Below are 288,358 nucleotides of genomic sequence, written 5' to 3'. Positions count from 1 at the left end.
ACTGCCACATGGTGAAATTTTCCTCAATTTATCATCACAAGCAACCTGTAAACCGTAACAGGGAAGACATTGACAGGACCACCTCAGACAGTTCAAGCTCACACCAGAAGAATGAGATCTTCATTTGGAGTCTCAACTTTTTGCTTTTAGATTTCCATTTGTTTTTAAATACAGTTGAAGGCATCTAAAGCACCTGATATAATTTTGTGTTTATTATACATGTAAACAAACAATAGATGGTTGTGAAAGAGCATCTTTATAGCTGCAAAGGTAATCTTTGGAAAGTGAATCAATGCATCACTTCCAGAGATTGGAGATGCCCATTAGGGCCTACTTTGCACTTAAAATTTAGGCTGTCATAATTATATGCTCAGGGATGTGAAAAATCCATATCCCTGAGTACTGAAGTTATGATGACTGCCCTAGCCTCTGGTGTAGATACAGGGGATCCCTACTTTAGTCTCCCCGGTATACATCTATTCCACACTAAAGTCGTTGACGTTTGTAGGAACTAATGCATTATAAGTCCTCCTATTCCCCACTACAAATCGTGCACAACACTCCCTCCAATTTGCTTAAATGGAAGTTAGCGATGGGGAAAAAAATTCCCCGCTTTAAGTTTTTTCGCTGTAAATCCAAGTTTTTTGGAACATATCTTATAGAGAGGACCCCCTGTACAGCTAGGTCAATCTAAGAATATTTTTGTTGATTGAGCTATTGTTCAGGGAGGGAGTATTCCTACAGCAACACAAGAAACACATTCTATCATTGTATTCCGTGTTTACATTATGGGGTTATAGAATCATAGAACACTAGAACTGAAAGGGACCTCGAGAAGTCATCAAGTCCAGTCCCCTGCCCTCACGGCAGGACGAAGCACCATCTAGATCAACCCTGATAGATGTCTATCCAACCTGCTCTTAAATAACTCCAGTGATGGAGATTCTACATCTGGAATTGGCCATTTTGAATTATGCTGGAATAGGCCATTATGCTGGGATAGGTCATTTTGAATTATACTCCTGTTCTTTAAGTGTTTATAACCCTTCATATCTTGGTCTCGTCTGCAGTTTTTAAAAGTACACTATCTACTCCATTATCAAAGTAATTAGTGAAAGTTTAAAAATATCAGGGCAGACCCTTGAGGGGCCCCACTAGTTATACCCTCCCAGTTTAACAGCAAACCACTGAGAACTACTCTCTGAGCATAAACTATCAGATGGGTATGCCCCCACCTTAGAGTAATTTAATCTAAACATGTTTCCCTAGTTTGCTTATCAAAATGTTATACAGGACTGTGTCACTACCTTATTAAAAATCAAGATATATCACATCCACTACTTCCTCCCATCCACTAGTACAGTAACCCTGTCCAAGGAGGAAATTAGGTTGGGTAAGCATATTTTATCCGTGACAAATCCACATTGGCTATTAATCGTTACCCTATTTACAAACTGATTGTTTAATCATTTGTTCCAGTATCTTTCCATGTATCAAAGATAGGCTGACTTGTCTATAACTCTTTGAGTCTTCTTTATTCTTCTTTTTAAAGACAAGTACTGCATTTGCCTTCCTTCAGTCCTCCAGGACCTCACTTGTCCTCCATGACTTCTTGAAGATAATTGCTTATGGTTCCGAGATTGCTTCAGCTAATTGCTTAGGTACCATATAGTGAATTTCATCAGGATCTATGTTCTTGAATACAGCCAACTTATCTTAACTAACTAACTTTCTTTCAATGTGTTGTGTCACAACTAACCTTTTTAGTGAAGACAGAGGCGAAAAGAGATGTTAAACACTTCAGCCTCTCTGAAGTTATCCATTATTAGTTCACATTCCCTGCTAAGTAGTGGACCTCTACTTTCCCTTGCCTTTCTCTTGGTCCTAGGCTCTCTCATTCTATCTCTACATGTTTTCACTATTATTCTGTATTTATCTGTACAATGTGTCCATGCTTCCATTTCTGTAGGATTTCTTTCTGATTTGCAAGTAATTAAAAAGCTCATGATAGTAAAAATAGGAAGAGATAATTATGGCTCCATCTTTCCTTCCCATTAGGATAGTTTTAAAGGTCCAGCTGCAAAATGTCACTGAGAAATTGTCAGGTCTCCAGATCAGAGTACTTGGGTCCAGCATCCCCTCTACGCAGTAAACCCCGAGCCTCTGACTGGGCAGGGCTAATTAATCACCTATGAAGCTGTTCTGTTCTGCAGCTTAGAGAGAACACTGCTTGACTCCACACTCCATTAATAGCATTAAAGTCAGCGGCACTTCAACTTCAGTCCACATCCTCTGATAGGCCAGCTATCTGAGTACCACTTAACTCACTTGTATGCATGGAGGGGGAAAATATTTGGGGCAATAGGAAAGCTACAAGCTGAGCTAACAGCACAGTGAAAACAAGTTGTAAGAATTTTCCTACGGCATAACAAACTAACGAACAAAAAGCAATTAACTGTTTTGTAAGCTATCCTGATTCTTGCAGACTATTGCTTGTCTGAAGCAATCATGGAGTTGGCATCACGGAGTTCACTGATTTTCACAACGATATAAAAGTTTGCATACTAATTTACATGCTAGTTCCGGACTTCATCCCAGTTAAACCCACAAAGGACTGAGTTCATACCTGATGTAAGTGGGTGTAACTCCACTGAAAAAAAGAGGATTATACCTACATAAACTTGCCCAAATATGATGCCTTTCTTAAAAATACTAAAAAGTTAACTTTCTAAAGCTGAAAAAATGTATATAAAAAAATACCACCTTTCAAAAAACCTGACAATACCCAATTCAGGTAACATTAAGCATTACCAGAATGGTTAAAATTCCCAAGACCTTAAGTTAGCAACAATACAGTAATCAATTTCTAGAGTCCTCTTAAATTAATTTTCATTTCTGCTCTTCTCAGTTTTGTCTCGTAAGTACCTTCAAGACAGTCTAGTGTTCCTTATATAAAATACCGCTTTTTTTGGGATAAAGAGATACCATATACCTAGGGGCCTATCCAGGGTGAGCAGATATCTGGTCCAGAGAGAAAAGAGTTAAGTTGGAGTATTCAAAAAACTGCTCAGTTCCTTTTTTTTTCTTTTGTGCCATATACACAAGTGTATCCAGAGTTATAATGCTGATAGTGATGCCTTTCATATTTAACAGATTTAGGTAGATAAATCAATTAACACATGTTAACACCTGTGATTAACGCAGGGCAGAATTAACACATTAAAAAAATTAACACGTTCTAATCACAGGTGTTTTTGTGTGTGCGGTGCTGCTCCTCTGAAACGTCGCTGCAGCGTTTCAAAAGGGGCAGCACCGCACAGCTGACCCTGGGCTCGTCACAGCTTTGTAAAGGGGCAGCGCTGTGTGGAGCCTGGGATCAGCACTATACACTTTATATTGTGTTGTAATTGAAATCAATATATTTGAAACATCCAAAAATATTTAAATAGATAGTATTCTTATTATTAACAGCGTGATTAATAACAATTAACTTTTTTAATTGCTTGACAGCCCTAATTTTATGTATACCAATTTCTCTTTTGGATTCCAGTCAACTTAAACAGAAAATAGCTTGTAATATGCTTTCATCAGTTATTCCAAGTTAGATATTATACAAACTAAACCTGTGTGGTAAGTTTTGCTCTGGCTCCAATTACTATGATTTTAAATAAATGGTGTGCATTTTAGAACATAAACTTTTAACTGATGAGCTTTATCTCTAGTAAAAGTCACAATGCCAATGCTTTACTCTGTCAATTTTTAAATGGATTGATTCAAGTTGCTAACAGGCCCTCACAAATAAGACACTGGCTGCAGGGTTTTACCAGACACTTAAGCTGTAGGATGATATCTAGTAGGTATGGCAGTGGTAAATAGTACGAAAAAAATATTCAAGGAGAGACACAATACATAAAGGAAAATAAAGGTGATTAAACTCATCATAGTTTAATAAAATCTCCAAAGACAGTGGGAAAGGCAAGAACCATATACTAAAAGTAAAACCAAGTAAAGAATGAACAAACCTCTTAGTCAAGATTGTTTGAGACAATTTTTGCTTCTGTACATGTCTATCTTCTCTCATTTCCCTCAAGCTACTTTTACTATAAAAAAAGTGTTTGTTAACTTCCATGCCATTTCAAAGTTACACACAATTGAAATGGCTGGAATAAGTGACAACTTTCTCCCAAATACTGTGCATATAACAAAACACAATGGTGACAATATTCTTATATTGGTGACAATACAATAAATGTTTTGTTAGCCCTCATGTTGTCTGGTTTTACCAATCTGTTGTCTGCTTCATGGATAAACTGATTTAATAACTGTTGGACAAAGATTTACAAATGTATTTAATGCCAAAGGTTTGACGCTCTTAGATTTATCTATTTATAAACTAGGCAAACATCTTTGACTTGACAAAAGTAATAACAGCATCTGTAAAAAGAAAAGATATCTTTATAGTACTGCATCAGTGAGTAAAGAATATCAATTGTTATGCTGACAGCAACAGCAAGGTATGGGTTGGGATGAACACTCAAACAGAGTCTTGTTAAAAGAACAGTAAAAAAATATTTACTGAATGTTGATATCCCTGCCTGTTAACTTGGAGCTGCTTCCACAATGTTTTATGCCAAACTGGGTCAAGATAAAATATGATACCAAAGCAAGCCTACTTTGGTGTCAGTCTACATTTTTCACCTATGAAAAAAGTGTTTGTACAGAATAGTGGGATTCCCAAGATTTTACACCTGGGATTAATATAAAACTATTATTTTTAGAACAACAAAAGTTTATTTAGTGCTGAACGAAACAAGGAAAACAATGTGGCTTTTACACCAGAGCAGTTTTGTCTAAGTAACAATACTAGCTATACATTTTTGTTAATTTTTCTAAGAACATTCTTGCCACATGCAGTTGTGCATTGAATTTATATAATGTTAAATGTGGTAAAAAAACTTTGCTAATTTATCTTACCCTATGCAGCATTAAAGAAAAGATTGAATGGAGGGGAGGCAAAGAAATTATTTGAACTTTACTATAGTCATAACCTGCAACTTGTGACTAGTATTTTTTTGAAGACATGTGAATCAAGCTTGATGTTTTACCCTTCTCTTCTTGGTTTCTATACTCACCTAAACCTTTTTGTCCAGGGTTTTTAGCAAAGGTAAAGGTAAACTGGTAAAAATCTTTGAACTTTACTGGATCCTTTAGCTCTTGTTCCAATCTTGGCAATAGAGCTTTTAGCTTGTCTGTGGTGTCACACCTGCCACAGGAAAGATTACATTATTTGTATATAAAACATATATAAAGCCATTTTAGAAAAGAAGCTTAGAAATATTTATCATAAAGACACAAATGAGCGAAATTATGGTAAGATTCAACTACAGAGTGTCACTTTAATTTTCTTTTAAGGGTTCTGAGGAGAAATAAGGGGCAATGTTATATACAAGCACCAAAATAATACAGACTGAATTAAGTCTGAGACATTTAATCTATAGATCTTTTTTCCGATGCATTTCAGTACCAGAATGAACCATCATCATCTAGTCTGACCTCCTGCATAATAGTCAGTGAAACACCCAACAATCCCCTTATCCAGCCCAGAACTTCTGGCTGAGCTAAGAGCATAGCTTTTAGAAATATGTCCCATTTTGATTTTAAATACTAAGTGAATGACAAACTCCCACATCCCTAGGTAAATTGTTTCAATGGTTGATTACCCCGACTTAAAATTGTACATCTTATTTCTAGTCTGTCTAGCTTCAGCTTCCAGCCCTGGATCCCAAAATGCCTTTGTAGAGTGATGTTATAATGTATGGGAATAAATAAGTTTCCCCAACCGTGTGGCTGTGGATATCATAAATTACACCTTGTTTCTTGTATTTTTTTACTGTTAAGGGTGGCTTCTGTGAGCATGTTTGTTTGTGCATGTGAGTGTTTGCTAGGGATGTTAAATTGCAAGTAATTGACTAACTGAATAGTCAATGGATTTTGCATCGACTATTCAATTAGTTGATAGGGCACCTCCGCCTTTGAAGTGTAGCAGCAGCCTTTAGCACTGTTGCTACACTTCAAAGGCGAAAGTGCCGCATGGAGCCTGGGGTCAGCTGGGGACTCCCCCGTTGACCTTGAGCTCTATGTGGTGCTGCCGCTTTGAAATGCTGTGGCATTTCAGATTGCAGACTAGAGCTGATCAGAAATAAATTAAGGATGTTAAGGACTATTCGACTAGTTGATCCCCTCACCCCAGACAGAGGCAGCAAAGGGGGAAAAAAAGAGGGTACTTCAAAATGGCAGCGCCGCACAGCTGAACCTTGGATGAGCTATGCGGCGCTGCTGCTTTGAAAGGGGCAGTGCCGCACAGCTAATCCCTGAATCAGCTGTGTGGCACTGCTGTGCATGGAGCCCAGAGTCAGTGACCCCGGTCTCCAAAGAGGGCTCCAGCTCCCTGTGGCATTTCAAATGGGCAGCACAGCATGGAGCCTGGGGTCAGCGGGGAACTCTGAGTTCCCTGCTAACCCCAGACTCCATGCTGCGTTGCCACTTTGAAATGCACAAGAGCTCCTGCTGGGGACTCTTGTACATTTTGAAGCAGGCACCAGTGTGTAGTCCGAAGTCAGTGGGACTTCCCACTAGCCTGGGCTACATGCCGAGTTTTGCATTCCTCCTTTGAAATGTACAAGAGCTCCAGCAGAGGCTTTTGTACATTTCAAAGGAGGAATGTGGAAGTGCCTATCGATGGAAATTCCATCGACTAGTCAATTAACTGCAATTTAACATTCTTAAAATAAATCTCTCTTAATTGGTTGAGTTGATGGAGTAATGAACAGTCTTCTATCTTAAACCACCATAATCAAGTAAAATTTAAATATAATTAATTGCATTCCTGCAGAACTGTAATGTTCTATTTCTTTACTATTTTTATTGCTGTTGCACTAAATTTGAGGATTTTTTAATTTACTAAACTACTCACCATTGTCTACGTACACTGTATGGGAATTTGTATTACATGTGAAGCTTGTGAGCAATGTTAACTTTAAACACTTTTCATCCATACTATCACATTCCTCAATCAAAAACAAGGAAAAAGAAGAGTCTACCCCATGACCTGAAGGCTGACAGATTGGTACTAGCAAACCATGATTGAAATACATTTTAGAATTGAGACACTTCTGCTGAAAGACAATAATATTGAGGCACTGCCAGCTGAATTATTTCCTATATGAGGCTGAGTCAGTTGAGGTCAAACTGGGTATTTTTCAGGTAGCAAGGACACAAATCAAAAGATAGATTTTTGAATGTAGCCAATACTATCAATTGAACCTGGAAACAAAGAACAATAGGGGAGTTGGAAGCACATTTTGAATGGAGGAGGGGGAATGGAGAGAAAGCAATTACCATGGTTCCTATTTGCCCGCAGCCCAATCCTGGGTACTGTTCCAGACCATCTGGGTGATGCCTTCACCTCTGCCTGCCCATAGATACACACAATTACTGCCTCCCCACAAGTTGAGGCAGGCCCGGTCCCCAGCCATTCCTTGGAGGGTGATGGCGATGAGGGGGGCTAGCCAGAACCTGATTTCTTGTGGGCTAAGAGTCAATCAAAGAGGGGAGAGAGCAACTGGAGCTAAATGGCATAGAGCAAAATCAGAGGGGAAGCAGAGTGGAGAAGAGACAGAAACATAGATAATTCTCTGCCACCAATACTTTTATTGTGGGAACTGCTGTGATAATTGGGCCTACAAATTTGCCTTAATTCAGAACTCAATATAAAAAGTATAGGAGAGTTCAGAAGATGTCATAACTTATAAAATGGTGGCCAAAAACAATCAGTTCATTTCACTAGTTACATATACCACCTCATTTTAATAAATCAGTAAGTTTTAAATGCAAAATATGTCTTATAAGAAAAAATGTTTGTATGTAGCACATTTAAATAGTTTTATTTTTTAATCATGTTTTTGTCCATTTTAATTTAATCTGAATACTTATTCAAATAGAGGATGACAAATCACAAGTAAAAAATGTATTTCTTATTAATTAGTAAATAAGAAATACATCATTCACTATTTTCCAACAGAATAAAAAAGTGAACATTATGAATCTGAAAAAAGCAAGCTAAGCTATACAACTGCTTAACTAAATGTGCACAGATATATCTTCATCCTTAGCAAAAAACAGCAACAAATTTAGTGAAAAGGCTCTCTTTATAGTTCTAAATCAATTTGTTTTAATAGTTACCAACCAATAAGAACATTCTTTTCCACTTTCATATTGCTAAGGCTTTCATTTTCCAAATGACACCCAAAAGCAATACATATCCTATATTTAATCAAATATGTACTCTTAACACAAAACCTCAACAGTGACTTCATGTGCTTTCATATCAACAGATAAAAACATCTGACTGCCACACATTCTATGCTTATGGGAAATTATTTTGCCTTACTCTAATGAGGTTAATGTTTAGGTTTTGCATTAAAGTGCCAGTTTGAAGCCTAGGCACTTACTTTTATGCAAGTGTGCTGCCAAAACCAGGTACTGAACAGATGATCTCCAAAACTAAAAGCATGCTTGTATTAAAGAGCCAGGCTCTCAAAACTGCCTCAGACTTGCATCTACAAATCTACATATACACAGATGGAATGGGTGACATAGCAAAATGTGTAACAAATTACTGACATGTGAAATGTATGTATTGGCAATTCATGTCACAGCATATAAATCAGTTTTCAAAGCATAAAAAGTAGTCACAGGAATACCAGATTCTATCATTGGTTTGGGGAGAACTGTGGTGTATAGTGGTCAAAAATAGGATTATGAAAACTGGTTTAGTCACTCTGAAGAGCAGTGCATAAGACTGGGTTTTACCAGGTTGGAGACCTAAGTTCTATGCCTGCAATGACTTTGCATAAAGCCTGCTAACCTGAAAGGGAGAGGTAAGAACAAGAATGTTCAGAAATTCTTCCCTATCTCCCAGGCTGGGGTTCATACTTTCAATCAATAATAAGGGAATTTTAAACAGCAGTTAGCAAAGATGAGATCTGAACTCCTGAACTTTCATTTCCATGGATGTGACTGGCATGTTAGGGCACCCCTAAATCAGACAGTCATCGTGGGAAAGGAAAACAAGAAAAGCACATGAGGCTTCGGTGCAATTTTGATAAAACTCAGATGCACACATTACATAAGCGAGCTATAGTCACATTCAGAAATGTAGCTTCTTAAAACCCCTTTGTACTTTTTTTACTACAGTTAGCTTTGCACAGGCAACAGAGTCATGGAAGCATGAGCTGGAGTCTATTTTAGCTTATCTATCTTCAAAATTATCAGCTAACTTTGAGTTGTAGAAATTTCATCTCATTGGAACACTCAACTACTACAGGTTGAACCTCTAGTCTAGCACCCTCAGGATCTGACCAGTGCCAAACAGAGAAATTGCCTCACTATGGAGGTCAATATTGTCTAACAGCAATGCTAACACTTCCACTGCTTACTGGGCTCTTAAAACATTTTAGTGGTAAATTAGAACTAAACAACAGCGAAGAACACAGAGTCAGGACTGGTGGCTCTAAACAAACCTTCTGGGACCACAGGAAACTTGGCTACACTTGTAAGTAGACATCCGGCTAAGTAAAATCATGCTGGACCTGCTAAACAGTAAGAGCTAGGACTACCAAGACTGGTATGCAGCTTCCTCTTATCTTAACTTAAAGCAAAGTCATGGTTTGGTTGTACCAGGAATTCAATTGCTTCTCATAAAATGGAAGAGGAGGAAAGTCTGGCTGGAGGAACTATTATACTGTGGAATGACCACTGGCTGGCAGCACCCAACACCCTTGGCTATCCCGGGGAGCAGCTGCTGGCTGCTGCGTGTCCTCTGCAGGCCCCGGGGGGGGAAGGGAGAAATTGTGTGTGTGTGTGGCTCACACACACACACACTTTCCCCACCCAGGGAGCACCGCTGAGAGGACTGTGGAGACTCCACCCTGCCCCCAGGCTGGGGAAGCACCAGGCCTGCGTGCCCCCCCATCCCAGGGGAAAGTTGGCAGCATGGGTGCATGGCAATGCTGGGTAAGTCTTCTAGTACAAATAAAAGGGAAAAACATGAAGAAAGAAAAATATAAGCCAAAATATATAAGTATTTTCCTACTAGCTATAGAAAGTGAGAAAATGGCAAAAGAAGTAGACAAGTTAGACTTAAGATGAGACATGAAAAAAAGACATTATTAAGATAAATACACAGAACAAGTGAACTAAAAGAGGAAGGTGACAGGGAGAATGTAGACTGGAGAAGGGGAGACAGGAGAGTAAGTTAACAATCAAAATTAAGGTTAGCATAGAGTAAATCCATGGAATACTTTAAAAGTTTGACATCTAACCCAGCTTTCCATTGACTTCAGTGGGAGTTAGTTCAAGCCCTAAAAAGTTTTCAACTACAAAGAAAACGGATACACTCACCCCAACTCTGTCATTCCATCTATAAATTCCTTTTTACTGAATTCACATTGAGTGGCTGCCCTGAACTTCCATGCTATGACCAAGACGCTGATACTGGCAGGATCCAGGCTTAAATCATCACAAAACTGTTGAATTCCATCAATGCCAATTTTATTTTCATCCTGTGGGTCTACAGTAAAAAAATAAAAAAAATAGATTATACTATATACATTAAAAACCCTACTACAGACCAATGACCTGAACAGTTTTGATATGCTGCAGTGCAGAAGTTATTGCAGGAGTACTTCTCAAATCTATTTATTCTTAATTAGGACATCAAATTTAGTCTATTTTAAAAAGTAAGTTAACAGTATTGTCTTCCAAAGACCCCATGCCAATTTTTGTGGGCTTTTTATTCTTCTTAAAACAATGACTATCCCTTAGATATTTTTCCCTTCTCCCCGTTGCTATGTGAAAGACCCACAAAAACAACAGGTGGAACTGTCTTAACTAAGGAGGAAATAAAAACGCACAAGTAGATAAGGCATTTACTAGTTCGAACACTGCAACAGGTGAAAGAGAATCACCAAATGTGGCATACAGATTATTTTTCCTGGTAGTGAGATCTGAGAAGGGAGCCTGAAAGTCAGATTGTTTTGGGGCTTTTTTATACTTGCAGAGTAAGCAAATCAATGGGACACAATATTATTTCCTTATTGCCTAGCACAACAGGCCTCAACTTGGATGAGGCCATTCAGCACCACTGTGACATACATAACTGTTTAATAATAAGTGGTTACGAGCTAGGATAGAACCAAATGTTGTAACTGCCAGTGTCAGTTTATGTCACAAACATATGTATAAACATTTAAATATGGAAAACGAAGTCTAACAAAAATACTAACAAAACCTAAAATAAATCCTTCATGGAAACTGTACTGGATTTTCAATTCATCTGACCCCAAGAAGCAGTTACAATACAAGCATGACAGCTATTTTTCCTTGTTACAAAAAACTAATAGAGTATAATGCAGGATTGTCTTAAAAATGTATTATGGTTACATACACATAAGCAGTATCCTCAAAGTTACCCTTCTACTTTATACTGTAATGTATAGTCTGTACTAAATACATAGAACTGTTTGTCCAAAATTTAGATGTAACAAGTTATAAGTCTTTCTTTAATTACAATAGCTTACTATATCACAGCTACAGTACTATATTTTTATTAAAATTAGGGATGTCAACATGTAGTTGACTACATGATTAACCAATAAGCCTGGACTTATCGGTTAATCCTGTCACCTACATGCAATTCCCCCCTTGCTGCCTCTGGGGAGGCGAGAGCCGGTGCCGGTGAGGATCTCATGGAGCCACCTCCCTTCCCCCTGTGCTGCTGCCTCTGATAGAGAGGTAGCAGTGTGGAGCGTGAGGGGGGTCATGTGGGAGCCGGTACACACAGCAAGCTGGCTTTCATCCTGGCTCCCACCATGCATCAGCTCTCGCAGAACCACCTGCCCCCCCCCCCTTGCTGCCTCCCACAGAGGAAGCATAGGGTGGGGGAGAGTAGGCAGGAGCCAGTGCTCAGGGGAGCTGGCTCAAAAACCAGCTCTCCACGAGCACTGCCTCCTCCCTATTCCCCCCCTGCATTGCTGCCTCTATCAGAGGCAGCAGTACGGAGGGTGAGGTAATAGGGAAGGCTGCCTCTGTCTGCAGTGGGCCCAGGCTCGTTGCAGATGGAGGCTGCCCCGTAAATGCTAGCACAGTCTCTGTCCGCGGAGAGCTCAGGTTCCCTGCTGACAAAGGCTGGTGCTGCAGAGCTCCCCACACAGACCAGCTCTCGCCTGTTGCCCCACTCTGTATCAGAGGCAGCAGTGGAAGGTGGCAGAGGAATCCTGGGGAGTGGGGCTGGGAGCGCACTAGCTGCCAGCCCATCCCTAGGATCTACTGAATAGTTATTAACCACTAACTTTTGATGTAACTACACAATCATTCAATTACACGGTATCTAACATTCCTAATTATAATGCAACTGAAAAATTATTTAAAGTTTGATATTTTGGACAGCTAATTTGTATAGACTTCAACTTTCAATCCTTTCTTTGACCTTTCTCCTGCAATCTGATCATATTGCAGGATCTGGGCCTTAAAATGCAGCTATATTTTAAAATGAGTAGTCCGGTGGCACCTTAGAGACTAACAAATATATACAGTAAAACCTGTGTTATCTGGCACGCTCGGGGATTAGGGCGTTCTGGAATGATCTAAAAATTCCAGTTATCTGAGGGACCCATCAACCTAGGAAAAACCAATGGACAATAATAGTAAAACTCAAATTTTTAATATTGGTAGTTTTGTAGCAGGAGGGAGTTGGTCTCACATTTCTGTTTTGAGTTAAAGATTATTAGTACTTCTTAAATAAAAAATTGTTAAGCCAATCATGGTAAACAGAGCCAGGCCTGAGCACCTGAAGATGTGACAGTATTGTGGCTGGGGGCAATGCTGGATAACAAAGTTTTCTGGTTAACAGAGTGCCGGATAACAAAGGTTTCATTGTGTATAGTATCATGAGCTTTCATGGGCTCATGATACTATATATACACATTTTTGTTAGTCTCTAAGTTGCTACAAGATTACTCATTTTTAAAGTTACAAACTAATACTTCTACCCCTCTGAGAACTGTATTTTAGTATCACTTTAGTTTTTCAGAGGTTTCTGAATTCCTAAAGATTAAAAGCAGCCAATAATCAAATAAGGACTTGATGCAGCAAACAAGTACCACTTGCTTATTTTTCTCCCAGATGTAATTCCATTGAAACTGATGGAATTGAGCACTGGAGGAAAGACTAAAGCTATTTAGTGTATTGCACGGATCAAACTCCAAGAGAATATTTTGATTTGTTAAGTTTTTAAGTTCTTAAAATATTTGCAGTGAAACTGTCTCTCCAGTGAAGTCAGCGGCAACACTCTAATTGGCTTCAAAGTAGACAAGATTCCACTCTCAGTGTTATTATTCACAATATCTGGATAACTGATGGAATAATAAAAATGAACATACATAGATATGATTTTGATGTTAATAATTAAATAAGCAAAAAACATTTCAGAAAGGATAGCACAGTTGGATAACAAAGACGTGTCATCTCACATTTCAAACATGTTATAATCACAAACCCTTTTTAAGGGCTTATAAAGGTATCCACCCTGGATAGGCAGCTAAAGTACAAAGTTTAGTTTCCAGTTAGTAAAAAAAAAAAGTTTAAAAAAATCTAATATGAATAGAAGAGCTTTCTCATGATTAATTTTTCTTTGAAAATGTGTTTAGATTTACATTTTCCCTTACAGCATTTTCAGTCTTGATGCTACAATACTGTGCTGACACATAAAACCAGCAAAACTGATTAGCCTATTTACATTCACCAAAGTGAAATAAAGTAAACAGCACAGATAATGAAAGCTAAATAACACTCTTTAAATTCCTGCAGTATTAAAGTATTGGTAATTGTTCAGAATTTAAATATATTTATTTTAACCTCAGAGTATTTTAAAATTGACAAACAATTAATATTAAAAGTAAAACTAAACCAGACAAGTGGTTTAAGTAAACGTCTACAAATACACACACAAGAAATTTTCTATTTTGCCTGAATCTTTGTGTTTTTCCTACAACTCAACACAACCATATGTTTTTTAAATGAAATTTTGAAGCTCATCTGTGTGTAATATGGTACAAGTCTTGATGATGTTTCAGACTAGCGGAGTTGTTAATATGACAGACACTAATGTATATACAAAGCAATTCTGGCGAGAAGCATAACCATATAGTATGTTTAGAGAGGATTCAGACTAGACAAAAATCTGGTCTAATATCCATTTAAAAAGGTCTAGAGGACGATTTAGATTTAAGCAATAGATAGTAATGATTCGGAGCTGCTTCATTCTATTTAATAAACATTTACATGCATTAATATAAAATATTAACATTTCAAAAGGAGCTCTTACACTGGATCACGTCAATTCTTACACTTCCATGGCCATTTTTTTCCCTTTTATTTTTCCTCTTCGTTTAAACACTACCGTAAAATAAAAAAGAAATGGAAAATAAAACACAACTCCACCTTTAATTCACTTCCTTGTGAGTATGTTTTTCCTAGCATATCTAAACAACAGGTCATCTGACATTATTTATGATGTAATATGCAAGCACAAAGGGTAAATTAAGGATGGAGTTTCAACTTTAATTCTCAGTTTCCTTGCTTGATAGTCATCAGGCCCTCTCTTATAACTGAAAGTGTTCTTATGGCTTAAAATAAAAGATTACCCCCTTTCATCTGAACTATACTTAAGCATTTAACACTGAAGTTACAGACATAATTTTACCATGCAAAGTAACATCACATAACAAAATTCCTTAACAGTCTTTCACGAATAAGAGATCAAATACAATGCATAATATGTTTTTACAAAGCCATGATCATGTCCATAAATAACTGGTTTTAGTCCATTTTTTCTAATATCACATGCAATCCTTCCTATTTTTAAGGTGCTTTACCCTTTAGAAAACAAATTTCTGGACTTCTGTGGTTAACATTATAAGACATGCAAGAAGGAAAAAAGAGAGCCTTCCAGTGAACCTATTATTACAGCAACATATAGACAATTAAAAGTAGTACATTGCATTAGCAGTCTTAGAAGATGTTATCAGTGGCAAAAATGTAAAGCAGAAATGTATTTCAAATGACATAGATAAAAAATGATCCTTACCTTTGTACCTGTAATACAATTGCTCTAATTTCTTTCTGTCTACTGAATTTTTCATGGATTCTTTGTAGTACAAGTCTGGGTTCTGGAAGTAGTTGTCTGTTGCCACTTCTAGTTTCCACTCATTCTGCATTAAGCAATATATAGCAGTCCTTTCACCAGCCTGGGTAAATGCCATAAACTGGCGGACCTTGTCCTTCTGAGACGATTTAAGCTTATGCTTTGGGATGCAAAAGAAGCAGGAAAGCCAATGAAGCTAATCCAGAAGTTTGTTTCAGCATTCTATTACTAATGCCTATCTTTTAAAAGGGTTTAGTTTTCTTGGAGTGTGACAACTTTCACTTCAGAATTAAAGGAAGCCAAAGCCTTGCTCTTCTGCAGTTAAATAGACAGCACTTCTGGAAATTGAAATAACAGCATCTATATGTACATTTTAACAGCATATATTCTGGTAACAATAAATTCAAATGTGTGTTCCTACTCAGGTGCAAAAATTGTTTGATATTTCCCATTAAATTCAGAATTATTTGGTTAAAAACTCTTTAAAATACTACTGTTATGACAATTGGGTCTATTTGCTGAAAATAATTTTACTTTTAATGATAAAATAAGTTTCAAAGGCACAAATCATACAAAAATGAAAGTCAGTAAATAAAGGCCTTTAGAAATATCTGAATTGTTTAACAGTTGGCTTAATTTTTTTCACAATTTCTAGTGCTACTGAACAATAATGTTTTCTGGGTAATTATTTAAGTTAGTTAAAGTTACAAAACACTTCTCAATTTTAATACTGGGAACTGTGTTTAACACTGTCATTTTCAGAAAAAGTGATCTTGAAAACAAAACTAATAAAGCAGCCAAGCAAGAGATTCAGTCAATATTATGAGTTTACAAAAGGTTTGTGAATCTAATCAAAGCTTTAATATGTTCTGAGAAGAGGTGTTTATATTAACGTAACTGATTACTTTGTTATTCAGTAGAATAAAGTTTGATAGGAACCATGAAATGTTTTTCTCAATGGCAATGAGTTACTGCAAACCATAGCTCTATAACATCTCAGAGAATTTCTGGAGAATACAGGAGTGGGGAAAAGAGATTTTAAATAGAGAAAAAAAATCTGCTACCAATATATTTTACCATTATTGTCTGCATAAAATAGCTTATTAAAAATCAAACTGTGGGTTTCAAGACATCTCTTTTATTTATCATAGGTAGTACAAGTTATATTTCTGGGTAGATAAGTAAGTTATCTGGGTAAACACTTCAAAATTTACTCACCCTGTATTTAAGCCAACATCAGAAGCACTGATTTGCTGATACCTGATTATTAGAACAAGCTTTTATAATGTATTCTACTGCACAGCACTCTGTTCAATGTGACACTACAGTCTAAATATAGATACATCTTCTACTCCACCCTTATCTTTTTTACACACTCTAGATACAGTCATATTAAAAGATTATTACAGATGGTCACATAAGACAAGAAGTGCATCATGTGCACAAATTACAGCCTTCAGTCTTTTCTTTCTTCCTTTCATTAAGTTATTTTCTAAATACTGAAAAAATACAGAATATCCATAAAATGAGAACATCCTTAATTATAGCCAGAGATAACTGCAATTGATTTTGCTAATGTTAAATGATCTTAGGTGTTTCACTACAAGAGATAGTGCACATCTATTTATACTTTGAAAAATCCTAAATTTTCCTGGAAGTGGAAATATATTAAATCTTTCTACAATAAAATCTTGAACATTTAAACAAGAGTCTAAGTTACAATTAATTTAGTGTTGGGTCACTTCATAATAGGAATCTGTGATAAAAACCATGATAACTAAAACTTTTTAGAGACAATGTGGGTGAGGTAATATCTTTTCTTGGAGCAACTTCTGGTGGTGAAAGATACAAGCTTTCACCACCATAAGTTGGTCCAAGAAAAGATATTACTTCAGCTACCTTGTGTGTCTAATATCCTGGGACAACATGGGTGCAACACAGCAAATTAAAAGTTTAATCTTTTTATTTTATAGCTAGATATGAGTGTATATGTATAAATAAATGGTCTACAAACTTCAAGTAACCTATGTCTCTTTTCTGCTCCAAAAGAACAGAGGTGGAAAATATTCAATTAATCTTTCTGCCAATGCATAATTGTTCTCCAAAATACAATCAAGTCTTATTTCAATTATGTACATGAACAATTCTTTATTTAAAAATAAAAGATGTATAGAAATATTTTTCTAGCATGTCTTCTTTCTTAATGACTGCAAAATAGTGTGTATATTTTGCAATAAGACATAATGGGGTGACATTATGTACTCTAACATGAAAACTACAATCTGTCACATCACCAACGTTCTAAAAATTGTTAAAACAGATGTTGCAAAAAGAGGCAAGGCCTAATCTGGACTCTGTCCAAAATATCTTTGATCACCTTTGAATTCATTGTAAACTCATCTTACTTTACTGAGCTTTCCAATTATGCACTCCCACAGACATGATGGCCTTGGAATTAGGGATATTAAATAGCAGTTAGGAAGCTAATCAAGTATCCGATGGAATTTCCATTGACTATTTGATTAGTCGATATGGGGGTTCACTGTGGCTCTCCTTTTTAGATGTAATAAGAGCCATCAGGCTCCTACTACATTTAAAAAGCAGAGGTGCAGGGTCCGGGACTTGGAGCCAGAGCTGCTCAGTCAGGGCTTACACCATTTTCCCCATGCTGTGCCTCTGTCTTCCCTGCCCCGCACAGAGATGGTGCTGGGGGGAACTGGCTTTTAAGACAGCTCCCACTCCCCCTGCCTTGCTGCCTCTGATACAGAGGCAATTTGTGTGTGTGGGGGGGGGGGGGAGGAGGTATGACTAGTCAAGTGATGACTTGACTACTGAATAAGCCTAGGCTTATTGGGTAGTCAACTAGTTGCTTACATTGCTACTTGGAATATTGCTCAGTAGGACACAAACTTGCTTTCTTTTGCATGAATGTATATCCACCCTATACCAAGTCAATTGTTTATTCCAAAAAACAATCTAGATATGCATTTCTATTTTGGCAAATGACTGTATCATCTAGGAGCCCAAATACAATTTAAGTTTTAACGTTATCCTGATAGGACAATATTTTCCACACCACCACAGTGGATTTCTACTAGCTAGGCTGACTTTTTTTGGAGACTAGGGGGCAAGTTTTCTTCCAGCCCACCAAACTACTGCAGCCACTTTTTTGAGGAAAGTGACAATATGCTTCTTTGAGAGCAATTTAGAGAGTCACGGTTGTGATTTCACAGTTCGGGGTGAAAGAGAATTTCAACGCTATGGATGATTTTTCATGCTCGGCTAACTTTCTTTCCTTACAAAACAACAACACAGAGCACGTCAGTGAGGAACGCGGGTGGCGGAACCTCTTCAAGTGATGGGGGGAGGGTGGGGGAAGAGGGCTGTTGCTCTGGAGCTTCCTAAACTACCTTCCCCAAGCTCAGCACAGACACGTGCAGCACAAGCGCAAGACGCCCCGTCGCCCCCCAGCAGGGACCAGGGCGCTCCTCGCTTCTGCCCGGGCCCCGCACCCCTTCCCACCCTGTCCCGCACACCTGTGCAGCCCAACTCCGTTGGGGGCGGCAGCCCGGCCCAGGCCAGCCCCCATGCCCGAAGACCGACCCCGGCGCAAGGGGAGGGACTCGGCTCCAGCCACCTGCCCTGGGAGCCTAAAGCCCAAAAAAGGGCAGGTTGGTGCCGCCGCCGCCAGGCTCCGCTCTCAAAATACCTACAGCCTCGCTCCACCCACCCCCTCCCGGCCCGGCGCCTCTCGCCGCGGGCCCGGCCCCCGAGACCCTCTCTGCCCCCCCACGGGGCCCCCTTTCCCCTCGCCGCGCCCCGGTCGCTCCCGTCCCCCGCCCGGTGACCTTCCCTCCGACGACCCCGGCGGCGGCGGCGGCAGACACCGCTCTGCGGGCGCAGCCCCTCTGGGCAGGGCCGCTGCGCAGGGATGGGGGGGGGGGCTGCGGGGCATTTCCCCACCTACCATCTTGTCACCGGCGCTTTGACCAACTTCACTGCCCAGCGCCGCCGCCTCCTGCGCAGGCGCGCCCCGGCTCGCCTCAGCCACCTATCGCCGAGCGCGCTGGGCAGCGAGCGGGCCCTGGGCCCCGGCCGCCGATCTGGGAGCAGCAGTCCCCGCCTCGCCGCCGCGCCACAGGCACGGGAGGGTCAGAGCCCCACGGGAGGCGCCCAGGGGACTACATCTCCCATGATGCTTCGGGACGGACGAGCTTTCGGGCTGGTACCCGCCGTGCATTGCGCCGGCGAGCTGGGACTACATCTCCCAGAGCGCACTGCGCGAACAATAGGGACGGTGGTTTACGGGCAAGGGCTACCGAAAAACTACAAATCCCATGTGACATGACGCTTAAAGGAGCCGCGTCCTCACTCAGCTCCCGGCGCGAAGCGAGACAGCGGCTTGGCAGCCGGCGTGGGTTGTTTCTCACCAGGGGGCCGTTGAGGCGGTTGATCGGACGCCCAATAGGAGCAGGGGTAACGGCACGCGGCGCCACTGCTTTGGGCCGGCCCCGCCTGCGGCTCTATGAACCGGGCAGCTGGAGGCAGCGGCAGCCGGAACCTAGAGCGGCCACCTCGCCCCAGCCCGCGGCCACCGCACCGAGGTAGGAGCGGGCCGGTTCTCCCTGCGCCGGGGAGGCTTGGCCGCTGCGGGAGGTTCGTCGCTCGCCAGTGAGAGCGAAAACGGGGCTGTTGGGCCGGGCAGCCCCGCCCTGGAGAGACCCGGACACGCACGGCCCAGCTTGCCCCGGGCAGCGCCCCGCCCCAGAGTGACCGAGGTATGCACTGCACAGCCCCCCCCCCCCCCCCCCCAGCCTGGGAGAAGCGCCGCTCCCCACAGCACCCTCAATGATTTAACTGAAAAGCAACGGACAGTCCTGCACCAGACTAACAAGCCATGTAGCTGGTGTCATGAGCTTCCCTGAGCACAACCCGCTGCACACACACAGCGCCCAACATGCACTGCCCACAGGGTGCGAATCACAGCTACACACGCACCCTCCCCACCCCCACCCCCAGAGAGCGACAGTGGGGTGCCCAGGTGTCCACACTAGGGCTATGCCTAGACTACAGAGGTTAAAACAAATGGCCTTTTTTCAAAAAAAAACTTCACCTGCGTCTAGACTGTTGTTGCGTTCTTTTGAAATTAAATCGAAAGAATGCCCTGGCTTTTCTGACAACCTAATTTTACAAGGAAGAACGCTTTTTTTCCAAAGAGCTCTTTCAAAAAAAGGCATTTTTGAACGTAAACAGGGCTTTTTCAGATTGCCTGGGTGCTCTCTTTCGAAAAAGGGGATCGCTTTTTCGAAAATCTTGTGGCTGTCTAGACGATCTCTTTTGAAAGAGGCTTGTAGTCTAGTCGTACCCTAGGGATGTAATCAGATAATGATTTACATGGTTAATGTTACTGCATTCAATTGAATGCAGGCTAATTTGGCTATGACACATCAGGAAAGAGATCTTGGAGTTATCGTGGATAGTTCTCTGAAAACTTCCACACAGTGTGCAGCAGCGGTCGAAAAGGCAAATAGGATGCTAGGAATTATTAAGAAAGGGATAGAAAATAAGACACAGAATATCTTACTGCCCCTGAATAAAACTATGGTTTGCCCACATCTTGAATACAGTGTACAGATGTGGTCTCCTCACCTCAAAAAGATATTTTGGCCTTGGAAAGGGTTCAGAAAAGGGGCAACTAAAATGATTAGGGGTTTGGAATGGGTCCCATATGAAGAGAGGCTAAAGCGACTGGGACTTTTCAGTTTAGAAAAGAGGAGACTGAGGGGGGATATGATAGAGGTATATAAAATCATGAGTGGTGTGGAGAGGGAGGATAAAGAAAAGTTATTTATTAGTTCCCATAATAGAAGAACTAGAGGACACCAAATGAAATTAATGGGTAGCAGGTTTAAAACTAATAAAAGAAAGTTCTTCTTCACACAGCGTGTAGTCAACCTGTGGAACTCCTTGCCAGAGGAGGCTGTGAAGGCTAGGACTATAACAGAGTTTAAAGAGAAGCTAGATAATTTCACTGTTGGCAGACAGGCTACTGGGCTAGATGGACCTTTGGTCTGACCCAGTACAGCCGTTCTTATGTTCAGGCTCCTACCCCATTCTGCTGCCTTTGTATCAGAGCCTGCAGAGAGACAGCTGGCTCCTGGCATGCATTGGTTCCTGGGGAGTTTGGCTGCTGTCCCATATTGCTGTCTCTTATATAGCGGCAGCTCGGCTGGGCTGTAAGCCAGTGCGTGCCCAGAGCTGGTTTAATAGCTGGCTCCCAGCACCTATTGGCTCTTGGGGAGCGGTAGGAAATTTTCAGCAATCATACAGTTACTCAGTTACCCACTTTTTAACATCCCTAGTTCTCAGAAACACATGCAGTGAGAGACTGTGAGATGCCCAGCTCTAACCCCCATCCCACCAGAACGAAACTGAGAGGCATACCTCTTCTTGCTCCCCACAATAGACTGAGAAGCAGAGCCTTCCACACATACCACTCCCTGCCTTCCAGAGAGTCTGTGAGATGCTCAGCTCCTTCACTCTAGGCAGACCACGAGATGCACAGCTCAGTTCCTTCCTACCATGACACACTCATACCATAGCTCTCGCCCTCCTCCCTGAGACCATTTTTCTATACCTGTTCCGATAAGGAGAAACTGTAGTACTGCATACTTCCCCTCTTCCCCCATCCGGGGAGGTGAAGACAGACATTGTAATTGGAAAACCCTAAACTTTTGCTCATTTCCTTTTCTCCAGATAGAGTAAAATTATATAGAATATGGCAAAATTTCCTTCAGATCTATCCAGAAGGGAAAATTAGTTCTTTTCACATGTACATAAATTGGTGTGTAACAACACCAGACACCTCTGAAATTCGGGTTTAAAATCTATTCCCCAAATGAGATATTTGCTTTGCTACCTATCTTGTGTGCCCCTCCATCTTCTCCAAAATTAATGAGACTCAATACCTTTTTCTCTCTTCAAAAGTTCGCATTCCTCAATGGGATGATTTTTATTGTTCATTCCCATATGGACAACTTAGGCCATCACATTGCAGACACTTATGCACGTGTTTAATTTTATTTTGAGTAGTCTCGTTGGTTAAACATGCAGCCACTGTTGGAGATAGGATGCTGGACTAACTGGACCATATCCAGTATGGTTCTTATATTTTTGACCGAACGTCATCAGTTTCGTATAATTTGGCTGAGATGGTGTAGGATCTTCTTGGCACTACAGAGGGTCTTCTCTGTCCTCCCTAGTCTTTCACTATTTACTTTAAAATAAAACGAGTAATTAAATTCCGCACGATATGCTATAGTTAAGGCATTATAATTGGTTAGGTAAATATTCAAAATTAAGGCAATGCTTTCTTTTTCATATGGCTTAAAATATAGTGTCTCAGTATAGTAAGATTTATAAATTCTGTTGGTAACATTGCAAATAGCTTCTTTCACGCTGACGGCATGAGTACAAAGATTAAGGCAAAAGCACACAACACACAGGCCCCATTGAAGTCCGTTCTGCTGATATTAATAAAATGGAATATTTACCCAATTTCCACTCATATGACAGCACTTTTAATGAGCAACGACAGTCCGGAAATTTAACTACTAAAACATATCAACAGAAGGCTAATATTGACTACTTTTGTTTTGGCTCCCACCCATGGGACACATGTTGAGCCTTGCATAAACCCAAACTGCACTGTGGGCCACACACGGCCCATTGGCCACATGTTGAGTAGCCCTGTTCTAGCTGTTTGCAAATGGATTCTGTAATTATTTGATCCATTATCTTTCCTGGCACAGACATTAAGCTGACTTGTCTGCAGTTTCCAGGGGCTATGTCTAGACTGCAGGCTTCTTTCGAAAGAAGCTTTTCTGAAAGAGACCTTCCGAAAAAACTTCTTCCAGAAGAGTGTGTCCATACTTCACTGAAAAAGTGTTCTGCTTTTTTGACAGAATGGATGCTATCTCACATGTAAGCTGTGATTACTATGGGCGGAGTGGCCACCAGGGCACCTGTGCTTTTTCCTTTTCCTCTTTCGTTGAAAGAACTCCCTCTTCCCCATCCACACATGTCTTTTTCTGAAAGAATTCTTTCAGAAAAGGTGTTCTTCCTTGTCGAAAGAGGTTTACCAACGTTGGAAAACCCCTTTGTTCTTTTGATTTGTTTTCGAAAGAACGTGATTGTAGTGTGAACATAAATGAGGGTTTTTCAGAAAAATGGCTGTTTTTCTGAGAAAAACCCCTGGGCTACATCTAGACTACATCCCTTTTTCGGAAAAGGGATGTAAATTAGACGTATCGCAATTGCTAATGAAGCGGGAATTTAAAACTCCCGCGCTTCATTAGTATAAAAATGGCTGCCGCTTTTTTTCGGCACGGAGCTTTGCTGGAGAAAAGCACCAGTCTAGACGCTGATCTTTTGAAAAATAAGGCCTTTTCCGAAAAATCCTTATCCCTTATTTCAAGCTCGTGGCCTGTTTTTTTTGCGGCCCCTGAGTGGGAGCCAAAACAAAAAAGTAGTCAATATAATGGTCTTCTGTGGATATGCGTTTTAGTAGTTAAATTCCTGGACTGTCATTGCTCATTAAAAGTGCTGTCATATGGGTGGAAATTGGATAAATATTGCATTTTATTAACATAAGCAGAACTGACTTCAATGAGGCCTGTTTGTTGTATAGACTTGCCTTAATCAATGTATTAATGCCCATCAGTGTGAAAGAAGCTATTTGCATGTATATGCAACCACACTTGTGGCCCTCAGCATGTGCTGTGAGTATCATTGTGGGCCCTGGGGCTTCCAAAATTGAGTAGTCCTAATCTAGACCATCCCTGATAGACTAACCTTCTCTTAAATATCTCCAGAGATGGAGATTGCACAACCTCCATAGGCAACTTATTCCAGTGTTTAACCACCCTGACGGTTGAGAAGTTTTTCGTAATGTCCAACCTAAACCTCCCTTGCTGCAGTTTAAGCCCATTGCTCCTTGTCTGAGCCTCAGAGGCCAAGGAAAACAATTTTTCTCCCTCCTCCTTGTGACACCCTTTTACATACTGAAAACCACTACCATGTCCCCTCTCAGTCTTCTCCTTTCCAAACTAAGCAAGCATTCTTTCAGTCTTCTGTCATAGCTCATGTTCTCTAGATCTTTAATCATTCTTGTTGCTCTTCTCTGGACTTTCTCCAATTTCTCATGATTTTTCTTGAAATGTAGTGCCCAGAACTGGACACAATACTCCAATTGCGGCCTAATCAGTGCAGAGTAGAGTGGAAGAATGGCTTCTTGTGTCTTGCTCACTACACTCCTGTTAATGCATCCCAGAATCATGTTTGCTTTTTTTTTTTTTTGCAACAGCATCACACTGTTGACTCATATTTAGCTTCTGGTCCACTATGACTCCTAGATTCCTTTCTGCAGCACTTCTTCCTAGACAGTCACTTCCCATTCTGTATGTGTGAGACTGATTGCTCCTTCCTAAATGAAGCACTTTGCATTTGTCCTTATTAAATATCATCCTATTTACCTCAGCCCATTTCTTCAGTTTGTCCAGATCATTTTGAATTATGACCCTATCTTCCAAAGTAATTGTATCCCCTCCCAACTTCGTATCATCTGCAAACTTAATAAGCGTACTGTCTATGCCAATATCTAAATTGTTGATGAAGATATTGAACAGAACTAGTCCCAAAACAGACCCCTGCAGAACCCTACTTGTTATGCCCTTCCATCAGGACTGTGAACCATTAATAACTACTATCTGAGAATGGTTGTCCAGCCAATTATGCACCAATTTATAGATCAGAATATCATGCAAGACAGTATCAATGCTTTACTGAAGTCTAGGTATACCACGTCCACCACTTCTCCCTTATTCATATGACCTGTCATCCTATCAAAGAAAGCTATCAGATTGGTTTGACATGATTTGTTCTTTACAAATCCACACTTGCTGTCACCTTTTTATCTTCCAGGTGTTTGAAGATGAATTCCTTAATTACTTGCTCCATTATCTTTCCCGGCACAGAAGTTAAAGTGACTGGTCTGTAGTTTCCTGGGTTGTTCTTATTTCCCTTTTTATAGATGGGCACTATATTTGCCCTTTTCCAGTCTTCTGTAACCCTCATCCCCCCAAGATACCTATGCCCCTGGTGTGGGAGGTGACTTCCCTTGTTCCCCTGCCCCTAGGCCAATTAGGGCCTGAGAGCAGGGGAGCGTGCAAAGCCTCTTCCGCTCTTCCTTTCTCCCCTGCGAGCAGCACGTGGCACTTAAAAGGGCTACGTGCTTCCCTGACCCCCGGTCCTGAAGCCTCATCCCACCCTGCCAGGAGCACACGGCACTATGAAGTGCTGCATGCTTCTCGCAGGGTGGGGGCAGAGCAGAGAAGGCTTTGCGCGTCCCCCTGTCCTCAGGCCCTAATTGGCCTAGGGGTGGAGGAGCAGCAGGGCCTCTTGCAGGCTGGATCCATCCGCTTGGTAGGCTGGATCTGACCCGCGGAGGCCCTTTTGCTCACCCCTGCCTTAGAATCATTAACTCTATGATTTCATGATCACTTTCACACAAGCTGCCTTCCATTTTCAAATTCTCAACCAGTTCCTTTCTATTTGTTAAAATCAAATCTAGAACAGCTTCACCCCAGTAGCTTTTTTAACCTTCTGAAACAAAAAGTTGTCTTCAATGCAGTCCAAAAACGTATTGGATAGTCTGTGCCACACTGTGTTAGTCACATAAATCTTTAATGCCCATGGCACATAAATATCCTGTACCGTTCTCACTTTCAGGTTACAATGTAAATAAGAAATGGGCAGCATTATCTCATGCAAATTGTAACCAAGCTTGTATGAGCGATTGGCTAAACAAGAAGTAGGACTGAGTGGACTTGTAGGTTCTAAGTTTTACATTGTTTTATTTTTGAATGCAGTTAATTTTTGGACATAATTCTACATTTGTAAGTTCAATTATCATGATAGGGATTGTACTACAGAACTTGTATTAGATTAATTAAAAATACTCTTATTTGTTTTTTACTCTGCATATATTTGTCATAAAAGAAATATAAAGAGAGTTGTACATGTCATATTTTGTTTTGTAATTGAAATCAAAATATTTGAAAATATAGAAAGCATTCAAACATATTTTAATAAATGGTATTCTATTATTGTTTAATAGTGCAATTTATCGCACAATTAATGTTTAAATTACTTGATAGCCCTACTATCTGTTGATCAAAGGAGAACACATACTTTTATTAAGTACTTCATTTGAGACTTTTTAAAAATGGAATTTGGTCTTGTGATCCTGTATTGCATGTTTGACAGTTAATTTGTATTATCTTTCAGCATAAGTGTATTCAAAATGCAAAGAGCATATTGTAGAAGGCTTTGGATTGTTCCTGGTTGCATACAGTAATACAATGAAGGCAATTGAGTTTAATTGCCTATGGATACTGATTTCACTGCTTTGCTGCCAGTTATTGAACACTGCGGAACATGAAGATGTAGTAAAACATGCAATAAAGCTGCATCGTGGGAAAGGTGCTGCTGTCACTCACAGAAAACAGTGGGTCTTAGAAAACTGTAGAAAGCTATCTGGACTCCTTCGACAAAAGAACGTGGTTCTCAACAAACTAAAAAATGCAATAAGATCCGTGGAGAAAGACTTGGTGTTGTCAGATGAAGAGAAGCTTTTTCAGGTGCACACATTTGAGATTTTTCAAAAGGAGCTGAATGAAAGTGAAAATTCAGTCTTTCAAGCAATCCATGGACTCCAGAGAGCTCTTCAGGGTGATTACAAAGATGTTGTAAACATGAAAGAAAGTAGTAGACAGAGATTGGAGGCTTTGAGAGAAGCTGCAATAAAGGTTAGTTCTTTCCAATTTTAATAATGTATAATTCAGTGTAATATGGTAAAGGTTTCATAGGTAGGACCCTACCAATTTCACGGCTGTGAAAAACATGTCATAGACCAGGGGTCAGCAACTTATAGCTCATGAGCCAAATATGGCTCACTAGGGAGCCAAATATGGCTCTTTTGAAGCTCAAGCCCAGTTCCCTCTTGCTCCCCCCAAATCAGGGAGCCTGCACTGGCCCTACAGCAGACATGGGCAAAATAATCTGACCATGGACGCAGCAGGGAGCCCCCAAGCAGACTCCCCTGCATGCCCTGTTCCTGAATGCACTCAGAAAAGCGGCTGATCCAGGAGAGGTAGGTTGAGTGGTGTTTCATGGCTGCTCCTGCCCCCCAGCACAATTCCATTGGCTGGTTTCTGACCAATGGAAGCTGCCTATTTCAAGAACAGGAAGAGCGTGAGGCATCAATCCCTCCTCCCCTCAGGCTCTTAGTCATAGAGCACATGACCCTGCAGCCTGTGCGGGGTTGGGAGGCAGGGCAGGCTCCTGAGAAACATGCTGGGCTGGAATTTCACTGCCAGCCAGAGCCTGCCTCTGGTACACCAGCCCTTTCCTTTCCCCAGCCCTCAGCCTCCCAACCCCACATAACCCAAACTCTCTGTCCCCCCTCCGGAGCCCATACCCCCTGCCAAACCCCGCACCTCAGTCCTCTGCCTCGGATCACATTCCCCTCCTGCTCTAGGTCATAATCAAAACCCCTGCACCCTCTCCTGTACCCCAGTCTCTTGCCCTAGGTCACAATCCAAATTCCTAAACTGTAATCCCTGTCCTAGGTCACAATCAAAACCCCTGCACCCCAGTCATGTGCCTCAGGTCACAACCGCCTCCTTCACCCAATCTCAGTGGCCCCAACCCAAAAAAGGTTCCCCATCCCTGTAGGGATGTAATAGTGTAGTTGAGTGGTCCCCAACCTCATGGGGCTGCCAGGGGCGGGGCCACGCATGCACCGTGCGCCCGGGGGTGGCACCCGCATGCACTGCACGCCCTGGTTGGGGGCCGTGCATGCGCTGAGCGCCCAGGGCCTGTGGTGCAAGAATGGCTTGGGCTGGCACCCTGGTCACTAGGTGGGCACACATAAATGCCCCAGCAGGTGCCATGGCACTCGCGGGCACTGAGTTGGGGACAACTGGGTAGTCAATTAACCAATAAGCAACAGCTTATAGGTTAATGCTGTAGACTACATGCATCCCCCACTCACTTGCCAGTAAATTTTTTAGCAGCAGGCCAGCAGTCCCACTCGGTCCTGGCTTGAAACTGGTCTGGGACCTTCCCCTGCTGTGGCTTTGCATTTAAAGCAGGCGTGGGCAAAATGGCCTCCGAGGGCTCGATCCAATTAGGGCCTGCGAGCGGGAGAGCACTCGAAGCCTCCTCCTGCCAGGAGCATGCGGCACTTTGAAGCGCTGCTTGCAGGGCGGGGGCAGAGCAGAGAAGGCTTTGCATGCTCCACTGCCCCCAGGCCTTAATTGGCCTTGGGGCAGGGGAGTGAGAGAAATCTCTTCTCACACCAGGGGCATGGGCACCTTGGGGGAATGTGGGGTGAAATATCTTGGCCATGCCCCTTCCGCTTGATGCCCCACCCTTCCTATGTGGCCCAGGGCCACTTCAAAAATTTCCGAAGTGGCCCCCAGCAAAAAATTATTGTCCACCCCTTATTTAAAGTGTACTAAGAGCCGGGTGGGCAGGCAGCCCAGCTCAGTTCCGGCTTGCACTGGGTCTAGGAGCTCTGACCCCCCCCAGACAAGGGCCACTGCCACCCTGTGCTGCCTCCTCTTTATCAGAGGTAGCAGCACAGGGCGAAAGGCAGCTGGTCCACGAGGGGAGCTGGTTTTTAAACTGGCTCCCGTTGCAACCAGCTCCAGACTGGCACCCTGCACTGCTGCCTCTGATACAGAGCCAGCAGAGTGGAGTGGCAGGGGGCTCCTCAGGAGTGAGGTTGGAGCACACTGGCTGCCACCTCTGCCCCCAGGGACTATAGAATAGTTGAGTAATCAAGAAGAATTCATGAGGTTACTCAATTATTCAATTAACCAATATTTAACATTCCTATTCCCCGCCCATAAATAAAGACAATGTTGAAACCTTTTGTGTTGGACATAATATTTTACTTTATTTAAAAATGAAGCCTGGCCAACAAGCCCCCAATTTGGGGCCTTGCTCCCACCTGGCCGCAGTGTCATAACATTCCTGAACTCTCCCACACACACAAACCCTGAGCCCATCATACACCCAACCCCCCTGCTCTGAGTCCCTTAGACTCTCCAACCCAAATTTCTGCGCCCTCCACATCCCAGCCCCCTACCATAAGATTGATAGAAGACAGCCTGAATGTGTGCATGAAGCTGGATTTGAGCAGTTACAATGTAAACGTCAAAGAAATGCGTGAAAAGACTCAGCAGCAGAAGTCCCATTAAATAAAGTCTGTGAGTACAATGTTTCATTTATGCTATTATTAATCATTATGTCAATTATCATTAATACTAAGTTGTATATTTTCAGTTACACAAATGTGCATTCTTACATGTTTCTTTGTTGACCATTTGTTCTCAATTTTGATGTAGTTTGGCTCTTTGGTTTGAAAAGGTTGCCGATCCCTGTCATAGACCATGAAATCTGCCCTGCCCCGTAAAATCATAGCTCACCATGCTATTAGGAGCCTGGGGCTCCCAGCTGCTAGTCTGGCCAGGCTGGGGAGAGACAGGATTTGTCCTTCCCCTACATGGCCCCTCTTGTTGGGGACATCAGACTCGCCTTGAGAAGCACTTCAGAAATGAGGTAGGTACATCCTCACTTCTGCACTGGAGAAACCATAGAGCAGAGCCCCCAGCTTCTGTCTCCCATTTTCCCCAGGGTTCCTACTACCATTTGGGCCATGGAGCTTGGGGCTTCCTTCCCTTAGTAGTTCTAGCTGGGGCTAAGGCTTAGGCTTCTGCTTCCAGTGGCTTCAATTGGGGCAGTCTGGGCTCCGCTACACCTGTGCTTCTGTGCAACACAGGGTTTCATTCCCCAGCAGTTCCAGCTGGGGTTGGGCGCTTCTGCTCCCAGCATCTGGGACAGCCCAGGTTCTGGGCTTCTGCCCACCCCTGAAGTTCCGGAAGCGCTGGAATGTGATTATTCAAATGAAGCGTGGGATATTTAAATTTCCGCTTCATTTGCACTTCCAATGTGTCCAATTTACATCCCTCTGCCGACAGAGGGGTGTAGTTTAGACACGGCCTTTGCCTTGCGGAACTGTTAGCTGCTTATGCGATCTGTCCAGGCAAGACACTGCTTGATTCAAGTCTTGCTTAATCTTTTAAAATTAGACTGCAAGTTTATTTTGTTTCTTATGTAAACAACTTTGCTTTCTAAACAGCCTGTCAAATGTTTTTTGGCACAGCATGTGTTCGTAGATTACTCTTTATTGAGCACATATTGCCCATGCTTTGAAGTCAATGTTCCTCCTTGCTGAACTTTAGACAAATGGGTGTAGATAAATGGGAACAGTGTAATAGCTAAAAACATTTAATTTTTATGCAATTTTACACATCAAATGAGTTATAACTAAAAACTAACACATATTATTGCTCTGGGATTAATTAAGCGCATAGACAATAGTCACAGGTAAACTAGTTAACAGGGCACATGCCATGTAATTACAGTGTGACATTATCTTCCTTTGTTCTTTTCTAACAAGTGGATACAAAAACATTAGTAGCTAGTAGGTCCACAGATAAGTGACTACAATAATCTTAAAAGTCTCAGGCTATGTCTAGACTACAGAGTTTTTCTGGGATACCAAAGGTATTCTGGAAAAATTCTGCCGCGTCCAGTGAACGCGTCTGCTCTTCCGACATTTTGGGCAGAAGAGCAAATGCATTCTTTCAGAAGCCCTGTGTTCCTCATTTTAAGAGGATTAAGGGCTCTTCTGAAAGAGGTTTTTCTGAAATTTGGCCCAGTGTAGATGGGCCGAATTTTGGAAAAGCCTCTTCCCAAAAAAAAATTGGAAAAAGGGTACGCAAATTGTGCAAAATTTTTGAAAGTCTTTTTCCAAAAAAAGCAGCAGTCTTGACGTAGCCTCTGTTAGTCTGTACCTAAAAATACTTTAAGGTGCTACAGGACCATTGTTGTTTTTAGAGACTAACCAAAAATATATAGATAGCATCATGAGCTTCTGTGGGCACAACCCACTTCTTCTTCTTTGTCATCTGAAGAAGTGGGTTGTGCCCCTGAAAGCTCATGATACTACCTATATATAATTTTGGTTGGTCTCTAAGGCTAGGTCTATACTGCAAATTGCATATCATTTTCCGATTTACTTTCAAAAGAGGCTTTTCAGAAATTTTGTGTGTCTACACAGTGCCAAATTTCAGAAAAAAGTGTTCTTTCAATGCATCTCTTATTCTTCGTAGAATGAGGTTTACAGAGGTATCCCGGAAAAGCAATGCAGTCTAGATGTAGCCTAAAGTTCTATAGGACCAGTGTTCCCTTTAAGGTGCACGCCTGTGTGGCTGTGCACAAAAAATTCTAACCCTGCCCACCACCTTCACAGCACTTACCTTCCAGCTGTGGACCTGGTTGCTCTCCTGGCAGGGCCGTGTGGCAGGTGGGAACAGGTCCACTTGAGGATGGCTGCTCTAGCATCCGAGGCTGTGTTGGAGAATGGGCAGCTGCTGCCAGGTCCAAGGCCATCTTGGGAGGTGGCACAAAAGTTAATAGTAATCGAGCTGTTCAAATGCAAGTGGTAGTCCATACTGCGTATAACACTGCTTAGTGTTGTTTGGCTGTCTTACTGTCCCCTGCTGAAGGAAGGATAGCAGATGATGTGAGCTAATGGTATAACATGGCTTGCTGTACCAAGACATTCTACAACATATCAACCTGCTCATCATTTTACATTACAGGTGTTCTCAAGAATATGGTGGGTATGTGAGCCCCATACATTCCATTTTGCAGGAATCTTGACACGTCTATGCTCATTCCACAGAGTTGCCTTCCTGGATCTTGTCAAAAAGAGGAAGCGATCCAAGTGGCTGTTTTAGAACATATAAGGGCTTCACTTTTGCTTCAATCAGCTTTGTTGAACACAGTGATCAAAAAACTGTTTGAAGCAAAAATGGAACATTTTAAGCTGCTAAAGTGGCCTTGGGGAAGAAGGGATGCACACAGTTTGGTGTGTTGATTAGATTAACTTCGGTATGAGTTAAAACCTTCCTGAAAAGTTTTCTTCATCTTCAGGAATGGTTTTTGATAGCTGGATATTTTACATTTAATTTTCAGCTTCTTTTTAATAGTGAAGTTAGTTAATTCTAATGAAAACAAAATAAATAAATATTATGCATATATTTTGCAACTTTCATCCATTTTAAAAATCAATATCTCTACGTGGTATCTACGTGTTTTGTTAGTCTTGAAGGTGCTGCAAGACTATTTGTTGTTGTTTAAGTTTTTCAGGGTTATCAGTCCTATTACACCAGGGATGAATTTGCGTTTACATCTCTAGTTTAAAAAGCAGTGAAAGCCAATAAAGAGATAATCTACAATTTATGAGGCTGTCTTACAGATTTTTACCTTACCTGTCTTTAATTTGCTTACATGGCTATTAGGCAGGAGTATGGCAACTGAATGGGAGAAAGGGAATACTCCGCAGAGCTAATCTACAGAAACTAAGCCACTCCACACTGGATAGAGAAAGATGGAAGGAAGTAGTGAGGGCAGCATCGGACACCAACGGGCGTTGAACCCATGGTGGTTGTTGATGATGATGATGATCAGGGCTTGACAAATTATACAATCTACTCGCCCATCGGTGAGTAGATTGTATAACCCGGAAGAGCCGGGTTCGGGCGATCTGCGCATGTGCAGATCGCCGGACAGTGCGGCTGGCGAGTGGGGCTCGCCGCGGTTCGGCGAGTCCTGATGATGATGATTGAATCCTAAGGTCCCTGTTACAATGAGTAGGGAGAGACTAGACACATAAAGACAAAGGGGAAAATGAGACAAATTTACATTTAATGTCTATCTCATTGGCTAGAAATAGGCAAGTTAGAGGAGTTTGGGATGGTGTCTTTTTATGAGATCACGCTTTTAGATTTATCTTGCGTAATGCAAGATGGATAATAAAACTGTCATCAACTATTGGAGCTGGGCAGGAAATGTGCTTTGTGTCCCATGAAAATTTGAATTATCTGAAAATATTCCTGTTCCAAATCAGGATGAAAATAGAAATCTCAAATTTCTCAAGCCAAAAATCTAGAGAAAAAATCCCATCCTGAGTCAAATGAAACTTTTGTTTTCATGATTTCCAAATGTTTTGTTTTGATTTTTTATTTTTAAACTGTTTTACTATACTTCTCTTAAAAAATTGAAAAGTTTTTCTGTAGTAGAAGACAGGAATTTTTTATTTAGAAAAGGTCAGAACATTTTGATAATTTCAAAACTTTTAAATAATTTTTACAAGTTGAAAAATTACTTGAAACTGACCCTTTCCTGCAAACAATGAACAGTATTTCATCACAAAATTAGTCATCCATTCTGGCCATGATTTGATTCTGGATGAGGCCCCTGACTTTCCATATATATATGATATTTGTTAATAACCTGGGTGCCATGGTGGCACATATCCAAACAAGTGCACGTGACCTCAATATTGGTGCATAAGACAAAACTCACTCTGCTCATGGATAGAAAATCTTAGAGGGAACACTTTATAGCAGTGTTTCCCAAAAAGTGAAAATAAGGGTTGGTGTGGGTGAGCCGGGCGATTGCCCGGGCTGCCATTTTCAAGTGTTTCGTGGGGTTTTTTTTGCTTGACATTTTTTCCACCTTTTTTTCTCCTTTGGTCGACCAGTTTCCCCCCGCAATTTAAAAAAAAAAAAAAAAAGGTTCCGTGGTCAAATAAAACCTGCTTTACAGCACCATTATTGTTTAAGGTTTTTTACAATAACATTAGTATTTCTTCTGATGTTAGTTTTTTTACTATAGGGGTACTTAAGAGCAAATAAGCAAGAGGATATTGCCAAACTTAACAGATGTTACATTTTACAAATGAGGTGGTTTACATGTTACAATGCCTATTGACATTCTTCTGTGGTTCACAGACAGGTGAATTGCCTATTGCTTTTAATCTAAACTGGTTTGTCTACATTGCAGCCTCCACCCCCGACCTACCTCAGTGGATCACCCAGCCTGACTGGACTGTGGAGGGAGGGGAGAGCATAATCACAAAACCTAAGAGTGGTGGGCACATGACCCCATGTGCCCCCCCACATGGCCTTCCCTAGGGGAGACCTGGGCCAATCCCCCAGTGCCACTGGCATGGGACTCAGGGCAACCCATCCACTGCAGATCCTATCTCTGCCTTGCCTTGCTCCCCTGCCACTCTGACCCTGCTTCACACTTTTCCCCAAGTCCACCCCCTTCATGAAGCCCCCTTCCCGAGCAATGTGAGCTGGGGAATTACCAGTGTCTCAGCAACAGCAAGGGTTGGCTCTCCTCTTGCTCTCACTGGGGCAGCGGGAGTTGGGATGACCCAGCAATCTGCTCCTCTCTACCATCTCCCAACCCATTATGTCCCGCTTCTCCATGGTGGCAGGAAGCAGTGCGATCTGTGACTAGGGTGGTCCGCTTCCTGCTGCAGTGGTGAAGTGAAGTGCAACAGGCTGGGAAAGGGCCAGACTGCTGGGTCACTCCAGCTCCTGCCACCACGGTGGGTGTGTGTGTGTGTGGGGGGGCAATCCCTGCCGCTGCCGCCGCCCTGTGGCAGGCCCCCTGATAATCCCCCAGGCCACCCTGAGACCCATACATAGGACAATTGAGGTGGCCACCAATGACCCCCCAAAGTTCAGGGCCTGGGGCAGGATGGCTCTGCCCCCTCTGGTCATCTTTGTTTGCCCTGGGTGCTAATATGTCTAATTAAGGCATTTTAGCATTTGGCCTCTATCCCCAGACTATTTAATGGGTCTCAAACATTTGAACAGGCCACAAACATTTAAAAATGGGTCCTGAGCCCAAAAAAGTTGAGGATCGCTGTCATGGATGACAAGAGACTGAGGTATCTAAGGATGTGCAAGGGATATTGGGAACAGAAGGTTGGAAGCAGACTGAAACATAGAGCAGTTTGTACTCTGAACACAGGGTATGAGGGATATGGAAAGTATGACACAGAGTACCTTGAGCACAATGTTCTTCAGTCAAACCCTCAGCATGCCTCATGCTTGTGTTTCATGGAAGTTCAGGAGCTTTCTGAAGCTGTGGCAGTCATTATGCAATAAACATGATTTTTGACAATTTCACTGCTGTACAGAATTTTTAAGTGGGGGGGAACAATGCAGATTCCTATGAACCAAAATATTTTGTGAATTGTTCTAATTTAAAAAATGAATTTAGAAAATCAAAATGTTTCTGACATTTTTTATAAATGAAATGAAAAGTTTTTGATCGAAAACTACTTATTTAGAAATTGTCTCCAATTTTATTACAAAAAGCCTAAAAACATTTGTAAAAGCTCACTTGAAATGACACTTTTAATCTTATTCTAAAAGATTTGTTTATTTGTAACTACTAGCAAAATAAAACATCAGTTTTTCCTAAAGATCTAGTTCTAAATAGCATCTGTGAAGCTACTCTGAATAAGAGAGTTACTTCCTGTGGGCTGGATATAAATTGCCGAGTCCCTTCAGAAATCTTTTGGTGATAGGATGAGCGAACACAGAATGACCGTCCACCGGAAGACGGAAGGCTGAAATTGCTGCTAGATGCACTCTTAGGGAAGAAATCGCCATTCCCGTTGCATCACATAGTCAAGGATCTGTTGTATAGGCAGCAACAGAGGGTCAAGATCCTTTGCCAAGCACCATGACTGAAAACAATGCCACATATGGAGGTAGGATTTATGTGTCGTATGCCGCCCACTGTTAATCAACAAGTGCCTCATGTCCTGAGAGCAGGAGAGCACGGATGCTTGGAGCAAGCTAGGTTGCACGCTGTCAGGTGCATGCGGTCGATGGCTGGGTGGAGCATTGTGCCGTGTTGCTGGGACAGTAAATTGAACAGACTTGGTAGCCCTCGTGGTTCGGCAACCGACATTCTCGACAGCTGTGTCTGCCGGGGCCAGAAAGGCACTATCAGAATTACTGTTGCGCAGTCTGCTGCTATTTTCTCTAGAACTCTCGGGACGAGTGGAAGAGGAGGAAAGGCGTACAGCAATTGATGACGACTCCAGACCAGCAGGAAGGCATCCCCCAAGGAGTCTTTGCCGATGCCCGCTCGTGAGCAATACTGATGACATTTTCTGTTGTGTTGGGTGGCGAACAAGTCTACATTGGGGAAGCCCCAGTGTTGGAAAATGTGGCGGAGCACCTCGATGTGTAACTCCCACTCGTGTTGTGAGAGGAAATGTCTGCTCAGAGTATCAGCAATCACGTTGTCCTTGCTGGGAAGGTATGCTGCTGTTATGGTGATACCCTGCCAAATCGCCCAATTCCACAGGTGATTGCGCAAAGAGAGCGGGAGTGTGCCCCTCCTTGCCTGTTGACGTAATACACCATGCATATGTTGTCGGTGAGAATCTGTATTGAGCGACCTCGAATGATGTGCAAGCATTGAAGACTGCCCTTAGTTCGAGAGAGTTTATATGTTGTAGTGATTCCTGGGGCGTCCAGAGACCCTGCGCCCGGTGCTCCTGAAGGTGAGCGCCCCAGCCGAGCAGGGAGGCATCTGTTGTGATCTGTAGTGCTGGTTTGCGGGCATGAAAGGGGACCCCTACCAGTATATTGTTGGGGCTGTCCCACCATGCCAAGGAAGTCCGGAACTGCATTGGCACCAAAACCACCCTGTATGTGCTGTGCATCCGAGGAGTGTACACGGTGAACAACCAATGTTGAAGACTGCGAAGATGAAGCCTGGCATGCAGAACCACATACGTCATAGCTGCCATATGCCCCAACAACTGTAAACAGGTGAGTATTCAGGACTTGGGAGAAATTGATACTGACTGCACCAAGTCCTGCATGAGATGAAACCTCTTTAGAGGCAAGTATGCCCTCGCGGTCAGGGAGTTGAGTCTTGCTCCGATAAACTCCAGGTCGCGAGTTGGCATCAGGAAGGACTTCTCTAGATTGATTATGAGTCCAAGGGCTGCAAACAGAATGGTAGTGGTGGACACCGCCCTTGTGGCCTCGTCGACAGTGGAAGCCTTCAGGAGGCACTCGTCTAGGTACGAAAAAACTGTAATGTCGAAGTGCCGTAGGTAAGCCGCCACTACCGCCAGGGTTTTGGAGAAAACTCGTGGGGCGCCGAGAGACCGAAGGGTAGTACATGGTACTGATAGTGGTCGGATCCCACTATGAAATGAAGGAATCTTCTGTGAGCAGGATGTATTGTTATGTGAAAGTAAGCGTCCTGAAGTTTGAGGGACGCGAACCAATCCCCTTTGTCAAGAGCAGGAATGATCGAAGCTAACATGACCATCTTGAATTTTTGTCGTCTGAGATGATGGTTGAGTCGATGTAAGTCCAGGATAGGCCTCCAAGCCCCTGACTTCTTTTGGGTGAGGAAGTAACAAGAATAGAATCCTCTTCCCACAAAGCGAGTTGGTATCCTTTCCACTGCTCCTAACGCGAGCAAGCAAGAGACTTCCTGGTGAAGAAGAGTCTCGTGAGAGGAGTCCCTGAAAAGGGATGGGGAGGGAGGGGGAAGAGAAGTGAAGGGAATGGCATATCCTGAGGTGATTACATTGTGAACCAACCGGTCGGTGGATATGAGAGCCCAACTATGTTGATAGGGCCTGATATGATGATGGAACACTCCTTGTGTGATGTTTGGAGTCTCTGTTAAAGGGGTGGTCCGCAGACCCTCGATCAACATATCAAACCTGCTGCTGGCCCTGCTGCTGGGAGGACGCTTTGTGAGGCTGTTGACGACGCTTTTGGGGGCGCTGTCTCGGCCTCTGTTGTTCATATGGCTTGTTTCGAGGTATCGCATAAGAAAAAGGCCTTTGCCTATTGTAGGGAACATATCTTCTTCTATGGTTGTAGGGAAGTGTGTACATTCCAAGTGTTTTTAAAGTTGTACGTGTATCCTTACCCGAGTGGAAGACCTGATCAGTTGACTGGGAAAAGAGTAACTGGCGATTGAAAGGCAAATCTTCCACCTTGGCCTGCAACTCCTTCGGAACAGCGGCCTGGTGCAGCCAAGACGCTTGACGCATGACTATGGCTGAAGCTGTGGATCTAGCGGCTGCATCAGCTGTGTCGAGCGCAATCTGCAAGACTGTTCGGGCGATTGTATAGCCCTCCTAGATTACCACCTTAAGACTCTGGTGCTTGGAATCAGGCACGTGTTCAAATAGAGGGACCAGCTTTGAATAGCTGTTGAAATCCTCAGAGCTGACGTAGCAGAGGAATATATTTTCCTGCCTAAGACATCCAGGCGTTTAGCCTCCTTGTCATTAGAAGCATTCTTGGCCTGGGACATTTTTACTCTTGTTGTGCAGCGTCCACCACAAGGGAGTTGGGCTGAGGTTGTGTAAACAGGAACTCCATACCCTTCTGGCTTATGAAGTACTTCTTGTCCGACCTCTTATTAGTTGGTAGGGATGTAGCTGGAGTCTGCCAGATGTCATTGGCAACCTCTAAGATAGCATCATCAAAGGGAAAGGTGAGCTTTGACTTTTGGGAGGGTTGTAAATTCTTCAGCAACTGATGCTGTTTCTGCTGCACATCCGTGGTCTGGATGTCCTGGGATTGAGCATCCCTTTTGAAGAGCTCCTGGAATTGTTTGTGGTCCTCCATAGGAGACAAGTCACCGGGGTCCACTCCATCATCAGGCGACGAAGAGGAGTGGTGTGCTGGAGAATCAGGGCACTGCTGCTCCTGATGAAGAGTGTGGTTCTGGTTGTCTTCCTGATAGCTTGAATCCACATCTCCAGCAGAGGACGGTGGAGCGACATAACGTGCAGACTCGTCTGGAGAGTGTGGAGACTCAGGACGGGACAGTTGCGGTGAACGTGACTATGAATGCTTTCTGTGATGAGACGAAAAGGAAGAGCACTCGTGGTAATGTTGGTCGTACCGCCTGTCATAGCATGGAGATCGGCTGTGTCTTCTGAGCATGTCGTAACGACAAGAATATCCTGTACGTCTTGGAGACCGTGGCAATAAGGATCTCCTGGAGTAGCGAGAAGGAAACCGCGAACAGTGGTCCCGCTAGTATCGACATGGCGATGAGCGACGAGGTGACCTATAGTAGTGCTCTCTGGGAGGTGTATAATGATGACGACGGGTATCAGCACGGAAAGAGGCATGTGAGTCAGGTCCAGGCGAGAGGGTCATACGGTCCGGTGTCAGCGATGGTGTCTGGACCCGTGCAGAACTGTGCTGCCTTTTAGATGACACTGAGGAAGTGAAGGAAGGCTGGGGAGCTGCTAGTAGCAGCAAGATAGGCAGCAAGGGAGGCTCTGTTAATTGATCCTCTGCAGAGCTCAGGCTCGGTGCCGCTGGATCAGGTGATGACGTCACGGCCTCAGGCTGCACTGGCAGAGTCTCCTGCTGTGGTGCTGTATTCGGTGCCGGTGCCTCCGGCCCCAGGGAGCATGGAACAGCACTAAGGGAAAGTCCTGTGGGTGCTGGTACAGCTGGCTGCGCTTGCGCATGCGCAGAACGTCTTGGTGCTGGGGCTTCCCCTGCCGGCTCCACAGTGGCCGTTGGAGCCGTGGCCGGCACCGACTCCACTCGCAAGCCCTTTTTGGCTACAGAAGGGGCTGAGGAGCTGCGACCCTTGCCCGACTTGTCTGTGGGGAACCTCGGCGAAGAGCCAGAGGACCCCGACTTCTCCGCTCTGCTGCCAGGCGTCTTCTGGATCCCACGGGAGATCTCTCATGCAGTGATGTTCATCTGCAGAGCGCGGCTCGGAGATCTGTGGAGGCTGGAGAGCCTTGTTGAATAAAAGGACTTTCCGCCTCAGCTCGCGATCCTTTCTAGCGCGAGCTGTCAGATTTGTGCAATGGCTGCACTTTGCTGGGACATGAGTCCCCGAGGCACTTCACGCAGTGGGAATGTCCATTGGAGACCGGCATAGCCTCCAGGCACTGAATACACTTTTTGAATCCAGGTGATCCTGGCATCCTGTCGTTCTGCTCTCCCCTTTCTACTTCTTTTATTTTTATTTTTTTTTAGTCAATTTCAGTCAGGTCAATGCCAGTTAGGCACGGATTGACTGTCAGAAGAGAAAAACAGTTTTAAAATGTTTTTTTTTTTTTTAAAGAAAACGGGACTACAACTAATCTGCAACTATAACTGGAACAACTAATCTACAAATAACAAAAAAACAAAGCCTAACTAAGAGATCTCCCGTCCCCTCAGAGAGGCAAAGGGAGCCTAATGTAACTCCGTCTGCGGCTGTGGATGGTTGGAGAGAAACTGACAGGACCGGACTGCGCTCAGCTGAGAGGCGCGAAGAGGCAGTAGCGCATGCGCAGTCTGGTAGGGGGGCTACTGCTACAGAAAATTCCTCCGGTTTGTGGCACTGGGACGAGCCCAGCACCTCGAGTGGAGCACCCTCGGGGACACTACTCGATGAAGAACTTACACATTTTGCTGTCCTGCTGTTTGGCAACGGTGATAGTAGCTCATCTGAGCCTGATCCCTTCCCCCTGGGCTGCCCTGCATCCGCTCCACCATCTGAGTCCTAATTCTCCCCCTTCCCCAAGCTGCCTCCCATCCACTCCGCCATCTGAGCACAACCACCCCACACCAAGAAAAATACACTCACTAACTAAGCATACAGTGCAGGTGGACTTTCCCTGTTGGCCAGGCAAGGTCAGTCTTGTCTGAGTTACGGTTCTGCAGAGGATTCTTTGCAGGCTGTATCTTGGGGGTGAGTTCTTTCAAGTCTTTCCTCGTCCTCCTTTTTTCCTTCTTAGCTGGTCACGTTCTTGGACGACAGTTTATATGTGAAATTTAAGCCCTGCTTAGCTATACCTTAACCAATCATTTTACTAAGGGTACGTCTAGACTACATGCCTCTGTCGCCAGAGGCATGTAGATTAGGCTACCAGACATAGTAAAATGAAGCAGCGATTTAAATAATCGCCGCTTCATTTAAATTTACATGGCTGCCGCGCTGAGCCGACAAACAGCTGATCAGCTGTTTGTCGGCTCAGCGCGATAGTCTGGACGCGCGGGTGTCGACATCAAAGGTATTTGTCGACCACCCAGGTATGCCTCCTGGGATGAGGTTTACCTGGGTGGTCGACAAATACCTTTGATGTCGACACCCGCGCGTCCAGACCGTCGCGCTGAGCCGACAAACAGCTGATCAGCTGTTTGTCGGCTCAGCGCAGCAGCCATGTAAATTTAAATGAAGCGGCGATTTATTTAAATCGCCGCTTCATTTTACTATGTCTGGTAGCCTAATCTACATGCCTCTGGCGACAGAGGCATGTAGTCTAGACGTACCCCAGGATATTACAAAATAATTCTTTCATCAATCCTAACCTATTGCAAAATAATTCTTTACCCACTCATACACTACACCTTAGTTGATTTAAATCTTGTAAAATTAATTATGCAACAGACAGAAACAATCAAAGAACCATACAGATAAAGAATAGAGAAGTTGTGACCATAAAACAATAAAGAACTAGAGATTTCACACCCACCATTGTTGATAAATAATTCCTTGCCAAATTAGAATGCCAACAAAGATTTTTTTTTTTTTTTTTTTTTTAAACCTCTGAAGAGTTTCCTTGTTTATCTGGTGATGATGGGATCCTTTAGAAAGGGCACCTTCTTAACAGCTTGACATGGGTTTGATATAATCTAGAAGTAAAGTGAGGTTGTGATTTTCTGTTTCTTGGCTCATAGCTGGTGCTCCTAATAGGTCCTGCAGAATTTATATAATTATCTCTAAGGCTATATCTACACTGCGCTGGTTTTGCACAAGAAATATGCAAATGAGGCTAAGCGTGGAATATTGCGGAGCCTCATTTGCATAATTAATGAGTGGCCGCTTTTTGCGCAAGAGGCTTTTGTGCAAAAAGGAGCTGTCTACACTGTTCCTTTTTGCATAAAACCCCCCCTCTTGCGCAAGAGCCGTTCTTCCTGAAAAAAATGCGGAAGAACGGCTCATGCGCAAGAGGGGTTTTTTGTGCAAGGAGCAGTGTAGATGGCTGCTTTTTGCGCAAAAGCCTCTTGCGCAAAAAGCGGTCACTCATTAATTATGCAAATGAGGCTCCGTGATATTCCACGCTTACCCTCATTTGCATATTTCTTGCGCAAAACAAGCGTAGTGTAGACATAGCCTAAGTGTTTAGTCTTGTGGCTAGTATGTGTCTGGTAAACTTTTGAAGTGCAGATAATACTGGTGCAGATTCTCCCATGTTGTGATCAGGTGTCTCATTCCATCCAATATGAGGTACTGTGCAGTGTGTGCAATGTTGTATGCTTTTGACTAAGTCTGTTAAAAGCAACAGCTTTGAAGCAACATTTTCTTTTCATGGACTTGCCTGCCATTCCTTGCAGATGAATTCTTCTGCTCCATTGCAGCATTTGGAAATTTGCATAGTTGTGGTGTGGGTGGAATAGAAAAGGCTCCCCCTGTAAATATTGCAGAAGTTCTTCCTCAATCAGATCAAGAGCCAGTTGCAGCTAACTGTCTTTCAAGTGATCAGAGATCTTTTTGTATTACTATTCAGCTGTAGCTAATCTCTGTTTTCCATTTATAGCCCTGTATACTTCTTTACCACAGTTACTCTGAGTGTTTTTCCCCTCCAGTTTGTTCTGACATAGGGGAGGAGCTGGCATGAATTTCTCCTCTTGCTAGGAAAAACTACCTGGATGTTAAAGGCACCTTACTTTCCTGTCCATCATTGTCCAAGAAGAGTGTCTGTGCATTAGTTATAGAAGTATGGGAGAGGATGGTTTTTACCCTTCAAATAATGCTTTCAGGCAGAGAGGTATAAAGGGATGGGAAGCATACAGCGTCAAGGAAAAATATGAAAGTGCAAATATTCTTTACGGAGGGACTACAGAGAAGAGCTAAAGATATTGATATTTTGCCTGGCCATATTTGCTGTCAATTTTCATCACAACTCCACTTATTCTAGGAACATTGTCAAAGCTTTACCTGGCAAAGCGTAATTTTCATCATTCCATTGTGACTGTAGGATCTGGCAATTCTAAACATGTTAATAAATAAATCTGTACACCAAGGCCAGGGTTTTCATCATATCTAGAAGTCCCCGTTTGCCTAGAAAGAGTTTTAAAGGGATAATCTGCGGTGACAGCATTGCACTGAACAGATTGTTGTCAAACATTAACCATCCAGCAAGGTATTCATGATTTCTTCCTATTTGACTAAATTGGCTGAACTTGCTCTTTTCATCAAAGGGAGAACAATGTAACCTCAGAACTGCTCATGTCTTCTGCTAAATGCAGTGCAAAGTTTTACACTTGTTCTTAGTGTCATATCCATTAAGGTCCAGAAAGTGGCTATCACTAGTGTTCTGGATCCAGATAAAAGCAGAAATCTGGTAAATTCTTATTTTCACTAGGCTAATACATCTCAGTCTTTTAAAAATGTTTCTCTGTGCCACCTTCCTTTTCTTCCCTATCCCAAAGAAACTCAGTGTAGTGTTTGTGCTCTTACAAAGAGAATGGATTAAAATCAATAATTCTTTTGGGAAAAAGTCAGAATTTTTTAACATTTAAATTGGATTTTTTATTTCATTTAAATTATAAAAAGCTTTTCTTTTAAAAAAAAAAAAAAACCTATTTTAAACAAAATATTAATTTAATACAAAATATATTAAGGCCTAAACTTATTAAAATTTCTTAAAACATTTATTTTAAAATGAATATGCTAAATCCATGAGCCTTTATCAAAACAGTTAGTCTGCTTTTCTATATGAAGAATCAAGGGAGAAACATCTAACTTTTGAAGTCAAGCTTTATAAATCTGGCACAATAGATGGGCCTAAGGAATTTGAGAGACATTTTGAATTGACCTAGGTGAGTAGGAAGTTAAGCTTCTTTCATTTTCACTTAGGCATATTTGAAATTTTTCCCAAGGCTAAATTTAAAATATTAATTCACTGGCTATAGTTAATCTCGCAGTTTTAATAAATGATTTAGTTGTAAATGTGATGCTTGTTGTGATAAGAGATTTATCCAAAACATTTAAAGTTATTTTGTGTAATCAAATATATTGGATGTACTGTTTTGTGTTTAAATTCCAGTTACCACCCTAAAGCACCTAGCCACAAATCATGAAAAAAGTTAACTGTTTGGTTAATAAGCATTATAGGTTTGAAAAAGAGAAATATTTTCTTACCTGCAAATATCTGTTTGAAAGCATGCTTTAAATCTCACCTGACCTATTTATGAACTCATTTGATATGTTTGTTTTTTCTGTTCATGGTGGCACCATTATGGTCTTTTTAACTATTTCCTGATTTTTATAGAGGTTTATAGAACTTTCAGCATATTTTCCATTATATTTGTTTGCTTGTTAATAGTTAATGAAGCCATATTTCAGTTCACAGTGCTCTGACTGCCTTGCTAAAATATATTTTTTTCACTTGTACTTGGCTTTGGAATTAATATATCTTGTACAGGTTGTACCCCTTAAACCAGGGCTCTCTGGTCCAGACTGGACCATGGATGTTCCTGGACCAGAAAGTCCAGGCACAGGGAATCCGCCCTGGGACAAGGGGCTGAGGTGGCAGGAGGAGCATGGTGGCAGGGGACTCAGGCAGCACAGGGCGTCCCGCAGTGTGGCTGAAAGCCCTGGGATAGGGGACTTTGGCAGTGAGGGGAGCCCCATGGCAGGGAAGTCTGGCAGCGCACCTGGGAATCTTGGGACTGAGGGTGTCACTGCATAGCCAGGAGCTCTGGGTCACTGCCGGCTAAAGCCAAGGGGAGCCAGCTGGGGCCGGAAGCATAGTAGCATGGGACTGGGAGGCCGGCCCCCTAGTCCAGCAAATTCCCTTGTTCGGGGCCAGTCAGGTACTGAGGGGACAGGACCACGGAGGTCCAACCTGTAGAGAGTTTCTTAAGGTGTCCCCTCTGTGATATTCCCTGCTCCTCAGCTTTGCTGCTACTTCTAAATGTTATAAAAGAACAGAGGAACTGTAAGAATGGGTGGATGAGACTTTTCGAATAACAAATTAAAAGATAGAAAAACAACTTTAAAGGCTCAGAGTTTTCATAAAATTTGCTATGAAGTTCTAATTCTTGTAATATGGTTTGTTTTAAAACAGGTATTAATAAATGTGTTCACTTGAAAGATCAAATAAAAACTTCATTCTTATTTGCTATAAAATCCAACAGGAGGAAACAGAATATATTGAACTTTTAGCAGCAGAAAAACATCAGGTTGAAGCCCTTAAGAACATGCAGCATCAAAATAAAAGCCTGTCCATACTTGATGAAATTCTTGAAGATGTTAGAAAAGCAGCCGATAGGCTGGAAGAAGAAATAGAAGAACATGCCTTTGATGATAACAAATCAGTTAAGTGACATTCTAGAAATCATTCTGCTTTTTAATTCATATACTTTAATTTTTAATATGAACTAAGCATTGCTTTTATGTCAGATGTAATCGTGGTAGTAATTTAGTGACAAATATAAAATATTCAACCTTATTATGTATGTATCTTGTCCTCCGAATTCCACAGAAGAAATAGTTTATTTAGTGCTAGTATTGCTGCTTGCCGTGAAGTAGGTACTGTCAATCATCTTCCTTACCACTTCCTTATCATAGCAAATGTTTTCTTTTGGACTGGACATTTTAAACATGATTGTCGCTTTTATTTTGTGGAACATGGTTGTACGTCATGATGTTGACATAACATTCACTGTCCTCTAGCACAATGTTATTTGGGGTCCTCTAGGCTCTCAGAATTCAGGATAACCCTTTTAAAATTAGTCTCCATTTTTATTTCTGATTTGTTTTCTCCATTTTTGTTGAGAACATAATGGGAGAAGGAGAACCCTTGAAATTAGGTTTCACAGTCTGGAAAAAGGAATAGTGTACAAGGTAAGGGCATGACACACTTCTCTGAGTTTGCAGTGGCTTTTTTTCCACTTGAATTTAATCTGTTTTCAGTCTCTTGGGCTACTTGCAATGACTATGTGGCTGTGGGGGGTCTGGGAGAAAGAAATAATACTTAGGTGTGTGTGTTGAAGTAGGGAGCGCTTCCATTTCTCCATGCCTTAGAGTTTCTTCAGTCAGTGCTGTTATCTTAACATAAGGATACAGCTTTTTGGCCTTGGCTTCTACTTTTGGAAGGGTTTTATTCTGGTGGGAAAGGCTTTTGTTGGCTTGCAGTTCCTGGCAAGTACTCTGTGCAGTTCATGAGTTATGTTCTGGGGGACAGGAAGTTGCCTTTTAGGAGGCAGATGGGGCCTATATAAGCCCCCTTTGTGAAGGCCTCCTGTTGGGAAGCAACAAGATGTTATGTTTTTCCCTACTCTAGGCTGGGATATCCTTGTAGTTGGGGGTTCTGCAGGAGCATCAGTGACCATGGTGTGTTGGCAACAGCATTGTGTTCTGTTACCCTGCTAGTAGTAGTACCTCCTTATGGAATCAGGCTGTGTGGAAGGAGGCCAGGTTTGTCTGCACACCCCTTTCATGCTACACTTCCTGCTAAATGGCAAGAGCCAATGTATTGTTCCTTTTTCTCTAATGTATTTCTTTTCTTTATTCATATTCACACTATGTCCTTGGGGGAGAAGGAATAAAGTTCCAATCTGAAGTCTTCTCAGTATCCCACTTTAGGTTAGCAGGACGCATTCAATATTTTCTTGTAGTTTTTCTTAAACCAAAACATGTAATTTTACCAAAGTGAGCTACCACCACACTTTTATAAGGAAAATAACACTGTTAATTTATGTTTAGATTACCAGTTCTCTGTTTTCATCCAAATATAACCAGTGGATAAAAAGGAGAGGAAAATAATGCTGTTAAGCCTCTTATACAAGAGAACAGCAAACACACATAAAACAGGCAAATAGTACTTTGTCATGTGCAATCCATATGCAATAAATACTCCTTTAGGAGACAAAATCCAAATGTTTTAATATTGGCCCAGCAGATGCTCCTTAACACTCAATTAATACCAGTGCTTATGTATCAGAGGGGTAGCTGTGTTAGTCTGAATCTGCAAAAACAACAAGAAGTTCTGTGACCCCTTATAGACTAACAGATTTAGTGGAGCATAAGCTTTCTTGGGCAAAGATGAAGTGGGTCTTTGCCCACAAAAGCTACAGGACTTCTCGTTGTTAGTGCTTATGTAGTGTCTTTCACCTGTAAATCTCAGTGCTTTAGAATGATCAGTTTTATCTCCATTTTACATATGGGAAACTGAGGTACAGGTAGTTAAGTGACTTGCCTAAGGTCACTCAATAGATCAGTAGCAGAGCCAGGAATAGAATTCTCCTGAATTCCAATCTGGCGCGTTATACACTTGGCCTCCCTTCCAACACTGATATCCCCTGCCTGCTCATCAATGTCTTTATTCCCTAATTTCTTAATTGTATTACTTTTATTACAACAAACCCTCAATATTTAATCAATATTTGAACTTGTTTATACATTTGTTATATAAAAAGCAGATACTTTTACAAAAACATACTTTTACAAAAACAATCTCAATCTCTCATGAGAAATGCTTTCTTTCTGCCAGGTGAGAGGTGTTAATTTTGAAGCAGTGTTAAGGGTGGAAGAAGATGAAGCAGACTCCAAGAGAAATATTTCAAAAAGAGAAGTAGAAGATAACTTGGGTCTAAGCATGCTTATTGATTCCCAAAACAATCAGTATATACTTACCAAGCCCAGGGATTCTACCATCCCTCGTGCTGATCACCATTTCATAAAGGTAAATTGTTACACTTTTTTTAGAATATTGTCTATTGTGATTTGGTAAATGGAAAAGTTCTCAAATTCCATTTATCTTCCCTTATCAAAGACTTAGCATTGCTCAATGTTACATGTTCAGAAAACTCTTATCAATCTATAACTTTTAAAAGCAAATCATCTAAATATTTTAACATAAATTTTGTCAGACAAGACAAAGGCGCTAATCTCCTTTCAGCCCTTTGTATTGTACATACTAAGATTGTAGTTTAAAATTAAAAATGTCTACCATCTGATAATACCAGTCTGGAAAACTTGTATAATTTATTCTCATGTGAGTTTTCAGCAGAAGTAATAGTCAAATGCATAAATGTTTTAGTGTAAAGGATTCTTGGTCTTGCTCTGTCTCTCCCAAATACACATTTTTGTTAGTTCCCTTTCATCAGGACTGTGAACCATTGCCTAAAAGGGTCTTAGAGCATCCTCTTGTACCAGGACCCTCAATCTTTAGATCAATTAGCAGTTCCAATGAATCTATGGTGGTGATGCACAATCTTTGCACCCTCATCATTCTTTTCTGCAAGGGACTGATTCCAGACTGATGAATCCAGAGTTTAGAATGTAAATCTGTTTCTGTATTTCAGATACTCCAGTTTGGAAGGTCTCATTACTATTGCAAATATAAATGCTTTGATATACATGGTTCATTAGCATTCTCAACATTATTCATTTTGAATTATTTTGCCACAATTGGTTTTCATTTGGGAATATGAGCTACTTCTGGCTGATACTTTTTATTATTATGGATTTAGTTCTTCCTTCAATATTTCCTTGTATTTCTCTTTTACGGAAGCTTCATTGCATTAGGTCAAAGAGAGACATGGCAGAATTAAATCTCCTCTGAGCCAAAAACTTTTGACATATCGTTATTTCATTTTTGTGTCAGATCTTTATTTGACTTGTCTGCTGAAAGCAGCTTTCCAGAGTTGTCTAATATACAACATAGTTACAGGTTTTAAAGAAATTACTTTTTTGTTATCTCATTTTCAAAAACAGGCAAGGTCTATTAAATTTACAATATACAGCTCTTTTCCTTAGTTTCTTAATGTGCAAGTGGCAGTGATGCTGCTTACTCCATATGAGTTTTGAAGCTTCATTCAGTCATATCTGAAACATGCATTGAACATTGCCACTAAATGTAATGGTTAGGAATAGCTGTTAATTTCACCTAATTTCCACATTACTTTTATATAAATATATTTATCAATTTTATACGCTAGGATATTGTGATGATAGGAATGTTATCTTTGCCATGTGGTTGGCTGTGCACAATGATAGGATTGCCAACCATGTTTGGATACATCATTTGTGGAGTACTCTTGGGACCATCAGGATTAAACAGCATTAAGGTAAGAGAGTGGGACTCTTGGGGCACGTCTACACAGCAGGGGTAAAGCCAAAATAAGCTACTGAACTTGAGCTTTGTCAATTGTGTAGTTTAAATTGAAATAGTCTACATAGTAGGAAATTAGGAGAGCACGCTTCCTCCAACTTCCCTTACTCCTCGTACAATGAGGCTTACAGGAGTCAGAGTAAGAAGTCCTCCAGCTCGACATTATATCAAAATAACTGCTTGTAGTGTAGATGCAGACTGTTATTTCAGAATAACGTCAGTTATTCCAAAATAACAGTGCTGTGTAGACATAGCCTTGTATATTTTTATACCTGCCTTCATTTTTAGGGTTGCTTTAATAATTTTGTAACAATTTATAGTATTGTCAACTTTCATTCTTCAAAAATCATGAGGCAGGCCCCAGAAAATCATAGAATTGTAAAGACACTGCATCATATGTTCTTTTTATTTGCCTTCTGATTCCAGATCCATTAGCATTCATTCCTTTTTCGAGCTTTTTTTCCACCCTGGAAGGACAGAATTTTTCAATTTTTTTTTTTAAATCAGAGAGAGGTTTTTCCCCCCCCCCCAGGCTAATTACAGAGAGCTAGGCCCCAAGAATCTCTGCTGGAGGCTTTGTGGCCCTGCAACACCCTGCCCTAGAAAAAAGCAGTAGAGAAGTCCTCTAAATTCCCTGGAGCAATTATGTGAGAAGCAGCCAATCAGGGCCCAGCAAGCTAGTGTATATAGAGCTGTAGGACCAGAGCCAATTCAGTGCCCTGCTAGAGCTGGAGAAGAGCAGATAGTGCTGTGGGCTGTTTGCTGGGACTTCCCTGGGAAAAGGCCCACAAGGAAGGGTGAAGAATGTGCTGGAGCCATGGGGAAGTGGCTCAGGGAGTTATAGCAGCGACATAGTTATTTAAATGGACATGGCAGACAACTGCTATATACAGAGGCCCTGGGCTGGGACCCAGAGTTGAAGGGTCCAGGTGGTCCCTTCAAACCCCCTTATTAGACACTGCGGGAAGAGGCCTGGACTTCCAGGTATCCCAAAAGGATAACTAAAGTGTAGCAGCCCAGCTGGAGAGTTGTGACCAGAAAGGCCCTAAGAGGGTAAAGACGTTGCGTCCAAGGAAGGAGCTCTGGGTCACCACTCTAGTTTTTCCACTCTGGTGGGGATAAACAGACACTAGAGAGCACCGAAAAAGGCCTCTGTTGGAGATGTACCCCAGAAGGGGTTTGCTTTATTTTACATATAGACAGTGTGTCTCCTGGCCGGAGGGCCAAGTCACTGAAGAGCCACCACAAACTGAATGAGTGTAGTCATACTCAGTCAGGGGGCACTCATGAGAGGTGAGCGCACCCTATTACAGTGAGGGATTGAAAATTGGAAAGAAGACAGTAAATGAATATGTAATTTTTAAAAAGATAATGTCCATAAACTTATAGTAGAAACATGCTTAAAATTTTGACTGTTTAGTAATAAAGATGTTTTAGAACAGGGTCAGAGGTCTGCTATAATTTTCAACATGCACCACATATTAATAGAGAGGTTATCTTGCAGAACAACACCACTTTGCAGTTGCACAGGCCATCATCTGTGTTGTTCCCAGTCACTTTTCTAAGTAATTGCTCTAGTAGTTGCTGCAAGGAAGATTTTTTTTATTTTTAGTTATCTAATGAACAGTCACTTGTAGAAAAAACCCTAATGCCTACTTTTGCTCTTCATTTAATCTCTTCCTACCATCTGTTGTTCTCTCCTCTTGCTGCACCCTGTACATGCTTCTCTGCCACCTGTTCCCCTTGTCTTTGTTCTGCACCTGCTTCTTTGCTGGTTGGTTTCCTTCTCTGGAAATGTTCCCCAGCTGCTTTATTATTTTTTTTACCACTCCTCTGGACATTTGTCTCCTATTGATGACTAGTGGCTCCTATTCCTGAGGGTAGCATATGTTCCTTTTTCACCACTCCTTCTATAGCAACAACCCTAGAAAGAGGCAGGTATTCAGGTTCTTTATTTTTTGTAATTAATCTTTGTGCAAAAGAGCTGGCCACCTTTAGAAATAGTTGTGAACAGAAAGCCAGCACCATGCAACTACTAGAAAGTGCTCCACAGACTACAATTTGGATACTACTGGTCTAAAAATTTGTATATTTACCATCCTATATGTCCCATAATACAGCATAGCTAAAACTGGAATGTAAATGTGATTGTATCATAGTAAGCAAACTAGTACACCAAACCTTTATTATTCTTGTTTTGCAGTCTATTGTACAAGTCGAGACATTAGGAGAGTTTGGTGTGTTCTTCACTCTATTTCTAGTTGGTCTGGAGTTTTCCCCTGAAAGGCTAAGAAAGGTATTTTTTGTAAAACTTATGCATTTCAAATTTGATTGGTGAGGTTGAAGTTATCCGATATTTCAGCATTTAAAAGTCTGTCTGCAATACATCTTAATGTTGTTTGACCATGATTTTTAAAAGTAAGAGAAATATCTCTGGTTGTTTCCTCAGATATTGGGAGCGAAGGAGGAGACAGGTGGAGGAGAAAGAATGCAAAGAAATGTTATCCTAGAGCCTATTATAATATCCCTTTTGATTTTTTACAGAACCGTTCATGATGTCCAGGAAATTAAGACACACACATTTACTGCAGTACAATCCAGTAATATTGTGATGTTTGAATCCAGTTGCAGAGTTGTAAACTAGGGATGTAAAATCCTGTGTAATTGGTTAACAGGTTAAACGTAAAGTTGAATTTTTGTTTAACGGGTTAACTAAGGGGAGCTGCTTCGGCAGGGAACTACTCCAGCGCCTCCATGGACAGGGACTGTGCTGGGCATCTAGAATAGCCCCTGCCTGCAACACGCTGCAAGCAGGGGCTGCCTGTGACGCACCCGGGCCTGCTGCAGACAATCGCTGTTCCGGATGCAGGGAGCTACTCCAATTCCCACTGGTTAAGGGTGATGCTTACCAGTCAACCTTTCACATCGATATTGTAGACATCACAGTGTTATGATGTTGGCATGTGTCCTGGAAGGTATAGTTAATGTATTAACCCCACATCAGTGGTTCCCAACTTGTGACCAGGGGTTCACAGTGGTACTGTAAGGGGTCTGTGTGGATCCTCTCTCAGCCAGCACGTCCTGCAACCTGCATTGCTTCCCTGCAGCTGAACTGAGACGCTTCATGCCGGCAGCCGGCACATCAGTCAGTCCATGCTACTTCTCCAGTGGGCTGAAGGATGCTGCTGGGGAAGCAGCGTGTGCTGAGGGATGTGCAGACAGTAGGCACAGCTATACTGTTGGGGGAAGGGGGCATAAAATTTTAATAGATTGAAAAGGGGTCCATATTCTTGAAAAGGTTGGAGACCAGTGCCCCACATGATGGATTTTTAACATAAAAGTGTACTGAATGAAATGCGTTGTTAGAACCAGTTGGCCCTTGGTTAGGCATATACCATAGAATAAACTATTTTATATATTGGGACAGTCAGACTTCAACAAAAAGGGGATAAATATATTAAAGAAAAGTTGACTTAATATGGAGAATCGGGAACTGCGGCTAATTTTATGATGTAAGATTAATAGGGCTGTCAATTGTCCTGCGTTAACGCCTGCGATCAACGCAGGACAGGATGAACACGTTAATTTTTTTAACGCATTAATCGCAGGCGTTAATGCTGCACTGCCCCTTTGACATGCCACTCCAGCGCTTCAAAGGGGCAGCGCAAGCGGAGCCAGGGATCAGCTGGAGTCCTGAGCTGATCCGAGGCTCCTAATGCGCTGTCCTTTTAAAGCACCAAAATGGCACTGCAAAGGGGCAGTTCAAGCGGAGCCCCTTTGAAGTGCTGCTCCAGCGCTTCAAAGGAGTTTTGCAACAGCGGAGCTGGGGATCAGCTGGAGTCCCCAGCTGATCCCAGGCTCCTAATGTGCTGCCCCTTGGAAACACTGCAGTGGCGCTTCCAAGGGGCAGCGCTGCATGGAATCCAGAGTCAGCTGGGGACTCTAGCTTATTCTGGGCTCCATGCAGCACTGCTCCGTTGGAACGCTGCCACAGCATTTCAAAGGGGAGGCACACATGATTAATCGCAATTAAATTTTTTAATCGCTTGACAGCCCTAAAGATTAAGATACATTATTTTTAATAATGGAAAATATATTGTTTCAAAATAAATTATTAAAACTAGCACAGTAATACAAATAACAGTAATAGTTGAAAAGACACATTTTGCATGGCTTATGTTTGTTTTAGACTGAGGGTTGCAAGTCGGTGAGATCACATAAAAGGAGGTCTATTTTACTGATATGTGGACAGTTATATGGGTATCAGTTTAATGATAATATAAAATTATCTTCACTAGCTACTCATAAATTACAGGTGTTAAATATAAAGACCTATTAAACCATGTACTAGTCCATACCTTTCCATTGCTGGATTGAGCTACAGTATATTTTCTAGTGCTTTGTTCTGTCTAGTTTTAAATAATTTTGGGGAATGGGGTTTCTCATTTCTCATATTAGCTCTCACATTTGAGAGGATTTTCCTGATATTTAACTGTTTGTCTTAATTGTATTCCATTATTGCTACTTATAATCCTTTGCATTATGCTAAATAATTCCTCTGCCTACTTGGTATTTGTATAATTCAGTTGCTATGTCAGGCCATCTAGCCCTAAAATTATTTTCATTTCTCTTCGTTGAACTCCATCCAGGTTGTCTAATTCATCTAATGAGGCACCCAACACTGGATACTGTCTACCAATTAGTTAGAGTTGTGTAGCGATGGGCTATTCTATGAATAGCTCTGCAGCCCAAATTCACATGGATCTCTTTTAATACTTATTTGCATAAAAATCAATGTAACATTCATCAATCCTCAGATTATACAATACAAATTTCTGTGTGTGTTATCCTCAAGGTGTGGAAGATATCTTTGCAAGGACCCTGTTACATGACACTTCTGATGATTGCTTTTGGCTTACTATGGGGACATTTACTACAGATTAGACCAACACAGAGCGTCTTCATTTCTACCTGTTTGTCTTTATCCAGCACACCCTTAGTATCCAGATTCCTTGTAGGGTGTGCCCGAGGAGATAAAGAAGGTAGGTGCAATGGATTGTGCCAATGACAGCACTGTTAAAAAATGGCTTGTACAGGGCATCCCTGCTGTAAGTCGCCCTAGTATACATGTGCTCCACACTTAAGTTGTTGATGCTTGTAGAAACTGATGTGTTTCTACACGTACTCACATTCCCTGCCCTTAAAGTCACACACAAAAAACTCCCCAAAACAATTAGTCCAAATGGAAGTCAGCTGTGGGGGAAAAAAATTCCCCGCTTTAAGTTATGTTATAAGTACATATTTTATGGAACATATCTTGGACTGATCGTGAGGACAGCCTATAATAAATTCTCAAAATGATTGATCTTCATACTGATGACCTGAGACAAAAATAGAAAAAAGAGCACTGCCATTACTCTATAATGTACTAATTTGATGGGGAGCATGGAATATTATTGGTGCTTACTTGTTCTTGTATGTTTCCACAGGCCCGCTTGCTCTAAAATGCCTATAGAAGTATCTTAATAGATAACTAGGGGGCTATGCCCCCTGTTTGCTATGCTCACCAACCCTCCTCTCTCTGGGGGTAAGCAGCCCTGGCTCTCCCCCTGGCTGCCAGAGAAGGCCAGGCAGAGCCATGGCAGCCCTGGCTCTGCCTCTTCTTCCTAGTCCTGTCCCTCCCACCCCCCTGACCCCGGCCATTAGGCAGGTCTGAGGCCGTGCCAGCCCTGGCTTCCTTCCCCCAGCCACCTGGGGTGGGGTGGGGTGGGTTGAGGCTGCACCAGGTCCTGCACTCTTTCCCTCTGGTCCCTGAGGGGGGGGCCGAAGCTATGGCGTGGCTGCCCCAGCTCTTCCCTCCCCCCTCCCCCAGCATCAAAGAGGAGGGAGGCCGTGGCATGGCAGCACCAGCTCCCGAGCACGGGGGAAACAGGAGTAGGGAGGAGGCAGGTGGGTTGCAGAGTGATGTGATAACCTCACTTTGTCGTCTGCATGAATTTTTTTTTTGAGAGAGAGAGAGAGAGAGAGAGAGAGAGAGAGAGAGAGAGAGATGTTCCCTTTTATGAGGTCCTTCTTCACTCACACTGATTTTAACCCTTTGAACCACCAGATGGTTTTTTATGGTTATGTTAAAGTACCAAATTTAAGAATGCTACTGTGTATCTGCCATGAGGGACGTATGGCCTGACGCAATAGCTTGCACCGTCTTCCTGCAGTCTGAGGCAAGATAATGTAGTTTCCCCCAAAATATTTTTAGCTTCATGTAGATGGATATGCTACAGGATAGATAAGACAGCATTCTTGGTGAATATTTTTTTAACTAATTAAAGGAAGTTTAACTAATTAAAGAAAATTAGGAACGGACATTTCAGGACTCTGTTTCTGGAACTTTTCCTAAAATTATGCACTTCTTATGCATTTTCTAAGAAATGCATTTTCTAAGTTTTTTCCTTTTAAAAGAAATGCATTTCTATTCTTAAACAATTCTTGTAGTGTAATTCTACTCTGTGACTAAAAATGCCAGGTGTGAATTTCATGGTTAACTATTTCCATGAATTATTTGCTCATTTTACAAGCAAAAAGGTGTGGGGGGGGATGGGAGGCGGGTTGGTTTTGTTTTCAAACTGCCAGCTATACGAGTCAGCCTGGCTTCTCTGATTCTTAATTTATTGTTTACTTCTCATTTATCATTACCAGTATTAAAGGTTGATCAGGTCAAACAATTACTCCTCTGAGAATTCTGCACCACTCTGTGTCCACAGAATTCATATCCCCCACAGATTTGTTTTGGTTCTCTACAGAAAACAATGATCTTCCAGCAGCATGACCCTGTTGCTTTGCCACTAAAATAAATCACTCTGAGGGGTGGGGGGCGTAGCAGATGCGCTACCTTGTGCTTGGCTCCGCTGCTAGTTCTGTCTGGGCTAGAGACTGGGGAGGATAGGACTTCCTCTCCCGCTTCAAGGAGCAACTGGGGCTGGGCCACACCCACTCCCAGAATCCTCCCAAAACTGCAGGAGGTTCCACAGCACCCTGCCCTCATCACTGTTCAGCTATGGAGGGAGGGATCACTGTATGGGAAGCTGCTCCCCCATCCACCTAACTCCTGTGCATCTAACCTCTCCAATGAATCTCTCCTCTCTGCAACCACAACCCCCATACAGAACCCTCCACCTGAACCCCACCCTGCTAAGAACATAAAAACAGCCATACTGGGTCAGACCAAAGGTCCATCTAGCTTGTATCCTGTCTTCCGACAATGGGAGGTAACCAGGACAATCCCTGCATCCATCCCAAGCACCATCCCCACCCACCTCTTCCCATCCCTGCTTTGCCTCCTTTCTGCACCCATTCCACACCCTCCCCCAAGTGACACAACTAATCCCCCAGGGGATTAGTGGGGGGCCTATTCTAGTATCAGCAGCACTCAGACCAACACTCACTGGAAGCAGCAGTGGGAAGTGGAGTGACCCGGCTCTCAACCATGTCACTCCATTTCCTGCCACTAGTAAGTGTGAAGGGCAGTTCCTCTCCTTCCCTCAAGCTCCCTCCCCTGAGCAACATGTCTGAGAGCTGGGGGCGTGAAACAGGCTAGGGCTGGGTTGCTCTGTGTCCCACTGCCCCTGGTGAATGTGGGGCTGAGCATAACTCCTGCTGCCAATGCTAGGTCTGCTGCTAGTCCACTGGGCCACCCGGGGCCCCCAAAACGCAGGGCCCAGGGCAGTTGGGCGAACTGGAATTTAAGGGGCTTTAACCTCCCTACCACTTTTGTCCCCAGGCAAAAGGGACAGTGAAGCACTGACAGACCCTATTGACAGGGCTGCTGATGGGGGAACAAAAGTTGTCTCTGAGTAGGCTGGCCTGGCAGCCAGTTCTTACCAAAGCACCTCACTAGCTCTCTTTCACCTCTGCCCGGCACAAAGCCTCAGGAAGAAGTACCGCAAGTAGTGTTTGCTGACACTGAAGAACTGACAGATTCCTCAGTTTGTCATAGCCTTCTTCTTGTCCTCCCAAGACAAGCTGGTGTTGACAGCAGAGGGGTCTCTACCACAAAAATGATCACAAAGCATACTACGATTTGTTAAAGTGGGTAATCCCAAACTTGGGAATACAGACAGAGGTGTTCAGAGACAACAAATAGCCTTTTAGATATTTTGTGGGCCCCTGTAGAGTGACTCCAACTTATCGAGGTCATTATGGACCCAGTCAGGGTACTATGGCAAACCCTTCCTTCCATCCCTTTTATGGTAAAATGTACAGAATATAAATACTTTTTACTGGATAAAGGGTATGTGTATCTTTTCTTGCACTCTCTCCCCGTGTCTCTGGTTGTGGAGGCTGCCAACTAAAGGGATTAACAAGGTCAAATGGAGTCCATGCCCAAAGCGAAAAAACCAAAGATATTGGACATTTTTGGCTGGAAGGCCCACTCCACGGTCTCCTAGAGTTCTGCATAGTGAACCAGAAAGCTATAATTTTAATATGTGGGAATCCGTAAGGACTTGTTGTCCCCCCAGGAGTCTAGACAAGAGTTCTCATCCTTAATTGAAGAAGGGAAGACAGTGGCACTGGCCTTCTATCAAGCAGTTCCCGATGCTGCTGATTCCACAGCCAGATGAATGGCCACTTCTGTAGCTATGCACAGGGGCTTGTAGTGACAGTCCTCAGGGTTTTTTCGTGAGGTACAGTTTGGACCTACCTGGTCCAACATCCTCGGAACCTGAGTGGTCCCAAACCACAGGAGGTCAAGGCTCCTCTCTGGGCTATAGGCATCCCTGGCGTGTGGATTTCCCTTCCCCTGCTGGCCTCATGCTGGGGCTCCCTCCTCTGGCTGGAATTCCCCCCAGCCACCACCAGCCCCTCTCCACCATGGTTCCCAGCCAGAGTGGGGCTTCTCACTGGCCCTGCTGCCGCTCGGGTTCTGGATCGGGGCCAGGGCTTCCCTCTGGCCAGCACCATTCCTGTTCCTGCCAGGGATCCCCTTGCTGGCCCTTCTCTACCCAGGGATCTCCCTGCCTGCCGTCACTGGCCCCACTTCCACTGGGGTTCCAGCTGAGGATTCTCCCCACCTGCCGCTGGCTCAGCTGCCACCTGGGTTCCCAGTCAGAACTGGGGATTCCTCCCAGATGGTGCTGGCTCCACTGCTGCTGGGGTTCCCGGTCAGGACCGAGGATCCCTTTCAGTTGCCACAGGACTCCCCAGCCTAGGGCTCTCCAAGGCTGGACTCCCCACCTACCACAGGACCAGCTTCTGCCAGCTCACCTGGGGCTCCCCAGCACTCACGGGACTTCTAGTTGACTTCTGCACCTCACCTCTGGGTCTCTCTTGTCCAACAACATCTGTGGCTCTTCCTTCCACACCATGGGTGTTGCTGGCCCAGAGTCCCAGATTCAACCTATACAACAAATCTTCCAAGACATCCCTTTGAAGGGTCATTGCTCTTTTCAGAGGAAATGGACCGCATAGCCTTAAAGATTCTTAAGTTGACCTTTAAAAGCGACGAGGAGTCCTGTGGCACCTTATAGACTTAGCAGATTGACTGGAGCATAAGCTTTCGTGGGCAAAGACCCACTTCGTCAGATGCATGCAGATTCAAACTAACACAGCTACCCCTCTGATAAGTTGATCTTTAAATTTCTGGTCTGTATACATTGCCTTTTAATCTGAATAGAAGGAGAGAGAAGGAAAGAAAATTAAAGAACTTTCTCCCAGTAGGCAGCTGACTTAGCAGGAAATGTCTGTATTCACTGTGGGTGGATCTGTGGTTCCAGGATTGGGGTCCTGAGTCATCTCAGGACCCAAATGCAAATCTGGGATAGAGATCATCCTTGAATTAGGGGATTGCCAATGATGATATCCCAGCTGTATCCAGAAAAAACTACAGGCCCCAAGAAATTGGCTGCTACTTCGCCCAACTAGTCAAGCAAGATAAACAATGGAGGAAGAGCAGAGGGTTCAGACATAGGCCCTTTCCAGCAACCTCCATAACAGGATCAATAGAGATCAGCTCTAAACTCTCAGGGACTTTGAACCACTTGTTTTGATGAAAAGCTCAAAGTCAACAGTACAATCCCCTCAGCAATTTAATTAAACTAAGGTAAGAAGCAGCCTACCTTCTAGGAATGCAGGATCAGCTGGCAGATACCTCAGCACATCTTTTTCCTCTTACCCTCTAGCTAGACATCTTCCAACTGGACATCTTCCAACTGTGGGGGATTCCCCTTATAGATCTATTTGCTACCCGCAGCAAGACATGTCATCAGTTCTGCTCTTTGGGAGGCCACAACACAGGATCTCCCTGACACTTCCCAGTTATGGATAAATCACCTGTTTTATGCATTCCCTCCTACCTTGCTAATTCAGAAAGGTCTGATGAAGATCAAGTAGAAATGAAGCAAAATGCAGGACAATGTAGCACTTTAAAGACTAACAAGATGGTTTATTAGATGATGAGCTTCGTGGGCCAGACCCACTTCCTCAGATCAAATAGTGGAAGAAAGTAGTCACAACCATATATACCAAAGGATACAATTAAAAAAAATGAACAAATATGAAAAGGACAAATCACATTGCAGAACAGAAGAGGGATGCGGGGGGGTGGGAAGGGGGAGGAAGGAAGGTAAGTGTCTGTGAATTGCTGATATTAAAGGTAGGGAGAGTGGGATGTTTGTGAGTTAATGGTATTACAGGTGATAATTGGGGAAACTGTCTTGGTAATGGGTGAGAAAGTTCAAATTCTTGTTAAGTCCTTGTTGGCAAGTGTCGATTTTTAACATGAATGACAGTTCAGAGGATTCCCTTTCAAGTGCAGATGTAAAAGGTCTTTGTAGCAGAATGCAGGTGGCTAAGTCATTTAGAGAGTAATTTAATGACTCTCTAAATGACTTAGCCACCTGCATTCTGCTACAAAGACCTTTTACATCTGCACTTGAAAGGGAATCCTCTGAACTGTCATTCATGTTAAAATTCGACACTTGCCAACAAGGACTTAACAAGAATTTGAACTTTCTCACCCATTACCAAGACAGTTTCCCCAATTATCACCTGTAATACCATTAACTCACAAACATCCCACTCTCCCTACCTTTAATATCAGCAATTCACAGACACTTACCTTCCTTCCTCCCCCTTCCCACCCCCCCGCATCCCTCTTCTGTTCTGCAATGTGATTTGTCCTTTTCATATTTGTTCATTTTTTTTAATTGTATCCTTTGGTATATATGGTTGTGACTACTTTCTTCCACTATTTGATCTGAGGAAGTGGGTCTGGCCCACGAAAGCTCATCATCTAATAAACCATCTTGTTAGTCTTTAAAGTGCTACATTGTCCTGCATTTTGCTTCAACTACCCCAGACTAACACGGCTACATTTCTATCACTAAGTAGAAATGAGTGTGAGTCATCCTCATAGACCAAGTATGGCCAGATATCATCCCCCTTTAGACCTTTCAGTGGAAACCCTGTTACTACTTCCACCGTACCTAGACCTGATCTCCTGACCCCGTGGTTGCCAGCTCCATTTAAACCTAAGTTGTGTTCATCCGATAGTCTGGAAACTCAGTGGCTGAATACTGAGGAGCAAGCTTGCTCTGAGTAGGTCAATAGAGTCCTACTGAGCTGTTGAAAACCTTCTGTCAGGGCCACCTGTTACCTGCACAGGTTTCTCTGTCATTCACACACTAAGGGGAGACACCTTTCCCCAATTCCAATGGCTCAAAGTACAACCTCCTGTGGATCTGCAGGATCTTTTGCCACTGAAGGAGCCATACTCAGTAATATCCTTATTCTCTATTTATTGACAATTACCAAACAAGCAGAATACACATGCAGTGTCATGCTCTCCAACCCTGATAAAGGCAGGCAAACTTTCCCAGTAGGTCAGGCAAGGTCAGCCTCTTTGGATCCTGGTTGCTGCATGTCATGGTCATGCAGAGGAATTCTGGCAGCTCTGGTCATAGGCTGGGTCTTGGAGGTGAGTTCTTGCAGGGTCTTTCCTTCTTCTTCTGTTTCTTTCATCCTTTCCTCTTTCCCCCTCTTTTCCTTTCATGTTGGTCTCCTTGGATCCCAGTTTATATAGTGAAACTTGAATCCTGCTTAGCTATACCGTAACCAATTATTTTAGTATAATTTTACTAACCAATCATTACATATGGTAACAGAATTACCTGGCCAATCATACCCCACCACCTTAGTTGATTTACACCTAGCAAAATTAATTATACAGCAGACAGAAATAATAAAAACCAGACAGATCATACAGACTAAGGTCTCATCTAGAGTCTAGACTACTTCCCTCTTTCGAAAGAGGGATGTAAATTAGGCAGATCGAAAGTGCAAATGAAGCACGGATTTAAATATCTCTCACTTTATTTGCATATTCATATCTGATGGCGGTTTCAAAAAAAGGGTATTTTGAAAGTGAAACCGCAGTCTAGACGTGGTTCTTTTGGGGAATTCCCCCCCCCCCCTTTTTAAAAAGATCCTGTACTCCTGAAAAAATGAGTACGGGATCTTTCAAAAAAGGGTTTTTAGCCCATCCCCTTTCTTTCCTCTCAAAAAGTTCTACTGTAACTAAAAAGAAACACACTGCAGCACTTCTTAATGGACACTGATTTAGATCATTCACACTCCTCTGCATAAAACTTAAAAGAAATATTTTATGCATGCTATGTCTATTCATCAGGCTTCTGTGTCTATCATTTTACATCATCTTGACTAGTTTCCAAAATAGAAATGAACATAACGGCTGTACTGGGTCAGACCTAAGGTCCATATAGCCCAGTAGCCTGTCTGCCAACAGTGGCCAGTACCAGGTGCCCCAGAGGGGGTGGACCGAAGACAATGATCAAGTGATTTGTCTCGTGCCATCCATCTCCAGCCTCTGACAAACAGAGGCCAGGTACACCATTCCTACCCCCTGGCTAATAGCCTTTTTGGACCTAACCGCCATGAATTTATCTCGCTTCTCTTTAAACTCTGTTATAGTTCTAGCCTTCACAGCCTCCTCTGGCAAGGAATTCTACAAGTTGACTACATGCTGTGTGAAGAACTTTCTTTTATTAGTTTTAAACCTGCTACCCATTAATTTCATTTGGTGTCCTCTAGTCCTTATATTATGGGAACTAATGAATAACTTTTCTTTATTCACCCTCTCCACATCACTCATGATTTTATATACTTCTATCATATCCCCCCTCAGTCTCCTCTTTTCTAAACTGAAAAGTCCCAGTTGCTTTATCCTCTCCTCATATGGGACCCGTTCCAAACTCCTAATCATTTTAGTTGCCCCTTTCTGAACCCTTTCCAAGGCCAAAATACCTTTTTTGAGGTGAGGAGACCACATCTGTACACAGTATTCAAGATGTGGGCATACCATAGTTTTATACAGGGGCAGTAAGATATTCTGTGTCTTATTTTCTATCCCTTTCTTAATAGTTCCTAACATCCTATTTGCCTTTTTGACCGCCGCTGCACACTGTGGAAGTTTTCAGAGAACTATCCATGATAACTCCAAGATCTCTTTCCTGATTTGTCGTAGCCAAATTAGCCCCCATCATACTGTACATATAGTTGGGGTTATTTTTTCCAATGTGCATTACTTTACACTTATCCACATTAAATTTCATTTGTCATTTTGTTGCCCAGTCACTCAGTTTGGTGAGATCTTTTTGAAGTTCTTTACAGTCTGCTTCTCTCTTGACTATCTTAAACAGTTTAATATCATCTGCAAACTTTACCACCTCACTGCTTACCCCTTTCTCCAGATCATTTATGAATAAGTTGAACAGGATTGGTCCCAGGACTGACCCTTGGGGGACATGACTAGTGACCCCTCTCCATTCTGAAAATTTACCATTTATTCCTACCCTTTGTTTCCTGTCTTTTAACCAGTTCTTAATCCATGAAAGGACCTTCCCTCTTATCCCATGACAATGTAATTTACACAAGAGCCTTTGGTGAGGGACCTTGTCAAGGCTTTCTGAAAATCTAAGTATACTATATCTACTGGATCCCCCTTGTCTGCATGTTTGTTAACCCCTTCAAAGAACTCTAGATTAGTAAGACATGATTTCCCTTTACAGAAACCATGTTGACTTTTGTTCAACAAATTATGTTCTTCTACGTGCCTCACAATTTTATTCTTTACCATTGTTTTGACTAATTCGCCCATTACTGAAGTTAGACTTACCAGTCTGTAATTGCTAGGATCACCTCTAGAGCCCTTTTTAAATATTGGTGTCACTTTAGCTATCTTCCAGTCATTAGGTACGGAAGCCATTTTAAAGGATAGATTACAAACCACAGATAATAGTTTCTCCGCAATGACTTCATTGTCCTTGACTGCTCCTTTTGTGTATCGATTGTCTAGGGAGCCCACTGGTTTTTTAGCAGGCTTCCTGCTTCTAATGTACTTAAAAAACGTTTTGCTATTTCTTTTTGAGTTTTTGGCTAGCTGTTCTCAAAATCTTTTTTTGCTTTTCTTATTACATTTTTACACTTAATTTGACAGTGTTTATGTTCCTTTCTATTTATCTCACTAGGATTGGACTTCCACTTCTTGAAAGATGCTTTTTTGTCCCTCTCTGCTTCTTTTACATGGTGGTTAAGCCACAATGACTCTTTTTTAGGTCTCTTACTATGTTTTTTAATTTGGGAATCTCCCCAACATCCTCAGCCGTGAATACTGATGCAAAAAAATCATTTAGCTTCTCTGCAATGGCTTTATCGTCCTTGAAATATTAACAGCTGATCAGCTGGCTTTAGAAAATTTGTTTTTAATACATGATAAATGACTTATAATTATTTCCATATTTAGATTATTATAGTTGATAAAAATATAAAGTATAACACTGTGTTCTATATCTTCAGGCCAACGAAGACTCTCGATATATGGTTACTTCTGACATTGTTACAGATGCTGCTAAATATTCAGTCTGCATCAAGCTACATTTTTATCATTTTCTTTTTCTGACAAACAGGTGATATTGATTACAGTAGTGTACTGCTTGGCATGCTGGTAATGCAGGATGTACAGCTTGGTTTATTTATAGCTGTTATGCCAACCCTTATTCAAGCAGGAGCCAGCACTTATTCCAGGTAAAGAGATTTCAAAATGTATTTATTTATGAACTTTGTCTCTCAAAATGGCTTCATTGTTTTGTGCCTTATAGAATTTGCCCACCCATAAGCTTATAGATCTATGTATGATGATGACAAAACTGTATTTAGAGTTTTTAATGTGGGTTTCTCAAAACATGGCCATCCAGTGCTATGTGCACTTTTGCATTATGTAGATGTATAATATTACCCCAATACTTCACATACAAGCAAACGATGGAAAAAATTATTTGTTGTCATAAAATTAAAGGCTTTCCATCTCACTATATCCCATAATCATTCTGTTTAAATATAAGCCTCAGTAAATTATTGAGCCATATGCTGTGCCCTGAAAATCAGCCAATACAGGCTATTATGGACTATAAAATAGACATTAGCAGGGATTACTGGGTGCACTGTATTTTGAAAATTAGAAAATGTCTATCTTTGCTATTAGATTTTTCATTTGGAGGAAACTGGCTTAAAGGCAACAGAACAGGTAAAATAACATATTTTCTTTTTTTCTTTCCTAGCATTGTCATGGAAATACTGAGAATACTGATACTGATTGGCCAAATTCTCTTTTTTTTGGCTGCTGTTTTTCTTATCTGTCTTGTTATAAAGACTTATCTCATAGGACCATATTATCGTAAGTTGCATGCAGAGAGTAAAGGGAATAAAGAAATCCTCATTTTAGGAATATCTGCTTTCATCTTTCTTATGTTAACGGTAATCTTTAAAAAAACTTTTTTATGTCTTTGATGTGCAATTTAATATGAGATATGAAAAAAAAAGTTAGCACATTTAACCTTTGTTGCATATTTCCACAGTTCTGTAATTAGTATTTTAAAACCAAAACTCAAATGCATGGAAGATCAAAACATCTATCAATTTCAAGTTCTACTGAAAAGTGATAAGAAGTAATTGATTAGGAGTTGAGATTCAGTAATTTTAATTTTATTTAATCTAAATAAACTCAAATTCAGTTGCAACAAATAATTTTCAAACTACTTGTGCAAATTATCATATTAGCATGAGGTGCAAGTAAAGATCTGTTAGTCCTTGCTATGTGCCCCAATTTTCTGAAAGTTTAAAATCTTATTTTCTGGTGCAGAAAACTGGTTTGGTTTTCTTTGGGTTTTCTGAGGTATGTTTTGTTTTTTTTAAACAAATTTGAAAAATAATTTGAGAAGGAGTTTGAGATACTGAAATAAAATAAATTAGACTTTTGTTTGTCACGCTTGTTTTGCCATTAAATTTGTAAGCCAGTAGTCTTTACTACAAATTATTTGTTTCTTTTTGTGAGGGTACTTTTTTATGCAGACTTTTTTCTTTAAAAGCTACTTGAAGCCATTGTAGTTTTTTTAGACACATACACAAATTAAATTTTAATATGTTCTTGATAGACCTTAGAGGTATATTTCTCTTGTCCCAGTGTCCCCTCCATTAATTTAATGCTTGATATTCCACTCATCTAGTAGAGCAGTCTGAGAACAGAGTTGCTGTGACCCATAATCTTTTATGAACTGTGAGTTTGAAGTAGCACTGATATGGATTTGCAGAATCTGTTCATGCTTTTTGAATTTTTACTGGTGTTACCATGCTTTAGATCACTGTTTCAGCTCTCCAAGTTAATGATTTGGAACTAATAGTACAAGACAAGAAGCAGGGTATGAAATTTGGAGAAAACTGAATTTTTGTTTTAAGTTTTACAGCACTTTATTTTTGCACTTTTTACACCCAAAAATTTAATAGGCTGCCTGGCTATGATTAAGTTGTTTAAACAAATGTGTTGCACTGGTAGAAAAACAATTTGTCTGAAAACTGTAGGTACAGGGGGTACTTACATTTTTTTTTTTTTTTTTAAAGGGGGTACTTTATTTTATAAAAAAAAAAAAAAAGTTGAGAGACACTGCTATATATGACCCTGCAGATCTGACTGCCCCTCAGTTCCTTGTTACTATCTGTGACAGTGTTGGAATACTGTCCACTTGTTCATAAATACATGCTAGCCTAGTTCTTCTAGTTTTAGTAGTTGGTGTTTTTAGTTGTTAATTGTTTCATTATTAATTGTTTAGTGAAGTTTATTAGTTAGGGCGGTGGTTCGTTTACTACTGCCTGCCTCAGTAGTGCCACAAGCCCAGGGTTTTAAGGCTTGTGGTTTGTGCTGTAAGCCTGTGCCTAATAGTGATCCCCATGACTCCTATCGACGCTGCTTGGGCGAAGCTAATCAGGCAGATCATTGCAAGATTTGCAAATCATTTAAACTTCACACAGAAAAAGAAAGGGACATTCACTTGAAGCAGTTTCTCATGGAAGTTGAAGTTAAACCAGTGGAGCTTGAGCACCTGGGCCTAGGGATGTTAAATATTAGTAAATTGAATAGTTGATTAACTTCATGAATTCTTATCGGTTAGTCGACTATTCTAGGCTCCCTGGGGGCGGGACTGGCAGCCAATGTGCTCTGGCCTCACTCCCAAAGAGCCCTTTGCCATTCTGCACTACTGCCTCTGTATCAGAGGCAACAGTGCAGGAAGCCAGGCAGGAGCTGATCCTCAAGGGGGAGATACTTTAAAAACCAGCTCCCCTTGTTGACTGGCTGCCCGTTGCCTTGCATTGCTGCCTCTGATAAAGAGGAAGCAGCACAATGTGGTAGTAGCTCCTATTGAGGGGCAGTCTGAGCTCCTAGACCTAGCGTAAGTTGGAACTGAGCTGACCTGCCTGCCTGCCTGGCTCCTAATACACTTTGAATGCAAAGCTGCAGCAGTGGTAGATCCCGGACCCAGTGTGAGCCATGACTGAGCAAAGCTGCTGGCCAGTCTGCTAAAAAATGTACTGGCAAGTGGGACGGGGGGAGGGAAATGTGTGTAGTCTACAGCATTAACCTATAGCCTTTTGCTTATCAGTTTGTTAATTGACTACACTATTACATCCATACCCGGGCCCCAGTTCTTTGGTGTGGGGTGCTTTGGTTTCAGTGTGTGACATGGTGCAGATAAGAACTCTGTTAAGGAGTTGTAACACCATAAATCCCTGGCACTGTAGTGGGAGGCTTAGCCTTAGCTCTCTTAGACCTCCCTAACCCCCACCAGGCACAATAGAAGGGATAGGGGTCACTCCCCTCACAACTCCACTAGGTCCCCCACTGGCCAGAGACTCTCAAACAAAAGGAAGCAACACTGTTGACTCTGGCAGCCCAGGCACTGTTAAATCCTGCAGCTGTGATGGCTCCCCACCAATATTGAAGAGGTGGAGTTGGTCAAGCCTACAACACCCAATAACTTTGAGACTGCCAGAGACTTAATTAAACTAACAGCCTCTCTCCCTTGGGTGGAGGTCCCTATGCTTCCAGCACTGGCCATGCAGTTGCCCTCATGAGGGAAGCCTGCTATGATGAGGTGTTGCTCCACTCCAGACTGGCACAGGACAAGGCACCAGTCGGATTCGACAGATTCCCAGCATTCTCACTAGTGTGGGCAGTGCCCAAAGTGTGGCTAGCACCAAAGCACAAAGCTCAGTGTTCCTCAGCACCAAATTGTTGGCGTCATTCCTTGGTGTGTTCTGATTCATGGCCACCGTCTACATACCAAGGGACAGGCATCTCTCCCACTCTGTTAGCAGGTTCATGGGCAGTCCATGCAGCTGAGCCTGGGGGAGGCAGGCTCCAAGCTGCATCTACAGCCCCGCCACCTGTGCTGAGGCCCCACCCCTACCACAGGGAGGGGAGGAGGAAGAGCATCCCACTGAGTACATACGCCCCCCCCCCCCACCATCACAGGAGGGGAAGAGCGCGCGCCCCAGCCTCCCTGGAGCAGCAGGGAGGGAAGGAGCCATGTCTCCTCAGTTGGCCTGAGCCTCCCAGCCCTTCCGAACAGCTGGGCCAAGCCTCCCCAGATCCTGGAGCAGCAGGGAGAGAAGAGGCCGCGTGGCCCAAGTCTCCCTGGCCCCCGGAACAGCAGGCATGGTGGGTGCTGGGAGCAGCAACACTCCGACCCCAGAATGCCTATAGCAGGCATTCTCGGTGTGGAGTGTGGGCAGGGCCAGGCTGGCAAAGCCTTCCCCCACCTAAGCCACTGGACTCCCATGCCCAAGTTTCAATTCAGGACATATATAGGGCTACAACTTGGCCTTCAATCCATACTTTCATACCGCACTATGCCATTGACCAGTAGGCAAGAAAAGATGGTGCTGTAGGTAGAGCAGTTCGACAACCCATAATGTGCTAACTCAGACTGCACCTCCTTAGGAGTAGCTTGGGGGGTCACTTGATTGGAATTAACGTGAACAAGAACTTGAAGAAAAAATAGTTACCTCTCTTAACTAATCTGTGGTGTTCTCATCCACTCCATTATCTGTCCTTCCTCTCTTGGGGTACATCTAGACTACAGGCTTTTGTTGACAGAAGTTTTGTCGACAAAGCTTCTGTCAGTAAAGAGCATCTAGACTACATCCAGTTCTGTCGATAAAGCAAGCTGCTTTGTGAACGTGAGAGTGTAGACGCAAAGGACAGTGTAGATGCAATAACGCCTTCTGTCGACAGAACTCTGTTGACAAAAGGCATTATTCCTTGTAGAATGAGGTTTACCACCGTTGACAAAACTGCCAAGTTCTGTCGATGTTATGTTGACAGAACTCGGCGGTAGAGTAGACGCATGTATAGTTTTGTCAACAAAAGTCCACTTTTGTGTGTGTGTGTGTGTGTGTGTGTGGACATTAGGATTAACTGATAAACCAGGTTTATTGGATAATAGTGTAAACAACTACATGCTAACATCCTTATTTGATGTATGATAAAAGTGCTGCTTACTATGTGAACACTCAAAACGTTGTCTTCATTTTGCAAAGTGCAATTTCCTTGCTTTTAAGCTGGTTCCCTCCGAGCACTGGCTCCTTCTTGCCCTTCCTACCCATGCTGCTGCCTCTGTGGGAGGTAGGGGAGGGCAGGCAGCTCTGTGGAAGCCAGCTTGTGTGGAGAGCCATCTTAAAAGCTAGCTCCCTGTGCGTACTGGCTCCCATCTGTCCTCCCCACCACCCTCGTGTTACTGCCTCTCTGAGAGGCAGCAGTGCTGAGGGTAGGTGGTTCTGTGGGAGCCAGAACACACTGGGAGCCAATGTAAAAGCCAGTTTCCCATGGACACTGGCTCCTGCCTCCCTGTATCAGAGGCAGCAAGTGTAGAGGGGGCGGTGAATGTGGACATTAGGATTAACCAATAAGACCAGGCTTATTGGTTAATCATGTAAATGACTACACGCTAGTATCTCTATTTTTATATGATAAAAGTGCTGCTCACTGTGTGAATATTAAGAATGTTGTCTTTGTTTTGCATTGTGCAATTTCTTTGTTTCTGTAAGCTCAAGCTGGACTTTTGACATACATATTTGTTCCATTTTCTTTTTAATGCCATAGATAATAAACAAGCAAGTACATTACTCTTTTATTGCTAACATCTTTCAAGTTTAATATTAGGCTTCACTTTGGCCAAGCACTTATGTGTACATGCTTAAATTCATCCCTGTTCAACAAAGCACTTAAACATGTTCTTAAATGGAATTTAAGCACATTCTTAAATCTTTTGTTAAATCAAGGCCATGGTCTCATCATAGATTATACATTCAGAATATTTATCTTTGTTTAACAATTGGCAGGAAGTGTACTGGTTTTAATTAGTTTAGTTGGGTGAAATCCAATGTCTGTTGAAATCAGTGTATGTCAGTGGAGCTAGATATTAGCCTTGGAGCATGATACAAGAAGTGTGGTATGGAAAATTTACATTATGTTTCTAAAGAATGTCTCTAGTTTACTAATCTAGATAACCACAGTAAATACAATAATATATTGAAATAAATCTTATAAATTCCTTTAATTGTTGAAATTGTATTGAGAAGCAGTAATATATTAAACCTGAAAGCAATATTTCTGTAATCTCTAACAGTGAAATGTCATAATAATTTACAACAGCCAGAGAATAGCAATAAACTTTCCATTCTTCTTTACAGATCACAGAACTTTTGGATGTTTCAATGGAATTGGGATGCTTCTTAGCTGGAGCATTAATCTCTTCTCAGGGTCACATGATTACTGAAGAGGTTATGTCCTGTATTGAACCAATACGTGACTTTCTTGCCATCATTTTCTTTGCATCTATAGGTAACTTTTTAGGAAAGTTGGTTAAAAAGTATTAAACTCCAAGGTTTTGCTGAAGAGTATGTGTGGAGATTTACGGGGGTTTTATTTTGTAAAAATATTACATATCTCCTGAACTTACTAATGTTTTATTTTTAAATATAGTATTGAAATATATTATAGATGTTTAAATCTGTAATGTTAACTCTGGCCTCTTACTGGCATTTAAAAAAATCAAATTTTTGAATATTTGTTAAATCTCTTAAATCAGGGGTCTCCAAACTACGGCCCGCGGGCCGGATGCGGCCCGCGAGGCCCTCTCATCCGGCCCGTGGAGACCTTTTTGTCTGGCCCCGCCTTCTTCCGTGTGCCGGTGTGACGAGGCGACCCCCGCCCGTCCCTGGGGCGCCGCCGAACGGGCCCTTCTTGCCGCGGGGGGGGACCCTGTCAGGGGTGTGCGGCGTGTACTCACGCCGCGCCGGGGCAGGAGAAGAGGGCCGCTCCGCTGACAAGCGGCCGCGCGGCGGCAAACGGCGCAGGGGGCGGGGGTTAGCACGGGCGGCGTTCCCCCGCCCAGACTGACAGGGCAGCCGGCCAATCAGGGGGCAGGATGGGCGGTGGTGGTAACGCCCGCCCGGCGACGTGCGGGGGAACGTGAACCCCGGCGGGAACTTTAAAAAGGTGACTCCTTCCGCCCGGGGGGGGAAGGAGTGAGCGGTGGCAAGCAGGAGGGGAGGACAGCGTGCAGAGGAAGGGGAGAGCAGGGGGAAAAGCCCCCCCCCCCTTCCGGGAGAAACGGATTCGCAGGCGAATATTCTGAAGAGGAAACATTAAAAGCAACAATCTCTCTACCATAAGTGGATATATTTGCACACTATATTCAGGTAAGTTTAACTTAAGAAATCATAAGAATTTTTAAAAATTGTTTCAGGTCATTTGCAGCTATTATTGCGACAAAATTAGTTCGCATAATCAGGTTTTTTGAGCGATATTGTGTGCAAGATACTTTCAGTTTCATTATTTATTCATGTTGAATTCACTTTATTTTAGTGCCCAGCGATGGCCGAGGAGAGGAAAAGAAAAATAGACGATGAGTGTCGGCAATTTCAAGAAGAATGGAGTTTGAAATACTTCTTCATCAAATCCGGCGAGAAAGCATTGTGTGTGATTTGCAACGAAACCGTGGCTGTGATGAAAGAATACAACCTGCGCCGTCATCATCAAAGCAAACATCAGGAGAAATATGTACAGTTGAAGGGTAAAGTCCGTGCCGAAAAATTTTCTAAATTACAAAATCAACTCACATCTCAGAGGACATTGTTCAGTAAATCCTCAAATGAAAATGAATCCTTAACTAAGGCCAGTTATAAAGTTGCCTACGTCCTGGCTAAAAGTGGCAAACCCTTTACAGATGGTGAAGTAGTGAAGGAATGTTTGTTGGAAGTGGCTGAGGAACTTTGCCCAGAAAAGTCAAAACAATTTGAAAATGTAGCTTTGGGTGCGAATACCATTGCCCGCCGTGTTGCAGACATGGGTGAAAACATTGTGACTCAAATAGCGAAAAATGCAAGCAAGTTTCGCCATTTTTCAATTGCAATGGATGAATCGCTGGACAGCTGCTCCACCTCTCAACTGCTTGTGTTCATTAGAGGTGTGGATGAAGACATGAACATAACACAAGAGCTGGCTTCCCTACATAGCATGTATGGCACTGTTACCGGAGAGGATATATTCAATGAGTTGAAAAAAACATTTGCTGATTATAACTTGGACTGGACTAACCTCAGTTGCCTGACTGTTGATGGAGGAAAGAACATGAGTGGCATAAAGAAAGGCTTGGTTGGACAAGTGAAGCAGATGTGTAATGAGAAAAACATTATACAACCAATGTTCCTGCACTGTATTATTCACCAGCAAGCTTTGTGTGCTAAATATGTGGACATTAGCAGTGTACTGAATCCTGTGGTGAAGATGGTGAATTTAATAAGGTCACATGGGCTCAACCATAGACAGTTCAGAGACATGTTGAAAGATAGACACAGAATCGCAAGATTTACCATATTACACAGCAGTAAGATGGCTAAGTTGTGAGAAAGTTCTGAGCAGAGTATTTAAGTTAAGAAAGGAAATAGGTGACTTCCTGGAAAGTAAAGGCAAGCCACAGCCATTACTGTCTGATGAAGAGTGGGTATGGAAATTGGCTTTTGCTGCAGACATAACTAGTCATTTAAATTTTCTGAACCTAAAACTACAAGGAGAGCAAAATCTAGTTTCTGATCTATACACCCACCTAAAGGCCTTCAGATCCAAACTTGTCTTGTTTTTGGAACAAGTACAGGCCAACAACTTGACGCACTTTCACCAGTGCAAGGTCTTCATGGCTGAAGCAACAGCTGAGTTCCCCATGTCATTTGCATGCGAGATCATCAAAGACCTCCAGCTGCAGTTTCAGCAGCGGTTTTCTGACTTGGATTCAAAGGCAGAAGAAGTGAGATTGTTTCAAATTTGAAGCAGATGTGGCCAGTTGCCCAGATGAACTGCAGCTGGAAGTCATTGAGTTGCAAGCAAATGACCTCCTTAGGGACAAGTTCAAAATAGGACTGGTGGGTTTTTACCAGTTTTTGCCCAAGGAAGACTTTCCTAATGTCAAAACTTTTGCATCAAGGTACCTTTCAATCTTTGGAACAACATACCTGTGTGAACAAACATTTTCAAGAATGAAATATGTGAAGAACAATTTGAGAACAAACTTGTCCGATGATAATCTCAGGTCACTGTTGATGTTAGGGACAACAAATCTAAAGCCAGAAATGTCTGCTATTTTGGCATCCAGGAAACAATTTCACCATTCACACTAATACAGGTGTTCATGTGTAGTGTATCAATGTGTTATTAAATAATAACTGAATAAAATAATATTAAATAAATAATTAAAAACAACATCCATGTTTTGATTGTTTTTTATTTGGACCTCAAGTGTGTAGTCGGCCCCCGAACTGCTGTTTGATAGTTAATGCGGCCCTCGGGCTGAAAAGTTTGGAGACCCCTGTCTTAAATGAATAGGAGCTCTGTTGCACACAGAGTTAAAATGTTTTCAGTTAAAGCAGTTCAACCATGCCCGTGCACCCTCCCCCTTTCCCTCCCACCCTTGCTTGGGACTCTTCTGTTTTATTCCCTTCCTTGGATATTTGTTCTTATTATTAAAATTAATTTATACTGATCAGTCAGATTGTTTAATAGGCAATGCTTAAAGAGCATCCCTTTTTAAGGGGAGGAGGAATTTTTCAGGCTAGAATAAAACTTCTTGGTATGTGCATGTGACTGGGTTGGATATTCATAGCTAAAAGTTCTTGGCTAAACTTTTAAACAACCAAGGGACATTTCTAAAAACCCAGCCTCAAGACCTGCCACATCCTCAAGCTTGGGTGCACCTCCCCCTTCCCTTATTGCCCCTCTCAATGGCCTTATTGGGATCCTTCGTCTGCCTACTGTCAGCAGTTCTCCAAGGCACCTACCTCCTGAATTGAGCATCGGAGTCTGTGCTCTTCTGTTCCTTCCACTCCTCCATTTCAGTCCCCACCAGATGAAGAGCTGTTGTAAAAACACAAAAAAAGAGCTGACTTTTGTTCTCCTCTGATGAACATTTATTTTTTTCTCTTACACATCTATCCACCCACCTTAGCTGATTTTAGACAAACTCAGGACCTAATGAATAGTTGCTGACATTCCCTTGGAAGAAATCCAAGAGTTTCCAACAGAGACTATTGGATATGCTTGATAATCCCACTTCTACTCAAGTAGCCTTGCCCATAAATGAGTCTTTAGTGGAGCCCACAAAAACAATTTAGCAAATCCTTGTCACTGTGCCACCAACCTGTAAGAGGACATGATACAAAACATTCCTGCCAGAGGTTAGTATTTTTCTTCACACATCCAGTCCTCAACTCTTTGGCTGTGGATGCTCTGAATGAATGCAACAGACATCATTCAAAATGACCCCTCCCTTCCACCACTATAAAGATCTAAATCATTTGGACTACTTTGGTTGCTAGAGCTACTCATCTGTCACTGTGCAGTTCAGAATTGCTAATTATGATAGAATCATAGATAATTAGTGTTGGAAGAGACCTCAGGAGGTCATCTAGTCTAACCCACTGCTCAAAGCAGGGACAACCTCAATTAAATTATTCCAGACATGGCTTTGTCAAGTCTCACCTTATAAATCTAAGGATGGAGATTCTGCCATCTACCTAGGCGACTCATTCCACTACTTCACCACTCTCTTAGTGAAATAGTTTTCCTAATATTCAACCTAGACATCCCACGCTGCAACTTGAGACCATCGCTTCTTGTTTTGTCATCTTCCATCATTGAGAATAACTTGGGTCCATCCTCTTTGGAACCCCCCTTCTGGTAGTTGAAGGCTGTTATCTAATCCCCCCTCATTCTTCTGCAGACTAAATTAACCAAATTCCGTCACTCTCACCTCATAAATCATGTGCCGCAACCCCCTAATCATTTTTGTTGTCCTCTACTAGACTCTCCAGTTTATCCTCATCCTTTCTGTAGTGAAGGGCCCAAAACTGAACACAGTATTCCAAATGTGACCTTACCAGGATTGAATAGAGGGGAATAATCACTTTCCTCAGTCTGTTGGCAATGCCTTCTTGGCAACAAAGGCACACTGTTGGCTCATATTCAGCTTCTCAGGATCTTCCCTTTGACAAACTCAAGTTATTCATGGAAAAGACAGACGAAGTCCTTCTCACAGGCAAGGATTCTCATACTACCTTGTGCACACTTGGAATGTATGCACTCCCCTTCCAGCGTAGACGGTATTTTCCATATCAAAGAAGATATGACTGCCAGTCCCGCAGACTGCAGCAGCGTCCATTTGACCAAACGCATCCTAAGCAACGACCACAATGCAGGCGTCCCCAAATATCTCGCGCAACCAATCCACCATCCTCGAAACAGCAAGTTTGACTTCTCGGTCAAGGGAATGCACACACCTATTGCTGTCACAAGCATTTCTGGCACCACACTTCTATTCCATTATCGTCTCCGGCCCTTTTATCAACAGTGGGCCGAGATATCATCTGACAGATGGGTATTGGAGGTCATAAAATCAGAACTCACAATCCCCTTTACCTCCCTTCGTCCCACCAACCCACCTACTCCGTCCCTCTTCAGAGACCCATCTCACAAGGACTTCTTACGACAGAAGTGTACCGTCTTCTGTCGGTAGTACCGTCTTCTTGCCATTAGGGCAATAGAGAGGGTCCCGGACCAGTTCAGAGGAAGAGGGTTCTATTTGCGTTAGGAAATAACGCAGAAAAAGATGGGAGGTTGGAGACCCATCCTCGATCTATGCCTGTTGAATCATTATCTTTGAAAGCGATTCAAGATGGTGACACTTACCACAATAATTCCATCTCTCGACAACTACGATTGGTTTGCAGCCCTCAACCTACAAGATGCATATTTCCATATCACTGTGCATCCCACGCACAGGAGATTTCTTTGATTTGTAGTAGACAACGAACACTTCCAATATCGCGTTTTACCATTTGGTCTCACATGAGCACCCAGGGGATTTTCAAAGACCCTTGCTGTAGTTGCAGCACACATCTGCCGTCTAAGCGTCGTAATATTTCCCTATCTCGACGTTTGTCTAATCAAGAGCGCAATGCAACAAGAGACCTTGCATATGGTGATATCGGTCAAACACACGTTCGACTCCCTCGGTCTCATAGTGAGCGAGCAAAAGTCAACACTAATCCCGAAGCAAAGCATAAAGTTTATAGGAGCCATCCTTGATTCCCTTGCGGTGAGGGTGTACCTACCACTGGACAGATTCCAGACAATCCAAAACCTGGTACAAGTACTCGACAATCTCCAACAATCTCACAAGGCTCCAACAATCTCGGCTCCAACAATCTCGGTTCCAAACTGGGCCACATGGCCGTTACCACCTTTGTTGTTCCTCACGTACAACTTCATTTACAGAACTTGCATCACTGGTTGGCAACTGTGTACATACCTACGAAGCACAGTATTCACATGATAGTAACTCTGCCGTCTCACATTTGGATGTCCCTCCGCTGGTGGGCAAAAACGAAAAACCTCATGATGGGAGTTCCTTTTCATCATCCGCAACAGTCCATTCAGATAACAATGGACGCCTCCCTCATCGGATGGGGCACTCACATGAACGACAAGCGCATACAAGGCAAATGGTCACTTGCCAAGAGGTGCCGTCACATAAACCTCCTAGAGCTGAGAGCTGTCTTCCATGCATGCAGGCACTTCCTCCTATACGTAAGGGGCACCTCCATCAGAGTGTTGATGGACAATGTAGCGACAATGTACACATAAACAGACAAGGAAGAGCAAGATCACGCTGCCTATGTGCTGAAGCAGTGCGGTTCTGGAACTGGTGCATACGGAACAACATCACCATAACGTCTGTCTTACCTGGCACCATCAATGTCATTGCGGACTCTCTCAGCAGGCGTTTTCCTCAAGATCATGAATGGGAAATAAGAACAGATATACTCCTACGAGTTTTTCCACAGATGGGGAACACCGGTAGTGGATCTGTTTGCTACTCCCGACAACGCGAAATGTCCCCTATTTTGCTTCAGAGCAGGTATAGGTAGGGCTTCTCTCGGTGATGCTCTTCTAACCACCTGGAAGAAGACACTCCTCTATGCGTTCCCTCCGATGGTCCTCATCCTCAGTGTGTTGGAGAAAATCAAAATGGAGGCAGCAACGATCATCATGATAGCCCCAGCCTGGCCGAGGCAAACATGGTATCCGCTCTTATATAAAATGTCACTCGTACCACCTTGGCCTCTCCCTCCCCATCTGGACCTTCTCTCACAGGAGCGAGGCTCTCTCCTACACCCCAGATTGGACTCTCTACATCTGACAGCATGGCTGCTAACTGGCTCAGAGAGGGAAAGACCCTTTGCTCGGACCATGTCAAAATGATACTGATACACAGCAGAAAGTCGTCTACACAGAATGCTAACCTTGCAAAATGGTGTAGATATTCCCAGTGGTGTTTTCGTAACAACATCGAGCCACAGACCTCTCCTTTGCACGAAATCCTCGATTATGTTGTTCACCTGCAGAGTTTGGGGCTTTCCCTCTCATCCCTGAAAGTACATTTAGCAGCTATTAGTGCTTTCCACTGTTCGCTCATCAAACCACGAAAAGATTTTTGAAAGGTCTGATGAACCTATACCCACCTCGAAGACCACCACCTCCCTCCTGGAATCTGGATCTGGCGCTCAATACCATCATGCACCCTCCATTCAAACCACTAGCGACTATCCCATTACAAATGTTGACTATGAAGCTAGCTTTTCTGCTAGCAATTACATCGGCACGCAGAGTTAGTGAGCTGGTGACATTAATGGCAACTCCACCTTTCATGTCCTTTTCCAAAGACTCGGTTACATTACATTTTCACCCTGCTTTTACTCCCAAGGTCTGCTCCTCTTTTCACATTAATGAGCCCATCGTTCTTACATCCTTCTTTCCGAAACCTCGTTCTTCACGGAAGGACGTCTTACTACACATGCTTGATGTTCGCCGAGCTCTTTCCTTTTATATAGAAAAAACCCGACAATGGCAGCAGACAGACAGACTTCTAGTTTCCATTGCACAGCGCTCCAGGGGCAATGCACTTTCTAGCCAGCGTATTGCCGGACTCATTGGTCTCCATAATACCACCTGTCACTCGATACGGAGCAGACCCCTTCCTTCACAACTGAATGAACTCTCTACAAGAGCAGTAGCAACCTCCACAGCTTTTGCCCGCGGAGTCCCCCTCAGTGACGTGTTGTGCAGCGACCTGGTCTTCCAGTACTTCTTTCATGCGACACTATGCAATAGTACAACGTTGGGCCATGGATGTGGCAGTAGCATCTGCAGTTCCATCAGTTGCAGAAAAGCATTGACCTGGAGCACATGCATTGGCTACTGCTTTACAGTCACCTAGAGTGGAGCACCCACGGGGATCACTAGAAGAAGAAGATACTCACCTTGGTGCAATAACGATGGTGTTGGGCTCATCCTGGCACCGCTGGTCAGAGGTTTTTACAGTTGTAGTTGGCTGGGCCACGCATGCACGTTTAGCGCCATGCGCCGTTCACGCCCTTTCCGACGTTGCACGGTCCAGCACCCTGCCAGTTCCTTTCACCGCTTGGTATCTGCAACGAGAAATAAACAGAGGACCCGGAGCAGGGAGGAGGGCGGGATGTGGAGCACCCACGGGGACACACCTCAAAGGACCATTGTTACTGCAGCAAGGTGAGTAACTTTTTCTTTAGATAGGACTAGGACCTTTCATGCCTTTCCTAGATTGTCTCTTTTGTAGACAGTTAAAAGGATGTCTATGTTCAGTCAAAGACATTCCAGATTAACCTCTATTTGAATTCTTTCCTGCCGCAAAGCTGCTAACATCCAGTGCCCTCCTCCTTGGGCTACAGCCCATTCTACCCGATTTCAGTCCACTTCTTTATGCTTTCTGAAAAAAGTACCTATTGGAAAAAATTGTAAAAGCTGCCACATAAACTTCATCCACACTTTCTCAAAGTACTATGCCTCAGTGTGTGCATCTCAGGCAGATGTTGCCTTTCAGACAGTCTTAGAACCTGCTCCAAACACCCACCTCCTTTTGAGGAGTACATCTTAGGAGGCACTTGAATTGAAGCACCTGTAAGGCTGTTACTCAGAAAAAGAAAAGTACCTTGTACAGTACCTGGAGTTCTTGAAGATTTTTTTCTCAAATTGATGCTCCACCACATGCCCTCCTTTCCTGCTTCAGAATCTTCTTTACATGAGACTGAGAAGGAACAAAGTGTGGTTCATGCATCACAGCCCCATATGTGTATGAGGCATGAAAATAACTAGAGTGTGCATGGACAAAACAGGCATTGTTATCACTTGGGAAAAATCTTTGATCAAAGAGGTATGGGCACATGTGCATCTGAAGTGGAACACTCATAGAGACAAACGTTTGAAGAACTCCAATTATTTTACAAGACAAGAAATCTTTCCTTTTATTGTAGCTTTTCCCACAGAAAAACAGACAAAAACAAATCATAATTACCCTGTAACATGGCATTATTGTTCTAGTGACTTCCACAGATGTATTTAAGAAAACCATTATAAAGAAAACCAGTTAGGATTTCATCATTCATGTTTAGAAATGTATATATAAATATTCTTGTGTTGTGTTCACTATGATTGAAAACTGATGTGGTAAAGCAATATGTCTCACCTATTCTTGATTTTTTTTTTCTTATAGGGCTTCATGTTTTTCCTACTTTTGTGATATATGAACTCACAGTCTTGCTATTTCTTACATTATCAGTGGTAATAATGAAGGTACCCTTTTTCTTATCTCATAATATTGTTATTTTAAGTGCTTCATGCTATACAATATATATAATACTTAATCAGAAGTGCTTAAATATAAATGGTCAGTGTGGCAAAGATTTTTTTCTGATTACTCTCTGTGTATGTAATATAGTAAATGCTTTTATATAATAATACCTAGCATTTTTTATCAGTAGATCTCAAAGCATTTCACAATATTTAATGTATTTATCACAATGCCCTTGTGAAATAGGGAAATATATGAAGTATTATTACTGGCGAATGTCAGGTTTTTTTACTATATATTCTGTATTTTTTTTCTTAGTATTATATGTTGATGTGAGACTCCCAGTAATGAATGGGACTTTTTAACATTAAAGGGGGCTGTTAAATTTAAATGTCGGCATCCATTTTTCTAGATTAAGCTGTATGTATGCTGGCATTATCAAATCTTTTCACTATAGCAAATGCTGTACTGCTTTTAGACTGCATGAAGTAGTATTTTTCAAAGCGGACCATGGACCCGCTTTGGGAAAGCTGCTAGCAGGCCTGTGCCACTTTGTTTACCTAAAGGATCCACAGCCATGGAGCCTCACAGCTCCCATTGGCTCTAGTTTGCTGTTTCCAGCCAAGGGGAGCCACAGGATGTGGCCTGGCCCAGGCCACTATTTCCTATGATTCCCCTTGACTGGAAATAGGGTTGCCAGGTGTCCGGTATTCTACCGGACAGTCGGGTATTTGCGCTCTTTGGTTGAAAAAAATCAGAGAATACTGGACATGTGCAATGTCCGGTATTCTCTGATTTTTCCGGCTGCGCACCGGATGGAAGCCTGGCGTGGGTGGGGAGAGCAGCTGGAAGGCGGGGCCATGATTGGCGCTAGGAGCCTGTGATTGCGCAGAAGCCTGGTGGGGGCGAAGGGAGTGGCTGGGACTCCCAGTCTCAGCTGGGAGGCAGGGTTGCAATCGCCGCTCTGGGCACCCCAGAACTTGGGGGGTGCGGGGCTTATTATCCCTTGTTCCTTTTTTGTTGTTGTTGCTCGACCAAAAAATACCACGTGTCCGGTATTTTTTGGGAGACCATCTGGCAACCCTAACTGGAAACGCGAAACAGAGCCAGTGGGAGCTGTGAGGCTCCATGGCTGTGGACCCTTTAGATAAACAAAGCGGTAAAGGCCTGCTAACAGCTTTCCTAAAGTGAGCCCTGGTCCACTTCGAGAAACACTGGTATAAAAGATTGTTAGCAAACAGTCTGATTTAAGAGTTTTAATGCACAGTAACTGTTGGTTTAGATGACCATTGTGCTGTTCAATATATGGTAATGTAATAACTAGTATCACTGTTCTTGAATTGATTACAGAGAACATGCTGTTTTATCTAACATGCTTCTAAAAAACCTTTGTTCTTTAAAGTTTGTTTTGGCAGTGCTTGTCCTTTCTCTGATTCTGCCAAAGAGCAGCCAGTATATCAAATGGATTGTCTCAGCAGGGCTGGCACAAGTCAGTGAGTTTTCTTTTGTTCTGGGAAGTAGAGCACGTAGAGCAGGGATCATTTCTCGAGAGGTGAGCTATTTATAGATATCTAGTTCATTTTTAGTATCTGAGTAGTTTATTGGGTTTTATGTACTATGTTGTATCTGAAACATATAATCTAAATTAGTAATCTCTTGGTATCATTTTGTACATGTTAAGTTAATGAAATAGGTCTACATAAATCAGAAAATTATTTGATGCATGCATGTCTTTATAAACAACTTTACTAATTTATTTATCGTTTATATAATTTCATGTTGGGCTTCCATATTTTTAAAATGCATTTTTCCCTTTTTGGTAACTTGTTTTAATTTAGCACATAAAATATGTAAATTGAGCCCACAATATCAGCACAAAAAATAAAATAACTAAATTTACTAATTGAGATAAAGAACTCCCTTTATTCTCTGATAGCAATAGGCTGCATAGTTGTTGGGACTAGTTACATATAAGGGAGACTAAAAAACATAGTGTGTTAGATAGGCATTCTGACTAATAGTTCTGTGTTCCCTTCTATAAAATGAAGTTATAAAATTGTACTTTTGTATAGTAATTTTAGCCTGTACCAACAGTGATCACAGTGAAATTTTGGAGCCCACTTGTGTGTGCATGGAGTTCTTGTTGCTTGTTTTTGTGAGCTCTGAGATAAAGAATTATGGCACCTTTCCAGTGTTTGTTCTAGATAATTTTACATAGAATCATAGAAGTCTAGGAGAATTTATTTTTTTCCCTTCCTAAATGTAGTACTTTGCATTTATCATTGTTGAATTTCAACCTATTTTACTTTAGACCATTTCTCCAGTTTGTCCAAATCATTTTAAATTTTAATCATATTCTCCAAAGCTCTTGCCACCCTTTCCAGCCTGGTATTGTCTACAAACATTATACGTGTACTCTTTGTGTCATTGTCTAAATCATTAATGAAAGCATTAAACAGAACTGGACCCAGGACCAATCCCTGATGGATCCCACTCAATATGCCCTTCCAGCTTGACTGCGAACCGCTGACACCTATCCTCTGATAATAATTTTCCAACCAGTTATGCACCAACTTTTATAGTAGCTCCTCTAGCTATATTTTTCTAATTTGTTTATAAGATGGGCATACAAGATAATATCAAAAGCTTTACTAAAGTCAATATATAGCGCTTACATTTCCAAAAATGAACTATCCAATGTAAGACTTTTTTTCTGATTTTTAAATTTAAAGTTACTATTTAAAACTCTCCAGAATCTTCAGTCATATGGTTGTGCCCTGAGGATATATGTAAACACTCAAGGCATGGGTTATGGCTTGATTTTTGTCAGTAAAATGGCTAGCACACTTTGGTATTAATTAATACCAAATATAGAATTTTTTTAGTATATTGGGGGCGTGGCCTTTGGTCCTGTCTCTTATTGCATCCAGTGGGTTAAATTTTTAAAATTATCCTGCATTTCACTACTTAATGTGTGTATACATTTGCATGTGAAATTGCAGGCACAGAGTTGGAGTCTAGGCTGAGGTCTCTATGAAAAGTGGTCCAGAAAGTCCCTAATTGGCATATTCATTAACCCTCCCAGCCATTACTTAGTTTACTGAATTACTATTAATATGAACTGTAGAAAAGTAATGGCATTCTGATCTCCAATTTTCAGGTCTACCTCCTTATTTTGAGTGTAACTACTCTAAGCCTTTTGCTTGCCCCAGCACTGTGGAGAGCTGCAATTATGAAATGTGTACCAAGACCAGAAAGACGATCAAGTACCTGACAAGACTTGTATGGAAATAATACATTTATTTGGAAAGAATCTCCTCATTGCTCATTGTGTTTCTATGCAGCTAGAAAATTGGAGGTTTTGATATTCCTGCACATGCACTTGTTTTTGAGCCTTATACTGATTTTAAGAAACAAAACACTACATTAAAAATGTCTGGTATTTTAATGATTGCACAGCTTTTACAAGAAACTTTGTCACATATTAGAATCTATGAGAATATTTTTTTTTATTTTGATCCAATCAGTTACTGAGTAGAAATTATTTTTTTAAATATTGCATCGTGCAAATCATCTTGAATATTTTGACTGGATGTGCCTTCTTATTACATTGATTTTCATCTTGTATTACTCGTATATCACAAAGTTTTGTTAATAAAAGAAGGGAAGAAAAAAGAAAATTCAAGTTATTTATGGTGCCCATGGTACCTACTTACAATAACTCTTGAATGTTGATTACATTTCTTAAAGAACTAATATGTTTGTCTGACAGCCATAAAATATATTTCCTGTGGTGTATAAACATCACACTTTACGGCAAAGATTAGGTTTAACAACTCTAGCTTTCATCTGTTTTAAGCATTAAAATATAAAGTATACCCTAAAATTATGCAGTCAGTGTTGTATGATATTGTACTCTTGATTTTTGTTACATCTTTTGAAACAGATGTTACTTATTTGCTTAGGGTTGTAACTTTGATTCTCATAATTTTTAGTCAGAAATGTAGTCAATAAATAACTGATCAGGTATCGTCCTCACTTTTAAATAGTTTTAAGATTCGCTCCAATTATCAACCTCTCCTGTTATCATTATACTGATTGCTTACACTTTTAAAATTGAGATCAAAATAAAATAGAACAACAAAAAAGCCTAAATATTTCAGAACTGAAAATAGATATCAAATCATTTCAGTGGCTCTCTCAAAATTCTTTAGGATGCATGTAGTTAAATTATTTTACATTAAAAATGATTGTGGAAATTATGTTACACAAAAGGAAGGACTATCTGAATATGTTTTGAGAACCTGCATAACTCACAACTTTACATTTATATTGAGTAAAATTGCAAGCAACTTAAAGTAATAGTAATATACAATATAAATGTTTTAATTTGTGATATATGTATGTGCTTATGTTTTAACAAATTCTTATAATTTAGTCTGTGTAGTAAAGTACTCCTTGTGAAGCCCACTCTTTAGATGTCATAGCATAAATGAACAGACTGTAGTTTACTCTGATAAACTATGAAGATTCAGTTTTGAGTGTTTTTTATGTTAAAAATGGTTTTATTAAAATAGAAAGATGTAATTGCATTGCCATATTAAATACGTTTTGTGAGTCAAATTAGAAAAAATGCACATTACATATGAATTGTAGCATTTCTTAACTTGCTAATGAAATCTTGCTAAAAAAATCGACTATCTGAAGCCCTATTCAGTTAATAAACTTTACCATCTTTAACAGAAAAGAACTTGGAAGACTGTTTATTTTTTCATTAATTTCAGCTATAGTTTTCAGTTGCAAATCAGCATGTGGCATTCAGTTTACAGATGTAATTTCATTAGACTGGCAGTAATGTTATACATTTGTTTGCAATTTACCTTTATTTGAGTGCTTTTCTATATGTATGCATGTGCTTGAAATTGGAATTTTGGCTAGTAATGTCCATTGGGCCTCACCTGCACTATCCCATCATCTTGAGGGCATAAAAGGTAGAATAAGTCCAAATGACTATTAGTTCCTTAACACTTGTTGCCAGTCAACAAGGCCTTACTGGACTCTGCAAAGATTTTGTGGTAAACACAAGCCTCGATTTCCCCAACCTCAAAAAGGTGTGACAGGAAGTATTATGTTCCTGCCACAGGAGCTGAATTTTTATTTACCCACCCAGCACTAAACTCCTTCGTGGTGGATTCAGCCTATATCAGGAGCAAGCTGACCCAATATAAATCCATTCCCCACGAGACAGAATGGAAGGGACTGGACATTTTGGGTAGGAAATCATATTTCTCAGCATCCGTCCAGATCAGGATAGCGAATTATTCAGCATTACTAGCAAAATACATGTACCATCATTTTGAGAAAATGAAAACCTTTATTGAACAGCTGCCTGAAGACTACAAATCTTCATTCAAGTCTAACATAGATGAAGGAGTCCTTATAGCAAAAACAGCAATGCAGGCATCTCTGGATGCATCTGACACCACCTCAAGATCTTTGGCCATGTCAGTCATAATGCATCAGGTCTCCTGGCTCCACCTCTCTGGATTCCCTAAGGAGGTGCAGAACACTGTTGAGGACCTACCCTTGGAGTAACAAAAGCTTTTTTCTGACACCACAGACACTTCACTGCATTCACTCAAGGACTCACGTGTTACATTAAAAAACTTGGGCATGTATTTCCCTTAGCCCAAAAAGAAAGTGAACCGCCTCTACCCGTCCCATAGCAGGGCATCACCGTCATACTCCTCCCAGAGGAGTTATGACCTCAGACATTGGCAGAGGCAACAGAAGTGTAGACAGCCTCAGGAGCAACCTGCCATATACCAGTCCTCCAACGGCAGGCAGACATTTTGAACATCTGATTGAGGATTCATCGTAATTTCCACCAGCCAATCAGTACCGATTCAGCCTTCAGATTTTCTACCATGCATGTTCCAGGATTTCAACAGGCAGATGGGCCAGAAGTCATAGCAAAAGGCCTCACGATTCCCTTCCTTACTTTTTTTCCAATCCAGTCCCCTTCTCTGTCCTTCTTCAGGGAGCCTTCTCATGAGTCTCTGCTCCAACAGGAGATTTAACAAACTACTCAAGATGGAGGCAATAGAGCTCATACCAGCACATCAGAGAGGAAAAGGGTTTTACTCCAGATACTTTCTTACTCCAAAAAAGTCAGGGAGTTGGAGACCCATCTTGGATTTGCACAGGCTAAACAAGTACTTAAAAAGGCAATGATTTGCTATGGTAACCCTAACAAAGATAATTCTAGCTCTAGAAAAAGAAAACTGGATGTTGTCCCTTGACCTACAGGATGCTTATTTCCACATAGCAATTTGGCCTTCACACAGAAAATTTCTCAGATTCAATCTAAAGGATCAACACTTTCAATACCAAATCCTACCATTTGGCCTATCCTCAGCACCCAGAGTTTTCTCCAAGATCCTCGCTGTGGCCCATCTAAGAAAATCAGGAATAGTAATTTTTCCTTACCTAGATGACTGCCTGATAGTAGCTCCTACAGAACAAAAGGTCATGCAATACACCACAGAGACAATTCAATTGTTCAGCTCTCTGGGCCCTCATATAAACACACAAAAGTCATACCTTATCTTATCTCAGGAGTTGAAGTTCATAGGTGCCACATTGGATTGTATACAAGTGTAGGCGCGACTGCAATACAAAAATTCCACACATTGGCCACACTAACAAAGACAGTTATGGACAGCCTTACAATATGGACAGTTGATGCAGCTGAGGCTGGGGGAGGCAGGCCCACAGCCCCACCTACAGCCTTTCCCCCTCTGGTAAGATCCTACCCCCATGGAAAGGGAAGAAGGTGCGGTACCATGCCGAGTGAACCCCGGCCTCCCCAGAGCACCAGGGATAGGAAGAGAGGTGGGGCAGTGCACTGAGCACTCCCCAGCCTTCTCGGAGCACTAGGGAGGAGAAGAGAGGTGAGGGGGCGAATGTGTGCAGCGCAGCTCCTGGAGCTTTGGGGGAGGGGAAGAGGTCATGTAGTTCAAGCCTTCCCAGCCAGGAGCATGGGGAAGGAGATACTAGGGGCAGCAACATTCCGCCCCCAGAAGGTCTATAGTAGGTATTTTGGGGACAGAGTTTGGGCATGGCTGTGTCTGGTGGTTTGGGCATCCTCAGCGTGTCCATCAGGTTATGCCCGGGCCCCAGGGCTTCAAGCCCTGTGAGAAGTGCCCTATACTCTGTGGGGACCCCCACGGAGCCTGTCTCAAGTGCCTCGGTGAAACCTACTTGTCTGAGGCTTGTAAGATCTGCAAAGGCTTCAAACCATGTACTAAACAGGAAAGGGAGTCTAGCCTCAAGATTATCCTCATGGAGGTGGCCCTGCGCCGGTGTCTGACCCAGCATCAGCAGCCCAGAGTGCATTGGCTTCAGTGTGGGAGGCACCTAGCTACTTGGCACCACTCCAGCCCATGCCAAGACCTAGTCCAGCGGTGGATCTCCTGGAGCTCTCCACTCCGAACACCTTTGAGATGGCATGGGGCCTGATTGAGTTGACCTCATTCCTAACCTCGGCACTGGGTCTGGTTAAGGAGTGTAACACCAGATGGCACCCGGCCTTGACTCTGGCACCTAGCACTCTAGCCCTGGAGGACAGAGGGCACCACTGCTCCATCCCGGCACCGTTGTCTGCGAACCTTGTGCTGGATGTGGTGCAGCCCCTGGGGATGGCACTGGCCCTGGCCCTGGCTCCCACCTCAACCCAGGCATTGACGTCAGAGTTGGTACTGGCGCAGGGGCTTCCCACGCACTGAGTACTGGGCCCCTCAGATGTAACACCGAATGGCCCAGCATCACCTTCAACCATGCCTCCACCTCCCCTCGGCAGTAGGGGAAGCCTGAATTCATAGCTCGGCATGCCCTGTGTGGCGGGTTTACGGGTGCGAGCGTCTCGCGCCCCCTCTTCTTGGCTTCGAACAGAGCCAGGGGCGGGGCTCCGCGGACCCACCGCCTTCGTTGCCCTCCTTGTCCCTAACCCCAGGGTTCGTTGGCAGGGCCTGCTGGGGGGGTGCGATCACCTCCCGACCAGGGGCGGCCGAGAGGGTTCGGCGAACCCCGAGTTCGGACCCCCTCCTCCGGCCGGAGGAAGGGGGTTGGTTGTGGCGTGTCTGGGGAAAAGGGGTTGGGGTCCTGGTCCTTGGAAGGTTCTGCGGCTGGTGCAGTTCACCCAGCTTTCAGTTCTCGAGAGTTGCAGGGAGGGTGAGGGAGTGGGGGACCCGGGCCCTCCCTCACCACCGGGTCCCAGCCCGAGGCCCTAAGTGGAGTTGGTGTCTAAACGTCGCCCTCCACGGCGGATGGGGCGGCAGCCCTCAACTCCTCCGCCCACGGGCGCCAAAAGGGCCCTGCCTCGGGCTCCTTCCACTCCCTGCTTGTCCGCCCCGGCGATGGGGCTGATCGGGGTGCACTCACTGCGTCGGAGTCTCCGGGTGCGTCCCAGTGCGAGCCGCCAGCTGCCGACGCCGTCCTTCCTGGTCTCCCCAGGGGCCGGGACCTTGGTGCCCCTGGAAGCCAGGGTCGCCACTTCCTCGCTCCTGCCCCCCCCTCCGGCTGCCCGGCCGCCACCTTTATGGGCGCCGGAGAGTGACGTCTGGGCGTTCCGCCCCGCCCGTACGCCGCCGCCGCCCCCGCCCTTGCCCCAGCGTGGGCCCATGCCCCGTTTAGAGTCGCAAGCCGGGGCGGGCGGGCTGGCCGCTTCCGCGTGGTCCGCGCCCTCCCCCGCTCCCGGCAGGGTGCCCCGGGTTGGGCTTGCCGCTGCCCCAACTCCGGGGCTGCGATGCCGGTCGGCGCGCCGCTTGCGGCGCACGGTTTCTCTCGAGGGAGGGGGAGTCCCGCCCCCTCCTCTAGTGCGGACCCCGCCGGGTCCGTCACACCCTGCGCTGAGGGTTGGCAACTGCCTCCACCACCGCACCCCCATGGTCGACATCTTGAATACTCGACCGACTCAGAGGCAAAATTGGTTTGGTCTTCATGAGGTTCCAGATCAAGGTCGAGGCACCGATCTTACTCTTGCCACCAGTCCCAGCACCACAGCACATCGGTGCACCCACAACACCACCCTGAGCAGCAGCCCTGGCCACAGCCTACCCCAGTGCTGGGGGTGCAACACACTTGGCCCGCACAGCTTCAGGTCCTAGCTCAGTGGCCTTTTTGGACCCCTTGGCCTACCACCAAAGCCAGGGTGCAGGGTCCTCTAGGCCAGGCTCGGTCTACTCTGAGCCCAGGGCTCCCCCTTTGGTGACTCCACTAACCCATTTCCCAGTGTTGGGGCAGTCTCTTCCCCAGGGGCAAGCCTCACCTGTGTAGCCTGGGAAGGATCTATAGTGAAATGTATGTGGGTAAGTGTGACGGGGCGACCCCCGTCCCCTGGGCGCCGCCGAGCCGGCGCTGCTCGGCATTGGCGGGGGGCCGGCCCGGGAGTGCGCGGGGGCTGGAAACGCCGGCAGCCCCGCCGGCGCGCGGCTGCGACGCGGCAGGAGGGGAGGGGCTAGGGCGGGAGGAGTTCCCCCGCCCTGACGGACGCGTACGGTAGCCAACCCGGGGCCAGATGGGCGCTGCTAGTGCCGCCCCGGCCGATGACGAGGGAAGGAGGAAGCCCCGGTGGGAGGTTTAAAAAGGTAACACCTCCCGCCCATGGGGAGGGGAAAAAGGCAGGGGCTAGCGGGAGGTGAAGGGAGGACTGGGAGAGGGGGAGAGTCGGCGGACCTCCCCGGAATGCAGACCCGGCCTCCACCTGGGCTACCTAGCGCAGCCCCCATCGCTGAAGGGCGGGGGCACAACAGGGCCGGCAGGCTGTCGGCCAAACCAAAGGTGACTACCCCCGGGTTGGGAACGCCGGGAGGGGGGAAAGGAAGCAGCCCAGGGTGGAGCTCGATCGAGTTGGCAGGCTGACGAATTACGGCAGGAGCCCCATCAGCCGGACCGGAGCCAGGCAGTTCCGCGTCCTTTGGGCCCTGGGCTGGGGCCCGTGAGTGAGGGCGGGCCCGGGCTCCCCTTTCCCCCACCCATCCGTGGGGCAATTACATTGGCACTCGGGCGGAAGCAAGGCACCCGAGCGCGTAGCAGAGAGCTGAGACCCCGCAGCAGAGCGGGGCACCAGGACACTGGGAGGTGCTGTGCCAACTCCGGGGACGTACGGATACAGACACACTGGTACAGTAAGGCTCACCAATCTGATCTGAGATTCCAAGTTCGTCTCCCCTAGCCCCGGTTACAGGCTGTACAGTTCCACCTCTGGAGGCTCTGAGGGTCCAGAACAACAGTCACACTTACAATCAGGTTATCCAATTAAAACAAATGTTGTTATTACAGATATTAAGGTGGAAAACACAACAAAGAATATAGCACTGAGTATACAGATTAATTGAATCTCCTCTGTCGATAACTAACAAAATTTGTGTTATGAATTGGACTTATCTAAGTATACAGATAGAATTATCTAACAAGATTTCATAGTCACATAATCTTTTTTTCCCAAAGGCCGAGTGCGGAAGGACCAGCCTCCCTCCACCTGAGGGACCGTGGTGTCAGTGTAGTATGGAAAACTTAGAAGCAAGACTTAGACAGAATAAATGAATCAAGACAGAGATATAGAGATTGAAAAGAGAACAGAGCTTGTTCTCCGACCTCAAGAGAGAACAGTGGGCACTCCAGAGTGGGCTTTAGGAGCAGCAGCTGCAGAAGCCTCAACTTCCTTAATTCTAGGCCTTTTCCCGCTTTCTGGCACCAGGATGTCCAACCTCTTAACCAAAGTTTGACTTTGTACCCAGAGATTTCTATGGGTACCTGTAGCTGATTGGAGAAGATATCGAAAGGTCTATGAATATGTATAGGAAAACCATTTGATGCCTCCTTGGACCGATTCCCGGCATAAGGAAAAAGCAGGAAATCTGTTTTCTTAAGTTAGCTTGGCTCTGCAGTTTTGGACTTATTTATACTCACGCAGTATTGAGTCACAGCCCATTTGTGCCCGAAGGCCCAACTGAAAGTTTCACCACAGAGGTCTTTCATAATTCTTACACAATATACAGATACATATCGAGAATAAAATAACAAAAAGAAATAATGTAACCCTTTACTTTATCGCAATACTGTTACCAAAGCTAATTCATATAGGGTAAATTAAATCCTGTAGGCCTTGCATTACTGGCATGCTATTAAAATATATAAAGAAAGGGATAGGATAGGAAAGATGTATCTTAGCAGGCTACACCTGGGTCTGTGGCAGAAAGAGGTCCTTCTGTTGCCCAGCCCCCTATTGTGGCCTTGTTAGTGGCTTCCCAGGCCTCCTTGCAGGTCCCTGACCAGGTGGTGTGGGTGAAGGGGTCATCCTCCTCCTCGCCCAAAGAGATCCCATTAGGAGGACCTCCTCCATTGCCTGGCCCAGAGTCTGGGGGTTCAGGCTGATAGCGTGTTGGAGGATTCGGACCCTACCGTTGACCTCCTACAATCTGACAGCCCCACCAGAGTGGCCTTACTCATCAACAAGACCATGACAAAGATCACAAAGTCCCTCTGGCACACCCCGGCCTCTTTTCCACCGATTGATAAAAAGGCCAAGAAGAGGTACTTTGTATCTCAAGAGGGGTACTGTGAAGGGGTATACCAACCCTGCACTAGGGAAGAGGGAGTGGGTTCCGCTCTGTTGGGTGAAAGAGCCCCTCCCTGACAGCCCTGCCGGGCAAGCTCCCAGTGGGAGCTTTTTTTTTTTCCCCCTCCACTTCCCCTTTGCCCTCCCGCTCCCCTTCATGGAGTGTGTGCTGTGATTGGCAGGTGGAAACTGTTGGCTTCTAATTAAAGTTTGAATTCTAGAAGCCTCTGCTGATTGGCTGAGCCTTGTGGGGGAGGAACTCCAGGGCTTTATAAGGCAGTGGCCAAGCGACCAGGTGAGTGCTAACAGGGAGTTTAGAGAGGGAGTTCTCCAGGTAAAGGAGAAGCAGATATAGGACTCTTGAGGTAAGTGTGTGTTGTGTTTGGGGCTTTCTTGCTGTGTGCTGAGCTTGTGTTTGTGAGTGAGGGTTGATGTGTGGTGGGGTTTCCCTCCCCCCTCTGTGTTTTTGAGTAAGGCTTTAGAGAGGGAGTTCTCCAGGTAGAGGAGAAGCAGAAACAGGACTCTTGAGGGAATTGTGTGTTGTGTTTGGGGCTTTTTTGCTGTGTGCTGAGCTTGTGTTTGTGAGTGAGGGTTGGTGTGTGTCCTTTTTTTGTTTTTGTTTTTTCCCCTGTTTGTGAGTGAGGCTTTTTTTCCCCCCCTCCACTTCCCCTTTGCCCTCCCCCTCCCCCCTTCATGGAGTGTGTGCTGTGATTGGCAGGTGGAAACTGTTGGCTTCTAATTAAAGTTTGAATTCTAGAAGCCTCTGCTGATTGGCTGAGCCTTGGTGGGGGAGGGACTTTCAGGCTCTCCAGGGCTTTATAAGGCAGTGGGCAAGCGCCCAAAGAGCTTGTGAACAGGTGAGTGCTAACAGGGAGTTTAGAAAGGGAGTTGGGAAGGGCGTGAGGGTCTCTTGCCTTTCTTTCTTTTTAAATCCCTTTTCCGGGACAGCAGCGATGGATGGTGATAGGTCTGCTGTTGTTACCTGCACAGAGCGTGCCATGTTTGTTTTCCTCCTGGAAGAAAGAACGGATTTCATTTGCACTAAGTGCAAGCTGGTCGCCATTTTGGAAGGAAAAATTAGAGGACTGGAGGCCCAAGTGTCAACCCTACACTCAATCAGAGAGGATGAAGACTTCCTCGATAGAAGGCAGCATTTAATCCTTCAAGCACGGCAGGCAGAAGAGCCAGAGAGGGCAGTACGGGACCAGGAAGAGAACTGGCAGCATGTAACTTCTAGAAGGAGAAAAAGGCCAGCATGGGAATCCCCCAATGCTATAGAGGTAAGTAATCACTTTCAGGCTCTCTCCACAGGCTCTGCAGTGCTGAATGCTTTGGAAGGGATCTCACAAGGAAGAAACCGGAAGGGAACACCATCTACTGGAAGGCATGGGATGCATAGTACTAGGGATGGGGGTTCCATGGCCACCACCCTCAAAAGAAAACGACGGGTGGTGGGGTGGTCGGGGACTCCCTCCTAAGAGGGACTGAGCCATCCATCTGCTGTCCGGACCTGGAATCTCGAGGGGTGTGCTGCTTACCGGGAGCTCGCATTCAGGATGCCACTGAGAGGCTTACCAAACTGATCAAACCTTCGGATTGCTACCACTTCCTGCTTCTCCACGTGGGAACTAACGATACAGCCAAGAATGACCTTGAGCAGGTTACTGCAGATTATGTAGCGCTGAGAAGAAGGATCCAAGAATTTGGAGCGCAAGTGGTGTTCTCGTCCATCCTCCCTGTTGAAGGGAAAGGACTGGGCAGGGATCGTCGAATTGTGGATGTAAATGCGTGGTTGTGCAGGTGGTGTCGCAGAGAGGGCTTTGGTTTCTTTGGCCATGGGACTCTGTTCCGGGCACAAGGATTGTTAGGAAGAGATGGGATCCACCTAACGAAGAGAGGAAGGAGCATCTTCGCGGGAAGGCTTGCAAACCTAGTGAGGAGGGCTTTAAACTAGGTTCGTCGGGGGACGGTGACCAAAACCCTGAGGGGAGTGGGAAAATCGGATACCGGGAAGAAATGCAGAGAGGAACGAGCAAGAAAGGAGGACCCCTTATTCAAATAGAGAAGATAGGGCAATCAACTGATTACCTGAAGGTGTTTGTACACTAATGCGAGAAGCCTGGACAACAAACAGGAAGAACTGGAGGCCCTGGCCCAGTCCAAGAAATATGATTTAATTGGGATAACAGACACTTGGTACGATGACTCGCATGGGTGAAGCGCTGTCCTGGAAGGGTATAGACCAGTGGTCTCCAACCTTTATACACCCAAGATCACTTTTTAAATGACAGACCAAGCCAAGATCTACCGCCCCGCCCCTTCCTTGAAGCCCCGCCCCTTCCTTGAAGCCCCGCCCCTTCCTTGAAGCCCCGCCCTCTCTCTTCTCCTCCTCTCCATCACTTGCTATCCCCAATCCTTATACTGCTGCTTTTTTTTTTTTTTTATTCTTCTGTAGGAAGAGGTTTTTCCACATTTGGCCTGTCTACACTGGACCAAATGTAAAAAAAACCCCTTCTTTTGGAAGCCACCTTATTCCTTGTGGAAAGAGGAATATAGGGGTGATCAAAAGAGCCTGTTTGCTCTTCCACTAAAAAAGCGGAAGAACAAACGCAACCCTGGATGCAGAAGAGTTTTTCTGGGATAGCTCCAGAATCCTGAAAAACTCCTGCAGTCTAGCTGGACCCTTGCTGTGTTGAGACAGGATGTGTAGGCTCTGGGGTGGGAATGAGGGATTTGGGTGTGGAAAGGGGTGAGAGGTGCAAGTTCTGGGAGGAAATCTGGATGCAGGAGGAGGTGGATAAGGGGACACTGGCTCGGGGAGGGGGTCCAGGCTGGGCAGTTTTGGGATACTAAGCAAGCCACAGGCTTGCGGATGTGAGGGTTCAGGAATTTGGGTTGGGGTATGTGAGGGGCTGAGGGCATGAGATTCCAGTGTTTGATAGGCTCAGATCTAGGGTCTGGGGAAAGGGGAGTGCAGGAGTGGTTGTGGCCAGATGGGGGCTTGGCCCCAAGTGGGGGTTTGTTGGCCAGGCTTCATTTTTAAATAGAATACTATGTTAAACACAAAACGTTTCTGCATTGTCTTTATTTATGAGAATGGCAGGGAACCTGTCTTGAGTCAGGGGTCACTGACCCATAGAAAAGTCATTTGGGAGCAGGGGACACAGTACTGGGGAGGAGTGCTAGTGGGTTCTGGAGCAGGGACCAGGGTGCCAGTGGGGGCAGGGGAGAGGGGGCAGGGTGCCAGGACAGGTTTCTGCAGCAGGGGTCAGGGTGCTGGGGGGACAGGTTTCTGCAGAGGGGAGCAGGGGGACAGGTTTCTGTAGTAGGAGGGTGCCAGAAGGAACTGGTTTCTGCAGGGGGGGCAGGGTGCCGGGGGACAAGTTTCTGCAGGGGGGGCAGGTTTCTGCAGCGGGGTCGGGGGGCAAGGGAGAGGGAATGGGGGGCCAGGAGGGTGGGGGACAAGTTTGGGGCAGAGGAGAGGGAACAAGGTTGCGGGCAGGGAGTTCCCTACACCAGCCACGGAGGGAAGCCTCCGACCTGTGCTCCCTCCGGACTGACCGCAGGGCAGCTGGGCTGGAGCGAAGAAAAGCGGCTGCCCATCCAACTGGCCATGGCGCTCAGCCAGGGTGCCACCAAGCTCCACGTGGGCAGGCGCAGAGGGGAAGCCGCCCGATCAGCTGGAGCGCGGTTCAGCCTCCTCTGGGCTGAACGCTTGTAGCCAAACACAAACCCCATCTTGGTTTTCCACGAACCCCATTTTGTTTCCCCCCCCCCAGAGAGCAAGAGAAAGGCCCATTTTGTTCCCTCCCCCCCCAGAGAGCAAGAGAAAAACCAAATTATTAGTTTAAAAACTCAAGCTTTAAAACTTAACTGTCTCTTTCAAGGCTGAGTTAATAACACTTCTGGCTTGCTTTTAAATTCAACATTATATGTGAATACAGGCTGCCTGGCTATTTCAAAGAAAAGTGAACAGGGAAGGCTGTTGCTGTTTCAGCAAACACATCCACTGCACCCCTAACCACAAACATAAAAGAAACAGCTCAGTTTGCAGAGCTGGCAGCAATCAAATTAGCTTGTAAGGCAGGGGCCAGTACCATCTACACTAACTCCTATGCTGTATGGGCTGAAGCCACCCAGTGAATAACTAATTGAAAGAATAATAACTGGAAAATAGGAAAGCCTGTTTGAAAATTAAAATATTGGAAATGAATATACCAGCATGCAACCCAACATGCCTTAAGCATAAGTCATGTGTCCGAAAAAAAACAACACCCTGGCTGCACAGCTAAATAACCTAGCAGAAGCAGCAGCACAAATTTTTGCTGCCCAGGTGGATTGGGAACGCCTGTACATTTGGCTACATAAAACCTTGGAACACACAGGAAGCGATAAGCTGGTGCGGTAGGCACATGCCAGGGGGTGGCCTATCACCCACGAACAAGCCAAAGATCTGGTACAAGCTTGCACCCTATGTGCTGAACTCAGGAAACATATAACAAAAAGGCAATGATTTGCCAGGCTAAGAGATGGAAAAATACTATGGGCAACCTGGCAAGTAAATTATATTGGTCCACCGCACACCAGTAAGCAAGGGTGAAAGTATGTTTTAACTGAAGTAAAAATTGTTTCAAGAATTGGTTTTGCTTACCCAACCCGATGGACAACAGGGTTGTCTACAATCATGGGACTAAACCACTTAATAGCCCTTGTCCCAACACCCCAGTTTGGGGGGACAAACCCATGTACTGCACTCCTATAAGGAAAAAGAAGTCTGAACAACTGCAGATGCTGGGCTAACACCAATAACCATTACTGAGGCTTGGATTGTATCCAAGACCGGCGAACCTTACGTTTTATCACAGAAAACTAAGGCAATATCCCTGAACAGTGCTCAAGTGGGATGGATCCCTCCCAATGCTGGTGTAAATCCGGGAAACCACCATAAACTTTTGTGTATATATATACCGCTTGCTGTTGTGCTTGCAACCACTGTTGTTAGTTACAAACTATTAAAATAAAACATGGTACTCCAACTCGCCATGGTCTTCTTCCTCATCCCAACTACTACTGCTGTACCAGAACACCTTACTTAACTCCTCTACTGGACTGGGAATCGAGTTTGTCCCTCTCAGCCCAAATAACTGGTAAAACAAAAGTAACATCTTCCGATGGGAACCGGTATGGTTCAATAACAGCGACTACCGCAATCCTCTAAATAACTCTGGGGGAAGGCAAGGGAAGTGGCAACAAACGGTATGGGATAAAACATGCTGTAACTAAAAATGTAAAGCCTCATAACTAGATTGGCTAGCCCAACACCTAGAACTTTCGTTAACTCCATTCCTTCACTCTATTGTAAATGCTATATTAACCATTTTACTCGTAATTGCTTACTGCATGCTTCTATGTATTGTTAGGCGTTTTGTGTACACTGCTACCTCCTCTGCACAAATCCAGTATATGGCGTTGGGAAGTGATCCTAATCAATCCCTTGATCCAAAATTATCTAATCAAACCCTGCAGATAGGGCGATTTTAGCTTCCTCCAAGGAGGGCAAAGGGTGCTGGCATCACCGCCATCTTGCGTTCTGGGACATAGTGAGGCGTGTCAAGGGGGAGGAATGTAGCCAAACACAAACCCCATCTTGGTTTTCCACGAACCCCATCTTGTTCCCCCCCCCCCGAGAGCAAGAGAAAGGCAGTCAGCCTTTGATGCCCTGGGAACGCAGGTGTGCTGCCTGTCCCTAACTCTACCATAAACAGAAACCAGACAGTAAATGGGCTAGCTGACGACCCGGGGCCTCCCGTCGCCCTGATGGCTAGTACCAGTAATTGACACGCCTGCACTGTCCCAGGAGAGGAATCTTCGCCCATCACATACCAGAGGTGCCCATTGTCTGCATTTTCCCAGGTGTAAATTATGCTTTGCACCCTTCGTGGGAAACTTGGCATTCAAAGCCATTTTTCCTAATTGGCCACTTGAGCCCAGGAAGAAGCCTACATGACCCAAGAAGTATAAAAGAGGTTCAGCAGCCCACCCCATTTGAGCTCCAATCATCTATACCTGCTGGCAGGTATTGATTGTCTCCCGAGGTCTGTGGGACGCCCAACCTCGCCCTACTTCTTCCCGAGGGATTAAGTGAAAGATGCTGGCCACGCCAAGTCTGGAACGCAGGGGTGAGAATATACCTGCTATGTGTCTATTTTGCATGCATTTAATAAAAGCTCAAAGAACCAAAAGGGTTTCATGGTACCTGTAAGTAACTTCTTAGTGTAATTTCTGTCCTGTCCTTTGTAGTGGCTGTGTTATCTGTAACACAGTAGTAGCATTTAACAACTAAGTTTACCCTGTAACAATAAAATAGTAACTGTTTAAGCTTTAACCTGACTCCTTCAGTTGCTGTAACAGAACCAAGCACAATTTAAAAGAACTTCAGCCGGTCATAAGGAACTCACTGCCCTGACCGTCGGCTGACAACGCCACAGCCAGCAGGCCAGGCAGCTTCTCCTCTGTGCCAGCGTGGAGCGTGGTGCACCCTAGCTGAGAGCCATGGCCAGCTGGCTGGGCAGCTGCTTCTCTTCCCTCCAGCCCGGCTGCCCTGCGCTCAGCCCAGGGAGGCTGCGCGTAGCTCCAGCTATGAAAGCCACAGTCAGTGTTCAGCCCTCCCGACCTCCCAGCTCCCACCATTCCTCGCAGCTACTCACCTGTGTTTTTGCTCAGTGAGTAGCTGCTCCTCAAATGAGGAAATCTAATGTAAATGTACTGCGCAGGTGCGCAGTTCAGAGAGGGCTCAAGAGCTACTCTTAGAGCCCCTGAGATCTACCGGTAGCTCACGATCTACTGGTTGGTGACCACGGGGTTAGGTTCATGCATATGCACGAGGATTCTAATTCAAAGCGATTGGTCTGTACATGATGCTTATTAACATAAGTTTAAAATGATTGGTTAGAAAACATTAATCACATATGTATGAAACAGCAGTCGTTCCCATGAATATTCATCGAGCTAATAGTCTAAGCTGACGAATATTCATTTACAGTTTGAAATTCAAAGTCAAACAAGTCAGTACAAGTCAGCGTGACTCAGCAATGCAATGCTTTTGTCAAGAATAGGATAATGATGACATGCACATATTTATCTATGATCATCTAATACAGATACAAGGCTGTATCAGGCTCATGGTTATCAGCACATAGCAATTACATATAACTAATAATCATACAAGTTTTCAATTCATACAATTCTGTTTACACACCAAGGGCTGTCCATCTTCATCCCATCTTGCGTCACTTAACGCATTAGTCCGGGAGCCCACCTTGTCCATGAATACAGAGGCAAAGAAAGCATTGAGTACTTCAGCTTTCCCCACATCATCTGTCACTAGGTTACCTCCTTCATCCAGTAGGGGCCACACACCCTCTCTGATCACCTTCTTCTTGTTAACATGCTTGTAGAAACCTTTCTTGTTATCCTTCATATCCTTAGCCAGTCAGAATTCCATTTGCACTTTCGTCTTCCTGATAACCCCCCGGCATTCTCAAGCTATACATTTAAACCCCTCCCTGGTCATTTGTCCAAGTTTCCACTTTTTGTAAGCTTCCTTTTTGTGCTTAAGTTCACCAAGGATTTCCCCTGTAAGCCAATCCGGTCTCCTACCATGTTTGCCTCTCTTGCTACATGTCGGGATGGTTTCTTTCTGTGCCTTCAATAAGACTTCTTTAAAATACTGCCAGCTGTCCTGGACTCCTTTCCCCTTCATGTTAGCATCCCAAGGGATTCTGCCCATCAGGTCTCTGAGGGAGTCAAAATCTGCTTTTTTGAAGTCCAAGGTGTGTATTTTACTACTCTCTTTTCTTCCTTTGGTCAGGATCCTGAACTCTACCATCTCATGATCACTGCTTCCCAGGTTGTCACCCACCTCTACTTCCCCTATTAGTTCCTCCCTGTTTGTGAGCAGAAGGTCAAGCTGCGCACGGCCCCTGGTCGGATCCTTCAGCACTTGTGTCAAGAAGTTATCCCCAACATTCTCCAAAAACTTCCTGGACTCTCAACAGGTTTTTCTTTTTCTTTATACTGGAGTTCAGAGCAATCGTAGTGCTCTCTTACATGTAGTACAACTCCTCCTTTTCTCCCCTGCCTGTTCTTCCTGAACAGTCTAACCTATAAAGGCCTGAGCAACGCCTGTTTCAAGCGTTGCGTCAGGGCATCGGGCTAGATCTAGGTTAGGTAGTGCATGCATGAGAGAGTGTATGTGGTCTAGCGTCCTGTCCCGGGTTGAATGAGAGAGGGTTAAGCATCATCTCAGATTTAAGACAAGCGGAAGGCTTGATCTTATATTCTGATCATCTTCATTTAGTTTGGGTTTAGTTTAGTTTTTAGTTAGGATTAGATTTCGTCTTCGAGTCTGTCCAGTAGGCAGCGTCAGTCTACACACGTCGGCCGTCGTCGTGTCTGTCCGGCGGGCGCGTTGCGAATTAGTTAAGGTTTTATTTTAGATTAGATTAAGTTTAGGTTAGAATAGAGAGTTTTAGCATCCATCGCCGTCGAGCTGCTTCTGAAGTGCAGGAAGAGGGACGAGGACCTTGATGACTTCACGGAAGGTGAATCGGAAGCTCCTCGCACTCAACCAGCGCTTTGAGGGATCGCCTGGCAGCTCCTCTCCTGAGGCTTTAAACTAGCCAACAGATCGAGGTCGCCAGCTTTGGCGCCGGCAGCCGACGTGGGACGCCTGGCAGGTCCTCTCCCAAGGCTTTAAATTAGCCAGAGGATTGAGGTCGCCAGCAACTCATCCATCGTCCTTGCGTTGTTAAGATTCTGGTAATGTTATTATGTTGCAGAGGGGACTGCCCCCTAGTTTGTTAGTTTGAGGTATGTTACAATATAGTCTAGTTGTTATAAACTCGTATCTAAATTGTTCAGTTTTTATTTACGCGCCATATCTAAGGGTAGAGAACAAAACTGGCAGTCCGCGTCTGGACTGCCACGCTGTGCTGGATCAGCTGATCGTCGGCACAGCGTGGCACCCATTTTTATTTTAATGAAGCGGGGATTATTTAAATCCCTGCTTCTTTGACTATGCCGAATAAACTATTTTACGTGGCTCCGTCGACGGAGTCAGGTAGTCTAGATGTAGCTTAAGAGGTCAGGAGGCAACTCAGTTGGGGCAGACTGCCAGAGGGGAAGGAGCTTGGGCCCAGCAGCCCCAGCCCCAGCAACAGCCCTGTCCACAGCAGCCATCCGGGAGGGGCATACACACCGAGCAATGTCTTGAGGGGTGAGCAGCCGTTTGGCATGGTAGGAAGCAGCCCAGGATGGAGGCTTGTCCTCCAGGAGTTTGGTGTGTTTTGGTGGATTATGGGGAAGCCTGAAAAGTGTCGGTCAACTTGTGATGAATCTCGGGAACCTTGACCTGGGAGATGTCGAGGAAATCAGCCACTCTCTTGTATAGGTCTTGAAAATACTTGAAGCTACTAAAGATAACTATACAATTTCTCACAAAAAAGCACAAGTGCAACAGATGGATGCTGTTCTTCCATCTTGCAGCAAGGCCTTGTTGTAGACAACCCCACCGAGCAGGTAGCGGAACTCTTCACTGCCAACAGGGCCCTGGGTTGGGACCTGGTGGAGCGGGAGGGCCCGGGTCCCTCAACCCTCCCCACTTCGCAACGAACCTGCTCCCTGATTTTGGGAGGCTTACTTCCCCTCGCAGCTCACTGTACTAGGGCCCAGGCTTCTGCTATGGCTTTTGTGGCTCAGGTCCCTATTCTGGACATTTGTAGGACTGCGAAGTGGTCTTCAGTCCACACTTTTGCCAATCATTATGCATTGGCCCATCAGGCTAGCAAGGACGCAGCCTTGGGTAGGGCTGTCCTTTGCTCAGTTGAACAGTAGAACTGTGATCCCACCTCCTGGGGTTTCTGCTTTGGAGTCACCTACATGAAATGGACATGAGCAATCATTTGAAGAAGAAAAACTGGTTATTTACTGTTGGCAGGAATTTGTAAAGGAACTTTGTGCAATGAGGACTCCATTTTGAAATCACGGATTCCATGTTGTCACCAGAAGCTGTTGAGGTAAACAAGGACTGGTTTCAGCTGGATTTTCCCACGTTGGACTAATTATCATATTAAGTTTACTTCAGAACTTTGCACATTTGTTCCTGTCAATCATCTGTTTTCCTACCACAAAGAACATTTAAGCAGTGCCCCTCTTCAAGGGTGAGTTCTCTTTCCTGGGGTCTTTCGTCAGTCGAACAGACATCGGTGCAGCTGCAGCTGCTGGTAATTCCCTCACACGCCTTGTAGCAAATCTCAAGAGTTTGAAAGCCGAGGGTACACCGGACCAGTGTAGCAGTGCTGCAGTGGTGGTGCTGTAGAGTCTTTGAACTACTAAGAGTGCTTTTTTCCTCATGCCACTTATAGCGAAGGCTTAAGTGTGGTATTGGAGATACACTCAAATAGGGTTCATTGATTTCCTCCACCATCCGAAGAGCCACCTAGACGTGTTCCAGTTCCATGGTGAAGACCTGGTTTGCCCCACCACAGTTCACTCACCGTTAACAATAAGGAGCCTAGCTGCTGTGAGATTGGATCTAGTGTTCTTCCCCTTGGCTGCTTGCAGTCACTGGCTTGAGGTCCTAGGTCTTCTCTTACTCCTCCTTCTTAACTTCTGCATTGTCATCTTGTCCAGAATGTAAAGTATTTTACTTACCTTATTGTCAGGGAAACTGTTCTGTCTTCTTTTACTTCTATTTGAGGGTGTGGGGTTGGACTTTTTGCTTGTGTACTGAGGTTTATTGTTGCTGTGTACTGTTCTAAATTCTGTTAATAGATTTGTTAAATTTATACCTGAGTTGTGTTTTTATTTGATCTAATCCACTGGTGATAGATACAGTGTCGGAGGCTCTGCACTACTGATGTCAGGAACAAGTTTTAATTTTCATTCTCCTTCAAGTGGTCCCCGTGGGTGCTCCACTCAAGATGTCGGGTCCGTCCTGGTGCCGCTGGTCGGAAGATTTTAGAGCTGAAGCCGGCCGGACCGCACATGCGCAGCTGTGCCGTGCAGTGTTCACGCAGCTGTGCCGTGCAGTGTTGCACGGTCCGGCCCCCTCCCCCCTGCCAGTTCCTCTCAACTGTCCTTGGTTGCTGGCAGAGCTCCGTATCTATTCTCAGAGATATAGCTATCCTTTGGAAAAGAGTTAAAATTCATTATCTCTTCCTCTCTTAGTTGATTAGTTAGCTTTTTAATTGTTAGTTAGTGTTGCTGTTTTAAAAAAAAAAAAAGGAAAAGAAATGTCTTTGTTATTTAGTTAGTTAGATTATTAGGTTGTTTGGATTAGATTCCCAGCCAGTGGGATCTAATATGCCTGGGTCACCAGGATTTAAACGGTGTTCCCAGTTTAGGGAAGTGATGCTGGTGTCTGAAGATCATGCCGCATGCATTCGTCGCCTGGGGGACTTGCATGTCCCGCAGAAGTGTATCCACTGTGCCAAGTTAACACCGAGGGCACGCAGGGATAGGGACATGCACTTAAAATTCCTATTATGTGATAAGGCTCTGCAGCCTTCAGACGCTTCCTACCAGGGATTACCCGTGGAACAAAAAAGAAGAGCGTCATCTCTTGCGGTATTGGTGGCGGAAAAGAAAAAAGCCTTCCACACATGCTCCCTACCCACCGTTCCCCTGTCTCGAGTTAGTCAAAGAAACAGGCCAGGTACATCAGGAGTTATTTGGCAGCCCGCTAAGACAGCTACACGGTCCATGCCTGAGACAACTGCGCCACCAATGCGAACAGCATCGGCGCTGACGCTGTCGTCCCCTTCTGTTACAGTACACAGGTGAAGCACGACGCTGTCTCAACAGAGATGATCAGCACTGCAAGTGGCACCACCAAAACCACTTGAATGGGCACCACTCCGGGAGCCACAGAATGCGGTGGCACCGGAACCGGCACCGATGAGGCGCGAAGAGCCAGCACTGGAGCCAGCACCGGAGGAGGGGGGCTCAGTTGCGGCGCCAGAGGGAACGCAATGGGCCTGTGAGGGCAGCGTTCCTTGGGGTGCTGGGACGGCACCGAGAACGGAATTAACATCGACAGTCCATGCTGGTTCGGCACTGTCTTTGGTGCCACGTAAGCCCCTGCATACAGCATCACGAGCACAATGCCACTGGGCTAGAGATTCGGCACTGGCGAGGGAAAGAGGGTCTTCACCTTCCTCCGCTTCACACTCCGCCTTTTCAGGGGAGGATGACCATAACTAGACTGCAACAAGGGATCTGCCAACCACGGGCGATCAGGCAAGAACCTCTTCAGTCCCTACAAAGGCCGCCAGAAAATCAGTAACAAGACTTCATTCCATCTCTCCATCACCAGTATTCTCGCCAGAACCTTCTCTGTCACCACGCCGCTCACCAGAGATTACACAGCTCCTTACAGGTGTACTTCCCGGTCCCCGCGGCAGCGATCGAGATCTCACCATTCTGATCATTATAGGCGACATTCACCCTACCATCATGTATCATCTTGCAGATCTCACTCTCCCAGCTATTCTCCTCCAAGATCCTATCACAGGAGGCATGGGAGTAGATAATCCTCTAGACCAGGGGTCTCCAAACTTTTCAGCCCGAGGGCCGCATTAACTATCAAACAGCAGTTCGGGGGCCGACTACACACTTGAGGTCCAAATAAAAAACAATCAAAACATGGATGTTGTTTTTAATTATTTATTTAATATTATTTTATTCAGTTATTATTTAATAACACATTGATACACTACACATGAACACCTGTATTAGTGTGAATGGTGAAATTGTTTCCTGGATGCCAAAATAGCAGACATTTCTGGCTTTAGATTTGTTGTCTCTAACATCAACAGTGACCTGAGATTATCATCGGACAAGTTTGTTCTCAAATTGTTCTTCACGTATTTCATTCTTGAAAATGTTTGTTCACACAGGTATGTTGTTCCAAAGATTGAAAGGTACCTTGATGCAAAAGTTTTGACATTACGAAAGGCTTCCTTGGGCAAAAACTGGTAAAAACCCACCAGTCCTATTTTAATTCTGTAAAAACATAACGTCCACGTAAGCGGCGGCTGATCTTGGCAGGATACACGTAAATTTCCGTAATTTTTTTTCCGTAGACAAAAAGGTCTCCACGGGCCGGATGAGAGGGCCTCGTGGGCCGCATCCGGCCCGCGGGCCGTAGTTTGGAGACCCCTGCTCTAGACGATCGTCCCCTGACTATACCTATCGCTACCATGGGACTTATCATTCCTCTTATAGGCATGGAAGATCATAGTCTCACTCCCATTCGTGCTGCTGTTCTTCTTCTTTCTTGTAGCCTGTCACTTTGACGCCTCATTAATATGTATGTTTACTTATAAATATGTATTAGCTGTATTCACATTCAGTTAGAAGTTTCTAGGAATGTTGCACACGGCACGCAAGTAGCTGCACATGTCACGCTGTGGTGCTGCACACGGGACACTGATCCAGGCTGTTACAGCTTGTTTATCAAAGCACCCAATCAGGGACCCTTGTTTTCCTATACATGGTCCAATGATTTTAAAGATAAAGATCATCAATATTTATGAGGAGGGTGCATATAAGGCCTGGCTAACAGTTGTCTGTGTCGTTCGCGCAACTTGTTCCTGTTTGTCTCCTGTCTGTTTATGTTAGTTTATAGTTAGTTAGGGTTAGCTAGATTTCATCATCGAGTGTGTCCGTTAGGATTAGTGCGTCGGTTCACCGTACCAGCGGCCAGGTACTTGTCCGTGATGGGAGCGTCGAGTTTAGCTAGTCAGGTTTTGTTTCCAGGTACTAGGGATAGGTAGCTGTCTATCATCGGTTCCTGCTGAAGAACAGAAGCCACCTGAAGATCAGTGCCAGGCAAGTCTTCACCAGTGATTTCTGTGCCTAGGAGCGGAAGGCCCCAGACAAGGATCATCACTACCTGCCTACACCACACCCGTCCCCAGGGTCACCGAGGGATCGCCTTTCTGTTCCTCGCTGAGGGCTCAGAAGGAGCCTAAGGCTTGAGGTCGAGAGCACCGCAGAGGGTCACCGCTGTGAGGGATCTCCTCCTTGTCTCTCACCGGAGGCTTTCAAATAGCCAAAGGTTCGAGAGATAGGAGCTTCTCGTCCATCGTCGACACCTGGAATTGTGTAACTATTGTTCCTGTATACCTTGTGTTCGTGGGGAACTTTTCTATCATCTTTTTCTTCTAGGGTTGGGAATTTAAGAGTTTACCTGTTTTTCTTGTTGTACCTTTAAAACCTTTACAATATATGGTTTGGCCCTTTTAAAGTGAGTAACGTCTTTATTTCCTGCGGCATTTTTGGGTCAGCAAACACCTATGATAGATGAGGTCTGGTGTCGACTGCAACTTCCACTGAGGCCTTAATTGACTTAATCAGATGCAAATTTAGGTATAAGCTTCTCTCAGTGTAACATACTACAGATGGCAGTTACCACCTGTCCACACCCAACAGAGGGTCCAATCTCCGAGACCCCCTCTGGACACTCCTTTGGTCCCAATACAACTTTCTGAACCTGAAGAAGGCAAATTTCTGATACAGATGATCGACCACATGACATTTCCCCGGAGGATATCTCATCTCCTGATGATGCGTGGGAGTTTCAAGATCTCTTTAGAAGGGTCGCACAATAGCAGGAAGTCCAATTAGCGGAGGTGCAACTGAGGATGCACCCGTGCATTCTGGCAGCCCGTGCACTCTGGCCCCACTCTCGAGGAGTCCCCTGTCATTCCACTCTGCTGCCTCTGTATCAGGGTGCCAGGCGGCAGCTGGGGGTGCCAGGCGGCAGCTGGGGGTGCCAGGCGGCAGCTGGTGCATGGGGGATCCAGTTTAAAAACCATCTGCTTGTCGCCCTGCACTGCTACCACTGATACAGAGGCAGTAGTACAGGGTAGAAGCAGCCCCTGTCCAGGGGAGGGTCCGAGCACTCAGACTTGGAGCATGCCGGAACTGAGCCAGGATACCTGCCCACCTGTCTCCTAATACACTTTAAATGCAGAGCTGTAGCAGGGGTAGGTCCTAGACCTGGCGCAAGCTGGGACTGAGCTGGGCTGCTGACCAGCGTGCTAAAAATTTTACTGGTGGGGGTAGGGAATGTATGTAATCTATAGCATTATCTGATAATCTTTTGCTTATCGGTTAATTGACTATACTATTATATCCCTAGTTCTGTGAGGATGTTGCTTATATAGATGAGTGGACAGAGTTGGCACCAGAGTTTATTGCAGGGGTGGGTTCCTGGATGAGTATGATGGATGTGTTTTGCCTGGTTGCTGGAAAAAAATTGTTTGAGGTTAGGGGGTTGTCTGTAGGTGAGGATTGGCCGTGAGAACGAAGAGCCATTTTCTAGGATAGGATGTAGATGGTTGATAATGTGCTGGAGGGGTTCTAGTTGGGGGCTGTAGGTGATGACAGGGAGAGTTCTGTTGTTTTCTTTGTCGGACCAATCTTGAAGAAGCTGAGGTCTGAGTACTTTTTATTGATGTTTTGCAGACTTTGGGAACTTAAAAGGAGAAATCTACCTCTCAAATGATATTGCGAATACTATAAGGACTTTTCTATTATAATGGACTCCATTTTGTTTCAACAAACTCCATCTTGGACTGTGCTCTGCACTGAAGCAAATAAAACCAGCTTCAACCTGTTTTTCCCACCAAAACTGGAAAACACCTGAGAGGTGCACTACACTGCACACAGAACAGGACAGTTTTGCACATGGCACAGAGATGGTGCACTATGTCCCCTACTGCTTTTCCCGCCTAAGGAACTTTAAAAGAACTGTCACCTGAGGGGTCCGGGCTCTTCTCTTCCTGCTCCTTCTTTTGCCACTGGTTTTCCATCATCCTTCCTCCAGTCCTCCGGTCCTTGGTGTGCCACGGCTTTTTAGTCATCCTGCGTCCGCTCTTCATAGTGAAGGCTTGAAGGTGAGACCTACCATTAAGCTACAGGATAGAAGCTGTGCGACGGATAGGAATCTCTGAGCTACTGTGGGTGCCTCCCTCCACAGCCCCTCCCAAAGGGTGGGGATTTGTGTCTATGGAACATCCAGCAGAGCTCTTAGGTTCCTTTACCTCATTCTGGAATCCTAGTCCTTGTGGTGAAAGCCCTTCGGAATCTCAGGGATCCATGATTAACCCAAGCCAGAATAACATCTCCGTGGGATCACCTAGTGTTCTTCCCGAACAGCAGGTCGCCTGCTGAATGGTAGAAGGTCCTAGGCTTGCTTCTTCTCCCTCTAGCTATCAAAGTGAAGTGCCATGTGCAGCCAGCCATGTACCTATAAAGTATTTTAACAACTTATCTCGTTATAATTGGGGTATCCTTTACTATCTTCTTTTCACTTCCATTTCAAGGGTATGGGGTTGGTGATAGATACAGTTGTCAGGGGACCTGTGCTTCTGGTGTCAGGAACAAAAATCATAAGATCAGATCCTAGTTTTAACCTTAAGTATTATCATTACTGAGTTCCTGGGTAAAGGGCAAAAGCAGATAGTATCAAAATTTCAGAGCCACTTATTTGCCAGTTCCCTCCACAGTGAGGGTAAAGGCATTGACACAATGATGGCAGTCCAGAAGAGAGCCTGGGCAAGGAAAGTGCACACTCAGGCAAGCAGAAGAGCAAGTGGGAGAGATGGTTGAGGCTTCCTCCAGTCTGAGGACTCAGATCCTCCCACTGTGCTATGCTGCACCATTCCTGACCAACCCACATATAGGTGAATTGGAAGTGTCCAGTGGGGAGGGAAGGATGCAGGCTAATGGGTATCCCTTGCTCAAATTTGGGTGGAATATTTGCTGTACATGAACAAACAAGGTCTCTCAGTTAGTTCCCCAAAGGTTCACCTGGCTTGCCACCCTCTAATGGGGGTAGATCGATGTTTTCTAATCCCATGACTATTTTATAAAAGGTATATATGGACACTACCCATTTTTACCTCAACCACATTTTTTTCCTCCTGAAGACATACAATCACAAGGATGAAGAGATACTCCATATTTTAGTAGAGCCCTCAACTTAGATAGGAGTAAGCTATTCTGTGCATCTCTTCAGCTGTTTGTCTCCTTTGATGACAGAATGAAGGGGCAGGTGGACTCCTCACAAATAATTATAAACCGACTCACATATTAAATATCAAGATGGTATGGCATTGCTAAGAGCACTCCTGCAAAAATCTCTGCACATTCCACAAGAGCTCAAGCAATTTTGATAGCATTTTTTGGAAAATATCCCAGAAACAAATGCAGAACAATTAACAAACATTATATTACTTCAGCTTTGAAGGATAATGCCAGTTTTGAAAAGGCGGTTCTGCATACTTTTTTCAGATAGACTAAATCTTCATTATGAACTGAAGGGAAGTCACCAAATGTGGGCATGTGCAATCACCTGAAGAGGAAAAAAAACATACTTACTCATATGTTCTGTAACTGCTGTTCTTTGTGATGTGTTGCATATGCCCATTCCACAATCTGCTTTTCTTCTCTGCTTCTGTGTCTAGTTTGTTCTGAATTCCAAAGCAAAAGAACCAAAGTGTGTGTATAGTGGGGAAGATCAAAGTGGTTCCACCCTTTGCAGACACTGCATGCCTGCTCTGCCCTGATGGATACTGTGGGGAAAATAATAGGCATCACAGAAAATTGGTGGAATCAATGGGACACAGAATACCAGTGTACAAAATACATCAGAAGGACAAAATAGGTCATGCTCATGGGTGTTAAGGGTAAAATCCTAGTTTTTTTTATTATAAGCTGTCTGTATGTTTTAATGTATTATGAGGCATCCATTTTGTTTTTCAAAATGGAAGATGAGTCATGTGATCTTAAGTCTAACCAGTAAGGTTTTCTTGCCTTTTTTTTTTCATGACAGCTAAGGGTAAACAAGTTCCAGTTGGAACCAGAATCTCCTCAGAAATCCAGTGGGGTTTCCCTGTAGGGGTAGATTCTAAGGAGTCTCTCAGTGGTTTTCCTGCTACAGATTTTATAAAAAGGTTGACAGTTAGTTCGCTGCTGCCCATCCTAGTGGCAGGTTGCACGGGTCTTCCTTTCTAGGCCACTTAGATTCCAGACCAGCTAAGCCAATACAAAGACTCCACTCTGTACTAGCAGGCATCATTTGTCCAGCAGTCTTGCCAATCACATACCACCTACAGCTGTAAAAAACAAGCTATGTGGGATCTTCTCAGAGTTCCTCTCTTAAGGTTCCCCTTGTGCCAAGAGATCGAGGTCCAGAGCAACCAAGTTGGGAACTAGGCACATAAACCATTACTTGTTTGGTTTACATTCAATAAGTCTTTTCCGTTGATTGGTAAAGGGGGAAGGGAGGTACACCTCCAGTTTGTAGATGCTGGCAGTCCTGGTAAAGCACTGATGATCTGTTTTTGTTAGGGGATCCCCTGCAGCCTTATCTTTTAAATCCTTTTGCTACCTAACATGTGGGAGTGGTAAGTAAAAACCTTAAGGCTACGTCTAGACTGGCCCCTATTCTGAAATAGCCATGCTAATTTCCAACTTTGGAATAGGGAAATCCACGGGGGATTTAAATATCCCCCGCGGGATTTAAATAAACATGTACGCCGCTTTTTCCCGGCTTGGGGAAAAGCCGGAAAAAAGTGTCTAGACTGGCACGATCCTCCGGAATAAAGCCCTTTTCCGGAGGATCTCTTATTCCTACCTGAATTTCCTGAAAGTAGTAATAAGAGATCCTCCGGAAAAGGGCTTTATTCCAGAGGATCGCGCCAGTCTAGACGCTCTTTTCCGGCTTTTCCCCAAGCCAGAAAAAAGTGGCGGACATGTTTATTTAAATCCCGTGGGGGATATTTAAATCCCCCGCGGATTTCCCTATTCCAAAGTTGGAAATTAGCATGGCTATTTCGGAATAGGGGCCAGTCTAGACGTAGCCTAAATGAATCAAACTATTCCATAGAATCTTTATGGATAGTAATTCCACATTCTAATTGTTGGGACCAAATTTGAAGTGCCATGATGGACAATGCAATGGACAGTGCGACTTGGCTAAACTGGCTTTTCCCACCAGAGGACTAATTAGCATACCATCATTAGCATTGCACTCAGCACCAATATGTTGCACTCAGCACCAATCTGTTGCATTCAACACCAATCTGCTGCACACGACACCAAGCAAGATTGCGCACAGCACCATTCCCATTTTCCTGCCAAACAGACTTTATAAGCCTGCCTTTTTGGGGGTTTGTGTTCTTCGTTGGTCATCTTGATCCCTTGTGTTCAGCAGTGTGGTGAAGAGACACAGGTCTCTGTGGTGTTCCTCAGTGCTAGCACTAGCAAAGGCTGGGTGAAGCATCTGGATTACACCAGCTAGAGCCTGGTGAATCTCACCATCCGCGGAGAACCATTTCGGGCATCTTCCACCTTACCAACCAAGTTTGTGATGAAGACCCGGACAAGGAAGAGTGGAGGAGAAACCTTCAGGAGGGGCTCAGCCTTTTGTAGCGAAAGCTCAAGGTTGCGATTGAGAACTGTTTTCCTGCCCACCATTAACACCTTGATAACACCAGCATGGGACTACCTAGAGGTCCTCCCCAAAAGCCATGAGTTAGCTCTAGGGTTGTAGGTCCTAGGCATCACTTACCTCACCATCAACTGCCATCTGACTGTATTTTTTAAAATTGTATTGGGATTATTGTTTATTCTTTATTTGTTTGAGGCGTGGGTGGATGTGTTCAATACTAAGCATTTGGGGCTTGTGTGTTGTTGCTGTGTTTCTAAATTTACAATATACTTAACTTTGATTTAAACAGATCTGGTCTCTGGTCACTCATTCAATTACCAGTGATAGAGATACGGAGTGCCAGACGGGTCTCACTTCTGGGACAGAGGCACTTAACATCATTCAAATCCTATATTTACTAAATTATTCAAGTTACTGGGCCTCTCGAGGAACATAGTTGGCGACCGCAGCAGGACCTGGCAAAATTGATTGTTTGCCAGGTCCAGATGGCTCAGCTTAAACTTGTATAGGCCACGCCATAACACAACAATCAACAACATAACGCTGGTATTGTGACTACGGCTTTAAGACTCAGGGAGGGTTATCTTTGGTTACCGCTTACGGGTTTACCACCCCCTCCCCATCTCTCTCTCTCCCCCTCTACATTTTGTTTTACTGTATCGGCTCAGTGCTATTATGTGCTTGGGGATGCCCAGCCACTGCACTAGCCACTGAGTGTTGGGTAGAGCTCCCATTTTTACAGTTGGTAAGGGCAGCTGGAGGCCTAGGCCTAGTCAGGGAGGTTACTGCCAGAAGCAGATTAGTGGTCCTGGTACCATCTGCACTCCGAAGGGCATACCAGAAGGCACTTGCTGGTGCACTGTGCTTGACATATCAAAGCTTTCTTCTCTATCCCACTCCATCCAAACTCATATCACAAATTTGCTTTCACTTATGAGGACAAGCAATACACCTTCACCAGAGTCCTGCAAAGGTATCATAATGCACTGAGTGTATGCCACAGACTGGTGGTCCCCCTGTGGAAAAACTCGAAGTATAGCAAGAATATTATCAGCTACGCTGACGACATCTTAATTGCTACAAAGGATAGGGAGTCGAACGTGGCTGCGTTAGATGAAGTTTTGCACACCCATCAACAAGCTGGGTTCCTCATCAATCCTCAAAAGGTGCAGTTGGTTCAGCAAGGTGTAACCTACCTAGGGGTAAGACTCGGCCCGCAAGGAAGAAGACCCGATCAGGACTGAATGCAATTGATTTCTAGGATTCCACCACCCACCGATGTGAATAGCCTTCAATCATTTTTGGGGCTGATCGGGTTTTGCAGGGATTTTATTGAACATTTTAGTCTCAAAGCAAAGCCCCTTTATAATATGTTAAGAAAAAGGCAACCATGGCAGTGGAGAGAACAAGAACAACAAGCTTTATAGCAGTTGAAACAATCTTTGATGACTGCATCTGCATTCACGTATCCTGACCTCTCCAAATCTACAATTATGCATGGGAAAGCAAGCTTTTAGTGCCATTCTTCTTCAACATCATGGAACATCTCTCAAGCCAGTAGCCTACGGGTCAAGACTCCTTTCTGAAGTGGAAAAGCAATTCTCACCTTGTGAGAACGAGGTCCTTACACTCGTATGGTCACTTCATAGAAGCATAGAATTCTAGGACTGGAAGGGACCTCGAGAGATATTCAACACTGGGAATATCTAGTGGGAATGGTGCCAGTGGTGTTGAGAATGTCACATACTCCCATAAAGTACATCATCTCTGGGAAAGCCAATGAGGGAAGAGTAAGCAACCCAGATTAGCCCACTGGACATTGGCCTTGCTGAATAAAGATGTGCTAATAGAAAAAGTAAAAACACCAAATGTTATTCCTGCACCTTTTTCTGTCCCAGAAATGACTCAAGTTGATCATGAATGTGTCCACTTCATCAAATTGATGTTCCTTCCATTAAATCACCGTTCCAACTGGCAGAAAATTATGAAAAGGCTAAACTAATAGTTAATAATATTTGGGTCATCAACAAGAGCAGCTATCACCATAATGGAACAGCTGTGACTGGTTGTGCAGCACTACATATTCCATCAAAGAAAGAAGTACTCAAGACCATCAAAGTACATTCAGCACAAGCTGCGGAGATTGCGGCAGTAATTCTCACCCTGGAGAATGCATCAACGACTGATGATATTGTTATTCGCACCGATTCAGAGTGGGTGTTACGTACACTTATAGACTGGATGACGGTCTGGAAACAGAGTAATATGTGCATGACAGACCAAAAACCACGCAGATTATCTGTCCTATGCATGGCAGTTGGCAGAATCAAGATCTGGAGCCACATCTTTAATCAAGGTCAGAGCGCATCGCCACAATCAGGCAGAAATATCAGTATTCAATAATCAAGTTGACAAATTAGCCAAAAAAGCTGCTTTGTTGGGACCTAAATCATTGTGAGAAAAGATTGTCATCCATTACATCAGTGGACATCCCTGATCCAACAAATCAAAAAGATATAATCAAGTTGCAAGAAAGAGATCCGGAGATTCAATGGCTTGTGAAAGCCAAAAGATGCAAAGATTATGAAATCATACAACATCCATCCAGGCTGGTAATGGCTTAAAGAATTAAGAAAACAGATGAAGAAGAAACAGTACCATTATTAGTCATTCCTAACATCCTAAGGTACAAACTCATACAATTGTTCCATCAGTAAGGGCACTATGGGATCGAGAAGACTGTCCAGCGGTTACTCATTGTAGGATGGTGGCCCCAGCTGATAAATGACACAGAGCACTTTATTCATAATTGTATTCCTTGTGCTCACAAAAATCCAGATACAAAAATCAGGAAAGGCCCCTTACTACACCAACTAATAGAGGGACCTTGGGTTTGCATTCAAGTGGAATATACTGGTCCACTACCCAGAACATCCAAGGGTAACAATTACTGTCTTGTGGTGATCGACTCCTTCACCAAATGGATTGAGGCATTTTCAAGAAGGAATTGTACCAGTGCTACCACTGCTAAAATCTTGTTAAATCATGTGTTTGCTCGATTCAGTCTACAAAAAGTTATAGATTCTTATCAAGGCACTCATTTTACTGGAGAAATAACTAAATATCTTTGTGCAGCCTTTCGGATAAAACAACAGTTCCATGTGGCAGGCCATCCACAAGCCCCTGGGCTCATGGAACAGTCGAATCAAACTCTTAAGACTGCTCTCCAGAAAATAGTGGATACCTCAGGAAAGAAGTGGGACCAACACTTGCTTTTGATCCTTATGGCCATTTGATTGACCGTAGGTTCCCATGGGTTTACGCTCCATGAACTTTGTTCGGCAGACCGATGTGTACCCAAGGGTAGCCCGAGGCTGGCTGCCGGAAGCTGGCGCCCCAGGCAGACTGCACAATCGGTGCCCCCACCTGCACAGCCCTCAATGGCGTGATGTCATCATTGGGCGCCCCATTGAAGGCGGCGCCCTAGGCGATCGCCGAGTCAGCTTATACTCACAGGCTGCCCCTGTGTGTACCCCAGAGCAATGGTGGGTGCCAGGAGGACTGCCACCTGATGAGTACAAACCAAGAATTGTCACCAACCAATATATAAAGGCGCTGCTAAATACAATCACAGAAGTACAGAGATCTGTTATGATTCTCCTTAAGAAAAATATTGTAAAGATGGATCAACGCTTGAATGATAATCTAAAACACAAGGAGTGGGATGTAGGAAACCGTGTGCTGTTTCAATTCCTTTCAGACGAGCATCACCCATTGAGTCCCAGATGGGTAGGACCATACTTGATTGTAAATAAAGCAAGTCCAACGGTATACCAATTAGAAATTTCATCAGGAAAGAAAAAGAACACGAAATGGTTCCATAGTAGTCAGCTCAAAGAATGGAAAGGAGGAGGTGAAAGAGGAAAAATTCAAACAAAGAATCAATTAAAACCCCCACGACTTTATTTCTCTTTTGTTTCTTTTCAGATTCGAAAAGATGAAGATCCTGATAGTAGTCTGTATAGTTCTATTTTCAAGGTCTGGATATTCTATGATTTTTAAAGAAAACTAACATTGGAGGTGTCTAGTTATTGGAATATGTTGAAATGGAACATCCCAAGATCATCTATGATATTGAAATGCCCAGCTTCTAGAAAAGTGTTAGATCAAAATGTCTTTTGTCAACAGTGGATTATAGATTATTCTTATAATTGGGATGGCAAATGTTATCTGTTATAGCTTATGAGCAGGAAGATTCTGAGGAACTGGTATTTGCTATGCAGAAAGAGTCACAACATAGAATTGTCATCAGGACCTGGAATTGGTACGACATGGCATTACAGCCAAAGGGAAAATGTGGCTGGTCTGTGGATATAGAACAAAAGGTAGAAGGTAGTATACAGTCTCCTCTCAAAGATATTTGCAGATGCCACAAAGCATTGCCTCATTGGGAATCCTCCACATGTGTCTTTTTGAAGATGACCAGTCCTTCACTGGTAAAACCTGGTCTTAACCAACTTTACGTTCCAGTTGATTCATCTGGATCAAGACACAGAAGTCATCTCTTGTATTCTCTCCAAAGGGTGATCGGCAGGCAGCCATCTTAAAATGTGGACAATTTGGACATTTAGTAACTAAAAGTTATGCAGCATCTAAGTTTTGTAAATTTGAAAGGATCACTAGTATGACTGAGTGTGAATGCGTTGGGTCAATTCGGCAAAATATCACCGTGAATGATTCCGGGACTTGATTAATAACAGGACCTTTTGAAACAAAATATCGATTCAATCTATCAGTGGTATCTCCACCAGAAATAACTGAGATTGGTCCATATGTAATAAAAAGAGACATCAGTCAAATGGTAATGATTGATCCCCAGTACACTGTCAAGACCCCTAATCATGACATTACAACTGTCAGTAATTGCATTAAATGAACAATGTGCACTATTTGTGGAGACTCTAATAGTAGGATGGGCAGCATGGTTAAGGAAGATGATGATAATTTCAAACTCGGCAAAAACCCGGAAGAAATGTGATGTAACTGCTAAAATCTTGGGAGGAATTGGAGCAGGTTTGAGTATATTCAGTGCTGCAAACAAACACCAGATAGCAACCTGTTTGGGATATTTGAATCATGGGTTATCATTACTATCTGAGCCCATGTCCGACATATTAAATACAATGAGCTGTACTCAAATTGACCCGATCAAAATGCTTCCAAAGTGGTTGAGTGTTCAAGAACAAGACCAGTTAAAAGTGTTAAGTGCAATAGAGATTCTACAGGCAAATGTGTCAATGGCTTTGGCATGCATACAAGCCCAAACTTTATTACTCAACGTAATAAAAGGGGTTTATTAAAAGATAACATAAGAGATGGTGTCAAGGGTGAAGTCCCCATAGAATTGAAAAAAATTTTGTGGAACAAAGTCAGTTGCTTCAAACAGAATCATGAGGACTGGTGGAACCTTATAAATTTTATCTATGACCAATCAAAGGAGCAGATTGTTGTGGGTATTTTAATATTGACAAAAGTACAGGAAGAAATAATTCATCCAATTGTACCTATTGGCAGGGCTCGACAATTAATGTAACCTACTCACTCATATTGGTATACAGCCGGTCCCCGACTTATGAACGAGTTACGTACCAAACACTAGGTCATAACTCGATCTGTTCGTAAATCAGATTACATTCACTTACGTACGACCACACAGTTTGTAAGTGCGGATTTTGTTCATAACTCGAGTTCCAGCTGTATAGGAGGTTGGTCATAAATATGAACGGTCTTAAGTTGATGCATTCGTAATTCAGGGACCGGCTGTATATATAAATGACATCATAATTATGCTGGTAGTAAATCGTAAGTGGGTACATATCAAGAATGACTCCTCTTGAGTGAAGCTTCAGGGGGTAGCTGAGTTAGTTTGTTAGGGTATGTCTAGACTACAGGCTTCTGTCGACAAGTTTTGTCGACAGATACTGTCAACAAAACTTTTGTCGACAAAGAGCATCTAGACTACAGCCAGTTCTGTCGACAAAGCAAGCCGCATTGTCGACATGACAGTGTAGATGCAAAGGAAAGTGTAGATGCAATAATGCCTTTTGTCGACAGAACTCTGTTGACAAAAGGCATTATTCCTTGTAGACTGAGGTTTATAGCCATTCTGGTGGGCAGGAAAACAGTTCTCAATCGCAACCTTGAGCTTTTGCTACAAGAGGCTGAGCCTGTCCTAAAGACTTCTCCTCCACTCCGGATCCAAAGCCTATGAAACAGTACCAATTTCCGGTGGAAGCACAACAAGGCATTAAAGAGACTACACAATCTCTAGTCTCTCAAGGAGTTTTGGTAAAGACTCAAAGTCCGTGCAACTCTCCTATCTGGCCGGTGATGAAGGCGGATGGAAAAACATGGAGGTTGACAGTAGATTACCGAGGTGTAAATAAAGTAATTCCTCGAATGGCTCCTGTTGTTGCCAAGTACCCGAAAATCATGGCACAGATTGTTTTCGGTTCTAGACATTTGGAATGCGTTTTTCTTCATCCAAATGGCCAAATCATCATGGCATAAATTCGCATTCACATTTGACAACCAGCAATATACGTTTACACGGCTACCTCAAGGTTTACACAACTCTCCAACAATTTGTCATTGAATTGTTACAAATGCATTAAAAGGTCTACCCCATACCAAGAATGTGATCTCTTATGTGGATGATATTTTAATTGCCACTAAAGATCGATCCACACATCTAATTGTTTTAGAAGAAGTTTTAACAGCCTTGGAACAAGCTGGATTTATTATTAATCCATAAAAGGCTCAACAGGAGGTGACCTATCTGGGTGTTTGATTAGGTCAAGAGGGTCGAAGACCAGATAAGGATCGAGTGGAGCTAATCTCTAAGCTACCGGCTCCAAACGATGTACATAGCCTCCGGATGTTCTTGGGTCTTATCGGTTTCTGCCGAGATTTTATTGAAGAATTTGGAAAGACCGCCCGACCACTGTATAAACTGCTTGACAAGAGTGGCAGTGTGGATCGGAACAAGAACAAGCCTTTTATAAGCTGAAAACTTCTCTCATGCAAGCTCCGGCATTGGCCTATCCCAACCCGATGAAAGAATAACATTTGTTGTTAACTACTTGTAACGAGGCAATTGGAGCGGTGCTGATGCAAGACCAAGGCACATCACTTAAACCAGTTGCCTATGGATTGAGGACACTATCCGGAGTAGAACAACAGTATACATCCTGGCTGTGTCTAGACTGCATCCCTTTTCCGTAAAAGGGATGCAAATTAGACACATCGCAATTGCAAATGAAGCGGGGATTTAAATCCCCCCCGCTTCATTTGCATAAACATGGCTGCCGTTTTTTTCTGGCTCGGAGCTTTGCAGGAAAAAAGCACCAGTCTAGATGGGGATCTTTCGGAAAATAAAGCCATTTCTGAAAGATCCCTTATTCCTTATTTTGAGAGGAATAAGGGATCTTTCGGAAAAGGCTTTATTTTCCGAAAGATCTCCATCTAGACTGGCGCTTTTGTCCGGCAAAGCTCCGAGCCGGGAAAAAGCAGCAGTCATGTTTATGCAAATTAAGCAGGGGGGATTTAAATCCCCGCTTCATTTGCAATTGCGATGTGTCTAATTTGCATCCCTTTTACGGAAAAGGGATGCAGTCTAGACACAGCCCCTGTGAAAAAGAGGTGCTCGCGCTCACTTGGGCTCTCATACACTGGGAGTACCTAATTGGAAAGTCCCCAGTGATATTGAATACAAGTCATACTCCTGTTCGTTACATCATATCTGGTAAAGCAAACAACGGTAGAGTTAGCCATCCACGATTGGCGCAGTGGACGCTTACTCTAATAAACCACGATATCACAGTGGAACCAGTACCAAATCAATCAATGGTTTCTGCCATCTTGTGCCAACCTACTTGACCAGAGGACTTACATGTCTGTCCGATCCCGGAAGAACTTACGTCCACAATCAAATCGCCCTTCATGTTTCTTAATAAATATGAAGAGGTTTGACAGATGACCCCTTCAAACATTTGGGTTGTAGATGGAAGTTGTTACCGTAAAGAAGGACAAGTCATTACTGGTACAGCAGCACTTCATGTAACTTCGGAAAGAAAGATCTTGAAAAGAGTGAAATTTCCATCAGCTCAAGCTGCTGAAGTCGTAGCTGTCATTCTAGCATTAGAGAATGCCAATAACAATGAAGACCTTACAATATGCACAGACTCTGATTGGGTATTAAGATCGTTTATAGACTGGATGACAGTATGGAAACGTGATATGCGTACAACAGATAATCGCCCTGACATCTATGCCCAGTTGTTAAACTATGCTTGGAGTCTGGCAGAAAATCGAAAAGGAAAAACTTTCCTTTTTAAAGTAAGAGCTCATCGGAAAGATCACCAGGAGATATCAGTGTTGAACAACCTGGTAGATCAATTGGCAAAACAAGCAGCTACGTTGAATAAAGAAGTGACTTGGCAACTTCCAGAAACATCTAGAAAAAAGATCAATGCTGTTGAAACTAAAGCAACATTAAAAGATACCGTGGATGTGATTAAAATTCAAGAAAAGGATCGAGAAATCATGCAATTGTTACAACAAGGGCGGCATAAGAAATATGTTATAAAAAGATATACACATGGTCCAGTTATGGCACATGAAGTGATATCGGACCAGGAAATGGGAAATCCACTTTTGGTGATGCCCACCATCTTGCGTCAAGAACTAAGGGTATGTCTACACTACCGCCCTAGTTCGAACTAGGGTGGTTAATGTAGGCAACCGAAGTTGCAAATGAAGCCCGGGATTTAAATATCCTGGGCTTTATTTGCATCTTGCTGGGCGCCACCATTTTTAAAGCCCCGGTAGTTCGGAATCCGTGCCCGTGGCTACACACGGCACGGAGTAGGTAGCTCGAATTAGGCTCGGAGTAGGTAGTGGAACGAGGTGTGACGGTAGTTCGAATTAGAAAACCTAATTCGAACTACCTACTCCGTGCCACGTGTAGCCGCGGGCACGGAGTCCGAACTACCGGGGCTTTAAAAATGGCGGCGCCCGGCAAGATTCAAATGAAGCCTGGGATATTTAAATCCCGGGCTTCATTTGCAACTTCGGTTGCCTACATTAACCACCCTAGTTCGAACTAGGGTGATAGTGTAGACATACCCTAATAGAGTTAGCACATGCGCAAGGTCATTATGGACTGGACAAAACCATAAGCCGAATTAAAAGTGTTGCATGGTAGCCTCGACTACGGGAAGATACAGAACATTACATTAATAACTGCCTAAGGTGTGCCCAAGATAACCCCAAGGCACAGAACAACCAGATTCCACTGAAACACCAAGCAATAAATGGACCTTGGGAAAGGATCCAAATCGAGTTCATTGCTCCATTACCTAGAACAGGAAAAGGTAATGAATATTGCTTAGTCATCGTGGATTCATTCACAAAATGGATAGAGGCTATCCCAACACGAAATAGTACTGCAAAAACAACAGCTCACGTACTATTGAACGAAGTATTTTCTAGATACGGCTTACCGTCCATTATTGACAGCGACCAAGGATCGCATTTTACAGTGGAAATTACCAAGCAGTTGTGTGCGGCGTAAGGAATCAGACAGCTGTTCCATATTGCAGGCCACCCACAATCATCTGGGTTGGTAGAAAGAACAAACAGAACTCTGAAAACTGCTTTGAGGAAGGATGTCAAGACATCCGGCAAACAGTGGGATACACATCTTCCACTAATCCTCATGGCTACGAGATCTACTATTGGATCTGCTTGGTATTCTCCCTATGAGATACTTTTTGGGAAACCCATGAAGACACCTGAACTGTGGTGGATCGAAGGAGGGGTGCCTCCTGATGACTTCCAACCCAAAATCAAAGTAGCTGAATATTTACAGCAGTTACTCAATAATATGTCAGAGATTCAGCACACAGAAGCGCAAATTCTCAAGGGCAACATCAAAAAGATTGACAAAAGACTTGGTGAACAACTAAAATTTCAAGAGTGTGTTGCCCGGGGTATACAGATTTAAAATGGAGTCTAAGGAGTCTCATTTATCTTTCCCGCCAAAACCTGGAGAAAGAAGCCTTTGCACTCCTCTCTATTGCTTGTGCACACGGTTCAAAACCTTTGTAGTCCTTACTATGCCCTGCGTGCGCACCCCTGCTTATGCACCCGGCCCTTTTCCTTATGCACCCGGCCCACTATCATTGCACCCTGCTCGCTAGTTCATGTTCCCGCCTTAAGTTCTTTATAAGCTTCCTTTGAAGAGCATTCATGTTCTTTGGCTCTTCTATGTCCGTGTATGTGTGTCATCATTGTGTACCCCGAGGAGGCCAAAGTTCCAGCCTACGATCGAACTGAGACTGCCCATATCTTGGGATATTATTTTAAGGAGTAAGGGAAGCCTTCTTCTACTATAACTCGAGACTTTGGGACTTATAATCAGACGTCTGGCTCTTTTGGACATTGATATTCAGACAGGATCCGGTGCTTATCCTGAGCAGTAGATCGGGTGAGGCGAGAACCCACGTGGTTCCAGGATCCGGACCAACAACGAACATCAAAGGATCTCTCCATTAGTCCTCCCTTAAAGCTTAAAATTAGCTGAGAGGTTGTAGGTCATGGACTTCAATCGCCGTTTACGTAATGTATACCCTTGTGTGTATGGGACTGTACTATCTTCTCTCTTTCTTGGGTTAGGGTGGGACAGTTATAGTTGCTGTATTTGCTGATGTTTGTTCTTTATTCTTAAAAATATATGGTTTGGCTCTAAATTATTGTCTGGCTTGTTAATTACTAAATTAGTTAACTGGTGATTAGATACAGGATACCAGGGCGAATCTGACTTCTGTGGAGAGAGTACCTTAGGCTTTAATTAATTGCCCACTGCAATTGTTTACCTCCGCTCTCTAGGTAACAAGATGTAAGGCAGAGATGTCAAAATGTAGATCTATTTGAATGTAAATGCAAAAGGTCTGATGTATATTACCCTGTAAAATAGATAAACAGTGCAAAAGGACTGCATAATATATATTTGTCAATGAACTTTATTCGTAAATGTCTGTATGTTTAGAATATGCCAAGATTTGCCATATATCAAGATGGAGTCTGATACCATCCATATCAGCCATAGGTTCTGTCACGTCCGCAGGTGACTGTTGAGATTTAAAAACATCATTCACCTACCAGTTGCTATTTGCATAATCCATGAATACTCAGTAGGATTCCTACCAGCCAATTACTTTGAACCATGTGTAAAGTGCATCCTTGTAGTATCCAATCAGTTTGAACCACCAAGGTGATAAATATGCATGAGATCAAGCTATAAAGGTTCTGATCGAACGATGGTTCGTTCTGGTCGTTGGGCTTAACCCAGGATCAGGGCGTCGCTTGTCCGTCGGGTCTTAGGAATAGGCTTAGATTGGAGTGAAAGAGAGCAAAAGAGGTCGCCTCCACGTTGGTTAAGAACATGTCCTCTCCTTTCGAAAAAAAAAAAATCAGGATCTATGGACCATATTACACTCAGAATTTGATCTAGCACTAAACATTTTGCATCTTGTAGTGCTAACTGTCGTTGAGGCCCGAAAAGAGTCTGTATTACCTATTGCTACCTTGGGAATATTTGTTAATGGCTCTGTATTAATGCCCTCATTAGATCGTGTATGGGCATATCAAAACAATGAGGGTACGTTTAATGCCGTGAACTTACAAGCTTGCATTCAACACCCTAAATTGGGCTATACTTGCACAACCAGACTGTGGGATCAAGGTCACTTGTGCTTAAATCCACAAGGAGAATGCAATTATGAACTCCACCGAGTACCACTCGGGAGCAATGAAACAATGATGGTTCAGGTGGATCAGACATGTCTTTGCATCCGTAGTCTGTGTCCAAAAATTATTGTCAATAAATTTTACAATGTCATAATGCCAAAAATGATAAACGTATGCTTATGCAAAGTATTTGAGATTCAAGGCTGTGATGTTAAGTTGGCATTACTGGACACATCTTACAAGGACATTATGGCAAGATATGCTGTTGTGGAGACAGTAACTCCAATATCTTTGGGACCGAATTTGGAGGTAATAAAATCAATGATGATTCACTTTGACCTAAAAGATATTATCAATGACATTCATAACACTAGCGAAAAGGTGCATATTGTGGTTCAACATGCTGTCAATGAGATCATTAGTATAGGCAAAAGAATGCTGTTCAAGGCCAAATGGTGGAATATACTGTTTGGAAATATCTTTGGGGACATTTAAAAAATCAGTGTAGCATCATTGTTGACCAACCCCTTAGGCATTTTATATATCGTTGTGGCATGCATTATCCTTCCTCTATTGGTACTATTGTTATCTGCTGTCCATACCATAAATCTCATCCCATATTTGCTTTCAATTCTGTATAAAAAAAGTTAATTGATGAACATCTAAGTTTTCCTCCAATGTGCATCAAGGAGGGGAAATGTAAACAGAATTGTATTATTGTATAAATTACTGAAGACTAGTATGATTATTAATTATATTTAATTGCTATGTTGTAATAATAACGAGCTTAATGTAACCTTGTATCTATGTTGGCTGAGTGTGGATACATATATATATATATCTATATATATATATATATATATAGATATATATATATACACACACACACACATTATTATTATTGTAAGAACATTGCATTGCTGACTTATGTACTGATTTGTTTCATTTTAAAGTTCAAACTGTAAATGAATATTCCTCAGCTTAAACTGTTAGCTCGATGAATATTCATAGGAACGGTTGTTGTTTCATGAATATGTAATTAATATGTCTCACAACCAATCATTTTAAAGCTATGCAAAAGAGCATCTTGTACAGACCAATCACTTCAAACCAGAACCCTCATGCATATGCATGAGTCTAACCTATAAAGGCCTGAGCAACGCCCGTTTTATTGTTGCGTCGGGGCATCGGGCTAGGTGTAGGTTAGACTAGTGCATGCATGAGAGGGTGTATGTGTGTGGTCTAGCGTCTTGTCCCGGGTCGTATGAGTGAGGTTTAGCATCATCTAAGAGTTAAGCCAAGCGGAAGGCTTGGTCTTATACTCTGATAATCTTACTTAATTAGGTTTAAGTTAGATAGTTTAGATTTCAGATAGATTAGATCTCGTCGTTGAGTCTGTCCAGCAGGCAGCGTCGGTCACAGCATGTTGGCCGTCGTTGTGCCTGTTCGGTGGGCGCGTCGCGAGTTAGTTAGGGTATTATTTTAGGATAAGTGTAGGATAGGTTAGGTTAGAGTCTAGCGTCCATCGCCGTTCCAGCTGCGCCGAAGTGCAGGAAGAGGCCGAAGGTCTTCCCAGAAGGGGAACACATCGCTCCCAATTCCAGCGCTTCAAGGGACTTCCTGGCTGCTCCTCTCCCGAGGCTTTCAACTAGCCAACTGATTGAGGTCGCCAGCATCGGCGCCGTCGTCTATCGAGGGACACCTGGCTGTTCCTCTCCCGAGGCTTTCAACTAGCCGACAGATTGAGGTCGCCAGCAGCACAACAATCGCCTCTATGCCGTTAGACTCTGGTAAAGTGATTAAGTGTTTGAGGGGACTGCCCCCCCTTGCTTGTTTGAGATATACAATATAATATAGTCTAGTTGTTATAAACCTTAACCAAATTGTTTGGACAAGTTTTAGAACTGTAGTACCTTTCACCAACTGATTCAAAAGGTGTCACTTCATTCAATGTTGAAATGCCTAACTCATTTAGGGGCCTGCATGTTATTTTCAAAAGGATTTAAGGAAGATAAGATTCAAAATCCCATTAAGAGTCAATGACTTTTAAGCTCCTAGGTGCCTAAATTGCTCTTGAAAAATTATATTTAGGCTTATAAATCAGGAAGACATAGTAATGCTGCGATTAGCATTGTCTATTTCCTTTAAAATCTGAGCCTTAATCCCTAATTTGGATCAGTTAATGAAAGGTGTGCCAGCTCCATCGCTCAGCTGATTTAATTCCAAGGAAGTTGCTAGAAGTATAGTCTTCCCAGAGACGGCACCTGAAAAGATCAGCTAAAATATCTTCTAATTTTTTTCACAAATATTTGCTAGGGCGAGCAGGTAATTAATAGATACTTGATTAGGAACATCCACCGTATAATTGTCCAGATCTCTCAATTATTTGCCCTGTATATTCCTGAATTGTTCTTTATTCTATCATGTATCTTAAATAATTTCTCTAACAATTGGGTAAAGTGAGATTGTCTCTTGTGGAACCACTATCCTGGTGCTTCACCTCTGTGATCTATTTAGCACGAGGCCACCAAGGCACAAAAATGCCCCCAGCTTTTGCTTCAGGCTCTTCTTTCTGCTTCAGGTTCTTCTTTGGAAGGCCTACCTTATCTGGAGATATACACCTTTGTGTTTAAGTTGTAAGGAGCTTATTATACTTGGCAGAGCGATTCACTTCTCTGGTGTTGGCACAAGGCACTTCAGTGATGAGACTGCCCCACTGGATTTACTGGGGGTCGAGATCACGGTCTACTCTATATGGAATAGAGATAGAAATGTAGCCGTGTTAGTCTGGGGTAGCTGAAGCAAAATGCAGGACAATGTACACTTTAAAGACTAACAAGATGGTATTTTAGATGATGAGCTTTCGTGGGCCAGACCCACTTCCTCATATCAAATAGTGGAAGAAAATGGTCACAACCATATATACCAAAGGATACAATTAAAAAAATGAACACATATGAAAAGGACAAATCACATTTCAGAACTTCTTGTATCCTTTGGTATATATGGTTGTGACCATTTTCTTCCACTATTTGATCTGAGGAAGTGGGTCTGGCCCACGAAAGCTCATCATCTAATAAACCATCTTGTTAGTCTTTAAAGTGCTACATTGTCCTGCATTTTGCTTCAGCTACTCTATATGGGTGAGACTGGCACTGAATCTGGGAACTCAATATCCTTTGCTGACAGAATTTAGTTTCAAGTACTTATCCTTTGAAGCAGTCAATGATTGCATTACTTGAAATTTTATGTTAGACGATGGGATATTTTTTAAGTGTGGAGGATGACATCTGCAGGCAAATCAGGAGTTTCTGCATATTTTGGTAAATTCTTTAGGTAGATGATGCAAAAAGGCTATTTTGTACATATTTTTGCAATACTGACATGGTTTGAAGTTGAGTGGCCTATTCTCCTCATTTAAAAACATACCTACAAGAAAACTGGATGGCAGAAAATAGAAAAACTGACAGTAAAAGATTTCTGGCACCACGAACACCAACCAGGTGCTGTTTCCAAATAACTGAGAAATACAGTACACAGGAGAATTCTGAGTCAGGCATTAGTGTGCTAAGAAATAGTGAAGGCTGTTGCTCTGAAGTAGTAATCACCAATCTTTTTAACCACAAGATCACTTTTTCAATTTAAGTGCAATGTAAGATCTACCTCAAACCCAAATATCCTGGCCCCACTTCCTTCCTGCCTCTTCTTTGAAATCCTACCCCTGCTCCACCTCTTCTCGTAGGCTTCACCCTGCTCACTCCATCCCTTTTCCTCCCCCATCCTCACTCACTTTCACCAGGCTGAAGTAGGGGGTTGTGGTGCAGGCTCTGGTCTTGGGCCAAGGGGTTTCGAGTGTGGGAGGGGCTCTAAGTTTAGCTCAGGTTGGGGGTTTTGTAACAGAATTGTATGAGAAAACGTATGTATTAATTTAAAATGTAAATGTAATAATCTTGGAAATGAGTCTACAATGAATTCCTTGCTAGTTTGTAAAATACATCTTGCAATGTCTGTAACAGAACTATGTAAAATCAAAAATGTCTGTATATGACCGTAAAAGATATATGTCAATCAAATTATATGTCAATCAAAATGGTTTCTACAAAATGGATTCTTGAGTGACTTCCATTACTGAACAAGAGTTTGGCATGTAGCACTCATAACACAATATATCTGTTGAGATTTGAAAAGTTAGTGATATGCATCAAATGATTGGCTAACTAATCATAACACTTTCTTGACCAATCATTTAAAAAATATGCCAGAATGGCATCTTCCGTGAACCAATCAGTTTAAACCTGTAAACTTATGAATATTCATGAGACAGCGTATATAAGTCTCTGCCACGCAGCAGTTTCTGTTGCGTCGGGTGCTAGGTTAGGGTGTGTGAGAGACATCTAATCTTGGTCCTAGGTTAACAAAGAGTGAATGTATTAATTTAGACTTCTAGGTGTAAAACTAGGCGGAAGGCTTATAGTTTTATCCTACTTCTTATAGGTTAGGTTTGGTTTAGTTTAGGTAGCTTAGTATTTAGACAGTTTAGTTATCGTCGTCGTGTGTGTCCGGCAGGCTGCGTCGCGGTCCGCTTAAAGGCCGTCATCGTGTTTGTACGGCAGGAGCGTCGGTGATTAGATAGGGTTTTATTTTTAGGTTAAGATTAGGATTAGGTTAGATCAGAGTATACCATCAATCGTCGTCCAGCTGCACCGAAGCACAGGGAAGAGGACTGAGGACGTGTGACTTCACGGAAGGTGAACTAGCCGTCTTCACACTCAACCTGCCTTCGTGGGACTCCTGGTAGTTCCTCTCCTGCAGCTCGGAAAGAGCCAAGGGATTGTAGGTTGCCAGCACCGGATCATCCATCGAGGGACGCCTGGTTGTTCCTCACCCGAGACTTCACATTAGCCAGGGGCTTGTAGGTCACCAGCAACCCCACCATCGGCTATTGTGTCGTAGACTCTGGTAATAGTATAAGGAACATTGGGGGGACTGCCCTCCCATGTTCACTCCAAGTATATGCTTTGTTTTCTAAATTTGTTGTAAATAATATAGTCTTGTTGTTTTAAAACTTATTTAATTCGTTAAGTTTGTATTTATGCGTCCATCCTTCTCTGAGGGTAGACACCAGGGCTACGTCTAGACTGGCCCCTTCTTCAGAAGAGGCATGCTAATTTCGAACTTTGGAATAGGGAAATCCGCGGGGGATTTAAATATCTCCCGCGGGATTTAAATAAACATGGCCGCCGCTTTTTTTCCAGCTTGGGGAAAAGCCGGAAAAGAGCGTCCAGACTGGCGCGATCCTCCGGAATAAAGCCCTGAAAGTAGGAATAAGAGATCCTCCGGAATAGGGCTTTATTCCGGAGGATCGCGCCAGTCTGGATGCTCTTTTCCGGCTTTTCCCCAAGCCGGAAAAAAAGCGGCAGCCATGTTTATTTAAATCCCGCGGGGCATATTTAAATCCCCCCGTGGATTTCCCTATTCCAAAGTTCGAAATTAGCATGCCTCTTCCGAAGAAGGGGCCAGTATAGACGTAGTGTAAGGCAGAAATGCTGAATAGAGAAAAGAACTGTGTAAATTTTAAGGCCCACTACTTGTAATGAATCTAAGTGGTATAATCTAGCGCTGTATTCTTGTCAAATGCTGGGAGGAATTGCAAATTATAAGAAAATGTGTGTAAAGAACATTAATGATGGAGAAACTGTTTAAATTGTGGTTTTCCAAAATGGAGTCCAAAACTCCATTTTGTATTTAGAACTTTGCAGAGTTGCTTTTGCAGTTGAGTATGGCATCAAATGTGCAGGTAGAATGTTTGAGTTTAAACCTTAAGCTACCTGACAGTTAACTTGGCATAAGTATGAATATGCATGAGCATTCATATCAGCCAATCAAATCATACCACGCTGCAAGAGCATCTTTGTTATATCCAATCAATTTAAACCAGCCTTGTCCTAATGAATATGTATGAACCTACCTTATATAAGGTGTGACCAAACATCAGTTCGTGCTGGTTCCCGGACCTAGCTGGGGCCTGCAGCGTCGGGGCGTCGGGCTTAGGGATAGGCTTAGCTTAGGTTACAGAGAGAGTGAGTCATCCTTGTCCTAGGTGTATGAAAGAGGTCCTGTAGAGATATTCTTCTAGAGAAGCTAGCGGAAGGCTATGCTACCTCTATTTTATATAATATAGTATTTTCTTGAGTCAGGCTGGCGGAAGGCCAGACCTCCTCAAATAGATTAGTTAGGTTAGTTAGTTTAGTATTTTAGATAGATTAGCTATCGTCCTCGAGTTTGTACAGCAGGTTGCGTCGGTCCACGCATGTCGGCCGTCATCGTGCTTGTTCGTCGGGCTCGTCACGATTTAGATAAGGTTTTATTTTAGGATAGAATTAGATAGAACAGAGTCATCAATCGCCTGATCCTGCTGCACCGAAGCGCAGGAAGAGGATCCGGAGACCAGAGGCTTCACGGAAGGTGAACCGACCGTCACCGAACTCAACCGGCACTTCGAGGGATCACCTTGGCTGTTCCTCTCCTGCGGCTTCCAATTAGCCAAAGGATTGTAGGTCGCCAAGCGACAGGATCACCCAACAAGGGACGCCTGGAAGTTCCTCCCTGAAGGCTTTCAATTAGCCCAAAGGTCGTAGGTCGCCAGCATCGCATCAATCGGCTTCAGCGCCGCTGACTCTGTTGTAGGTATAGGGACCTTGAGGGACTTCCCCTCCTGGTTCATTTAATGTAAAGAGGGGACTGCCCCCTTGTGTGTTCATTAGAGGTATTGCTGTTAAAATTTCTGTTAAACAATATAGTCCTGTGGTTTCCAGTTTTAAACCAGACTTACGTTTTAATTTACGCGCCTTATAAACTAAGATCTGACACTCTCCGGTGAATAGATACGGAGTAGGGGGTCGTTACCTTAAGTACCATCCCTTGCGGATTGGTCAAGCTGTTAAATTAACCTTCGGAAGGTTGTCCTTAAGACATCCTTTCTAATTCTGTTGATATACAGGTAACAGATTTGTGGCGACCGCGGCAGGACCCTCTCAGAGTGTCATTTCATAGTTTTATTTTTAAAATTCACATACCTCAAATGAACACCAAGAGTGTGGCTTGTGGGTTGGTTCTGTTTTGTAGCTAGGGTTTTAGGTAGATAGAGGGTAACAAGGAGGGGATAGGTATCCTTGGGCTGTGGACTGGCCACCCATAGTTTTGGGGCCCTAGGAACCTCCAAACTGCCCAACGTCTCCCTTAATCCCGGCTGGAAACAGTTCAGCCTTATTTAGGTTCTTGCCCCTTTAAGAGGCCTAGTATAGGGAGTTAAAGCCTAAGGTTAAGTAGGTAGTCTCAGTTCGAACTACTAAGTTCGAACTAAGAGAAGTTAAGTTAAGTTAAGTTAAGTAAAGATAAGACAGTGTCTCGAGATAAGTCTTGGTTCGGACTGGACGCAGTTCGAAGCAAGCAATTCGAGCCTGACATTGGTATTTCAGCCTAAGCCAAAAGCTTAGTGATTTGGGTAGTTCGGCTTGGAGTGGTCCGAACTGGGGATCCGGAACTCTCTGTAGGTATACAGAGAGCCCCGCTTGGTTAAAATACATACCAAGAGCCCGTGGTTCGAAGTAACATCGAACTAAGAGGTTGGTCTTGGCTGCAGCCAGAAACCTCATTTTAAACCCCTCATAAAAGTTTTCCTGTGAGGGTTCCGAACGTTCGCTGTTCCGCCATTTTGGGTTGGCGTGGAACGTTCAGGGTAATTTAAATAGGTGAGCATTTGCATAGGGCAATCTGCATATTGGAACGTTGCCTAGCACGGAACGTTCGTCGGCGTTGCTTGGCAACTGCCGCTTACTGCGTGGAGCACCCCAAAGGTGCTGCGCAGCTTATTGTGCAGGGTTCCAAGGTGGACCAAACCCAAACTGCACAATTATTATTTCCTTTTTTTTTGATAGTTTTAAGGTAAATTCTGTGGGACAGTGAGGCTTGATCAACCTACTGTACCCAATAACCCCAGAATTTATCAGGTTTTATCTAGTTTTGTGAGTTGGTGAGTAGCTCACAGGACTTAGGTATGGCCTCTAAGAAAGTACCCAGAATTTTCGGCATACATGGATGCAAGCCGGCGGAGCAGTTAAATAAAAGTGTACTAGAGGATGATGTTAATGTTTTTGTTAAAAATGTTAATGTATGGGATGAGAATGATCTTAAAGGGGAAAATTGTCTAGAAAATTTTAAGTTAATGTGGGAAAAGTTTGTCCAGACAAGACCCAAGCCCAATAAAAAGACTAAAAAGGCAGCTATCATACAAGGACTGGCCATGGTGGCTGGAGCATTGGATACCGAGGTGAAGGCTATTAGTAAACAGTTAAATGATGCCAATGAAATCAGAATGGCACAAGATGCAACCATTAGTAAATTAAAAGGGGATTTAACGCTGAGAGAGACTAAATATAGCACCTTATGCTCTCAACGGGATGCTTTAACACACCAAATGGAGGATGTCATTAAGAGGTGTCAGCAATTGGAAAGCGAACTGACCGACAAGGTAGCAAAGTTTAATGATTCCAAGGCTACCGTGCGACACCTGTTAAATGAAAAAAGCCAAGTTAAAACCGCCGTGGTAGATCATACCGAGTGCAATAGGAAGGTACAGGAACTAGAACATAAATTAGGACTGGCTAGAGGTTTTGTGTCTGCCATTAATGAAGGTATTGAGAAGGATATTTATGAAAATACGATCTTAACCAAAGAATTAGTAGAGGGCATGGTGGAACCCATTATCACCACTGAGGTGTTCCACCCTAATGACCCGAACCCCATTGTAAAATATGAGCGGAGAGTGTTGTCACCTGAGCAAGCTAGAGCTGTGGGACAGAATCTGGGCCCCTGTAGGAAAGCCAATGCAATAGATTGGATGGCAAAGTTAGCCAGGACCAATCTTACAAGTGATGATTTGCTCATAGTGATCAAAGAATGTTTACTTCCGGAAGATTTCATAGCCTTCCCAGCTGACCTTGCCACTTCAATTCACCCAGATTTTAACAGAATTTATAAGGCCTTATATGATATATTCTATCCAAATGATGATATTCGGGGACGATTTTATTCCAGTAAACAACAAGAAGGTGAAAGACCCGAACTTTATTTTATACGGAAAGAATTGCTTCATGGCCTGGCAGGATTGAATCCAGGGGGAAGTGGAGATACCACTCATGATACCCCAGAGTTTAGGAGATCTTTGTTTTTAGGGTTACTCCCTTCAGTAAAAGCAGCTTTAAGCAGCTTAGATATTGAGAGAGTACCTTTGGCGATAATGAAAAATAAGATCAGAGAGATCTTTGAGTGGCAGTCGCAAGCTGGATTAATAAAAGTGGCAGGCCCATCAAGAAAGATTTCGGAAGTAAAAGAAGTGAGGTCTCAAACAAAAGGAAGGAGACGACCACCACCTCCTCCTCCTGGGGCAGCTTCTTATCGTCCTTATCAGAATCAGGACAGACGAAATGAGCAGGATAATGTGGCTAAGTTACCTTTCCAGCCTACTAGAATGTTTAAAGGAGGAAGGGAGCAATTAGCTGCAACTAAGCAGGTACTGGCCAACTGGTTGGCTAGATATCTCCCTTGGCCGAAAGTGCGAGAGATGGATATCGATCAGATCTTTGAAGCACTTGCAAAATTTGAAAACAATAGTGCGGCCGCTATATCCAGGGAGAGTCACCCTGCTCCAATCTCCGCTATAGATGGTACCCTCTACTGAGGAAGCCGAAATCTGCCTCGGCCCCTAAAAATCGTGGCACCGATTGAGTTTGACTTTTTCGGGAGACCCACCATTATGGTAGAATTAAGAGGCAGATTCGGGATAATTATGCAAAGAATGCTTGTGGATACAGGGGCGTCCACGAGTATTGTCTGTACAACATCTGCTCATACTGTAAGACAAGTAGAAGTAAGTCATACTAAGAATCTACAGTCGTATAATGGCAAGACGTCAAAGGTTCCTTTTACCAACTCCATTCAATGTCGAGTTGGGGGCGCTACAGCTCAGATACCAATCGGACTACAAGCTTTAGATGGTGTTGGCATTATGGGGATAGACTTGTTGAAGGAGTTTGGATTTGTTATCGACTTACCAAACCGATTCCTGATACAAGTGCCTAGAGGAGATGCTGCAAGTGCTACAGTAATACCTAGTGTCCATCGACTGGGAGCTTTAAAGGCAAATGAAGAACTTCAGCTCCAGGCACATGAAGATGATGTGCAAGGTGTTATAAATCGTCATGTAGCAGTTTTTGCAAGACACAAACTTAGCTGTGGAAAGACCAAAGAAGTTGTGGAAGTAGCTGGTCCAGACCCGAAACCTATGAGACAGTATCGGTTTCCTGTGGAGGCGCAACAAGGCATTAAAGAAACAATCGATGCTTTGATTTCTCAAGGAGTCTTGGTTAAAACTCAGAGTCCCTGCAACTCTCCAATATGGCCGGTTATTAAGGCAGATGGGAAGACCTGGAGGTTGACGGTAGACTATCGAGGGGTGAATAAAGTTACTCCCCGTATGGCTCCAGTTGTCGCCAAATATCCAGAGATCGTGGCTCAAATTGCCAATGGTGCTCGTTGGTTTTCTGTGCTGGACATATCCAATGCGTTCTTTTCCATTCCGATTGCCGAGACATCGTGGCACAAGTTCGCATTTACATTCAACGATCAGCAATATACTTTCACCAGACTTCCACAAGGATTCCACAACTCTCCAACTATTTGTCATCGTATGGTGTCAAAGGCACTGAAAGATATTCCACATAAAGTCAACGTAATATCATATGTGGACGACATCTTGATCGCCACCAAAGATCGTGCCACTCATCTAGTAGTCCTGGATGAAGTTCTATCTGCGTTGGAACAAGCAGGATTTCTAATTAACTCTCAGAAGGCTCAATTGGTCAAACAAGAGGTCACATACCTAGGTGTGAATCTAGGTGTGGAAGGTCGAAAACCTGACAAGGACAGGGTGGAACTGATATCCAAATTACCAGCTCCAACTGATGTCCATGGCCTCCGTATGTTCCTTGGTCTTATCGGATTCTGTAGGGATTTCATTGAAGAATTCGGGAAGACCGCCCGACCCTTATACAAACTCCTGAATAAACGACAGGAATGGCAGTGGGGTTCGGAGCAGGAACAAGCCTTTTTCGAGTTAAAAACTGCTTTGATGAAAGCACCAGCACTAGCATACCCCGATCCGACTAAGGAATATCATCTATCACTGACCACCGGTAAAGAAGCAATTGGAGCGGTGCTAATGCAGCATCATGGCACCACCTTAAAACCAGTTGCTTACGGCTCAAGGACTTTGTCTGGTGTAGAACAACAATTCACACCATGCGAAAAGGAAGTTTTGGCTTTGACATGGGCTCTCATACATTGGGAGTACCTAATTGGACAGTCACCAATCATCCTGAAATCGAGTCATACTCCCGTTCGGTACATCATTTCTGGAAAAGCGAATAATGGAAGAGTGAGTCATCCACGTTTGGCGCAGTGGACCCTCATTCTAATGAACCACGACATCGTGGTGGAACCAACGAAAACGCAATCACTGGTTCCTGCCATTTTGTGTCAACCACTCAGGCCGGAAGATTTACATGTGTGTCCAATACCAGAAGAAGCCACGTCCACTATTAAGTCACCCTTCGTACTGATGTCAAAATACGAAGAAGTCCGGAAGACGACTCCTCAAAATATCTGGGTCGTGGATGGAAGTTGCTATCGAAATAATGGACAAGTCATCACAGGTGCCGCTGCACTGCATGTGGCATCTGGAAGGAAGATTCTAAGACGAGTGAGCCTTCCTTCCGCACAGGCTGCTGAAGTAGTTGCTATTATTTTAGCTTTAGAAAATGCCAATGATCAGGACCTCACCATATGTACAGACTCTGATTGGGTATTAAGATCCTTCATCGATTGGATGACTGTGTGGAAGCAACGTAACATGTGCACCACGGATAATCGTCCCGTCATCTATGCCCAATTATTAAATTACGCATGGAGTCTTGCAGAAAATCGGAAAGGAAAAACTTTCCTTTTTAAGGTGAGAGCCCACCGAAAAGATCATAAAGAAATCTCGGTGTTAAATAATACAGTAGATCAGTTGGCAAAACAAGCAGCCACACTACCATCAAAAATGACTTGGCAACTCCCAGCGGCGTATGAAGAAAAGATCGATGCCGTAACGAACCAGACGACATTAAAGGATTCTGTGGACATAGTTAAACTGCAAGAGAAAGACCGAGGAGTAATGCAGTTGTTAGAACAGGGCCGGTATAAGGACTATGTAATAACGAAGCATGTAAATGGGCCGATCATGGCGCAAGAGATGGTGTCCGACCAACAAGCAGGGAATCCATTACTGATAATGCCTGCCATCCTGCGCAAAGAACTAATTGAACTAGCACATGCGCAAGGTCACTTTGGAGTAGAAAAGACCGTCAGTAGGATCAAGAGTGTTGCCTGGTGGCCTCGACTACGGGCAGATGTGGAACATTGTATTAATAATTGTTTGCAGTGTGCCCAAAATAACCCAAAGGCACATAACAACAGAATTCCACTGAAACATCAAGTAATTACTGGACCATGGCAAAGATTACAGATTGATTTTATTGGCCCTTTGCCAAGGACAAGCCGTGGTAATGAATACTGCCTAGTCATTGTAGATTCTTTCACCAAGTGGATAGAGGCTATTCCAACGCGAAATTGCACCGCGAAGACTACCGCTCGCGTACTCTTAAATGAGGTCTTTTCAAGATATGGGTTGCCCTCTATCATTGATAGTGACCAAGGATCTCATTTTACTGCAGAGATCACTAAACAACTCTGTGTTGCTTTAGGAATTAAACAGCTGTTCCATATTGCAGGCCACCCACAGTCATCTGGGCTGGTTGAACGAACCAATCGGACGTTGAAAACTGCATTAAGAAAAGTTGTCGAAAAATCTGGCAAACAGTGGGATACGCATCTCCCACTTATACTCATGGCTACTCGATCCACTATGGGATCCGCTGGGTACTCTCCCCATGAAGTACTCTTTGGAAGACCTATGAAGACGCCCGAGCTCTGGTGGATCGAAGGAGGGGTGCCTCCTGACGACTTTCAACCAAAAATCAAAGTAGCTGAATATTTGCAGCAGTTGCTGAATAATTTGTCCGACATACAGCACACAGTAGCGCAAACGCTAAAGGGCAATATCCAGAAAATGGATAAAAGACTCGCAGAAGATTTTAAGATTCAAGACTGGGAGGTCGGAAGCAAGATCATGTATCGACATTTCAGTGAAAAGAGCCATCCTTTGAGTCCGCGATGGTTGGGTCCGTGTTATATCGTCAACAAAGCTGGACCCACCGTCTATCAGGTGGAAATAGTCAGTAGGAAAAGGAAGATCCTTAAATGGTTTCACGTGAGCCAATTGAAAGAGTGGAAAGGAAATTAGAGAAGAAACTTAAATGGAAGAGGGCTAGGAAGGAAGAGTATGGAAGCATCTAGGAAAAGATCTAGTGAGGAGGTTTTAATTAAAATCTTTATTGTTTGTATTTAACAGGAGCATTCCACCATGAAGACGTCATTTATTTTGCCAATTTTGCTATGTGTTATTATGATAAGCACTCTAAATCCTGTAACAACTAAAGTAGTAGTTCCGACCAGACAGAGTACAGTAAAAAAGGTTACAGTAGAAAAGGGCGCTATTCAAAAATTAGTGCAAGGCGCTCATGGTCTTGAATGGGTGGACTTAGGTGGACATGTTTTTAAACAAAAAGATGGGTCGACGATTGGTGCATACTTAAAGGGTCTGACATTCCATCAAGATGAACTATGGAGATGTCAAGCAATAGATCGCCCTCTAAGGGAATGGGACATTAAACCTTTGAAACAACAACAATATGATTTGATGACACCAAAAAGATATGTCTGGACTCATCGTGAATCCCGAGATCTAGTTTATAATCGCCAGGTGATCAATTCCAAAACATATAAGCCTTTGAGAGGTAATACTAATCGATGGGAGGTTAGGCTTCCCATTTTTAAGAGTCAAATGGTCACAATTCGAGTAGAGCAAGATCATCGGGTTTGCCATCTATTTGTTCGAGATGAAATAGAAGGCAATATATTATTATATTTTACGATGGGTAAAGATGAGACTAAAGCTAATGGTTTTACCGTCCCTGGTTGGTTAAATATGCTAGTAGATACATCTCCATCCAAGAAATGCCTATGGACATTTGTTAACCCCCATCTCTGTATAAATGAAACCATGGCACATGCATCATCAGACATACATAATAGACGATGTCTGACCAATTGCAAAATAATAGCTCCTAGGTGGACTGGTTCAACGTGCGTATATCTGGACGTTCTGTATCATCCTATAGTGAAGCCAGGACAAGTCGTATGGGTGATAAAATTTTATCACGATCATTTTACTACGACTACAATAGATGCTACTGTTATATCACCAGCAAGAGTAATTCGTGCCACAGTGCCATTGACCTGTGCAGCAAATAGATCACCACACAGAACTAGTCAGTTTGCTGCATCACCAAGCTGTATAGTAGATCCACAGCCAGCTAGTTATGAGTGTACTGGAGTATTTATAGAAAACATCACGGAATCCAACACCTGGACGGTGTTAGGATTATTCAGGGTTAAATTTCCAGTGAAAATATTAGTAGCTGAAGAGCCTGACCGTCATGAAATTGGCCCTTATGTAGTTAAGACCAATATGGCTCGGCAAGTGCTTATAGAACCCAAATACCACGTCAGATGGGTACACGTGCCGATATCTTCCTACGCCACCGACGTAAATGAAAGGCAGGGGGCAGGAGAGCATGACAGTATGTGGAGGGATAACTGAAGTGCCAGAGCTTGATATCTTCTTGGCCAAACCAGTCAGGATCACCTGTCAGAGGTTCCAAGATCTACGGGTAGATCTTGATCTACTGGTTGGTGACCACTGCTCTGAAGGAAATAGAGTGTATCCCAATAAAGAAAAGCTCTGTGAGGTGCAGACATGCCAAAGCAGTCATTGACATGCCAACACCGGAGCTGGAAAATGCAGGGGGAAAATTACCTACACACTGTTGTTGTTGTTGTTCGTCCATCGTATTCGAAGAGGACCTTGACATCTAACAGGTTGCGGACTGTCCATGGTGTGTCCGCAAATGGCTGATAAGGCCGATACGGGCACGGAATGTTCTGCCACATGTCGGGCAGACATGTGTGGGCACCACTGTTGCAGCTTTTGCAACTCTGGCTTTACGGAGTGCTCGCTTCTCTTGTGCTATGGTTCTCCTTCTGGCTTCAGATGTTTGACAGCCTTGGTACATCAGCGTGTGCCATGTTGATCGGTCTTGTGCCAGGGTCTCCCAGGAGGTGGTGTCAATATCCAGGGACTTGAGAGAGGCTTTAAGCGTGTCTTTGTATCGCTTCTTTTGTCCCCCGTGCGATCGCTTACCTTGAAACAGCTCACCATAGAAGAGCTGTTTAGGGATGCGATGATCTGGCATCCTTGCAACATGGCCTGCCCAGCGTGTCTGAGCTTTCATCAGCAGGGTGTAAACTGATGGCAGGCCTGCTCTAGAAAGGACTTCTGTGTCTGGCAACTTATCCTGCCACCGGATCCTCAGAAGTCTGTGAAGGCAAATCGTATGGAAGTGGTTTAGTTGCCTAGCGTGCCTCCTGTATACAGTCCAAGTCTCACTGGCATACATCAGGGTAGTTAACACTACTGCTCGATAGACTTTAAGCTTTGTAGCAAGGCTTATTCCACGGCGGTCCCACACTTTGGTCAGCAGTCTGCCGAAAGCAGAGCTTGCCTTGGCGACTCTGCAGTTGACCTCGATGTCAATTGTCACTGTGCGGGAGAGGGTGCTGCCAAGATATGTAAATTGGTCCACTGCTTGCAGCTTTTGTCCCTTCACTGTGATGGTGGGCACTTGATGTTGAGCTTTCAGAGCTGGCTGGTGCATCACTTCGGTTTTCTTTGTGTTGATGAGAAGGCCGAAGTTGTCACATGCTGCTGCGAATTTGTCCATGCTGGCTTGCATTTCCTGCTCTGATCCAGCATTCAGGGCGCAGTCGTCAGCAAAAAGGAGATCTCGTAGCACAGTCTCCTTTATCTTGGTGACAGCCTGGAGTCTTCGCAGGTTAAACAGTTTCCCATCGGTCCTGTATCTCAGTCTGATTCCCAAGGAACTGTTCTGAAAGGCGTCTGACAGCATGGCTGAAAACATTATGCTGAACAGGGTTGGTGCCAGCACACACCCTTGCTTGACGCCGTTTGTGACGGGAAAGGCCTCTGAAGCTTCTCCATCATCTAGAACACGAGCCGTCATGCCGTCGTGGAACTGACGTACCATCAAGATGAATCTGTCAGAGCACCCAAACTACGATATGATGCGCCACAGACCTTCGCGACTGACAATGTCAAAAGCCTTGGTGAGATCCACGAAGATGGTGTACAGTTCACAATTCTGCTCTTGACACATCTCTTGGAGCTGTCGGGCTGCAAAGATCATATCCACCATGCCACACTCTTTGCGGAAGCCGCACTCTGTCTCGGGTAATAAACCCTGTTCCAGGTGGTCAATCAGACGATTCAGCAACACTCGTGCAAGGATCTTACCTGCGATGGAAACCAGTGATATTCCTCTATGATTATCGCAAACTTGTCTATTTCCTTTCCTCTTGTAGAGGTGTACGATGGGCGCATCTTTCAGTTCCTGAGGAATAGATCCTTGATTCCAGAAGGACTGGAACAGCTGAGTGAGTTTGTCGACAAGCACTGCACCACCACCCTTATAGACTTCCGCTGGGATCGCATCAGATCCTGGGGCCTTGCCACTGGACAGCTGGCTGATGGCCTGTAAGGTTTCAGTTTCATAAAGAAAAACTCTATAAGGTGCAGACATGCCAAAGAAATGCTGAATAGAGAAAAGCAGTCATTGACATGCCAACACAGGAGCTGGAAAATGCAGGGGGGAAATCACCTACACACTATAGCAGGCATAAAGCACAATGGACAAACAAGTACCAAATCTCCTCAGAATACACTTGAATCCTTAACCCAATTATCTCACAAGTACTTTATGCAACTGGACTGGACTCTTTGGAAGGTATTATTAATAAGCGTTGGTAAAAAAGCAATGAAGGATTATATTCTCCAAATGGTGATCCTTTGCTGACTGTGATTAGAAAAAAAAAGAAGAGTGAAAGTAACTTAAAATTTTGTACAGGTACCATCCTATTGCAACCCAGTTCTCTGCTGGCTTTTGCTACAGCTCAGCCAGCTGTTGCCCAAGGTGTATCGACTTACTTTCATCTCTGGAACAGACTCAAACATTTGGAGAAAAGGAGAATGGCATGCCAGAACTGTTTGAGGACCTGTTTCATGCTCCATCCACAATTTCTGCACTGAATGGTCTAAAATCCCCTGGAGCTAGGTCACTTTTCCCAGGCTCCAAACATTTTCCCTTACCTATTCTTCCTTTGTAAGGGGCAAATCAGTTAAAAAAATCAGTATCATATTTTTCTCTTTCCATTTAAGATATCACGTGCTGCTTCAATAATAGCTGCCTCCCTTTTTCACAAATATCTGAAAACACTTTTCAAAGAAAAGTCTTCACCTAACAGTTTTCCATCTCTGAAAGTGGTTTTGAGTAAAAGCTCACTTTTCTACAGTTACTGTTTCATTCTTCTGGATTTAAAAAATGTTCCATTTAGTACAAAGGTCAGTTTAGTGTATCCTGACCTTGATGCAATCACAGTACATCTAAATTTTAAAAATCTAGCATAGTGGGGATGAAAAAGGAAAATCTTAAAAGACCACAAACTATCTCTATGCTACAAAAAATACTGCGAAGTACAATTATGCCTTAGCTGTCATGAGTATTACAGTTTCTCACTCTTTTCTGCAGCAAGCAGCAGAACTTGCAGAGGAGCCAGTTTGCCCTCTAATTAAACTATTTTAAAATGGCATGTTTAAAATGGGGCATTGTAAGTGCTGCAGCCCTGATAATGGCGAGGCAGTGATGAGGACGCACCATCAGCATTACTCAGGGGTTGGTTAGGGCTAGTTTCTAAAATGCTGTTGCTGGGTGCAGAGCCCACAGCTGAAACCAACACCCTGAGGATTTGTTTTGACAGCGTGCTGTGCCCTGCAATCATTATGGCGCGAGAAGGAAAATGTTCTGCGAGGTCAATCAGGGCTAGGTCCTGCTAAGCCACCTGAAGCCCCAGGACCTAGGCAAAGTCCTTCTCCCCGCCAGAGCTGGAGGGGACATGGGCTAGCGCCCAGCTTTAGTCAGCAGAGGCGGGGCACGGTACCCTTCTCCCCTCGCTTGACATCGACAGGTGGGTGGTAAGTAGCTCAGCGCTGACGCAGGCCACCCCCTCGAGTGACACCACGTGCCAGAGCGCAACGGCTGCCTGGTTCTGACTGACTAACCGCCAAGTCTCGCGCCCAGGCTTCCCGCGCGCTCTTTTTCCAAAAGGGGTGGGGAATCCCTGGGCGCGAAATCCCCGCGCATGCGCGCCACACGGAGGGACGGTGTGGAGGGGCCACTAATCTCTCCGCGTGGGCCCTATGCGAGGCACGTTACACCTCATGACGTCAGCGCGCAGCGTCACGCCGGTGGGACGTACAAAAGTGTAAGTTTCAATTTTTTTTTCTGCCAACGGAAATTTTTTTTTCCAGGGCCGCATCCGCGTGCTGAAGCTGGGGAGGGGCGGCTGCGCCCCCCCGCCCCCACACAGGGAGCCCTCCGCGAGGAGGGGGGAGCCTGCGCAGGTGTGCAAGGAGCAGGGGGCGCAGCAGAGGGACCCCAAGAGGGAGGATGGAAGGGAGGGAGAGTCGGGGGGCAGAGAAGAGTGAGGCTGACAAGGGGGGAGGGGCGGGATCCCCTGATTGGGGGCTGGCGCCGTTGACAGCCCTGCCTTCTCTCCTACCCTCCCCCCCGTTTGGAGGCCCGCGAGCTGCACATGTGCAGTCGGCGCCCCCCCCCCCTCCCGCCGCCGTGTCTCCGCAGAGCGGCGCTGTGTGGGAGCGGGCGGGGGACGCAGGGAGCCTGCTCTCCGCCGGCGGCCGCTCAGGTGCAGGCACCGTTCGGCGTGTGGGAGGCGCTGCCGCACCGGGGGATGGGTTTGGGCGGGACGTGGGGAGGGGGCGCGGGATTTACCCCGGGGGGGGGGGTTTCCCCATACTGGGGGATGGTGCTTCTCCTGTGGCAGCCGAGCCCAGCGCCTCGCGCGCCCACTCGCTAGCTTGGGCGGGCTGGTGGGGCCCCGGGTGAGGGGCTGGTCGGGCTGCCAATCTGTGAAGAGCCTCTGAGGCGCCCCGGCCTCCCCACGCACCAGCGGCCCATCTGGCTGCGCCCGCCGGGGCTGTCAGGGGACTGGCCCCAGGGGCCTAGTATTGTGGGGAAGCTGACAGGTCCGGCATAGGGGCCTCCGGCCTCGCCTGTGGGATGGTGTTGCGGGGAAGGGGAAGAGCTGGACTGTGGCCGACCCACTGTGGGCTTAGGCTGCCAGTCCAGGCCGCCTGCTGTGCTCCTCCGTGTATGTTTGGGATGAGGAAGGCCTTGGGGCTAGGGTGCGAGCTGAATGGAGGGTCCTTTCTCTGGGGGGATTGTGAGGCCTTTCTCCCAGAGTAAGTTGTTGATGCCAGAAAACTTTTTAAATATTACGAGACCATGCTCTAAAGTAGAGGAATGTCTGCATGCAGTTAATAAATGATGGACTTTTGCAGTTCACTGTTACAGCTAGTGTTGTCTTGACTTTCTTTGTAGAAAATATCACAGTCCCTGTTTCCTTCTGTGGGTGTCAGTCATTTAAGAGACTTGATTTCTAAGCATTGGTAACATGGCAAAAGATGTAAGTATATTTGTTTTGTATTATCTGGGAACATGAGTGATAGAATATTTCCATGTGCTTAAGACAGAGCAGGCCATACATACCACAACTGGCATTAGGGGAAATGAAGACCTCCTTTTTGTCTCTTATTTAAAATGGGTTTGCAGTGTATCTGTTTTCACATAGAAAGTTTAGAATAGACTTACTAGCTTTTGTATTACAAAAAGGCTTAACGTTTTACACAATATGCACATTTGTTCTGTGCAACAAAACAAAAAGCCACCATCTTGCTGAAAAGCATTTGATGCAGGCATTTTGCATACTTGTAATAGAGATTGTGAAAAGCAGTTTTCACTATTGTGCTGGGTAATTAAAGTATTGTTCAATCTGAGCATTGTCAGTGAAGTACCTTTCATTAAGTTACCTGCTTGTTGATAGAACAGGTACACTAGAAATGCCACTGTCAGTGTTGACCTGCTGTTAAACTATGTTTAGGAAATATCACATGTTTAAGGATAAGAGGTTCTTTCAGTCTCTATGCTTATTTTTGCCTTTCTTCTGAAACAGACAAAAGGAACCTAGTTAAAGTCAGTAGCAATTAGACTATGTGGGGAGGAAATCATTGCTTCAACCTATCCGATTCAAGCCACTAACATAGAAGTGGGTGATAATAAGAGGGTCTGTTTATTGAGCCATCTATTCTTATAGCTCCCATTTTTAATACCTCTTCATCAGAAAAAATACTAGCATGTATTTAAGTTAGTGAACAGATTAGTTTATGATTAACAGTCCTCATTTACTATCATGAGACTTCTGTATTTAGATGTTACATTGCTAATAAAGTACTCTGATACTCTAACTTTTGCATAGTAATGTTTTGCATGTTCTCTGAAAAACACAGCATTTTTAAAAATTGTCCACCCGGGTACATTTGTCAGTGAAACTTTTATGTTTGTCACAGGAATGTTAAAATGTGGTTAATTGACCCTGCTGGAGCTCTTGTACGTTTCAAAGGAGGAATGCGGAACTCCAGGTACAGCCTGGGGCCAGTGGACTCCTGGCTGCACACAGGTGTGCTTGCTTTGAAATGTACAAGAGTCCCCAATGAGGGTCCTTGTTCATTTAAAAGCCTTGGTCAGCAGGGGGGCTCCCCAGAGGACCCTGGTTCTTTGTAGCTTTCAGCAGAACCATGGATCAGCAGGGGACTCCCCAGCTGAGTCCGGGTTCTGGGGAAATGCTGTGTGGAGCCTGGGGTCAGCAGGGGACTTCCAGCTTCAGTGAGTTAAAGGGGCAGTGCAGCACAGCTGATCCCCCGGCTCAGCTGTGCAGTATTGCCACTTTGAAGTACCCCTTCCTCTTCCCCCTCCCCGCCTCTATCTCATAGAGGCAGCAAAGGGGGTGGGGGAAAGTCGACAAACTATCTGTTAAGTAAATGCTTATCGGATAGGCGACTAGTCCTTAACATCCTTAGTTTGTCATGGACATGGGGTTTATGTCATGCTTCTGACAAGTTGCGCTAACTACAAAAAAGTTTGTGGGAGAATTTAGAAAATTAGGAAATGAGGAGAGAACAGGATAACTTGCAAATTTAGTGTATGGTTTAGCAACAGATAACTGGTGTACTACTGATTGCTCTTTCAGTTTTTGAAAAGGTAAAGAAGAATGAGCCTGGTAATTACTGTTCAAAGCCTAACTTCTGTCTTTAGTGGAATCATAGAATACTAGAACTGGAAGTGGCTTCGGAAGTCATTGCTTCCTTATGGTAGGTCCGAGTACTGTCTAGATGAGGGGTGACAATCATTTTTGATGGGGGCCATTCCAAGAATCTGGAAAGTGGTTGAGGGCTGAATTCTTCTGTGATATAAATAGAGGAAATGTGGGATGGAGGTTGGGTGTAGAAGGGAGCTTGGGGAAAGGTTGGAAGTTTGGGTGAAGGAGGCAGTTGTGACCTGGGGCACTGGACTGGAGTGCAGGGGGTTGGTGTGGACCTAGGACAGGGAATTGGGGTACAGGAGGTGATGAAGGGATTTGGGTTGTAAGCAAGGGCAGGAGGGGACTGTGATCTGGGTCAGAAGATTGGGGTGCCAGATCTGGGAGGGGATATGGGTGCAGGAGAGGAGCAGAGGATTGGAGTAGGGGACAGGAGTGGGGGCAGAGGGTTGGGAAAGGGAGAGGCTGAGGTGCCAGAGACAGGCTCTAGCTAGAAGACTTGCCAGCCAGCAGCTGTTCCTGCATCACCCTCCCTACCAGCTAGTGTTCCTTCCAAGATGTGTAGCAGCACAGCTTCATAAGTGACTAGTCAGTTCTGTGCATGAAGCCCTCAGCCTTTTATTCGGTGGGGCTAATGAATCACCTGTAAAGCTGTGCTGCCATGCAGTTTAGAGGGAACACTACTGCCTGCTCTGCCCCTGCACGTGCTGTAGCCATGTGCTCTGGAGCCCCTTGTGCTTTGTGGCTGCCTCTTATTGAAACTGGCAGCTCCCATTGGCTGGTTTCTGGCTGGCAACAGGACCAGCTCCTAAACCTCCCCCTCTCCCCCCAACCTCTGGACTCACAGTTGTTAAAGAAAAACTGCCCTGCAGCTGCATTTGAGTGGCGTGCAGGTGGGGTGAGGTAAGCCTGGGGCTCCCTGCAATGTCTGTGGGTTGGATCCAGTGGCTTGGCGGGCTGCATTTTTACAAGGCCTGTTCTAGGTCATCCCTATCTAGTCTATTCAACTTGCTCTTAAATATTTCCAGTGATGGAGATTTCACAACCTCCCTTGGCAATTTATTCCACTGTTTAACCACCCTGACTGTTAGGATGATTTTTCTTATGTCTAGTCTAATCCTCCCTTGCTGCAATTTAAGCCAATTGCTTCTCGTCCTATCAGAGGCCAAGGAGAATAATTTTTCTCCCTCCTTGTAACACCCTTTTAGATATTTGAAAACTATCATGTCCCCTCTCAGTCTTTTCTTTTCTAAACTAAACAGTTCTTTTAGTCTTTGCTCATAGCTCATGTTTTCTAGGCCTTTAATCATTTTTGTTGCTCTTCTCTGGACCTTCTCCAACTTCTCCACATCTTCCTTGAAATGTGGTGCCCAGAACTGGACACACTACTCCAATTGAGGCCTAATCAGTGCACAGTAGAGTGGAAGTATTACTTCTCGTGTTTTGCTCATAACACTCCTGTTCATGCATCCCAGAATCATGTTTGCTTTTTTTTTGAAAGTGTCACATTGCTGACCCATGTTTAACTTGTGGTCCACTATAAACCTTAAATCCCTTTATGCAGTATGCCTTCCTAGATAATCACTTCCCATTCTGTGTGTGAGAAACTGATTGTTCCTCCACTTAGGAAGTACTTTGCATTTGTCCTTATTAAAATTCATCCTATTTGCCTCAGATCATTTCTCCAGTTTGTCTGGATCATTTTGAATTATGACCCTATCTTCCAAAGCAATAGCAACCCCTTCCAGCTTGGTATCATCTGCAAATTTAGTAAGTGAACTTTCTATGCCAATATCTAAATTGTTGATGACGATATTGAACAGAACCGGTCCCAAAACAGACCCCTGCGGAATCCCGCTTGTTTTGCCCTTCCAGCATGATTGTGAACCATTAATAACTACTCTGAGAACAGTTATCTAGCCAGTTGTGCACCCACCTTATAAGTAGTCCCATCTAGGTTGTATTTCCCTAGTTATGATGATGTCATGCAAGATGGTGTCAAATTCCTTACTGAAATCTAGTTGTACTATGTCTACTGCTTCTCCCTTATCTACGAGACTTGTTATTCTATCAAAGAAAGCAATCAGATTGGTTTGACATGATTTGTTCTTTACAGATCCATCCTGGCTGTTACTTATTACCTTATTGTCTTCCAGATGCTTGAGGATGAATTCTTTAATTACTTGCTCCATTGTCTTTCCTGGCACAAAAGTTAAACTGACTGGTCTGTTCCTATTTTCCTTTTTTTAGATGGAAACTATATTTTTCCTTTTTCAGTCTTCTGCAATCTCTCCTGACTTCCATGACTTTTCAAAGATGATAGCTAAAGGCTCAGATACCTCCTCTGTCCGCTCCTTGAATATTCTAGGATGCATTTTTGTCAGGCCCTGGTGATTTGAAGACATCTAACTTTTTAAAGTAATTTTTAACTTTTTAATTTTACTTTTTAAACTTACCCCATTTCGCCTAGCATTCACTATGTTAGGCATCCTCTCACCATCAAACTTTTTGGTGAAAACTGAAATTAAGGACCTCTACCATTTCCAGGCTTCCTGTTATTTTTTTCTCCCTCTTCATTGGCAGTGGTCCTACCCTGTCTTTGGTCTTCCTCTTGCTTCTGATATATTTATAGAATGTCCTCTTGTTACCCTTTATGTCCATAGCTAGATTTAGCTCATTTTGTGCCTTTGCCTTTCTATTCTTGCCCCTGAATACCTGTGGTGTTTGATTATATCGGGTGAGCAATATTTTTTGACTGAAGGCCACTTCAGAAATTGTTCAAGTAGCTCCGGGCCTCAGGTGCAGGCCAGGACACTTCTGTGCTTCCCCACCCACAGACCCTGATAGGTCTGAGTGGGGGGGGAGCATGTGAAGTGTCACTTCCCTCTCCCTGGACAGCTTTTCTAAACAGCTGGCGGTTCTCTCTAGGGGTCCACATCCCTTGTGGTGGGAGGAGACTTTATGTACTCCTTCTCTGCCCCCAGGTCAATCAGGGACTGGGGGCCGGGGAGGATATGAAGTCTGCCCCCCGCTCTGCAAGGGGATGTGAAGTCTGCCCCTGCTCTGCAAGGGAGCACCATGCTTAGTCACCCACCTGCTTAGCAGCAGCTGGTGGTTGACTCTTAAGTGCCAAGCCCTTTGCAGGGTGGGAGGAGACTTCGTGTGCTGCCTCAGGTCCTAATTGACCTAGGAGTGGAGGGAGTGTGAAGTTTCTCGCTCCCTGCCCTCCAGTGGATAGCACTTAGATTCAACCCAGGTGGTTGACTAAGCACTGTGGGCTTTTCCATCACTAGACCCTGATTGGTCTGGGTTGGGGGGAGCAGCAGGACATCCATGGGCTGGATCAACCTGCTTGATGGGCCAGTTCTGCCCCGTGGAGGCCCTTTTGCCCACCCCGGCTTATATTCATCCTTTGTAATTTGACCTAGCTTCCACTTTTTATGCAACTACTTTTTGATTTTTCGATCATATAAGATCTCCTGATTGATTCAAGTTGGTCTCCTGCCATGTTTTCTACCTTTCCTATGCAGTGGAATAGTTTGCTTTTGGGCCCTTAATAATGTCCCTTTAAAAAACTGCCAACTCTCTTCAGTTGTTTTTCCTCTTAGTCTTGCTTCGCATGGGACCTTATCTACCAGCGTATGAGTTTATATCAATCTGACTTCCTGAAATCCACAGTCTCTATTTTGCTGTTCTCCCTTCTACCATTCCTTAGAATCATGAACTCAATGATTTCATGATCATTTTCACCTAAGTTGCCTTCCACTTTCAAATTGTCTGCTAGTTCCTCCCTATTTGTTAAAATCAAATCAAGAACAGCGTCTCCCATAGTAGCTTTCTCAACCTTCTGAAATAAAAAGTTGTCTCCAAAGTAGTCCAAGAACTTGTTGGATAATCTGTGTCCTGCTGTTCGTTTCCCAACATATATATGGAGAGTTGAAATCCTCCATGACCACCAAATCCTGTGCTTTGGATGATTTTGTTAGTTCCAAAAAACAAAAACAAAAAACCCAAACCCGTCCACCTCTTTAGCTTGGTAGGGTGGGTGGTCTGTAGTACACTTCAGTCCAAGGCTTTGTCTTTATTGCAGGGTTTTGCAGAAGAGATCTTCTGCAAAAACTACTTCCGCAAAAATGTGTCCTCACCTCAAAAGCACATTGCAACAACAATGTGTTTTTGCACAAGAGAGCATCCACACTGCATGGATACTCTTGCTCAAGACAGTTCTGATGGCCATTCACAGAATGGCCATCGAGCACCTGTGCTTTTTCTGTGCAAAAAGGAGTTATTCTTCGTGGAAAGAGGTATACCTACACCACAAAAAGCCCCCTGTTCTGCCACTTTACTGTAAATCTTCTTGAGCAAAAACGCACTTGAGGTGTGGACGTGCTGCAGGATTTTTGCGCAAAAACCCTGTAGTGTAGACATAGCCCAAGTGTATATGTTTTTAAAATCTAAGATAAAACCTCCACCCTTTTTTCCCTGCCTGTCCTTCAGCAAGCTGTACCCTTCCATATCTATATTCCATTCATGTGTATTATCCCACAAAGTCTTTGTGGTACCAGAGGAACAAAAGGAAAAGCATTCGTAATTGTTTAGGCCCTGATCCTGCAGAGCAGTGGTCCCCAACCTTTCGGGGCTGCCGTGCGCCCAGAGGTGGGGCCGCCCATGCGCCTGGGGGCAGAGTCGGCCCAGATCATTCGGTGGGCGCATATAAATGCCCTGGCGGGCACTGCGTTGGAGACCACTACTGCAGAGATTTGTGCATACTTAACTTTGAGTGCATAGTCACAGACTTCAGTAGAACGGCTCGTGTGTGTCTTTAAAAAAAGAATTGAGACTTTACTGGGTAATTTCATTGTGTGCAGTGAGCAACATGAATGTATAAAGAATATTTCTAAACAAAATCTGTTCCTTTAAAAAATACGAAGTTAATAGCTAAGTAGGGGATATAGAAAATATTTAGATTTTGCTAAAATATTTGATCATTCAAAAATCTACTTGAAATTTTTGAATGACATAGTGTTATGTAGACTAGGGATTTTAAATTTTGATCAGCTAAACGAGTAGTTGATGGAATTTCCATTGACTACTTTCTATCTCATTGTGCCTGTCCCTTTGAAATGTACAAGTACTGTTTCAGTTCCCGCTCACACTGTTTCCCTGCTGCCCCCTGCCTTCCCTACCTCCTGTGGAGACAGTGCTCTGGTGGGGGTGAGGCATCGATCGGCTCGTGCTCTGAGGCAGCAAGGGAGGAGGCAAGCGACTGCTTGAGTTCCTACTCGACTACCCGATAAGCGGGTAGTCAACTAGTCACTTACATCCCTAATGTAGACAAACTTTCTAGCGAATTATGAACTGGTGATGATAAATGGCAAAGTGTTGAATTTGGGGAAATTACTAGTGGACTTTTTTTCTCGTGGCTAAGGCCCAGAAGCTATTGTAAATTCTGTGATAGCTCCAGTCATAAATGTCATCTTTATTGAAGAAGAGGGAATAAAAAGCACATCACAGTTAAATATAAAGGAGTTGAAAACACCAACAAGGATACAGAAATAATGCAGAGGGCTGTAGAGAGTTCTAACACGGGTGGTGAATCCAAATTATTTTTTAATACCTGCTAATATTTGAGGAAAATAAGTCCGAACATAACTATTCAATAGGAGGGAGAAATCTGGGAATTCATAATGCTTAAAGGAAGAGAAGAGAGAACCCCTCAGTTAGGAAATTCCAGTATGATCTGGAACCAAAAAATGACAGGGGTCACTTTTTGGTTAACGATGCAGCTTTATCACGTGGAGTGGTGGAGAGACAATCAGCAGAACTATACAGACTCTAAAAAGCTCATGTACTGAAAGACCAAGAAACATTCTTTACTAAACGACTTTAAAATGATTGGACTTCAAAGAAGATATGACAAATGTATTCAAGAGGTTGAAGGAATAACTTCTTAGGGAAGGTTAAGAGATTAAAAATATGTAACCTGCCTCATCGAGGATAGAGAAGGAACAAAGACCATGGTTTTTGATGGGTGTTTGCAGCCTAGGGATAGGATAATGTGATTTCCATTTACTTTAGTAGTGATCAGTTCTTAGAAAATGACCTGCTCTGATGAGAGGTATTGATGTCCCAGAGGTTGGGTGTGGTGTAATTTTATTTGTGAGGGATTTTGTATTTTGGTTTTGTTGGGTTTTTTTTTTTTACACTATGTATGTGTACTCCTCTACTCCCATGAGTCTGTTGATCTTAAACCAAATTAGAGCCAGCCAGCCTCAGGGAATCCAAAGAACTCTAGCTCAGTTGCCACTTCTGTTTCTGATGACTGAGTGCCTTTGGTACTGTTCACTTTAGATTTCCAGCTGTCCTCCCAGCTGCCATGGTCAGCCTGGAGGGAAGATCCTATCACCCTTCATTCAGGAACTGAGAGAGCTGCAGCAGATTCACCCTTATCTACTCTCTGTTTACCTAGTACCGCTTAGCAGATTTGTCACAGTACAGTGAGGTCTAGCAAGATTAGTAGGATGCACTGAAGAATGGGGAATATTTAGGAATCTTTGTTCCTGAATAAACTTACTATGGTAACTACCAACCTGTCCAATATTCTCCTAAAGGAATACTGTTGGTGAAATTTCCATCTTCTGGGACACTTAAAACTAGACTCAACACAACTCTAATATGGGTTCAGGAGTAATTCTGCATTGCTGGGAAGATAATGACCTAAAAGCCATCTACCATCTCTTCTATGATACCATGAAAAGGTGTTGGTCACTTGTATATTGGGATTGATCTCTGAAGATAGAGAAGGACATGCTATTAATCATAAATGATTAAAAATATAATAGTGTAGTTCTTAGCCAGTTGGCTCTCCACAAGTCTGTTTGAATGTTACTGGTGGTTCCTGTTTTCCATTACTTGAGTTACAGGGAGGCCTGCAAAAGCAAAACCCTAGAGGCCTGCAAAAGCAAATGATTGGTCTATAATATCATGACTAGTGTGAAGAAAAGTGTTTATTCTTTTTCGTAACACAAGATCTAGGGGTCCCCAAATGTAATTAAAAGGCGGCAGGTTTAAAACACTAATTCTTCACACAATGTACAGTCAACCTATGGAACTGTTCGTTAGAGTGTGTTTTGAAGGCTCAGACTGTAACAGAGTTCAAAAAAGAAAAGTTCACAGAGGATATGTTCATCAATGGCCATTGGCCAGTATGGGTAGGGACGGTGTTCTGAGCCTCATAAGAATGACTATACTGGGTCAGACCAAAGGTTCATCTAGCCCAGTATCTTGTCTTCCGACAGTGGCCAATGCCAGATGCCTCAGAAGGAGTGAACAGAACAGGGAATCGTCAAGCAATACCGCTTCTGTCACCCACTCCCAGCCTCTGTCAGAGGCTAAGGACACCATTCTGACCCTTCCTGGTTAATAGCCATTGATGGACCTAACCTCCATGAATCTATCTAACTCTTTCTTGAACCTGATTAAAGTCCTGGTCATCCGTCTCCTCTGGTAGGGAGTTGCAACTGTGCGCTCTGTGAAGAAAAACTTCGTTTTGTTCGTTTTAAACGTGCTACCTATTAATTTTTATTTGGTGATCCCCTGTTCCCATAATGTATGAACAAGTAAATAACTTTCCTTTGTTTACTTTTTCCGCATCAGTCATGATTTTATAGAACTTTATCCTATTCCCTCATTTCTAAGCTGAAAAGTCCCAGTCTTTTTAATCTCTCTTCATATGGGATCTGTTCCAAACCCCTAATAATTTTTGTTTCCCTTTTCTGAACCTTTTCCAGTGCCAATATATCTCTTTTGAGATGAGGTGACCACATCTGTACTCAGTATGTGGGTGTACCATGGCTTTATGTAAAGGCAATAAGATGTTCTGTTTTATTCTCTAGCCCTTTTTTAATGATTCCTAATATTTTGTTTTCTTTTTTGGCTGCTGCACATTGAGTGGATGTTTTCAGAAAACTATCCACAGTGACTCCAAGATCTCTCTCGGAGTTTTGGCTAAGTTAGTCTCCATTTTGTATGTATAGTTTAGATTATTTTTTTTTCAGTGTGCATTACTTTACGTTTATCAACTTTAAGTTTCGTTTGTCATTTTGTTGTCATTTTGTTGCCCAATCACCTAGTTTGGTGAGATCTGTTTGAAGCTGTTCACAGTCTGCTTGCTAGAAGCTGGGAGTAGTGAACAGGGGTTAGATGACTTGATAATTATCTGCTAGGCTCACTTGAGCTCTGATACCTGGCCACTGTCAGACAGGATACTGGACTAGATGGACTTTTGGTGTGTCGAACTATAGCTACAGTATAGTCAGTTAATGTGTTTCTGAGTGATTCCGCGGAACACTTTCAGAAACACTGCCGTGTGTGAAGTCAGATTGTCTTTTTATAAACAGCAGGGTCCACACATGAGCATTTAGATTTGTCTGTTTTTCTTTGCAGAAAATCCTGGGCAGTTGTGGTGGTAATCCGGATGGATTGATTTAAATCAAGGCAACTTAAATTGATTTCTGTTATGATTTAAATCAAGTTACCATTAAAGCTAAGACTGTGGTGAGAGTGCACTTAATTTTGAAGTAAACCCCATTGAACTCACTGGCACTTCTGTCTTTTGAGGAAAACAAATATAGAATGGGGTTCCCTTGGAAGTTGCTTACGGGCATCCAGTGGGTTAGGTAGGGAAGGTGTGCTTGGCCTGCTGCTTCTCCCCTCCCCAACTGCCAGCCTGAACCTGACTGCACTCTTCCCCTAGAATGCCTGCTGTAGGTGTTGTGGGAGTAGAGTATTGCTGCCCCCAGCGCCTGCCCTTCCTATGGTCCAGGGTGCTGCTCCCAGGGGTGGGGAGGCGAGAGCCACATGGCCTCTTTCCTTCCTGATGTTCTGGGGATGCTGGGGCGAGCATGCATTCTTCCACTCCCTGGCGGGGGGGAAGGAGGTGTGCTTGTCCTGCTGCTCCTCCCCTCCCCACATTGGGGGCGGGGCTCGGGGCCTGCATCCCCCAGCCTCAGCTGCACTCACTGCCCATTGTTATGCTGAAGTAAAATAGGGAATAGACTTACGGCATCACCATTATTGTCTCTGGCCATGATGTTCCAAAATAAGGGGCATGTATTCTGTAATTTAAAAACAGAAAATGATAGTGGCAACTAGTAACTCTAGAACAGTGAGCGGTTCCCAACCTTTTCCAGATGGAGACCTATTTTGACAATTCAGGAAGACTTGGTGACCCAAGGCAATCCGAAAACAGGGGGAGGAAAGCGGGCAGAGGCACCTGGGGAGACACTTGGTGACCCTTTTGAAATGTAATGGCGACCCATAGGTTGGGGAAACCCTGCTCTAGAATATCTCTTACTGCAGCTTTCTGTATTGTATACTTGAGTGACAGATTCGAAACCTAGTTAACTAATTAAACAAGGTATAAGGATTAGCTAAACTAAACTTTTTTTTTTTCTGGCAACATCCAGCGAAGTAAATAGCTTGGGAATTCATGCTTTTTAGTATGCGTGATTTGACAAGTGGAGAGTCTTGAAGAATGATGCATTGCAAAATGAATTATTTAAGCCAAGCAGTTGAGCCACTCTGCGATATCCTCATCTTCATGCACATCATTTTCTCCCAAAAAACCTGTTTTCCTTATGATGATTCATTCTTGCAACTAGGCCCTACATAATCTTTTTGCACTGTTTACACTTTACATCCTTTTTTACACAGGGAATAAAATTGTTCTAAATATTCCCAGATAAGGTATCTCTTATACCCAGAAGCCATGGCAGTTTTTCTGTGGTACAAGTGTGGGCGAATATAGGAAACTGTGTGCACTGAAGAATGTCTTTCCTCTTTCTCTCCAGTACACTCCTCTCTTCCTTTTTGTGCTACCTCCATCCTTTCCTATATACTGTGTCTCTGTCTTTAGACAGTATCTTAACTAACTCTTTTGCCATTCTTGACCAAGGTCCATTGCCACAGAAGCAAGAGCTAGTTGTTTGGTTGGGCAGACTAGAGCCATTAATTCATTTTTAGGAGAATGTATGTGTAGCATGTTTGTGATGAGATATGATTGTAACTTATTTTTAAATGAGAAACTCCATATTTTATTTTAAAAACATAAATCCAATTTAAAGTCATCAACTTTTTTTTTTAATCCACTCTGGTGGTAATTGATATAATCATGCATCCTTTTAACTTTATTTTTAAAAAAAAAGTAATTAGCTTCTAAGGATTATTTGACATGCATTATACCCTCATTCTATGAACAGGCAGTAATGAAAATGTGACACACGACTGCTGAGCTTGTTTAGAGTTTGAGTACAATTCATCTTTTTTTTTTTTTTTTTTCTTCTCACTTGCTTGATGTTTGATTTCCTAATAGGGATGTTAAGGACTAGTCAAATGCTTATCGGATAGTTAGTCATAAGAACGGCCGTACTGGGTCAGACCAAAGGTCCATCTAGTCCAGTATCCTGTCTGCCGACAGTGGCCAGCACCAGGTGCCCCAGAGAGGGTGGACCGAAGACAATGATCAAGCGATTTGTCTCCTGCCATCCCTCTCCAGCCTCTGACAAACAGAGGCCAAGGACACCGATTCTATCCCCTGGCTAATAGCCTTTTATGAACCTAACCTCCAGGAAATTATCTAGCTTCTCTTTAAACTCTGTTATGGTCCTAGCCTTCACAGCCTCCTCTGGCAAGGAGTTCCACAGGTTGACTACATGCTGTGTGAAGAAGAACTTTCTTTTATTAGTTTTAAACCTGCTACCCATTAATTTCATTTGGTGTCCTCTAGTTCTTCTATTATGGGAACTAATAAATAACTTTTCTTTATCAGCCCTCTCCACACCACTCATGATTTTATATACTTCTATCATATCCCCCCTCAGTCTCTTCTTTTCTAAACTGAAAAGTCCCAGTCGCTTTAACCTCTCCTCATATGGGACCCATTCCAAACCCCTGATCATTTTAGTTGCCCATTTCTGAATCTTTTCCAAGGCCAAAATATCTTTCTTGAGGTGAGGAGACCACATCTGTACACAGTATTCAAGATGTGGGCGTACCATAGTTTTATACAGGGTAGTAAGATATTCTGTCTTATTTTCTATCCCTTTCTTAATAATTCCTAGCATCTTATTTGCCTTTTTGACCGCTGCTGCACACTGTGTGAAAGTTTTCAGAGAACTGTCCACGATAACTCCCAAGATCTCTTTCCTTATTTGTCATAGCCAGATTAGCCCCCATCATACTGTATGTATAGTTGGGGTTATTTTTCCCGATGTGCATTTCCCGATGTACACTTATCCGCATTAAATTTCATTTGCCATTTTGTTGCCCAATCACTCAGTTTGGTGAGATCTTTTTGGAGTCCCTCACAGTCTGCTTCTGTCTTGACTATCCTAAACAGTCAATTTTCTGTCCTCCCTTGCTGCCTTTAATAGAGGCAGCAAAGGGGGTACTTCAAAGCAGCAACATCGCACAGCTGAATCCGGGATAAGCTGTGTGTGGTGGTGCTGCTGTGAGTGGAGACCAGGCTCAGCTGTGAAGTCCCCAGCTGACCCTTGGTTCTGGGGAAATGCTGCATGGAACTAATGGTCATTATTTATTGGGGAGTCCCTAGCTTAATCCAGGTTCCACTAAAATGCCACACAGAGCCGCGATCAGCTGGGGAGTCAAATCAACAGCGCAGCATGGAGCCCAGGGTCAGTGGGGAACTCAGCCCCTGCTGGGGTCTCTTGTACATTTCAAAGCTGGCATGCTGCGTGCAGCCCAGCGTCAGCGGGACTTCCCACTGGCCCTGGGCTACACGTGGAGTTCTGCATTCCATCCACTACTTGACTAGTAAAATAACCATTACTTAACATCCTTATTTACTAATAGACATGGATGTTGCTGCACCAGAGAGCCCTGGTACCCAGGAATGAGAGCCAGCTGGAAGCCCCATTTCTGGGTAGGGGTAACAGCAGGGCTGCTCCCTTAGTTGCTCGTTACCTTTTTCAGGAAAGAGTATACAAGATCTGGAATTCCTTATCTTAAAAGAGTAAAACATTGCATATGCACCTTTTCGGATAGAGGAAGTAGGAAGTTAGCCTTTTATTATCATAAATAAGGAAGCTAGCAAAATCCAAAATATTTTCTTTCTATTCCAAGTAACCTTTTAAATGACCAAGAAAAAATGATAGCTGAAAAGTCACCTGCCTGTTCTGGAATTTATATCTGTTGCAGTCTTGTTGCCACATTGGTTCTTTAATATTAATCAAGAAGATAAATATAATAATGTGTTTCAGTAAATAGTGGTGGACTTCTGGTGTATGTCTTGAGTTTTACCTGTGTTGGGAACTTAATGGTACTTAATACCATGTGAAACAAAATAACTTTTAATGGTTAGTTGCATTAACAGGACTACTATATTATTAATTTTTAGTTATGTTTTTGCTTGTTTGTGGATTTTTTTGTTTAGAGTGAGAGTGTTTGTTTTGCTATTATATAAGCACGTTAATTTGTTGCCTTAAATTTGCCTTGTGCCTAGTAGGGATGTAAATACTAACTTACAATTTTAATCAGTTAACTTTTTATCAGTTAACCATGGAGGGTTGGTGCAGAGTGAGTGGGGTCATGCAGCATGGCCTGTTCCAGGCTGGGCTCCTGAAGCAGGGGTCCTGATGGCCGGCTTGCTGTGGGCAGAGGGGGCTGCTCCAACCAGGCCTAGCCCTCTGATTAACCAGTTCCCAGGTGAGCATACCAGTAAACCTAATGCTTACCAGGTAAGTGGTTAACTTTTTACATCCCTAGTGTCCAGATGGTATGCTGATTATTTCAGCATACTGCTGAATAATATAATCCTAAAGGCCAGTGTTTCCCAATTTTATTTGGCCATGGAACTCTTTTAAACTTGAAAGAATTTTGCACAACCCCTAATAACAGTCTTATACAGTAATTCCTCATTTAATACTATAGATATGTTTCAGAAAACGATCATGTTAAGTGAAAACGTGTTATGCAGGGTCAATTTTTCCCATTGAAAATAATGGAAAAGGTGGGGGTTGCGTTTCAAGCAGTGGTGTCTGTTGGTACCGGGACATAAGGTTGGGGGAGAAAGAGGACTGGGTTACAGCAGGGAGGGGAGGTGTTTGGCTCTGGAGGAGGGGAGGGGAGGGGGATTGGGTTGGGGTATGCCCCTGTGATGGGTCTGCTGGGACCTGCACTGCGTCCGGCAAAGGGGGGTCACCGGGAAACGGAGCAGTGAACCTTCCGCTGCTTTGCAGGGAGGTGGGGGAAGCCACACGCAATGGGCCAGCTGGGGAAATTGTGTTATTCTGGGGACAGTCATGTAATTCAAAAAACATTCCCTACAAAAAAAATCATGCCATCGCAAAAATGTGTTAAGGCAGGCACGTGTTAAATGAGGAATTACTGTATATGGAGCTGAAAAAGTAGACCACAAATAAGTAAGGATGATAATAAACAAATGCTAAACAAGGTCATGATGTAATATTAGATTAATCTACATATCTACAATACATGTCAGTCAATTTCTGTTTGTTACCGTTAAATTTTTAAATATAAGAAATCACGCAATTATACTGAAGTAAAGTATTCACAAAAGCACTGCCTGCGCACTCCCATATAAGCAACTGGTTTGACAACTGAAGCTTCAACTTTGTATGATGCAGCACTAGTATATTTGTATTCAGACGCCCATGTGATCCATGCTCCCTGAGAGTGAGAACGGGGATTTATGATGCTATAGAACAGGTGATTGCACCACTGACTGCGTGTGCAGCGCTGAGTAGTGACACCATTGTCCCCACTCTCTTGCTAAGCTGGCATTACACAGACACACTTATTGTGGCAAACAGAAATGAAAATTGTTTTCAATAAAATCATACATGCTTAAATATTAATTATTTTTAAAGAATCATAAAATGTTGTGGTAATGGAATTTTCTTGCGGAACCCTTATTTTTAGTTCGCGGAACCCCAGAGTTCCATAGAACCGCATTTGGGAAACTGCTATTGGCATTTAAAGAATAAATTGAGAAGGATATAGGTGAGGTGTAAATGGCTTTTAAATAAATATTTAACATGAATTGCTAAAATATTGCATTAGTATATAAAAAATTAAACCTTGGCTGAAAGAATGAATATATGTTCTGTTCAGGTCTAGAACAGCAAGTATCAGGAACTTTTTTTGTATGTGGCTGTTGCTCCTGCTACCCTCATGGTTTGTCTGTTCGGCAACAAGGCATGAGGTTATCAACTGTCAGCTCTGTAGTGTAGTTGTGGTAAGGAGTGACGTTTGAGAGAAGTGGCCCAGAATAATGAGTTAATGAAACTCTTGCCACTCCTGCTCATTCTACATGGTTAGATTATCAGACTAAGTACTTGAGTCACTTGCAGGATATTGAGTACTCTTGAGTGAACTCAGAAGTTTATATGCTCATTTTGCTGTTCCCTGCAAAAGAAGAAAACAATTGGTATTGGCAACTTGTCAAGTAGAGATCTATTGTTGGCCACTGTACCACATGTTTTTTGTGAAGTTATTTTTAGGTTCTCTAACCTATTGTTGAACTTTTAAAAATATGATTTGCACTGCTGTTTAGCTATGGACTTTTAGAAGCCTTCTTTGAAAGAGAGAAAATAATTTAACTTGTGAATGGATATGGACAGTATAACTTTTTTGCTTTTGCTGAACAGAGCTGAATCATTTAAGTGGAAATAAAATAGTAAGATTTTTTTTTAAGAGCAATTACATAACAGGTGTGCAGAGGCACCAACCTCTCAGGTTTCCTCAGAGGTGCTTTACCCTCCACTCTGTTCTGCCCCTATCCCTGCCCCCATTCCACTCCCTCTCCTGAGTGTGCCTCACCCCATTTTACCCTCTTTCCTCCAAGTTCACCCAGTCCTTGCTCTGCCTTTTTACTGTCTCTGGTCCTCTTGCTCTCCTCTGGTGCCTCCTGCATGCTTCTGAAAACCTGATCACTGGTAATCAGGAGGCTTGGAGGGATGGAGAGGAGCTGATTGGAAGGGGGAAAAGAGGGCAGGTCTGATTGGCACTATTTTTTTTTTTGTGGGTGCTCCTACTCCAGAGTACATATGGAGTTGGTGCCTATGCAAGTGTGGGAAGAGGAGCAAGCAAAGCAGTAAGTGACCTTTCTGCAAATCTATTATTCTAAGAACAGTCTGAAAAGACTGAAGTTCTAGGAGGCATCTGTGACGTAGTGGGGGTACCTGGCTGGTTTCTATGCTGCTGGCTCTGGGGGAACCCCCACTGGCTGCCGTGGGTACCACGACCCAGCAAAACAGGATGAGTCACTATGCAAACCAGTGGCCAGACACCCCCCATGGAGAGGAACAAAGGAAGGTGAATGCTGCCCTGGCTGGGGGGCAGGGCTGGAAGTTGGTTAGTTGGTTGCTGGCTGTCTGAGAGCATGGAGGAGAGCCTAGGGGAAGGGGCTGGAGTATAGGGGCCCAGTCTCCCCCATCTCAAGGGGGCCTGAGGCATCCTAGCCCAGCTCTGGGACCAGATTACATCTATGCTGTGCTGTATCCTGGAGAGGCAATAAACTTCCTCTAGTCCACCGGCTGGTGCAGTCTGTTTGTGCCATTTCGGGGTGCAGGAGACGGGGGAACCCCATCGCGCCGTCACAGCATCATGGTCCTAGGTTCTTAACATAAAAATTGATTGACTTTTGTTATCTTCTAGAAATGGTGCTTTAGTCAACCCAGCTATAAAAAGCTATGTGCAAAGTTGCCTGATTTGAGTTATTATCTATATATGAGAGTTTGTGTGTCTGTCACTCCGTATGTGAGTCTATTTGTTCAAGAACTCCTCCTAAATGGTAAGAGCTGGGATCACCCAAATTGGCATGCAGCTTCCTCTTATAATTTAAAGCAAGGTCAGGATTTGGTGATGATGGGATGTGCGTGGAATGCAATTCTTTCTCATCAAATGGAAATGTCATAACAGGGACAGTTATACTCACAAATGTCCATTGGGGTGGGAGGGTGTGTGTGTAGCAATTATGGGAGACTGTAATACTCCAGAATGACCATAGTAGGGATGTAAAATCTGCTTAATTGGTTAGCTGATTAAAGAGGAGGGTGAATGGGGCAGGGGAAGGGGCAGGAGCTGCCCCCATGTGTGGGCTTGGAGCACTGTACCACATCCCCATCTTCCCCGCCTCCCGCTCCCAGCACCACAGGCAGGAGCTGCTCCAGCCTGGTCCCGTCCATGGCTGGCTCCCTGTGGGTCTGGAATGGCTCCCTGCTCACTACTGGTGGCTCCACTGAGTATTCTGTGAATACTCGGTGGTGCCTTAGAATTTGAAGGATAGTATTGTGCACTGTTGTTAGTTATTGGATCCCTACTATGAAAAGGTACTTCTTGTGAGCTAGGTGGAAAGCTATATGGAAGTAAACAGTCTAAAAAGACAAAGGCCACAAACCAGTCTTGAACATGAGGTGACAGAATGATAGAGATAAGGCATTCTGAAGATGAGGTAGCATATGAATTTAAGTTTCTTCAGTTCTAGGATATGGAAGCATCAGATGGAGAAGATCTAGCCCCTGAACTCTGGAGGTACCTCCTCTACAGCTTCTACCTAAACAAAGCAACAAGGCCATTTCTTTCTATAACAGGCTCTCCTAAAAAAGATCCAGAAAGAAAAATGGAAATGGATGGGGGTAGCAGTAACGTCTAACACTATTCGTCAGCTTCTGACCAAGACTGGTGAAGAGGGGCAAGATAGCTTCTAAACATGGTTTGGCTCTGATGGGACACCTAACACTCCCATCAAACATGCTGCTTCCAGCAAATGTGACAGAAGATGGGTATCATCTGGAGTAGTGGTGTCTTTCTTGGAAAGTCGTATTTACAGGGTGACAACCCAATAAATGTCCTCTGTTAGGACTGGTATTTATACGTTTCAACAGGGAACTGGCACAGTATGTAGCTTCCCTAAGTATTGCAGCATAGCCTTGGAGTCTTCAATTGAATGGAGTGCTTTATCCTTTCTGTTGCTAATAACTTCCGTCCCTTCAAAGGTTAAGTCCTTTAGTACGCTATTCCTTTTTTGGTATGCCAGATACTGGCAGCTGTGTGGCCAGTCTTGTCTTGACAGCCCTGAATATGAATGGTATGGCAGTGCTGGATGCAGCCATGACTCCCATAACACTGTTCTTGCTTCCCTCTGGCTCTTATGATGTCCCGTAGTTTGCATCTTGAATAGGAAGGTAGTGCCTTTGGCAGCATTCTAACTCTTCCTCCCTCATCCGACCAAGTCGGGGGGGGGGGGGGGAAACAAGTGGTCAGTGTCTTCCAGATGCCATTGTTGATAGGGAGGGTGATCCGGTCAGGGTCTGTGAAGTTCAGTATGTCAAAGAGCTTATGGACTTTTCCAGGATCACTGTGGTTTCAATATCCAGTGTCTTTGATCTGCAATGGGAACTCCTAGAATGCCCTGAACGTATCTGCCTTATCAAGACTACTAGCCTCTGATGGTAGAAAATTTGTATGAGGAAGGAAAAGATGCAGGCAGGATGTAAATCATGCTCTGACCAAATGGCCTAAAGTTACTGCTCACAAGTCCAGTTAGTAGATTGGGGTGGCTTGGTCACAGCGCACAAAATACTGAATTATCCTCTTTCATGCAGCCTCTACCAGCAGCAATCCTATGGAGCCTCAAATGTAAATTAACACTACCCTTGCCAAGTAGAATTCCTAGAAGTCTCCAGTGTTGTGTGGTCCTTTAGGGTTTTCCACACAGCAGGGCTAAACTCGAAATAAGCTACACAATTTGAGCTATGCTAATTGTGTAACATAAGTCAAAATAGCTTACAGCCTGTCTTCAACTTCTGAACCGCTTACTGACCAAGCAATTAGTCGTAACTCGGTTTGTTCGTAAGTCGGACCCCATTGAGTTACATGTGACTGCGTTGTTCGTAAGCATGGATCGCGTTCGTAACTTGGGGTCCGCCATTTATGACATTTTTGGTCGTAACTCGGGGACCGGCTGTATTTCAAAATTGGGCACTCTTTCTCAGACTTCACTTACTCCTCATACAATGAAGTTTACAGAAGTCAGAGTAAGAAGCCAGTTATTTTGAATTTATTTTTTAAAAAAGGGCTTGCTGTGTACGTGCACAATGTTATTTTTGTTATAACCTCTTTTGTTCTGAAATAACACTGCTGTGTAGACATACTGGGTGTCTCTAAACTACACCCCTGTTTTGGCAGGGGGATGTAAATTAGACTCATCAAAAGTGCAAACGAAGTGGGGATTTAAATACCCAGCACTTCATTTGCATAATCACGTCCTGATGCTGTTTCGAACAAGCGCCATTTTGAAACTGAAACTGCGGTTTAGACACAGTTTTTCCAACAGGGCGACTTTTTTTTTTTTTTTTGAGGCTGTGCTGCTGGCCAGCAGCTGCTCTCCAGGTCTCGGGCGCTTGCTGCTGTGGTCTAGGGATGTAAAACATTAACCGGTTACCCAATAAGTCTCACTTTTAATGGGTGGTGAGTTCCAGCTGCTACCAGTTAGGCAGAGTAGCTCCCTCCATTCATCTGAAGAAATGGGATTTGAATTTCCTGAGCTTCATTTGCATAATCACGTTATGGCGCGCTTTTGGAAAAGTGCTATTTTGAAAGTAACATCGTGGTCTAGACGCAGTTCTTTCGAAAAAGGAAGGCTTTTTTGAAAGATCCTGTAAACTTCAACAAATAAGGTTTACGGGATCTTTCGAAAAAGCCTTCCCTTTTCGAAAGAACTGCATCTAGACTGCAGTGTTACTCTCGAAATAGCGCTTTTCCAAAAGAGCGCCATAACATGATTATGCAAATGAAGCATGGGAAATTCAAATCCCAACTTCATTTACAATTTCGAAGTGCCTAATTTACATCCCTCTGTTGAAAGAGGGATGTAATCTAGACACAGCCTCAAAGGTGCTATAGGACCACTCGTTTAAGATTTTTTTTTTTTTTTTAAGGTTACAGACTAACATGGCAACCCTTCTGAGACTTCTGGTTCCTTCCGAAAGCAGTTCTGCAAATCTCCTCTTTGTCCCAAAGCTCTGAAAACTTGTTCTTTTCTATCAGTTATTGCTGGGTGGGGAGTGACTACTAACTTGTTTAGCAGTGGAGAAGGACTTGAAGTTTCTTCTGTGAGCAACAGAAGGGTAATAGTTTGCATCTGCCAAAAAGTCAAGAAAATAGATGTGAAGATGTTTCTTTTGACATGTGGCAATTGAAGTCAGGAAGTTGAGATTTATTGATCGTTAAGAGGACCCATACATGCATATTTATGACACTTATTTTTAACGTAAGGCTTATAATTTTCCTGAAAGTTTTTAAATATTTTCTGGGTAACAAAGTAGAAATCTGCTGTTTCTCCATTTCCTTCCTTTGTTTTCACGGGGGTTGGCTTTAACATATTCCACAGAAAAGATTATTACTAGTATAGTTGTTAGTGTATTTGTTTTAAGAAGGGCTGTCAAATGATTTTAAAAACCCTACTGAATACCATTCATTTAGATATTTTTGATGTTTTCTATGTTTTCAGATCTATTTCAATTACAATACAGAATACAAAGTGTACGCTTTCATATTTTTCATTCCCAGTATTTGCTCTGTAAAAAGTGCAGAAAATTGTATTTTTCAATTCACCCTAATACAAGAATTGTAGTGTATTCTCTATCATGAAAGCTGAACTTTAAAATGGAGAATTATGTACATAAAGTAAATGCATTAAAAATAAAATGTATAAAAGACTTTAGAGCCTACAAGTCCAGTAAGTCCAACTTCTTTGTCCATTTATGCAGACAAATTGGTTTATATTTGTAGGAAATAACGCTGCCCACTTCTTGTTTTTACTTTCAGAATATTGTAAACAGGCATTTTCATGGTGGTATTGTAGCCAGCATTGCAAAATATTTAGGTGCCAGATGTGATAAAGATTTTGTATTCCCCTTCATGATTCAGCCACCTTTCCAGAGAGCATATATCCATGTTGCCAAGGGGCTATGCTTGATAACCATCCAAAACAGAGCAGATCAGTGCATGTTCATGTTCATTTTCATCAAGTAAGTTGTATGGCCCCAGCAAATGATTTTGTTTTTGTTTTTGCATCAGTGTTGCTCTTTTAAGTCTTCTGAAAGCCTCCTCTGTATCTTGTCTCTTGGATTTTGGAAGGCATTTCGGATTGTTTAAAGCTTGGGTCAGGTGCTCTAGCTGTGTTCTTAGAAATCTGTCACTAGTACTTTCTTTGCATTTTGCCAGCTCTGTGAAAATGTTCTTAAAATGAATAACATCTGAGACGGCTATAATATGAAATATATAGCAGAATGTGGGTAAAACACACAACAGGAGACATACAATTCTCCACAAAGAGTTGTCACATTTAATTAAACTCTCCGCCCCCTTTTTTTATAACTACCATAATCATTATGAAAGCTTGTTCTCTGGAATGGTGGTTGAAGCACAAAGGGTCATATGAATATTTAGTATATCAGGCATGTAACTACAAAGAGCTAAAAAGAGTCAGGTGGACCTCTTTTCTCATGTTCAGGTGACACTGTAAGTAAGAAACAGGCAGCATTTTCATCTAGCAAATATCAAGACCCTTGTCTGTCTTAAGAAGCAAGTCTGAGTGGACCTGAAGGTGCTGCAGTTTTACATTGTGCGGTTTTTTTAAGTGCAGTTACGTAATCTGCATTTGTAAGTTACACTTTCATGATAAATCACAATGCAGTGCTTGTACTTGTTTACAACATACTACAGGCAGTCCCCGAGTTACGCGGATCCGACTTATGTCGGATCCGCAGTTACAAACGGGGCCCTTCCTCTCCCTGGTCTCCAGCAGACCAGGGAGAGGAAGCAAAGCGGCAGAACACGCGGGCAGCGGACAGCCCAGACGCGTTTGGGCTGTCAGCTGCCCGCGTGCTCCGCAGCTGTGCTCTGCTTTGGTCCCCGTCCCCCTGGTCTGCAGCAGCTGAATCTGGACGCCAGTTCCGACTTACATACAGATTCAACTTAAGAACAAACCTACAGTTCCTATCTTGTACGTAACCCGGGGACTACCTGTATTTATAATTTTTACAGTTCGGATATTTGTAATAAAATTATTATATATTGAGCGCTGTACACGACGTATTCTATGTTGTAATTTAAAATGTAGAAAAATATCCCAAAGTATTTAATAAATTGCATCTGGTATTCTGTTTCACAGTGCATTAAAACTGATTACATTCCAGTATTTTTAGTTAATTATTTGAGTTAAAACTAAAGCTGTTGATTAATCACTGTTAAGTAGTTTAATTAAAAAGGTCTTTTCCACAAAGCTTTGTTTACTACAGTTCTTATACTTTAGTGAGTTGAAAGTTTAGTTTGGAAACCTGGATTGGGAATCTTAAAATAAATTGTATTACATCTTTTAAAATTAATAGTAAAGAACTTATAGCTGTCTTTAAGTATTTTAAGTGTAAATCTTTGCTTTCCTTTACTAGGCTGGACTAATTGAAGCCAACGGAGAGCTTAAGGTTTTTATAGACCAAAACCTTAGTCCTGGGAAAGGTAAGAAAATACTTTATCAAAAGGATACTTTTGCATTTTGTCTTGGAGATACTTGAGTGCATTATGAGCCATAGAAGACCTTGACAACTGCTTCCTTAGCACAGTTGTGGGGTGTTCTTGTTTTTGTTAAAGCTTTTCTTAAAGCTCATCTTGATACTCTAGCACAGTAGTTCCCAAACTTTTTGGACTGCTGCTCACCCCACTCAACGCAAACCTTTCTGTGGACCGCCAGCCAACCGCCCATAATGAGAAAATGGGTGAAGGAGGGGGTGAAGGTGCAGGGTCTGTCTGGGAGGGAGGGTGCAGGAGTGGACTAAGGAGTGGGGGTAGTTCTCGGTGGGAGGAGGATGTGTGAGGAGGGGTGGGAGTTGGGAGTCTGGGCATGAAGGTTATGGGAGATACTTACCAGGCAACACTTCCTGCTTCCCCCATTAGTTGTGATTCCAGCCAATCAGAGCAGTCGGGAAAGCCTCTAAGCAAGCAGTTTCCTGTGCTCCTGTTCCCCCAGCTAAGGGGAGTGGCAGCACATGGAGCCATTTCCTTCCATCACAAGCAGGATCTGGCTCGCAAGGCTCACCTTCCCCTCCTCTTCTGTACTCTTCTCCCCCTCCCCCCCCCTCCCCTTCCCCTGCCAAGGAAGCTGGTGCTGGCACTTCAACCTCATGGGGAGGGGGCGCATAGCTGCAGTGCCAATGCAGGCTCGCTGCTACAGGAGATGTGGGGAGGGAGCACTTAGCCTGTGGTCCACCTGCGAGACTGTCGCAGATGACACTTAGAGAACCACTGCTCTAGCAAACCAATACTGCAGATTTACTAGGACTACAGTTGTGTGAAATTCATTGGTGAATCATCTGGCATTCTGTAGGTGGCCAGTTATTTGCATAGTTACACTGGTGTAGACTAGAGATGTTAAATTGTGTTTAATTGACTAGTTGATGGCATTTCCATCAACTACTTGATAGGCACTTCCGCATTCCTCCTTTGAAATGTACAAGACCCCCAGTGGTGGCTCTTGTACATTGCAAAGGAGAAAGCTGGAACTCCGCATACAGCCTGGGGCCAGCAGAAAGTCCTGCTGACTCCAGGCTGCACATGGGTGCCTGCTTTGAAAGAGTCCCCATTGTGCATAGGATTCCATTGCATGATTTTTGCCATGCTTTCCTTGGCTGAAGAATAAGGGATACCTCAGGGTGGAAACTCACTTTGGTTTTTTGCAGGGGCGGCAAGCTTCCAATTGGACTATCCTGATAATCCAGTGGGAGGTTTGAGTTCTGTTTCTTTACCGAGATCTTCTGTAAAGACACTTGACACCCTCAAGTGCTCATAACTGTTGTGTTTCTTTTGTTGTTGAGCTTGCAATTCAGGTCACTGTCTGCCCAGGAAGCGGCCAGCTTCACCTAAGCAGTTACTAGCACCATGGCTTGTCTTCATTGAAGACTTCTTTAGTGCCATTAGTCAGCTCCATTACCAAAAAGTAGTTTTCCAGATCTGTTATCCTGCTTTGAGGCAAATGAAGAGGAAGTATTCAAACTCTGTCTGAGGAGCCAGCAGCATTGATTTTTTTTTTTTCCACAGGCAGAGGACACATGTTTTGGGAGAACTTGAAAGTGTTGTGGGCTTGCCCTGCAAGTAGTAACCAAAGCTAGTGGAAAACAAAGTTGGTTGGAATATTGCTGACAGGCTGCTGGAATCAAAGCTACTATGCTGTACACTGGCATGCTGATGGGCTGTTGGTTGAGTAGTCCAGGTGGGGAGCTACAACAGCAAAGCATAATGAGGCACCCAAGATGGCAGGTCCAGGGATGACACAACCCCTCACTGGTCTAGATTACATTACACCTCATTCTCTCCTCTCCGTTTGAGGAATCCCCATCCAAACTGTTAGCTGTGTCTCAGCTGTTTCACTGTGTATGTATTTGCCACCAACTTTAGTCAAGAACATCCTGAAGGAACACTGAATCTCTAGAGTGCCACTTGTTGTTGTTTCTGTAGGTTTTCTAGGGGAAGGAGGAGAATTGTGGAGGTGCAGGGAAGCTGCCAGAGAGGCCTGCTGGGGAAGGAGCACTGGACTGGGGGATACTGTGCCCCTGAACCAGGCTGGGAGGCACCATGGCCCCTGAGGTGGGACTATGGCTAGAAGTGTTCCTGGCAGCCACCACGTGGCAGGCTGCCAGGAGTTTCAATTTGGCCTGTGGCGAGGCCCGATGGGGGGAGGAAGGGCTGGAGTGGGCATTCCTCCCTGCCCCTGAATTGGGCCAGGAGGTATCTTGGCCCCTGAGCTAGGGCTGGATGTCCCTTTGGCAGCCGCCCACCCACGTGGCAGCTGCCAGAGGGATATCTAGCCCTGCTTCAGGCTGGGGTGCCTCCTGTGGGATGACCCCACCCCCAACCTGTCACACCCACACCCTGAACACTCTTGTGCTTTTCTCAGCTCAGAGCCCCCTCTTGTACCCCAATCTTCCTAGCCCTGGACCCGCACCTTTAGCTGGAGTCCTTAAGGCCCTGCCCCAGCCTGGAGCCCCTTCCTGTACTCCAAACTCCTCATCATTGGCCCCATCAGTCAGTCCTTACCCCCTCGCACATCAGCCTAGAATCCTCTTCTAAATTCCTCATCCCTAGCTCCACCAGCCTTATCCTATGCCCCCTGCAGGCTGTACCCCTCTTGTACCCTAAACCCCTTATCCATGGCCCTATCCCAGAACTCATAACTTTAACTGGAGCCCTTATCTTCCCTCTGCTCTCCCCTCCCCACCCTTCTCCCCTGCACTCCAACTGTGCTCTGGTCTGATGAAAATGAATGGGGGAGGGGAGAATGAGTGACAGAGGGGGAAGGGATGGAAGGAGTGGGGCTTGGAAGAGGGGTGACACAGAGGGTGTCTGAAACCCTTTAAATCAAAATGGTAGTCCTTGGGCTGATAGAAAACTGCTGATCTATAGTATCTAGCGCCATGGTGTCCGTCCAGCCAGTATAGTGTCTACTGCTATAGCACACACTATACTGCGGTAGCCACACTCAACCTGCCAAATAGCCACATGTGGCTAACGTGTTGGACACTACATAGCTAGGGAATGTGGCTCTTAAATTTGACAAACACTTGCAGCTGTTGTACCATAGGTGGTAGTATCGGTACACAACTAGAAAATAATGTATAAACGAGGTTCTTGAAACATTTTAAATGGAACAAAAATTATATTTCTAGCTGGACTACAACCAGGGTCCTGTTTGTTTGAGAGCCACAAAATATTATTTTGCTTAATAGCTTTTTAGTCAGTGGACTTTGAATAAAAAAAGGCAGCTACTAAAGTAGCAATTTTTCACGTGTGGAATAAAGTGTAATCTCCCTAGATCTTTCACTACAGCGTAAGAAAAGAGAAGAAAGTATTTCAGTTTTTTCCTAAATATTCTTTCTTTTAATGCTGTTTCATGGAGAGGCAAAACATGATGCAGTAACAGAAGGTTGAAACCTGCTGATAGACCAAAAGAAATTCTGGATTTTATTTTTCATTAGCATTCATGAATGGTGTTTCTTACAGAGGGACTTTAGTCTGAATAACAGAGAAATGTAATTGATAAATCACATAGCAGAAGTTTGTTTCTTTGCATTGCCAAACAATGAACCTTAGCCCTTACTAGGATTTAATGTCTCTCAAGAGAGTATTTGTCATTATTAGCATTTGGAAGACCATTAGACTTGCAAGAGTGGATAAATCAGGCTTACAGGCCTGTCTGTGCCTTTTTCTGGAGTTAAGAGTTTCTTCCCCCATACTACAACAGATGAAAGATTCTTTGCTTTTGATTTATCCAAAAACATCCTGAGAGGGAATCCCATTTGCTCAAACGTTTCCTTTGGTCATGTGGGAAAGGATGCTTCAAACGTAGGATGTGGAAGACTGTTCAGAGCACAGACTTTTTTTTTTTAGTATAAAAAGTAAACATGTTTTCTAAGAGAGAGTCTTCCCATATTTTTCAAATGGAGAAAAAATTATCTCTTCTTCAGGAAGGCAAACCTCCATATTAATACCTTGAACTGAGAATTCTAAAACTGGTCCTCACCATGTTTTTCCCTCAGGTCAAATTTTTAAACAAAATATACTAAGTGAACCATAGAAACAAAATAGATATGCAAAAAAAAATCCCCTGGTCCCAAAACTGCACTGTGGTTCACTGCATAAATTATATAGAAGTGTTTACAGTATAATATAATATAGTATTTTAACCTGACTCTGTGTGTCCCTCCCTTGATCTGCTACAAGAATTTTGGTAGAGATGGTATGTGGGTCCTACAGTGAATGTTGGTACATTAGTCCGTCAAATGAGTGCTATATAACTCAAGCGTTTTAGGAATGTTTGGTTCTTCTTACAGATGTTAAGAAGTGGGTAATCGAGTAAATGTGTACTTGGTACAATTTGAATTGAGTACGTAAGTCAATAAGGAGGCCCCACTGCAGCTCTGCAGTTTACATATAGTAGGAGCTGGGCAGCCCAGCTCCTATTACATTTAAACTGCAGAGCTGTAGTGGGGGTAGGCCTGGGTCCCAACGTGAGCCGGGACTGAGCAGTCCCAGCTTGTGCTGGGTCCTGGACCGTTGTGCCTCTTACTACATTTAAAAAGCAGAGGTGCAGCAGCAGTTCCAGCTGATGCCAGGTCTTGGACTCTGGAGATGGTTCTGGAAGGAACTGGCTTTTAAGCTAGTTCCCCACAGCAGCAGCTCTTCCTCCTCTCTTCTCCCCCTCCTCCCCTCAACCCCCATTGCCTCTGATATAGAGGCAGAAATGGGGGAGGAGGGAACCTAGGCTTTTTGGGTAGTTGATAACTCGAAGACCTAGGAATGTAAGCGACTAGTTGAGTAATGTCCCCATGGGTGCGCCGCTGTTGATGTCAGGTTGTCCCGACGCCACAGATCGTAGCAGTAGCTGGTTGGGCCACACATACTTGTTAGGCACCTCATGGCATTTGCGACTTTGCATGCGTCCTGACTCTCCTCAGTTCTTGCCCTTGGTCACAGGCGGAGCTTAGTCTTTCTCCTCAGCATTACCTAGATAGTTAGAATAAAGTTGTAGTTAATTACTATTTGTTCTTCATTTATTTGTTTTGCTGTTAAGAAAAAAAAAATATTTAAAAAGAAACAGGAGGAGACACATGCAGCGGGAACAGGCCCAGGTCGTAGTTTTCCCTCAAAACTCGTTCTCCTTCCTCTGTTATAACTTTTTTTTCCCGTTAATATGTTTAAAAAACAAATAAAAAAAAACCCTACAGAGAATAAGACCACCTGCAGTGCCTAACACTTATATCCTAATTGGCGCCATGCCGAATTCCCCTTCTACCATCAATGGGCAGCAATCACAATGGACCAGTGGGTTCTCAAGATAAGATCAGGATACACTATCCCACTCATTTCCCTCTCCCCACAACCTTCCCCATCCCTCTTCAGGGACCCCCTCTCACAAAGTACTTGAAACAAGAAGTAGACCATCTGCTAAGCCTAGGAGCCAGAGAGAGAGTGCAAGGGATTTTATTCCAATAGATTCCTCATAGAATGTGAGGTTGGAGACCACCACCTATGGCGTGAGATGTTGAGCTGGTGCTGGACACAGTGATTCTGTCTCCCTTTGATTCTTTTGCTACTTGTCCTCTTCTTCTATTGACAGTGAGGACAGCGTTCTTTCTCCCGGTTGCTTCAGCACGTAGAGCTAGTGTACTTGCCGCTCTCACAACAGCACCCCCATACACAAGGACAAAGTGATACTGTGAAAATGTGTTGTGAAAGAAGGCAGAGGATGTTGTGAAAGAAGCCACAAATAGGTGTCTTAATGGGAATGTAGGTGGGTCGGTCACACGAAAATTAGTAAGGAGAATAAGCAGAGGGCAATTATATAGAGTTTGAAGGTAGTGACAAGTTTATACATTATGCAGCAGTACACCTAGAGCCAGTGCTGGGAATAACATGACTAAATTCATAGGCAAGAAAGATACTTCAGTAGTATCATTTTATATAGACCAAAGTGGGGCAGTATGTGCACTCTTCCTTTTAATAGCATAGCTTTGGTTTAGGAACTGATTTTAAGTGATTTGTTTCATATAACACTGGGTCTTCGATTACCTCAGTCTATGCTTACGCAAGTTTTTAATGCCTCCAAAATCACGGAACTAATATAGCTGTGGAAGTCTCTAATAAATTGACAGCTAAGCTGTTGCTTAGGAGACATATGTATTAAAGCAGTGACTTTTTTTCCCCCCAATGGAAATTCCGGCACTGGGTTACTTTGCTGTACGGTGACAATTGTGTGCGGGGGGGGGGGGGAGGGTCCTGTGGCCAGCGCTCTGCCTATTCTAGTGCTGTGCCCTCTTAGATGGAGGCAAGTAGTCCGTTCTCAGAAGATAAAGCAAAACAAACCAAAAATGTAACCAATCCTATTTCAAAACAAGCCCAAAATGAGTTCCATCCACTTTTGCTTAGCAATGCTTGGTGACAAACCAGGAACTGGCCAATGGGTGTACGGAGCCAGAGCCTGGGATGTGGGCAGCCTGTGGAGCTGGATCTGCTTCAGGCCTCTTCCAGAGGGCAATATGGTCCACTATGCCAGGACGGGCAAGAAGCCTATCTTACCATCCCACAGCATCACTGACTGGGAGCCACTGGAGGGAAGACTGTCTCTCAACAGTCTCCTGTCCCAGCTCTGAGCACCTCCAAACCTAGAAACCCCTTTTGCACCCTAAACACCTCCTCGCCTGACCCCATCTCATAGCCTGCACCTCCTGTATTCCACCCCCAATGCCTTAGTCCAGAGTCCCTATCTACAATCTGAACACCTCTGCCCCAGCCTACATCTCTCCTATCTGGCCCTATCCAAAGCCCATCTCCCTAGGCAAAGCCTTCATCCCTTCGGCCTCTCCCTGGAGCCTGCACTCTAGTCAAAGGATACAATTATGCTGGGTCATGGGCATCAAGAATTTTCTTCAACTGGATTGTGAGGAAAAAGTTTGAAAACTGCTGTAATAAAGTCTTCCTTGTATATACTATTTACCTACTGGGTGCTCTAATTGGAACTGTTTTTTGCATTTCCAGTCTGTTATGCTGTAACTGGAAAGCACTTGATTATTAATGACTGGTGGAAGGCAAGAAATTGCTACTACAGGTGCCAAACTAAATGTAGAGCTTAATTCAACTGTTTTATGCAATGTTGGTCATTTGAGATTGGAATTTCCCTTTAAATGGAAGAGTAGGGATGTTAAATTTAGAATTGGCTAATCAAATAGTAGATGCAGTTTGTATCAACGATTTGATTAGTCGTTAAGGGTGCCTCCACCCCAGGGCTGTTGCTGCACTTCAAAGGCGAAAGTGCTGCGGGAAGCACAGGGCCAGCGCGGGACTTTAAGCATGATTCCCATGGTGTTTCAAAGTGGCAGTGCCACATGGAGCCCACAGTCAGGGGGGGAGTCCCCAACTGACCCCAGCCTCCTCATGGCGCTGCCGCTTTTAAATGCCACATGCAGCTTTTAAATGCCACATTCCAGAAGCATCTCCTTTCCTCCTTGCTACCTCTTTCTGATCGAGGCAGCAAGGGGAAGGGGAAACGATTAGTCTCTCTAGGTACATCTCACATCAGTAACGGCCTTTCATGTGCGAGTTGATGGGTAGTCTGTTTTCACTCAATCACCAGGAGATTCTTTAAGGGCGTTGTGAGTCTATACCTCCTGCACCCTTGTGGAATCTGGACTGTTCTAGATTGTGTCTACCCCCTTTTGAGCCCATGGTGACTTGTCCACTTGTGTTCCTTCTGTTAAAAGGGCTATTTTTGATAGCCATTACCACTGCAAGGAGGGTTAACAAGATTGGGGATTTGATGGTGGGTCCATCTAATACTTTGTCCTTTGCAAAGATGGTAACTCGGCGCCTACATCCCTCTTTTTTACCAAAAATTTGTACCTCCTTCCACATCAATGAACTAATAGTTTTACCTATGTTCTTTCCCAAACCTCATACATCCTCACTATGCCATCATGCCTAAGCTCATAGGGGACACAGCGGTAGGTACTGATGAAGTTGGTTTATGTTTAGCTAGAAGCCATCTTGTATAACAGAAACCATTTCAGCTTTTTGTCTTTGCACGTAGGCCAGAGTGAACTTTCTATCACCCCATGCGCCAGACCAAGACAAATGTGCTATTGGAATGTGTTAATTGGGCTGGTTCAGAGAGGAGAGGTACTCCCTTGTACCTGTCCGCCATTATGTTGATAAGGCTTTGTTTTTCCTAGTCTAATTGATTATTTCTGTGATTGGATGCCCTGACATCAGACTGTTTTGGTTAAGGGTATAAAGATACTAGGATTGATTGTATTAGGTAGCCTTACTGGACCCGGCTTTGCTGAGACCACGTTTGGCTCACTTTGCTTTTATTGGCCAATAAAACTGTCTGTTTAGCCGCGTAAACTGAGTGAGGCGTTTGCTTCGACAGTACGGTGGTCTTGTTTACAGCCACCAAGCAGTGACTGATTCCCGCCATCTTTGTTAAGCACTGCTTTTGTAGTCTGCAACAATGGAGCACCCATGGGGACATTACTCGAAGAAAGAGAAGTTACTCACCCTGTGCAATACCAACTGTTCTTCTAGATGTGTGTCCCAATGGGTGCTCCATGACTCTCCCTTCCTTCCTGATGCTCGAAGTCTGCCTTACTCAGGCATGTGCAAGGAACTGGGCAGGAGGTTGGGCCATGCGTGGGAGGTGCCAAGGTGTGAATGGCATAAGGCCTCTCTCACGCATGTGCCGCCCAATTGCTGCAAAAGCTCTGACCTGTGGCTCTGAGACGACCTGTTACCTGCAGTAGAGCACACACGGAGACACACAATCTCGAACAGTTGTTACTGCACACGGTGAGTAACTTCCCTTTGTTGATCCTTTGAATTTAGTTTAAACTGAGCTAACGCATGATCACTTGAACCAAGAATGTCTTCTGTAATCCATTCTTCTATGAGGTCATCACTGTTTATCAATACTGTACTAAATCTACAATGGCATCATTCCTTGTTTGATTGAGGACATCTGTTGGCCATCATAGGCAGGAATATTTGTGATTTACCATTATTAGTAGAGCTTGTCCTTCAGTCTTATATCTGGGAAACTAAAGTCTCCTATACTCATATAATGTGTGGTAGTATTATTTCATTAAAATATTAAAAGAGCTCTGTGTTCATATATAAATAGATCTTGGGTCAGTGGTTATGGCTTGTAACAGCAGCTCCACTACAACTGTAGCCTTTCTTTTCCAAAGTAATTCAGACCCAAACAGATTGGTTTTTTTTATCCATTCCATCATTTCTAATTTCTTCAGGATTTACCTTTTCAGTATACAGTGCTATTCTACCACTGCTTGCTTTTGTGTGTGTGTGTGTGTGTGTGTGTGTGTGTGTGTGTGTGTGTTCTCTGAACAGCACGTACCCTTTAATATTTGTAGTCATGACTGGTATACTATTCCACCATGTTTTGTTTATCGCTTCAGTATCTGGTTTCCCTTTTTTATCAGTAGTTTTAGTTTTCTCCATTTTTTTTTTTTTTTTTTTTTTTTTAACCTAGGATTTCTTGTTGGTGTAGCTAACTTCTTAGTTGTTTGCTTGGCTTCTTCCAGATTCCCCTCTCAGGTAGTTAGTTATTTCATGATCACCATCGCCTACCTGACTGTTATGGACAGTACCAATAAGGGTATGTTTTGTGTTGCCCATTCACTTACCTTCTGTTCTTTTGTCATGCTGGTGCCCTCTTTTTTTACTTTTCCTCTCACTCATTATTAGAATCAGTCATGGAGAAAATACAAATACCTCCCAACCCAACCCTCTTCCCTGAATTTGTAGTTTAAAATTATTTTAATTATTTGTGCTAGCCTGCTTACCAAAAGTCCAGTTTTCCGCCCTAGTCAGGTGGAGTCCATATTATGAGAACAGCAGTCTGTCCATGAATGATTCTCAGTGGTCCTGTATCTCAGAGCCCTCCTTACAGTATCTTTTCCTGAACCATATGTTGATCATAATCTAGGCTTGCTTTTGCTCTTCTCCTTATCTAAGGATCACCTGAAACTCCATTTTTAAGTGTACTCTCCAACCTGCCAAGTCTCCCTTGATGTTCCTTAGCAACAATCCAGCTGTATCATTGAGTCCTATATGGAGGGTAATTGGAAGCTCCTGCTTCCATCCAGGGTGGATAAAAATCAATGATTTTTTTTTAAATCGGAATCTCATTTTTTATAAAATATTTTTGAGCAAAAAATATGGAAAGAGTTTTAATTAAGATTCATTGTAGCTCAAAGATATCTAATCATGGAATAGAGATTATAAATTCTAATTCTACAGTATAGTCTACAACATATTCATGTAATGTTTAAAAAAAGTTTTGTAGATGAGTTCCAATAGTTCATGGATTAGGGGCCCAATCTTATGGGGTTCCAGAGGCTTTTGTATATTATTTAGGTTAACCTACACAGTTGGACTCAGTGTTCAATCTAGAAGAAGTCTTCAGAGATGCTTAGTTTTGAAATTCTCAAACCGTGGATTTGTGTCTGCAGAGATAACATGCTTGTTAACAGTGAACATGTTTAATAAATGAGAAGTGAGAAATAATAGTCTCTCAACCCTATTATTCCTCTGCACTTTTGTATACAGAGTCAGTACCTTCCCCCTCAAAGTGTGAAGTATCTAAAAGTTCAATGAATAGAAGATTGTTAGGGGTGGAATAGATTTGGACTAGGACAATAAGTCTGGAGGTAAATGTGAGAAGGGGAGGGACAAGCAATAGGGAAAAAAGTGACACTATTTGAACAACATAATCCAGAAGTCATAAAGTCTTTCTGAGACATACCATTCACTAGACGGGAAAACCTATAATGATAGCAGGCCATAAGAGCCCCAGCATGGGAATATATTAATGAAATCCTCTACCTTTGGGTAAGACAGGCATTCATTCAAAATGCAAACAATATAACAAAGAAATGCAAGTCCTGGTTACCCGAATAAAACAACATGAGAAGTGTTACTTCTCAGGAGGAAGCTGTGTTGAAGATGATGGAAGGAACATGTCTGACAATGCAGGATATTCAGGTGGGTAATTTCATGCTTTTTTCTTAAGGACTGCCTGTCTTCCTTCTGGATTATTCTTGAATTCTCATGTTTGAGCAAAAAATATAGCTGTTACTCTATGGTACTATCGTTTTGATGCAGTTGTGATTAAAAAATAAATAGCCGACATAGGCAGGTCTTCCTTTCACAATTTCACCTTTTAAAGTGTACAGGTTGTACCTCCCTAAACTGGGACTCTGGTCTGGCAACATCCGTGGTCCAGCAGGACCACAGATGTTTCTGGACCAGAAAACCCAGGGACAGGGAGGCCAGTGGTGGGCAGGAATCTCAGGCAATGTGGAGAGTACAGCACCAGAGGGCTCAGGAGGCATGGGGATTCCAGTGATACAGCTGGGAGTCCTGCAGCAAGGGGGTCTGCCAGCGCGGGGAGCTCCCATGGCACAGCCAGGAGTCGTGCAGGAGGTGTTCAAGGAGTGCCCCGGCGCAGGGCGCTCTGGTGTTTGTACAGAGCTGCTCCCTGTAGCAATGTGCTACTTAGGGTTCAACTGGTAGCACATCACTACAGAGAATAGTTCTGTATGTGCCACTGGCTGTGCAGCCAGGAGCATGGCAAGGGTTCAGGCAATGCAAAGAACCCCACAGCAAGTGGCTCGGTCAGCACAGGGAGCTCCACTGGTGGAGCCAGGAATCCTGTGACAGGATCAGGCGGTGCAGAGCGCCCTGCAGCACAGCTAGAAGACCTGTAGCAGGGATACAGGGGGCTCCAGCGACATAGACAGGAGCACAGCAGGGGCTTAGGCAGCACAGCTGAGAATCCCAGAGCTGAGGGGTCCAGCCAGAGCTGGCAGCAGAGCTGACTGAAGGCAGTGGGGGCTGGCTGGGGCCAGAAGTAGAGTCAGTGGCTGCCTGGGAGGCTGGTGACAGAGGACGTCCCCTGGTCCAGCAAATTCCCTTGTTTGGGACTGTCCATGACCCAAGGGTGCTGGACTGTGGCGGTCCAACCTTTTAGTACTGTGTGTCAGTGAATGCAATGAATAATACTAAATGAGTAGTATGATGGTGGTAATAATTAAATAACTACATCACCTAATTTTGTTTAGGAGAATCCATCTTCATCATACAGGATTCTGAAGACTATCTACCTTCAAGATCACCCTGACTTTCTGTGGTTTTGGAATTATCTGCCAAAGATAGGGTTTCAGTCACATCATGTATGCCACATAGCCACCTGTAGAAAAAGAAAAGATCATCATCCTCCATCATCATATAGAAACAACCATAGATAAGCTTTGTGATCAAAAATCAGCAGATTACAAAAATATGTAATGCATTAAGCCAGGCAACTTTTTTCATCCAACAGACTTTGCTTTCCATAGGATTGAAAATGCACACCTCATTAACAAGGTTCAGTCTTTAAGAGCAGGATACAGTCTACCCAAAAGAGCAGATTTACAAGCAAATTGTTGGATCAAGTGCATGAAAGAGAAAATTGACTTTTGCACACTGCTCTAGAAGGTAACATTTTTAATCTGTCTTAATGGTGGAGCAGTGTCAACAAAATGATCCTATTGTATGTGCTTGTATGACAACAGAAGGAGGAAATGTCTTCCTTACATAAACAATTGATACATCAGGAAATGCAAGTATTCTGTTGTGTGTGCAAGAAATATCAGTAAAAACTATAACAAATTGTAAAAAAAAATAAAATAAAAATTGTATGTCTAGTACGTAGCTTTGTCAAATGTAGCTTGGTCAAATGTATGCCAGATGAGAAGTTTAGAAGACTGAAGAAAGTCTCAAGTTAATAACATATGATTGTAGTACTCATTTGATTCGCCTCAAAGAATTCAGTGTTCTAGAAATAAAAGTTGATGTTAAAATACTTCCATAACATCCACTTTACAGCAGCTGCTCTGAAAAAAGTAGGAGGAACTAAGCTAACTCTTCCACAGGGTGTGTGATAGAACTCTGTAGTGGACTATTTTGAGCACTGTGACAGACCCAGACGCGCTGTCTGCTGCTCACTGGTGGAGGGAACACATGCTGGAGCTTGGGTGAACAGCTTTCTCTTTCCTGAGTAAAAAAAGACCAAGCTTAAGTTCAATGTAATCAGGGATGCACCTGGAATCAATTAGAACTTGCTAGAAGCTACAGGCTGATCAGTCATCTGCAGCCAATTAAGGCCTGTAGTGCCATTTTAAAAGGGCTCCCTCAGGCAAAGAAGGGGGAAGGAATAGAGTGAAGGACAGGAAGGAGGAAGTGCTGTGTGGGTGTAAGTGGAGGACTAACGAGCAGGTACCAAAGGAAAGGTACTAAGCGGAGTTGTTTGGGGAAGTGGTCTAGGAAACTGCCAGATTGAGAGGCTGAACTCCGCCTGTTTCCATTGCCTTAGGGTTCCTGGGCTGGAACCTGGATTCGTGGACAGGTCTGGGTTCTTCTCCACAACAGGAGGAGGAGTATCAGGATTCCAGAGAGGATTTTACTGCAAACTTATGAACTATTTGGTGATGAGTATGGCTCAGTAGGCTGTGGCTCCTGCCTCTAGTAAAGAGAGAGGCTCACTGTGGCCCTTCATACAGTCTGAGGCCTACCACTATCTGCCAGTAGCGCAAGACCCACAGGGAATAGCTGGAGCTTTGCCACAGCACTGTATCAAGAACTGGCCTAATCTAGTAACAGTTTGTGAACAAAATTGTGAAATAGATTGTTGTCACAATGTTCTCAACATTGAGTCTAAGAGAAATGTTGAACACATGAGAAGTACCCTGAAGCCTATTTCTATAGCCTTGAACAAAATTCAGAGAAATAACTGTTTTATACCTGATGCTGTTGAAATTTGGAAGGAACTGAATGAGATATTAAAGAGAAATATGCAATAACAGAGTTTAATTGAAAGCATTAAGAAACAAGTGGGACAAGCACTATCTCCAGGTCTTTATTTAAAAAAAAAAAAAATTCTCAATACTCAGTACCAGGATCAAACTTAACTGTCGAAGACGAAGACTTGGCTATGATTTGTAAAATGTCAATTCTTCTGTTAACCGGCATCCAGCAACCATAATGCCATCCTTCCATAATGCCAAATATAATAACCTTCAGAGCTAATGGTGAACCGTTCAAGAAATATGTTTGTGGATTGTTTTAAAGAAAGTCACAACAATCACCGTGTGGAAGTCACTTTATCACTTCAACAGTCTCTGAATCCAAGAGCTTATTTCACTTTTTAACAGCAGTAAGTTCTTCTGCCAGTATAAAAAGAATATTTTCTTCCTTTGGAACTAATTGGTTCTAAACTGAAGTTGCTTGGGACCTGAAAAAACAGGAAAGCTTATTTTATTTTTCCAGTTTATGAACAAACAGGAAACTGAAAGAGAAGATGACTGAGTTAGCTGCAGAAGTCAGTATATTTTAAGTTTCTTATGTTGACCTGGCTGTCACGGTCAATTTTTGTTCTATTTTTTTAATTTCATTTAACTATTTTAGTTGACTTTAACAAACACCTGATTTAAAAAAAAAACTTGAATGTTTTAACTAAATTGACAAATTCATATAATAGTTCAATAGTAGACATATGCTGGTTTTGTTAAAGAAAAAAATCCAGCATATACAACATTATTATTTTGTTTTAGTTAAGTAAAACTATTTAAATGTCTGTCTGATGATGAAATACAGCATGGCAAGAAAATGTTCCAAATATTAATGATTAACCTGTTGAATTGGAGACATTTTACCTTCCAATGGCTTCATAAATATGTGCTTCAATTACCTTTGGTAAATGAAATAACTTATTCATTTTCTGATATAGCTGTAAAACTAATTTGAAAAGATTTCAAAATAAATCAGTCTAAAAATGTTGTGTGTGTACCTTCTAAAAATGAAACCTACATGTTTCTGAGTTGTGAATAATATAACCTTAATACATAACAAACAAGACTACACTTATGTAGAAAACCACGATTTAAATCGAGTCTTCCTGGCTAGTGCTTGAAATCATGATTTAAATTTAAATTGACCCTGCTCCCATCAATATCTTAAATCTCAGGTTCATCTTCTGTACCTTACCTCCTGGCATGCACCATATGTTTCTATTCTCTGGATCTGCTCTGTTGACCAGCCTTTCTGTTTTAGTAGCAAGTCCTTAATCAGGTACCCTTTCCTTTTCCAGGTTTTGGTGTGGTTCTGTTGTATCTCGCTCCCCTCCTCCCCGTTCTTTTTGGTTGTAAGTCCAGTTGTCGTTTGATCTCGCTTGCAATCTTCTACGAGTTGTCATCCTGGATCTATGAACTTTGGCTGTCTCTATTGTCTTTCTCTCCTTTTCTAGAACAAACTGTGTTTCTGTTCCTCCCATCTTCCATTGTTGCTTGTTCCTCTCCGTTTTCTAACTCAGTGAACTTGTTCCTCAGCTCTGCCATCTTGCTCACCCATCTTTTCCTCTGCCTTTGTTCTCATAGTCCTATGCTTCCATTGCTCACTCTTTTAATCCAGCAGTCAATCCATCTAGTACTCATCTGTAAATTTTGAGGTCTTTCAGCCTCTTCTCTCCATCTGCTCAAATCTCACTTGAAAATCATAGTTTCTAGTTGACCTCTCCAGACCTTAGATCTTCTCTTTAATGACAGGTGGCACTTGGTACAAATAAAGCAACTTGCAAGTACCCTCTCCAGAATAATATGCATCTCACTAGTTTCACATCTAGTTTATATGCATTGTCTCCTCCAGTGTTTGAGTCAATACCTATCATGGATCCACAGGATTGGAGCTACTCCCCCTGCCTTGGAATAGTTTGTTGAAGGAACCTCTTAAATGTGCCAGGGTCCCCCTCCCAGTGGGTTTATTTCTTCCTCCAAGACAGGCACTATATTGCTTCACTGTCACCTTTAAGATTGAACCCTTAGGACTCCAGCACTCCTGATTTACGCTGAGCTGTATTTGAGTCAAACTAAGATAAAAACCTGATAGAGATTTGTACACACTTCAGGGATTAATGCACCTCACCAAGTGTTTTCATGACTCTCAAACAGCATTTTCAAAATGGTAGGTTCTATTAGTCAGCTGGAACATAGCATAGAAAATTTTAGGAAAGCGTAGAGAAATTTAATGCATTAGATTGCTCTGGTTAGTCCAGAGCACCAGCAAAGTTGTATTGAACCCCATGTTCAAGCTTTGTTTCCATCTTACCATGTTCAATTTCTAAGTAAAAATCCTTAACTCTCCCTTGCAGCCAGTTTTTTATCCCTCTCAGGGTTCCTGCACTTGTTCAACATGCTGATGTTTAGATAGTTTTGTCAATGCACTATGGGGCACAATCAGCTCTTGCAAGGGATCAATGTCTCAGAATGTAGTGTTCTCCCATAGAAGTGAATGCTAAGCTTTCCAAATTATGGACACAAGCAAAGCTGCACTGATGGCGGAAAAGCGAGTGGCAGTTGCACTGTGGATCCTTGCAGTACTGGATTGCTACTTGTCAGTGGCAAGTCATTTTGGAGTGAGGATGTGACAGGACCTCCTGCGCCATGCCTCTTCTCTTTGCAAACTGACCCCTCTCTAGTAGTTCCTAGTGGCTTAGTCACACCGGATCAGATCCAACTGCCTCGTCTTTCAGTGTCAGGTCCAGTGGCCCAGTCATTCACAAGATCAGTGCTCCCCCCTCCTTGGGATCACGGGTGGGAGTAAAGGGGCCTGAGCCCACCCTTTGCATTGGGCCCTAGCCGATGGTGGGGCATGCTCCCAACCACCAGCTTGGCGGGGAATCTTTCCAAAATGTGCCAAGCTTACTGGGCTGCTTCTTGGCTTCCTGCTTGGGCTGCTTCCTACCCCTGTCCGGCTGCGTAGGGCATGGTATGGCATCAGGCTGCTGCTCTGCAGGCTGCCACTCCTTGGGCAGCTGCTGCTCTGGCTGCAGCTCCCTCTGGCTCATGTTCTCCTCCAGCCACAGCTCCTCTGGCTGTGGCTTCCTCTGGCTCAGGCTGGTCCTCAGGCTGCTGCTCCTAGGTATAAAAGCTTCTCTGGCTTTTATACTAGGGCTGCAGGGGAAGGGCCTGCTCCACCCGATAAGCCTGTCCTCTACCTGTCTGGCCAGTGTGGGGCTGGTATACCCTGTCTCAGGGTAAAATCCAGTGTTAAGGCCTGGCCAAAGAAGCCCCTCACTGGTTAACTAGTAAAGTGCATGTTTACATCTCTAGCTTGTATCTCTGAACACAGGACTGTTTCGAAAGCAACAAACAGGGTCCTTTTTTCCGGACTGTCAAATTAACCATTGGCAATGTTGAAATGTTAATAGTGCTCCTGAGGGACTTAGTTTGCTCTTACTCCCTGGCTCATGAAGCTGTACACAGCCACCTTGATGGTACCAAGTCAAGATTCAGTGACAGGCTCTGCAGGTATACAATGACAATTGAAATGTTCCTTTGGTAGATTGAAGGAGCACTGGTGGTGTTTACTAACTAGATTAGATCTCAGTGTAAAAAATATCTCTATGGTTATAACTGCTTCTGTGCCCTGTAGTGATGGGGGAAGCCTAAGGGTGGAGGTGGTGGAGATGTCTGCTCCGTGTAAACAGCCAGATAGGTGCAACGGCCATCAGACAAACTCAGTGAGGAGCTGTAAGGCTTAGGGAGGTGCTGCAAGCACCATGAGTGTGGTCATGCTAGTGCATAGGGATGTGAAGAACTAGTCAACTTTCCGATAAGCTTGTTGACTGATAAGCATTTGCTTGTCAACTATTTGCTCCCCTACCCCCTTTCCTGTCGCTATCAGAGGCAGCAAGTGGAGGGCGGGAAGGGTACTTTAAAGTGCCAGCGCCATGTGAAGCCTGGATCAGCCGGGGAGTCCCTAGCTAATCCTGGGCTCCCTACAGTGCTGCTGCTTTGAAACAAAGCAGCGGGAGCCCGGTGTCAGGCTCTTCCCAGTGTTTCAAAGTGGCATGGAGCTTGGGATCAGCTGAGAGAACCTATTGACACTGCTGATGCTCATAACGTGATGTCATTCTGTCTCCCGCCAGGAAAAACTTTTTTTTATATATAGATATTGGTTAATTCATCTGCTTATTCTTTGAAGTTCAAGTCCCTTGTTCTCCCCTTGAGGTGTTTTCGATTAGGGATGTAAATATCCCTTTAAAAAACTTAATCTGTTAACCGGAGTCCAGACAGCCTGTAGCAGATGTCAGGGCTCTGATGGCCCAGCTGGGTCCCACTGCACTGTGGGCAACAGAACTTTGCTGTGCTGGTCAGCCCTTCAGTTTACTTTTTTACATCCCTAGTCTGGATTGTCACAGATGTTCCTACCCTTCTTAAAGGGCCCCATTCAGTTTGCTGGGGGTGGAAAATAGAGTATGTGGAGGGGCCCTGAGGCCGGATTACCTTATCTGGCTGGGCTGTTGTAGCTGGGGTGGAACCAGGATCACCACAGCCAGATTGTGGCCTTCTCTCCTATCTGTGTCACAGTGGGGAAGAGGCTGCTGCCAGCCTTTCCTGTGGCCAGATGGGAGCTGGTCCCAGATTAGGGCCTTGTTCGCCAGCATGCTATGACTGGAGCCTGAGCTGGGCCACAGTGGCTGAGCTGTTGCAGCAGTTGTGGGGCTGCTGTGGCTGGGCTATGGAGACTTCCCCAGGAGCACAGCAGTTGGGAACAGGCCACAGCAGTCAGATGAGGGCTAGAGCTGGGTTGCCACAGCCTTATAGAGGCATCTACCGTCACCAGCCCCTTTCGTAATCCCAGCTGGGAGTGTGCACATGTCCCCTATGTCATGCCCCCAGGGAGCCCTTTAAACAAGCAATTTTTAAAGTTTTGAATTTTTCATTTTAATTTAAAAAGGTTATTTTGGAAATGTCAAAAGAACAGTGGTTCTCAAACTTTGTGGCCTGTGGCCCACCTACCTCAACGCAAACCTTGGACCACCAGCCCTTAATGGAAAATCACCATTAACTATATAGTTACTCCCGAGCCATTTTGCTAGTGCTGCAGCTAGGGAGAACTATTTAATTTAACAAGTGAGAGGAAAATATCAATCAAAATTAACAGATTAAGTGCTTTAACTTTCTCATGTTAGTTTACCAGACTTCATTTTATTTTTATTTTATATATGGTTTCATCATTGTCTTTATAGCAGGAGTGGAGAATCTTGAATTGGGGACTACTGACCCCCAGAAAAATCAATTGAACCACACAAGTGAGAAACAAAAGACCCTTCCAAAACCTCCCAACCTTTACTGATATGGCCCCCAACTGACACACTTTACTCCCCAGGTGCTCCAGCCCAATGGTGGGAGGGGTAGGGAAGACTGAGGTTCGGGGCTTCCTATTGGCCAGATTTACTCTTCTGGGGTTCCAGGGTTAGTGAATTTTGTGGGGGCCCCCCCCAGGCTCTGGAATTGACAGATGAGGGGTTGTGTGCGGGATAAGGATGGGGGGTGCAGGAAGGGAGTGAGGTTGGGAGGTAGGACACAGGAGCAGGTGGGGAGAGGGGTGTCTGGCCAGAAGAGAGGTGACAGGAGCCAAGGAGTATATAGGAGAGGGCTGGGGGTAGGGTGTCTGGCCAAGGGGAAGGTGCGGGAGCAGGCTGGGGTATGGGGTTTCGGCAGGGTGTGCGTAAATGTGGTAGAGATGCGGCATCTGGGCATGGGGGGGCACTTAATTGCTTTTGTGCCCCCACGCTCTTCCAAGGCATGGCCTCCCACTGCTCCCATTGACCGGATTCCATATGCTTTTTCAGTTGTTTGCCTGGTTCAGATATTAATGGTTGATCCATGTCCAGTGTTCTGTAAGGGAAGGTGGGTGCTGCACCCAAATCAAGTTCTGGTCAGAAGAGGTTTCCAGTATCTTGTATACTGGTATTCTTTCCCAAGCCTCTTTCATGACTTGGGAGGCTAGACCAGGTCTGGGCAAAATACCCTCTGTGGGCTGGATCTGGCCTGTGGATGCAGTGGGGAGCTAAGGATGTTCAGCGAGTATTTGACTAATTGTGTACTGGATTAATTGTGTACTGGATACAAATTTAGTCAATAAGGGATCTGCTGGGAGCTCTCATGCTGGATCCTGGACTGCTGTGCCTCTGCCTTTTTAATGGCTGGCTCTTACACCCCCACTGCAGTTCTGCCTTTTAAATGTAGTAGGTCCGAGACCCAGCACAAGCTAGGACTTGGCAATTCTCTACCCCTCCCTCCCCGTACTGTGGAGATGGTGCTGGTGGGAGCTGGTTTTTAAGTTGGCTCCTCCCCCCCCACTTGCTGCTTCTCATACAGAGGCAGTGGTGGGGAGGGGAAATGAGTAGTCAAGTAGTGACTTGACTACTTGATAAAGTGTAGGCACATTAGTCAAGCATATTCCCTGTCTGCCCCTGCACGCTACTGAGAAGCTGCTGCAGGTCTATACGAATAGATGTGAGCATTCATGAGCTGCCCCTGCCCCCAGTACAATCTACTTCAAAATCAACATCTGAGCTGAAAGGTATGGACAAAACGCGTCTCTTTACCTCTTCTGGCAATTGTATGCACAAAACCAGGCTGTCCCTGGCCAGATCTCTACCCTCAGCACCGACTTCCATGAGGGTCAGCACCATGGACAGGCCTGGCACCTCTGATGTGGCACCGTCCAAGACACTGGCACCGCATAAGAGGGTGCACTTGGAGCCCAAACCAAAACAACCCATACTGGCTGCACCACCTAGCCTTCACAAGCACTAATCGGCACCGAAACCTCCACTTCAGCTTGCACTGGTCACGGCACGAAAGAGACACTGTACCGACATGCTGCATCTTGAGCAATCTTTGCTGCTTACACCGGTGGCACCAAGTACTACACAAACCTCAGCACTGACACGGGAGCATCTATGGCGCAGGTGTCCACTAACAAGCTGTCTTTCATCGGCACCAATGTTTCGACGCTCCTCTATACAGTCAGTGCATTCACACAGATCATTTATTCTGCCAAACTCCCCAAGCAAAACTGGCGCCCAGCCATGCAGCCACTTCTCCTCTCAACATTCCAGCCCAACACAGAGAACCCCATCTTGGGATACTGGTCCTATTACGTACATATATCCACCACTGCCATGGTACGCATAGCACTGTGAATACCCACTGCCCTTTACCCCAGGCAATGGCAACCATGGGATTCATGTTCTCATAGGTAGAGTCACCACATTGCACCTTCAACATCCAGAGAACCAACCTGCTCTCCCCAGCCTACAACATCCATGATGCTGCTCAACTCCCCTATCCAAACTGAGGTGGAAGACTCTTTATCCGAAGGCGAAGACAGGTCCCCCGTGCATAATTCTTCTTCCTCACCAGACAAGGCAGTATCTCCACCAACTTGCCCTCCACTCAAAAGTTCCAGGAACTTTTTTTAAAGGGTGGCAGTAGTGGAAGAGTGGGATTTATAGGACGTTCAAGAAAAGCAATACTACCTCTTGCGAACCTTGCAACCTTCCATGTCTTCCAGGATTGCCTTCCCCATGGACGAGGCCATTATGAACCCGGCTGACAACATCTGGATCCAGTGTCCATCACTCCTACTAATAAGAGATCGGATCAAAAGTACTTCATCACACCAAAGGGAATGGATTTCCTTTTCACTCATCCTCCACCAAGTCCCCTAGTAGTTGATTGTTAGACACAGATCCAGACAAGCCAATATCAGATCTACCTCACATGACAAGGATGACAAAGGAATGGACATTATGGGATGCAAAGGATACTCCTCGGCCACTTTGCTCTTCAGAGCAGCAAACTAAACTGCCATGCTAGCAGATTATGATTACTCCAGTTACTCAAAGCTGCAAGAGCTCGTACAATGCCTGCCCAAACACAAAAGGCCTGTCCTCCTCAACATCATTCAGGAGGGCCATACAGTCTCTCACAAGGCGTTACAGTCCACAGTGGATGTCGCCAGTATGGCTGCCCACATCACGGCTTCAGCTGTTGTGATGCGTAGAACATCCTGGCTCCAAGCATCAGGGGTACCGAGGGACTTAGAGCAAAAAGTTGAGAATCTGCCCTTCAACAAGGCTAACCACTTTGTGGCAAAAACCAGCGAGGGGCTTCATTTGATGATGGACTCTTGCACGACCCTCCAGACCGTGGGCATGTATATGCCCCCTCCCCCACCTTCAAGAGAGCCAGGTACAACAGTTATCAAAGGTCCAGGGAGCTATACAGGCCACAATCCAGGTACAACTTCTGACAGAAACACAGGCCCTAACGACGTAGACCTCAATGTCACAACATCATCAGACCTCAGCAGCCCAAGCTTCTACATCCCAACATCAGAATTGAAGGTTTGGTCAAGAACCAGAAAGACACTTTCCCTGCAGTCACACCATCAGACAATTATTCACAGTGCAGCTACTGCATCCTCTCCTTTTTACTACAATGGGCACAAATAACATCAGACAAATGGGTCCTGGAGCTCATCCACCATGATTACTCCATACCCTTCACTTTCCTTCCCCCTTCCCATCCTCCCACCCCGTCCCTCTTCAGGGACCCCTCTCTTGAGACTTTGTGTGATGGGCATTAAGGTTGCGACCGCCCCCTTCTGCTCGAAAGGGGGGTTCAGCAGACCCACCACCTAACTAGCGTCTAGGTCTTAGGGTCCTCTGTCCTTCGGGACAGGTCCCTTAGGTGCGATCTCCCTCCCCTGAGTCAGGAGGAGGGGCTCAGTGAACCCGGAAATACCCCAGAGAGGGAGTTGTGTTGGGGCTTTGGCTCTCAAGTCCCGCCCGTGCTCAGGCGGGGTCCAACAAACGTGCGCAGGGTCTGGAGTAGGGGTCTGGCTGTGACAGGCGTGTCGTGAACCCCTCTGATAGGAGTAGGTGGGGGAAGGGGGACCCGGGCCCGCCCTCTCCTCCGGGTCTGAGCCCAGGGCCCTAAGTGCAGGGTGCGATGCTCCCCTTGCACGGCGGACGGGGGTTACTTACCCCCGCTTGGTCAGTCTCTGGTCCTCCTGGGCGGTCTGGTGGCAGACCTAGTGTCCCCCCCTCCGCCTCTGGTCCTGCCGCTTTTCAAGCGGCCTGGGGGCAGACGCCAAGTGATGGCGCCTCGCCCCCTCCGCGTTGTCCCGTGCCGCGATGTCGGGCGGCGCAGCAGAGGCCCTGATCCTGTTGTCCGCTGGCCTGTCCGCTCTTGTGGCCTCACGCCAGGGAGTGCCGGCATAACTTGGCCCCGCCTCCCCGCTCCTCCCTGGCCCCGCTGAGCCGGAGATCAGGGCTGCCGCAGCGCTGGCTCACCTTCTCCGTCTCCGGGGGGCTGGTCCTCCCCCTCGGCAGTGCAGACCCTTGCGGGTCCATCACACCCTCCTTCAGCAAGAGGTGCTCCACCTTCTCCAGTTAGGCGCCATAGAACCGGTGCCAGTGGAGTTCCAAGGGAGAGGTTTCTACTCAACTTATTTTCTAACACAGAAAAAGAACAGAGGATGGAGGCCCAGTCTAGATTTAAGGAGGCTCAAGAAATAAGTCACTTACCAGCGATTCAAAATGGTGACCCTAGCAACAATAATTCCAGCATTAGATCAAGGAAATTGACTCTTGGCTCTCGTCCTCCAAGATGCACACTTCAGTATAACAACTCATCCGCACATGGGCGCTTTCTACGGTTCATAGTTGGTCGTTGCCATTACCAATACTTGAGTGCTCCCTTTTGGGCTTTCAGCAGCTCCCAGGCTATGTCTAGTTTACATTCCTCTGTCGGCAGAGGGATGTAAATGAAGCATTTTGAAAGGGCAAATGAAGCGGGGACTTAAATATCCTGCACTTTATTTGCATAATCACGTAATGGCACTCTTTCGAAAAAGCTCTATTTCGAAATTGAAACCGCAGTCCAGATGCAGTTCTTTCGAAAACTGGGTGCTTTTCAAAAGATTCTGTAAACTTGAGGGGTGTGTGCGCCAGACACTAATGGCACCAGGGGTGCCAGTGCATGGCATGGCGGACACTGTTACAAGAATCACCAGCGTGAGGACGCACCAACACTCAGAGTGGAGCACCCACGGGGAGACACCTCTCGAAGAACCACTGTTAGTGCACAAGGTGAGTAACTCTTCTCCTACCTATTTTGAAGTCTTATAATACATTATTTTTTTCCAGTAATAATTAAGTGATAGGAGCCAAGTGTGCGTCTGTTTCATTGATAAAATCTTTTATCCAGTGATCAGACTGATGTGGAGAGTTTGAGAAACCAAATTAGAAGTAAATAGAATTCCTTTCTAAACTCAAAATATGTAATGTTTTTGGTTTGTTTTTGCTAACCATTTGCAAAGTTGACTTAAGAAAAAAATCTTTCTGTGATGTACATTAGTGAAAAATCTTGTGGTGTTGGAGCATGTTTAGCTTAGTTCACACTAATTAAAGTGGAAGTAGAAAGATGTTTGATAGTGGAGTAGGTGGGCTGACATAATGGCATTGTCTTATGTTTCATTTGGAAGAGCCAAATTGAAGAATGAACTGTTTCTCTTTCTGATGCCTATGTGAGTGGGCTAGTATTTTTATGCTCCATCCATAATGCTAATCTTTGCAGTTTTGACATGGGTTTTAGTGAGAATGGGGAAGAGCTATTTTCAAAATATTTCTAGTAATAGATATGGTACCATAATAGTAAACTTTACTTATCCCTCACTATCTCGCTCCCTACTGTAAACTATCTGTAACCTGTTCTTTGAAGTGGGCACCTGGTACTCTCTGATCAATTACTAGTGTTATATTCCTTTCATCTTCCAAACACAGATGCTATCCATTCATTAAACCAAAACAAAACTCACCATTCTAGTTGGCCAATGTAGAGGTAGCAAGTAGTGCTGTTCAGAGAACCGGTTACTTCTCTCACTCTCCAGCCATATGGTCAAGCTCAGAAAACAAATATTAATTCTGATTAATAAGCCTTTATGGAAGATGAACATTTCCAAACAGATTTGTATCTTTCCATTTTTTTGTATAATAAATGGATAATAAAGACTTACAACAAAGCAAGATTCCAATGAGATTTTAAGATGTTTTCAGTCTCTTCAAAGGAATGCGTTTAAAGGAGAAAAGAGATTCTTTTCTTTAGAAGCAACTTAAAGATCAAGTTCTCAGAATCTCTTGAAGTGTTGACACTCTTGGGTAGTTTCTAGATTTGAATGGGAATTTCATGAACCATCCTGAATATTCATGTTCTAGAAGTCAATACCACTGAGATGCCAGGCAAATAGCTTCTTGAGTTAGACCTGGGAGTTTGAAAGTATCTGCAATAGAGAAGTTTTCTTCTGTCCAGTAGATTCAAGGATGCTGACCAGGCATGTGTATGCATCCAAAAGACTGAGTTCTTGGCCACTAAATTCCTGATAATGTCAGTTATTCAATGCTACATAATTTTATAGATAGGACTATGTATGCAGGCAGATTTGCCCATGGGCACAGATTTCTTGGTAGAAATTTCTTTACTATTTTCATTGTCCTATGAGAGGCCTGGACTGCATGCAGAACTGAGACCATATTGTCAGTGTACAAAGAGCCTGTATCGGATGAAACTTATGTTTTCCTTCCTACGGAGGTTGGTCTTGACTGAACACGTAGCATCATAGGGCTGGAAGAGACCTCAGGAGGTTATGAAGTCCAGCCCCTTGCCCAAAGCAGGACCAATCCCAACTAAATCAACCCAGCCAGAGCTTTGTCAAGCTGAGACTTAAAAACCTCTAGGGATGGAGATTCCACCACCTCCCTAGGTAACCCATTCCAGTGCTTCACCACCCTCCCAGTGAAATAGTTTTTCCTAATATCCAACCTGTACGCCCCTCCCCTCCTCCGCCACTGTAACTTGAGACCATTGTTCCTTGTTCTGCCATCCGTCACCACTGAGAACAGCCTCTCTCCATCCTCTTTAGAACCTCCCTTCAGGGAGTTGAAAGCTGCTATCAGATCCCCCCACCCCCCTTCTCTTCTGCAGACTAAATAAGCCCATATCCCTCTTGAAGTTCTTGGTTCATACTGTGAAGTTTTATGGAGTCCTAAAGCCTTGCTGAAGTGGTTCCCAACAAAATGGTGTGCAGCAGCAGGCTGTAACATGGATGAGACTGTGCTGCTGAGTTACTATGGGGGGAGCAGAGAGTGTGACCATTGAATAAGTGAGGAAAATGTCAGGCATAGTCATTCCGCACAAACCTGCACCTGATGGAGCTGAGAGAAGAGAATCAAATTGCCTTGATTTGATGGCAGCGGTCTCAAATATGGGGAATTTGAGTGTTTTTATTTGTGTTTTATTCTAAATAGTTATTTTGGTTTAAGAGGTTGTGAGAGTCAGAGATGCAGTGGCAAGGGGGAAGGAAGATTCAAGGGAAGCCAGGACACTCCAGAGAGACTTGCTTATTTATTGCAAGTTTTAATCAGTTGATATAGTTATTTAAATTTTACAAGCCTTAAAAACAATATTTATGCAATTTAAACCTTAAATACTATACATTCTAAAGCAATTGTATAATGCAAAAGCAATTAATAAAAGATCTATTATAATACAATAATAAAGCTTAGTTCACTTACACTTTACCCGTATGCTACTGACAGTACCAGACAGGAGGTAATGGTTTCTTTGATTCCCATCTGTCAGAATGCCATGTACTGATGTAGCTGCCAGGAAGGGCCTATTCACTTCTAGTTGCATTGAGCAGGACCTGTGGGTCAATCCTGTTCATTCCCTCGCATCAATTCTTCTTACTAAACCCATTTTATAGCAAAGCGAGACTTGGTTGTTCTAATAATATTTACCAATTGATTACATATTGTGTAGAATACCTATTTGGAGTACATCCTGCTACTTAGGATGTTGCAAAAACTACGTGTGTAGTTGGAAGTTTTATGGCTGCATCTGTAACTTTTGCTTATCAGAAACAGAAGTACCAGTATGAGGTTGCTTGTCATGTCATTGACATGGTCTTGCTGTGCCACACTTAATCTGCATTGATATGCAAAACATTCCTGCCTCTCTCAGCTTCCCCCTTGACCGTGCCTGCATGCTACATGCACCAGATTTGAGACAGGCCTGGGTTTTGCTTTTTAGAGATCCGTATAGTGGTCAAGGCAGACATCAGCATTTATTGTCAAGGCAGGGCTCCAGGCTCCCCTAACAGAGACAGCAGGAGGGCAGAAATGCAAGACATCAGCTACAACAAGGACTGGCTAAGGCCCATCCTTGAACACCTAGGACAAAAAAAATCAAACAAAAACCTGGTTGTTGTGGCCATTGGAGGCCTGGTTTACAGTTTAAATTTAGGTTGACACAGCTTCATTGTTCAGGGACTGTTTATGGTTCCATACTTGAACGTTATAGTTATGTTGACTTCACCACCAGCAGAGATGCAGGTAGGATGATGGAAAAAAATCACTGGATGAAGTGATGTTCCTCCAGTGACAGGAAATCACGTGTCGCTGTAGGCTGTATCTACATAACAGGGTTATTCCAGTATAATATCACAGCAACAGTGCTATCACTATAGTCCCTATAACACCGCAGTGTCCAAGCAGTTCTGAACCAGTAGTCACTTTAGTGGCTACTGCTACAGTGAACTAGCCACACTCAATCGGCCAAATAGCCACATGTGGCTAGTGGTTAGTATGTTGGATGCCATGGCTGTTACATATACGTGGCCTGAAAGGGTTGGGATAAAGGGTGTATCTTGCCCTATCGATTTTTCTTGCCCTTCTGGCTTCTCTACTAGCTTAAAAACAAAGAAAAACAGCCAACGATCTCTGTCCTGTTGATTCAAAATATCTGGAGTCTGCTGAATTACTGTGTTAGACATTTAATGGGTTTCCTGCTATGTTGTTGCTATTGGAGTCAGTCATTGCTGCAGTATTGCATTCTGGCCTGAAGCACCAGTAGGCATATATAGCTTGGAGATTATGGGAAATCATTTTCTGCTGCTGAATTTCTGTGCTAAGTAGCTAAAGGCATGGCTACTACCTTGCTATTGAATGAGGGAAGACGCTACAATATTGCACAGCTGAACAGAAAGGAGCCCCTTTTATTTTAGCTGGACTTGCTACAATGTTGAGGTTTTTCCTTTTCAAATACTAATTTCCTGTGAGCTTCTGTTCTCAAAATCTACCTACTTGGTGGGTGAGGGGGAGGAATCCTCATCAAAGATGGAGGAAAAATGGTAAAAGCTTCTGACTGAAGAGAGAAGAGTCTTCTGCTTCTCTGAGCAGAGGTGAGACACTGGTGTTGAGGCACCAGTCTGTTCTTTTTGAACAGTTCCATTTCTTAGTACTGCATTATGAGGCACTGAGAGAGTTATTTTGGGGGATATTTTTAAAAAAGCATAGAAGATTTAATGGTCGTGGAGTACAAACTGCCAACAGAGGAGACACATTGGGAGGGCATACTGGGAATCCAATTTTGTGTCTGTGTGTGTGTGTGTGTCTGTGTGTGTGTGTGTGTCTGTGTGTGTGTGTTTGAAGACCGAAGGAAAAATACATTATGTTAATATACTTGTACATACTTTCATACATAGGTTATGTTTACACACTAGGGATGTTAAATTTAGTTTAACTAATTGAATAGTTTGGGATTTCTATCGACTATTTGATTAGTCTATAAGGGCATCTCTACTTTTGAACTGTTGGGCTCTTTTTACAATTCAAAAGTGGAAGCCCCTCAGGGAGCGTGGGACCAGCAGGGGGTGGGACACCCCTGCTGGCCGCCCCCCCCCCCCCCCCCCCGCGTTCCCTGCGGCACCTCAGTGTTTGAAATGTGCATTTCAAAAGCAGAATCGCAGCAGGAGCGGCATGAACAGAGACTGCTTCAGTCCCCCCACTCCATTTCCACTGTGCATTTTTGCTTTTAAGCTGGCTCCCCCTAGCACCAGCTCCTGCTCCTTCCTTGCCCTCCCCCTTCCCCTCCCTCTCCCTCCCCCTCCCCAATTGCTGCCTCTCTCTGATAGAGGCACCAAGGCTGGAGGGTAGGAAGCAACTAGTCACCTCACTAGTCAATTTCCCGATAAAATTCTGCTGAACGGATAGTCGTCTAGTCTTACGTCCCTATTATATGCATCTTCAGAAATTGGTTTAGTGCTTGGTTAGCTGCCTGTTGAGAACTAGCTTTCCCTTAATTTTATGAGCTTTGATATTAATATGTATTTAGATTTACTGGAAAAAAAAAAGTTGGCCTAAAATTTTGCATTTACACTTGTTACAGGAGTAGTTTCATTAGTGGCTGTTCATCCTTCTACAGTAAATACACTTGGAAAACAACTGCTGCCAAAAACATTTGGACAGTCTAATGTCAATATTACGCAGCAAGTGGTAAGTAGACTTTTACATTTTTATTACTTTGTTTTAAGCTTTGCATGTGTTATGAATGCATCTAATTGTGATTCAGCGTAAATGCATCATATAAGGTATTAGTTGTTACTGCATCTGTGTAAAACAGAAGGGGGCAAACTATGACCAACAGGCTTCATCCAGCCCATCAGCTCTTGGTTAGGCCTTTGAGCTCCCACTGGGGATTGAGGTCAGGGCTTGTCCTGCTCCACACAGTTCGTAGAAGCAGTGCCACATCATCCTTCCAGCCTGCTCCCATGCGTAATGGCAGTCAGAAGGCTCTGTGCACTGCCTCTGCTCCCCACAGTTCCTGTTGGCTTGAAACCACAGCCAATGGAAGCTGCAGGAGTTGCACCTGTGGAGGGCATTGGGAGAAGGGCAGTGTACAGAGCTGCTTTTCTTTGCCTCTGCATGGAAGCCAGTTGGAAGGGAGATATGCTGCTGCTTTTGGGAGCTGCTTGGGGAGGTAAGTGCACCCTGTGCCCCAAACCTCTGCCCCAGCCCAGAGCCCTCTCCCATTCTCCAAACCCCTAGGCCCCAGCCCAGAACCCCCTTCTGCACCCTGAACTCCTCATTTCTGGCCCCACCTCAGAATCTGCACCCCAGCCCCAATTTCATGAGCGTTCATGACTCTCCATACAACTTCCATATACAAGGACCATAAAGTTTGCCCACCCTGATGTAGAACATATTGTCTCACTTTTCTGTATAGTAAGGGCTGTTTAGATGACTTTAAATTGTATTCAGAACATTAGTCTTGATAACTTTGCTCTTGTGGGGAGAGAGAGTGTGTAGTGGCTAATCGTGCAAGTTGTTGACAAATTGCATGAGTCCTCAACACTTCTGAATATTAAGTTTTCTGTTGTCTGTCAGTCAGTATTTCTGTGGTTAAATCCATGATGCTTTCAAAACACATCAACCTGAAACTCTATTCAGAATGCAGTTTGCAATTGTGGTGTTGAGATTAAAATAGGAAAAACAATGGGATTTTTTTATTAGGGATGTGAAAGGGTAAGCTATTACCCATAAGCATCACTCTCACTGGGTGATGCTTACCAGGTACTGGTTAACTGGTTTCTGGGAGCAGCCCCCAGGTTGCCATGGGCAGAGGACTGCCCCAACAGGGCTGAAAGCCAGTGTCTGCACCAGGGCCAAGAGCCTTCTGCTGCTGGCAGGGCTGGGAGCATGCTGCTAGGTACTGCGGCAGCAACCTTAGCCTGGACGGTGGATCCCCATTTAGTTGTTAGGTTTAATGTTTAACTGGTTTAACATTTAACCCGTTAACTGATGAATTGGGATTTTACATCCCTAATTTTTATAAGATTTTTGTCCATATTTTAAAAAATGATTATTTCAAACATTTTTGCTGAAAAGCAGCTTAAAAAAAATTTAGAGGCTGGATGACTTAAGGATTTACTTATGAAATAAAATGACTGTCTAGAATGCAAATTCCGAGTGCAATCCATATTCATACCAAACAGCTATTCATTCAGTGATTTATACGACATATTCTGCTACATTGGGACAGGTGTTTAGTTGGCTTCTTTGCAATGAGGGAAATGTTTTATTTAATTTTTTTACTGAAATATTTATACAGGTACAAAATCTGTGTGTAGACCAGGACTAAGACAATTCAGCTTCAAACAGTTCTAAGACCAAACCTCTACCTAACAAAATGTTTGTATGACAGCAGACTACTGTGTTTCATTGCAGTTCCTGCTATTAATTAATTCAGCTATTGATTTGGTGTCACAGTGTAGTAGTATGAGGTAATGACTGAGTAAAATTTGTTCTTTTATAGTGGGTATTTTATCATCTAGGTTCTCAGACAAGGGAATGTAAAGGTTGTGCAGCCTTTTCTTTAGCTGTATTAAGTCTAATTGAGTATTCCAGTGATGAAACAACAATTCACCTAAAAGTAATCAAAGAATTGATCATAACATCATAGTTAAGATTGCCAGGGTTCAGTTATAAGCCTTATTTTGAGTGTACACACTCCAATGAACCATTGGCTCAGGATAGCTATTAATTTTTGACATGTATCAGTCTAACTTTTGAAAGGAATATGCTATTTCTCTTGATAATTCAGTTGAGGACTTTTTCCAAAGTTTCAAAACTATGATCAGTACAGCTGAAACGACAAATACCCTTTTTTAAAACTTTCAATGAAGTTTATTGGCTTTGAGCTGCCTTCCATCACAAATGGAGTAATTCCTTGCACAAATAAATCTTCAGACACACTTATGTAATACAGTTTGTTAAAAATGTTTTTGAAAAATGTTTTTGTTTGACTGGATCAGTGTTAGCAAAGCTGCAATGCAAAGATTTATATGCTGTCTTTTGTTATCAAAAAATTGAATGCTAAAGATCTTAATTTTTTTTTAAGTGCTGAGCAACTTCCTAATTTTTAAATCTATCTCCCCCAACATAGAACTAAACACTTATACTGGAGATGTTTTTATTGGCCATGCTGCTACAAATATTCCCCTTGTAGATAGGCACACTTTCCTGTGTATTAGGAGGCAACAGACATTAAGTTTACCCTTGGTATAGACTGGGTAAAGGAGTTGAATAGGGTCAATGTCCATGCTTGACTCCCATTTCTTCAAGATATTGCAGATGTTACTTGTACTATAGGTGTGTCTGCAACTTGTGCATGGAGAATTAAGCTTTTTCCCAGGGAATTTGCCAGACAATGAGAGGTCTCCGACATTAGCCTCTTAGCCTGCTGCCAGCTCCTTAGGTGCAACTGGGCTGTCTGCTGGCCAGCTCCAGCTTCGCTTCTGGCCAGGTGGCTTGCAGCTTTAAACCCACCACCGAACGGCATGCTGCCCAGTTGGTCTGCTGCAGCTCCAGCCCCACTGCCGGGGTGGCACATGGCCTGGGCCACACTGATTCTGCCAGGTTCTGTGGCCCTGGACAGCCTCAATCACACTGCTGCTTCCACCATCTCCTAGAATACTGCAGTCCTGCTGCCACCACCATCCAGGCTACTGCAGCTCTGCTGCCACCACCCAGGGTACTGTAGCTCCACTGCCACCCAGGCTGATGTAGCCCAGACAGGTTCCTCCTCCCACCCCCTTGGGCTGCTGTGGTGCCGGCCCTGCTGGCAGGCAGCAGGCAGCCCTGACTGTATTCCACCCCGCCACTACCAAACTCCCAGGACTGCACCGGGCTCCCAGCTGCTGGCCCTCCTGCTTCAGAAGTCTCTAATCCAAGAACATACATGGTCAAGCACCAATGCCAGAACCGAGAATCCCAGATTTGGGAGGTGCAACCTGTAGTTCCTGTCATATCTGTTCTTAGTCTTGGACAGTATAACTGTAAATAGTTGTAAGAATAAGCTTAGAATAGTGGTTTTTAGTGAGCCTGGTTGAGTACAAAGGTTTCTACCAGACTAATACCCCATTCTCCTGATTTCAAAGCCTGTGGTTTATGTAACAGGCCTATGCAAGTAAGTGATCTCTCCCCACCCAGCTGCCTTAAATGTCTAAGATGGTGGTGGGCACCTTATGGTCCAAGGGCCATAGAGGGCCTGTTGGGGTTCTGTGTGTGACCTGCAAGACTTTTAAAAAAAAATTTTTTTTTTAATTATTATTATTATTACTACTACTACTATTACTGTTACCCATGCGCAGAGCTGCCAAATTCCATTGGTTTCAGTCTGCATACCTTTTCACCAGTATTACTAAAGTGATACACACAAAGCAGGTTCGTGTGAAGTGACGTGTGCTGATTGTGCTCAACATTGACTATAAGAGCTGTGCACTCCCTCTGTATTGAATCAAAGTTCTGCTATGGTTCAATCAGTACATCCTGCAAATTCTAGATACTCAAGTGCAATTAACAAAACTACCCTTTTCTGGAAGTCTGTCTTTGATAAAACAATTTTGTGGCCCACTGAGAAGTAAGGCCACTCATGCAGCCACTCACTAGCCTAGGTTTGTCTAGGACGGTGGTCTCCAAAATTTGAAAGCATGAGATCACTTTTTTAATTAAAGTGCAATCCAAGATCTACCTCAAACCCAAATACCCTTGTCCCACCTCCTTTGTGCCCCTTCTCCAAGGCCCTGTCCCTGCTCACTCCATCCTCCCTTCCTTGCCCATCTTCTCTCACTTTCACCAGGCTGGGAAAGAGGGTTGGGGTATAGGCTCTGGTCTTAAATTAAGGGTTTTGGAGTGCGAGAGGGGCTCTGAGCTCAGTATGGATCAGGCAGTTGGGGTGCTGGAGGGGGTTCTAGGTGCACACCCTGGGAGGGCATTTGCATGCACAGGGAGGGGTGCTCGGGGTAGGGCCATGAGATGCAGGAGGGGTTCATGACTGGGATAGGGTTTCAAGATGTGAGCTCCAACTGGGCACTGCTTACCTCAAGTGGTTCCTAGTTGGTGGTGCGATGGGGCTAAGGCAGGGCTCACCCCTGCCCTGGCCCTGCACTACTCCCAAAAGCAATCAGCAAACTCCATCCCAAGTCCTGTTCTGCTCCCCACTCTGCTCTGTGGAGATAGGATACAGAGTGGGAGGGGGCACTTTGATACCAGTGCCCTTCTCCTTTCACTGCCTAGCAAGCAGGAGGCTCCTGGGGATGGTGGGAGGCAGCTCCAAGGCAAAGGGCAAGGGCAGGAGGTGCGCAGCAGTGGGCGGAGGGGCAGCTGAAGTACCAGCACTTAATAGCCACTTGACCAAACCAGTCAGGATCATCCATCAGGCTCTGAGATCTATCAGTAGATCCCGATCTACTGGTTGGTGACTACTGGTCTAGGAGAACCACATGTAACTGACAAATGTTCCATTTGTAGTGTGTATAAACCCTGCTGAAAAGTGTGAATTTATGTACTCTGGCTGCCTGGCTTTACTGACCTGTCTTTCGGGGGCGAATGTACTGATTAGAGCTACTAGGCCATACTCCCCTCGCTAAGAGGGGCAACTCTATTATTGCTGCCCCATTGGGGCACACTTAAGCCCAGTGTGTGGGGAGGGCGAAGCAGGTCGGGGAGGCTAGTTGATCTGACAGCCAGAAAGAACAGGCAGGAGGTCTGGGTGGCATGAGCAACAAGCGGCAGTTCCCATTCTGCCAGAAGGGGAAACAGCTGTTGAGCGGCACTACAGAGGACTGGTTGAGAGATGGGGCACACAACTAGCAGCACTGGGAATGAGGAGGTGACATTCAGCTGTAAAGTCAGTGGAGCAAAATGGCAAATAAGTGCTGCTAAGGGCGCCATGAAATTTGGGGCAATTTGGTACTGCACGTTTCATGGTGGCTAAGTGTTCTTTGTACTGGTATGGATTAGGGATGTCAACATGTAGCCTGGGTTTGTTAATCCTGTCGACAACATGCACCCCTTCCCACCCTCTGCCTTTAAATCCAAGAGCAGCAAGAAGGGGGAGCTGGTACTTGTGAGGAGCCAGCTATCTGAGGCAGCAGGCTAGGAGGGGAGCCGATACACATGGATAACCGGATCTTAAGCTGGTGCTCTGAGGAGCTGCCTTCCCTCCTCTCCTCTCCCCCCCTTGCTGCCTCCCACAGAGGCAGAGGAGGGAAGGGGCAGGCAGGAACCGGTTGCTCAGGGTGAGCCAGCTTAAAAGGACTGGCTCTCCGTGCCCCCAGCACACATACCACTGCCTTGATGAGAGGCAGTGGGTGGCGAAGTGGGAAATGAAGACTGCTGTGGAGCAACTTTTGTCTGCAATGGGCCCAGGCTGCTCTGTGGGATACCAGCACAGCCTCTGTCTGCAGTGAGCTCGGCTCTTTGTGGACAGGGGCTGCTGCTGCTGCTGCTGCCCCGCGCTGATACCCTGAGCTGCTACCTGATACAGAGGTATCAGGGGTTCCCTGGGAGTGTGTCTGAGAGCACACTGGCTGATGGTCCTGTCCCCAGGGACTAGAGAATAATTATGTAACTGTTAAAATGTGGTGCGATTACACAATTATTCAATTACACAGTAACATTCCTACTAGGGATGGCCCTGTTGGATGGAGTGCATGGGAAAGGGTGTGGAAGGAGAGAACTCGGTGTTTTCTAGCAGTTGGAAGGTAACACAGTTGATATGAGAGATGGAGCCCTTATATAAGGTATAGTGACAACAGTCTGGTAGGAACCCCTGCAACTTCCCCCTTCTAAGCCTGTAGGAACTGCATAGAAAATAGGCTTGGCTTCTTATCAGGATTTTTGCTAGTGGGGATCCCTGATGATTTTTCATATGGGCATCTGGTTAATAGGTTTAGTCCTGTCCAGTAAGTTAGTGATTTTCAGAATACAGGTCATGACCCAGTACTGGGTTGTGGAAGACCAGGCACTGGGTTGCTTTGCTGTAGGATGACCAGATGACTAGTGGGGGTTGCTAAGGCAGGCTTCCTCCCTGTCCTGGCACCACAGACTACATTGCACCTCAGAAGTGGCCAGTTAACTGATCCAGTTCCTAGTCAGGGGGCCACAGAGCTCCATGCACTGTGCTTCCTCTGAGCATCGGCTCCACACTCCCATTGGCTGGTTCCTGGACAATGGGTACTGGGGTGGATGGTGCTTGTGTGTGCGAACAGCTCGCAGAACTTCTTTCACATATCTGCCTAGGACTCAGATGTGCTACCAGCTGCGTCCGGGGCATAATGTGGTCTGAGGTCCCAGGAGAGGCAGGAAGCTAGCCTTAGAATCCCCATTATTCTGCTGACTGAGTTGCTGGAGGTAAGTCTATGCCCAACCCAGCGCCCTAATCCCCAGTCCCACCCCAGAGCCCACACTCAAATCAAGAGATAATTATGTTGGGTTACGGTTAAGGATGTTAAGTAACTGTTAATTTACTAGAGGGAATTTCCATTGACTACTCCACTAGTTGATAGGCACTTCCACATGGGGCTCTTGTACATTTCAAAGGAGGAATGCGGAACTTTGCATGGAGTCCAGGGTCAGCGGCTCAGCTGTGCGGCATTGCCGCTTTCAAGTACCTCCCTCCCTTTGCTACCTCTATCTGATAGAGGCAGCCGGGGGAGGAGGAGAGGGAGAAATTGATTAGCCGACTAGTCCTTGTCATCCCTAGTCATAGTCATCAACAATTTTCTTCAACTGGCTCATGAGAAAAGAAGTTTGAAAATCACTACAGTAAGTGATGGGGAAAATCTTTCAAGCTCTGTGATCTTAGATATTAACGTTTGCACTATCAAAATGTTACATAAGGATAACTCCCATTAGATGGCAACTGTTCAAACGTAATTCAGAAACTATGTTGTGTGGGTGGGCATAACTTATTCCTGGGGGAATTCTGTGCCATTTTGCACATGCAGAAAACATGTAGGGAAGCAAAAGGAGTGGTGGGGAGGCTGGGGACACCTATAGGCATTGCTCCCCAAAAAGGCAAGGGATGGGGCTGATTACAGGTTGTCATGTGTCACTCCCCTCCCCCTATTTCTGCACATGCAGAGCTGCCTGGCTGAAAGAGGGTATGGCTCTGTTCCACTGACTTTGCATCTGGATGTCACCTTCTTTGTCCTAGTGCTAGTTGTGTGCCCCTTCTGTATGGTGGGAACCATCCTGTTTTCTGTACAACAGTTACTGTCTGCAGTGGGGCAGGTGAGGAAGATGTGAGGGGACGGGACACTGGGTGCAAGATAGAGGCAGTGGAGAAGAATGGGGCATAGGATGAGGGAAAGAGACAATGGAAAAGGAAAGGAGATATGTTGGCAGATTGGCAGCCAGTGAGCATTATGAACAGGGCCAACCCAGCTCAAACCCAAAGAATAAGAAGGTAAAAAGGCTCTATCTCTTTGGCAGAAGAATTTGTTTGTTGATGAACTTCAGTGTAGTCAACCATCAGGCCATGCTTGGTTGTTACAACTTTAACATTTGCCAGTTCATGTTGAAGTTTGCGGACTAGCTTCCAGAAGAGCCCATGAAGGAGTTCTTGAATATTTTGGAAGAGGTCAGAGTTGTGGCCAGGACAGGCCTCCAGGAAGTTCAGATCCAGCAGACACCCCAGCCTGAACCATAGTTTCAGCCATTTCTATGAGGCACGTGTCCTGGTTGCAGTGATCGGGCATGTCAGCGCAGATTCAGTCAATCCAGGACCTTCCTTTTGATGGTCTCAGATTGTTCGAGGAACAGATAGTAAGTTTAAATGGCCTGGAAGACTCTAGGGCTACTTTGTACTCTCCAGGTCTTTACATTCTGGCTCCTGCAAGAAAATGGTTCAAGTCACAGCACAACCACAGGTTGAGGGGCCATTTCAGAACAGAACCCTTCTACAAAAAGGAGAGGAGCTACACACATCGGCAAGGCAAAAAGCTAGTACAATAAAACTCCATTGGTCCAGCATCCAATGCACCTGATGGTCCGGAATTGGAGCTGCTCTGCTGAAACTGACCAGCAGCTGAATCGGGGAAGCCGGGGGCAGAGCAGCTGGGGTGCTGCTGGGTTGGTCCCGTAGTGCTGCCCCTCGGGGCTGCAGGACCAACTCGGCAGCACCCCAGCTGCTCTTGGGGACGCCTGGGGAAGAGCAGCTGGAGTGCTGCTGGGTTGGTCCCGCAGCCCCGAGGGGTGGTGCTACAGGACCAACCTGGCAGCACCCCAGCTGCTCTGTCCCAGGCGTCCCCAAGAGCAGCTGGGGTGCTGCTGGGTTGGTCTCTCCGCGCCGAGGGGCGGCGCTACCAGACCAACCCGGCAGCACCTCAGCTGCTCTGCCCCAGGCGTCCCGATTTAGCCACTGCTGAAACTGACCAGCAGCGGCTGAATCGGGGACGCCTGGGGCAGAGCCGGGCTATCGGAAGGGGGGCTGAGGGGTCTGGGGTGGCATCCCTCCCCACCCCACCCCAGACCCCTCATAGCCCCCCCCTTCCAATAGTCCAGCATATCTGATAATCCGGCACCCCTGGGTCCTAAAGGTGCCAGATTATCGGAAGTTTACTGTACCCTCAGTTCACTTGGTCTTTAACTGCAAGAAGCGGGGTAATGGGCAGTTATTTTGAAGGTGTCTCAAGAGTGATCTTCCAGCCTAGATCCAGGACACTAGCTTTTTTCCAACCATCTGTCTCCCTGCCTGGGCTTTTATAACATCAGACCAGTGGGTCTTCTGCACAGTAGAAGGGGGGTATATTTATATGGATCCCTCCCTGTCCCTCTTCAGGAATGCTTCTCATAAGCATCTGTTTGCTCATGAGGTGCATGGCCTTTTGTGGGTGGGAGCTGTGGAGGAAGTCACTTTGCACATAAAGGGGAAAGGATTATACTGGGAGATGGAGGTACGTCCCATCCTTGACCTGCAAAGCCTCAATAAGTATCTCAAGAAATTGAAGTTCCACATGGTCTCTGTCAGGGCTGTTTCCCACTCTGGCACTCTGAGTGCAGAGGGTGGGAACCTGCAAGAGACCTTAAAAATACCTTTCCCTCTATTGGCTTCTGCTTAAAACCTCCCCAAGGTCACAGATTCACTGGCTTTGGGAGATAGGCTGCGATCATCAAGTGAAAATCCCTTTTTTCTTAGACCCTAGAAGAAGTACTTGAACTTCTTCCAGAGAGGTACTCGCAAGCTTTTTTACCACAAGAGGGCTTGAAGAAAAAAGAAAACAAACTGCAATCTCTGATAGCTGACTTCTCAGTCTTAGGCGCGCATACACAGACCTCCTGTTACCTTCCAGGGCACAAGTATCAATTCATTGCCTTAAAAAAGGTGATTTTATTAACAAAACAAAAAGATATACTTGCTAAAGCATACTTGGTTTCTAGGAGTTAGAGCAACTGAGAAAAAAACAGATGAAAACACAGAGGAAAAGTGATATCTCTGGGTGCAGCTTAGTGAATGGGGCAGCACATGGACTTATCAAAGAGAAGTTTAACTAAACAACAAAATCAAGAAAATAACTTGATTGCAACTAAATATAAATTTTTCCTATCTATTCATAATCCGTACTTCAAGATCCAGTCCATTTTCATGTCCAGTATTTCTTGTAGGCATCGTAGTTCTGCCTGATTTAATTCATCTTGTTTCCCCCAGCTCCTATCTTAAAAAAAAAACTCACAAAAGAAAATAGCAGGCACGTATATCTTTCCATTTAAATTTCAACACCTTTTTCCATTGGCTCTCCCTACCAACACTTCGTAGCTACCTGAGTATAACCCTTTAGTCACTGAATGCTGGCCAGCACTACTCCTATCCATAACTGTCTCCCTAACCTCCATCATTCCTTCCTGGATCAGGGAAACTGGTACACAACCCTTGACCTGAAAGGCTCTCGCTTTTACATATCTGTTTTTCACAGACACACGTTTCTTATGCTTTGTAGTTTGGACTACCCAATACCAATTTGCAGTGCTCCTCTTTGGCCTACCAATGATACCAAGGATATTTTCAAAGTGCATATTGGTGGCAGCAGCCTACCTGAGATGCTGGGTATCCAAATTTATCCAGATGTTAAGAGCCAGTCCAAGTCCAGTGGAGCATCAAGATGTTGCAAGTCACAGTCTACCCACACATCATTTCCTGGGTGTACCCCAAATTATTGGGGCACATGGCTGCATGTACCTATGTGGTTTGACACACAAGGCTCATACTACACCCCTTTCAGATGCATCTTTTGCCCAGGCATCACCTGGACAAGCTTCTCTCAATCCCGCTATGGGCACTTACTTCCATGTAATGATGGTCTGACCTGTTAGGTGTCACTTACAATCCCATGATCTACTGCGTCCCTGAAATTGGCTATGCTCAACTTGAATGGGGGGGGGGGGCATCTCTGAACATTATGAATGCAAGGACTATGATCTAGCTCGCATGGTGTTCCTTCCTCACCTACTTGGTCAGGTAATGCAGATCTTGACAGACAACGTGGCTTTCACATTCCATGTCAACAGGTGGTGAGAAGCTCATTCATTGTCTTTCTATTAGAGCCCTTCGATTTTCAGATGCAAAAGCCCCAAAAGCAATTCACCTAGATTTGCACCTCTGTAGCATCCAAAACATGCTAGTAGATTGCCTCAGCATGTCCTCCTCCTTTGACCAGGAGTGGTCTCTTCATTCAGAGGTTGGCATTCTGCGATTCTGTAAGCAGGGAGCTCCCTGAGTGGACCTGTTCGCAACCAAGCAGAACAGAAAATGTCATTAGTTCTCCCTACAAGACTTAGCAAGGTTCATACTCTGACGCCTTTCTCCTAACTTGGTCAGGAAACGTGATGTGTGTCTTTCCGCCAATCCTGCTCATCAGCAAAGTACTCTTAAAGATACACTATCATGGATCATGATGGTTATCCCAGCTGTATCGTGATCTTGGCTGTAGAAGCCCTGTGAACACTTCTTAGTCACCTGGACCTGCTCACACAAGATCAGTCAGCTGCTGCACCTGAACCTCACCTTATTTCACCTCCCAGGTTGGATGCTGCATGGCTGAATCTAGAGGAATTCAAGCTTTCTCTAGTTAGGTATAGAAGGTTATTTTGGAGAGTAGGAAGCCCTTCACCAGAGCCACTCAGCTAGCCAAGTGAAGCTTTCTCATGCTAGGCAGCAGAGCAAAGTATCTCCCTAACCTATTTGTCTCCGTAGTACATTCTGGATTGCGTTCTTTACTTACAGGACCCGGGCCCTGTTTTTCCTTCAGTCATTGTCTAGTTGTATATGTCTTCCACCATCACATCCAGGATAGATCCATATTCTTGGATGATATGGGGATTAGATTCCTGAAAGGCCTCAAACTTTTGACCAGTCCAATAGGACCTCAACATGGTCCTCTCCAGGCTCATGGGTCTGTCCTTTAGCCTTTAGTTTCTTGTTCCCCTTTCCCAATTGTCATAGAAAGTTATATTCCTTGTAGCTATTACCTTGGCAAGACATGATTCTGAAATTAAAGCTCTCACTTCAGAGCCACTGTACATAGTATTCTACAAAGACAGGATTGAATGCTGCTCCATCCAGCCTTTTTGCCAAAAGCTATGTTGCACTTTCTTGTCAACCAGGATGTCTTCCTCCTGGTGTTTTGGCCAAAGTCTTACACAATCAATTAGGAGAAGCAGCTTGTACGTTCTCTAGTCGTTAGACATGCCTTAGTATTTTACCTGGAATGTAGCAAGCCCTTTCAGAGATTGACCGAGTTCTTTGTGGTGGTAGATGACAGAATGAAACTTTCCAGTGTCCTCTCAGAGGATTTCAAATTGGAACATTATCTGCATTCTAATTTACGATTTGTCACAGACTATATTTGCTCCAGTAGTGAAGGCTCACTTGACTAGCGCTCAAGCATCCTTGGCTGCATCTGGGATATCTGAGGGCTGCAGTGTAGTCTGCAGGACACATGAGTGTGACAAATTATGCCATCACCCAGGAAGCAAGAAATTATGTTGGAATCGGAAGTGCTGCCTGCCTCTGATGATATTACCTAAAATGGAATGGACATGAGCAAGCACTCGGGGGTGGGAGGTGAGGAGATGGTTACCTTTGAAACTGTTGTTCTTTGAGAAGTGTTGCTCGTGTCAATTTCATGATCCACCCTCCTTTCTCTGTTGGATTTCCAGAAGGAGATTGCAGGGGGAGGGAAGATGATGCTCGTTATATTGGTGCATACACATGCCACTCTAGAGGGCACTGGAGCTGATCCCTTATAGATAGAATCATAGAACACTAGAACTGGAAGGGATCTTGAGAGGTCGAGTCCAGTCCCCTGCCATCACAGCAGGACCCATTGCAGTCTAGACCATCCCTGATAGATGTCTATCTTACCTGCTCTTCAATATCTCCAGAGATGGAGATTCCACAACCTCCCTAGGCAACTTATTCCAGTGTTTAACCACCCTGACAGGAAGATTTTCCTAATGTCCAACCTAATCCTCCTTTGCTGCAGTTTAAGCCCACTGCTCCTTGTCCTAGCCTCAGAGGCCAAGGAGAAGAAATTTTTCTCACCTCCTTGTTGACACCCTTTTAGATACCTGAAACCACTATCATATCCCTTCTCAGTCTTCTCCTTTCCAAACTAAACAAGCCCAATTCTTTGTCTTCCTTCATAGCTCATGTTCTCTAGACCTTAAATCATTTTTGTTGCTCTTCTTTGGACCTTCTCCAATTTCTCCACATCTTCTTTGAAATGTGGTGCCCAGAACTGGACACAGTACTCCAATTGAGGCCTAATCAGGGCAGAGTAAAGCAGAAAAATAACTTCTCGTGTTTTGCTCACAACACCCCTGTTAATGTATCCCAGAATCATATTTTTTTAACAGCATCACAGTGTTGGCTCATATTTAGCTTGTCGTCCACTATGACCCCTACAAAACTTTTTGCAATACTTCTTCCTAGAAAGTCGCTTCCCATTCTCTGTGTGAAACTGATTGTTCCTTCCTAAGTAGAGTACGGTAAACTTCTGATAATCCGGCACTTTTAGGACCCGGGGGTGCCGGATTATCAGATATGCTGGACTGTTGGAAGGGGGGGGGCTATGAGGGGTCTGGGGTGGGGTTGGAGGGATGCCACCCAGGCCCCTCATAGCCCCCCCCCTTCCGATAGTCTGGCTCTGCCCCAGGCATCCCCAATTCACAGCTGCTGGTCAGTTTCATCAACGGCTGAATCGGGGACTCCTAGGGCAGAGCAGCTGGGGTGCTGCTGGGTTGGTCCCGTAGCGCCGCCCCTCGGCGCTGTGGGACCAACCCATCAGCACTCCGGCTGCTCTGCTCCAGGCATCCCCAAGAGCAGCTAGGGTGCTGCCGGGTTGGTCCCGCAGCCCCGAGGGGCAACGCTACGGGACCATCCCAGCTGCTGTGCCCCCGGCTTCTCCGATTCAGCTGCTGGTCAGTTTCAGTAGCGGCTGAATCGGGGAAGCCGGACGCAGAGCAGCTCCAATTGTCTGGCTGCCCCGAGCACTTCCAGGTTCCTGATGGTGCCGGATCATCAGGAGTGCTGGAGCATTGGATGCCGGACTAATGGAGTTTTACTGTACTTAGCATGAAGTTTAATAAGGACAAATGTAATTTACCTCAGAGCATTTCTCCAGTTTGTCCAGATCATTTTGAATTAAGGCCTTATCCTCCAAAGCAATTGCAACCTCTCCCAGCTTGATATCATCTGCAAATTTAATAAGTGTATTCTCTATGCCAATATTTAAATAGTTGACGAAGATATTGAACAAAACCAGCTCCAAAGTAGACCCCTGCGGAATTCCTCTTATTATGGCCTTCCAGCATGATTGTGAACCATTTAATAACTACTCTGAGAACAGTTATCTGGCCAGTTTTGTGCCCACCTTATAATAGCCCCATCTAAATTGTATTTGCTTAGTTTATTGATAAGAAGTTCATGTGAGACTGTGTCAGATGCCTTACTAAAGTCTAGGTATACCAATTCCACCACTTCTCCCCTATCCGCCAGACTTGTTATCCTAACAAAGTTATCAGATTAGTTTCACTTGATTTGTTCTTTACAAATCTATGATGGTTGTTACCTGTCACCTTATTATCTTCCAGGTGATTGGAGATGAATTCCTTAATTACTTGCTCCATTATCTTCCCTGGCACAGAAGTTAAATTTACTTGTCTATAGTTTCCTGGGTTATTCTTATTTCCCCTTTTATAGATGGGCACTATATTTGCCTTTTTCCAGTCTTCTGGAATCTCTTCAGTCTTCCATGATTATTCAAAGATGATAGCTAAAGGCGCAGATACCTCCTCTATCAGCTCTGGTGACTTTATCAGGCCCTGGAGACTTGTAGATACCTAACCTTTCTACATAATTTGTTCTTTTTTTTTTTAAATTTTATCTTCAATACCTACCCCCTTCCCACTAGCATTCACCATGTTAGACATTTCTTCATCATCAGACTTCTTGTTGAAGATCGAAACAAAGAAGTCATTAAGCACGTTTGCCATTTTCAACTTTTCTCCGTATTATTTCTCCTCACTGAGCAGTGTGACTACTGTGTCTTGGTCTTTGTCATGGTCATGAGGGATGGCCAGCAGCCTGGGGAATAATTGGTTAACTGTACCTATCCAGGTAGCAGTCAGCCAATAAAAATTTAGATAGGGATTTCAAACTGAGACAAAAGAATTTTGGGGTTTTCCTCTCTTTTGTCCCTGAGTAGTTGACTCTCCAGATACTGAGGGGGACAGAAAACATGCCCCTCTCCAAGAAAAGACTGTAAGTAGGACAAAGTCTAGATAAATCTGTTAGGTTTTATTGTTTTATGATTTGAGAATGGGAATCTGATGTCTCTGCATTTAGAAATGGGTTTTCCTCTCTTTTGTAACTAAGTAAGTTTTGTTCCCATGGGAAAATTCCCCATGAGTTTATTAATTGGTGGCTCTTACCATCTAGCCAGTCCAACTATGCTTGTAAGAGGAGTATTGTTTTGATAATAAAAGTTCTTTCTTTTTTATTAACCTGGTATTGGTTCAGTTCTGTGTCCTGGAAAATCTGTCTGTGGGATCTGCATGCTTCTGACTAGGGGCTAGCAGCCACAGATTGCAGTTTGTATTTTCTTTCTTCTTTTTCAAGCTCTTTGGGGAAAAGAGCTTGGGGTGCCCTGGGATTTTGAACCTTTGTGGGTTCAAAAGCACTTTGATGGTGGCAGCGGATTTTTATCCCCAAAATTTAGGTTTTTAGGATTTTGGGGGTAAGTTTTATAGCAAAGCCTGGATAGATAAGGTTTTGGGGTACTTTTGTGGGCCCTCACTTCTGCATTTATCGTGCCAGAGTGGGCAATCAGCCTTGACAATCTTCCTCTTGCTTCTAATATATTTATAGAAAGTTGTCTTGTTTCCCTCTGTCTGTAGCTAGTTTGAGCTCTTTTTGTGCCTTTGCCTTTCTCATCTTGCCCCTGCATACCTGTATTGTTTGCTTATATTCCTCCCTTGTAATTTGTCCTAGTTTCCACTTTTTATATGACTCCTTTTCTATTTTTAGGTCATACAAGATCTCCTGGTTAAGATAATGCAGTTTTTAGCCATACTTTCTATCTTTCCTACACAGCGAAATAGCTTGCTTTTGGGCCCTTAATAATCTACCTTTAAAAAACTTCCAACTTTCTTCTTTTGTTTTCCCCCTTAGTCTTGCTTCCCCTGGGACCTTACCTGCCAGTTCTCTGTGCTTACCAAGATCTGCCTTCCTGAAATCCATTGCCTCTATTTTTCTATCTTCCTTTCTACCATTCCTTAGAATCATGAACTCTTATGATTTCATGATCACTTTCAGCCAAGCTGCCTTCCTCTTTCAAATTCTCAACCAGTTCCTCCCTATTTGTTAAAATCAAATCTAGAACAGCTTCCCCCCTAGTAGGTTTCTCAACCTCTTGAAATAAAAAATTGTCTTCAATGCAGTCCAAAAACTTATTGGGTAGTCTGTGCCCCACTGTTAGTTTCCCAACTTATGTCTGGATAGTTGAAGTCCCCCATCACCACCAAATCATGCGCTTTGGATGATTTTGTTAATTGTTTAAAAAAAAGCCTCATTCACCTCTTCTGCCTGGGTAGATTGTCTGCAGTAAACGCCTAGGATGACATGATTCTTGTTTTTTACCCCTTTTAACCTAACCCAGAGACTCTCAACACATCCGTATCCTACATCCATCTCCATCTCAGTCCATTGTATACATGTAATATATAAGGCAATATCGCCTCCCTGTTCACCCTGCCTATCCTTCCTGATTAAACTGTACCCTTCTATACCAATATTCCAATTGTGTGTATTATCCCACCAAGTCTCTGTGATACCAACAATGTCATATTTGTGTTTGTTAGCATTTCAAGTTCTTCCTGCTTATTACCCATACTTCTTGCATTTGTATATAGGCATCTAAAATACTGATTTGATTTTGCCTCCCAGTTCTGCCTTGTTCCCTCCTTTTTCTCTGCTATTATAAACCATGGTCTCTCCCATTTCTGACCCATCTCCCAAGTCTCCCACGTTCTTCACTTACCTTTAGGCTTTAGTCACCTGCCCCCGTCGAACATAGTTTAAAGACCTCCTCACTAGGTTAGCCAGTCTGCATCCAAATACGGTCTTCCCCTTCCTCAAAAGGTGAAACCCATCCCTGCTTAGAGTCCTTCGTGGAATAACATCCTGTGGTGGAGGAAGCCAAAGCCCTCCTGATGACACCATCTTAGTAGCCAGGCATGCACCTGTCCCTGCCTGGGCCCCTACCTTTGACAAGAAGAACTGAAGAAAATACCACCTATGTCCACACTCCTTCACCTGTGCTCCCAGAACCCTGTAATCACTCCTGATCTGTTCAGTGTCACACCTTACAGTATCATTAGTGCGCACATGGATGAGTAGCACGGGGGTAGTAGTCAGAGGGCTGGATAATCCTTGCCATTGCCTCCGTAACATCTTGGATACAGACCCCTGGCAGGCAGCATACCTCCCGAGATGACATGTCAGGATGACAGGTGGGTGTCTCCATCCCCCTCAGAAGAAAGTCTCTGACCACCACTACCCTACATTTCCTCATCACAGTGGTGGCAGCAGATCTCCCAGCCTTTGGGGGTACAAGGCTTCTGCTGTAAGGAGTGATTCCTTGTCTCCTGTATCCAGAACAGCATATCAGTTTTCCAGTACCGTGGGAGGGTTGGGACCAGGGGCGGAGCACTACCTGCTGCCTGAAGTGACCAGCTGCCTATGTCCCTCCCTCCCCCCAAGCCATCTCCTCCACCAGTGGTGTATCAGTGGTCTTTTTTAGTGGGACAGCTACCTTAGCCTCAGCTATCTCCACCTGGCACCTTTCACATTAGATGGTCCCCCCCAGCCTGGATTTCAGTAATTTGGAATTGCAACCCACAGTCCCTGCAAAACCACAGCAGGATCTGGGTAGAGGCATTCATAGTCAGGTGGTCTGACTGGCTATAGGTAGAAGTGGAGGAAACAGGAGCAGTGCTGGCAGATGTGTTGCGGCCCTTTCTAACCATAGTAGGTCTCCCTCTTAAGCTCCCCAGTCTGCAGCCCCCTGTCCACTTTGTTCCCCTGGTCGCTCTGCCTGTGGCTTTTAAAGCATGCTTACCTAGGTCAGGTCTACCCCCTCGTTAGCCACACAGGAGCAGGCTCATTCATTAGGCTGATCAAAGGCAATCAAGGGAACAAAGACTCCAACACTCCCAGACACACAATCCCAACTGCCACATACCTGAAATCAAAATTCAAACAGGCAAGCAAACTCATTCACACCAAAAGCTAGTACACTCACTCACCACTGAAGGAAAAACTTCTGGCATGAGATGAACCTATACATTCCTACAATGGAATGGATGAGCAACATATCTCAAAGAACAACAGTTACAAAAGGTAGCCGTTTTTTGTGGAGGGAGTGTGGGTTCCACCCTTCATCAGACCCATCAAATTCCCTACCTCCCCTTCACATTCACCAACCCATTGTAGCCCAATCTCTTCCCTTGCTAAGCCCCAACCTCCTTCTCCTGGACCTTCTGCCCCACTACACTTGGTAGGTCCTGCTGGGATGAACCTGCTTGTCTGCCCTCAACTGATATTCCTGGTGTAGAGGGGCATGGTATTTTGGGGGCAGGCCCAACCTTTGCACTGTCAGAGTTGGGTGCAGCCTCATTGTTGAGTACCTCTCCCAGGATGTGAGGGCTGCAGGGTGATCTCCATCGTTATACATCAAGTGACTTGTGCTCTCCATTGCTATGCTGGAGCCATCACATTTTTATTTGACAAAATTTGCAGAATTTTAAAATATTGTGCACAGAAATTTTATGTTTTGGCACAGAATTCCCTCCATGTTAGCTGAAAGGAAAGGGAATCTTAACAGATGTCTGTTCTTTGCAGTAGGCACTATTTTTATGTCTACTTACCAGGGAAGTTATTGGCTTTAGAATTCCATTTTATTTTCGATTATAAGCTTAGTTTATTTCATTTTTACATTTTGCTGACTAACTAGTGTTAAATTGTTGAGGCTTGCTTTGATTTTTGGTCAGGTTCATGCCAAATTTTGATTATAAATCAAGAAAGCAAATAAAATTGATTAAAGGTAGGAAAAACAAAAACTTGTCACCTGAATAGCCAGTAGTCTACGACGGCCAATATTTACAAGCCCAGGTATAACTGCAAGTTGATTTTGTCACAGTATGGTGGTATTTTATTTCTCTTGTAGAGATAGGAGGAAATAAAGAAATGGCTCCAGATAGGTGGGGGAAATGCATCTGATAATGTGGGAGCCTTCTGACTGTATTCCCAATTATTTTGTTTTAACTGTAGGTTATTGGTACACCTCAGAGACCTTCAGCGCCAAATACTATCCTGGTAGGAAGTCCACATACACCCCATTCACACTTTGTATCACAGAACCAGACTGCAGACTCTTCGCCTTGGTCTGCTGGGTGAGCAAAATTCTGTTAAGTTACAAGGGATTAATAGAATTGTTTGGAAATTTTGTCCTAAAGTTCTCTTTCTTGGATTAATGTGCTCTATAGGTACACTGATATGAAGGAGGAATACAGCTGAGATTTAATTGGAGATCTCTAAATTTTTTATTCATACCGAGAGTAGAGAGATAAAGAACATCTTTTCACTTCAGTGTAACACAAGTCAGATTTCTGAGGCAACAAATTAGCGCATAGTATTTTAATGAAATGTTTACAATAAGATAGTGGCTCTTAAAAGAACAAATTAAAATCAACATAGGTTTTCCATCCTTTTGTACTGACAGATAAAATATGCAATATATTATTTCTAACTAATCCAGCATAATTCTATAGACAATTTTAAACTATAAAAATAAGATCGTAGCTCAACTTCAAGAAAACTTTAATTTCAGATTTAACATGTAAATGTGTTTTGGGAGTGTATTGCACACAGTGTTTTGAAAGACCCACTGATGAACATCAGTGCTTCAAACTTAACATTTTATTGTCTTTTTTTTTTAAGACAATATTTATTTTAGGGGATCATGCAGTTGTGGTGTTCCTAAAGCATGCAAGCACCCGTATACGCAGAAATTGAAAGCTGTTGCATTTGTTGATTTTCATATTGTTACAAAATATTTGTTTTATAGTTACCCAATTCTTCATTGGAAATATATGCTGAGAACTTAACAATCATAGTCTTCTAAATGTTATCCAATAATACTGCAAGTCCTGTTGGAAACTCTACCCTAGGCTTTAAGCTTTTATAGTAAAGCTATACTGCATGACCATTCAAATCACTATTTTGGTTATTCTTTGATGTTGAATACTATATCAGATTTTGAGTCTGACATACTTGACTGTTTTAACTTTCCTGCCTGTCAAATTATATATGATCTAGAAACATATATTTTTACTTCCTGTATAGTTTGCAACCACTTTTGTTCAGTTTCCAGTTTTTAGCCCTTTCTTCCCCCTTCCTCAGCTTGAAGATGTTAATGTATAATTGGAATGCTTTTTCTTTACTCTCCCCTTTCACAAGCAACTTTTTACCTCTAATTTGATGTCTTCTAAATGTAATGTTACAAATTCATTCCTGGTATTGAAACTAGTAGTTACAGCAGGGATTAATTTAGTTGAATGGGTTTTATAGTCAAATTAATACCAATAATTAGGGCTGTCAATTGACCTGCGTTAACACCTGTGATTAACGCAGGAGAGGATTCACTTGTTAATCTTTTAACGCGTTAATTGCAGGCACTGCAATAACCCCTTTGAAGAGCCGTTTTGGCGCTTTAAAGGGGCAGTGCATTAGGAGCTGGGAATCAGCTGGGCACTCCAGCTAATCCCCGGCTCTGCTGTTGCAAAGCCCCCATGTGAAGCGTTGGAGCGGAGTGCTGGCACTCCAAAGGGGCTTTGCAACAGCGGAGCCGGGGATTAGTTGGGGAATCCAGCTGATCCTTGGCTCCGCTTGCATTGCCCCTTGGAAATGCTGCTACGGCGTTTTCAAGGGACGGTGCTGCATGGAGCCCGGGGGGTCAGCTGGGGACTCCAGCTGATCCTGGGCTCCATATAGTGCTGCCCCTTTGAAACACCACCACGGTTTTTCAAAGGGGAGGTGCGCACAATTAATCGCGATTAAATTTTTTAATTGTTTGACAGACCTACCTATAATTAGTTATAAATTTAATCAAATCCATGATTCATGGAAATAACTTTTTATTGTCCCATTTTAGGAGTATATGCCCTCTTTTCTGGTTTAAAAATTGTATGGGTTGTATTTCAGAACAATGTGTGTTTAACTGGCAAACCAGAAAACTTTTTATTGATAAGTTACTTTAAAACATATTTTCTAGGAAGCGTAACAAAAAAGGAGAGAAGAATGGGAAGGGTTTGCGACACTTCTCTATGAAGGTTTGTGAGAAGGTACAGAGAAAAGGAACCACCTCATATAATGAGGTGGCAGATGAGTTGGTTGCAGAGTTCAGTACCACTGATAATCACATTTCACCAAATGAATCAGTAAGTATGTTGTTAGGTTATATACTACATCTGTAGTGGGGGGAAAAGATATGACCTTGTATTTCCTAATGCTAAATGAAACAGTTGACATACCAAGTTTACACACCTACTATAATATGTTTTCAAACATTTTTGTCACAGGTATGTTTTTGATTAATGCATTATGTCTGCAGCAGGCTTATGACCAGAAGAATATTAGACGACGTGTCTACGATGCCTTAAATGTCCTGATGGCTATGAACATTATCTCTAAGGAGAAGAAGGAAATCAAATGGATTGGTCTACCTACTAACTCGGCTCAGGAATGTCAAAATTTAGAGGTATACATGTGGCAAACTTAGTAGTTGATATTTTTGGTTTGGATAAACGTTACAGGTGTTCTAATCCACCTGAATATGGTCTTGTGAGCTTGTAATACAGAATCACTGAGTGTCTGCATCCTTGATATGTTAAGGATTTTAAAAAAATATAGGTATTCATGTGGAGAAATTCTGTGCCACTGCACAGTGCAGAATTTGTGCAGAAATTAACACTGTGGATGCAGAATTTCTATCTCCCATGGTCAGAAATGGACTGCTGGCTGTCACTAGGGGCTGCTGGACCTGGCAGAACCCAGTTTGCAAATAGAAGACACTGCCAGGAAAGGGGGAGGGAGCAAGAGGCTTCCCAGCAGTTGCAGTTCTCAGCATGTCCTGAAGGAAGGAGGTGTAGCTTGGAGAAAAGTCCAAACAAGCCATGGACTCCGTATCATGGAGAAATAGGGACTGGATTGATGTGGGAGTTTCTTTAACTCTCTCTTCTTCTTGAGGATTTTTTGTGTGTGTACTGTTAGACATAATTGTTGACAGGTATTTTGAAATAAATTACCAAAATAATTGCAACTGCCCCTCCTCCCACACCCCCTGCTGCATAACCAAGCTCTTACCTTGCTTTAAATTACGATAAGATGAAGCAGTATACAAAATTTGATGGGCCTAATTCTTACTGTTTACAAGGAGTTCTTGAACAGACTCACTCACACCCTCAAATATATAGTAGATACAGTAAATTTCCGATAATCCGGCACCTTTAGGACCCAGAGGGTGCCGGATTATCAGATATGCCAGAGTACCGGAAGGAGGGCTATGAGGGGTCGGGGGGAGGGGGAGTCGGCGGGGAACTGTGCAGCCTGGGAGAGGGTGGTGCTGTGGGACCAATCAGGCAGCATCCCAGCTGCTCTCCCCCCAGCTTCCCCAAGTCAGCCACTGCTGAAACTGACGAGCGGCGGACTTGGAGAAGCCGGGGGCAGAGCAGCTCCAATTGTCCGGCTGGCTGGAGCACTTTCTGGTTCCAGTTAGTGCCGGACTATCAGGAGTGCCGGACCACTGGATGCTGGACAATTGGAGTTTTACTGTACTGTCTTTTTTGTGTATGATTTTATATAATGTTAACTCTCTGGTTTTCAAATTGATATACAAATTTTAGTTTTTTGAGATCTACTAAAAGCAGTATACAATTATGTTATAAATTAAAATTCAGTGGATGATATTTTTAGGTATTTTTAATGCCAAACATTTTCATCTTAAAATCTGTTTGGATATAAAGTACTGTTAAAATAAAATCCCTTTTTCTTAAGGTGGAACGACAGAGAAGACTTGAAAGAATAAAGCAAAAACAGTCTCAGCTACAAGAACTTATTCTACAGGTACAGTCAAGGTACTCTTGTCTGTAGGGCAAGGTAACTTGTATTTGTATACCAGTTTTTTTTAATGCATTTTAAGAAAGAGTAGTTGACAAGTCCAGTGTTCTTTGTTAAATTCTGTGGCAGCTTTAAATGAATTTAAACTAAGATTTTGTTAATGATCATATAACCCTGTCCAACCAGTTCTGAAACACTAGCCACTATAGTGGCTACTGCTGTAGCAAACTAGCCACACTCAACCAGCCAAATAGCCACGTGTGTTTACTGGCTAGTGTTGGAAACCACGGTTATAACCTGTACCTTTATTCCTTGTTTTTTGACATTAAAGTCAGATCTGGGTTTTTTTAATTTTATGGCTGTCCACAGATTTGTATATCCATTTTATTTTATACTGCTTTCCACAACACATTCTTCCCCATCCTTCTTCAGGAATCCTTCTCACAACTTTACTATGGCAAGAGCCATAGACTTGGTACCTCACCATCTAAGTGGAAAAGGGTTCTACGCTCAATATTTCCTAATGCGCAAGAGGAAGGCAGGCTGGAGATCCTGTACTATATTTCAGAGCTCTCAACAAGTTTGTCAAGCACAGAAATTCAAGATGGTCATGCTAACAACAACCATATGAATGTTGGAAAAGGAAGACTGTTTTTCAACCCTAATGTTTTAGGGCACCTACTTCTATATATGAAACCTACCATCTCACAGACAATTTCTCAAATTATCTCTAGGACATGACCAGTACCAGTACACAGTGCTCTCATTTGGACTATCATTGGCTCCACAAGTATTTTCCAAGGTTCTCTAACTAGTAGCCATACGCTTTGGCTCCCAAGGGATCATGATTTAGCCTTATGTGGGTGGTTGTGTCCTTGGAGATGCATCTTTCCTAGAGACTGACCAAGTCACCAAAGCTACAATACACTGTTTACAGAATTGGACCAATATATCAATGCCAGAAATCAACCCTAATTCTGATATTGTGCCTGGAATTCGTAGAGGCTGGCTTCAGCTGACTCCAGCCAGAATTCTACATAAACCGATTTTTCTCCTTGGTTGCTCTCAGACCATACAAAGTAGCCTACAAATATCAGCCAGATGCATCTTCCATCTCAGGGCATATGACAGTGAGCACAGTGGTAATACCATATGCTAGGCTTCATGTGCAGTTCTTTAAGACAGTGGTCACCAACCAGTAGATTGGGACCAGTAGATTGGAGCCTCTGACAGATGATCCTGACTGGTTTGGCCAAGAGGCTATCAAGGGCAGCACTTCAGCTGCTCCTCCCTCCATTGCTGCTCATCTCCTGTCCTTTGCCTTGGAGCTGCCTCCCCCTGTCCCACTGGGAGCCTCTTGTTCACTGTGCAGAGAAAGGAAGAGAGGAGGGTGGCACTGATGTCAGGGTGCCTCTCCTCCCACTCTGTATTCCATCTCCACAGAATGGGGTGAGGGCACAACAAGGCTTGGGATGGAAGGAGTTTGCTGGCTGCTTTTTGGGAGTGATGCATGGCTGAGCCTGCCTTAGCCCCACTGCTCCACCACCCAGCAGCCACCTGAGGTAAGCAGTGTCCAGCTGGAGCCAGCTCCGAACCCCCCCCCCCCCGGACCCAAACTCCCTTACAGAGCCTGTACCCCTTCCTACACCCCAACTCCTTGCCCCAGGCTCAGCTCAGAGCCCCTCTCACACTCCAAATCCCTTAGCCCAAGACCAGAGCCTGTGCCCCTGCCTAGTAAAAGGAAGGGAGGATTGGGGAGGAAGGGAGGATGGAGTGAGCAGGGGCAGGACCTCACAGAAGGGGCACAAAGGAGATGGGACAAGGGTTATTGGGTTTGAGGTAGATCCTGAATTGCACTTAAATTTAAAAAGTAATCTTTTGCTTAAAAAGGTTGGAGACCACTGCTTTAAAATGTGGTTCAGCACGTTTTACAGACCAAACAAGGCCAGGTTGGTTAGACTTCTATCACTGCCCCCCTTAGGTTGGTGTTTTGCAATGTTTACAGAGGGATTCTTGCAACATCATCCATTATTTCTTCTCAGCACTGACGCATGGTGTATAGGGGAGGGTGTACATCTAAATGACCTTTCCCCAAAAGGAGATATCCCTTCATCAATGTCTTCAAGCTCAGTAGTAGTCAGGAATGCCTGCCCCATTTCCTGTCATTGGTCAAAGGGTCACACAAGAATTAGGTCATCCTCTTTTTGTATGGAAGTGACAAGACTGGAACTGATGCATTTGAGAGTATGGAGATATACCTGTCTCATAGAACTGGAGAGGAGCTTGAGAGATGTCAGGTGTGTATGGGGGGGGGGGGGTTAACGTCTGTGTCTTTACCGCTAGGACCAGGGTCCTGTTGCAGAGGGCAGACGCCCCAGAGTTTATAGGGAGAACTTATTACATCTCAGACTTCAACTGCTAGGATACAGTATTCCTGCGCAGCGGGCAGTCTAGGGAAGGCTGAGAGATGTCCCAACGGATCTGTCCTCTGGAAGCGACACGATCCAAACGCCCAAGCTCTTCCTATACCTGTCCCTTATGACCGGCTGAAGTTCTTTTAAAATTGTGCTTGGTTCTGTTACAGCAACTGAAGGAGTCAGATTAAAGCTTAAACAGTTACAGGTTTATTAAAAAGGTGTATAAAGCATATGGTTACAATGGCTATTGCTCTATTTCTTAACTGCTAGCAAATATAGATCTTAAAAATGGTTACCAAGAAAATAAAGATAGAAAATAGAAATAATGGTACCAAGTGACAACTTAATCTTTAAAGAGCTCTAAATCTATGTGTACACTTAAGACAAAGGACCACATCCAGGTACAATTTTTATCCCCTTCTGTGCCTCTCTACTCCAGCGAGTCAAGCCAGGGCCAGTCCCTCAATTCCTAGGAAAGAGGTGGGCGTCCCCGTGGAACCTCGGGAGGTCAAACACTAACCTGACCAGCAGATAGATGGTAGATTGACACTCAAAGTAAGCGTGCTGCTGGACCCATCTTTATACCCATAAGGGCCCGTATCCTCTGTCTTATCTAAGATGCCGAATTGTACTGGTCTGTCTTTGTGACGCCAGTTCTTACAAGCAAGTTTCAATTTAATTTACTAAATTGACTTAATTAACTAAATTGTAAGTACTGGACTTTTTTTTTACTGGGTGAGAGATTCCTCCCCCCGCAGACGGCTGTGTGTTTGTATCAATATGGGTTTCAGTCAAGGGCACTCCTCGGCAGCCTCTTAGTCAACAATTGGCGTATCTCTGTTTACAGCCATTCAGGGTCACAGCAGCAGCCTGCATATCTGGGCCTTCTGTTCAAGGCTTTTACTGCTCTGTGTGCCCTGTATGCTCCAGGCAAGCAAAAATGGATGTTACAGGGGGGTTCCTGTCTGGCTACAAGAGGTCATCGAGTCCAGTCCCCTGCCCTCACAGCAGGACCAAGTACCATCCCTGACAGATTTGCCCCAGATCCCGAAATGTCCCCCTCAAGGATTGAACTCTCAACCCTGGCTTTAGCAGGCCAATGATGAAACCTCCCCCCCTCCCCCCCCCCAACAGCAGCCTATCTCTTGGGCACAAAGCTCAGTCTCAGTTGCAGATTGCTACACATCCATGAGTGGGAGTTAAACCCAGTAATACTTGATGATCTATTAGGCATTTGGGGGACACCAATCACCAACTGTTTATCCTCATTTCCCTGAACAAGAAATACTCATGCCACTTCTCCAGAGCAGTGATAGGACAACACTGCTTGGGCATGGCTCTTGTCCTCACTTTGAACAGGCACTTCCTTTTCACCAAAAATTGAAGGTCCTGCTGAATTTAGAGATACTGAGCATATGTAATTTTGATCATTCCAACTTGGCCAGGATATACTTGATGTCCTCACCTGTAATAGCTCACAATGTGCCTGCTGATCTCCCAGTCATTCTGACCTGGAAAAGGAGGTACAGAGTATCTACCTTGCATCCCATCATGCAGGTTCTCCACTTTGAAGCGTGACAACTCCTTGGTTCAGACATCTAGAAAGCTCTCGATAGAGGGAGGTGCAAGAGGTATTTTTACATAGTCCTCAACGCAGTGTATCTTCTTGCAGAAATGTCCAGGTTTTGGATTTGGTGTACTTCTCAACAAATCTGTTATGTCATTGACTCGTCCACGTGTCTTAAACAAGCTCTAAAAAATTGGGATAATCTCTAAGGTCTGACTCAATTTAGTGGGTATATCAGCTTTCCACCAGATAGTGGAGGGATCCTCAGTGCTGTCACACCGGATTACTAAAAGGCTATTTAGTGATATAGTAAACCTCTTGAAAACCTCTTGACTTCGAGAGATGTCCCCATGGGTGCTCCACATTAGGTCCATACGCCGCTGCACCATCAATTGGCGGTCTTAGAGCAGTGTCCCTGGGGCCAGGCATTGTGCATGTGCAAGGCCCCTCCCCCCCAGTTCCTTCTCTACCGCCTCCGGACGGAGACAGAGATTAGCAGCACACTCTATATCGTTTGCGTTTTTACATACTGTTCTTTTTTTCTCTCTAGTTAATCAGTTGTTGGTAGTTTACTCTCGGGGGGGGGGGGGAGACTAAAATACAATAGGTTCTCTCCTAGTTTATCCATTCGTGTAGGTAGGTAGTTGTTCAGTGCCATGCCTAGTTCACTGGGATTTAAGCACTGCTCTACCTGCGAAGATCCTGTCGCCATCTTGGACAGACATACAAAATGTCTCTGCTGCCTTGGAGAGGTGCATGTTTCTCAAAAATGCCTGCATTGCGCAAAACTGAAATCACAGGGGCGACAGGACAGACCTGCATCTCAAGTTAATTTTACTTGAAAAATCACTTAGATCTGCCTCAGGCCCAGATCATCAGCCCAAGGAGCAGAAACAGTGCAGAGACAAAAAGCAAGCCTCATCCTTGCCTCAGGAGATGCTGGCACTGAAGCGGCAGACTCCTGCACAGCCAGTGATGAGAGCAGCGGCAGCACCTCACCTAAGCACTTATGGTGCTCCAGATGTCTCAGGAGCCACTAGCACAGCTGGAAAAATGGGACGCTCAAACCTCTGCTCTAAGGAGTTAGCTTTTAAGTTGCCTGCCTCATGATCTGTGAAATCATCCTGCACTGAAATGATCTTGCCGATGCAGCATAGAAGTGAAGTGTCCGCCATATCACCCAGCACCAACACTTCCACCACAGAGGTGCCTAGCACATCTCTAGTCCTCTCGGCACCAAGGCATAATCCAACACTTCAAATAGCAACAATGTTTCCTATTACGGCACTATCAATGCCAGCTCAGCAATATACATAACATAGGGTATGTCTAGACTACATGCCTCTGGCGACAGAGGCACGTAGATTAGACTACCAGGCATAGGAAAATGAAGCGGTGATTTAAATAATCGCCGCTTCATTTAAATTTACATGGCTGCCGCGCTGAGCCGATCAGCTGTTTGTCGGCTCAGCGCGGTAGTCTGGATGTTCCATGGTTGACATCAAAGATCATTGAAAAAGGCTGTCTTATTCCCTTCGTTTTCTATCCTTTTCCCATTTTCCCCCATCCCAGTCCCTCTTCAGGGACCCCTCATGAGAATCTGCTTCAACAAAAGGTAGAACACCTTTTGCCCAGAAGAGCAATTGAATCGGTCCTTGCACAATTTAGGGGGGAAAAGCTTTTACAGTCATTACTTCCTGATTGGAAAAATGGTTGGGAGGCTGGAGACCCATCTTGGACCTGTGAACACTCAACAAATTAGTTTCTGAAACAGAAATTTAAGATGGTAATGCTTCCACTATTATGTCGATGTTGGAACAAGATTGGTTCTCTCGTCCCTCATCTTGCAAGATATGCATATTTTCATGACTCCATCCATCCAGCTCATAGATGTTTTCTCGGATTTGTTGTAGATTCAAAACACTATCAATACATAGTACTGCCCTTTGGACTCTCTGTAGCTCCGAGCATCTTTCCAAAGGTTCTGGTGGTCATCCCAGCATTTCTGAGGCAGCAAACAGTTGTCAGATTCCCTTACTGGATGACTGTCTCCTCAAAGCATGCTCACACAACGATTCCTGCCGCTCGCTGTCAATCACAAGACCCTTTTTGTAACACCTGGCCTGCAAATAAAGCCAAATGAACACTTTCTCCCACACAAAAGATTCAATTTATAGCAGTATGCCTCGATTCAACAAGAGCCACCGCATTCCTCCCAACGGACTGTTTCCAAAAAATCGTAGCCTTGCTAAATACCTTAAAATCCAGCCCCCAAACAACAGCACATAAATACCTTCAGCTACTGGGACACGTGGCGGTGTGCAGTTTTGTTGCTAGCAATGCTCACTTTCACAGGAGATGTTTATAGGGATGGCTGGGACTAAGAATAGCTTTGTAGTCACCTAATGTGGAGCACCCACAGGGACCTCTTTCTCTCTAGTAGAAGAAGAAGCTTAAAAAAACAACAAATGGTCTGGTAGCACTTCATAGACTAACAAAACATACAGATCCCTGTTTCTTAAACTTTTTAAGACTGAGGAACACCAAACAATTTTTTTTTGAGGCATACCAAGGATTTTGGGTTGAGCAAAAATAAAAAGGTTAGGAGAAAGTTATTGGTGGGGGGGGAGGATTGGGGGAAAGTTATTGAGGAAAAAAATGTCGCCTGCCCCTTTAAGAGCAGCCATTTTGAATTCTGTTCTCCGTGGCACATCTCTGACTGCCTTGCGGCACACTGGTGTAGAGGGTATCATGAGCTTTTGTGAGCACGAAAGCTCATGATGCCATCTGCATGTTTTGTTTAGTCTATAAAGTGCTACCAGACCACTTGTGGCTTTTTTTTTTTGTTTATCCTGTACAGACTGACTCAGCTACCCTCTGAAGCTTCCAAAGAAGAAGTTGTTACTCACCTTGACAGTAACTGACGTTCTTTAAGATTAATGTCTTGGTGGGTGCTCCACATCCCTCCCTTTCCTCCCCTCTACTTCAGAATTCTGGCCTCCTCACTGGCATTTTTCCGGGGTAGGGAAGGAACTGGGGGGGAGTGGAGGTGGGTTTGCACATGCACGATGCCTGCCACCTAGGCGTGTGTGGCTGCGGACACACGCATACATGGCCCCAGGCACACTGCTCTAAAATCTCTGACTGATCTAATGTGAAGCACCCATGGGGACACTCACCTCAACAGGAAATGATGTTCAAGATGAGTAACCGCCTCTTTCTTCTCCAATATGGGACCTGGATATGGTACTGAAAACACTGGCTATGCCTTCCTTTGAACTCATGGCCACCTGTTCACCTTTCAAAGAAAATGGCCTTCCTGATACCTATTACCTCAACTAGGAAAAATAGTGGTTCTGATAGCTTAAGCATAACACTGTCCTGAAAGAACTGTGACTGTGTGAGGTGGGGTGGGATTGGGGGGGAGGGGGGGAGAGGAGGAAGAAATGTGCTATGTCCAAAATTCGTTTCTCAAGTTACCTCCCTGTTTCACATGAACAAGCTGATTCATTTTTCAACCACAAGCTTCACCAAGAAAACACAGAGGCTATATTACACACAGGCTCAAGATTTCAAGAGAGACCTAGCCATCTGCCTGGACAAGACTAAGGTTTTCAAGAAGTCCCCCAACTTTTTTCTCATCATTGTAGAAAGACCTTTTTCTCATTGTAGAAAGACCTATCTCAAAGTACATCAGACACTGTTGCCAAATTCACATTGTAACCTCCTCTTTCCTACACGGTCCATAACATTAATCTCATTCATCACCTTATTCAAGAATGTTCCTATCTCAGTGATGTGTAGAACAGCGACATGGGTGTCAATCCACACTTTCATGGAACATTATGTAATCTGATTCCACCAACTATGCAGTCTTTGGCTCCATAGTTCTGTTATCTGTAACTGACCCCACTTTTGAAGTCCCAGAACTCCAGAAGTGATACAGTGCAGGAGTCCCCTATGCTGGAACACCCATAGGGACACTACTCAAAGAAAAAATTACCTTGTGCAATAACAGAGTTTTTGGAACTTGTGTTTCTATGGATGTCCCACAACCCACTTCAGAGTTCTTATTTACTGCAGAGTAATTGATGAGTCTCTTCAGTTCCTTAGTCCATGTGCCTGTTACCTTAAAATATTCTCACTGGATTACACTAGTATGGGTTTATTTCCACTAGGTAAAACTAAAGAGGAGAAAGTAGGCACCAAAGGTTTAAGCTAAAGAAGATAGAACTCTTTCTCACACACACACACACACACACACACACACACACACACACACACACAGGCAAGCAAGCAAGCAAGCAAGCACACACACACACACACACACACACACACACAGGCAAGCAAGCAAGCAAGCACACACCCATCCATTCATTCACTCATTCACACCCATTCATTCCTGCCCTCAGGCAGTCACACACTTACACAGACATATAAGTTGCAGAAGGAGCCAAGGCATGTGGATCCTGGAGGGTCTGTCTGCTCATCATGGCTGGGGAAGCTGGTCAGGAGAGTGAGACACTGGAGAGGAGCGTCTCAGGATCAGTAGAAGGAAAAAGAGTCTCTCACGTGTGCTCCTTCTTATATTATGTCTGAATGGCCCCTGTGACTCATTCACCTTGTCATCAGGGAGCATGCCAAGACTTTCCTTTATCCAGCAAGGAGCATGCCCAGACGATGACGACTCATTGCCATGTGGTCCATTGTTCTAAGTTGTCTTCAAACACACTCATACTCTCTCTCCATTCACACGGGAGAATGCAGCTTAGAGAAAGTTACAAGCAAGGTGGCTGAGAGTTAAAAAGATTACAAAGTTGAAGCTTACAGTAACTTTGAGAGTTACACAGATTACAAAGTTTGACAAAGATCACAATGAGTTACAGTTTAAAACCTTAGACCTTACAGTTTGGTGTAGCTTCAGAAAATCCATGTACATAAATCTAGTGAGCACAGGCAAAGGCTTTTTTATGCAACAGTGCCCAGACTAGCTCCATAGCACAGCACAAGGAGAGATATCACGTGTGGGCCTAATGCGTAGAGACATGCATCTTTAAGAACCATCATTACTTCACAAATGCTGTAACTACTTCTATTTACTATTGTAGGATGCAGTTCAAGTTGTTGTTGGAAGGAGGAGAGAGGGTGGAGTCTGGTGTGTCAGGAACTGCCAGTTCAAGCTAACTTTTTTCTTAGAGAAATGTTACCACTGCTTCTCTTAGTTTATTAAAAGTAGTTTTTGAAAAGTCCAGTTTTCCCCAAACCTTCAGAGATGCACACTTTTTAGTACATAATTGTGACACCTTTCTAAATTAAAATCTAAGGGCATATTGAACATTTTTTCATTGTGTACACTTACAGTTGCAACTATTGCTAGTAGATATGTTCAGCAATGGTTCTGGTTTGTAGTGTAGACATAACTTTAAGCAAGAAAGGAAACTATTGCCACAAATGCTCATGTGACTGCTTGCTAGTATTGGGTGGCTGGAAAAATGTGCCTATTTTCCATGGAAACTTGAAACTTTCTGTGGGAAAATTTTAGTTTGAGTTGAAAATCCAGTTTTCTGATTAAAATTTTTTAGCGAACCCTGATGTTGTTTTATGATATCCTTGACTTGTTCCATGTCTGTATAATATTAAAGAAAGGAGGAATATTTACATGATAAATATCTGCTGCTTTAGTTTCAATATATTTTTAATTGGTTAATTCCAAATGTCAGATTTCAGTAATTTACAAGCTTAGGAAAAGGTGAGTGTCAAGTCCACAGATGCCTAGTTCTGCTTTTGTTTCTTCAGAGACACATCAAATATGTTCATTTTAATAAGAGAATAATAAAGGAATAATTCTTTAATAGCTAGTTTTGTAAGCCACTATTACTTTTTGCAGCAAATTGCCTTCAAGAACCTAGTTCAACGAAATCGTCAGACAGAACAACAGGCAAATCGACCACCACCTTCCAATTCTGTCATACATCTGCCATTTATCATTGTAAACACCAGCAAGAAAACAGTGATTGATTGCAGTATTTCAAATGACAAGTAAGTTGTTCATGCATTTTTTTAAGTACATCAGAAGCAGTAAGTCTGCTAAACAGTGGGACCACTAGACAAACAAGGTATCAAAAGAGCACTCACAGAAAATAATGCCATTGCAGAGAATCGAAGTGATTTCTTTGAATCTTCACTGCAGAGGATGTGAGGATGATTCTCACACCTGAGCCATTCTTTTTAGGTGACAAATCTAAGGAACTGTCCCAGATTGAGGTGTCAGTAGAGGAAGTTTTGGAACAAATTGATATATTAAGGCAGGGGTGGGAAACCTCAGGCCTGCTTGCCTGGATCCTGCCTGTAAGGCTGAGGGCCCCCTCTAATTGGGGAGCCTCTGTTGGTGCTCTAGTCTCTCGGCTGCCCTACCACGGTGCTGGAACAGACAATATTCTAGGCTGGGCTCCCCCCGGGCTCTTGTGTGCAACAGCAATGTGGAGAATGACTTTCTCCTTTTCAGTTGGGCGCCACCTCAGTGAGGGGGTTTTGTGTGTGACCCTCAACTGATATTTCTGAGTCTCACTGGGCCTCTGACTGAAAAAAGGTTCCTCACCCCTGAATTAAAGAATAATATGTGACCAATACCAGATGGTATTCAACCAAGAGTTCTAAAGCAACTCAAATATTAAATTGCAGAACCACTAATAGTGGTATGTAACCTATCATTAAAATCAGTTTCTGTAGCAGATAACTTGAGGATAGCTAATGTGATGCCAGTTGGGTTTGGTTTTCTTAAATTAAAAAAAGAAAGGCTCCAGATGTGATCCTGGCAACTGCAGGCAGATAACCCTAACCTGTTGGGCAGATTGTTTGTTTGAAACTGTGATCAAGAACAGAATTATCAGGCACACGGGCAAATGCAATTTTGGGGAAGAGTCAACACAGCTTTTGTAACAAGAAACCATGCCTCACAGGCAGGTCAGCATTTTTTGAGGGGGATTAACAAACAAGGGTGATCCAGTGGGTATAGTGTACAGCCGCTCCCCGAATTACAAACAAGTTACGGACCAACGTTTAGTCCATAACTCAAAGTGTTCATAACTTGGATCCTATAGAGTTACATGGTGACCGCGCTTTTCGTAAGCGCGGATTGCCATTTGTAACTCAGATCCGCATTTATAACCGTTTTGGTTGTAGGCGCAGATGGTCGTAATTAGAGGTGGTCGTAACTCGGGGAAAGGCTATACGTCAGGGTTTCAGAAGCCTATGACAAGGTCCCTTATCAAAGGCTCTCAAGGAAACTAAGCAGTCATATGATAAGAGCGATTGTCATCTTGTGTATCAGTAACTGGTTAAGGCAAAAGAAAAAGGGTAGAAATAAATGGTTAGTTTTCACAGTGCAAAGAGCAAATAATAGAATCTCTCAAGGATCTGTACTGGGACTAATGCTGTTCTTCATATTCATCAATGATTTGGAAAAAAGGTAAGCATTGAGGTGTCAGTTTGCAGATGATTCAAAATTAGTCAACATAGCTGCGTCCAAAGCAGATAGCAAGGAGTTGCAAAAGGGATATCACAAAAAGGTGACTGGATAACAAAGGGACAGATGAAATTTTGTGTTGAAAAGTACAAAGTAATGAATATTGGAAAACATTCAGAAAGAGAGAAAATAAAACAGTAAACAATGCCCCTGTATAAATCTGTGTTATGCCTGTATCTTGACTACTGTGTGCAGATATGGTTGCCTCATCTCAAATAAGATCTATTAGACACCAAAAAGGGGTAGAGGAGTGCAACAAAAAATTATAAGAGTCTGGAACACCATCCGTATGAAAAGATGAAAAAGACTGCAGCTGTAAAGGAGAGAGATGATAGTGGTCCATAAAATCAAAAGTGAATAGTGGTATTTTATTTACCCTTTCACATAACACAAGAACCAGGGTCACTCAAATCAATAGGCATGATGAAGTTTAAAACAAAAGGATGAACTACTTCATATATTAAACAGTCAACCTGTGGAACTCATTATCAAGATGTTTTGGCGGTCAAAACTATAACTGGATTCCTAAAAAAATGTATAAATTAATGGATAAGTCCATCAATGGCTATGAACCAAGATGATCAGGAGGTGCAACTCCATGATCTGGATATTCCTAAGCCTCTCACTCTGAGATGCTGGGAGTGGATGGTAGGGTATGGATCACTTGAATGTCTGTTCTGATTATTCTCTTTGAAACATCTGGCTTTGGCTACTTTTGGAGGACAGGCTATTGAGCTAGATGGATTATCTGACCCAGTATGGTCATTCTTATTTTCTTATGGGTGACTAGCTAAGTCTCCTTCCAAGTAAGCCTGTAAATGGCTTTGTGACGTGCAGCATTTTTATTTGTCTAATATAGTTAACAAAGATATGGATTTTGAGAAATTAGAATTTGTTCGCTAGAACAAAATATTAAAGCTATGTATATTGTAATGGTCATGTTTTCATTTTCTTGAAGTACCACACTTTCTCTTGGAAATGTTTTGGAAAAATTAGTGCAAGTAATTCAAGCTGCTTGAATTTCTCGCCTCCAGGTTTGAATATTTATTTAATTTTGACAATACTTTTGAAATTCATGATGATATAGAAGTACTAAAGCGAATGGGAATGGCTTGTGGGCTAGAATCTGGAAGCTGTTCAGCAGAGGACCTAAAAATTGCAAGGAGTTTGGTTCCTAAAGCTCTGGAACCATATGTGACAGGTTAGTTACTCAAAGTAAGATATTTCTTCTGTTTTGTCCTTTGAAATAGGATTTGAGGAAAAACTGGTTGCACTAGAACTGTGCCTTGACCCCTCTATTAAAATGTTTAGTTAACTCTCTTTTGCCAACTGTTTTTAAATATGTATGTCTGTTGTAATTAGATGTAAGTGGTAAGAACAAGTCTGAAAATGTTCCCTTTTTCAAGTGATTGTCCTTGTGTACTGCACTTCAGGGTATGCATGTGTATCAGGTCTGAAGATTTTTCCCTAGCAGGGTTTTCCTAGTCATCATGTGTGCCCTTACTCTCCTGCCCCTCACTAAAGAAGATAAAGGGAGCTGCTGGACTGTCGTTGTCTTACTACTTTCTTCCATTGATGGCCATGGTTAGAGCTTCAGCTTCTCTACATAAATAGTTTAAAAACATTTGCTCTCATGTTATAGCAGTGACATCTTTCCTATATACTATAGTTAAGGTACAGATCAGCTTTCTGTTTAAAGCCTATTTATTCTAAGTATTCTGAAATCCATAATTAATGAGATTGCCTTGAATTTTGATAGGCCTCTGAGAGCTACAGGGTACAGTCAATTACTCAAATTTGGGTCATCTGACAAATAGGTTCAGAGAGAGAGCTCACCAAGGAAAAAAAGTGGTTTTAAAAACTGGCACATTCTACAAATTAACAATGTTTTTCTACAAATAATGATCAAACCAGGGCTCAGACTATTGTACCAATCACTCAAACACTTGGAGGTTATCCCAACAGAGTGCATGGCATCCAGCACCCCTTTGAGGAAAATCAAATGAAAATGTTACTTTTGAAAAAGTTTGCTTCTCTGTTAGGGATGCGTAAAGCTCACATGCCTAATGGTTTACACTGGTCATGTACACCAAGTAAGAGCCTAACTGTTTGCAAAACTGCCTGTACATAAAATGACAGTAATGTACAACTGGAAGGGATTTCTCAGTAGGTTATATAGTCCAATCCCCTGCATTGAGGCAGGACTAAGAATTATCTCAACCATCTCTAATAGCTGCTTGTCTAACCTGTTGTTAAAAATCTTCAATGATGGAGATTCCACAGTCTACCTAGGTCTGGTGTTTTGTTTTCAAACTTTGGTTGCAGATCCACCAGGGAAAGCCCCTGGCAGGCCCATGACACTTTTTTTAATCTAAGGCTTCGTAACCACAGAGCCTCGCAATTCCCATTGGCTGTGTTGAGCTGTGCGTTGTGGCATCTCTTTGGCTGGAAAATGACAATCCGCAGCCAATGGGATCTGTGAGGCTTCGTGGCTGTGGAGCTTTAGAGTAAATAAAATGTCGCAGCCTTCCAGGGGCTTTCTCTGATGGGTCCAGAACCCAAGTTTGAATACACCTGTCCTGGGTAATTTGTTCCAGTGCTTAACTACCATTACTTGTTAGGGTTTTTCTCCCTAATATCTAATTAACCTAAATCTAGCTGCAATTTGTCCTGATAAAATAAATGGGGAGCCAGACCCAGATCACCTCATATCACAATCACTGCTCTTCCAAGCTATAGTTGTGGAAGAGTAGCCAAAGATCCCCAGCTTCAAAAGCTGCTTCAAGTATCCCAAATCTATGCTGCTTAGACTACCACACTTTTCTACTGCCTGGAGGAAATTCGCATCCCTTTCAGGTGCAATGTCTGCAGGACATTCCTGAGTAGGGCCAAACAATCAACGGGAGTTCCATCTCTAAGGTGCCTCATGGAGGAGGCAGGAACAACACCTATACATTGTCCTGAAGAAGGTAGGAATGGCATCACTTTTAGATCCCAGATTGTTCCATTACCTTCAACTCCAAGAGACTTGAGAGAGTAAAGCCAAGATAGAAGGGCAAAGGGGAAGACAAGAGTTTCCATAAGGACAAGAAGGAAGGTTCCAGATTCAAACCCTCTAAGAGGAGTCAGAAATTCCCATCCTGTACTGAATAATCGGGACTTCATACTCTGGAGTGGAACTGTTCGGTATTTGGAAGAACTAAATTGAGGCTTCTTTGAAGGGCAAGACAGCTGTACTTCCAGTGCTGGGATTGGTACTTGGCATGATACATTTTGTAAACACTATGGGACCTGGTGCCCCGTTAATGAGTTTGATTTAGGGAAACAACTTTGTTTGCCTACAACTTGTTTCTTGACTTCAGGTGACATCTTTGTTCTACCAGAACTGGATTAATCATTGCTTTCCAATCTTAGAGCCCAGTACTGAGACTTCAGCTAGTACTGAACTCTGTCATACCTCTTTCTGTCCCTGTCCTTAAGTAAGGAATAGGCTGTTGCTGGTACCATGGAGTGAAGGCAGGTTTATCACTATTTCTTTCAGCACTAAGGTTTTACCAACTGGATCCAAGCTCCAGATCTTTGGTGTAAGAAGAGAATTATGGCAGACACCCATCCCTGGGCTGTATAGCCAAAGGGGTTTCTTGATGGATTTGAGCCCAAGGGAAGAGTCTCCAGAGTATCTCGCCACTCGCATGTGAGAGAATACCCTCCCTCCTTCTCCTAGTACCCATCACAATGGCCTAGAACCCAGGGTATAGATATCCTGTAATAACAATATTGGGGATGGGAAAGTCCAGGGAGGAGGAAGAGCATCTTCAGCTTGCTCAAGTTATACAACTGTTTAACTCCAGGAGCTATGTAAGAGGGTGCTAGAATCACTAGAAACCCCACTGAAAGAGGTCCAGGAACCCCCATCCAGACTCGTGGAAATCCTGTGTTGGTCTAATAGTGTCATTCTGCTTAAGGAGACCATCCTTGAATCCACCAAGCTACTTTTGTCAGGCACCTAGTATCATTCCACAAGCATGCAGGGGTGAAAAGTGATATTTCATAACTGTGAAAAGGTTGGAGTGCCTATTCCATTGCTCACCTCCCAGCTCATTAGTGTTCAGTAGCCATTGAGTGTAGCAGACAGAGAAACCAGTTCTACACTGAATGGGAAAGGGGCAAAGAGTTTTGACCTCCCTGAAGAAACATATATTCCTTGGCATCACTAAATTTTTGCATTTCCAACTGTCAAAGGTTGAGGGCCAACTGCAACTTTGCCAGATATGACAAATTAGTGATCTTCACTGATAAGAAGTCTCAGGCTGTTAGACCTGTTCCAAGCCCTGATTGACATGTGAAAGCAGATGTCAAGATTAGCCCTTCAGACAACCTAAGATGCAGCAGGGGCAAGGAAAGTACTATAGCAATAAGATGCTTGTCATCCTGAAGGAGGTACAAATGGGTAGAGTATTTTCCTAAGTGTGATTGGCTGTTTAGTGTGTAGATGGTTGAGTGTTTTTCATTCATTGAAGGATGTCCAAGCTACAATGTTATCTACACATCTGCAGTTAAAGGAAAAACCAGTAATCTGCAGTTTAAACAGCCAGTCACACCAGCTTTTTATTGCCAGCAGTAGTTGGAGCTGCCATGAAAGCATCAAAGGACAGTCAGAAGAGTACTCAAGGACAATCTTCCTTTATATTCCAACCAGCACTTAGACGGGGCTTTTAAGACGTGCATCCACTCTCTCTCACCATACCTGGTAAATCCTTTCAGTATTTTCCCTTCCCTTGCAGGCTGATTTGCCTACTTGCTGTCTGCCTACGTGGATGGGTGGGTGCTAAAAGTCATCTCTCTAGAACATGGTATCTGGTTATGGGTGCAATTCAACTTCCAACTAAGATTTTGTTCATGGATTCTCTTAGTTTGAGGAGACCTTGCGGAAGGACAGGTTGCTTAAGGGAAGTGTCTCAGGAGTTTTTCACATTGTGTTGAAACTGAGAAAAGTCAGACTACCTGCAAGCAGTTCCTCCCACACGTTTGGCAAGTGCAATCCAGGTGGTGTTGAACAACATAATGGCAGTCTATTGCAGGGGTGGCCACATGCGGCTCGCAAAGCCGCTTCTGCATGCCTAGAAACAGCCCCCGGTTCCCTGTGTTCACTGGGTGAAGCAAAATGGAGCCTGATGTGGTTTTTTTTAAAGGGGCAGCGTCCTTCTTCCCCTTCCCTCCCCCCCCCCAACTTTTTTCTCTTGGCTCTTTGCGCTATATCCAGCACTATTTTGACTCTTTGCCTGTAATGGGTAGGCCACCCCTGGTCTATTGTATCAACAAGCAGAGAGGAGCATGTTTCTCACTGCACTGCGACTGGTGCATTCTCATGTGGATTACTCTGCCTGACATCCAGAACACTATGGACTACTCTTAAAGCAAACATTTCTCTCCAGAATGAGATTGGGAGCTGCCTGACCTGTCCCTCTGGGAGATATTTCAGCAAGGGAGTCTTCCAGAGATCTTTGTACCCTATGTGAGCAAGTATGAGTTTTGTTCCAGAAGGGGTTGCAGTCCAGCCTCTCCAGATGAAGCTTTCCACATATTATAGGTGTGAGAGCTCTGAGGTATACTTCCCCTCCAGTTCTCTTGTTGCCAGGAGCATTGAGGAAAATTAGACAGGATAAAGGGCTAGTGATTCTCAGAATTGGGTTGGGCCTGTAAATTCTCGTACACTGTGCTTTTTCAGCTGTCAATCCAGTCCCATCTCGACCTCTTAACTCAAGACCAGGAAAGGACTTATTGTTCCAATCCAGCCACAGGGGCATGGTATTTGAGTATATGCTGGAGTTAGAAATATCTTGTTTTGCTTATGTTCAGGCCATCCTGAGCAGTAGTAGTAAGGAGTCTTGCAGGAAGTGTTATAAAACAATGTTGGAGAAGATTTAAGTTTGGTATGACCAAAGAAGGAATCTCCTTTTTATGGTTACAGATTCTGGACATATTCAACTGTCTCCTGTCCTTAGAACTATTATTTCTCACAGAATACATCTGGCAGCCATCAACAGTTTTCTTGTAGATCTGTTTTTTCTCACTCGGTCACTTCATTTTTTTTAAAGGTATGATTAAAACCTTTCTTTCGGTTACTAACCCTATACCAGCTATGATATGTAAAGCCCTGCATGGACACATAGATACCTGTAGTTACAGCTATCAATGGATATAAATTTGTATCTGCAGAACTGTAGGGCTCTTAGGAACTGCAATGGCGAAAGGAGCAGAATCTGCAGCCCACACTGATTAGGATCCAGCACTCCACCCTGGCTGCTCCTCTGCGGCAGCTGCATTTCCCCAGCCCCACCCACTCATGTAGGCATCAGGTTCACTAGCATGCCCTTAGACAGGAGACTCAAGACAGCTGCATGGAAGGAGCAGGGCTGAGGTGATAGAGCCGCACAGAAGGAGCTGCTGGCATGGGGCACTGGCTCCTGAGAGTGGCAGCCTGCGTTCTGCTCCTTTCACTGCTGAGTTTCCAGAGAGAGTCCTGCAGTTTAGTGGGTACTGATTTATATCCACAGATATCCACATTGTATCTGCACAAGGCTCTAGTGATTTGAACCTTATTTTATCAACCCTGATTAAATCACTTATTTGAACCTCTAGCATCCTGCTCTCTACTACATCTTTCTATGAAGATAGCATTTTTGGTCATCATCATGTCTGCCAGAAAAATTGGGGCTGTAAGGATGCTCGTGGAAGACCTTCCCTATACAGCTTTCCACAAAGATAAGGTAACAGTGAAACTGCATCACACCATCATCCTGAAGACACATTCTGTGGGAATAAATAGACATTAACCAAAGTGTTGACTTTGTGGTGTTCTACCCTAGGCATTAGACCTAGTGTCACTCACTAGACTCTTGCCTTTTTTATTTGTAAAGGACTAATCCTTTTGAAAGTCTCTTGGGGTCTTTATATCATGATTGAATGAATAAAAGAGTCATTTCCTCCCAGAAGCTGTTAAAATAGATTTTGGGATACATCTTACTGTGCTACTAATGAACAGTTTCCCCCTTGAAGGCAGCATAAGGCATTTGACTAGCATTCAGAAAGCATTGGTAGCTTCCCTTACAGATATTTTATTACAGATATCTGCAGAGCAGCAACTTGGAATTCCATGTGCACGTCTGATACACTGTGCACTGATGCAAGTAGCTGCCTGTGATGCTTCTTTGGACATCCAGTACTGCAGTCTGTCGTCATAGCACTCCAAGCACCCTCATCATTGAAAGAGACACTGCTTGTGAATCATCTGGAGTATTTTATGCATAGGGATAATCACTCAAAGAATGTCAGTTACTCACCTTGCAGTAACTTGAGTTCTTCAAGATGTATAATCCCTATGTGTAGTGTATTACCCAATCTCTTTCTCCATTCCCTCATTTCCCCATTTTTGAATAGCAGAGAAGGAAAAGATGACAGTGGTCTAGCAGCCACCTTTATCCCCTCAGTGAGAAGAGCAAGGGTTTATGCATGTACCAAATGGATACTGCTTGGGTAAAATCTCCAGTCTGAGGCTCATGGAGCATGTTTGCAATCTGACATGCACTATGTATGGGGCAATGCATCTCAAGAAAGTCCAGTTACCACAAGGCGAGTAACTCATCTTTATAGTTTTATTAATAAGTGTTCCTTAACAATAAAAATTAAGGCAATATTCAGTTGATTGTTTCACATGCGAAATATCTGATAACTGCAAATGTCATTACTGTTCTGTTTCATTTTTTGTTGCCATAGTTGTTACTTCCCACCTCTAAGAAGAAAAACGTTTCAAAGAGTAGTGTTCAAATAGGAAGTATTTTGTTGCATTTTGGAGTCTGATAGTTCTCTCCTGCTCTCTAATTTCCTTCTTCCTTACCCCACAAATGGTGCTATTTTGAGTGTGGTGTTTGACTGAGTGAATGTGTCTTTCAGAGTTGTAAACAGTGTTCCCTTTAACATTGTCTGTCTGTGGGAGGGTTGAAATTACTTGTGTACCACCAATATTAAGTAGTGTATGTATAGATGTGCACCACCAATACAAACAAAACACACAATTTTAAGCAGTCCATATGTGTGGAAGAAGATATATTAAAACAAGGGATATTTAACAAGGAGCAGTGCTTATGATATTTAATATGAAATCAAATAAAATTAACACTATCCTTGGAGTGCATGTATCAACCTTTCTAACAGCTCAACCTAGTACTTGCTAATGCTGTCTCATAAGTACTCCACCAAATAGCAAAGATCTAGTATTAATGCAATACGTGTATTAATTAGTAACAAAAGATTTTTTAAAAATCATTAAGCTCAACATTTTAGATATCTGCAACACTCCAAAAATATTTTGTTAAAAGAATCTTTTATCTTAAGCCATTAACACCTTATGCAAACTTTGTTTGAAATATAAGCATGCAAATGTCCTGTCTCATACACTTCCTTTGCAGCCTGCTCTCTCCCTCAACCCAGTCAGATAGAGGACTGCAGCTAGTCAGACAGCCCAAACAAACTGTCCTGTGCCTCTACCTTACTGCACAGATGTTAGCACCCACCCACCCTCTCTTTTCCCCCACCTACCCCATGCAATTAGCCCTTTCAAGCCTCCTGGGAAGAGGGAGATAGAGTGCTGAGTTTCTGCCCCTCTCTCCTCCTGCAGAGGGACACTCTAAACTCTCCTTCCTTCTGACTCCTCATCAGCCAATTAATTACCTATTCACTCACTCCCCAGCCACTAATTGTCATCTTCTCTCCCTTTTTATTGGCTCTGGGAGCTCCTCAGTTCAAGCAGGCAGCTAGCTCCCTTTAGCTGCTTGCTCAATGAGAGGCCCTTCCCCCACCAATTAGCTGTGCTCTCTGTCTATGCGGGAGCTTTGAATTTCTGAGCAGAGCTCAGAAAACTGCTATGCAGGCATGCAGTTTGCAGGGTACCTTGATTGTAAAACTTCTTTCTCTCTCTCTCCCCCCTCCCCCAGGCTGTAATCAGTGGGTGATTGTTTATGCAAATGAATATTAAGTTTAGGCATCTGCTTGGGCATAATTTTTAAAGCCTGCCTGAATTTGGCTAGACCATATACTTATTATTGGATCGGTCAGGTTTGTGTCAGGTTGCAACTGTCTGTCCACCAATCCAGACTAGATTAACTTTTGTTTCCTTCAATGGAGCGGGTGGGATAAATTACCCATCCTGCTTCAGCTCATACAGAGCAGTCAGTTACCTCACTCCCTCTGAAACTGCCAGTTGCATCATCTTTTCTATAGGTCTTGACTTGTTTTAGGCTTCCTGCTCTCCACACCATATTCCCATCATCTGCCTTCAGCCATCTCCTGCCCATGAGACTGGTGTGGAGATGCTTCATTCCTGCCAGACACCATCATTTCATTACTCTGTTCTGCAGAAAATAGCGTTGCCAGGTGTCCAGTTTTCTACCAGACAGTTCGGTATTTGTGCCCTCGGTCCGGTAGAACAGGCCAGGTCTACTTCCTGCCCCCCCTCCCTCTGGGCCCCCCTCTCCTCCCGTCCAACCCCACGGCCCCTGACTCTCCCCCCCCAGCTTTGCTTCCTGGCCCCCCCCTTCCTCCCGGCCAGCCCCGCAGCCCCTGGACACCCCCCGCCTGCTCTGCTTCCCGCCCCCCTCCTCCCAGCCCCCTCCTTCCTCCTGTCTAGCCCCGGAGCCCCCTCCCCGCCAGCTCTGCTTCCCGCCCTGCCCCCCTCCTAGCTGATTCTTCCCCCCCCCACCCACGATCAGGTGTGTCTGGTTTTTTGGTGGCGTCTACCTGGCAACCCTAGCAGAGAATGTGCTGCAAATTCACAGCATTTCTCATTCCACAGTGTACAAAAGCAGTGAGGTCCAGCCTTGGGCAGGAGTGCTGCACACAATCATCACTGTGCTAAAGCTTACAGGCAGATGATCAGAGACTACAGGACTTGAGCCCAAAGCATCAGGCTGTCTTCAGTCCAATCTGAGCCCAATACTGGTCGTGTCCAATCAAGTTTGTCAGGTTGTAAGATTAGATTGTTTGTATGTTGTTGAATATATATTAGAAGAATATACTTTGCTTTTGTTTTACAGAGATGGCTCAGGGATCAATCAGCAGTGTATATGTAACATCTTCGTCGGGTTCTACTTCAGATGTCACAAGATTTTCTGCCAAGTAAGTTTAATACATAAATTAGCTTTAGCCTGTATTCTGTATGCTGTGCTGTCTTGTCCTGCCTCAGTTTCACAGTAAACATGGTGTATCTGATTATTTTTAAAGGTAATTCTGAAGGAAGCATTATTTTTGCTATATTCACTGGCGTTTCTTACCATTGCCTGTTTACGTCTTGAAGGAGCAGTTGTGCCATTATTTCTACTACTACAACAGCTTCATTCTTTTGACATCTTTGTATAAGTGAATTGTGGTTAATATGTGACAAGCTAAGCAGTAGCTTCTCCCAAAACTAAGAGAAAATAAATTAACTAGACTAGGATTAGTATAGAGTAGTTTAAATTTAGAGGATGATTTCCTGCCACAAAGTTGCCATCTAGGCAAGGTTCTCGTTTGGTTCTGGTTCCCTAGCTCAAGGCAGGAAAAATTTCTTTCTTTCCTCCTTGACTGCTCAGAAATAGGCAGTCACTCTCTTTGGGTACGTCTAAACTACATGCCTCTGTCGGCAGAGGCATGCAGATTTGTTTGTTCAGCAAAGGTAAATGAAGCCGCGATTTAAATGATCGCGGCTTCCTTTACATTTACATGGCTGCCGCGCTGAGCCGACAAACAGCTGATCAGCTGTTTGTCGGCTCACCGCTACTCTGGATGTTCCCCCCTGTCGACATCAAAGCCCTTTGTCGGCAGCCCCGGTAAACCTCATTCCACGAGGAATAACGGGGCTGCCGACAAAGGGCTTTGATGTCGACAGGGGGAACGTCCAGACTAGCAGCGTGCCGACAAACAGCTGATTAGCTGTTTGTCGGCTCAGCGCAGCAGCCATGTAAATGTAAAGGAAGCCGCAGTCATTTAAATCGCGGCTTCATTTGCCTTTGCTGATCTGTCTAATCTACATGCCTCTGCCGACAGAGGCATGTAGTCTAGACAAAGCCTTTATGCGCTACTGTAGCCATACACTTTCTCTGAGCTGAACTGTTTCCCCTCTCTTTCTTGCTCATGTTTATTGGAGTACTTATACTATAAGTACACTAACCATATGTCCCAGATTTTCTGGAACAATCCTGATTTTAAATACACTATCCCTTTGTCCCCATAATGAATTGAAATGTCCTGGAAATTCTAATATGTGGGTGGGAGGGTGGAGAAAGCCCTGAGGGGGCCCCCCCTCCAGATCCAGCTTATGGGGAAGAAGTGAGCCAGATATAGCTCCGCACACTGCCCTTTCCCTTCCACCAGTTGGGGGAATAGCCTTGCAAGGATGCACTTCCTGGAGGCATTTCACTTTGTTCCCATTGCCCAGATTCTGGCCAATGGGAGCAAAGTGGAATGTCTCCAGGAAGTGTGTCCCTGCGAGGCTGTTCCCCCAACTGGTGGAAGGGAAAGGGCAGTGAGTGGAATTTGGCCAGTGGGACCGGCGTGAAGCTATCCAGCAACATGCCTGAAAGCTGCAGGAAAGCAAGTGGCCTCCCCACGCCGCACCCCCAGACCGCTTGCTCACCACCTTGCCAACACCCCACACCCTAGCCCGCTCACTTACTGCCTCCACCAGGACCCAGCACTTCCATCCCACTCAGTCACTGTCCTGCCAACACCAATGGTCAATTTTGTGCGGTGACTGGGCAATCCTCTGCGGCCCAAACCCTTCCCGATTGCTAGAGGGTGGTGAGAGGAGTTCATAGGGGAGTCACACGACCTGCTTCCAGACTGCTCACTCCACCCCAGAATTCCCTCCTGATAGATCAAATCCGCGCTCGGGGCAGTCCTATGGGGACCAAACTCATCCTGTTTGGTAGAGGACAGTGGAAGGAGTTCTTAGAGGGGTCACATGACACCCTTTACTTCTGATCATGTGTTCATATTGACCCCAGGAGTCCTACCCCAAGGGCAGGACTTTGTGTCAGGTGGGAAGCTCCTAAAGGGTCAGAGGCCTGGCTAACAATTGATGGTAGGTACCTTATATCATATGTTCCCATTTTTTGGTTCTGAAAATATGGTCACTATAACGATAAGACACCTGTGCAAGAGCCCTATGTAGTTTTATATTTCATTTTATAACTGAGTAATACACCAAGCAGCATTGAAAAGGAACAAATTAAACGTAGCCTGCCACTGAATTATCTACTAAAGTGTAATTTCTTCTACTCATTTGTCTCCAAGATCATTTGTTCCTTCTTTTCTAAAATTGGTTTGTGTTGCGTGGCCAGGTCACCAGATTTGGTTTGTTTTGGATCAAGGAGGGCGAGGGGAGCAAGTTTCAGAATGCCTTGACTGTTTCTGTACCTTGACATCCTTCTACATTGCAGAACCAACCTGAGTCACCGAGGGTGCCCTCTCCCCCGTCTGTGTGTGTGTCTCTCTCTCTCTCTCTCACATTAGCATGATTGCAGTCCCCAGGTTGTGAACCCCTCTTTCAGGACATGACTTTATTAACTTGCTTTCCACTAGCTGAAAATCTTGTGTTGGATACCTTTAGACAAGGGAAAATTAAATCTGTGATTATTTTTCCTCTGAAGATGCCATCCTGGTAGTTTTCTGTCACTCTATCACAGGGCTACTCAACATTGTAAGCCCTGGGGGCCACAATTATATTCTCAGCACGTGTCGAGGGCTGCAACTTAAGTGTGGTTGCATATATATGCAAATATATATGCAAATAGCTTCTTTCACACTGACAGGCTTGAATACAAAGATAAGGCAAGACTACAGAACACACAGGCCCCATTTAAGTCAGTTCTGCTGATATTAATAAAATGCAATATTTACCAATATGACAGCACTTTTAATGAGCAATGACAGTCCAGGAATTTAACTTCTAAAACGCATATCAACAGAAAACCATTATATTGACTACTTTTTTGTTTTGGCTCCCACCCATGTGCCAAGTGTTGAGCCTTCTATAAACCCAAACTACACCGCAGGCTGCAAACAAACGGGCTGTGGGCCACATGTTGAGTAGCTCTGCCCTATCATGTTATCCCAGAGTTTGGAAAGGGAACTATTTGTGAATAAACCTGGGTTTATTGTTCTGTCACACTGGAACAGTAAAATTTCAAATAGTTTTGTTAGTGGACAGGCTTATTTTTCTTTTATTGCATGTTCAAGTCAGGATGGGACAGTTGCAAGGGAATGATTAAGCTGTAAGATGATGCAGGACTACCAGTGGGAAGGATGGGGAGATCTTTCTATCTTGTGCTAGGAAGCTAAAGTTCAGGAGTTAGTATACTGCCAGAATATCTTCCGAGAAGCAGAAATAAAAAGTTAGTAAACTTCCCCCTTTTCACCTTCAAGTTTTCATCAAGTTTCTTGTGTAGTGATTGGGGTCAAATGGGAAACCTTATATACTAAGTTTTACAAGGAATTTCCATACACCATTTAGATTTGTTTCACTCTTAGATTTTTCACCCTTTTTATTCTTAAATATTAAAATACTTAACTCTCCTAATTAAATATTAATACACACTTGTTGCATGAGGGAGAATCACTAATAACTGAGAATGTTAAACAACATTTGTGAGAGAAACTTTCAAGTTAGCAGGTCTTGATAATTTGCATCCAATACTCCTAGAAAAATGACCAAAGAAACCTGTCTTATTGATGATCTATTTTACTGTATGTTGGAAAGTTTAGTGAATCCCAGTAGGCTAGAAATGTACTACTATTGTACTGTATCAGTGTTCAGGAAGGGCAAGCAGCATGACCCTAGGCAATTAAAGGCCAGTTGGTCTGACATTTGCAGATATAGAGTAAAAGAAAATCTGAGCTATTGCTTAATAAATAGAGGATAGAAATATAGTTAATTTTAGCCAACATGGTTTTATTGAAAATAGGTTTTGTTAATTAAAGTTGATTTTCATTTTTTTTCATGAGCTATAAAAAGTTTGATAAAGGTAATTAGATTTAATGTTTATAGTATTTTATAAAGTATTTGATTTAGAGAACTGCACAACTTCGATTTTTAATAAAAGCATCATACAATATCAAGCCCACCTTAAATTAACAACCAGTAAATTAATAAGTCTGAGTGTCAGTGAATGGGGAATCATCAAATGGAAATATTTCTTACATGATTCCGCAGGGCATGACACTTGACGGAGTAGTAAATAATGAGGACAAGGGAGGTCATATGGAGCAGTAACAACATATTTTACACTGTACCATAGTGCAAACTAGAGTGGTGTGAATTGCAGAATGCCCTAACTGCTCTGTACAGTCCTTATTGGCATGAACCAAAAGGTCATGTTCATGTGCAGTTAATTCCCTTTTTGTTTGTGCCAGCAGGATCTCAGCAGGGCAGTAAGAGTACATATTCCTGTAGTTCACACTAGTTCTAGATTGAATCAGCTCAATTTACCAAACAAACATTAGTTTTTTTCTAAGAGTCAATATATAGAAGCAAATAATGCAGGCTATACCTACATTATGGGAGAAAATACCTTTCAGGGAGAGACTTGGAATTCTCTGAAGTTAATCAGAAGATCAAGAGATGACTTGATTGGGGATAAGTACTTTCACAGGGAGAAAATACTAGGTACAAAAGAGCTTTTTAATATAGGAAAGAAAAGCATAACAAGAACATGAAAGTTAAAGCCAGACATATTCGAGTGAGAAATAGGGCACAGATTTTGAGAGAATTGTTAGCCATAGAAACAAACTATCAAAAGAACTGACAGATTCTCCATTCCTTGAAGTCTTTAAATCAAGACTGGATGCCTTCTGGGAAATAAGCTTTAGTTTTGATGAAAATGTATGGCCTTAATTATACCTCATGTGAGATTAAATGATTTGATGGCCCCTTTGGGCCTTAAAACTATGAATTTTTAACACTAAATTTATTTGGAGAGAAATCTGGAAAGCAGATTTTGGTATGGCTAAAATACTTTTGAACTATTTTTCATGGTTACGTTAAACTTTGGGAAAATGTACAAGTGTCTCCCCTTTCTGATTTGTTTAGCTCTCTCTGTTACAATTTGCCTTTGAATATGGATTTGCAGTCTTGGGAAGGAAACCATTTTTAAAATGGGATTTTAATAATGAACTAATATCGTACCAGTTCCACAAGTAGATGGGAGAGTGATAAATAAAAGCCTTGATGACTAATTCCTTGAAATGCTGAAAGTTTCATTAAGTGTAACACCTCAATTATAAGTTAGTTTATCATTTCTCACTTTTTTAAAATTTAATTTCCTCCTTCAGTGACTTCAGCAATGGTGGAGATGGGATGTTAGCCACAAGTTCCAATGGATCTCAATACAGTGGCTCAAGAGTTGAAACGCCAGTCTCGTATGTTGGAGATGATGATGATGAGGATGATGACTTTAATGAAAATGATGATGATGACTGATCCTTTCTGATTGTAGACTTTTCAGGAATAAAATTGTTCTAGGGAGAGTGTGCATGTGAGTGCACACTCTCTTATCTTTTTCTTTCTCTCTCTCAAAAAAAAAAATATATATATATATTTTGCCCCGTCCCACAAGGAAAATATTGGTAAGCAGTTCTAAGTTTAGAAATTGCACCTCGGATAAGCAAATAAGGATTGTTTTATGTAGGATATTTTTAAATGTGGTGTGGATGTGTGTTTTGATACCAGTGTGTTAATGCAGAGCCTTTATTATTTGCTCCTTTTTTTGTACTTGAAGGAAAATGCATTTTGCCACAAATGTTATTGCTAAGTTTGCTAAAGAAAACGTAGCCACATGAATGAAGAAATAAAATGCTGTCTTTCTATGAAAAATGGATACACTGAATGGCCATAAGTTTGGAGTGTATTTTGAGGATACCCTTTGTTGAGGGATGGCAAGCTCATGTAGTAGTTGAGGGTTTTTTGTTAATCATGCAGTGTCCAAAGAACCAAACAAGATCATCTTACTTTTTTACATGTTAAATTCCAGAAATATTATTGTGAATTTATTTTTCCTCAATATCTAACATGATTCCATCAAGTTTATATGCTGTTTTCACTGTACGTTGGAACATATGAATTACAAAGTTTTGGCAAATGTTTACTGCCAGCTGATGCAGCTATTAATGTCTTGAGGGTTTGGAATGAGTTATTGCTTATGGTAAAAATTGCCTGATTTCTTACAGGCAGACTTTGGAAACTTTTTATTATATAGTTGTTTACATACTTATAAGTCTATCATATAAAAACATGTACTGAAACAAATGTTTGTATTTGTTTCATAAGCATCTTCCTGTAATCTATTATAAAGTTGAAATTAAATATAGAGAATGTTTTAAGTTTTTTAACTCAAAATTGTCAATCATTTTTAATAGTTCATTTTTATAAAACAAATTTCAGGGCAGGTGGTAGTCTTTTAAAAATTTATTCACAAAACATTTAACTGCACAAATACTGTCAGCTGCCTATCTAAGACAGTAGTCTTTTTATTGAAACACAAATAAACTTTTCTGTAATATTTTATGGAATATAAAGAGACTTTAATTGTTTGACTTGTTTAACCTTGGCACTGTTAGTTTTTATTAATAAAACGCGCATGGGCATTTTTAACAAACTCTGTGTTTTTCTAATTTAGGACTATTCTACCTAGAACTTTCATCTTATTCAGAGACTTAGCAGATATCTCCGCTATCAAGTGGAGGTGTGAGTTTCTAAAATAACCCATTGGTTTTTAAATGGGTAACCGAATATCTTAGTTCATTTTACCCCAGAATTCATATATTCCTTTACTGGGAACAGCAAAATCACATCTGTATCTGCAAAGCCTATCACAGAATTTGAGTGACAGCCCCAAGACTGGTTTGACTCTTATCTTCGATTGTCTCCTGAGTTGTAAAAGTCTAGCACATCAGTTAGTGTTAGACTAGAAGAACAGATAGGAGAAGAGGAAGGCTAAAAGTTGGGGACAAAAAAGATAAAGAATGGGTTTAAATCAATGGTTCCCAACTCTTTTCTCCAACTATACTTAGCTGAGGCTTTGGTAGTCAAAAATTAAGGGACCACCTCAGTCTCAAAAGCTACCCCCTTTTCATAATTTCCTGTCTTTGATTACTTCTACAAAACAGGAAGGAGAGGTTTTAAAATAAGAAGCAGGATTAGAGCTGGGAAAGAGGAAATAAATCTATTTGCACTCTTTCCCCTTCAGAAACATTTCATTGCAAAGGCAAATACCAAAAATCAAGATTTGGCTTCTTGTAAATTACTTGTCAGACTGACTTTAATGCGCTGTGCCCACAGACCAAAGTAGATGACTATTGAAAAGGAAAAGAAAAAGGGAGAGCAACAGCATGGAAGAGAGTGGGGTTTGAGTAAGTGGAAAAGGGAAAAGAACTGGCAAAGTGAAGGTAGAGTACTAGAAGAGGAAAAGGGGGCTTAAAACCTAGGGATGTCATAGGGGGACAGAACGGAGAATTATAAGAGGAAGTGGAGAGAGAGGCAAAAATTGAAAGCAGGCCCAAAAAAATATACAGGAAAGATACAATAGGAAAAACGAGAAGAGATGAGGAATGATGGGAGAGGGGTAGAAAATATATGAAACCAGTGTAATGCAGCAACAATGCCAGCCATTGCATAAATAGACGAGGTGTGGGATATTCGGACTTAACCCAAACAGGGATGGGGGTACTCTGACCCCAAAATGTTGAACTACAGATATATGTTCAAGACAAGTGGAATCAGAAGTAGGCACAGAGAGAAAGGAAGAGTTGAGTGAAGTACAACATTCAAAAAATCCTGCAGAAAGAGTATAGAAAGGAAAGGAGCCAGAAATTAAAACTAGGATTTAGATTAGGAAACATGAGAAGGTTGGATTTGGGCCTGCAAGAATGGATTAAAAAATAGATGATCTGGCATTGGGAGAGGACAGAGATAGGGAAGTAACCTACTGTCTCTCCCCTCATTTGCCTGCTCTTTTCAGTAATGTGTCCTGTTCATTACTATGCAAATAAAGGATAATGTTTTGTAATGGTTGCAGTGTGTATACCTGGAAAATAGTGATAGAAATGTTGTCGTGTTAGTCTGGTGTAGCTGAAGCAAAAAACAGGACTATGTAGCACTTTAAAGACTAACAAGATGGTTTATTAGGTTTCGTGGGCCAGACCCACTTCCTCAGATCAAATAGTGGAAGAAAATTGGCACAACCATATATACCAAAGGATACAATCAAAAAAATGAACACGTGCACCCAGGATCAAGTCTGCATGAAAATAAAAGAACTAAGGCAGGCCTACACCAAGGGCAGGGCACAGGAATCACCAACAGCATTTGTTATGCAGGTGCATATTCTTGACATTTACAGAGCAGCCACATGGTACTCGGTTCATATTTTCTTAAGTCACTACGCTATTGCGCAGCAGGCGAGGGACAATGTGGCCTTTGGGAGTGCTGTGCTGCCATCCATTGCAAATTAGGCATTGATAGACGTTGACCCCACTTCCTAAGGTACTGCTAGGGAGTCACCTAATTGGAATGGACATGAGCAAGCACTTGAAAAAACAGTAACTTATCTCGTACTACTTGTGTTGCTCATGTCCATTCCAAATTCCACCCACCTGGAAGAAGGAACTGAGGGGGTGGAGGGCCAGCAGAGGTCTATATATGCCAATATAGATGCATCACTCTAGGGGGCTCATTGTCTGGCCCAACAGATACTGCTAAGGGAATAAAGCTCTAGAATATGTGCATGCAGCATGCACACATACCTAATTGCAATAGACATGAGCAACATATTTCAAAGAATAACCATTATGAGGTACGTAACTGTTTTTTCCACATGCAGAAGTTCTGGAGCCACTGCCGGTCATCCCTCTGCTCCATGACAGTGTCATCCCACCAGTCGGAACTGGTGTTCCAGCACCAGAAGTGGCAGCGCACAGTGCAGGGGAAGATGAGAAGGGCTGTGGTGCATGAGAAGCACGTAGCCTTGGGTGAGGATGTGTCCCAGAGTGAGCTGCTGGTCCTGCAGTGCAATGAGGGCAGCCTGCATCAACTGTGCCAGGAGTCAAAGAGCCGGTGACTGCTTTGCAGCAGGTCCTGCTCCATGGCAGAAGTGCTGTGGTGTCCACAAGGGCAACCAGAGCATGCAGTAAAAGGGTTTGCTGTCCCTCAAGGAGGTGAGGGTAGGCTATGGGAAGGAGACTGAGACACGGTTGTAGAGGGGAGCCCCTTTTAGCATGAGCTTCAGGCAGCAGCTATAGGAAGTGACTAATGCCCTGCCCAGAGTGTTTCCAGGGGGCTTTAAATGTGATTCAGGCTCCAATCAGTGTGGACACCAATATAATTGATACAATTATATCAATTATTTTGATCTAATTCTGCACTATTTTGATGGGGATTTGTAGTGCAGATACGCTATTTCAAAATAGTTTGAGTTATTATTTTGAAATAACTTGGTAATGTAGACATACCCATTGGTACTGGTCTTGTTGGTTTTCTAAAATAACTCCTGATGAAAGTATCACCTTTCCCTTTATGATAATTTGCAAATAAAGTGTTTACCAATTCTGGAATCAGAAATTGGTTTTCCTTATAGAAATTTGCCATTCTTTTCAGAAGAAAGGTGATTTTGTATTAAAAAAAAAAAAAACACTTTTAGTTCTCTGTAGCCCAGGATTATTTGTTCAGAGGAAGGTAAATAAGTGAAGATATGTGGTGCATTGGACCTTGAAGTTGGTCATTTGGCAAATAGTTTATTTGCGGAGATAAGTATTTGAAAGCAAAATCTTCTAATTTCTACTATAGATCAATACAAGTAACTTGAAAAACCTTCACCCCAATAGAAATCCTGAAGTAAAATTTGGATCTTTTTTTTTTTTTTAAGTGGAACACTCTGCCACCACTTGTTAATGCAGCCTTCTTGTTCAAAAAGGGGTCCGCACAAGTCACATTATTAGAATCAATTTTTTGATAGGAAGGTATGTTGCCTTTCTCCTTCGATAGCGCATAATCTTCAGTGGGTTTTCCTTTCTCCCCCTATATTATTGGATGTAGAGTAGACCTTTTGTCCTGGCTTTTGCATGGTCTGAGCATTTTTCAAATTTCTCTGTCTCTCTTAGAAAGTACAGATAGTAGGCTAAACATCTCTGTACCAGCTTTTTCAGATACATCTTGGTTCTTATTTATTTGTTTGGAACACATAAAGGGAACCTTTTTTTTTTCTTAAGTTTGACACATTCCTCCCACTTCCCCTCAGTTTTCCTGCTGGGCCAAAGATTGCAGAGGAGCAGATAATTAAAAGCTAGGAAATATACATCTGTGTTCTGTATAATTACAACATAGCATGGATTGGAATGAAGCAGAAAGAGATGCTTCAAAGCACAGAATAGCTGCTTTTTGCTTCAGTTGTTTCTGTTTAGGTGAGTGGTTCCTGTCATTTTCCATTCTGTTGTCTCCCTCTCACTTGTGTGGTCATATTCTGTCTCAGGGTGAAGTATTTTGAGTAAGCCTGTGCTGATTATCAAAGATATCACTACATTGAGCAGGAAAAATCCCTGTATCTTCTTTGAGCTCAAAAAAGTTATTCAAATCTTTGCTATGAGAAATGCAGCATATTTTGATGTGGAAGAGGAGCTGTAGGTGCTGAATGCCTATTTTGTCTTAAAAGTAGGGAAGAGACATGCCCTTATGAAAGATAACAATGTTAATGGCCTCATCAGGTACCTTTTTCAGTTCTGGTTTTCTTTTTCTTAAAGCTTGCCATTATTTTGGACTCGCTATTCCAACGTCCCTGTAAACCTAATTCTACAAGGAGTAAGGGGCTTTTTGGAATAGCACTTTATTTTGAAATTTGGTGCTGTCTAGCCAAATGACAAAATAAGCTATTTCAAAATAGCATTGAAATAAGATACAGAATTTGTGTAACTCAAAGTGAGTATCTTATTTCGAGTTAGTGCTGTGTAGAAGCAGCCGTAGTCACAAAGCATTAGTATTTTCTTACACCATCTGTGCAAATGCTAATACAGTGATGCAAATCTAACTCAGCTGCAAGAATGGATTGTTTAAAAGATTCAACATCATATTTTCTGCTGTAGCACATCATGTCAGTGGAGAACAAAATGAAGTCCTTGTCAAGGATGATGCTGAAATACTTTCCAGGCAAATTAGTAACTACAGAAGAACAGTGAGAGCTTTGTCTCTTTTGTAACACAAAGCAACAGTACAACCTGCCACCCTGAGCAGAGTTGCAGTACCTACAGATAAAACAATCGCTAATACATTCATTTGCTCTGGAAATGCTGGAGGCCCCAGATACACTAGGAACCTTGAAATGCTTCATTAATTTTCAAGGTCCATGTCTACTATGTATGCCTTACTAATAAAGATGAATTCTACTGGTCTGGAGTTCTTTGAAAAAGCATGGACAGGTGAATTTTATCACAGCACTTAAAAGAACCCCAATGACAGAACCTATTGCAGAATGTTAAATATGTTTCTGAGGTAAAACCTGACGCAGCAAAAGGTTCTGTTCAAAATGCATCAGTCCTCCTCCTTGTTCAACAAATTGCTCAAACAAAGAAGTTGGGTTATAATTTGCAGGAGATAATGCTGCCTGCGTCTTGTTTACAGTGCCACCTGAATGTGAGAGCAAGGCGTTCACCTTGCACTAAAAATTCATGTGTCCTTTCATACTTCAACCATTCTTCTGGACATCATGTATTCATGTTGATGGTTTCTGCTCAATAATGATTTAAAACAAAATAGATTGATGCATGTTTGTTTGCATCATCTGAGTCAGATGCCTCCAACAGAAGATCGATTTTCTTTTTTGGTGGTTCAGTTCAGTAGTTTCTGCATCAGTATGTTGCTCTTTCAAGACTTCTGTAAGCACACTCCACATCTCATCCTCCTTGGAAGGCACTTTAGACTCTTAAACCTTGGATAGAGTGCTGTAGTTATTTTTAGAAATCTCATAGGTATTTTCTTTGCCTTTGTCAAATCTGCTGTGACTGTTCTTAAAACAAATATGTGCTGGGTCATTATCCGAGACTGCTATAACGTACTATATAGCAGAATGAAAGTAAAGTAGAGCAGGAGACATAATATTCTTCCCCAAAGTATTCAGTCACAAATTTAATTAACACACATTTTTAAATGAGCATCATCATCATGGAAATGTATCCTTTGGAATGGTGTATGAAGCATGAAGGAGTATACAAATATTGAACATAACTGGCACATAGATACCTTGTAAACTGGCTGCAAGAGTGCCATGCAAACAACTGTTTATATTTTCAGGTGACATCATAAATAAGAAGCAGTCAGACTTATCTCCTGCAAATTATAACCAAACTTGTTTGAGTGATTGGCTGAACAAGAAATTGGACTGAGTAGACTTTTAGGTGCTAAAGTTTTACATTGCTACATAATTGCACTCAAAACTAAAACATCTTTTTTAAGTTATACTTTCATGATAGTGTGCACTACAGTACTTGTATGAGGTGAACTGAAAGATACTATTTCATTTTTACAATGCAAATATTAGTAATTAAAAATATTTAGTGAATACTATAGATTTTGTATTGTGTTGTAAATTAAATACATTTAATTTAATATTCTCTAACAGTTCAGTTAATCATGATTAATTTTTAGTTAATTGCATGAGTTATGCAATTAACAGCCCTACTGAAAATTACTAAAAATATTTACAAAAATCTAGGTATGTTTTTAAATCAGTCTAGATAACTTGCACTCAGGAGTTCTAAAATAGTTGGCTTAGGATCAGTAGATTGCTGATAATTTTTTATTGTATGGCACAAGGGAGTGCCAGAAGAATTGTAGAAGTAGCAATATTGGGCTAGTATTTAAAAAGGGCAAATGTGATGGGATAACTATATAGATTGACTAGCTTGACATCAGTTATGAGGAAAATAATAGAAAAGCTGATATGGGATTCAGTTGGTAAAAATGTAAAGCCGGGAGTAGTCAACAGGCAGACCACAGGCCAAATCTGAACGACCAGATGCTTTTGAGTGGAACCAGACATCATTATTGTTGTTTCTTTATTTCTTTGAAGTCTGGATCTTGACTATAACTTGACCAAGAAATCTGGTCCTTGACAAAAATAATTGATAACCCTTGATTTATAGGAATATAATTCTTGAAAGCATGATTTTATGGAAAATAGACCTCATCAAACATCTGATTTTTTTTTTTGAGATTACAATTTTAGTTGATAACGGTAAGTTCATTGATGTAATATACATAGGCCTGGTCTACACTACAGATCTTTATTGGTATAACTACATCACTTGGGTGTGAAAAACCCATATACCCAAGCAACACAGAATCATAGGGCTGGAAGAGACCTCAGGAGGTCATCAAGTCCAGCCCCCTGCCAAAGGCAGGACCAATTCCAATTAAATCAACCCAGCCAGGGCTTTATCAAGCCGAGACTTAAACACCTCTAGGTATGGAGATTCCACCACCTCCCTAGGTAACCCATTCCAGTGCTTCACCACCCTCCTAGTGAAATAGATTGTCCTAATATCCAACCAAGACCTCCCACACTGTAACTTGAGAACATTGATCCTTGTTCTGCCATCCGTCACTTCTGTGACAGCCTTTCTCCATCCTCTTTGGAACCTCCTTTCAGGAAATTGAAGGCTGCTATCAAATTCCCCCTCACTCTTCTCTTCTGCAGACTAAATAAACCCAAATCCCTCAGTCTCTCCTCATAGGTCATGCGCTCCAGCCCCGTAATCATTTTGGTCACCCTCCACTGGACCCTCTCCAATGCGTCCACATCCGTTCTATAGTGGGGGGCCCAGAACTGGACACAGTATTCCAGATGTGGCCTCACCAGAGCTGAATAAAGGGGAATATTCACTTATTTGGATCTGCTGGCAATGCTCCTCCTAATGATCCTAGTATGCAATTAGCCTTCTTGGCTACAAAGGCACACTGTTGACTCATATCCAGCTTCTCATTCACTGTAATCTGCTGAACTGCTACTTAGCCATTCAGTCCCCAGACTGTAACAATGCTTGGGATTCTTCCGCCCCAAGTACAGGACTCTGCACTTGTCCTTGTTGTCCTCATCAGATTTCTTTTGGCCCAATCCTCTAATCTGTCCAGGTCACTCTGGACCCTATCCCTGCCCTCCAGCCTATCAACCTTTCCCTTAGTGTCATCTGCAAACTTGCTGAGGGGACAATCCATCCCCTAATTCAGGTCCTTAATAAAGATGTTGAACAAAACCAGTCCAAGAACTGATCCTTGGGGCGCTCTGCTAGAAACCGACCGCCAGCCTGACATCGAGCTGTTGATCACTACCCGTTGGGCCCAACAGTCTAGCCAGCTTTCTGTCCATCTTACAGTCCATTTATCCAATTCATACTCCCTTAACTTGCTGGCAAGAATATTGTGGGAGACAGTATCAAAAGCTTTGCTAAAGTCAAGGTATATCACATCCACTGACTTTCCCATATCCACAGAGCCAGCTACCTCATCAGAGAAGCTAATCAGATTGGTCAGGCACTACTTGCCCCTTCATGAATCCATGTTGACTATTCCTGATCACTTTCCCCTCTTCCAAGTGCTTCAAAATGGATTCCTTGAGGCTCCCCTCCATGATTTTTCCAGGGACGTAGGTAAGGCTTACCAGTCTGTAGTTCCCTGGATTGTCCTTCTTCCCTTTTTTAAAGATGGGCACTGTATTTGCCTTTTTCCAATCATCCAGGGTCTCTCCCGATCTGCACGAATTTTCAAAGATAATGGCCAAAGGCTCCACAATGACATTTGCCAACTCCCTCAGTATCCTTGGATGCATTAAATCCTGGCCCATAGATTTGTGTAGCTTTTCTAAATAGTTCCTAACTTGTTCTTTCCCCACCAAGGGCTGTCCACCTCCTTCCCATACTGTGTTGCCTAGTGCATTTGTCTGGGAGCTGACCTTGTCTGTGAAGATAGAGGCAAAGAAAGCATTGAGTACTTTAGCTTTTCCCAAATCATCTGTCAGTAGGTTACCTCCCTCATCTAGTAAGGGCCCCACACTCTCTCTGATCACCCTCTTATTGCTAACATGCCTGTAGAAATCTTTCTTGTTACCTTGACATCCCTTGCCAGCTGCAATTTCAATTGTGCTTTCACCTTGCTGATAACTCCCCTGCATTCTCGAGCAATATATTTATACTCCCCCCTAGTTATCAGTCCAAGTTTCTACTTCTTGTAATCTTCCTTTTTTTGTTTAAGCTCACCATGGATGTCCCCGGTAAGCCAATCTGGTCGCTTACCATATTTACTTTTCTTGCTGTGCATCGGGATAGTTTCTTCCTGTGCCTTTAATAAGATTTCTTTAAACTACTGCCAGTTCTCCTGGACATATTTATACTGATTTAACCCACTGTGTAGACAGCACTCTGTCAGCAAGAGAGCTACTCCTGCCAGCACAGCTATTGTCTCTCAGGGAAGTGGATTAACTATGCCAACAAGAGAAACTCTTCCATCAACTTCGGTGCATCTTCACTTAAAGTACTATAGCAGCACAATTGAATCTTTGCCGCTGTTAGTGAAAGTAAGCTCTTAAACCCTTGTAAGGTGTTTTAGTATCTTATGACATTTTCATTAAAAATTAGCACTACAAAGTATTTTTTAAAACATGATATATGGATTAAAAATGAACTGACAGATCTTGATATGAAATCAAGGTGGATTTATCAACTAGGTGTTTCTAGGCCTAATGCTATTCATGATCTTCATTGTTAATTGCTGTGTAAAATACAAAATCATTACTGATACAATTTGTGGAAGAGAAAGATTGGCAGTATGGTAAATATAGATGAGGACAGGCCCAACGTAAGAGTGATTGAGATTACTTGGTAAATTAGGCCCATTTAAGCAAAATGCATTTTAATACAACCACATGCAGTTATACTTGTTATATTTTTGGGAACAAATAATGCAAGCTATAGTTACAGAATGCTTGGTAAGTTGGGCCCATTTAGGCAAAATGTATGTTAATACAGCCACATGCAGTTATAATTCTGGGAACAAATAATGCAAGCTGTAGTTACAGAATGCAGGCTATGTCTTGGAAAGCAGTTACTGAAAAGGACAAGCAATTCAATGCAAGTCCCAGAGTAAATGCGTTGACAAAAAAGGACTGATTGTGTGCTTTGGATGTCTAAATGGGAGCAATGCAACCACGCATTCCCATTCTAATGTCCTCATTTGTATGAACATTTAGAACGGGAATATGAAAAAAATAATTCGGGGGCTGGAGAAAATGTCTTGGAGTGAGAGACTTAACTCAATCTGTTTTGCTTGTCAAAAAGAAGATGAAATGGTAGCTTGATTATTGTCTGACTGCTTCCATGGGCTCTTGAATCTGGGGGAGAAAGGCTTAACAAAAATGCATGGATGGAACATGAAACCAGGCAAATTAGAAACTTGCCAGACAGGCACAAAACTTCTAACTCTTGGGTGGTTAGCCAGTGGGTAAAGCTGTCAAGAAAAGTGTTGGATTCTCCATTTCCTCTGGTCTTCAAGGTGAGTCTGCATCTTCTTGAAAGATATATACACTTGGGAGATTTGATTTTTATCGGCAAATGTGATATAAATGCATGCTAACAGACTAACAAACTAACAAATATTTCCACTTATGACAGTTGAAGTAGGCAAAGTTGCAGCATAGGAACTCCTTAGAGGTGACCTTAAAGATACTAGGAATATTTTTGTGTGATGTTGATAGCTTATGTGAACGGTTATGAATCTTTTGAATATCTTTTTGAATATCAATACTGTCATTACAAAATAATTTTGACCACTCATAATTTCCCACAATTGTAAAAATTTAAATAGATGAGTTTTAAAAAGGGTTAAAATAAACATAGTAAGTAGCCATTGACATACTTTGATTTTTTATAAATTTCAGGTTGTAAAGATATTTTAGTTAAAACCACATTATGCTCTGTCTAGTCAAATGCAAGTTACTAGACTCAATACAGGCATAATTAAGGGAAATATAATAGCCTGTGACATAAAGGAGGTTAGACTACATGATCTATCGGTCCCTTTTGGTTTTAAATCTGAATCTGTGGATCCTCCTATCTGGACAAGAGGACTTAACTATTGTTCATTCAGTTGTACTGAGAAATACTGATTTGCCTGTATACTTCTAAACTGGTTTCTAAACACCTGTAGCCCTATTATGAACTTATTTGCAGATTGCATCATTTGAAAGGGAAATTACTTTTTTTGGGGGGCGGTGGGGAAGGATTAGCAGATCCCAACATCTAAGACTGGGTTAATGTCTAGTTCAATTAAGTTGGTAATTCAAAAATATCTTTGTTTACTGAGCAAAGTGCCTCTTATGTGTTTAAAATATCCTGGATTTTTTCCCCAAATAATTTAAAGCATATTGTGCTGATCTACTTTTAGAAATCTTACTCGTATTCTTTTCATAGTTGTTAGTTTGATTTTTAATATTTCTAAATCTATATATACATTATTTTAACATCTACTCCTATGGGTGTTTGTGCCAAAAAAAAATCTGCAAGAAAAAATTAAAAATTTTCTGCATATTTTGTGTCAAAATAAAACAATGTAGCACCTCCAATAGCAATTATTTTTTTATGTCTGTAACAATACAGATAACAAAAAAGATTCAGGATTTTTTTTTGACAAATAGATTACTTAGCAGGTATATTAATACAGAACTCTGTGTTCTAATTCATTTAGACTACTATACAGAAACTTATTTATTGCACCCCTCACGAGCAATGCAAACGATATAGCTAGGGATAATGGAGGAGCCAAGGGAGAAGGATATAGCTAGACAGAAGCCTGGGTCTGAACTTGGAAGATTGTTGGGTATGAGTTGGAAAAGTATGGAATAGGGAGCTTCCCCCATGCAGACTCTGGCTTGACCCCCCTTTTACTCCCCCATTCAGTCAGGTACATCAGTACTTGGCCCATGTAGCTCTGGCCTTATACCCTTGTGCCCATGTGGCTCTGTGCCCCACTCAGCCACTCATCTCCCCATGTAACCTTGTACCTCCTCCATCTCCATTTGGCCCTGCACCTCCCTTCCTATTGTGGCCTCATTCCTCCATCCCCTAGCCCTTATGAGCCCTGTTCTGACCCTCCAGCAGCCCTATACTGTCTCCCCATTGCGCCTGACCTGGCCCAAGAAGTGCTGTGAAGAAGACAAACTCTTTCTCTCCCCTAGTGGGGGGAAAGAATTGCTGCTCTATTCTGTTTGACTCTGGTGGGTAAAAGGCAGAACTACCGCAATTTATAGCGGAAGCTTTTTTTTTTTTTTCCTCCACAAAAATGCATGGATCATTAATTATGCACATGTGCAATGACTCAGAATTTCCTCAGAGTAATCAAATATGTTTCATTTTTCAGGCTCCATTCAAACCATTAGCTAGCCAAAACTCCATAGGGGTAACTATTTTACAGAAATAATATACTCTTTGTTCACTTGTGATTTCACCCCAATTCTGATTGATGTAGTAAGATACTACATTTTCACTGATTAGTTTTTATTAAATGAAACACATGCACATTTTCCAATTGCTGTAATACCAGATACATAAACTACACAGTCTAATTTTCAGGTCCCTTCTTTTACAGCCAGTTATGTACCACAAAACAAATAATATGGCTGACTAAATATTACCAAATATATTAATGCATGATACTTAGATTTGAATACACTTTACACTTTTACTAAGTGAATAAAACTAATTAAATTACATTGAAAACTTGTATTTCAAAACATGAGGGTATTGTGTTTTGCAGCTGTTGGAGTGCTTCTACCATGGCCATGTATAGAATCATTATTAGTTGTGTCCAGAAAAGTGACTAAAATAGACATCTCAGTATTCTGTCCATGCTTTTCATGAATCATATATGCTCAATGTAGACAAAGCCCATTTCATACTAATATTTGTGCTAAAACACTCACATACAGTAGCCATGGAATAGGAAATTCTATTTATACATCATCCAAATTACTACCTTCTTGCTTCATACATTGTAAATTATATCGTGATTTTTTTTTTTATGGTGGGATGATCTTGCAATATTGGCATTAACAAAATGGTTTTTTAAACTGAAATCTGAGCAAATTTTATATGGAAATCATGGAGAAAAAATATGTATAAAATGTGGTGACATTTAAGTCACTTTACATCTCACACACACACACTTTTCTAAAATGTCTTCATTTGTACCAGTAATACCTAATCTTGTATTCTCATTTTGAACTCCACTTTTCCTTCATATGGGTCATGAGGATTATCGTAGGTGATTCCAGCTCCAATGATTCTGCACACAATGGTAATTTCTTTATTCCTTGTAATATTGAGAAATTTCACTGCTACCAAAGGATTACTGTAGGTTGGCTAGGATGAAACAGATTTTTTAATCTTATTTTGAAAACTTGAACTATCAAATTAAAAACACTTTTAAATTAAATTTTGATCAAATTCACATAACTTTGCAGAGATATTTCAAACTCCTAATCTAATAAAAACATAGGGGAATAAAACCACAAATCTGACTTCAGAAACACATACCTGTGCTTTTTTCCCATAGTAAGGGAAGTAGTGAAGGCTAAAGGTGCCGTTAACTGGGTAGTATTGTAGTTCCAGTGGACTGGAATCATGATGCTATTTTTGAAGATAAGAAATCAGATTTGTTAGCATGCAAACCATAAACCAGCTCTCAACTTTCAACAAGATGAAATTCAAGGAAGACAAGTGCAAAATACCACGCTTGAGGAAGGAAAAATCAAGTGCACAAATACAAATGGGAAATAACTGACTAGATAATAGTACTACTGAAATGGATCTGGGAACCATACATTGAGTATGAGCCAAGGATATGAAGAAGGTGGAAAAAAAAGGTCTAGTATCATTCTGAGACTTAACAGGATTGTCATGTGTAAGATGCAGGATATAATTATTGAGCACTAATGAGGAATCAGGAGGAGTATTGTCTAATTCTGGGCACCACACATTGGGAAGGACATAGACAACTTGGAGAGAGTCCAGAAGAGAACGAAAAAAATTAGAAAAGGTTTAGAAAATGAGACCTGAAAACTTAAAAAAAAACCCTGCATGTTTAGTTGTCATCAGTCTTCAAATATGTCAAGGGCCGTTTTAAAGAAGACTGTGATCAATTGTTCTCCATATCCACTGAAGCTAGGGCAAGAAGTAATGAGCTTAATCTGCAGCAAGGAAGAGTTAGGTTAGATAGTAACTTGAAAAGTGTTTTGTTAGGGAAATAATGATCTTCAAAGGTGCAAGAGCATCAACAAATCCTATTGAAATCAGCGGTCACTGCAGTGCTTGGAGTTTTTGAAATATGAGCATTCTGTACTTACGTGAGCTGTACAATTCACTCTTGGTGCAGTGCCATTGCCAGGCAAAAAATTGATAATCTGAAACAATAAATGTTCACATTAGTCACTTCAGAATTAGTTACAATGTAAACAGTGGCAAAATGATGTTCAGATTTGCATATTGCTTTAGCTGCCTTTGTCTGACTCTTAGTAAGAATTGTGAAGCTCAGATCAGTTTACTTGTTGGCGACAATAAAAAAAACACTTTATGGTGAAGTATCATAATTGTGATGTGGAACACCATTGCTTCCTGGCTTTTCTTTCTGTTAGCGAGGCTAACTAATCGAATTGGATGCATTCATTTAGAAACTAGTGTTCAATAAGAAGTTTCTTAATGCATTAGTAAAATTAAAGTTTTTAAAATCTGTATTTTGCTGCCCTCTGTGAGCTGACACATCAGCATTGCCTATAGTTGAATAAATGGGCATCTCCTTCTGTGATGCTAACGGGCAGGATTCCTATCACCCATAGAAAAAACAGGGAGTAAGCATCACTGGGGAGTGTGAGGCAGGATCTTCCCATCTTCTCTGCTAAAGCTTGAGCTGGTAAAATGTCTAAGCAAGGCCTTACTGGAGAAAGTGGTAGCTTTTTTAAAGGAGCCTGTTCTTCACATGCAAAAACCAAGTGCACAAACTTTCCTCTCTCAGCTAGATTTTGCAGATATTCGTTTTCACTCTCTAGTTCAAATTTCATTTACTTGGAACGTGTGATGTCATAATTTTACTAATTCTCAAGTAATTCATAGGATCATCTAAGAAAAAGACAATACCTGAATTTCTAATTCAAAATTAAGTTTAGATTCATCAGCAATGGATGATACAGAATCCCCAAGCATGGAAAAGTATTCTGATTATTCTTCTATCAAACATTAGTTAATGCATCAGTCTTTTTTTTTTCAGTACTTTAGGTTTGGTACTTACTCGGTTCATTTTTATAATTAAACATGGTTCTCCTTCTGGAAATCCAAAAGTGGAATTTTCTTTGTTACAACAGTTTTCCAGCATATCTGATGTGAACTTGCAGGAGTATTTTGTTTTGTTTGGGCCAAGGAATGAGTTTTGAAAGAAGTATTTCTCACTTGTGCAGTTGATGTTGGCATGTTGTGCAGTCGTATTATATGCTATATCAATACAAAACAAAAAAATCAAAAAATGAATTCCTCCATCTCCTGGTTCTTGGCAATGAATTATTCCCTTACAGATTATAATTTTTAATACCAGGCTACAGGGGTTTTGTTTTTCTTTTTGTTTTTGTATGTGTGAAAGACCTACTTGTATTTCTAAAGAGAATGAAATCAAATAGTGTTAAAAAGAATAAATTGTACTTTATAATTCACTAACAAAAACTATATTAAAATGGAGTGAAGGGACAGTGTATATCAGTAATCCATATAATAAAATCTATATCAGTAAAATCCATAATGAAGATGTTACAATTATCCTCACAACAATCCTTAGAAATTCAGGAAATTCCAACCTAGGGTTTAACGTAAAATAAATCCTAAAATATAGTAAGGTATTAAGGCACTGAAACAACTTTAATATGTGCTGAAGTGACATCAGGCAATAATCACGTGATTACAATTAAGTCATCCATATGTATTTATGGTCTCATGAGATTCTTTTTTCCCCCTCTTGATGTCACAATATTAAGATAATTTGGGAGAGGGAAAACTCATGGTGCTGCATTTCTAGAATCACCCATTTTACATTAATTTGACTTTTAAATTAATTAACAAGTTTACTTGTACACTTGCAGAAAATGTATTCAATACTGAACGACTGTACTGTTTTATAATCACAGTGTTGTAGCTGAAGAAAGATGTGCTATGTTTTCCTTACTAAGCAAAGAGACTAACTCTCTAAGGCTACAGCTACACTGCCATTTTTTTCGGAAGAAGATATGCAAATTGTGCTCACATTTGCATATCTTCCTCTGATTCTTTTTGCAGAAGAGGTTTTGCCAATATTTGGCCCCGTATAGACGGGGGAAAAAAACCCCTCTTTCACAAGATCCCTTATTCCTCGTCAATCGAGGTTTACACGGTCTTGCGAAAAAGGGTTTTTTTCTGACATGCCCCATCTACACAGGGCCAAATATTGGCAAAACCTCTTCCGCAAAAAGAATTGGAAGAAGATATGCAAATGCGAGTGCGATTTGCATATTTTCTTCCGAAAAAAATGGCAGTGTAGCTGTAGCCTAAGTGCAGAACTTAACTCTTTCTTCACTAGGGAGCAATGATCTCTGCTTCTCTAATGTTGCGTTTATATTTAAATAAATCGTATTTCTTTTCATACCCGAAAGAAATGTGTGGAGAACTGATACGTAGTTCTCCCAGGAGCTTTTGTCAGATACGTTGTAATAAATTTCTAATCCTCCATCACCATAAACATCTGGTCGTAACGTTACCCCTTTATTAAAAAAAAAGAAAAGAAAAGTGAAGCATTTTGGGTATAAATCAATTGACTTAAACTAATTATAGATGCGACACTGAGATAAAAGCTACCAGTGGAACTCCACTGAGCCCCCGCTTGCGGTTGACCTGTACAAGAACCATAGCAAACTCTAGAAAGTGTATTCAAAAATACTTCCTACTTGCGAAATGCTTTCTTTTTCTCTTTGATTCATGAATGTCTCCCTTATTTTCAGAATGCCCTAAAATATAAGTGTGACTGATGTCACATTTCATTTTTACTGCATTCTCCCCCAACACTTGTTATAAATACTGCATATAACTATTGTATCTAAAAGTTTATTTCTCTGTGGAATGACTTTCCAACATGCAAACTTAACGTTTGACAGTAAGTAATTTTCCAGTAAGCTTTACACTTATTAAATGTTGAGAGAGAATATTTGATCACAGTCAAGTAGTATCAGTTTTAGGGTTACACATCTACGTATTGTTTTCCATTCCCTAGTTTAGAAATCCTAGGTGGAACAATTCCATACTTATATAAATTGTCTAGTGATTTGAGTAACTGATTTTTATTGCCCCTTCCCCCCGCACATCGGTTCACATTTTCAAGTCCTAATCTTTATCGCTAATTCCATGTTTCTTTGTCCTCCTTTATTTTTACTTTTACTTTATGCCGTATTTTTTTTCTTTTTCACATTTTTCTTTTAATCTTCTTTGGTCTCTCCTTTTCTATACCACCTCACTGCCGTGTTTCTGCTTCTAGAAATTTCATATTCCTTTTATCCTTTCTCCTTCCCTGAGTGTCCAGTGTCTAAAGAGACTTGCAGGTGCTGCTGGTAAGGAGTTGGAGTCCTATCTTGTTTAGGAAATAAAGCCTCATAGAATAGGGCTAAGGCAGGAAATTTCCCTGAAATTCCTCTTGCAATTTCCTTTGATTTGCTCACTGAGAGAGCAGGTTTAAATATGTGATTGGGCCTGCTCCAGCACACATCAGATCCCCTGAAAGCCGTAGATTGTCAGGACCCTGATCCTGTGCCCCTACTTTGTGTCCTCAGCACCCTGACCATTCCTCTACACAGAAGATGGTGTGAGAAATTAGTGACTTTGATACATTAGTTGTATGGCATGAAATGGTCAGAATTTGTTACAGTACCTGGCGATTTTAATCGATCTTGATAGTCCGGTGTATATGGATTGATTGTCCTCATTAAGGAATATATTGCGAGTGCAAACAGCCCAGTCATCACCACATAGAAAGCAACATAGTACAGACTGATCCACACTGTGGAGAAAATGTATTAACAATATCAAGTTAAAGTGAAAATGAGGGAAAGTTCTTCCTGCTATGTTTACTTTTTGGTAGATGCTATTATGACTAAAAAACTTGAAACGACTAGGAAAGTGGTGAAGCAAAGAACAGAATCTTGTTTTGAACTTGTGTATAGTGGGAGTCATAGATATCCATTATCTTCTAGAATTGGGCCCTAAGTTTGGTATTTTGAGTCTAATTTTTTTTAAAATTCTGGAAGATGTTGTGAATTCATCTTATAAAGAAGATAATAAAGATGTAGAATAATATACCACTGGATATTATTTATTGACTGATAAATTTCTTTTAACTCATGTAAATTTGGATAGCTTGAAAGAAGGAGTAGAAGGCTTCCCATTACACTATACAAAAGTTGATTATTTTTTACTTAGCTGGTGCACAGATTATAAATTGAAAAATCTGTGCAGCTTCTTAGCATAACTATTTTTGCATGTTCACCCTACTTGTCTGTGCATTTCATATGAAGGATATAAAACAGTTCTGGTGAATTTCACTGATACCACCAGTCTGCTAAAAATATGATTTGGTCACAAATCCCATTTACACTGATTTCACACTTTATCACTGAACCCTCTTCTGGTAAATCCCTTCTCACTGCTCCCTGGTTTACATTGGTGTGAGTTTAGAAACAGGCTCTGTTTCTTCATACTTGTGTATAAAATACCTAGCATGCTGTTAGTTCCATATACATAATTCATAAAATAATCCAGATGGAATAAGTTTTAAAAAATCATTAATTTTTTATCATATAACCCCTGCACTCTGCAATATTAGGAAAGGTTAATTTTAAGTAGATTTTCTTTTAAATTTAAAAATTGCTCTTAAGATGCATTGTATCGAGTTTCTGCTTAGATAAACATCTTACAGGCAAATCTGCTATCTCATGAAAAGAGTGGGGGTGAGGGGGAGAAACATTAGTATCTGTAAACAAGAAACCTTAAATCAGTTAGAGCTTAGCTTCTTTGAATGTATGCCACGAAACATACAGTTATTTTATAGAAACAAGGAGGAGTCCTCTGGCGTCTTAAAGACTATCAGATTTATTTTGGGCATAAGTTTTCACGGGTAAAACCACTGTTGCAGATACAGACTAACATGGCTACCCCCTTAAACTTCAGGGGGTAGCTGAGTTAGTCTGTAACAGAAAATAAACAACAAATGGTCTGGTACTTGTTATTATAACGGCAGGGTTGATGATGGATGGATTGCTTTGAAATGTGCATCTGTGTGCTGGGTTTAAACAGCAGATTTACTTAATAGAAAGGATATCAGAAAAATAAATTGGGAAAAGTAAACAATATTTCCAAATACTTGGATCAGAAATTTAACTTCATTTGCTTCCCATATAGTCCTGAAGATAGAGAGGAAGAGGAAAAAAAGCAGTTTGGCTGTGTCTAAACTGGCAAGTTTTTCCGGAAAATCATCTGCTTTTCCAGAAAATCTTGCCAGCTGTCTACACTGGCCGCTTGAATTTCCGGAAAAGCACTGACGATCTCATGTAAAATCATCAGTGCTTTTCCGGAAAAACTATGCTGCTCCCATTTGGGCAAAAGTCTTTTTCCGAAAGACTTTTGCGCAAAAGGGCCAGTGTAGATAACATAGTACTGTTTTCCACAAAAAAGCCCCAATCGTGAAAAAGGCGATCGGGGCTTTTTTGCGGAAAACTGCGTCTAGATAGGCCATGGACGCTTTTCCACAAAAAGTGCTTTTGCGGAAAAGCATCCTGCCAATCTAGACGCACTTTTCCAAAAATGCTTTTAACGGAAAAATTTTCCGTTAAAAGCATTTTCGGAAATTCATGCCAGTGTAGACGTAGCCTTCCTGTCTTGTCTATGTTATCATGACATATGATAATTTCTGTAGTCTGGAGCATTTGAAACAGCCAATGAAAATCAAAAGAAGTTTTGGGTACACAAAAACTACAAAGCCAGTCCCGCCTCCCTACCCCCACCCCGTTAATCCTGATGTCAGAATCATGTCATACTTAAAACAGATAAGTATTAATAATTAAAGATTATCTTAACAGGTATCCCTGACAATAATTTGAACAAGAATGGTTTAAAAAGTTTCTCATACTTGAGGAAAATACTTGGACCAGTTTTTCTTTATTAAAATGGCCTGTTATATAGCCAATTGTTGTTAACCTTTGATATGATGTCTATAAACTGATCAGAAATGTTAAGTCCTGGTGAAAGAGCACTCAATTGTATGCAGTCTGGCTTTGGTAGACATTCTGAAAAAACACTGTCTTGTCATAGTATATTATAATTATTTTTCAGTTTCATAAATCATGGAACCATGTGCATTAGATATGGATGTCAAAGGAGATATTGTCATTGATTTAGCTGGGAGCGGGTCTTAAGAACTTAATTATTTTAATCTTTCTATATAAATCAATCATGCCACTACCTTAATCATTTTGTTTGCTCCTTTCTGTGCTTGGTCCATTTTTTCCAAATAATTCTTTCATTGTCTTGTTTTAAATTATTCCTAAAGCTGTACATTTCATCCTAATGGTTGTTTGGGAATTTTAGTCATGGCAAAAAAAAAATCTGTCAATATGTAAAAGTCTTTAGAGATTCCAAATATCTTCATTCAATACCTTCATCCTAAGAAACATTACAGAAAAGGAACTCATGCGTTTACTAAATATCTCATCAACCCCTGTGATGACTCGCAAGTAAGCCATGAAAATTAAAGATCTTCATGATCATGCAATAGTCATCAAATCATCCTACCAAATTAACGAGGGACAAACAAAAACAAAAGTCATGCATCTTCCTAACAGTACTAGAAAGAAGAAAAGATTGTTGCTTTTGTAAAAGTATGTGACCACATACCCCAGTTAATTAAGGTCCTTCCCATTAACTGTCCTGTATCTGGATTCCAGACAAAACGCTTGAAATTTTCCATCCGTTGGCTGCAGGTCTTCTTTTCATTTAAAGCTGCCATTTTCTCAAAAAAACCCAAAACAAAAACAAAACCCAAACACACAGACAACCCCTGAAAACCAAAGGAAAACCAGAAACCAAGAAATTCAACTGATGCCCAAACAGCTAGTCAAGAAGAACACTCTCCTTTTTATACTTTCCTTCCCTGAAGGTCAAACAGATTACACCCAATATCAACGAAACCACCTAATCACAAAATATTGTCCTTTACAAACATTGCTGATAAAGTCCAATGTTCAGGTTGGCAAAGAAAAATGAGTTGCTATCAAATGTCCTTCTGTTTTCTCTTTAATACCTCAGTAGATCTGCAACATTACACATTTTGTACAGCAACTTTAGAGCTTGTGATACATTCAGGCTTGATAGCTATTATCGAAGCAGATAAAGTTACAGAGCATTGCTTCCCTGCATTTTTTTTCCTTTTTAATAACCTCCAATGAGTGGACCAAATTCTACCCTTACATCACAAAAAATCCCCATCAATGGGCTTGCTTGAGGAATAAGTTGTAGCAGAATTAGGTTAATTATCCATTCGGTTTGCCACCTTTCACAAGTACAATGAGAATTTCTCCTTGCTTTCTATTATAATCTCTGATTGTATTAGTTTGGCCACATGAAGGATACTAGTATCATTTACTTCATATCCCTGTTTCATTCACTATACAGCATTGTACCAAATGAAGCAAGGGTCCCACAGAAAAAATGCCGTGTAAAAATTATAATGCGTGTGTATAATGAAGCAGAAGTATGCTGGCAAACTTAACTTTAGCATTCACTTCACCTAAAACTTGGGTTCCCCAAAGATATTTTCTTCATTTTATGCATGAGGAGTAGTCCAGGTGAAATCAATAGTTGTGTGAGTCTCTGTAGGATCAGGATCATAAAGTACTTTTGGCTAGTTTTTTTTTCTGAAAAGAAGAAAGGGTGTAGTTTTAGGACTCAATCTGTTTTAAAAACAAGAAGTCCATTGACACCTTAGAGACTAAGAAAAAGTATTATCCATTTATAAAAGAGCAGGCTCTGATAAGTTCTACTAGCACCCACAAAAATAGAGGTTCAGAATTTAGTTTTTTAAGATCCCTGACCTCTTGACATGCTGTGATTTTAACCACACCACCATCCTTTAGCCTTATACCTGATGTTAAGTATCTGTGTTAACCTACTGTCAGAAATATCTAGGATTAAATCTGGGTCCCACTGAAGTTAACAGCAAAACTTTCTGACAATTCAATGGCACCAAGTTTTCACTTCAATACATAGCTGTATCTGATATTTCTTGATTTCCATTCATTTCAAAGGACAGTGGAGGCAGTCTGGGGTGGCAGCAGCCCCTGTCTGTGGGGAGTTCCAAGCTCCCTATGGACAGAAGCTGCTTTGTCGCGGGCTCTCCTGCCCTCCCTTCCTCCCCCGCTGACGCAAGCAGTGGGGGTGACAGGCAGCACTGTGGAACTGGTGCATGGGGGAACTGGCTTTTAAGCCAGCTCCCCCCAGCATCAGCTCCTGCCTGTCCCCCCTCACAGCTCCTATAGGAGGCAGCAAGGGGGGGCAGGCAGGTCCATGGGAGCCAATTCACATGGAGAGCCTGCTTGAAAGCCAGCTCCGTGTGTGTATTTGCTCCCACCTATCTCCCTCACTCTTCGCGCTGCTGCCTTTCTTTCAGAGGCAGCAGTGTGGGGGTAGGGAGGGCAGGAGGATCCAGTGCTTGTGAGGAGCCTGCTGAAAGCCAGCTCCTCAGGGGTACTGGCTCCTGCTTCTGATACAGTGGCAGCAGTGTGGGTGGAGAGTACATATAGTCGATAGGATTAATCTAAAAATCTAGGCTTATTGGTTAATTGTTTATTTGACTACATGCTAATGTCCCTAGTGATAAGACCAACTTAAGTCGTATGATAAATGGCCTACACAAGGCTCTGTACTTGCACCAATCTTTTTTAATTTTACAAATGACATGACTCCAACTAAAATCATGAAAATTTGGATATGCAGATAATTCTGTTATGACAATCCAAGCACCAAACCTTCATGGCACAGAGAGAGCATTAACTATGGAATAATACTTTAGGAAATGGAGGCTTAAACCAACCTCTGGAAAAATAATAGTAAGTGCACTTCATTTTAATAATATAACACATTGAAAGTAGCTTTCCGTGGTAAAAAATGTGACATGATTACATTCCAACATATCTAGGAGTGAGACTTGAATGCCCCTTCACCTTCCATGATCACCTTAAGAAAGCAGCTGCTAAGATAAAAATGAGAGCCAACATATCTCAAAAACTAGCAGGTGCATCTCGAGTGCATCTGTATCAGTGCTGCAAACATCAGAAAGAGCAGTTCTATATTTGATAACTGAATATTGTGCACTGGTATGGAGCAGATGCAGCCACACATGACTTGTGGGCACCCAGCTGTGTACAGTGATGCAATGCATCACTGGAACCCATAAGTTGATTCCAACACAATAGCTACCTGTTGTGTCTAACACCCACCTCCCTTTCTGGCCAATATGTCAAATTGATGCAACATTTCGCAAAACTCAGTGAATCCAGAAAAGCAGATGTCTTCTTATCCACTAAATCCCTGACAATACACCCATCCAAAGCTCTTAAGTCCTGCAAGCCTTTCTGGGAACATTTGTTTAGCCTCATGCAATCAGGCTATGATCAGAAGGAAGCTTGGAAAGCAGATTGGGCTAAACAAGACTGAGAAAATAAGCACCTTATGCTGGATCCCAGACACAAGGCTCCTTCCATAGTCATCTTGATCAACTCTGAATTGAATCTGATCCCACCATTGTAGATGCAGACATCTAATGCACAAGTGGAAAATTAAGGGCTCCCTGGTGTATGAGCATGGCTTCCTACAACAAAGCACTGAACAGACCACATCTTCTTGTCTAATTTATAAATGTGAAGGAGGCATTACTGCAATAAATTCTGCTACTCCTGATGTAGCCATTTGGCTTGATCAACTTCACATGAAATGGTAGTTGCTGCTCTCCACCAACCACACGAAAGGAGAATTTGTAATGAGATGTCCACTTAACACTTCTTCTGGATGCTTTGCATTTAGCCATTTGCTGATAAAAGATATTCATTTCCTGAAAGTTAACTAAATATAACCATGGTGCAGAAGAGGGAACCCAAATAAGTCAGACAGTCACAGGATAAGTTTCTAAGTGAGGACACAATGGGGAAGTAAATTCAATGTAAATCAGATAGTAAGGTGATAGGTAAGAGCTGGAATGGATTTGTAAAGAACAAATCATATCAAACCAATCTGATAGCTTTCTTTGATAGGATAACAAGTCTTGTGGATAAGGGAGAAGAGGTGGATGTGGTATACCTAGACTTTAGTAAGGCATTTGATACAGTCTCGCATGATATTCTTATCAATAAACTAGGCAAATACAACTTAGATGGGGCTACTATAAGGTGGGTGCATAACTGGCTGGATAACAGTTCTCAGAGAGTAGTTATTAATGGTTCACAATACTGCTGGAAAGGTATAACAAGTGGGGTTACGCAGGGGTCTGTTTTGGGACTGGTTCTGTTCAATATCTTTATCAACGATTTAGATGGTAGCCTAGAGAGTACGCTTATTAAGTTTACAGATGATACCAACCTGGGAGGGGTTGCAACTGCTTTGGAGGATAGGGACATAATTCAAAATGATCTGGAGAAATGGTCTGAGGTAAACAGGATGAAGTTAAATAAGGACAAATGCAAAGTGCTCCACTTAGGAAGGAACAATCAGTTTCACACATACAGAATGGGATGCAACTATCTAGAAAGGAATACGGCAGAAAGGGATCTAGGGGTCATAGTGGACCACAAGCTAAATATGAGTCAACAGTGTGATGCTGTTGCAAAAAAAGCAAACATGATTCTGGGATGCATTAACAGGTGTGTTGTGAGCAAGACACAAGAAGTCATTCTTCCGCTCTACTCTGCGCTGATTAGGCCTCATTTGGAGTATCGTGTCTAGTTCTAGGCACCACATTTCAAGAAAGATGTGGAGAAATTGGAGAAGGTCCAGAGAAGAGCAACAAGAATGATTAAAGGTTTAGAGAACATGACCTATGAAAAAAGACTGAAAGAATTGGGATTGTTTAGTTTGGAAAAGAGAAGATTGAGAGGGGACATGATAGCGGTTTTCAGTTATCTAAAAGGTGTCACAAGGAGGAGGGAAAAAAAATTGTTCTTCCTGATCTCTGAGGATAGAACAAGAAGCAATGGGCTTAAACTGCAGCAAGGGAGGTTTAGGTTAGACATTAGGAAAAACTTCCTAACTCTCAGGGTGGTTAAACACTGGAATAAATTGGCTATGGAGGTTGTAGAATCTCCATCTCTGGAGATATTTAAGAGTAGATTAAATAAATGTTTATCAGGGATGGCCTAGACAGTATTGGGTCCTGTCATGAGGTCAGGGGACTGGACTCAATGACCTCTCAAGGTCCCTTCCAGTTCTAGTGTTCTATGATTCTATGATTCAGAGCAACTACTCAGTTCACCACAGGCTATTTTGCAACAGAGCCACTTTCTCACCCAGTTTGACATGGAATTGTGCTGGAAATGTCATAAACTATGTGAATCCTTTTGCTTGGCAAGTTCCCTGGCTCTTTTAAAGGCTGATTTCTGTTCAGCCACATCTTTTACAAAATCCTTGAAAAATCCTCCTGGTAGCATTGCCCAAGTAGTTCTCTCTTCCCCTCCTTCCCCCACCCCCACCCCAGCTAGCTGCATTGGTTTGTTTTGTACAATAAATCTGAGATATTTGATAATCTGTCCTTGACGTTTGGTATTTAAGCTCGTTTAGGAGCCAGAGGCCTGTGGGCTCTCCATAAGTAAGGGGAAAATGCACAACTGCTCATGTGTGAGAACTAATTTGTCTTTATAAACAAGCTAGTAGACTGCAGTGAAACAAGTGCAACACGGAGACACCAGAATATTGCGGTAACCCTTCCACTTGCTTTGTCAGTTCATTTTTAACTAATTCCTAGACCCTGGTCAGAATTCCTAGAGGTAAGTCCATTTGGCACATTCGTCAGTGTTATCCAGATGACCTCACTTCAAGTGGTCACATTCTTGGCTGATAAAGAAATGGAGTGAGAGACCTTGAAATGTGTTGCGTACAACAGTTGTCTTTGAGAGCTGTGAATTACACTATTTAAAGTTAGTAGCCATCTTCAAGCCAGTGGCATCTGTTGTGTAACATGTTCATTGAACTTCAACACACCAGATAGATGTCTCTAAAACCTTGTTATGCATATGAGGTGTCATTCTTCATTGCAGTATACACTGACTGGCAGAGTTAGATAATAACAGAGGGTATTTCTTATCAATATCACAAATACTGTGTTCAGAGGGAAATATTGATATATTAAATTTTTGGATGAGGAAAATCGAAAAGAAATTTCTGCTTTTGGGTTGGGTTGACTCAAATAAAAATGTTTCCATTTGTCAGAGTGTTTCATTTTAGGTCATTCATGCTAAAATTTGACACTTTACACTTAAGTTTGAATAAAGATTCTAATTATCTTACCCATTACAAAGATAGCTTCCCCTAATTATCACCTCTAATATCATTAGCTCACAGACATTTACCTCCTCCCCCATCCCCCTTCTGTTCTGAAATTTGATTTGTCCTTTTCCTATGTGTTCATTTTTTTAAATTGTATCCTTTGGTATATATGGTTGTGACAATTTTCTTCCACTATTTGATCTGAGGAAGTGGGTCTGGCCCATGAAAGCTCATCACCTATTAAACCATCTTGTTAGCCTTTAAAGTGCTACATAGTCCTGTTTTTTGTTTCAGCTACACCAGACTAACACGGCTACATTTCTATCATTTTAGGTCAGTTTGACATTAATCTGCATCTGTCCGAGTTGCTATTCAGGTCCCTCATGCCTCCATTCTATTGTATGAGTCGGTCTCCCTGAAAGGCGCCTGAGATGAATCATGATGCTCAGCCAAAGGGGTGAACTGACAGGGACCCCGAAGCCTAAAAGCTGTTAGAGCCATGGTTGACCTGGGAGGCTCAGCGGCTTTACAGTGGGACTCCCAGCTCTGGAACCTGTGAGATCCCCAGCCTGAACCAAAGGCTCATGGTTTCCAGGCTCCCTACTGTCAAGCCAGAAGTCAAGCCCCCAGTTAGAAGCTGGACTCCCAAGATTGCCAGCCACCCAGCTCCCTGACAGCACTGTCCTGGAACTGCAGAGCTGGAATCCCAAGCTCCACAGCAAGCTGGCAGGAAGCCAGGCAGAGTTCCAGCAGGATCCTTCCTGAGTGCTGTTGGAAGTTTGCTGTGACCAATATGTTCCTGCAAAATGTTTTGGTTTTGTTAAACTGACTTTTTCTAATGAAAATCTTGTTTCTTCGAAATTCATGATCAGCTCTAGGTTTGAGGACCCTGGGGGCATGTCTACACTGGGAAATTATTTCAAAATAACTAAATTTGAAATAACTCCCAAAATAACAAAATTGAAATAGTGTGTCCCCACTACAGGGGAGTCTCAAAATTAGTCCAAGGCAGGCTCCGTTATTGTGGACGTGCTACCTCGACTTAGAGCCCCAGGAAGCCCTGGGGAGTAATTACTGGGAATTACTGGGGAGTAGTTATTTCGAAATAGCAGCAGCGGTGCATCCACACTAACATTATTTTGAAATAACTATTTCGAAATAAGTTTTGCTTTCTGAGGAAAGCAGGAGTACAAGTTTCCGAAATAACCAGCCTCTTATTTTGAAATCACAGGCTTGGTAGTGTGGATGCTCTGCTTATTATTTTGAAATAAGGGAGGTTATTTCAAAATAACTCCCTAGTATAGGCCAGGGCTGAGAGGCAGTTCCCACAAGACATTGCAGCAGCTCAGGCAGGCACAGTGCACTGTTAAGCTGACTTGAAATGGGACGTTTTGACTTTTGCTTAATCAAAATGTTTCAGAATTTTTCCTTTTTTGAAATGTTTCAGTGTTTCAAGTTTTTATCCTGATTTTTCCATCAGCTCCATTGCAACTAGTCTCCAGTTACTGAGGATGCTCTAGAGCAGAGTTTCTCAACCTTTTTTTTTTCATAAAGTACCCCTTTTAAAAATATATATATGCTAGTTGGAGTTACCTGGCGTTGCTTGGGAAACAGGAGGAACAAAATGTAAAAAACAGTAGTCCGTTATCTTTTTTGAATGGTAGAAAAGTTGCACTGATTTCTATAGGGATTAAAATATAGGTCCACGTCATCCCCGGAGGTAGGGGTGTGTGAGCCCAGGTGAAGGGGAGGTTACACACAGGAAGACCGCCCCAGCTCGCGCCCAGGGTTACAGCTGCCATGGGGGGCAGGGCGAGTGCCCGAGCTGTTGTGCACGTGGGGTTGGGGCACTGCATGCTGGCATGGGGCGGTGGGAAAGAGGGTTATTTATGTAACCTCGCGGGCGGGAGGGGGCGAGCCTCAGATGGTGCTGGGGGCCGCAGGCAGTGGGCACGGGACCTAGGGTGGGCGGGGCGGCCCTGCAGCGCGGTGCGGCAGTTTACTTTTTTGTTTTTACAGCTTGAGCTCGGGCCCAATCGGGTCCCAAAGTACCTTAAAACCTTCTCCTGGAGAAAAGGTTATCCCGTGCAACATTTGTTTGCAGTAGTTCTTATAGTGTCCAAGTTATTAAAGCACAAACTTACAAACATTCTCCTTTATATATTAGATAAGTACCCACTAGTACCTAGTTTTCAGACACACACACAATTTTTTTCTACCATTGCAACACATTTGTTTAAACAACTTAATTGTAGCCAGGCGGGCGATGAAATTTTTGGGTGTAAAAAGTACAAAAATAATAAAGCGCTGTAAAACTTAAACAAAAATTCAGTTTTCTCCAAATTTCCATTGTGTTGATGTACCCCCCAAACTTCTCTTGAGTGCCCCCCCACTAAGGGTACTCGTACCACTGGTTGAGAAACACTGCTCTAGAGTGAAATGTGCTCTGCCTTCTCCCACCAACCTTCCCTACCCCTTTCAGCCCTATTCCACTCACCCCCGCATCCCCTGTCTTCCAGGAATTATCAACTCCTCAAGCCTCACCAGTAACAATAATTGTTTGAACATTAAATGTGTCTTTTTTTAAATGCAGTTGTGTACTGAAAAGACACTCTACAAAGATAAACTCATAGGTTTCCATGTTGATTGTGACTCAATGAATGGGGAAATCAGGAGGAGATGAAAGACGATTTCAGGTGAATGTAAATATTTTTTGAATTATTTTCCTGAAGCGTAGTGCTTCTTTTGCTAAAACTTTTTTACTGTCCAAGATTTGAAAATTATACAGGTAACAACCGAGTGGAAATAAATCACATCTTAGTCACAGGAGAATATAATGTCCAAAATGCAAGCCAGTTCTTCAGATAATATTTTCACATCTGTATTTGTTTGTTTGTTCTAAAACATATATATGTATACTTTTCTCTTTTAAAAATAGCAGAGGAAAATTACAGGATTGTAAGAGAATGCAAGAAGACAAAGCTTCACTGAAGACATCTATTATTAGTAGAGTCAGTATTTAAGGAATTTTATAAAGCTTCTATTGGGAATCTGGGGATTTTCCAGCTCTCCGTAAATGAACTGCTTCGTTATGTTTTTTTTCCTCCAGAATACTGGCGGGAGAGATTTGAATACAATGGATCTATGTTACAGATTTTGCCTGAGGAGGGTACACTCGGTTGTGGTAAAATTTGCTATTTTATTTATTTGGGCAAATAGGGAGGGTATATAATGATGAATTGGGGGACCGAAGGGGTTTGCATTGTTGCTGGCGGGGGTGTTAAATGTGCCAGGATATTTGTTATTGATCAGTAAGTTGAGTTTCCCGTGCAGGGTTTTTCTGGTCACTGAGATTGCCCCGATTCTGGCATTCTGCTTTAGCATATTTGGAGTCAGCGTGGTGCCCAACTCCATAGCTGAGTCCCAATTTTCCCTGCCTTGTGCAGAGTTATCATACATGATCTCTGTGAAGGGCCTTGCATAGATTCCCTGGCCTTGCTCCATCAGTGATACTACTGCCTCATAACCATTTCTGAACCATTTTCTTTCTATAGCCTCAGCTGCTCCTGGTGCTACACCAGGGCATGGGTCAGGTGTGTGCGTGCGTGTCAGGGCACCAGGGAGGCATTTAGCACGTCATACTCCTTTGTTGTACTCACAGGTATTTGAACATAGCTGATGTTTACTGTTCGGTCTGTATTCAATGTCTGCCTTTCTGACCTTGGGCTGGCCATGGAGCTGAAGGACGGCCAAACCAAATGGAAAGGTTACGCAGGAACTCTTCGGTACATTTTTCAGGCTACCTGGGGCCTTGGGGAAGGCAGCCAGTAGCAGATGCAGCAATGCCCTTCAGAACACATTTCGGCAGGTGCAGTGATCACTGCCCTTTGTGCCAAGCCAATTCTGTTCTCCAGTGCAGAGGGTGGGTTAGAACATGGCCCTATCTTCTCCCTTTCCATCATCCACTATGGAGCAGTTAGCTCTGTTAGGGTGCAGGGACTGCAGTATTGCCCTGCCCACTGTAGTGGTGCCAGGGTGCTGCGAGAGGTTTTATGTCATCCTCTCTCTCCTCCCTGTGCATACATGGGCCAGGAACAATCTAGCCTCAACAGTTTGGTGGTTATTGTGAAGTATTAGGGATTCCTACTGTATGGAGTTAGATAGCGAAGCTGTATTAGGAAAAGGCTGGATAATGTAATTAAATGTATTTTCTACCTCTGTCTTCAAAGAGAGTGGTAAATGCTGCCTTCCTTCCCTCTCTCATTGCTCCGTTTTGCACAACTGGCAAGATGTGTACATCTTCCCTTGAGGCATCGGGGATTGGTCACCAGGCGAGCCATGGTACCCGACTTGATGTATCAAAGCGCTGATTATGCCTGGCACATTCTCATGTTATTCCTGTGAGTGGAAGAGATAATACTCAGCGTAAATAACTGATGATGTCTTTTTATACGCACCGAATAGCCAAGTGTTACTGGATCACTACAATATACGTTATAAATAATCCATTATGTCTGCATATTTTATGAGCACGCACTACTTCTTAACTGAATGGTGCTATACAAGTGCCAAGTATTACCGCTAATTATTGATATTATTAATTAAAGATAATGGGCCTCAGTGCCCTAGAGGGAGGGCACTATAGGGGAAGAAGGAGAGATTTCTCTAGAATCATGCTGCTGGCTGGGGCAAGCTTTGCTCCCAGCCTCAGAATATGACCTGGGATCAACCCAGAACATTTTATAGATCCCAGCATTCACACAGGTTCGAGACCAGCTCTTCAGCAGCAGGACAGTGCCTGGAGGCTCCCTTTAAAGGGGAGAGGAAGCCCATTGGGGAAAAAGGGCATGGAAAAATCATTGAGCCTCAAGCTATGATACTTTTTAGTCTCCATAGGACAGAGGGAGGTGATCAAAGTCCCTCCCCTAACCCTGCCCTTGGCCTGTCCACTCTACTTGTGGACTACCCATACATGTCCTTACTCTGCTTACTCTGGCATGCAACCCCATACCACAGAGAGCACTCTACAGTATCCGGGAGGAGAAGCCACACTGATGTGGAAGAGGAAGAGGTTTGGGGATAAACGGTCCCCTCTGCTTGTAGACTGTGGGGACATCACTAGGATCTTCTGTTATCAATTAAATGATCCCAGATAAACTCTGGGGTGATCTTTGATTGGATGGAAGAGGGGTTTGCACTTTCTTTTGTTTGGCCAAATATCGTCTTCTCCAGGCTGGATTAAAAGGGACACAGGTTAGTTGCAGTAGAATGGCTGTCTCTTTGCAATGGAAAAAGTAGAAACCTCTGATAGGAATGTGAATTCTAAAGGAATGTGTAGAATGCCCTGGCTATTAGCAAATGCAGCAAAACTGTGGAGCAAATCTGTAACTGTGGGATTTTCTATTTGTTTTTTTATGTCTATAGTTTTCTCTTATCTTTGATTTTTTTTTCTTGTGGGATTGTGCCATTGGCGTTTCAAGGACCCACAATCCTCTCCATTCAGTTGGTCCCAATAGCAGTTCCTGCATCTGTCAGGTTGACAAGAGAAAACGTGCTCCTACTTTTTGAGCTGGGGGAGAGTGAGGAATCTTACCTGACATTAAAGCATCAAGTTTCAGACCTGTGGCTGGTCTAGACTGTGCTCTTACTGTGGCTAGCTCCTGAGAAACTGTTTGCTGCTACAGCTGAGAGGTGCTATGTAGAAGTTCAGTGCTGTCATGGCAAGTCTGACCAGCCAGCTGGGGAAGGCAGTGCCTTCTGCAGAACAGGAAACTCCTCTTCTTCAACCCTGCTCGAACCCACCTCTTACCCCTGTTCTCTGGGAGTAGCTTATCCTCTCTTTACCTTATTTCTCCTTGCTTCCTCCTGGCCAAGAATTGACTGATCGCTCTCTGGTATCAACCAACTCTCCTCTGCTTCTATCCTGAAAAACTTAAGAATCTTAGGGTATGTCTACACTGCAACACTATTTCGAAAGAACTAGCATTATTCCAAAATAACTTAGTCCGTGTCTACACAGCAGGCAGTTATTTCGAAATAGTGTCAAAATACTGTCAAGCTGGAGGACTTCTTGCTCTGACTCTTGTAACTCTCATTGTACAAGGAGTAAGGGCAGTTGGAGGAAGAGTGCTCTATTTCGAAATAAGTGGTTTGTAGATGCTCCCTATTTCGAAATAAACTATTTTGAAATAAGATACGCAATTGACATAGCTCAATTTGCGTAGTTTATTTTGAGTTAAGCTCTGCAGTGTAGGCACATCCTTAGTCCTGCAACCAACATCAGCAGTATAGAAATGCAAGTCACAAAATACTAACTCCACTGGGCTGGCCACCATGTACATAGGCCTGACACTTACCTGAGAGATGAGCAAGTCAGGGAAAAAGGACTCTCAGAAGTGTTTGAAAGACATACTGAAATTACACCTTAAAAAAGGATATATCAACCCAACAAACTGTGGGACTTGGTGCAGAACAAAACACAGTAGTGCCACACCATACACTAAACCACTTTGAGGAGAACAGAAAAATTCATGAGACCGAGAAATGACAAAAGAGGAGAGAAAGGGCTCAGCACTTCAGCCAACAACTATCTCTTCCAAGATTACATCTGTCACTTTTGTGGGAAAATCTGCAGGGCACAAGTTGGGCTTTTCAGCCACTGAAAAACCCACCAATGAACTGCCTTAGCAGACAGCAGTCTCACATCAAGGGGTAGTGGAAGAAGAAGATTCCTTTCAGGGTTGTTTGTTGAAGAATTGATTACTCTCTTGCTAGCATGCAGAGTAGCTTCAAATATGGCTGAGATAGTTGCTTGCTGCCACCTCGTGGCTAACAGGAACAAAAAGTTGAAACCTTGATTTGCCTCTCATATCAGTCTTACCATAGACTTTCATGGGTACTGCTGATTTATACAGCTGTAAGTAACAGGAGAACCAGACCCATTTTCTTTTTATTTTTTCATCAAAACTGTAGTGGCTGTGAGAATCGCAAGCTTGTGAAATTTCCAGGTCAGTCCTAGAAGTCTGAAAGGCAGATGGCTGCATATACAGGATGTGTAAATAGATTCATTCATTTTTCTTTTCTTTGCTTGAAAGTAAGGGTATGTCTACACTGCACGGCTATTTCGAAATAAGCTATTCCAGAATAACTGTTCCAAAATAGCTTATTTTGAAATAGCACATGTACACTACAGGGAAGCTTCAAAATTAGTCCGAGGCAGGCTTCCCTAAGGTAGACATGCTATCTCGATTTAGAGCCCCAGGGGACACTGGGGAGGAATAACTTAGAATGGCCCTGGTGAGGGGCTATTTTGAAATAGCAGCAGTGGCATGTCTACACACGCCTTATTTCAAAATAGGTATTTTGGAATAGGAGTTATACTTCACAGAAAGACATTTTACTGATTTTGGAATAAGCTGTCCATTATTTTGAAATTATTTCAAAATAACGGAATAGCAGCATAGATGCTCACATTGTTATTTTGAAATAACACTAGTTATCTCAAAATAATGGTGCAGTGTAGACACACCCTTATACTGTAAAATGGGTGGATTTGTTGAATTCACTAAACTCTGTGGAAGTTCTTCTATGAAGGATTACAGGAAAGATAGCTGCAGTGGCACATCAGCTTGCAAAATGGAAACTGACAAAGTAGGAACAAATAAGACATTATCTAGAGACAAGATGAAGCTTGCATTGTATTTTAGTTAAACTCTTAATGCCTTTCCCTGAAAACTAATATGATCATGCTATAGTATTTCTGCTTTCTGATCTAAATAGGATTGTTCAGTTTACACCCAGTACAGCCTGAACTGAGTTTTCAAAGATCCAATCCATTTAATATAGGTGCAGTGTAGGTGATGGACATTACTGCCTTCATAGCTATGATACCTACCACTGGCATAGCCTGCAGCAGGTTTCCATTAGCTCTGTTTCTGTTTAGTTTTAGAACTACAGATGGAGTCTTACAGCACCGATATGCATGATACACACACAGAGCCCGCTATTAGGCTGCATTGAGCTCCTGTGCTTATAAGAATTGTGCACTCTTGGAAATGTGTCTCTCTAGTATTTTTTTCTTGTATTGAATAGCTTTCAGGGGACCATGTGGAGTGCATTTCATTTTAGAAGGATAATATTTGCTGTTCCAAGTGACAACCCCAAGTGGTGATTGTTCCTAAAACTAGCAGAGGATGATGGACTTAATGATTTTTGTTCTATCCATCTGAGTGTAACTTGTTTTAAGGAATGATGCTACCTACCAGGTCTATGCAAAGTCCAGAAGTAATCCACATATTTTGGTATTTGCTTTTCACTGGCTCACTCACTCCTCTGAATACTCAAGAATACTCATCTTTTCATGTGGCAGCATGTTTTGCCTCTGTTGCCTGTGGGACTGAGCCCTATATTTCTGCCATGGGAGAAATGAAATACCATGACATGACTAGATTTCTTTGGCCCCATTGAAGCATTCAGGGAGACAATGTTTTCTGAACTGCTAAACAACTGAAAAGTCAGTTTAACCAAGTTATACCATTAAAATCTGTCTTTTTTTTACCAACTTATTTTGGTGAAAGAGACAAACTTTCACTAACAGAATTTGGTCCAATAAAAGCTATTGCCTCACCTGACTTGTTTGTCTAATAATAATAATTGTTTAGTTCAGGACTGATCCATTCCCACATTCCTCTGGCTAAATAAAAGATATGACTCAAGCCTCAGTGATGATGGAAAGAGCAGCTAATCCAGATGTAGATGACCTGAACTAAAATAACAAGAGCAGATAATCTTAAAAAACAATGAATAGTCTAGTCGTAGCTTTGTTTGTCTTTCCTCAATATTTTTCCTAGTTACTAATAAATGCTAATGATTTTGGTCCTGATTAGCAAGATGCTTATGCATGTGGCTAATTTAAATCATGTGAGCAATCATTGAATTCAGGAGACATACTTGTAGTTAAACACATGCTTTAGTATTATACTGAATCAGAGCCTTAAGAAAAAATTCATGTTTGCTCTTAACACACTGTAATTTTTATACATTTACACATTTTCTTCATGCTTCCAGGGGGATTCTGCACACAACATTTAAAAGTGCGGCAAATGTCAAACACTATATAATCACACCCATTTGAGTTATTTTGGTAATTTATTTCAAAATACTTGTCAACAAGTATCTCTATAACAACACACACACACACACACACACACACACACACACACACACACACACACACACACACACACACACACACACACACACAGAGAATTTCCCCAGGAGTAGGGAGTTAAAGAAACCCCTCCGACCACCCAGTTCCTGTTTCTCTGCCTCCTCCCCCTTACAGCCGAGCCACATGCCAGACATTCATACCCCTTGTCTCCTGAGTCTAGCCATGTTATCCCCATGCACCCCCCTCAGGCCCGTACTCGGGGGATGTGCAAAGGGTGCGAAAGCACCTCCTATGGTCCCCCAAGTAAGCATGCTCCGGCCAGCCAGGGGAAGGCAGGAGCAGTGCACTGCCGGGACCTCTCTCCCCCATGCTCTGGCCAGCCGGGGAAAGGCTGGGGCTTATTTCCCTGCTTACTTGGGAGACCATGGGGAGTGCATTCACAGCCTTTCATCCACATTTACAAAAAAATGCATCCTCCCCCACAGAAATTCCTTTATACGGGCCTGCCTCTCCTCTCACAGAGCCCAGACATGGGCCCTCCAGCCCAGATGCTCATAAACCCTACACTCCTAGAGCATCCAGAGGGAGAAACAGCCCTATGCTTGGACTTATATAGAGTTTCCTGTGCACCACCACTCCCTTCTTCCTCCTCAGCACACTCCTTAGTGTGTGCTGAGAACTATTGCTTCTGGGAACTCCCCAGTTACCTCCACTTCCCATGCTTTGTCTTCTATCTGGGAGCAGTTCCAACAGCCCCTAGTGGCACCAACATCTCTTCAGCCATTTGTGTGGTAGGAAAAAAGGTAAGACCGTCAGGCTTGGTGTCTGTGGTAAAACAGTCAATGCTTAACAAATAATAATAATAATAATAATAATTGCATAATTAATACATAATTAATATTATTACATAAAATAGTGAGTGCCTTTTTTCAATCCCAGTTCCTTAACAGTTTAGCCTAAACCTTTCAAGGGCACACAGATATATTTTCAGCAAAGTCTTCCTGGAAAAAGGTGTGTGCATGTGTGTGTGTGTGTTAGACTTGGCCTCTGCCAAGAGCTCACAGGAAAATAATAATTAAATACTTAATAATTAAATAATAAATAATTAAAAAGGGTGTTTTGGAGACATCGGCCCCATTTCAGGAATCATCTCTGTTCAGGAGAGATCGCTTTAAGCATATTATTAATTCTGGTCGAACTCCTTCATATTTCAACACGTGCTACCATGAATATGGATGCATTTAAGCTTGTGCATAAGTATCTTTCTGAATTTTGACCGATATGCTTAGCATCCTAAAAGCCTGTTGCCAAACGACCTTATGTACAGGTCTAAATGTGAAAACATGTCTGGTTAGTGCCCCAGCATGCTGTAGCCAGACACAAAAACCCCATCTTGTTTCCCCCCTCCCCCCCCCCCCCCCCCCAGAGAGCAAGAGAAAGGCAGTCAGCCTTTGATGCCCTGGGAACACAGGTTTGCTGCCTGTCCCTGACTCTACCATAAACAGAAACCAGACAGTAAATGGGCTAGCTGACGACCCGGGGCCTCCCGTCGCCCTGATGGCTAGTACCAGTAATTGACACGCCTGCACTGTCCCAGGAGAGGAATCTTCGCCCATCACATACCAGAGGTGCCCATTGTCTGCATTTTCCCAGGTGTAAATTATGCTTTGCACCCTTCGTGGGAAACTTGGCGTTCAAAGCCATTTTTCCTAATTGGCCACTTGAGCCCAGGAAGAAGCCTAAATGACCCAAGGGGTATAAAAGAGGTTCAGCAGCCCACCCTATTTGAGCTCCAATCATCTATACCTGCTGGCAGGTATTGATTGTCTCCCGAGGTCTGTGGGACGCCCAACCTCGCCCTACTTCTTCCCGAGGGATTGAGAGAAAGACGCTGGCCATGCCAAGTCTGGAACGCAGGGGTGAGAATATACCTGCTATGTGTCTATTTTGCATGCATTTAATAAGAGCTCAGAGAACCAAAGGGTTTCATGGTACCTGTAAGTGACTTATTAGTGTAATTTCTGTCCTGTCCTTTGTAGTGTCTGTGTTATCTGTAACACAGTAGTAGCATTTAACAACTAAGTTTACCCTGTAACAATAAAGTAGTAACTGTTTAAGCTTTAACCTGACTCCTTCAGTTGCTGTAACAGAACCAAGCACAATTTAAAAGAACTTCAGCCGGTAATAAGGGACTCACTGCCCTGACCGTCGGCTGACAGAATTGGCGTAGTCGGCAGGATTGTGCTACTGGTTCACATACAGCAACATGAAGCCTGTCATGATAGACATGGATTTTAGTGGTATAGAGAAAGGGTTTGCCCAGGAAGGTTGGGGCAACCCAAAATGGTATAGAGAAATGTTAGGAAAGGATTGGGGAAATCCTGACGAGTTGTGGGTACAGTTCTGTAAGTATAGAACTGCCTGCAAGCTAAAGAATGGGAGAAAGCCTGAGTCTGTGGAAAGGAGCCACTTTTCATTTAGCAAGGAAAACAGGATCAGGCCCAGACAAGCAGGCAGAAATGAAAAACAGGATCAGGCCCAGACAAGCAGGCAGGTAACAGATAAGATTGAAAGCCTTGTGGTAGAACTGAGAAAAAGGCAGTAAGTACTGGAAATCTAAATCCTTAAACATACTTACAAGTGTAATATCTGAAACAAGGCCAGTTTTTATTTTAGAGATAAGAAAGTGTTTTAAGAAAAGAGAAAACACAGAGAATTTAAACTCTGCAGAGAATGGAGAGAATTGAGCAGTTGTGCAAATGCTAAAATGGTGTAGATAGAAAATTGTGGTTTCTTTGCAGCCATTCTGAAGGAAAAATGGGCCCTTTTTCCAAAGGAATGTCTGTAAAAAACCCAGGCAAATTTGACTCAAATCTGTACATTTGATTAGAGAGTCTGCTAAAAGAACTCTAAAGGGAGGGGGTTCTATTGGAACTGAACTACCCCAATGAATAAAAAGGGAATGTAATTGTTGTACAGCTATGTAGAAATAGTGTAAGAAAGGTTCAGAGAGAATGTATGTGTATCTGTGTGTAGATATATATATATATATATATAGTGTAAATAAATGAAGTTTTAAGGTCCAGTAATCTTGTTTGTTTGTAGGTTTAAAACAAATTGGTTTGGTAAGACCATTTTAGTCCAAGTTGTTTAATGAAGGTACAGGAAAACTGTAAGCATAAAGAAAGAGTTACACTATATGCAAAGTTTAATGTCGCTAAGTAGTGTTGTAAACAAAGATTGCACATTTTCCTGTAAACTATAGAATGAGTAAAAACTGCAAACAGACTAAAATGCTGTGAAAGCTCCAGGAGCCACACCAGGTTGTGATTCCCTTTGTGGTGCAAATGCCCTAGCTGGCAGCACAAAGAAGCTTTGCAGGTAATAGCTAAGTTTGATTGGCAAACTACCTAATATCAGAAAGTTCAAATTGTAGCCCTCCAGAAAGAAAGAAAGAAAGAAATAGGAGGTTGGGTATACTAGGAAAAGTTTAAATGTAAGCAGTCTTTTAAGAAGGCAGAGAGAAGACTGAGAAATTGGCATTTGTAAAAGATGTTACCCCTTTTGAACAAAATCTTGCAAAGGTTCGAGCATAGCCCTTGGTCTGATCAAGTGTTAACTGCTTGTCCATACAATTTCAGACCTAAAAGACAAAGTGGCTAACTACCTGTAAATATGTAAATCCTTGGCTCCAATGGAGAGGGAAACAGCTGCAGCTTTTGTCTTCTATGGAAAACCTGTAATGAGGTGTTCTTCAAAATTAACTGAATATAAGAATACAAATATGAAACTGGAAAAATGTAAAAGCCTCTGCTGCAGAAGTGGAGAGGTAGAAATGCATGTCCCTCAGTACCCAGACAGAGCTAGATTCCCTTAAGGATGGGTGCTGAGAGGTAGAGCAACTCAGATTTCTTTGTTTTTGTTTTCCTTCCTTCAGGAATATGTTTAAGAAAAGGACAAGGAGGTATGAGGCTTAGTGAACAAGCTCACCCTCCTTACCAAATTAATAGTAGACAAAAGTGTCATTGTAAAAAGTCATTTAGCAGGAATTAGGATGGACCATAAGAAGGGAAGGCAAAAAGTTTGGAGCCCTATATGGGCATGGTTGAAGGAATAAGGAAAGTAGACCAAACATTGAAAAGTTACTAGGAATGAGAAACATTTTCTTTGAAAGGACAAAGCAAGTGATTTAAGAGAATGTGAAGATAAAAGGTGGACTCCATGGGAGTGTGGAAGGAATTAAGTGATGGTTGTAATATGTGAAGGAAAATCTTGTTTTAAAAATGACACCTTGTTTCTTTGCAGCCTCTTCCTTAAGCACTGTGCAAACCATGTAGGCAAAGAAACAATCAAATGTAAACATTTTGTCTATGGGCACTTTTGTTAAATCTGCAAAGGAAAATTAGGGATTCTACTGAAACTTAATTGGTTAACTGCATAAAGGAATGAGCTCTATATATTGTAACTCCATTTTGTGGATTTCAAATGAACTAGTTTTATTTTGTTTTGGATAATGTCCTCTTGCTTAAAATTGCAAACAGACAAGGCACAAATTAGTTAGTGCTTGTGTTGGGCATTCAACTTTTAAGGTTAAATTTAACTTTCTAGAAACCAAATTATTAGTTTAGAAATTCAAGCTTTGAAACTTAACTGTCTCTTTCAAGGCTGAGTTGATAACACTTTTGGCTTGCTTTTAAATTCAACATTATATGTAAATACAGGCTGCCTGGTTATTTCAAAGGAAAGTGGACAGGGAAGGCTGTTGCTGTTTCAGCAGACACATCCACTGCACCCCTGTCCACAAACATAGAAGGAACAGCTCAGCTTGCAGAGCTGGCAGCAATCAATTAGCTTGTGAGGTAGGGGCCAGTACCATCTACACTAACTCCTATGCTGTATGGACTGGAGCCACCCAGTGGATAACTAATTGGAAGAATAACAACTGGGAAACAGGAAAACCTGTTTGGAGATTGGAATATTGGAAATGGATATACCAGTATTCAACCCAAAATGCCTTAAGCATAGGTCATGTGGCAGCTCACCAAAAGAATAACACCCTAGCTGCATAGCTAAATAACCTAGCAAATGCAGCAGTACAATTTTTTGCTGCCCAGGTGGATTGGGAACGCCTGTACATTTGGCTACATAAAACCTTGGGACACACAGAGAGCTGGTGCGGCAGGCACATGCCAGGGGGTGGCCTATTACCCACAAACAAGCCAGAGATCTGGTACAAGCTTGCACCCTATGTGCTGAACTCAGAAAACATATAACAGAAAGGCAATGATTTGCCAGGCTAAGAGATGGAAAAATACTATGGGCAACCTGGCAAGTAAATTATATTGGTACACTACCCACCAGTAAGCAAGGGTGGAAGTATGTTTTAACTGGAATGGAAATTGTTTCAGGAATTGGTTTTTGCTTACCCAACCCGATGGACAACAGGGTTGTCTACGATCATGGGACTAAACCACTTAATAGCCCTTGTCCCAACACCCCAGTTTGGGGACACACACCCATGTACTGCACTCCTATAAGGGAAAAGGAGTCTGGACAACTGCAGATGCTGGGCTAACACCAATAACCATTACTGAGGCTTGGATTGTATCCAAGACCGGCAAACCTTATGTTTTATTACAGGAAACTGAGGCAATATCCCTGAACAGTGCTCCAGTGGGATGGATCCCTCCCAGTGCTGGTGCGAATCCGGGAAACCACCATGAACTTTTCTGTATATATATACCGCTTGCTGTTGTAGCGCTTGCAACCACTGTTGTTAGTTACAGACTATTGAAATGAGACATGGTACTCCAACTCGCCATGGTCTTCTTCCTCATCCCAACTGCTACTGCTGTACCAGAACACCTTACTTGACTCCTCTACTGGACTGGGAATCGAGTTTGTCCCTCTCAGCCCAAATGACTGGTGAAACAAAGTGATATCTTTCGATGGGGACCGGTATGGTTCAATGACAGCGACTACCACAATCCTCTAAATAACTCTGGGGGGAGGTCAAGGGGGGAGGCAAGGGAAGTGGCAACAAACGGTATGGGATAAGACATGCTGTAACTAAAAATGTAAAGCCTCATGGCTAGATTGTCTAGCCCAACACCTAGGACTTTCGTTAACTCCCTTCCTTCACTCTATTGTAAATACTATATTAACCATTTTACTTGTTGTAATTGCTTGCTGCATGTTTCTATGTATTGTTAGGCATTTTGTGTACACTGCTACCTCCTCTGCACAAATCTGGTATATGGCATTGGGAAGCGATCCTAATCAATCCCTTGATCCAAATTATCTGATCAGACCCTGCTGATAGGGCGATTTTAGCTTCCTCCAAGGAGGGCAAAGGGTGCTGGCATCACCGCCATCTTGCGTTCTGGGACATAGTGAGGCGTGTCAAGGGGGTGGAATGTAGCCAGACACAAAAACCCCATC

At 43.2% G+C, this 288,358-nt stretch overlaps 4 protein-coding genes and 1 long non-coding RNA gene across 15 annotated transcripts in view; 2 read left to right on the top strand and 3 right to left on the bottom strand.

Moving 5' to 3' along the window:
• DCUN1D2 (defective in cullin neddylation 1 domain containing 2) overlaps positions 1–19,391 on the bottom strand; it is a 44,499-nt gene extending 25,108 nt beyond the window's left edge. The window contains exons 1-5 of one of the 3 annotated variants that reach the window (XM_075918451.2): positions 19,230–19,391; positions 16,481–16,522; positions 15,206–15,422; positions 10,462–10,630; positions 5,133–5,263 (exon numbers count right to left, since the gene is read on the bottom strand). In XM_075918451.2, the coding sequence (XP_075774566.1) occupies positions 5,133–5,263; positions 10,462–10,630; positions 15,206–15,380 (475 nt within the window). In that variant the 5' untranslated portion in view covers positions 15,381–15,422; positions 16,481–16,522; positions 19,230–19,391. Of the gene's footprint in view, positions 1–5,132; positions 5,264–10,461; positions 10,631–15,205; positions 15,423–16,480; positions 16,523–18,798; positions 18,986–19,229 lie in introns of those variants that run through there. The other 2 variants (XM_075918450.2, XM_075918452.2) reach the window with 2 other exon arrangements.
• A 237-nt stretch (positions 19,392–19,628) lies between these two features.
• On the top strand, positions 19,629–84,833 carry SLC9D1 (solute carrier family 9 member D1). 2 transcript variants are annotated; one of them, XM_006138936.5, is made up of 13 exons: positions 19,629–19,866; positions 26,609–27,129; positions 45,484–45,663; positions 47,841–48,032; positions 49,291–49,419; positions 51,667–51,759; positions 54,319–54,505; positions 64,442–64,559; positions 65,093–65,288; positions 70,557–70,707; positions 80,006–80,085; positions 81,486–81,635; positions 83,244–84,833. In XM_006138936.5, the coding sequence occupies exons 2-13, from the start codon at positions 26,683–26,685 to the stop codon at positions 83,355–83,357; spliced, it is 2,037 nt and encodes a 678-aa protein (XP_006138998.1). In that variant the 5' UTR covers positions 19,629–19,866; positions 26,609–26,682; the 3' UTR covers positions 83,358–84,833. The 2 variants fall into 2 exon arrangements, with proteins under 2 accessions (XP_006138998.1, XP_006138997.1); XM_006138935.5 differs by having other exon boundaries at positions 19,630–20,040.
• Positions 84,834–85,497: 664 nt separating this feature from the next.
• On the bottom strand, positions 85,498–108,589 carry LOC149525725 (uncharacterized). Of its 3 annotated transcripts, XR_016348422.1 has the most exons (5): positions 107,530–108,589; positions 97,960–98,015; positions 90,282–90,355; positions 86,687–86,752; positions 85,498–85,634 (listed from the first exon to the last, which is right to left on the bottom strand). It is a non-coding gene; the product is annotated as an uncharacterized LOC149525725 (long non-coding RNA). The 3 variants fall into 3 exon arrangements; XR_016348420.1 differs by lacking the exon at positions 97,960–98,015 and having other exon boundaries at positions 107,530–108,583; XR_016348421.1 differs by lacking the exon at positions 107,530–108,589 and having other exon boundaries at positions 97,960–98,165.
• Positions 108,590–141,571: 32,982 nt separating this feature from the next.
• TFDP1 (transcription factor Dp-1) lies at positions 141,572–248,657 on the top strand. Of its 6 annotated transcripts, XM_075918449.2 has the most exons (13): positions 141,715–141,853; positions 142,851–142,935; positions 166,119–166,185; positions 195,411–195,517; positions 214,695–214,816; positions 216,697–216,862; positions 217,036–217,182; positions 218,478–218,546; positions 228,412–228,563; positions 231,084–231,250; positions 236,692–236,819; positions 240,141–240,222; positions 245,413–245,552. In XM_075918449.2, exons 2-12 carry the CDS (start codon positions 142,924–142,926, stop codon positions 240,174–240,176), a joined length of 1,173 nt encoding a protein of 390 aa, XP_075774564.2. In that variant the 5' UTR covers positions 141,715–141,853; positions 142,851–142,923; the 3' UTR covers positions 240,177–240,222; positions 245,413–245,552. The 6 variants fall into 6 exon arrangements, with proteins under 6 accessions (XP_006126428.1, XP_075774564.2, XP_075774560.1 ...); XM_006126366.5 differs by lacking the exons at positions 141,715–141,853; positions 236,692–236,819 and adding an exon at positions 141,572–141,714 and having other exon boundaries at positions 245,413–248,657; XM_075918445.2 differs by lacking the exon at positions 236,692–236,819 and having other exon boundaries at positions 217,039–217,182; positions 245,413–248,657.
• Positions 248,658–259,326: 10,669 nt separating this feature from the next.
• ATP4B (ATPase H+/K+ transporting subunit beta) lies at positions 259,327–267,301 on the bottom strand. Its single transcript, XM_075920628.2, is given in 7 exon segments — positions 259,327–259,527; positions 259,702–259,813; positions 260,521–260,567; positions 261,449–261,648; positions 262,826–262,939; positions 264,098–264,226; positions 267,115–267,301. Coding segments are annotated over 7 exon segments (876 nt in total). The 5' UTR covers positions 267,227–267,301; the 3' UTR covers positions 259,327–259,365.
• Positions 267,302–288,358: the final 21,057 nt, after the last annotated feature.

The sequence above is a fragment of the Pelodiscus sinensis genome, chromosome 1 (genome assembly GCF_052426305.1).
Source record: "Pelodiscus sinensis isolate ZL-2025 chromosome 1, ASM5242630v1, whole genome shotgun sequence".
NCBI lineage: Eukaryota > Metazoa > Chordata > Testudines > Trionychidae > Pelodiscus > Pelodiscus sinensis.
The sequence above is the reverse complement of the archived record's forward strand: the minus strand, read 5'-3'. Positions and strand labels throughout refer to the sequence as shown.

Coding starts and splice junctions, on each gene's coding strand:
- SLC9D1 (XM_006138936.5), top strand. CDS start 26,683: ATGAAGGCAATTGAGTTTAATTGCCTATGGATACTGATTTCACTGCTT. Junction 45,664..47,840: donor CCTTTGATGATAACAAATCA/GTTAAGTGACAT, acceptor TCTTTCTGCCAG/GTGAGAGGTGTTAATTTTGA. Junction 81,636..83,243: donor CAGGGATCATTTCTCGAGAG/GTGAGCTATTTA, acceptor TCCAATTTTCAG/GTCTACCTCCTTATTTTGAG.
- TFDP1 (XM_006126366.5), top strand. Junction 166,186..195,410: donor AAACCTTAGTCCTGGGAAAG/GTAAGAAAATAC, acceptor CACTTGTTACAG/GAGTAGTTTCATTAGTGGCT. Junction 217,183..218,477: donor AGGAATGTCAAAATTTAGAG/GTATACATGTGG, acceptor CTTTTTCTTAAG/GTGGAACGACAGAGAAGACT.